At 33.0% G+C, this 288,358-nt stretch overlaps 19 protein-coding genes, 2 long non-coding RNA genes and 2 pseudogenes across 21 annotated transcripts in view; 8 read left to right on the top strand and 15 right to left on the bottom strand.

Moving 5' to 3' along the window:
* The window catches only part of LOC144849824 (sialidase-3-like), a 13,506-nt gene extending 2,955 nt beyond the window's left edge, over positions 1 to 10,551 (top strand). The window contains exons 2-8 of the mRNA XM_078706900.1: positions 1,049 to 1,091; positions 1,169 to 1,357; positions 1,643 to 1,905; positions 2,548 to 2,625; positions 2,786 to 2,910; positions 3,231 to 3,380; positions 8,700 to 10,551. Coding sequence (XP_078563026.1) covers positions 1,049 to 1,091; positions 1,169 to 1,357; positions 1,643 to 1,905; positions 2,548 to 2,625; positions 2,786 to 2,910; positions 3,231 to 3,380; positions 8,700 to 9,011 — 1,160 coding nt within the window. The 3' untranslated portion in view covers positions 9,012 to 10,551. The remainder of the gene's footprint in view (positions 1 to 1,048; positions 1,092 to 1,168; positions 1,358 to 1,642; positions 1,906 to 2,547; positions 2,626 to 2,785; positions 2,911 to 3,230; positions 3,381 to 8,699) is intronic.
* Positions 10,552 to 11,928: 1,377 nt separating this feature from the next.
* Positions 11,929 to 16,555, bottom strand: LOC144849844 (uncharacterized). The gene is made up of 5 exons (XM_078706928.1): positions 16,338 to 16,555; positions 15,960 to 16,046; positions 15,637 to 15,777; positions 13,638 to 13,693; positions 11,929 to 12,291 (listed from the first exon to the last, which is right to left on the bottom strand). Exons 1-5 carry the CDS (start codon positions 16,510 to 16,512, stop codon positions 12,217 to 12,219), a joined length of 534 nt encoding a protein of 177 aa, XP_078563054.1. The 5' UTR covers positions 16,513 to 16,555; the 3' UTR covers positions 11,929 to 12,216.
* LOC144851200 (5S ribosomal RNA) lies at positions 14,476 to 14,596 on the top strand (annotated as a pseudogene).
* Positions 16,556 to 18,678: 2,123 nt separating the features above from the next.
* On the top strand, positions 18,679 to 23,876 carry LOC144850415 (neurotrypsin-like). The gene is made up of 8 exons (XM_078707690.1): positions 18,679 to 18,723; positions 19,084 to 19,243; positions 19,856 to 20,194; positions 20,375 to 20,713; positions 21,073 to 21,411; positions 21,615 to 21,755; positions 22,431 to 22,754; positions 23,335 to 23,876. The coding sequence occupies exons 2-8, from the start codon at positions 19,102 to 19,104 to the stop codon at positions 23,658 to 23,660; spliced, it is 1,950 nt and encodes a 649-aa protein (XP_078563816.1). The 5' UTR covers positions 18,679 to 18,723; positions 19,084 to 19,101; the 3' UTR covers positions 23,661 to 23,876.
* A 910-nt stretch (positions 23,877 to 24,786) lies between these two features.
* On the top strand, positions 24,787 to 31,512 carry LOC144850193 (uncharacterized). Its single transcript, XM_078707426.1, has 2 exons — positions 24,787 to 25,095; positions 28,413 to 31,512. The coding sequence occupies exons 1-2, from the start codon at positions 24,999 to 25,001 to the stop codon at positions 29,027 to 29,029; spliced, it is 714 nt and encodes a 237-aa protein (XP_078563552.1). The 5' UTR covers positions 24,787 to 24,998; the 3' UTR covers positions 29,030 to 31,512.
* Positions 31,513 to 34,864: 3,352 nt separating this feature from the next.
* On the bottom strand, positions 34,865 to 39,165 carry LOC144849854 (uncharacterized). The gene is made up of 2 exons (XR_013614007.1): positions 37,839 to 39,165; positions 34,865 to 37,712 (listed from the first exon to the last, which is right to left on the bottom strand). It is a non-coding gene; the product is annotated as an uncharacterized LOC144849854 (long non-coding RNA).
* A 79-nt stretch (positions 39,166 to 39,244) lies between these two features.
* Positions 39,245 to 56,440, bottom strand: LOC144849821 (tyrosine aminotransferase-like). Its single transcript, XM_078706898.1, has 12 exons — positions 56,306 to 56,440; positions 54,089 to 54,240; positions 51,669 to 51,773; positions 48,392 to 48,459; positions 46,630 to 46,788; positions 45,182 to 45,320; positions 44,633 to 44,768; positions 44,307 to 44,376; positions 43,508 to 43,636; positions 42,672 to 42,755; positions 42,134 to 42,232; positions 39,245 to 39,420 (listed from the first exon to the last, which is right to left on the bottom strand). The coding sequence occupies exons 2-12, from the start codon at positions 54,219 to 54,221 to the stop codon at positions 39,295 to 39,297; spliced, it is 1,248 nt and encodes a 415-aa protein (XP_078563024.1). The 5' UTR covers positions 54,222 to 54,240; positions 56,306 to 56,440; the 3' UTR covers positions 39,245 to 39,294.
* A 14,260-nt stretch (positions 56,441 to 70,700) lies between these two features.
* LOC144849850 (uncharacterized) lies at positions 70,701 to 85,966 on the top strand. Its single transcript, XM_078706941.1, has 10 exons — positions 70,701 to 70,746; positions 73,466 to 73,557; positions 74,488 to 74,529; positions 75,558 to 75,584; positions 76,070 to 76,105; positions 76,321 to 76,347; positions 84,967 to 85,002; positions 85,128 to 85,169; positions 85,620 to 85,661; positions 85,745 to 85,966. The coding sequence occupies exons 1-10, from the start codon at positions 70,718 to 70,720 to the stop codon at positions 85,753 to 85,755; spliced, it is 384 nt and encodes a 127-aa protein (XP_078563067.1). The 5' UTR covers positions 70,701 to 70,717; the 3' UTR covers positions 85,756 to 85,966.
* LOC144850413 (uncharacterized) lies at positions 81,478 to 83,298 on the top strand. The gene is made up of 2 exons (XM_078707689.1): positions 81,478 to 81,492; positions 82,579 to 83,298. Exons 1-2 carry the CDS (start codon positions 81,478 to 81,480, stop codon positions 83,296 to 83,298), a joined length of 735 nt encoding a protein of 244 aa, XP_078563815.1.
* Positions 85,967 to 91,204: 5,238 nt separating the features above from the next.
* LOC144849852 (cytochrome b5-like) lies at positions 91,205 to 97,398 on the top strand. Its single transcript, XM_078706943.1, has 6 exons — positions 91,205 to 91,408; positions 92,938 to 92,974; positions 94,589 to 94,680; positions 95,087 to 95,113; positions 96,461 to 96,501; positions 96,856 to 97,398. The coding sequence occupies exons 1-6, from the start codon at positions 91,295 to 91,297 to the stop codon at positions 96,938 to 96,940; spliced, it is 396 nt and encodes a 131-aa protein (XP_078563069.1). The 5' UTR covers positions 91,205 to 91,294; the 3' UTR covers positions 96,941 to 97,398.
* A 1,059-nt stretch (positions 97,399 to 98,457) lies between these two features.
* LOC144849834 (uncharacterized) lies at positions 98,458 to 103,998 on the bottom strand. Its single transcript, XM_078706914.1, has 5 exons — positions 103,867 to 103,998; positions 103,497 to 103,671; positions 102,469 to 102,948; positions 99,080 to 99,171; positions 98,458 to 98,806 (listed from the first exon to the last, which is right to left on the bottom strand). The coding sequence occupies exons 2-5, from the start codon at positions 103,541 to 103,543 to the stop codon at positions 98,667 to 98,669; spliced, it is 759 nt and encodes a 252-aa protein (XP_078563040.1). The 5' UTR covers positions 103,544 to 103,671; positions 103,867 to 103,998; the 3' UTR covers positions 98,458 to 98,666.
* A 4,103-nt stretch (positions 103,999 to 108,101) lies between these two features.
* Positions 108,102 to 109,645, bottom strand: LOC144850536 (bile acid-sensitive ion channel-like). Its single transcript, XM_078707822.1, has 3 exons — positions 109,527 to 109,645; positions 108,738 to 108,905; positions 108,102 to 108,321 (listed from the first exon to the last, which is right to left on the bottom strand). The coding sequence occupies exons 1-3, from the start codon at positions 109,643 to 109,645 to the stop codon at positions 108,102 to 108,104; spliced, it is 507 nt and encodes a 168-aa protein (XP_078563948.1).
* Positions 109,646 to 113,064: 3,419 nt separating this feature from the next.
* LOC144850534 (uncharacterized) lies at positions 113,065 to 119,208 on the bottom strand. The gene is made up of 4 exons (XM_078707821.1): positions 119,162 to 119,208; positions 117,588 to 118,058; positions 117,158 to 117,249; positions 113,065 to 113,219 (listed from the first exon to the last, which is right to left on the bottom strand). Exons 1-4 carry the CDS (start codon positions 119,206 to 119,208, stop codon positions 113,065 to 113,067), a joined length of 765 nt encoding a protein of 254 aa, XP_078563947.1.
* Positions 119,209 to 119,540: 332 nt separating this feature from the next.
* LOC144850533 (bile acid-sensitive ion channel-like) lies at positions 119,541 to 133,766 on the bottom strand. Its single transcript, XM_078707820.1, has 7 exons — positions 133,654 to 133,766; positions 132,348 to 132,515; positions 131,853 to 132,071; positions 131,633 to 131,748; positions 122,047 to 122,231; positions 119,961 to 120,023; positions 119,541 to 119,648 (listed from the first exon to the last, which is right to left on the bottom strand). The coding sequence occupies exons 1-7, from the start codon at positions 133,764 to 133,766 to the stop codon at positions 119,541 to 119,543; spliced, it is 972 nt and encodes a 323-aa protein (XP_078563946.1).
* A 3,124-nt stretch (positions 133,767 to 136,890) lies between these two features.
* LOC144849833 (uncharacterized) lies at positions 136,891 to 139,075 on the bottom strand. The gene is made up of 4 exons (XM_078706913.1): positions 138,917 to 139,075; positions 137,992 to 138,468; positions 137,614 to 137,705; positions 136,891 to 137,108 (listed from the first exon to the last, which is right to left on the bottom strand). The coding sequence occupies exons 1-4, from the start codon at positions 138,961 to 138,963 to the stop codon at positions 136,954 to 136,956; spliced, it is 771 nt and encodes a 256-aa protein (XP_078563039.1). The 5' UTR covers positions 138,964 to 139,075; the 3' UTR covers positions 136,891 to 136,953.
* On the bottom strand, positions 138,984 to 145,865 carry LOC144850532 (bile acid-sensitive ion channel-like). The gene is made up of 7 exons (XM_078707819.1): positions 145,750 to 145,865; positions 143,693 to 143,782; positions 142,785 to 143,003; positions 141,932 to 142,047; positions 140,498 to 140,682; positions 139,731 to 139,793; positions 138,984 to 139,091 (listed from the first exon to the last, which is right to left on the bottom strand). Exons 1-7 carry the CDS (start codon positions 145,863 to 145,865, stop codon positions 138,984 to 138,986), a joined length of 897 nt encoding a protein of 298 aa, XP_078563945.1.
* Positions 145,866 to 147,038: 1,173 nt separating this feature from the next.
* Positions 147,039 to 147,194, bottom strand: LOC144851204 (5.8S ribosomal RNA; annotated as a pseudogene).
* A 14,521-nt stretch (positions 147,195 to 161,715) lies between these two features.
* LOC144850531 (uncharacterized) lies at positions 161,716 to 200,472 on the top strand. The gene is given in 51 exon segments (XM_078707818.1): positions 161,716 to 161,764; positions 162,083 to 162,205; positions 165,828 to 165,941; positions 166,154 to 166,285; positions 166,573 to 166,716; positions 166,931 to 167,179; positions 168,771 to 168,909; positions 169,243 to 169,450; positions 169,543 to 169,723; positions 173,076 to 173,351; positions 173,820 to 174,168; positions 174,376 to 174,499; positions 175,221 to 175,406; positions 175,804 to 176,004; positions 176,171 to 176,454; positions 177,941 to 178,085; positions 178,414 to 178,632; positions 179,135 to 179,288; positions 179,500 to 179,750; positions 179,993 to 180,353; positions 180,610 to 181,004; positions 181,477 to 181,605; positions 181,608 to 181,644; positions 181,976 to 182,194; positions 182,378 to 182,589; positions 182,997 to 183,102; positions 183,317 to 183,433; positions 183,612 to 183,653; positions 183,656 to 183,740; positions 183,829 to 184,009; positions 184,390 to 184,657; positions 185,041 to 185,227; positions 185,392 to 185,505; positions 190,656 to 190,884; positions 191,053 to 191,172; positions 191,327 to 191,455; positions 191,636 to 191,854; positions 192,019 to 192,156; positions 192,344 to 192,530; positions 192,643 to 192,796; positions 193,091 to 193,218; positions 193,328 to 193,467; positions 193,973 to 194,120; positions 194,492 to 194,692; positions 195,221 to 195,424; positions 195,742 to 196,346; positions 196,504 to 196,669; positions 196,877 to 197,188; positions 197,522 to 197,853; positions 199,672 to 199,879; positions 200,135 to 200,472. Coding segments are annotated over 51 exon segments (9,870 nt in total). The 3' UTR covers positions 200,404 to 200,472.
* An 18,993-nt stretch (positions 200,473 to 219,465) lies between these two features.
* On the bottom strand, positions 219,466 to 249,178 carry LOC144850530 (uncharacterized). Its single transcript, XM_078707817.1, has 50 exons — positions 248,958 to 249,178; positions 248,447 to 248,690; positions 248,018 to 248,135; positions 247,480 to 247,658; positions 247,063 to 247,303; positions 245,256 to 245,480; positions 244,625 to 244,719; positions 243,126 to 243,249; positions 242,621 to 242,811; positions 242,024 to 242,225; positions 241,798 to 241,904; positions 241,285 to 241,459; positions 240,445 to 240,681; positions 240,229 to 240,322; positions 240,024 to 240,141; positions 239,780 to 239,925; positions 239,558 to 239,691; positions 238,886 to 239,155; positions 237,738 to 237,998; positions 236,932 to 237,086; positions 235,885 to 236,035; positions 235,377 to 235,492; positions 234,706 to 234,915; positions 234,087 to 234,261; positions 233,611 to 233,759; positions 232,983 to 233,102; positions 232,369 to 232,512; positions 231,560 to 231,743; positions 231,295 to 231,449; positions 230,813 to 230,991; positions 230,169 to 230,298; positions 229,832 to 230,015; positions 229,417 to 229,613; positions 228,832 to 229,015; positions 227,904 to 228,068; positions 227,384 to 227,588; positions 226,820 to 226,899; positions 226,322 to 226,462; positions 225,757 to 225,907; positions 224,925 to 225,067; positions 224,646 to 224,731; positions 224,246 to 224,432; positions 223,590 to 223,766; positions 223,078 to 223,229; positions 222,202 to 222,405; positions 221,819 to 221,990; positions 221,008 to 221,227; positions 220,587 to 220,676; positions 220,345 to 220,401; positions 219,466 to 220,147 (listed from the first exon to the last, which is right to left on the bottom strand). The coding sequence occupies exons 2-50, from the start codon at positions 248,495 to 248,497 to the stop codon at positions 219,466 to 219,468; spliced, it is 8,313 nt and encodes a 2,770-aa protein (XP_078563943.1). The 5' UTR covers positions 248,498 to 248,690; positions 248,958 to 249,178.
* Positions 249,179 to 249,324: 146 nt separating this feature from the next.
* LOC144849838 (uncharacterized) lies at positions 249,325 to 255,791 on the bottom strand. The gene is made up of 5 exons (XM_078706918.1): positions 255,767 to 255,791; positions 254,930 to 255,110; positions 250,217 to 250,383; positions 249,831 to 249,958; positions 249,325 to 249,590 (listed from the first exon to the last, which is right to left on the bottom strand). Exons 1-5 carry the CDS (start codon positions 255,774 to 255,776, stop codon positions 249,327 to 249,329), a joined length of 750 nt encoding a protein of 249 aa, XP_078563044.1. The 5' UTR covers positions 255,777 to 255,791; the 3' UTR covers positions 249,325 to 249,326.
* Positions 255,792 to 256,227: 436 nt separating this feature from the next.
* Positions 256,228 to 263,237, bottom strand: LOC144850529 (uncharacterized). The gene is made up of 6 exons (XM_078707816.1): positions 263,208 to 263,237; positions 262,531 to 262,767; positions 261,762 to 262,056; positions 261,175 to 261,392; positions 256,841 to 257,136; positions 256,228 to 256,360 (listed from the first exon to the last, which is right to left on the bottom strand). The coding sequence occupies exons 1-6, from the start codon at positions 263,235 to 263,237 to the stop codon at positions 256,228 to 256,230; spliced, it is 1,209 nt and encodes a 402-aa protein (XP_078563942.1).
* Positions 263,238 to 270,001: 6,764 nt separating this feature from the next.
* LOC144850412 (uncharacterized) lies at positions 270,002 to 270,957 on the bottom strand. The gene is made up of 3 exons (XM_078707688.1): positions 270,850 to 270,957; positions 270,398 to 270,575; positions 270,002 to 270,163 (listed from the first exon to the last, which is right to left on the bottom strand). The coding sequence occupies exons 1-3, from the start codon at positions 270,891 to 270,893 to the stop codon at positions 270,002 to 270,004; spliced, it is 384 nt and encodes a 127-aa protein (XP_078563814.1). The 5' UTR covers positions 270,894 to 270,957.
* A 15,151-nt stretch (positions 270,958 to 286,108) lies between these two features.
* LOC144850263 (uncharacterized) lies at positions 286,109 to 287,373 on the bottom strand. The gene is made up of 2 exons (XR_013614062.1): positions 287,315 to 287,373; positions 286,109 to 286,519 (listed from the first exon to the last, which is right to left on the bottom strand). It is a non-coding gene; the product is annotated as an uncharacterized LOC144850263 (long non-coding RNA).
* Between the last annotated feature and the right edge of the window lie 985 nt (positions 287,374 to 288,358).

Below are 288,358 nucleotides of genomic sequence, written 5' to 3'. Positions count from 1 at the left end.
CCAAGTATTTATTTGATACTTTTTAATGTTAATCTCTTTCTTAAAAGTACTTATGAGGTCTAATTCTAAGGTGTGGTATTCAGAATAAAGTTAGTTGAATTAATTTGGATTCAAAATACAATGCAGGTGCGAAGGGAAACACCCCCTGAAACCAACACAATGGAGTAAAGATATATCAACAAACAAACCGTCCAGTGTGTTTGTTGTGAAACATTATTTACTCAATGGGCGAAAATATTGTGAGTTTATTTCTGTTTGTGATTATTATTTATTGTTTTTAAGCCGTCGTATTTCTTAGAATTTGTAATCTTAGATCTTGGGTCTTAGGTTTCGTGATCTTACAGCATGTAAGAATATATTAGCAGTTTTCAGTAGCTTACGTACACTTCAGAGCATCAGAATATTTAGCAGTTTCAGCAGCTTTAGCAACACTTTAAAGCATTTCATAAAACATTAGCAGTTTCAGAAGCTTCAGCTAAACTTTAGAGCATATTAGCAGTTTCAGCAGCTTAAGGAACAGTTAAGAGCATGTCAATAGAATAGCATTAGCAGTGCAAAAAAGAGCTATAGCAATTCTAAAAATAGCAATATCAGTTTTAATTAAAAAGCAAACTTAGCAATAGAAAAACATAGCTTAAGCATTGAATAAAACAGCATTAGCAGTAAAATAAAGAGAAAAAAGGTTATATAAGAGGTATTTATGTGCTTAAATGTGCAAAATTAGCTAAAAATGTGCTAGATCAATACTGCGCTTATTTGGTCAATACAGTGTAGTTATTATGTGCTCTCTTCCTTACGTCAGCAGTCACGTTCGCCGCCACTAGGTAGTTGTAAAACCTGGTGATCCATCTCGCCCATTCTTGTATTGTTGGATCAAAATATTCCACCGATATGTCAAATTTAGACATTACTCATTACTTTATAATGTTCACGGAGTTCACTTATCCACAATTCTCGTTCCCAATGTTATATATTGTGCTCTGTGTAAATTGGCCTTTATGTACTGTAATATTACAGAATACAATGGTGTTGAAATTGTATTTTTCAGAAACTGTGTTTAAGTCTGCCTGTCGGAAGAAACCAACATACCGGTAATTATTAAATAACTATTTCTATTTAATAAGACATTTTAATTTGTTAATCTTGTTAATGTTTTCTTCTAATCTAGCATTCCTGCTCTGGTGTTTCAAAATGGCCATTTCTTGGCGTTTTCCGAAAAGCGACTGGATGGAAAAGACGACTGGGGCCGGATGAATATGGTAGTTAAGAAAGGAGTTTTACAGGGTGACAGTGTGAACTGGTTTCTTCCCGAAACATGCATATATCCTGAGGGACCAGAAGCATCAAGTGAAACCAGGTTTAAATTTTAGTATTACTTTGTATGTCTTACTACCTGAGGTATTGCAGTTTAGGTTTAACAACAGATAAACATAATACTCAAAAGAATAAAAAGACAACATGGTACTATACGGAATCAGTACATCGATTGACCATGGTATATACGTAAAACTATATATAGTGGTGTAAATATGTATATTATATGATTATTACTTTTAATTCAGTTTCAAACTTCTGACCAATTAATACAATATTACTTTACTTTTAATAATACCTGCTTTTTTAAATTCTACATTCAAATTAGAGCCTCAGATGATAACAGTTTGAGGCCAATGAATCCTGTTCCTATTGTTGTCGACGATACTCACATCATTTTACTGTTTAATACCTTTCCGGAAAACATGAAGCAAGGTGACGTAAAAGGTAGTCCGGACCGTAAATGGAATGTATTGATCAAACACAGTTATGACGGTGGAAATACGTGGGAGCATTCCATTGAACTACCAGTTGATGACATCTTTTCTTTCAAAGATTTAAATGCTGGAATACCATCTTATTGTGCCATTGGTATATTATTTTGTTGGATATTACTGTTTATGATATATTACGTAATAATCAAAGATTACAAACATATAATATATAAAAGCCCTTTCATCAGATATTTAAATTAAGAAAAAGGGGAAACTACAACGTAACCCACGTTCCAGCTTCGGGCTACGAGGTATTGTTTTTGATCGCGATCTTACGAACGTAAATGAAACCTTGAAATACGTCACAATGTTGCCTTAAATGCAATAAAAATATTGTACGGCCACATTGTGAATTAATCAACGTATCGCTATGTTTTAAATTTGACGACATATTATCAACAAAATTGAACCTCCGGTGAACCTCAGCGAAGTGGGCCAACTTTTTTTCATCCAATTTGTATCGCCAGACTAGTATCAACATGTTTGATTTGCGTTTTTTTTTTTTCACGTGAGAATGAAATTAACTCGACCACTGATGTTCCACATACATGTATATCTCGCTCTCCGTCGGTTCACTCTGTAATGTACTGTTATTGGATTTTATTCAACGAATATAGCCTATCATTTAGCGGTGTTGGCTGATTCGTTCATAGGGCCATACTTAGAATTACTTTTGATTGTGATTTATGATATATTTAACGAGATGTGACCATTAGTAACGATATATTTTATTATACAGGACCTGGTCATGGCATCAAGTTGGAGTCAGGAAGGTTAGTTGTTTCAGGAACTGTTGCATGGAAAGGCAATAAATCCAGTAAGTTACTGATGTGCTAAAGAGTTTATATTCCTTCCCTCCAATTAGCAAGGTGAACCCCGGAATATGGAGATACAGTTTTTTAACCGATATCAATCCTAGTTAATCCTAGTTGGTAAAACCTGTCGTACAGTAATTCTTTTTTGTTATTATTATACAGAGGGTCGAAATTTTGCTATCATAAGTAACGATAACGGTGCAACATGGAGTATGGGAGGGCTAATTCCCTTTGCGAAACGTAACAAAAACGAAGAAACACCTTCGCTGTCAGGAAGTGAATGTCAGGTATCGTAAATTGAATTTCGAAGATTTTAGTGAAAAGTACTTGGTGGTGGTAGAGATGATTTTGTTTGGCTTGGAATGGTTATTTAGTTTATCAGTTTTAGTATAATATAGTCTCTGGCTAAACGGATTGGATTGCTAAATTCATTGCATCTTATACAGTATATTGTTTGCCCTATTAAATGAATTATATTATAGTAGGCTTATTTATGTATATTTAAACACATATAATTTCTTTACAAAATACTTATTATTATTAAATAATGTTAATTATTATTATATTTTTTAGTATTATTAATTTAACACAATTTGATTTTTTGTAGCCAGTTGACATGGGATCAAACAATGTTATTATAAACTGTAGAACTGGGGGTTCGTATCCACGTATTCAGTGCTATAGCTCCGATGGTTGTGAAACATTCAATGAATCAAAAGTGATAGAGGCATTACGTGAACCAAATGGTGGCTGTGAGGTTAGATTTTTGTTCTCATCCACTTCAGGACTCTACTTCCTATTCTCAGAGAATAATGCATATAGCAAGCTTAAAGACCCCTTCCCTACATTTTGTTAGATCTAATTTAAGGTCACAAACTACATTTAATATAAAATAAATACTATATGGTCCTATTGAGATAACTTTTTTCGTCTTTAAACAGTTAAAAATGTGAAAAATAAGTCGATTCTAGTAATTTAGCGGCCCGCTATAAATCCCAAAATGCATTGCGCGCGGATTGATATTTTCGTTTTTCATTCTGTAATTCACCCACATTTCGATCGATTGTGAGGCCAAAACAAATGGAAGACTCCTAACTTTTCAGCGAAAATACCGAGTTTTCCCCAATTTGTATTAACGGAGTTTGGCAAAAATAGAAAGACAATTAATGCAGGTATATAGCTAGCGTACGATGTCCGTACGTTACCGATGTTTACCAGCTAGGCCTACAAAACTAAACCTAACTAGGCTAGGCCTAAACCGTCTACAAGAGGTCATTCACCGCTAGCTACTTAGGTAGTGCATTGTTTCTCACTTTTTTTTTTTATCATAATTTACCATAAAACGTACATTTAAGACAGGGAATGACCTTGTTTAATGTTTTTAAAGTAATATATATGCATTATTTTTACCAAACGTCACAAATTGTAGGGAAGGGGTCTTTAATACCACGATTCTTCCCCTTGCTGTGGTCATATTTCTTAGATAAAACGAAATTAATCGAGCCCTTTCAATTGTTGACGTTTTAGATAGATCCATCTGGCCTAGCTGACTAAAATGGTCATGAAAGTGACACCGGACTGATTTATCCGTGTTTTTACAAGGTTCTAATCAGTGACGTACACAAGAAAGATTTTTGAGAAGGAGTGGGAAGGGTTCAGTGGTAACGCCAGTAATATCAAAGTGATTGATATAATACTGGAGGCCCGAGTCGACGGATCTATGATTTCTGAAACATTCTAAATCATGCCTGTAATATTCTTAGGAAATCGCTGAATCCTTAATCCATAACATAGTTTTGACGTTGTGTGACGTCACCAGCTTAGGAGGTTCATTGGTGGAACTTGTGCAAATTTGTACAAATTGTAAGCTTTTTTATTTACACAATTTACGTAGAAATGAGAATACATTATATAATAAGTCAATATACATTTTAAATTTAAAAACTCGGCCCCACCATGGTTTGGGACTGAGGTCGGTTTTGCAAATAATATTGACATACAATTCCAAAAGCGTCACATGACCATCACATGAACAAGTTACCGTACTTATGGTTCACTAGGACGATAACGATCGACGATAACTAGATAAAAATACATTTTTCTTATATAACAACAGAAATTAGAAACATTTTCCTTCTAGTAATATAGGATAACCATTTTTACTGTCTTTTATAAAAAATAATATTAATAATAATGCAATGAAGTTTCAAGCTATAGCATCAATCGCAACCCAGCCTGTAATCTAAGTTTACAACATCATCCGATCAGTCAGCAACAAACGTCCACAAACTCCACACGGTATAATCCAAAGCAACAATCAATATTTCAAAATAGGCCTAGATTTAGAAATAACTACTAGCCATCCTTATAAACTAAATTCATCATCTATTTCATAATAGGTCATAAGGTCAATATGTATGCGTTGTAATCGAGGCAGCTAACTCTTCGCGCTTCGGAGGAAACATTACCAATCAATATAAACTTCGGGTTGTTCACACAAAGTATTTTATTACCGATGCTCTTATGAGCTGATTAATTATACCCTGTCACGCAATCACCTTTATGTAAATTAGCCACGTTATAACACAGGTGTAACCAGTCATTCTGGTGGTAAGGTTAAAACACAAGCTGTGTTTGGGGAAAATGGTTTAATCTAAATTCCATTTAATTGTTAATAACTAATTTTATCTAAAGCGAATTTATTTTCATTAAACTTTCATGACTATTGAGTAGACAACAGGTACAGTTTCTACACGTTTTCAGCAATGTTATGAGATAAATTACCATTCAACCAATAAATAATAATATACCTTTTTATGGGTAATATTGTGCCATTTTCTTTCTCAAACCATTTGTATGCAGGGACAAGCCAGATCAGTCGCATGGAGATAATATCATATTATTATGCAGCTAACTATCTGTTTTATAATGGTAAACAAGAAATATTTCTTACAAAAAACGCCGCTCGCTTGTTGACGTAACAGTTTTAAAGATATATTGTCCCCCCTCAAAATTGTTTTTGAATGTGTCATTTTATTGTCACATAATAGTTATTCACGTTAACCAAACAATTATTTACCTGAAAAATGTAATTTAAAGCAAAAAAATACTAAAACTGTCTGTCAGACAATGGTTTTTGGGTTATTATAATTAAACGTTTCTTTTCTCTTTTTAGTCGCGTGGACGCGACTCTATAGTTCACTATGTCGGTCTGTCTGTCGGTCTGTCTGTCTGTCTGTCGGTCTGGTATCACTATGCATTGTAGCACGCGACTTAATGGCTGTTGGCCTTGTTATAGTATACGTAAATAAAATACAACAAGAATTCATGCTTTGATATGTCATAATTGTGCAATTGAAAGTTGAAAAATAAAAAATACTGAATCTATAAAAGATGATCATTTAAATAAAAATGATGTATAAATAATTTTACTTTATTATACTAAACAGACTCATTATCTGTCACTTTAGTTTATTTTATTGCTAAGGTCAAGTCTGGGGGTCACTTCATCAAGCCTAGAACACATTGTAGCTTATTACAAACAAAAACTTTACTATTATATGGACTGTTTTGATACTAATTCAATGATTATCTGACAGCGAATTACAGTATTATAATATCGGTCTAGATTGACAGTCAAATGGGACTCATTGTAAATACCAGCCTAGACAGCCAAAATAATGTTTTCATTATTTGACAGTGAATTATTATAATACTGGCCTAGGTTGACAGAAGAAAGTCATTATTTATTGAACAAGATTTTACAGATTACCGTCTACATGCATCTATTATAAGGCTATGTTCAGACCCATGGAGTTAGACCATTTTAGCGTACAACGTTACTAGCAAGGTCACATTACAAACCGCAGAGAAAAAAAATGAGGTGTTCAGACCCATAGCGTACGATTATCCTTACAACGAAAGTGCGTAATTCAGGTCTAGTTGCATATTCATGCACTCTTACCCACATGTTTTCATCATTATTTCCACTGTATATAGGCCTAGATCTCAGCCCTACAAAATTAGAACAAAATTTGCCGTAAATAAAACATAACTCACAGCATTTATTTTTTAAAATATAGTACAGCCCATTTTCTGTTTTTATTTTTTTTATTTTGTAGTAAAATACATTTCCCGGCTCTTGTGTTGTTTACGAAAATAAAGCAGGCCTCCTGATGATGGAGATGCAGGAATTGTATTGTATTGGATTGTCATTAGTCGGTTGAAAATAACCCTAACTTGCTAGTAAAAAAGACACAGCTCCCCTTGTTTACTGAATTTGTTAGGAGTTAGGGGGTTTTCAGCACTAAAACTTGTCCATTCTAGTCTGCCTTGTATATGAAAGAGTGACTTGATGTCCCACGCTAGTTTTTAGCTTGAATGAATGCGTGAATGGCTCTAGCTAGGCCTAAAAGGAGACGGGATTGTAGAAATTAATGATTTCATCGGTAGATTTTTAACTCTACGCGCGGTAGAAGTAATTTCCGGGTTCACGGTAAGGTGTGTCAATCACCTTGCAACTTCCTGCATGGTTGGTTTCAACTAAGTTGGCCGTTGGGGGCGATAGCCATTTTAGTTTTTTGTTTATTTTCGGACCGCACGTGTGAAGGTATAGTAGCACATAAAGATCAAATTAAATATATTCATAAAACATAGGAGTATATTGTGGGGAATAAGTATATAAAATTACATCGAGAGAACTGATGATAAGAGCTTTTGTTTGAAATAAAATGAAACCCTGATAGCCGAGTTTGTTTAGTAAGCTGCCGGGACTTTATGTATACTGTGTGCTACCTGTGTCCCGTTAGGACCCTGGGATACTTTTGCCCATGTTGCAAGCCGTCTAAAACGTCTTCCTTCTTAGGCCAAAACGGCTCACTCTATCGCAGAATAATGTATTAATTATACCAAATATGATGGTAATTATTAATTTGAATAAACGCCCAGAACACCTCCCCAATAAAATTATTAATTACCAGCGCAACCCCCCACCCCCCCACAACTACCATCTAATAAACGTCCGTCCACATTTATACACACAATATTGTATTATATTTGTAACACAATTATACTATTTTTAGTAGTACAACCGTTTTACACTATAACGCTACAAGCGTCGTACGACGCGTTGTATTGCTAATCCCCAACTGTTCAGACACACATTCTTTTAGCGTCGTACGCTAAAACGGTCTAACGCCATGGGTCTGAACAGGGCCTTATACTGTATTATCAGCAAATGTTTTCATATACTCTCTTCTCCCAGATGTGCTTTGGGGTTTGTAATCTGAGCATGACCCGTCCTAATTATCAAAAACGTCAGCATCTAGAACTCTAACTGCTGCTTGCTTATAGCTTCTGAATGAGTAGTTCTCATGTATGTAGCTGGCTAAAGCAGCAGGGTGAAACAATATTGTAATCCGACTTTTACTTACAGCCGGATACATCGTTCGTCATTAGGTAAAATCATTGGTTAGGATGAAGAACAACTGAAATTATTGTCCAATATAAATACACCTCTTTAAATTAGCTTTATATTCATAGTAAACAAGCCAGATTTCGTTTAGAAAATGGCGGCATACGAAGCTTTGAAAATGCGATTCTACAGGCGAAAAATTGATCAAGTTTTCGACATCTTACACTAACATAGCCTTACAAAATTTATTTTTATTATTTTAGTTAAAACATTAAAAAAAATTACAACACAGTATGATTCTACAATACATAAAGGTTAGATTTAATCGATAACATATTTGTTATTTCTATTTTCTTTAACGTGATTTTGCATATTCGAGAGGCTGTATCTCAGTTCGGGGATTACCGACAAGCGACTGGTTTGGCTTGTATAGTGTTACAGGCTCACTCGTTAGGCTGGCTGGAGTAAATAATAACAATATAGCAAAACACGTTGCTGTCGTCCATCTTTATCTTGCCTCCCTCACTTTACCTATAGAGGGCTCACTACCGTGTGACAAACCCGTCACAAGTAGTATTTTGCTTTACTTGCCACATTTTTTCCAAACAGTAATGTAAACTAAACAATAGGCCTAGTTAAAATCGTTTTCTCATTTATTTACAGGGAAGTACTATTAGTTTTAAAGTACCTGGTAAGGAGGATCGCTGGGTGCTGTTTAGCAATCCAAATTGCACAAAAGTGAGGATGAATCTTTCGGTTCGTTTAAGTAAAAACGAAGACAGAGAGAACATGTGGGATAATCCTACAACCAAGGCTCTGGTAAGATGCGGCTCTGCTTACTCGGATTTGGCAGTCTATGTTCAGGAGGGGAGGCAAAGATTTGGTTGTCTTTATGAACGTACTTATTGCTTTGGCCTATGTCGAAGAAATATTGAGTTCATAACTTTTAATTTGTATGACATCACCATGAATTAAGAGGACCAATAATCAACCTAGAAAGATGAAATAATCGGTTTCAGACTTATTGGTCACCCCAAATAAATCAAGTTGAGTGAGTTATTTGTTTAAAAAATAATTACTCATTTATTAGTCCTATTTATAATTGTTTGATTAAACAAAGTTTTATAATAAAATAAAATAATTATACAAAAAAATGAATCGAAAACCAAAAAATACCGTAAATCTTCTAATAGTAACCCACACTCTAATAGTAACCCCCCTTCTAATAGTAACCGGCCACCTTTTAAGTCAATCTATAATAATAACTCACTACTCTAATAGTAACCCATGGGGGTTACCGTACTATTAGAGTCACACAAACTTTTGATGCAGCCGTATTTTGAAAATAATATATAGATAATGCATGTTGATCTCGGGAGTGGGGGAGGATTGAGTGTTTTTGAGTTTATAAAATAAAGTTGAGTTTAACCAAATGTCTTGTTGTTCGTACTGTTTTTATTTTGCTATGAGTTGCTGACCGGAAAAGTTGGGAGTGGATTACTATTTTCAGATGCTTAACTTAAGATTAGTAATAGTAACCCACTACTCTAATAGTAACCTTTCCCCCACCTTCTAATAGTAACCCACCCTAAAAAACAATCAGAATAATAACCCAGGGTTACAATTAGAAGATTTGCGGTACTGCTCTGCATTTAATCTACTTAAATTTAAGAGGTAGGCCAAGGAAATTACAAAAAAAAGTGTTTACATATTGCGAAGAACAAAATGCAGATATAATATCTTACTCGATAAAATGATAAATTCTATAGATGTGTTGTAAGCGAAACATACCATAGTTTAGGCACAACAAACATCTGTATAGGCGTTTGATTATATTTAAAACAGGGTTTGATTTAAGAGACATAAAATGTAAATATATTGACGAGAAAGATAGAATTCTCATACTATGTATAACTTATAATAACAAAACATTTAACCTGATAAATGCTTATGTACCAATTACAGTACAAGGAAAGAGTAATGTTTTTAAGAAACTTGAAAATAAGATGTGCATTATGTATGTGATGTAACTAATTAATACGTAATAATAGGTGAATTGAATATTAAATAAAAAGGTAGATCACAAAAATTCATGGACAAGTTACAAACATTGCCATAAAGATAAATCCAAGTTCACTTGGAGGAGAAAGAATACGTATAATTATGGAAGGTTAGACTTCGGGTGCATTTCAAACGCCCTCTATGGAAATGCTGACATAATTTCTACAGATGTTTGGACCTTGGATATTCTCTGATCAAACTATATCTTCAAAATATTAAATGATGAAAAAGAGACACTCTTAAATTTTGATTTTACATGTAAAAATGAATCATAATATAATTTAAAAGTGGGTTGCTCCCAAGAAAGAGAAGAAACAAAATTATGACAAAACATGTAGGCCCTATCTGTTATCAATTGCCCAACGTTTTTTTTTCAAGAGACCTCAACAAATATATTTGTTACAACAATACTGTATCGTATCACAATTGACAATACATATCATATAATTTTTTTATCATATTCATAATAAATAATAATATTGGAATAAATAATCATAATTATTGTTGTAAATTGTTCAATATTTAAAAACATGTATGTTTTGTTTTTCCTTTGTGTTGTTGAGCTATTGGATACGAGACCAATACAGTATACTTGTTTTAGATAGTCTTATTGATTTGATTTATGTTTTGATTTAGGGTATTTGTGATCGTTAATCTTTATCAATTGTTAAATATTAAAATAGCTTGTGCGATAATACGTTTTGCTTTGTTAATATAAATCGTTATTCTTCTTTTGAAGATTCCTATCATATAGCCTATGTTTTGTAGATACCTATATCTGCAAAATGTCTATCAATTATTGTCATGTAACGATTGACTGTGATCTGGCTTCATGTATTATATTCCTTATTTTCGTTGTTAGTTTCGCTTTTACTAGCTGTTCAGAATGGCAAAGTTAATTTTGGTTGTTTGCTTTTTTTACAAAGTTATATTTGTTAAGTTAAATGGTGTGATGATTACTAAAAGTGTCTTGTATTAATCTAGGTTTAAGTACTGTACAATTTGATTAATTTCGAATATCGATTTGATTCTCCTTTATAAGCCTTTCTTGTTGTTAATATTGCACTGTTTGTAATAAATAAAATGTGTTTTTTAAAAAGAATGTATGGCCATTTGAAATTAAAGAATGCAGAATAAATTGTCGTATAAAATTAGGTTATTAAACAAAAAAATCTAAACGGCATATCTCCTGAAAGATAACAGTTGTGTTGTAATTTTAACAGTGTGATTTGAAATGTGTTTGTGTTATGAGTATTTGTACAGTACAGTATTTGTGCTAACGTTATCAAGTTCCATTAACTAACTCTAACACTCAACGATTCATGTTAGTAGCCATACAATTTCCGTTAAAAATACAATATTAATTATTTATTTTTTCAGTTTGGAATTTCCCCAAACCTACGAAAAATAACAACAGGCTTTGTCAATTTCTTTCATATTGTAATTCATTGTTACATTTATTATGGTAAAAATAGGAAGGTTGCATACTGCGGCGAACAGACTGACATACTATAATATATTATATACTATTAAGGCCTACATCGTAGACCAGAGAGAATTGGCTTTGAAGTAGAAAACAATTGAGAATGTATAATATTAGGCCTATTTAACTTTTAACAAACAAAAAAATAATAATACTATTAAAGGAATTAACAAATATACACCGTCTTACCATGTGGCACATGCAAGCGAAATCAGACATAAGCATGGGTAGATTTGTATAGACAGCTAAAAACAAAAGAAACATTTTTTTAAACAATAGTTGAAACAGTATTTATTTACATTACCTTGATGTTTTTCTATTTTGAGACAAATAAATGCATAAATGTTAACATTTTGTATCGTCTGGTCTGGTGTAAATTATGTATGGTTTTCATAAAACCTATCATATTTTAAATTGAAAGTGTTCAACAAATGGGTTGATTAAAAAAGAGAATGTATAAACTTTTAACAACAAATATATATTATTCTGGTAATTATTAATTCACAACATAACACATACAGTAACATGTGCCTATAATTTAAAATTATTGAAAATTTCTATCGTTTTTTAATTATCACAAAGCAATCAACTATTATATTTATATACTTGTTATGTTATCATCTGCATTTAAACAACTTATACGACCCGGGCTTGTAAACAAACAACAAGTTCGTCGGCGTAGTTAAATATCTGAGCCTTGGCTGATGTATTCTGTAAAGATAAGTACATTTATATGAACACTTACTTATTTCAATAATAAAAACATTCAAATTAATTAACTAGGCGGATTATTATTTATTTAATATTATTTGTTGATTCAGGCCTATATTTACATTTTTTATTTTTTTTATTTTTTCTCATCGGAGATCACGCTTCGTGAATTAATATACTGAAATACGAAGGTGTATAAATTTGATCTCTGGCCGTGTTTCCGCTGTCCAAAATTAACCGATAAAAATTAACCAATAATTAATCGATAACCTTCCTGTAAAAACCCGATTCCACTCGAGAAAATTTAACCGATAATTATCTCATTCAAATCGGATAATTATCGGATAAATGCGATAATTGTTTAACTTTGACCTGAAGGACAAATCGTTGCGTTGTGATTGGGCGCTTGGTTGTTCGATGTCTGACCATGCGCAATTTATTTTTTTAATTAATTATCTGATTGGTTAAAAAACCGATAATTTTGTTATGGCTGCGGAAACACGGCCTTTGATGCGCGTGCGGACAAGGACTAGTGTTGCTCAATTCCGCCGCAAATCGCTATCCAATCGAGTTTGAACAATACCAGAAATCCCATGTGACCTAATTGTTTAGGACATCAAGCACCATGGTTACGGATTCGAATCTCGGTTGGAGCGACTTTCTCTCATTCTCACAATGTATCAATTTTTGTTCAACTCTTTTCTTAAATACACATAGAATTAAATATAATGATGCAAAATAAATTGTATAAAATTAAGTTATTAGTGAGCTTTCGCTTCGGGACTTTGACGAAGGACTCTGACGAAAGGGTAATGGTTGTGTAAATAGTCTTCCGTCCTGTTATTAAATGCGTTCCATACAAGCGACGACGGTAAGCCTTATCCTAGGCATGAGAGACAACAGGCATGTTATATTATTATTAGTTAGCCGGTCTATGTCTTGGGGTAGCAAAGTCCGAAAGCATATAAAAACACCTAATCAAAGTGTCAAAGAGGGGTTACGAGGATGTTTCTCTTTTTTTAATTTTTAAAAAGAATCAAAATAAATTCACAGTCTATACATACTATAATATACATACAATTATGGTGTTTTAGTTAAATTTACAAAAACTAAAAATTAAAAAAACTTGGCCTCATACCATCTATGTATTTCAAAATGACGTCATAAATTTACTCCGTCTTGTTCTCAGACCGACCGAACGTTAAATCGGCCAAATACAATCGTAATAATGAATGGAACGTGGGCTTATACACATAATGATCTTTTGTATAAATTACTTTTCGTTTAAGGTCCCGATACGAAAGCTCACCATTAAACAAAGCATAAAATTAATAAAAATGTGCTACCATGTAGGTTATTGAATATCCTGTAATACTGCACCTTGTCTTCCAATAAAACCAATCTGAAAAAAAATATTATTAATACTAGTTTGTATATTTTGCTATCGGATTATTAAGATAAATTCCAGCACAATAAAAAACATAGCAAACCGGTTCCCAAACTCGTTTTACAGTGCCGCGCCAAACTCATGTTTATATTACTTTGATTCAGTACAACCCTGCATTTACACGGTAATACTACCGTTAATTGTAACGGCTTTACTTGTCGGAAACTCTATCAACGCATTAATCATTAGATATAATAGAAGTAGGGATCTTTTCTTTGGAAAAGGACCAATTGCTTCTCTAATGCCGCGCCAACAAAAGGCCACGCACATAACCGGTATCCTAGCTGTATTCGATCACTGAGATTAATTCAGCGGCATTTCTTGAACCTGCTATTTGCTGCCTCTGGTAATCAGCTTTTGCAGAACTGGCGTTCGACCTTTTCTCTTGCTCTACGTTTCGCATTAAAAGTTAATGTTTAAGCATTTTCAGTAACCCAATCTAGTTGCTTTACGTGTTGGCCTACCCGTCCAAATGCACTAAGAGCTATATCTGTAAATGCTAACCGAAACCGAGATTAAGCAGCTACTGAACTACTAGGCCTAGTTGTTGAACGTGACCAATAAAAAGGTCTTGAAACTTAAACAAAATTGGTTGTTTATTTGTAGAAGCCACATCAATTGTATGAACATGCTTTGCTGTGGCAGTGTGATATCTCTTTGGTGAAATATTAAGCTTGAATCTCACAAGAGCATGATCTGAGTTGCAGTCATTGGATTTTAAGCTACGGCAATGGATTATGTACGGCCATACTGCGTTGAAACACCGGTTCTCGTCAGATCACCGAAGTTAAGCAACGTTGGGCCCGGTTGCGTTCTGGATGGGAGACCGTCTAGAAATCGTGGCGGGTGCTGTATATACTGGAGAGTGATGGTGTAATGGTAATACCGGACTAGCATGTTGATAGGCATGAATTCGAGGTTATCTGTACCATACTAATTGCATCCTTAGGCAAGATGCTTTACTCTCATTGCCTCATCCTTTGGATGGGATGTAAAGCCGTTAGTCCCGTGTACTTAACAGTGCACGTTAAAGAACTTGGTACACTATTCGAAAAGAGTAGGGGATCGTCTCCCGGTGTGCTGATCTGGTAGGCGCTGCACTGCTGGCTGCCGTGGGTTTGTGGAGGGCCTAATCCGAATTTCCTCAGTTTCCAGTTAAGCTTGAGGACAAATATAAATACCTTTACCTTTTACCTTTTACCTCGCGTAGCTTTGACGATGTCTCACACATGGTCGATCTAGTTGGTGACAGCGGCGAGAAAGAGGATACATCCAGGTTATTGTAAGGCATAAAAGTACCTTTAAAATAAGTGGTGGCAACACAAAGACTGGGGATACAGAAGTATACTGTTTTGACATTGACGCTGAAAAAAAATACCCTGGTCGCTGAACAACCCAGGTATTATAATGTGTTTCACTGTTTGCACTCTGGCCTAAAATTCCACATAGTGTGCGCCCCGAGTGTGATTCTTCTGGATCAACTTCGCACTTTCTACAGAAAGTATGAAATGGTTTGTATTGATTTTGCATACAGTAACTAAAATAGTGCAATTTATTAATTTTAAAATTTACTCCATTTATAATAAGTCAGATTAGAGGAGATTGAGAGAAGAACATTTATGACTGTATTGACGTTATCGCGCTTCGCCATTTCACAAGTCACAACAACACAACACAAGTCACAAATCAGTTTATTTTGATCCATAAATAAAACAAAAATACAAAGCAAAAAATATACAAAAGGACCAGGGAGACTTCCATTACGGCCAAAAGCCGCATGCATAGAAGCCACCCGAAAACTATTTATTTCAAGAAATTATTATTATTTTGATTTCCGTAATTGATTGTAGTTAATAGGCCTACTTAAAGCTCTGTATAGGTACCAAGTAGTAACTTACCATCCTTTTTCACGGGTAGTGGACATGGCTTGTAATTGATTGTGGAACAGCTGACTCCGAAATTAAAGTTAAATGACCACGGTTGATTATCATTGTAAAATTGAACAGTACCGTTACCAGATCCACCATCAATGTATGCAACTTTAAATGAATAAGTGGAGCATTACATAGTTGAAGAGTTATTTCCTGATAAGTTAAATTGGAAGATACATTAAAAAATCATTTTATAAGAACTGTAGCCAGTATAAGGACGAGGTGCCAATTAAGTATTAAGCTGCAAGGGAAAAAATAAGATCATCGATCATGTTACAATCTATACTTACGTGCTTGAAACGCCATCTCTATGTCAATCGAACCAGTATATGATGTCAGTTTTTCAGGTTTATATGTATAATAAAATCCCGAGCCATCTGCAAAAATGCAGAAAGGTAATTTGGATGACAAATCAATTACAGTTTAACTACCTTCAGTAGACTGAAGATTGTTTCTATTAGTTGTGTGTAAAAAAAGCTATCAAACCAAAAACGTCAACTTAAAAAACAAAGATTGAATTTCACTTACATCCAATGTAGGATGGAATATTTATAGAGTGAACCAATAAGTGATTGATTGTTTATGAAAGAATTACACAAAGTAAAACGATAAATGTAACTACTTTATGCATTATATAATTAGACAGTGTTTTTGGCGAATATACTTACGACATGTATTCATGATTAGACTTCCGTTAACTTTCTTGTGTCCCGATTTTTCAAAGATGTTCTTTACATCTTTAGTAGACATAGGTTTCATTGCAAGGGGTTCACACAGTCCTAATTGTTTTGAATATACTACACAAAACGCGAGAAAAAACAACACTGTGTATGCTTTGAACATTATGGCCGAGATACTCAGGCTCTTCCTGGTGGGGTAGTGGTATACCGAGTGGCGTGTAAAACAGTATATAAAGCGATGTACTACTTTGAAACGCTTCACTGATAAAAACAAAATAGCAGTTGACTGTGTAAACGCAACAACAATACATTTTTCAACAATAAAAAAGAGTATATTTAATTTCCCTTTCCGTTTGTAGTTAATTCGTTTTTTTTTCGGGGGATATTTCCCCGGTACTGACAAATGAATAGGAGAGATTACAAATTACCGGATGGAATATCACACAGCTGACTATAACTGAATTTACCGAAGTATAAGCATTAAGAAACGTGAATGATCGTGTTGCATATGTATGTACTATAAATGGTAAATCTCACAATACACATTAGATTCTTCATGTATCACCCAGTGACTAATATATGTCTTGAATTGTTGGCTCGCCCCTTATTTTGTGATACAGAAAAATGCAAGACAATTAATGTACTTTGTACAGTGTCGAAGAGGCCAGATTTCTTACAGAAGTTGTTGAATCTTAAAACATGCATCCACAAGTTATAGGATGTGTTCGAGGAGGATGTTTTAGTTATGCAATCACATCATGAAGATGCTAAGAAAGTTCTAGAACATGGTACTACAATATCAATAAAACTGGACAAAATATATTCGATGGTAATAATATTTTCTAATATGGCGGCCATATTGTATTTCTAAATGACTGCCATTAAAATAGTGCTGTTTGCGTTGCGTCATATCCACTGAAAGACAGTATGAGTTATGAGATTTTGTAAATAAAGTGTTTAAATTGTTTGATTGTCTTAACGAAAACGGTACTTCGTTTTAGTAGGCACGCCTACATACGTCGTTAAAAATACAATATATATGCAGGTTTTAGTGGGAATTTCCCCAAACGAACACACCACTGGCTTTGACAACTTCTATTGTAATTCAGTTGTTGTATTTGTTGCGGTAACAATAGAAAGGGTGCATGATATGGTGCTTTTATTGCTGAAATACGATACCGTAGAAATCATTGGCATAAGGTTGTAGGCCATCAGAGAATCAGGTTTTTGTTAAGATAATAACGCAAGGCATTACTATGAATCGCTGTTGAACGTGCATGGAGTGCACATCAGCCAGAGCCGTTCCGAAATGCGATGGATTAGGCCTAAAGCTACTTTTGTTGTTTAAAATCATGTTCGCAGTAACTTTATAATTTTTTTTTTTATTTTAACAAAAACCTCTAAACAAATTGATTGTTTTGATATTAAATTCGATAGTTAAAGCCATTTGAATGTTATACATCAATAAAACAAAAGACTCACCTCCATACTCTACATAGGAATAGTTGGACACAAACATGGCTTCTAATCCATTCAAAGTCGCAACTCTTTATATATAATTATATATGGCTCTGGGTCTGACCCATGCATACCGCCCTCCCCCTAGCCTCCTCCACTGGTAGAAATTAACTTACTCGTGGTTGCATACGAAACACTGTGTCACTGTGACATTGTTTTACACTAATCTTAAAAATAATATTGATATTATTAATTGTGTATACCCTTTGAACAAGTTATGTAAATAATAGTAGGCCTTTGCCCAAAAGGCCCATTTACATATATAACGATCGACGATAAATAGATAAACTTACATTATTTTTACCTCCTAAAACAAAAGAAATTTGAAAAGTGTTATCCTAGAACTATAAGCCAACAATTTATGTTGCCTTTGATGAAAATATTATATATGTCAAACGTCAAATAAAATGACGTCATGATTAGCAAGAGACAATAATTAACGATTTTATTGTTCGGTTATATTTTATAAATAATATTTTTTTTTATCAAAGACAGCATATGCTTATCCTATAATTCTCTAGAATGAAACTTTTTCTATATTTTGTTGCTGTTTTATGTAAGAAAACTGTATGTTTAAATTTTATATTTATCGTCGATTTTATCGTCCTAACTATTCATGACTTAAGATGGATATGATCAGAGCCATAATTATGACTCTACTGGATATGATTTTTTATATAGCGCCCTCTTTCATCTTCTACAGTGCGCGAAACTATGGCAACATGCGCCGTGCGCGTCGTCACAACAAGCGCGTGAGTACGGTTATAGTCTCCTAGGAATTTAGTGTTGATCGGCGGTAAACAGTACACATTGACATCGTTAGATAAAACAAAGTAGTCCAGAAGTTCTACTGCTGGTATGTATTTCATTTGTAATAGTTAATGAACAGTTTTCTTTGATTGTACCGCATTTGTTTAATCTGACTATAATTCCCCTAATCTCTGCGTTTCTGTCTGTCCGTCTGTTCCGCTTTATTCAGAGACTATTACAATTAGACTAAGGTAATTAATTAGGGTCACACTCTCTTTCAACTTGGTGGGCGGGTGGGTGGGTGCAGCTCGGTATAAGAAAGAACGAATTTGCGTCAAGGTCAAATAAAAATTGTTGGTACACACAATATTAACGTCATTCCACGTAGTGGATGCTTACAGTAGTACTAACAAATGTAAAAACACTTTACTTGATCTCAATTACATTATTTTCATTGTATCTACAGGTTAGTGGTCTGACAACAATGGCATCGTTGCTACACATGTTCTCATTAGTAACACCACTCAATGTGAACCTGATGGGTTTCAAAGCTGAGCGAACATTATTTTATGCTGTAGCATTGCTTTCTTTTATCATCGGAAGCAACTACTCGATCCCGATAACAGGTAGCTACAGTCTCAGTGTGAACGTCATTAGGCCAAATCATTACATTTGAATTCAGCAAAAATCGCATGCAACATAAAATCAAGGCGCAGCCAGTGAAAAAAAACAATAACATCCAATTCTGAAAATGCTGCAGTGATGATAATGATAAATATAGAAGCAGAACGGGGCCAGATATCTATAGATATACAAGTTTTAGCGACCATATATTATGCTATAGGGACCAAATTAGGAGATATTAACATAACGAAACTAAAATTACACCTGACATGACCAAAAAAAGCGGATGCAATACTGTAGCTTGTAGATTGCCAATATCATCTTATTCATTTCTTTAAAAACTATAAGTAACATTTTGAGTTTCTTTTTTTTTGTTATTATTCAGTTGTTCAGTTGCACATGTTTGTTTTTGTTATTTTTAAATTTTGTTTGGCTTTACTTTATTGCATTTTACGTTCTTTGTTAAACTGCAGTTTATTTGTAATGATGATGATATAAATGTTGATTGTGATAATGGTGATGTGAATAATAATTATGATTTAATTCTGATGAATGTATTCAAAGTGACGACATTGGGGCTTGTCTAATGTATCGACATATTGTTTTTATGGTAGGTGACATAAGAGTCATTGGCTCCCTCCATTCCAACCAAGGAGTTCTTCAGATCAAGACGGACAGTGAATGGCAATGGTTTTGTTCGGACCACTGGACTTTAGGTAATGCCGCTGTGGCTTGTCACCAGCTTGGATTTTCTGCACCTCTGGCGCTTCACCCATATGTACACTTAGGACCCAGTGTCCAAAGTCGTTTCTATAACGTTCGAAGCTCGCCTGGACGTATGTGTACAGGTCATGAAGATAGACTAGAGGACTGCCCATCTGACAATGGAGGTTCTTGCTATGACATGGATGATGCTGTGAAATTGTATTGCAGCGCAGACTTGTCAGAGATAAGTGAGTACATCTGAATAAAATAGATAAAATGTATGCACTTTCAGTACTATAATACTTGATTCCCGAGTTGGTTTGGCGACGATGAATAGTGCAATGGCTTAGACTCCTTTAAAGTCATTAAAGTATTAAACTCCTACACTATTTGCAAAGACATATTTTAATAGTTGTTGTGCTGTTTAGTTCTAGATGTGCGTGTACGAAACAACATGGGTGACGATCCAACCGATGGTGGCATCGTCGAATTGCAGTACCAAGGGACGTGGTATCCAGTTTGTGACGACTCTTTCGAGTCAGTTGACGCTCAATTAGTCTGCAATCAGTTAGGGTATGCTGACGTAAGTAACTATGAAACCAATCGTCATACAGGATACAATAATAACGATTTTTTATTGGATGACATTGGATGTCATGGCTTCGAGCGCGGTATCAGCGTCTGCAGTCATTCAGGATTTTTCGTTCATAACTGCGTGTCTTCAGAGGGAGCATGGGTGTCTTGTACAGGCGTATATACTGCCGATGGTAAGAATTTATATTCTTGTAATATGGTGGTATTTTTGTTAATTGATTGAAAGAAGCATCTATGTTTAATAGTTCTATGGTAGGGCCTATAACAAACACCACCTCAGCGAAAAGTGGTAATCAAATACTGCTTGATGTATACATTCGTTTCAACGAAGTGCATTTCAAAATACAGCGATTACACGTTTGCATCAAGTGTAACTTAGACTACTATACATGCTTTCAAAATCTTTAACGCGCCAAACTCAAAGTGTTCACAGATATTACATACACTCATGGCTGTGCTCGATTGATTTGACTTTAAAAAGTTGCTCCTCAATAATTAAATAATACGCTTTTATTATTTACATATCGTTTAGCATTGCACTACATTCCTGCTTTATTTGGTGGACCAGGAGCTGATGAAGGAAATCTTCAAATACATATATCAAATGAAGAACGTCCTGTGTGCAGTGATAACATTGGTTGGACGGAGGCTAATATTGCATGCCGTGAAATGGGGTACATAGGTGTCGAGAGTGTTTTAGAACCTACAGAATGGATCTCTTCTGGTACAGAGATGTTTAGCATCAATTATTGTCATGGTGATGAGTACACGATAATGGAATGTGATAATAACTGGTTCACGACAGAGTGCACGTCGATGAGGGCAGCAAATATAAAGTGTGTAATTGCAACCCTTCCGAGTTGGGCACAAGGTAACTTCTTCTACTATATAAGGACTAACATAACATTTTTCCTCTATCTCCTAAACTTCCCGACCGTTACTTTAAATTGCACTTTAGCCTTTTGACTATGTGACCAGTAATTGAAAAATAAAGCAACTAATATTCTAATTTTCATAAAAATAGCATTTTTTGTGTAAATAAATGATATTTAACATTTTTTCTTCTATCTACAGATGAAGCCGATTGTAATAATTCAGATTGCCAAAATGGTGGAGTTTGCGTTGACCATGATCCCTGGGACGGTTTATATGTCTGCATATGTCCATCAGGTTTAGAAGGTCATGCATGCGATCAGCCAACCTCCTATCATTCAAGTGAGTAGGCTGGTCAAAAAGAGTTTTAAATTATAGGCCTATGTTTTTGTTGAAAGAAGCAATAGGCCTACGGTAACAATCAGTTGGATTAATATAGAGAGCTTCGATTTGTGACGACCTAGATTATGTAAATTATGCATTACGTCATTTTTCAAAATCGTCGGTTCTGTAACATCGATTTTGATTTCTTGAAATGACCATAGTATATGATGCGCACATATGCGTTAAACAGACGAGTTCATTCCAAAACCAACCCAACGCATGGAAATTAAGTAGCGCAATGAAATCATAAAGTGATGTCGTCGCAAAATCGGAAGCTTGCATCAACGAAAAAAATGCACAATTAACGTGACGTAGTTTGGTCGTTGATCGTTTCAAATCGAAATCGGTCATGTGACGGTAAACACGAAATTATGTCAGTTCACTTTTTTCTCTGTTTTTCATTTGAATCCTTCCTTTCTTACATCCCACTATAGTTATCCATCCATCCATGCATTGTCAAGATCTTTTTAACCTTCTGTCCAATTTCTGATCGTGGCAATACAATCACAAATTTAATCATGATTGTTGCTTTGATAATTTAACTTAAGTTAACTTTGTAATTCATAAGTGGACTCATATTATTGGAACTAGATTAAGCGAGAAACTAAACCTTATGTATTTTGTTGTCATCAGCGTATCTTGATATCAGACTTGCAGATGGATATTCTGCTGAGAGCGGTAGAGTAGAAGTTTATTACAACGGTGAATGGGCTACTGTGTGCGATGATGGTTGGAGTATGACTAACTCGGAGATCGTCTGCCGGCAACTGGGCTACTCTGGTGCTCATTATTACTACACAAGCCATGGCAACGAGCACTCTACTATTTTACTGGATGGGGTGGAATGCAATGGTTATGAGAGTAACCTTGCCGAGTGTTACCATTCTGGATTTGGCAACCATGATTGTAGTCACAGCGAGGACATCGCCGTCGAGTGCTACTACAATCATTACTACAGTAATGTATTTTAAGTTATTTTGTGACTATCCTTTTCCCACCACTCCGAGAACCATTTTGGTGTAAATATATCATGCTGGTTGGTTTCCTATCCGCAACAAGATGACATCAGTCAGACCACATCCTGACAACCAAGTTGATGAATGCATAGGTGATAAAATGCGTGCTTGGGCGCTGCACGTGTTGGAAGATAGGTGTTACTACTGTACTACCATGCTACAATAAACTAGCCAAGATACAACTTAACTATTAACCTTTATCTGATCGGTAATGAACAGTATTTTACTGCGTGACTGTAGATGTTTATAATAATAATGGCCGAAGACGTGATGATATGGTCAAAAGTTACAGGCCATGATGGCCATGCATAACGTCACCACCCTGTATATTTCATGTTATGCCCCCGTATTAAACTCTTCGTTTGTGTAAGACAACAATCCCTTTAAAATATTTTGTCTCAGTCGTAAAATAGGTCCTAAAACTACCCTGCCCAGAATGCAAGTTGTTGCTTTTGATTTGAACCACTGAATTATAACGTTTCATAATCGTATCATATAATTTCATAATTTCTTTCAAATAGGTCCTTTCAATGGTGGTATACTTATTGTTATTGTGTGTGTAGTCGTATCCCTTCTTACAAGTATCATCTCTTACTGTAAATACAAGCACATCCGGGCACGTAGAGCCGCCGTCGTCGCACCTCAGCTACAAGTAACCGCACACTTACCACCTCAGGCACACGTAGGCCCGCACATGCCACCTCAAGCAGGCTCACATGTGGCACAACCGCAGCCACCTGCTTATTTTGATACCGGTATTCCAGGACCAGCCGTTTATCAAGTTCCAATGTCAACGGATGGTGCTTCAACGACCAACGCACCAAAAATCTCTTTACCAGTTTCTTAAATTATTATTAAACACACCGTGTGCTGACACTATTTCCAATTAATTACATTGTTTATAATCTATACAGAATATTAAAAGAGTAAATCTATGTTGTCAAAATAGTTTATTATTAGTATTGTAGATTTATTTATGGCACAGTGAGTTTTGACAAAACGACTACATTTTGTTGGTGATTTCAATTATTTGTCCATTAAAAATATTACTGAGTTAGACATAGTAGGCCTAAGTTTAGCTTAAAATTGGACTTGGAGTCTTATGTTGAACAGTATACAGTAAAAGATGTTTGCCAATTAAGCTTATGCTGTGTATTCCGGTCACTTTCATTTATTTTTGACCTAACATAACATAAAACAGCCAAACAGTTGGAAACAAATTCAGGATAACCCATTAAAGTAGGCCTATAAAGTTTGCACACACAATCAACATTACTAAATTGAAATGTGAAAGAGTTCTGCCTTAATTGTTCGAACCTCTTTTACTCGTTATCGGTATTGATGTTTTGTTTGTTAAGTCGCATTCAATATCAACTACATACTATTCACATCATTGCACTATTATTACAAACATATAGAGTTTAGGTTCCCAGATTATATCTTGTTATTTACCGTCGATGGCAATGTGAAGATACACTCTGTTGCGTCTAGGCGTAGGCCTACATTGTAGCGCTATCGAATGATACTGTAGTTATTATACAAACATAAAAGCGTTTATATGAGGGATAGTAAGTTAGAAAATTCAAACAAGAAAATTCAACATGGTACCTTGAACTGTGTAAAAGATGTCCTCATCAGAACAATTATATACTGTTTTCTGATGAGGACATGCGTTAAATCAGGGGAAGAGCTTCCCATGGTTATATGTCGAAAATGTAAGAAGTACTGTGTTGAGTGTTCTATTGTGCTGAAAATTAATTTGTTTGAATTTTCTAACTTGTATACCAGTACGTATGAACTTGTATTCGAACTGAAGAATAGCAATGGTATTCAATCTAACATTGACATTTAGTTGGTTGAAAAAACATCATGGGCAATACAAAGAGAAACCCAGATAAAATGGCGTAATAATACACTTTGATACGTCACAACACAAACGCAGTCAACTGTTAATCCATGGGTTTGGAATACAATCACTCTGACATTACACAATTGATGAGTAATGGGACAACAAAGTGGCAGACCATCAGATAGTTTTTTGAAGATTTGTTGATCACGTTTGATTTTTAACCTGAATTACCAACAATAATGAATGTTATATAACTTCAGATAGAGTCTATGTTAGAAGTGTCTTCATTATGTTCAAATAATGTATGTGTGTATCGCCATTATTTTTTTCAAGTAAATGTATGTGTATCTCAAGAAGATGAACTATAATCGATATTTTGTCTTAGTAATAACATTAAGTTTCTGCAAAGGCCAGCAATTCAATGCAACCTTAGGTAAGTCGTTTTAAACTAAGTAAAAAGTATAACGAATGGATTCTTCTACATCTACACAGTAGGCTAGGCTGTATTAAAACGCTTGTGTTGTTATTTAGCCTACCGTTATGGTTTCAATTCAATCTTTGTTTGTTGTTCATTCAACCATTTAAATGGGGTTTAGCCTGTAAAGTTGCATTGAAAGATTATTCTACAGTAGAACACCTTATAACTTTTAAGTTGTGTGTAGGACCTATACATGTTGGTCACATAATAAAGCAATAAATAATAAGAACCATAAAGGAAATTGTACCGTTTATGCAGGGAGGTATACCTCCATGGTTTATGTTTCGTCGATGAAAATGGTGTATAATTAAAAACATTAACTTCTTTATGTTGCAAACTACCTTTCTTTACTTACTTACTTAGTCCGGGACATTTTTATTTTTTGTTATTACACCTTATTTTTAGAGGGTGACCCTAAAGTCTAAACAGCGTATGCTGACAATCAAGGAGCCCTCTTGATGAGTGACAGTGGCTGTGTGTATACTAGTACACCGGGGTAACCCCCTACAAGGTTCTTTAAAGTGCACATGAGCCAGATGTGTACACTGGCCTACGGTTTATAGTCCTTATCCGAGAAGACTCGTTCTACCACCAGAACCACGGAGCGAGTGAGGCTCGAACCCTTACCGATGTTAACATGGCAAGGTATTACGGTTCCACTGTCTTAACAGCTTGGCCACACCGCTCATACACTTATATGACTACTCTTAAAGTTACATCAAAAAAGTTGTGAAGGAATTCAATTTATATTTTCCGAGGAATTTAAACTTTAAAAAAATGAGATACTGCGAGTAAGGGGTATAACTTGATATATCTCCGAGAGGCAAAGGGAGGTGATGGTGCTGGTAAACCATATGAATAAATGGGTAGGCCTACAAGATCATTTTTGGTGAGTTCTTATTTAGATCTAAATGTGAGCTCTCCCAAAATCCTAGTTACGGCACTGTGTACAGTGTAAATCAATACAGTAGGATTGTGAATTCCTTTTGTTATAAGTGCATACAGTATATCAATACTTGTAAAGTTTACTTAAGGTATACCGTATAATCTACAGTTACTGTCTATTATATCTGACAATGGTAAATCTTGAATACGGTTCATACTACAAATTTCATTTGAACCTATAGCCACATATATGTATATCCCTTAGGGTTTACTTTTATAATGATTATTTTAAAAATTTTCGGATAATATGTAACAAACGAAAGAAAACATACTATAACTATAGTCTTGTGGTATCACAGTACAGATAAGAGTGTATATAGGTATTTTAGTAACTTAAATACTTTAAACACTTCTATTTTTAGATTTTAAAATTGCTGTTTATAAATTAAGATAAGTTCATTCCTGTTTAACTTACTTATCCTTCTTTTTCATCAATTCCATGATCAAGCATTTTTTTACGTTGTAATGTATGTACAGTACTATTTTGTAAAGAATTTGCCAAAGGTGAAAATAGTCAATTCGTAATACTTTCATGCGATCTTTCAGTTTGGGTTCATTATAATGTATTGCCTAATATGGTTAGTTGAGTAGCAAAACAAGTCTGTTGCACAAACATAATCGTTTGATGTAAAGCTTCCATCTACTTGAAAGGTTGCCTATTGTTAGTGTGATGCTTCAATTGATATGAAAATAATAACGGCCTGACAATTAAGAAAATCTGTGATTTAAAAAAAAAGACAATGGCCATTCGAACGTACACATTGTGTATTAGGATTTTCAAAAATTGAAATTAATAATATATTCAGTGGTGGCATAATGGTGGCCCGATTGGATCGAGTGTCCACATGAGTGATGAGTCAATGAAAAAAAATATTGAAAACAACATTTGTTAAGTCTGTTTCATTCGTAAAATCAGCATTAGCGCTAAGCCTCCTCGAGTGTACGATAAAAGCATACCCACATGTAATATATTTACTTAATATTTACTTCTAATATTGATTTTCCCACCGGAAAAACATTGTAAATATAGTTGATGCTTCCCCACCCACGACCCCCACTATATTGATTATTTCTTTTGAAAGTAGTTCAAAGAACCGAAAAACATTCAACTAAACAATCACACGACAGAAACAATTAGGTATGAAATTATATCGTATTGTCATTTTGTAGGCCTGTTAACCAGGTGTAGCGTTTTGGGGTGTCTGGTGGCTAGAGTGTGTAGGCCTATCACGTGGGCATGTGTATAATGCATATTCAATTTTAACGTCACCTTAGCTCGGGAATGTCGAATAAACTGAATACTGTATATTATTTTTAAAAGGACTACTGATCAATCTAGTTCTACAAAATGTGATCACACAACTCTTTCGAAAGGGCTAACCTAACAAGAACTAATTGATTACATTTTATTCGAAGAAATTCAAATCAAGCAGCTAATGTAGGCAGAGTAAATAGACCAAATCAAAATAAACATGCCTCAATAGAAATTCTACACAAAAAATAAAGCTTTTAGGCATATAGTCGATGCTAAGGTTCTATTGTATGATTTTCTTGCCAAGAACATTACCTTATTATTGGATAGAGAGAAATTAAACAATGCATCAACAAATGAGAATTGCTGCCAACTTATTCAAAAGGTTTTACCGATGTAAAGCGTAACCTCTGACATCGCGAGAAAATATTTTGAACAATTTTGGTGATTACTAGAGATGAACGGATCAATGGGTTATCATAAAAGACAATTGACAATGGAAATGCAGATTTCGTTAAAAGTACCGTATTTCATATAATAAATGGAAAAGTGTCAAAGTTACCGTGGATGTGACTAAACCACACAGCTATCGACTAAAACATATCTGCATGAACAGAATGAGTGTACAATATATAGTAGAGGGTAGTTCTTAGGGATCATTAATCTTATAGAATGAAAATAGGCATATTATTCACTTAAGCTGCAGTCACCGTCACATCTGGTGTTACGGTAGTTCACGTCACAAATTATTGTCTAGACATAATAACATTTCATATGATATATTTAGGGCGCCACTATTGCAAAAGCCTTTCTGGTTACTCTGAAGTTGTCATCTTCCTTTACAATCTTACTTTATTATTTATTTGCATGAATTGAAATAAAAAGATAAATCAATATCAATATTAACATGATGACATGATGAGAGATGTAATGTCATTACTGAGTCTGTTTTGTTTCTCTTCTTTTTATAGAAGTAAAACCAGTGCAATTCAAATGCATTGGTGACACATATTTACACATTTAAAATTGGTAATGTATTCAAATTTTATAAATAAAAGTTTATTCTATATTTCAGATACACCAACTACTACACAAGATGATAGAAACAAAATTGTAGCCTGGTTTGAGGACCTTTCAACAGACAGACTAGTACTCTTGGTTGCTGCAGCTGTTATATTCGTACTTCTGATCCTAGTATGCGTACTATTTTTTATATGTTATTCCTGTTGTAAAAAGCGATACGCGTACAGTCCACAGCGTCAGGAGTCGACAATCAAACCAGTAATGGTCGATGCAGAGTCTAAAAAGATTAGATATGGATTCGCAGTCTCCGCTGCTAGAGAATCTATATCTGAACTATCACCTACGTCACAGAAGTGCGCTCCATGGTCTGACATCACCAGCCACCAGTTGAATAAAGTAAACAGCAAGGTTACCAGGAAATTAGAAAAGACCGTTTTTGTCGTTGAAAATTCTGAAGATGATTATAGGCCTACATCTAATGCAAACCAAAATGGTTTCCGGCCTAGAACAGGTAGTGTGACAGCATCAGTACACAGCAGGGAATCTAACATACTAAGAAAAACTAGAAAGAAGTCTTTGCTAAGTGAAAGTAGCCGTTACCCAGGAGGACCATCAACGAATGACAATCCATTATGTAAAGACGGCCATGACATTGATTTGTTTTACTGAAATTGTGTTAGTCTTTTGATATTAAATAATAATTACGACAATCTAAGCAACAACCTGAATAGAATATTGACAGTTTTGAGGATGCTGTATTTGTTTATTGTTTTTTTTGTCACGTAGTATATAATAGGTATAGTTTTAAGATTGTACAATTGACAAATATTAATAAATGTCGATTGATCTAATCATAGGAGATTTCCCATTTAATAATCGTGTTAACTTTATGATATAATACAATAATAATAATCATTTCTATTAAGAAAAAACGATGACGACAAAAATAAATAAATTGATATACCAAATTCCCCGTGTTACCAAATCATTCAAAGAATTCTTACCGAATCCAAATCCAAATTCAATATTTCTTAACCCAGTTGATGAGTCTGAAATAGTCAAAATAATAACTTCTTTTGAAAATAATAAATCTCCAGGTATTGATGACTTTCATACCAAGGCCATTAAATACATTGCTGACCTGATTTCCCTTCCCCTGTGTCATATTTTTAATCTTGCTTTATCCAGCGGTGTGTTCCCAGAGAGGATGAAGCTAGCGCGCGTTACCCCTATTTACAAATCTGGTCCAAAATCTGATCTTTCTAATTATCGACCCATCTCCATTCTATCCATTTTTTCAAAAGCCCTGGAAAGAGTAATTTATGACCGAATATTTTCATTTATTACCAAATTCAACATACTTTTCAACAGACAATACGGTTTCAGAAAGGGACACAACACGTCAATGGCTCTCATCGACCTGACAAATAAAATTATAGACGCTTTCGAAAACCGCCATCTTGCAATCGGCATTTTCATAGACCTTTCCAAGGCTTTTGATACTATTGACCACAGTATTCTTCTACACAAATTATCTCACTATGGAATCCGTGGATCTGCAATTAATCTCTTAAATAGTTACCTCTCCAATCGTGCCCAATGTACCAAATACTCTCACTCCATATCCACTTTTAGTCCTATCACATGCGGCGTCCCTCAAGGATCTCTACTTGGCCCCCTCTTATTTATTCTATACATCAATGATATTCACTTCTCTTCAAAGCTCCTTAATTTTTTCCTTTATGCTGACGACACTACTGTTCTTTATTCTAACAAAAATGTCCAATCCTTATTCAATACAGTCAACTCCAATTTGATAAATTTGTCCCAATATTTTGCAGCTAATAAACTTTCTCTTAATCATAAAAAATGTAGCTTCATCCTCTTTGGGACCCCACAACTATTAAAATCTATTGACTTATCAGCCAACAGAATTACCATTGACAACCATGATATACCTTGTGTTCAATCAGCTAAGTTTTTAGGTGTAGTTATGGACAGCAATCTAACATGGAAAAATCATATTAAAGAAGTAGAGAATAAAACTTCCAAAAGCGTTGGTATCATTTCTAGGTTATCCTCATTTGTACCCCTTAATATTCTTCGAACCCTTTACTGCTCCCTCATTCTTCCCTATTTGAGCTACTGTAACATTGTCTGGGCCAATACTTACGTATCCAACCTCAGTAAACTGCAAATTATACAAAAGAAGGCTATCAGGATTATATCTGGCGCTCCACCGCGGTCCCATTCTTCCCATTTATTTTCCAAACTTAATCTCCTCAAACTCATTGATATAAACATAATGCAACAAGGCAAATTTGTATTCTCCGCCCTGCATTCCACTTCTCCAAATCATTTAAACAATATGTTTATTCCGAATTTTTCTATTCACAATTACCCTACACGTTCTAGAACTAATATACACATACCTATCCACAACACCAATTATTTTCAAAACAGTATTAGATACTCCGGTCCATCAATGATGAACAGTTTACCACCCCCAATTACAAATGCTGTTTCAATTTCTTTATTTTCCAAAAAATTAAAACAACACCTAATGTTAAAGTATTAAAAAGACAACAATCGAATGTCGCAATTTGATTTATGCTGCTGAACATTGATCTACTGTGGTTTTTGAGTTTTATTTTCTGATTCTACAATTTGATTGATCTATTTTTTATCAATTTATTTATTTATTTATTTATTTATTTATTTTATTTATTTTTTTTTAATTAATTAATTTATTTTTTTATTTTTCCTTTTCTGTGCGTTTTTTTGTCTTGTTTGTTTCTCTTTATTTCCACTCTTATTCAATTATCCATTTTATTTGCATAGGCATACCCAGCACAAGATTTCCTCATCTTCTCGGGATTATGCCTTCCTCCATAGCCAATTTTCTTAAATTCACTTTTCTGTTGTTTTATCCAACAAACATCTATTTCATTTTTTATATTCCTTACCATTTTTGTTTATTATTTTGTACTGTATTGCTATGGAGGAAAATAAATGTCTTTTGAAATGAAAATGAAAAATAGTAAAAACATAAAAACTAAAGATCGTTTAAACGATGATATACAATCGTTAGAATGCTTAGGAAGATGAGTGTGAATTATACTTTGTAATAAAACATGATTTTCTGTTTTGTTTTTTGTTCTATTGATCATTTAATTGTTTAAGCCGATCCAAAGTGAGTTAATAAAAGGGTTAAAAAGAATGAATAGCGATAAAAAACAAATCGATTATGGTTACTTAACACCAAATAATCCTATACCTTAACTGTAACGAGACTTGTGGCTAAATTCTTAGACATTTTCTTTATTTGTTTTATATACAAACTACGTATCCACGCATTGGGTAACTCTGACCTGGTCCGGTGGCAGGAGGCGCGGAATCACCACCCGAAATGGGACACATTGCTATCCAACTTTTCTAAACCAGAATTTTCCGTAGATTACGAATATCAATCAGGATCAGGATAGGAAGCGTTTTCGAGATATAAGGGGTCAAAGTTCAAAATTTACCAATTATAACACCTGGTCATGATAAAATCGGAGCACATCTCATCAAACCCTTTTCTACTTATCTTGCAACACCTAATGCCTTCTATACGACTGGTACTTTCCCAGATGAGCTCAATCTAGCAACAACTAACAAATAACAACATACTTAATAACTCGCAATATATATTTCGTCAAAAACACGCTACCACCCATGCATTGTTACACACTAAAATAACATCGGCAATTGAAAATAAAAAAATCATTCTGGGTATTTTTCAAGATCTCTCTACTATTAAAAATGAGTCATTATGGTATCAGAGGAATCGTACACTCGATTGGTTTAAAAGTTGTCTTTCTAACAGAAAACAATGTGATTGTAGAGGGTACGAATTCAGACCAGAAATATTAAGTATGGAGTTTCTCAAGGGTTCATTCTTTGTTTTTTTTAATCTTCATTAACGACATGGCTAATGCCGGTAAACATTTGTATGACTGTAATTATGTATGCAGATAATAAGGTGTCAAAGGGCATTTTATCAAATTCTTTTCTCATGTCTGTGACCAGTGATAAGTAACATTATTAAGATGATTGACAAAACCATGTTGATTAGGGTTTAGTAAACCACAGTCGTATACGTAAAGTTATTATTTACGATGATTTTTTTCTAATATTTTGCGCATCAAACTGGTCTATAATTGGATATCACTGCCTTATCTCCTAATTTGTGAACTGAAATTGTACTTACACATTTCCAGTCAATGGGCGCAGTACCTGTATCAAGGGACGTTCGATAAAACAGCCAAAGAGGATAGGCAATGTGATATAGGTTTGAGTAATTTTGCAGATATTAAATACGGGACAGGACCCGAATTAGACAAAAACGAAGATATTGTTTTAATTATGTCATTTGGACTTATTTGAATGTCAGCCAATACAGGGATATCTATAGAACATGGTAGGGGGTCATTGTAAAATTAAAATTATTAAAACAGAAGTGAAATAACAGTTAAACCCGTTGACAGCATTCTCGATACTAGAATAAACTTACAGTGAATACTACTAAATCAAATTATGTAGTTTTCAGAGGTAAGAACAATGTCAATGATAATCAACAAATTTAACACGACTGAACAGACCTCTTATTTTGTAAAAAGGGCCTTAAAATTATTTGTAAAGTTCACTCTCGGCATCCATCTCTACCTCTATTTGCTTACACCAAAAATTTGCAGATTTCAGATCTCTACACAAAAAGAATGTTGCTATTGTAATGTACCAATCCAAAACAATCAGTTGCCTAATACTTTTGAAACATTTTTCAATATTAATAACTTAATTATAAAACAAGAATTAAAAATGATATATGTATATCATTTAAAAGAACATTAATCGGTCAACAAAGCAGTAGCTATAGAGGTGCAAATAATTATATGGAATCTACCTGATAATGTAAACAACTTTTAGTTTTAAAACAGTTAGTATTAGCTAATTTGAACATAATATATATTTTTGTCAGCATTTACAACTCTAATCAGCGAGAATAATTAACTCTTTTATTTATCATCTATTTGTTTCATTGTTTTGGTAAATTATTATGTGGTTTTTTTTTGCAGTACCTTTCGTATGCTATGATTGGGAAATTATTATTCTTTTTTAAATAACTTTGTATCGTTTATATATATATTGAGAATCAGTATTATTGTTTATACTATTACCATGGGCTGTACACTTAAAGCTATTCGCTTACAGTACTGTCCTTCACATGTTTCTTTTCATACTTCTTATATTTTAGTTTCAATTAGAAATGTTACTTTTCATGTCAAATCCTGGTGGTCACGTATAGAGATATGCAACACTTTTTTGCAGAATAGTGTCTGGAAGTTGTGAAACATGTGCGCTCTACAACAAAAGTCAGAGTTAATCATCTGTTTAAAAAACTACTAAATCTAGAAATACCACATGTTTGTATTTTGTTTACCAGTTAAGTCACACAGACTGGATAGTACATATAGGTATTCTCAGTTATGAGTACCTAGACAAAGAAAAAAAAAAATATATATTGCCAACATAAAGAAGCAGCTCAAATCATCAGCAGGTCTGCAACGATGTGCTGATCAATCTTTGCAATATGAATTTTTCAGGTTTTGCTTTACCTATTTATTTTATTTAAAGTCAGCGTAACATTTTAACAAAAAAATTAGATTTCATTAATTACAGTATTATATTAATATTAATCAAAATTATATATATTGACTGATCAAATAATTTGATCACTTGTAAAACCATCGGTCTCATAGTTTGGACAACTTTTCATTCATTTGGTAACTACCTAATATGCATATTAAAATGTTGACCTTTGACCTTATTTCAACTGATGAAATGATTAATGTGCTCTTTTACATTGCGTTTATGATTGATTAACAGGATGATAAAACATCACATGTTATGTTGCATATTATTTTTTATTTGGTTTTATAGGTAAAGTCTATGATTGGTCAATACTGACATTTGACCATCCATTAATCGTAAAGGATTATTTTCATAAAGTGACTGAATAGATACCTATAATCATAAAAATGTAATAAAAGGCCAAATTGTGCTTAATACTATATTATGACGTGTTGTCAATTTTGAACTTTGACCCCTTATATCTCCAAAACGCTTCCTTCCAGATTCGTAATCTACGGAAAATTCTGGTCTAGAAAAGTTGGATGGCAATTTGTCCCACGTCGGGTGGTGATGTTTTTTATGTGTGTAATTCATTCAAGTATTTTGTATGTGGAGAGCCTCTCGACGGTTATTTCTATCGATAACTTGTGGTGATCCTGCCTCATTGATTTACTTTTGTTTGTTTGTTATGTCTTATTTTGTACTGTATTTGAAATTTAGTGAAATAAATGATATGATATAATATGATATATGAAACTACCGACTTATTTTGGTGACTTTGCATACTATGAATATATGTTAAAAATAAAAACGAATTAAAACACAAATAAATGATTTTCCACGACTTTATTCAAAGCAATGCATTCAACACTACAAAACTAGCGTAAAAGTTAACATAACTTAAATTATGATTTTAAAGGGTTCCAACGAGTCTAATTGCACTTTTACCAGAAATCGTCTAATTAGTAATACTACCGTATATTAGAAGCCTAATCAATCTGTTTGGCAATCTCCAATAACCCCCTCCTATACATTACGTTTATTACGGGCCGTACCACTTAACACATTTTATATAGTACTACATCACGCCATAGGCCTACCGTACTCTTTTAGTTAGTAGCCTCAACTCACTTTACGTAGTATGTATAAGTTGTGTTTATTCATTGAATGCTCACACTAGGCGTACATTTAAATGTTTATAACAACAAAATAATAAAGAAAATTAAAAATGTAAATAATACGAATAATAGTCACTAGTACACTCTTTACCATATTACTATTTCTGAACGCTGTATGGGAATTGTATGTAAGGGAGCCTAATGTCAGTTTCACGTACATTGTGTTAACTCAATAATCTACAATTATTAGGCGCTAAATAAGACAACCACCATTATTATCATCATCATCATCTAGCGACAATTTTTAATAAATAATAATAACACAACATTTCACTCCATTTATTTTTATGAATGAATTAACAAAGATTCAATTATAGACCTAAGAGTGCGATGCAAACAAACTGTTAGTCCAAACATTATTCCACGCATGCGCGTCATATTATTGTGGTGGCACAGAGACGAATAACATGTTAAAACACACATTGATGTTGTTAATAACGAAAAATAAATTAAATGATTATGTATCTCACATATTTCGTATTACACATTTATGAGACATTGACATGACTTAAACTATTATGGCTCAATTTACACAAAAACAAAAACTACACATGTTATAAGAGACAATACGATACACACACAACATTTATATATACATATAAAGACGAAACTAATCACATCTGATGTGATAATATAATTAAAATTTATCTAAAATATAATATAACATTTATATCACATTATTTATATATTAACATTTTATTTTGCCAGGTAGAACTTTAAGGTTTTTGAACGATTTATATGTCTGTGCTAGTATTCGAAATCTACACACTATCTTGATTGTGAGCGAAACCCACTTCGGACAGATCACATGCATACATTCTGCTTTCAAAGGAAAACAAAGCGGGTTGCTTTCACTTTAAACACATGTTGTTACCACTTAAACCTACATTCAGACGACGTAGATCAATTATGTATATGATTTTCCTTATTAACAAAAAGTGTAAATGTAGCTTAAAACAGGCTCACATCAGGAAGATACATTATAACATTAGTAGGCCTATATTATAACAACAAAACTAAATATCGAGAGATGTAAAATTAACTACAAAACTACATTATTAGTTCCCCGACAGGTACAACATATTTACTGGATGAAATAGAAACCGAACCTTAATAAACTTAAACACTAGACTAAACAATTACCTTGACCCTCAAATACGTAACTTTCATATGCGCTTTAAATAGCAACAACTAATTCATTTAAATACATTTTAAAACAAAATTGTAAAACTGTGATGAACTATTGGATCTATACCCTGCTTTGTAATATTGCAAAAGTTTGGAAATTGTTAATATTATATATGTTTGTATTGCAAATCTAGGTATGATAGTCGAAGAATGGAATATTTTTGTCAAAATTTTACAGTAACTTATCTTCGGGGTAAGAATACCCAATAGTTAGAACCTGCAGGTGCTATTTACAAAACTGGAGGTTTCCTTTAAAATCGGATGTACCCTTTAAACGTGGATGTTAATGTAACCACGTAGGTACCCTTTAAAATGCTGGTACTTTTAAATATTCTTTAGAATTAAGATTAAGAGTATTAAGAGTTCAACAATTGTTCTGTTTATTAATAATAAGCATTAGCAAGTACATAATGATGATAATAACCACACTTGTTTTCTGGCAAGACAAACTAGTTTTAATGGATTAACAATCAATGTCTATTCAAAGTTAACGAGAAAAATCAAATTCAATTCAATTGTCAAAATAAAGACATCCTAAACCTAAAACAATGAAGAATAAATAAGTATTATGCTTATAATGTACTCTTTTTAAAATTTTGATTACTGCATTTTACGTTCAAAATACACTCCAAACCACCAAGTACACATTTAATTTATTAAATTACAATAACACATGCACACATATAGTCTCAATATTGCGCTACAACAATAATAGTTTAAAGTGCACTTTTAACTGAGGCTTGTTTCGACTAGAATGGCAAGCTGGTAAAGGTCATATTATATTATATACATACAGAAATATTTATGTGTTACAGTATAGTACACTGTAGTAGGCTATATTAATTTCCAATATACTTTATTCACACAAATTTGGAGCGATTTTCATGTACAAATTTAACAATACATTTACAAGTTAAATATGGAATCAATTAATATTATACCAAATTGATGCAATAACCACATTAAAATTAAATAAATATTAATTTAAACAAAATAAATAATTATTTAAAACATAATCACTTAAGCATGCACTACTAAAATAATAAAGACACTGCTTTTAAAATGGCAAAACCAATATTAAAATCATTATAAATAAAATTGTTTAAATCAAGAACTATTTCAGTGGATTTAAAAGATTCCTTGATCTGTCATTTGCACTTGATAATGACAAATATTAATATAAAAATAATTTAAATTAACTTTTAAAATACTTTCATGAATGAATTGGCATAACTATATAGTTGGTGTATTTCAGTATTTTGTCCTTTAATAAACACCATAAAATGAGTCCAGCATGAGGTCAGATGTTGGTACTGTAATACTTTTTTTAAGTAGAGCATTATGTATGTTTCTTGAAAGTCAATAATTGAAGCAGTGATTATATTTGTCCTCAATGCTTGGAGGGCAACAGGAAATGAAATGTCCAAACTTAGCACAACATACAATACCTTTCTAAGGAGAATGCTAGTGAATGGCTTTCAAAGAGTCTGAACACCAGACCACGAAGACATGCCCTCAGACGAAGATATAGATGCCAATTATACTGACTGGTGCTATGTGATTAGTAATGACAATCACTGGCTGTCAACCACTTGTAGGATTGGACAAGTCATTAAAAATACTTACTTTCTACACAACACTGAATAAACAACGAGGTCGGAAAATACCATCAGTACTTGATAGAGTGCAAACAAGTCAACTTGCTAGATGTAACTACATCAGGGCCAGCTTCACTAGAAGTCTAGGAGTTCCGACCTAGCTATTACTGACTACTAATTTATTGCAATGTCTGTTTAAAAATGTCTTAAAGGTACTGTAGCATTAATCTAAATGCCAACTTGATGTCATTGGCTACAGATGTCTCTATGAAGATGGTTACCTGAACCAGTACCACCAGTACCACCAGTATTGGCAAACATTGGCAATAATCCTAAATATTACCACAATTAATAAGAAAGAAATGTAGTAAAATTAATTTATAGGAGAGACTCAGCTAGTCTCAAAGGCCCAGTCAAAGAGTTAATATATACACAAATATACAATTTGGCAATTTTGCACTAAACACCAGGTTCTCTGGCAAGAATAATAAAATATATCTAAGGTCCTGCCATGTCTAAACTTAACTAAAAAGTTTGCATTTAACATTTTAATTACATAATTAATGCATTAATAGGTTATTATGTTAAAATACCTCAATTGTAAATGGATCACATTTTAATTATTATAACATATTACAGACTTCCCAACTTGCAAAATGAAATATCATGAGAGAACTATAGTTAGAGGGATGTGCTATAATAATTTGAAAATTATAGACAACACCACAAAATCTAAAGGTATTGACATTAATTTATAATAGTAAAAAAAAAATACACAGTATTTCACTTTATTAATTTAAACTAATGCATAGATTGACTATAACAATGGAGGAAGTAACCACGCTATTACCATGTGCGACCAATGATTTAGTATGTTTTCAATCCACATCTAGAGTAGTAGAAATTATAAATATCGAAATACTTATTTTGTTTACCCAAAATATCGGAAGACTCTCACAATTATCGAAAGAGTTGGGAAGTCTAAATATTAGGTCTGCAAAACACATGTTGTATGCAATAAGATGATGTATTATGTAATTCCATAAACCACCACCTCAGCACACACTATCTTCTATTCATGTTCATCTTACCCTGAAATTCACCAACAAGGTGTATCCATCCATCCCCACCCACAAATAAAAATTCAACATTTCATAATATTATTGAAATTACCACTTGTTCATGTCTCTTGAAATTCACAAAATGAATTCTTAATATTATTCCACTTCCCTTCAAACCCCACCCCATTTTGTTCTAAAAATATATTCTTTTAAAATCTTCACCTGTAGCTCATAATCTATGAGGTTCCATTGTTTAATGTGTAATGCCGCTTGCAAAATTCTTCAATACGTTCGATTGCTTCTTCTGTTTTCTCTTTAGGAATTGAGAGAACAACCCGGATGTAATTTGGATACTCAAAACACTGTAACATAAAGAAAATATTTGATTCTTCTGTAATTCACCCACTTTTCGTTTGATCGTGAGGCCAAAACAAATGGGAGACTCCTAACTTTTCAGCGAAAATAATGGGTTTCCCCAATTTGTATCAACAGAGTCTGACAAAAACAGAAAGATAATTAATGCAGCAACTATACAACATCATGCTAGGCCTATATCTAGCATACGATGTTCGTACGTTACCGATGTTTACCTGCTAGGCCTAAAAAAATAAGCCTAGAGGCTGGGCCTAAAGACGGCCAATGAGAAGACATTCACCGCGGACTACTTAGGTAGTGCATTGTTTCTCTCTTTTTATCATAATTTACCATAAAACGTACATTTAAGGAATGACCTAGTTTAATATTTTAAAGTAATATATATGCATTATTTTAACAGAACGTCACAAATTGTAGGGAATGGGTTTTTAAAGTAATTTACGAAATGTAATTTTAATTTCTGAGGTTAATTTTGATAATTAGCAGTTTTCAAAGTCCTTAACTCGCTTTGATGTTACGCTAGGCCTAGGCAGCCAAGCAACACACACCTGCGCTTCGTTTTAAATTTACCGCAGTCATACGCCCTCAATATTCGTTGCCATCTGTTTTCGTTATCGTATTTGTAGCGTTGTGAAACCTATCCAATGTCTGTTAGATCTTATGACCCAATACACAAGTTGGAACCACACACAGGCTATTATAAATTTCATTTTAGGGCCTCTGTTTCAACTAACAAGGCTTCTGGTTCTAGATCCCATCTAGGTTGGCCTAGCCTACTAACTAGGATGCTCCAGTAGTTTCCTTTAGTTTTCGCATCTTGAGCACTTTGTGGATATGTGTGCTTAGTAAATTTTATTATTATTAATAGATTGATTGGGTATATTTATTTTAATTCAGTTATCAGTGGAGTAACATTTTTGCCGATACTTATGGTTATCATTCTTTCACGTTTTTCCATCTTTTATGAAAGTCAACTTCTACGCACACAGTTTGGATTCAGGTCCAACAGAGGGTGCAATGATGCTATATATGTAATCAAGCAGATCCAGGAAATTGCGTATCGCTCAAATCGCAAACTCTATACATGCTTCATTGATTTAACAGCAGCATTCGACCATGTGAATCGTAATCTTCTTTTCCTAAGCGTTCGTAATAGGTTTCACTTAAACCAGTCTACTACTATGATTGACATTATACAATCACTGTACAGCTCAACGAAAGCATACCTTGCTGACGACGATCCGAGTGATGATAAGTTCGAAACATCTTCTGGGGTGCGACAGGGTGGTATTGAGAGTACCAGCATGTTTAACCAATATTTTGATTACGTTATTAGAGTGTTCAAACAACGCTGTAAAGATGCTAGTTTGGATGGCCTAATGATACAATACCTAATTCCTATTGAAGCTACAAATCGTGCTCAAAGACGTAAAGCACCATCAAGGGGCATCTATGACGACTTTGAAAGTGGCTATGCTGATGACTTTGCTGTAAGCTCCTGGTCACAAGAAGAACTGCAAACCATTGTGAACATCTTGAATAAAGTTTGTCTGGAATTTGGTCTAAGAATTAGTGCCCCCAAAACAGAAACCATTATATGGAACTGGAAAGAGGAAGTTGAAGAATACCCAAGATGCATCATACAAATTGGCGGCGTACACATTAACCACGTAACACACTTTAGATACCTTGGTGTATGGGCTACCTACAATGATGTTCATATTGGAGATCAAGAAGTAAAATACAGAATCAATTCAGCCAAAGGAGCATTTGCAGAGAATAGAGCATTGCTTACCAACAGAACGATCCACTTACAAACAAGAATGATGTTTCTTAATGGTCTAGTTAGGAGTAGACTCACTTATGGTTGCCATGCTTGGAGGGCAACAGGAAGTGAAATGTCCAAACTTAGCACAACATACAAAACCTTCCTAAGAAGAATGCTAGTGAATGGCTTTCAAAGAGTCTGCCCACCAAACCATGTAGACATATCCTCAGATGAAGAAACAGATGAAAACTATATAGACTGGCGTTACGTTATTGATAATGACGATCTCTACAAAATTACTGGCTGTCAACCGCTAGAAGAATATGTCTACAAGCAACAATTCAACTGGATCGGACATGTAATTAGAAAAGAAAATGAAGATCCTACAAAAATTCTTACTTTTCACACAACCCAAAGTAAACGAAGAGGTCGGAAGATACCATCAATACTTGATAGAGTTGTACAACAAAGTCAACTTACTAGATGCAACTTCATTAGAGCCTGCTTCAACAGAAATTTATAATTCCCAGCAATGTTTTAACTGTATATATGAACTGTTTATAAGTTGTTTTGAGACTGTGTAATTTGGTAGTAGTCACTCTCATACTGTAGGCCTACATTTAAAAGTAACACATCCAAATGCCAACTTTAAGTCAATGGCTACCAGATGTCTCTGTGAGACGGTTATTTGAACCAGTACCAGTACCAGTAACCATCAAAAGTTTGTAAATAGTGTATTCAATGGCTTTTTGGACATTTATTTTTCTTAAAATGTTCTTAAAGTGGGGGATTGTATTTATAGCTTTAATATTGTTTATACTTTTGCTCTGGATGAGCAGATTGAACCATGGCTTTATTTATGTAAATTCATGTCACATGTGAAGAACACACAAATCAAAATGAAGAAGGTTTTACTAGATTTGGTACTGTACCTTTCCTGGTAAACAAAACACAGATTCTTCCTCCATCAATTTCTGTACAAAATCCATATCATCTTTGATATTTGGCATGTGTTCAACATCAACAGCACACTATCAGTTTCCAAAAAAAAAAAATATATATATTTAATACTAAGTTACTCGCTACACAAAATATTTTGACATGGAGAAACTCAGCATTCACCGGATCCTATGAACTACATCTCTACATATATGACATTGTATGTCCAGTATTATAGTCAAATTCTGTAATACAGTGTCACCTGTATTACGTGAGGGCGTGTGACGCAGTTGCATGTTGAACTACTCTTTGAGATCGTGGTTTCGAATCCAACGCTCGTCGCATTGCTTGTATCTTTTAGGTATGACACGTACATTACTTACATCTGCATCTCTCCACCCAGGTGTACAAAACACTCACTTTTCCAGGCTGGAGCTGTTGGCAAGCACCAACAACTATATGTTTATCCAACTTTTAACCTTTATTAGTCATCCAATGTCCTCTAATGCAAAACATTAATATTAGACTCACCATCATATACATTGCACCTCTGGGCATTATTGGTGTAATGCCTGGAATATTTTCAAAGCCTGAATATAAGATATCTGCATTTTCCTGCAACGGAAAAAAAAACAAAACATATAACAAAAGTTTATATATATAAAGTAGTTTAACCATAAAATGTTATCTGGCTTGTATTCACTTTAAAGAACCCCTTGCTCCCGGGTTACCGGTGTGCTGGTCCATCTCAGTCCCCGTTGCTGTGGACAAACGAATGAGCATCATTTTGTGGCAGCATTTGACATGAAATTAAATTAGCTGTATATGTGTAACATCTTAAGAGTTTATATAGATTGGCTAGAGGTTGGACTCCAAGGTTATTACAGTTCAAAAAGTGATTCTTCATGGAGTGGGAACCAACAAGATGGCGGCTGCAATCGACCATTCAATATGTCAGCCACGCTTCCTATACAGTCACGCACTACACAAACGTTGAGCATTAAACATTCTCATGTACAATATGCAACGCAGTGTGTTGAGCGCAGTAACGCGAGAACGTACCCTATAGATCCTTGTGTTCAAACATTTACCAAGAATATATTTTCTTTTATAAAAACTTCACTGTGCTCTAACAAGAATATTATGTGTATTGATTGATGTGGTCTTAATTTATTATGTTAGATTATTATATTTATATATTAAATAATGTTTATGGCGGCCACATTTATGGTTCTTGTCCTGTTGGAATCACTTTCCAGTCAGGAGTTCGCCCTCTAGCCAATCTTATAAAATCTTTGGTAACATCTTATTCACTGCAATTGGGTTATCTTATGAAGCGCAAAATAAATAAAAAATTCAAATTTCACCTTCAACGTCTTTTTTGTATTTTCAAAGAAACTTTTTGGTGTGTTCTTGAGAATTGCAGGTAAAGCTGCCTCCATGATGGAACATGGGCCAAGAATTTTTGTTGTAAGCTGGAAAAGACCTCTGTATACCTAATGACAAAACATGTTAATTCAATGCTAAATTATGTCAACGGATAAATGTTACTATGTACAAATCATTAATGTTCTTAAAATGTATTAGTATTTTTAGACATTCCACAAAATCATTCACTTATGTTATAGCACTGCGGCTGGTCCATCAGGCAGTGGCCTTTACTTGCTTATGTGCAGTTTAAAAACAACACAATGTCATTTTTTTAACCCCACTGGGTGCACCCTAAAATCCATGCACTGTATACAACATAATTGTTGTAAAACAGATTTTAACATGGCTGTAACAGTACATTATGAAATGCACAACTTTACTAGATGAGAATATGAAGAGGAGCTGTAGCTTGGTGCTCAACATTCTCCTTCCAATCCCAAATTCCAGGGTTCAATCTTGACCTAGTGTCAAGGTTGTAACTCACGACTCTTTCAACTTTACACCCTAAGCTTCAAATGAGACTTAGTTTATAAGCACAATAAATTATAAAATATTATATCCATCCTGTAATTGGCAAGTTTCTTGAGGTTGGATGCATATGAAATGTAAAAAAAAAACAGCTGATAAAAATGCAACCATACTGGACAACAAGTTGGTCATTCAATTGCAGACATTTGACTGTCATCATATTAGTTTATTATTAAAATAAATTCAATTTCACTAAATTGTACAAACCTCTGCTTGGAATGCATTGTGTCGATCATGTACAAGAATCCAACCAATTCTCCATCCTGGAGCAAGAAACCTGCAAAAAATACACAACACAGGTACAGTCTTTAAAAAAAAGTATTTGTAACTTTTATAGTTTTAATGTACTAAAATGTATCTATCGTTATTTAATAGCAATTATATGAATTTTAAAATGTTACTGTTTTCTGTAATTGGCAAATGGATGTATAATTGAAATAAAAAAAAGTAAATTACACACAATACTAGCACAAATTACATCCCCATCTCCACACACTACTACTACCATCATCACCACCATTTTATTACTGTACCTTTTGGCTGTACCACCACAGCTCAATACAGGTACCTCTGTTGTGATGTCTGCAATGTATGGAGGTTCTTCTCCATTGAACACCATACCAGCATAGATTTCATCTGCAATAATTGGCAGTTGATGTCTTGCCGCCACTAAAAAATATAAAACAAGGTGTATGTGAATACACAAAAATACTGTTCATTAAGGCTTAAGGCCGATTACCACAGACAAACGATAATGGTAATTTGAAAACCGTGTAGCTTGTCCCATGTAGGATCTGTGTCTATCCTGAGCTGAATCAATCTGTCCGGTCCACGTTGTGTCTATATGGTCATAAGGAATAACATAGATTTCATATTTGTATTACCATTAACGCTTGTCTGAATAAATTGGCCTTTACAGGTTAGCTAACTTGTCAATACACTTTTTAGTGGAAGACCTGTCTGTTGTGGCACTTTATTGACAAGACACATTTGTTTGCTTATTTACAAAAGAGTTTATAGTTATCATGTTGATGGAGCAGGACCAGCCAAACATCAAATAGAGAATAATTTATACACAGTACCTTTTGTGATCTGCATTAGATGTTTTTTATCATAAACTGACCCGCATGGATTAGAGGGATTAATGACAACAATACACTTTGTCCGATCATCTATCAGCTCCTCCATTTGATTGAGATCTGCTTCCCAATTCCGTTCAGGCTTAGTTAAAAAATAAGAATTTAATTAGTATCATTGTACAATATAACTGAAATATATTTTTCAACTTGAATTTGAACTTATTTATTACCTCCACCAAGAAGGTTACATTTTCACCCCTGTATGTTTGTGTGCGTGTGTATGTGTGTCTGTGAACAGCCTGGAGGCCACAGTTTTTATCTGATTCTCACCAAATTTGGCCACAATGATCTATATGCCTCAAAAGCTCAGACGAGTTCGAATTTGAGGGGAAAAGGTCATAGGTCAAGGTCACAACTAACAAAAAACTATTTCACTGCCTAGAGACCACAGTTTTTAATTCGATTCTCACCAAACTTAGCCACAATGATCAATGACTCATCGTATAATTGTGGTTAAATTTTGAAGGGTCAGGGTCAAAGATCAAGGTCCACAAAAAAAATAAATAAAAAAATAATAATTAAAAAAAAAAAACCTCAGCGGGACTTGAACCAGCGATCTCAACTGTGAGAGGCTGGATACATAACCATTACACCAAACTCTCATCCACAACTTTGTAGTGTGCAGTTAGCCTATTTACACTTAGAACTAATACAAACATTTTTTTTTAAATATATATATATTTTCCGGGGACATTTTATGTAGGGGAATTTTACAGTAGGCGGAGGTTTGTACTCTCGGAGTACCCTCTAGTCTGTATATATTTTCTAATATTTTTTTTTTTTCATATATTTAAGTCCAACAAAAGATGTTTCTTTTCATTCAATTACTGGTTATCATTTTCTTGATATTTTCCCTTTTTTTTGCTATTTGTATTTTGTAGACTATTTTTCTTTTTACCTTTTTTGAATAATAAATGTATTGTATTAGAGAACATCTTGTGACAAGCAGTCTACTGGTCTAAATTGTGCAAAGGTGTGGACGGCAACATTTTCTATACTAGTGTCATACAGCTACCACCAATCGGAGTAATCGCCAACTCTTTTGAAAGATGAAGCTAATAAAAACTTAATAGTGCCAACAAGCTCAAAGTGTAGTGGCCATAAGTCATTATATATAAGATATTATACAGTATATTCTACCATCAGAACTAAGGCAAGCATTATAAACTTTGCAGATTTCATAGGTTACATTGCCCCTGCCATAACCTTAAACTTAACTCTACAAATCCAAAATTCTTTTCTACACTTAATTAAAATCCATTGTGGACCTGGATTGAAAGGTTTACTGCCACCAGATGAACAGAAGTCAAATAGTGTCAAGTGAGTGTATGGTTTAGGGAAATTTAAACTGTATGAATTTCCTATTGAAACTTCTGCAATCAAAAACTTACAATTAGGTTATAACTGCGTGTTTCAATGTCAATGTTGCCAGCTACTGTTCGGTATAGTGAAAAGCCAGGACGTGGAATAAGTATATTATCACCTGGATTGCACAACACAGTAATAGCAATGTTTATGGCTCCTGAGCACCCGCTTGTTAGAATAACGTCCTGCAAAAAAGATAATTATAAAAACTATACTGAAAAACTTGTTAATAATTGTGATTTTCCTTAAATTATTATGATTTGATTCAGGCATGGTAGCCTAGTGTTTAGGACACTTTTCATACAGAAAGACCCTGGTTCAATTTCTGGCAACTCCCAGCTGTAAATGAGTACCTGGTTGAAAATACATCAGACAATAATTATTGTCTTAGGACTAGATTACCCCTTTCTCCATACCTAAAATTAGTCTTTAAAGACCACTAATACAAAGATTTCGATCCAAGTCGGCCCTAAACCGTCTCGGCCAAAGTCAAGTCAGCCCCAAGTCAAGTCGGCCCCAAGTCAAGTCGGCCTCAAGTCAACTCGGCCTCAAGTCAACTCGGCCTCACGTCAACTCGGCCAAAAAATAATCGGTCAACTCGGCCCCGTTAAAGTATGGAACGCAAAAAGTGTAAAAGAAGGGGATTAATAAAATAATATTTCTTCACATTTTATTACCTATGAATAATTCTGACTTTTAATGAATATTAATATTTAGACAATACGTTTAGCAAAAAAAAAATAAGAATGATTTCACCAACTTTCCTTTATTTACGTTTAATAAAATTTCAAATTGCGAAAATTGTTCAAATTGCGCATAACAAACAATTGATTAATAAGCATTCATACTATTATTAATGATTACAATGAACATTTGGATAATAAATAGGAACAAATTGTAGGCCCAATAATGATGATGCACGTACGTGGGCGCGTATGTTCGTTCGTGCGTCAAAATTCAATAAACCTGTCCGATATGCGAGGACATTCATTAGGTGTAATAAGATTGTTTGGTTGAATCATTTGAGGTATAAAATAATGTTGACTCCACGGTTGAATCACGCGTAGATTTCTTCAGTGTATGCATTTGTTTAGGCGACAATATCTGAAACCATTTCGTAGCTGCGGCTCCCTGCGCCTTTGGCAGCTATTTCGATATCTACAACTGCTACGTGTTTCCGCTGACCGGGGAATTCCCCTTTTTTTTAAACGCAAATCATGGACAAAAACGATATGTACGATCATTTTTTCTATGGCCAAATGGTGGAACGTAGACCTACGTCTTCGATTTACTAAAATGTGGTACTTGCACGTGTTTTTGTAACACGCAGGTACTTCTATTCATATCGGCAATGAGATCATTTTTTATATGAGTATTTTTCTTATTTCTTCATTTTTTTTAAAGCGTGGATAGTAATTTAATCATAAGAATATTAGGCACTTTTTGCGTTCCATACTTTATTGTGGCCGAGTTGACCGATTAGTTTTTGGCCGAGTTGACGTGAGGCCGAGTTGACTTGAGGCCGAGTTGACTTGAGGCCGAGTTGACTTGAGGCCGAGTTGACTTGGGGCCGACTTGACGTGGGGCCGACTTGACTTTGGCCGAGACGGTTTGGGGCCGACTTGACCTGCACCCAATACAAACCTGGATCAGTAATGGCAATCATTAATGACAATTGTAGTTATTGTCACTCAAACAATTGTTATCTGATGTTATTCCATTGTTTAGGATTCTCTTCTCCAGTATGATGCTGCAGTACTTACTACTAAATTGAAAACAAATACTAACCTTAGAGGTCAAGGGTGAAACATTTGTACTGTAGTAACTTGCCACTGCAGCCCTGGCTTCTTCATTCCCTGTAAAAAAAAAGTCACCAAAATGTCAAAGATTTGAATGCAAAACACTGAATGGACAGAGGTGCTATAAAAACACCAGCCTTGCAAATTGTAGTTAAAAACTATTAGTATTACTGTAACGTTTTTTTAGGAACACAAAAAAAATCATATATTTTAAATCAATTTTGAAAAAAGCAGTTCAGTTGGCACTATGCAGAAGAAACCATTAGACGCAATGAACGAACGAAAATTGCAATACAAGTCATTTGACCAATCACAAGTGAAGGATCATCCAACTGATGGTCAACTGCCTTGGGTTGCAGTGCGCTTATACTACCATTGCATCCTAGTAGCTTTACATGAAGTTAGATTTAGTGATATTTTATCATTAAATATTTGTTAAAAGCTAGACAATCCCTCCAAAAACGGGGCAGTTGGAATCTATGCAGTATCATATGTAACACAGTTTCCTAATAAATGATTTTGATTTGTTAAATGACTTTGATCTGATACTAATAAATTCAGTTGTGCAAATTACAATATGTATAACTAATACAGTATATACCAGGATTGTCTGGGTTTTAGTTATAGGCCTATTTAGAAACCTATTGAATATTTTATAGGTATAAGTACAGTAATATGGAAAAAGAAGAATCCCACATATTTGATCTACTCTACTATATATTCAAATATAAACATGGTACTTGGAATTTGCTGGTAGCATCCCATTAGTTTCTACTTCCAATGAATATTTTTATCTATTAAAAAATGTTTGATATACAGATGTTTAACTATCATATTAATACTTTGTCATATTTTATAAATTATGCTTCCTATTAAAGATGTATTGTCCCCTGAAAAAATAATTATTAAAACATTTTTTGTTGAATGCTATTTTAATGTCACCTAACAGTTATCCACTTTGACCAAAAATTGGATCGAAAAAGAAAATGTATTTACCTAAAAAACTGTAATTTAAAGCAAAAAATAGTCAAATTGGTTGCCATGGGTTTTTGGTTGTATTTAACCATATATTTTGCCTTTTTATATAAAGTGAAACCATTAATTTTTTTCTGTTTTTTTTTTCTACGGAAGTGATTAACTTTATTAAAACTACAAAATAATCTATTCAAAGTCCGATTTTATTAATCTTTATTTTTCATGTTTTTGGGGGACAATACATCTTTAATGGAAACAATAAAAAAAAAATCATGTTTTTTTTGCTTTAAAAGTGCAAAGTATTTTACAGATGGTATATCATCTGATTTCATTGCTATCACTTTTAGTTCATGTGTGCATGCAAAACCTAGTATGTAGTACTGTATCATGTGTATACTGATACACTTTGTTACATAAGTACTGGACATATTAGCTCTGCCACAAAAGCACCCTGTGTCGGTGCAACATGGGGAATGGACCTCCTCAGAAATTTCTTTAACTTTAAAGATGAATATGCAATTAATTCACCTAAATAATGGGAAAGGCTATAGTTTATGTTCATTCATCAGTCATAGCCAGTTAAATACAAGAGACCTGGGCTTTTGCATATGCCAGACATCTGAAGTTTTTCTGGAAAAAAAATCAATAATTTATGGGCACCGTAGATGGGGATGGCTTAAAATAATATTGTATTTACAGTACTTGTGTTTGAGCTTTTTATATTATTATATTGCAGGTTTAGTGATCTTTGTAATCCGGAAGAAAATGTTGATGTTGTACTGTAGGTTGCGACCAAAATATGGGAGTCTCCCGGCCAAAACAAGAGAGTTGGCATGTACAGTACATGCCGTTGTAACTTGATAATTGAACAACAAAGTGGAGAAAATGGTAAAAACATTTTCCTAGTAATTTGTTAGGAGAGGAGACGTTTCAGAACTTAGATTTTTTGTGGATGCCGTAAAGCTGGATCTTACAAATACACACAATAATTATATGAGTTAGAGAGTTAAAAAAGTGAGTGGAGATGTACTGTATCCTGCAGAAGTCACAACAGAGCCGCAATAAAATCAGATTAAATCATAAAATAAAATATTTTAATAATTTAACAAATTCAAAGTCAACCAAAATACAGTATCATATTCAATGTGAATGATCTAAATGGTTTTATATTGAAATAGGCTGTTGTGAGTGTACATATATTAGGCCTATATATCCTGGTACCATACAGTATGTAGGAGCATACCAGTAGAAATACAAATCAAATTAGTTAAATTATGTTCGGGCAAATTCCAACAAATTGAATAATATCAATACAATTGTACACTGCTAGGTGGGCTTTGCAGGAAAAAAAGTTGTTTGTTCTCTGCCAGAGTTTGTTCCTTTTTACCGTGAAAACATCATGTTTTGTATTTAACTATAAAACGCTTGTTTCATTACAAACATCCTGATAAGATTCACTGGCACACCACTCCCCCACCCTCCAATAGTAAGATAGAAAAAAAGGAAACGTTTGCGGGAAATGGGTAAGGATGCGACATACACTACTTTGAATTTGTTGAGTAATGGCAAAATTGTTGAACACCATTTTTATTTTAAATATAAGAAGTTGAACCTTGATGTAAATTATACTTGTGTCAAGATTCAATAAAAAATGATTACGAAGTTAAATAAACAATCACAGGTTTTCAAAAAATGGCATGTAAGGCACTCCACGCAAATGTAATGTTAAGCAAAAAGTCACTCTCAAGTCTGTACATCACTAACGTTACAAGAAGAACAACGTCGTTTAAGAGAATTAGGCCATCACAAAAAACCTAGACTAAAAAAGAGATACCAGAAAAACAATAGGTGATATACAGTACATTGTATATCACCCAACTGTAGCATTGAGATCACTAACAAGTAACAGGGTCAGATGCCAACAGATAAAATAAATCATTATAGTATGTGAGGTTGTATTGTTTTTATGATTCGGAAATTAGAAATCATAAAGCAATATGTTTCAATTGATAAAAAATAAATGTGGGTTTATAACTTTAAACAATCACTTGGGTGTTTTACGTGTAAAATTAACCGGGTTTTTAAAAAAAAAGCTAAATCCCATGTTTGTACAGTTAGAGGGGTGGGGGTGGTGGTGGGAGAATAACCAACTGATTATCTATCATGACAATTATATACTGTACATCTGGCCTGTATCTTCTGCATATGCTCAAAATACTATTAAACACTGTAGACACCAATATTGTACTTCACTGTGCTGTCCATAGACTTTGCTTGATCAATCGACTTACCTACAGAAGGCCCGTAGCCATTATTCTTGTAGATATCAATAACATCGTGGATGGCATCAGCAATACTAGGATCAAGGGGTAGGTTTCCAAATTTGGTTGGGTCACCTGAAAATAAACAATCAAAAATATGTATGACACTGGCCTACTAACTCACTGTACATACTCCTGTATTGGTACCCCCAAGTATACAAAGAAAACAAAATCGCATCACCCTCTCTGGGTCATACTAATCAAAACCTGCCAGGGGGTATTGCCTGGTAGGGTTTTGTGATTAAAAATGCTATCTATCAAGTAAATTTAATTGTACGTTTTATACATTTTTAATGTAAAAATCTGTCGAAAGACTGATTATGTTTTTTCCAAGAACATCCATCCTCAGTGAAAATTGGTGTTTTGTTGCGAAGAAGCGATTTTAGATTGAAAAGTTTAACAATATTTTAACTTGATTCTGGAAAGACAAATATATATGTTAATTTACCACTAGAGTACTGTATGTTAGGGGCGATACAGGTAGTATATTAGTATTACTGCATTTTCCACCTTCCATTCCCAATAAAAAAAACATACTGTACAACATGCAAACTCATGGCCACAGTCATGTTTGGTTTGAATAAAGGTGGTTTTAATAGGTGATGATTGGTCAAGTTACAAACCTAAATTATGGTTTTAACTGTATTTAATTTATATATATATATATGTATTTAATTATAATTAACCTAATGTACTGTATGGATTGAAATTTGTTTACTTTGCATTGGTTGGAGAATTAATATTTATGTATTATTGTCCATTTTAATTTTTTCTTTATTTTATTTATTTATATGATTATTCAAGATATTACTTCAATTGTCCTGACCTAGTTTATGTCATTGGTCATTGCAAATCGAAAGCTCTACATCATAGACAGTAACAACCAAAGTACTAACTGTACTATCAAGGTTATGCTGTTGAGTCAGCAAAATACAAATTTATATTTATCATATTACATCCTACTGTATTACAAGTCATAAGTTGGTCATTCAAGTGTTGATGGAAATGTAATTTGTATAAAATGAGTAATAACTAATATTATTATTTGCAGATACCATTATTTGCAGATACCTTGGCCAAAGATTTAAACATGTAGGTCTCATATTCACTCTTGACTGAATTTTTTTGGTCAAACTAATGGTGTTTAGGGTCAAACCGCAAACATTATTGAGAATCCTTATAATAAACTAAAGCTGTGTAATGTAGAGACTTACAGTAATCCAGGGAGTATATTAAGCGACCGACTTAAATTAGCTTAGTTTATACTAGGTAGCTTGGTCATGTTTTATCAATGAATTCCACTTTATTTTAAATAAAGTGTAATACTTAAATCATACAGATCAGGTAAAACTAATAGTAAAAGTGAAAAAAAGTTGCAAAAACTAAATATTTTGTACTAGATATTTTCTAGTCAAGTTCACTGGTCATCCAACGTGAACCAGGATTAAAACAGTGATTCGTACTATAGGACCAATCCTTATGGAGTTAGAGTAATATTCATCCATCAAATTTCTATGTAGTTTAAGAACGCTACCCTACTAGTAGTTTAGATCTTACCTTGTGGCCAATATGAGTCATTATTAGTAGCATGTAGATTGTTTATTAACATTTATTTTTGGGGAAAAATTGACTACTGACTCGTACCATTATTTTTTATCTGACTCAATTGTCCTTGACAAATGTCAATGTCATTGATTAAATGCTATTATATTAAATACATACTGCAATGTTTTGTAAATCAAATTTGTATTCTGTATTACTTTTTAGCCAGTTTTAGGTTTATTTTAAAGGGTTTATTTAAAGACACTAGACCTACAGTACTAAGTTTTTTTGACATAATTTAATTTACATTTCTTTAATGTATTATATAAATATAAATAATATATGGATCTATTGCCATAATTTCTTTCATCTTTAAACAATTAATTCAGAAATGAGATGTCAAGATAGGCCTATAGCTAACATACAATGTTTGTACGTTACCGCTCTTCCAGCTAGGCCTACAAAACTAAGACGGTTTATGAGAGCTACTGTATTATGTATGTAGTGCAAGTCTTCTTCGTATAATGTAGCAGAAAATATCATTTCATATGCATATGTTCCAACTCTATTTCTCGATTTCTAGAGAGCCTCCCAAATTTTTATTCAATCTCCCGAATGTTAAAAATCTCCCCCAAATTTTTATTTTTTGGTTAATTTCTGTATTATTAAATACAATACAATTACATTCGATTAGTTGCTCGAATGCGGGAAGGTAAACATTGAAATGCCGATTGCGCGAGGTATTTTATGAGTTCAAAATGCGTCAAATACATTATGATTAAGAACAAATTTGTTCAAACATAACAAATTTGTTGGAACAGCATATGGTACAGTACATTGTGACTTACCAATAGAGAGTGAAATAACTTGTTTTTTAGGGTTAGGTTCAAGTTTCATACCATCAACAATCATTCGGATAGGATTCAATGTATTCTTAGCTGCTTCTGATGAACGAATATTCCATTTTGGTTTGCTTTCCATCACTACTAAATACAGTTATCTAAAAAAATCAATTCAGCAATTTATTAACAATTTTTAAATACATAACAACAACATGTCAATAGTATTAAACTGTATTGCAGTAAGATATCAATCCAAAAACAAATATTAATCAAAATATTGGCATACATAGGCAAATAGGTACAATAAATTGTGTGCTTTAGGCCAAATAAACCAATCAGCCTCAAAACCAAACCCTCATCAGATTTTGGAGACACTATTACTTTTATTTATCTTTTTTTCATTTATAATTTTTTTTTAATAAACTGGTCTGGTGGTACTGGTAGCCATAGCCATCCTAATGATAAAAATTGAATCAATAAATCATATCATTTTCACATCAAACTAGTCTGCAGTGATACTCTGCGAGGGGGAACCCTGGTGAAATCACTGTGTTGGTTAACCATTACCCCCACCCCCCTCCCACTATTTCAAAAATGGATCCAATACTTGGAAGTCCCCAATTTATGCTGTACATTTACTAGTCAATGGCATCATGTCTTGTGAAAAATGTCACGCATATAGCGAGGATTTATATATCATCATTTCGAAAATTGAGCTGCACTGACGAGATCTAATAAGATCGAAACAGTAGTGTCTGCAGATTGGATATGCATCGCTAAGATGGTCGTACATTTGAATCAGTGAATCCTAGCCGTTAGTGTTATAAAACGCAAACCAATTGAATGTTGTATGTGGACGGTTCCCCTTCATCTTTTGGTAAAATGTTGTTCAAATCCATAGGCCTAGTATTTTTCAGTAAAACAGGTAGCGCAAGTGCCTCATGTCATGTCTTTAATCTCACTAGACGCAACACAAGGACATAACGCAACATAAGTGAATTGACCAATCACAAGCGATGGATTTTTCGAACTGTCGCTTGTTAAGCTTGGTTCCTACTAGCGACGCAACGTAACCTATGCAACATAAGCAAATGCCCTTCCAATAATTGTGTTTGCCCCCGCCTGCGTGAAATCAAACCTGCTTATTGTGCGTCAACATTAGCATGACGTAGATCTTGACCTGGTTCACCCCATGTTCTTTTGGGTACGCACTGTACTATGTTTTCCAGTGTTTTTTTGCCTTGCGTTGTTGCGTGAAATCAAACTGATTTGATTTCCTGTGGCAATGTTTGCATTGTCGATTCACACTTTGCGTCGATACGTCGCTGCGTTACGTTGCCTTCTAGTTGGAACCACCTCATTGGTTGACACGCTTGCGTTTATGTCCTTGCATTGCGTTCCAGTGGGAACCAAGAAAGTGGCTACCGCAACGGTAATTAATTCTGCTATATTTGGTAAACTTTACCTTTTGGAATAGGCCTACCTATATAATATATATAAATCCAAAGGCAAATTACTGAAAAAATGACAAGGCGGTACATTTTCATGGATCTCATATAAGAATTATGTGTAAAATCATGGGGTGACATTACTAGTCCATGAGACGTCCTGTCAAAAATGTCACGATTTATCGCACATAGCGAGAATTTATATACATATCATTTCGAAAACTGAGCTGCACTGACGAGATCTAATAAGATCGAAACAGTACTGTCTGCAGATTGGATATGCATCGCTAAGATGGTCGTACTTCTGAATCAGTGAAACCTAGCCATTTAATAAATCGCAAACCAATTGAATGTTGTATGTGGATGGTTCCCCTTCATCTTTTGGTAAAATGCTGTTCAAATCCATAGGCCTAGTATTTTTCATGTTTCTAATTCAACACAAGGACGTAACGCAACTTAAGAGAATTACTCCATGAATTGACCAATCACAAGCCATATATACAAGCGATTTATATATTATAAAAGGTGGGGAAAATAGGGGTCTCATTCATTAATAATTTCTCTTCTAGCGGTTTATCCTCTTTCTCTAATTAACTTTTACTTTATGTCTTGGCTAGGCCTTCTACTTCTAGCCTAGGCATCATATATATAGTTCTCCAGCCTAGACTATCCTAGGCCTAGGCTAGCTAGCCGCCGGCTAACAAAACCACAGTCTCTTTTTTATACGGTTTTATTCACAGAAAAAAACAGGATCTCCAAAAAATAAATTACTCACGTAAAATATCACTTCTTGTACTCTGTAATAAATGTGAACTATTATAGTAATATTATAATATTATTACAATTCGTTTTTCTTAGTTAACAAATTGCGTACGTAATGTCTCGTGTTTTCAATAATGTCGTGTCGTCGATTCATCATCACAATTCTGTAGTATTTTTCATTGTGTTTTTGTGTATGTGCTGTCGTCATTGCAGGTATGTCATTCATTGGTCAATTTTGTGGGCGTGTATAGAGGGGGTGGCCGGTGGTGGTGCATAATATTAACAAAGATAGTGTGTAGTATCTACACTATCTTTGATAATAATTATTTTACTGTGCTATTCTACTATAACGTCAGTTTGTTGTATGTTACAAGAAATATTTCTTACAAAAAACGACGCTCGAGAATTAATACTTTGATATGTCATAATTGTGCAATTAAAATTGAAAAATAAAACATATTGAATCTGTAAAAGATGATGTGCTTATTAAATAATAATTTAAATAAAAATGTCTAAATAATATATTAAAGCCAATTTTAGAACACTAAACAGACTCAATTTCTGTCACTTTATTGCTAAGATCAAGCCTAGATGTCAAGTGATAAATGGGACATTCAAGTGTGAACAAATTGTATCCTATTACAAACAAAAACTTTACTACTGTATTGACTGTTTTGATCATAATTCAATGATCTGACAGTATTATAATATTGGCCTAGATTGACAGTCAAATGGTCTATATAGCCAAAATAAAGTTTTGATTATTTGACAGTGAATTATTATAATACCGGCCTAGGCTGACAGCAAGAACAAAGTCAAGATTTTACAGATTACCGTCTACATGCATCTCAATAATACTGTATTTATCAGCAAATACGGTTTTCAGACTCTCTTCTCCCAGACGTGCTTTGGGGTTTGTAATTTGAGCATGACCCGTCCTTGTTAACAAATTATCAAAAACGTCAACCTCCAGAACAATAGCTACTGCTTCTGAATGAGTGTGTCCTCTTGGGACATAGCTGGCTAAAGGAGCGGTGCGAAAAATTACCAGTTTAGAATAATTTAGTTGTTAGATTTCCTTGGCATAATTGCTGCTGCTGCTAGTATTACTGTCTTTATTTTACATGGGATATGCAATGTAGGGTCATGAAAGTATTGACAAAAAAAAAACTTCAAACAAACTCCAATACCAATGTTTATTATACCAAACTCGCCACCACCAAATATTTTATAACAAACTCATACAATTCTGTATTCATAGTTTAATTAGCTAGAGAAAGCAGTAACAATATTGCTACCAAATCAAATAATAAACATTTTTTTTAATCGAAAACCCAACACCAATACTCATATCTGTAGTGTAATTTAGATAAAACATGAAATTCAATGTTAACAATAGACCTACTATTATTAAAAATAGTTTGCAAAAAGTGATGTATGCAATGCATATGGAGTACTCAGTATGTCAGAATAAAGTAGAGATCAGAGCTATAACATAATTAAGTCAACATTTTGTAAAATCACAAAGATATATAGTGGTACATACAATTAAATGGCTACTAAAAATAACTACTCCAATAATAACAATACTTATATTATTAATATTCACAAGCCTGAAATTACAGTAATAAGTGGAATGCTGCATGGATACTCACTCATAATACACGTAGTTAGATAAGCAATCTATAGACTTTATTAAATAGTCAATTGTTGTATTCGATTGGGACTTTTGGGACCGTTGCGCACAGTTTTTCCGTTGAGTATTTATTTAATGGAGTATTTTGATCGTTGAGATTGTTCTTAACGAAAAAGCTTGCGTTTTCTATTCAAATGACTTTCTGTGAGCACAATTTACCATTCGAATCAAAAAATTACTCAACGATTTTTTATGTTGACAATGAAATTCCCTTTCGAATACGACAATTGATTAGCTAATATTATCTTCGTCTGTTTACTATATCTATTTTGAGTTTACTGCATTCCATTCAATGCCAATTGTCCGAGGACAGGATGTATTAAGTGCTAGCATTACAGTAAAAAAAATGGTAACAGTTTATGTTATCAGGCTATTTTATTGACACAATTAAATATAAAATAGAAAGCAAATAACAAATGGCAAAGAACAAGTTAATTGATGTTCAAAATACAAAATTAATACTTTATGGAAACATGACAATTGTTTAATAGTTAATACACAAAAGTGTCTATCAGTATCATCATTTAAAAATTAATTAGATGCAATTAATTTGCTTGCTACCTACCTACCAAATATGCAAATATTAGTGCTTTTTAGCTGATTTAAGATGTGAATATGTTAAGTTGGTGGAATGTGAAAGAATTAAAATTATTTAATAAATATTTCTGGTCTGGTCTGGTTAGACTTGGTTACCTAGTCTAAACATATGGAATGTGTCAATCAAAGTGTTCATTAGTGGCAGTTAAACATGGTCAGTATAGACACCATAATGGATGTAGGCCAATTAAGATATTATGAACAATTTGTTTAGGTGGTATGTGTATCAAGGAATCTTTTTATTGTGTATTTAATATAAATTAAACAAGGTGACAGTAATTAATGTCCTTATTAGTTGTAATAGTAAATACATTAACTCAAAAACTTTGAAGTTTTTCTTTTTTGCATTATTATCAAACAATCATATGTAAGGTACATATATACTGTACTGCAAAACTTGGGCCTATATAAAATATTAAATTACAAGAATTGACCTACTGTACAGTTTGTAAATATACTTTAAAAATATAAACAGTAAATAGACTAATAATTGTTAGAACTTTTAAATTGATCAAATGTTATTGTGGAATGATTTATATACTGTATATTTGAATTATTTCCAACAATAAGGTCCCATTTAAAAAATAATTTGAAAAAAAAAATCATTAAAAACAATGAACCAGATGCATGCAACATTCATAGTAACTCTCCTGCGGTTAAGTAGTATAATCCTGTCATGAAAAAAGAAATGCTAAGATGTACACATGCATAAACACAAATATTATATATTATTATCACATCAATATATAGGAATTCTGACTACTATCAGAGATGCCCCAACTTTAGATGGACATATTAATGTTTAACATTACTACAGCAACATGCTTCTAAAATGATAGCAGTACTGGTATGAAACTAATTATATGCCGCATCAATATATAGGAATTCTGAGTACTATCAGAGATGCCCCAACTTTTGATGGATATTAATGTTTATATTACAGCTTGTAACATTCAATAACTTAGTTAAGACTGGAGGCTTTATTTAACAAATAATAAACATATACATTGTAATCAACTTTCGAATGTGGGGTGGGTAGGGTGTTATTCTTTATCTTATAATTTTATTGTGTTTTGTGTACTGGGCCCTCTGGGAGAACAGTTTATTTACCGAAGAAGTCACCCAGTATAAAAAACAAATAAATAAATAAAACTCGCTTAAAGCTTGATGTTTTCATTTTTCACATTATGATTTGGCCAGAATTGATTCTTGATCTTTCTGTGGCAGCAACAACAGATGATAGCACACAGTAGTACTAGTATAAAAACAATTATACCTATCCACCAAAGCCTGGTTGCACCTGAAACACAATTTGTAAATATTATTTACAAACGAAAACTAAATCTCCCTATATTTTGTTTGTTATGTTGGAAGTCCTGGCATTGCATGGATCATATACATGTACATACACCATCATATGTACAAACCGGGACGAACAAGACACAATTATGCATTACATGCAGAATTGGAAAGGTTTAGCTAACTAAATTCTCAATTCAATGTCAGGAAGGTTGGATTTGTAATTAATTATACATTTAAGTTTTTACTCTATAGTACGGTGGGCTGTAAAGCCTGTTTTCCTGTCGATGTTATTCGATGCTATCGTTAACAATAATCGGCGATCTTCTACGTAAACATTGAAATGTTAACGATTTACAGGAAAAGGTACTCGAAATCATTTCAACTTGATTTACAATTTACAAAAAAAACCCACAGCAATTTACAAAAAAACACACAGCAATTTACAAAAATACCCACAGCAATTTACAAAAAAACACACAGCAATTTACAAAAATACCCACAGCAATTTACCAAAAAACCCACAGCAATTTACCAAAAAACCCACAGCAATTTACCAAAAAACCCACAGCAATTTACCAAAAAAAACCCCACAGCAATTTACCAAAAACCCACAGCAATTTACCAAAAAACCCACAGCAATTTACCAAATAACCCACAGCAATTTACCAAAAAACCCACAGCAATTTACCAAAAAAAAACACCCACAGCAATTTACAAAAAAGCCATGGCAATTTAAATATACAAAATCATGGCAAATTAAAAATAAAACACCACAGGAAATTAGAAATGAAACACCCTGGAAAAGTACAAAATGCCACGGCAGAAGTGAGTTCCACGGCGGAAGTGAAACCAATTTTTTCTGAGGTAAGTAATTATTTTTGCATTTATGATGTTCTTCTATATAAAATTTACGTAAGGGCAAAATTCGGTAAATCGTGCGTTACTTCTAGAATGTTTACTCGATGGTATAGAAAGTTGGTTCGTACTTTTGGTACTGATTTTAACCACCTGATTTAACCCTGTTTACTAATTAAATTGAGTTAGATAATTAGTTATTGACGATTAAAACGAATTTAGATCCAACGATTTGCCCCAAATAGGGGTGTTTTCCGATCGTGGTATACACTGTCTAATGGATGTCTATCTTGAAAAATACCCGCACACAATAATACAAGGATGCCTCGCATTTTCCTATCTCCTCCTACGATAATTGTTTTTAATAGCTGAAAACCAGCTCGAGTACAGCATCATAATGTTGAAGACAGGCCAATTTTCGTTAACAAATACTAATTTGATAGATTTAATATACGTTTATACAAAAGGATTGCTTGGCGATGAATCGAACATTCCAATCTCTCCCCACATTTGGTATAACACAAGTAGGTAAATGTATGTGCCCTTCGGGGATAAATTAAAAACCTTTGACATTAAATACATAAACCATTTTTGTCCCATTTAAAGCACAATTTTTTTACTGTGAGTGTGGTGGTACTGTTTAAACACATAATTAAACTTTAATATTGCTTCCTAATAGTATTAATTAATAATTACAAAAATTATAAAAGTCGTTGTGGTGTATCGTTACATGTACTTTACTATTTCAATCGACTATGACAGTTTCAATAAAGTATTAAATCGAAAATGTTTAGTAGTTTATTATATAAAACATAAAAACATGTCGTTATGGATAAAGAATATTATTTAAAAATGGTGCTTCTTTCCACCCACCCTAATGTTACATACAAAACACAAATTGGGTTTGTTTACTCAAGTAATTCCCAGGGTACTAATTTCATTTGGCTACATAAATCACCGTGTCTGTTTATTACGTACATTTTAAATCGCCAGTTTTTTACATTGAAATTACTGTGTATTCGAGATCTGTGGGCACAGCCTATTTATTATGTATATTTTAAATCGCCAGTTTTTTACATTGAAATTACTGTGTATTCGAGAACCATCTGTGGGCACGACCTAGATGGTACGCGAGCGAAGCGAGTTCTATTAAATTATTTATGATCCTACATGTGGCCTAGCATACTATGCCTCACTGCAGCAGTTACATGTTTGTTGCACTCTTCTTTCTAGGCCTAAGCCCTATACAAGGTAGGCCCCTAAAATGTTTTAATATTACAGTAATCTTTTTTTTTTTTAAATTTTAACAAGCTTTGAAGTAAAGATCAATATTAAAACACCTGTCTGCAATAACAGAGCTATAGCTACAGTAGGATCATAAATATTTGAAAGAACATGGCTGCTTACCTGCAGTAAAAAATTTAAGATTCTAAAGGGTGTTTCATTTTTAATTTGCTGTGGTATTTTTAAAAAATATTTGTGATGTTTTATTTTAAATTTGCAGTGGTGTTTTTTTTTCCAAATTGCCGTGGCTTTTTTGTAAATTGATTTCAAAATTGCTGTGGCTTTTAAAAAAAATTGCCATGATATTTACAGGACACCGTACTATAGCCTTATCGCAGATATCATGACTAGATGGGACATCTGCACCTACAGTATAAGTATTACCTTCTTAGCCGTTTTTATTATTCTCTGTAATTTTTTTTAATTGTTTTTAGATTAGCTATTCAACCACACAATAGGCCTACACCAAAAAGTTAATATGGATTGGTGAAAAAGTTTTAAATGTTTACCAATCTTAAAAGTTTTTCTCAAAAAGTAAAATCTTTGGTTTGATTTCGAATACATAAATTGTAGAGTTGTTAATTAATCCCCCAAAAAAGCTATAATCTAATTGCTTTTTGGTCTAAATTAGTATGTACTGTATGTCTCTCTGTATTGTTTAAATACTGGCGGCGCTGTTGGGATTCCACGTTCAGAATCTATATATAAATTTACATAAAGGAAAAATTCGGTAAATCGCGCCTTACTTCTTGAATTTTTACTCGATAGTAAAGTTAGTTAATACTTTCGGTACTGAATTTAACCACCCGATTTTCGATGAATGGAACATTCTAAATTATTTGGTTTAACCATGGACGTATACATCAGGTTGTTAAAATCAGTACAGAAAGTTGAGTAAACATTCTAGAAATAATTCGCGATTTACCAAATTTTGCCCTTACGTAAATTTATATACAGAAGCATCCATTACATGTGAGATTTTATAAGAACAAGTCAGGCCGGCTACGGGCTCCATTTGTACCAAATTCCGTGCAAATTTTTAACTCAAAAATTGTTAGATCATAATAGCGCACACACTTATATAAATATATATATATATATATATTTTTTTTAAAGTTATACAGATTTGAAATGGGAATATAACTTTTAACCTAAATATACATATTATTTTTACGTGGGATTGATTTTAATGAATGTTTTTATTTGTAATTTTGTTCCATGTATGATGTAATTGTGAATGTTTTGTTTCTTTTACTATATTTTTTGTCGAGGAAAACAATTTTTCCATGTACACATTTTATATGTAAAGATTTGATTTGATATGATTTTATACTATTTTAAGAAGCCTGTGGCCGTATTCACCAATCTCACTTAGGTTAAGGGAAATACTTACCCTTAAAATTTAAGAATTCCCTTAACAAAGGGAAACACTTAAGAGGTATTCACAAATGAGTTAAGGGATTCACTTACCTAAGGAAAACACTTAATGTAAGGGTAAAACTTAAGGGTAAAAATAATCATAAATATTCATGAGTTGTCCCATTGTCCAATCACAGAGGATTAAATTCCACTATGGTCCAATCACTTTCCTCTCTAAAACTAATTTGCATATTTTAAAAAAGAGTAAGGGATTGGGGGGACGGTGAGGATGAAGAGAACAGTGTATGGACGATGATCAATAAAAAGAAAATGGCAGTCAAAACAAAAACAAGTAAATAAATATTAAACCTAGAATAATTTGTATGAGGATCAAGAAAAATAGGTCTAGCCAGATGCTACTAACAAACCAACATTCTGTGTAGGCCTAAACCTGTCTGTATTGAAGCATATGGCTGGTTACTGGGCAGACCAACAGGGGGCCTAGCATTTCTACCTCCTCTAGCCTAATAGAATGGGGCTAATTTCTATTACAACGAAATGGGAATAAATAATGGCATTCAAAACAAAACAAATAAATGAATATATAGCCATAGACTAATTTGTATGGTGGGGATCAGCAAAAAAAGGTCTAGGCCTAGATGCTACTCAAACCAAACATGAATCCTAGGCAGGTTAGTGGGCCTAGCATCTCTACCTAGCCTAGACTGGGGCCATCTACAAGTAGGCATAGTACTCGCACATACAGAATCGTCAGCACAACCAAGGTACTGAATAGTTAAGGGGACTTATAAGGGACCTCTGAGGTCCCTTAAAAGTTAAGGGGAAAATAGACCAAGTTAAGGGTTTCCCTTAACCTTAAACCCTTTTTGAATACCACTACCACCAAGTGAAACCCTTAATATTTTCTTGATTTAAGATGTATTGTCCCCCAAAAACATGAAAAATGAAGATTAATTAAATCAGACTTTGAATATGTTATTTTGTAGTTTTAATAAAGTTAATCACTTCCATAGAAAAAAAACCCGACAAAAATTATGTTTTCACTTGTAAAATGACAGAATAAATGATTAAATTAAACCAAAAATCCATTGGCTGGCAGGCAATTTGACAATTTTTTTCTTTAAATTACATTATTTTCAGCTAAATACAATTTTTTTTCGATCCAATTTTTGGTCAAAGTGGATAACTATTATGTTACATTAAAATGGAATATTCAACAACAAATTTTTTCTGAATTATTTTTTCAGGGGGACAATACATCTTTAAGGGAAATTCTTAGGATTTAAGGGAAATATCTCACTTAAGTGTGATTGGTGAATACGGCCACTGGAATTTCAATTAGAATATAGTTGATCAAATGAAGTAATAGTTAAATAAGAAAATAAAGTACCTGATTCATCCTCACACCTGTCACCTTCGTAGCCTGAATCACAGGTACACACAGGTGGCAGTTCACTATCATCGCATGTTCCTCTATTGTAACAATAGCCAGGACATGAATCTAAAAAAACACCAAAAATAAATTTTTTAAAGGAAGAATAAACTTGTTTGTAGAACATTATAATAAAGATATTTGTTAATTAATTTTTTTGACTACTACTATTGTTTGTCATTGATAATTGGCTTTTATTATATAACACCTAAATAAATTCCTGTCATTTGATTGGACGATTTCGTGTACAAAAAAAAAATCTTTTCGCATTTGTAAAATATTTTTGTTTATACTATTGCTTCTGAAATACAACAGCACCACCTATTTTGAACTTTTGCAACAAATATTGAATGGTTTAGCCATGGAAGTACATTTTTCAATTGATATACAGTATGTACTAATTTAGATCAAAAAGGCATTAAAATTATTTAGATCGTTTTTTTTTTATTAATTAATGGGAACATCTCTACAAGACGTGGAATCATTGTAAAAACATAATTAGCCTAGTCACAGTATTGGTCTTTTTTAAAACGTACTATTTAACAATTTTTAAATAGTGAGTGCTATTGCACGCCATGTGATCCACAATCGTCCAATCAAATGACAGGAATTTATTTAGGTGTTATGTAAAAGGCGATTTATGTTACAGTATATTGTATATATACTGTAGCCAAATATCAGCAGACATGGCTGGGAAGGCCTATCTGCTGGGTCGCGGCTAGCCTGCCCAGTTAGGAGTAGCCTAGCGTTATCAACTTACTATGCCAAAGAATGACTGTATAAAGGTAAATAATTATTATGATTAATGTTTCCTTAACCATAAAATATTTTAATAACTCTACCATTTACAGTAATGATATTACTAGCCATTCATCTTCTTCAAGCTGAATAGCTGGATGTTTGCCACATGTCTAATGACGGGACATGAACATTTCAGTCTAAGTCAAAATAACAGTCCTTGTGGATCTATAATGTTTACTATTCTCAAAACAGTAGTCATGTGATTCTATTTTGATATTTACATTACAGGCTATATAATATATACATTGCCTTAGTTAGAGGTTTAATATAACATATAACACACAAAGTAGATTTGATTGGGGATTATGGGTCACATGATAATGTTCTATTGCACTCTTAATTACGTCATCAAAAGTGTGATGTTATATGCGAGAGTACAGCACTTCTTTTTGCATGTTCATTATTGTTCCACAGTTTGAGCAATTCCACCAAAAACCTTATTTTTACCTCAAACTTTCCAAATTCCATCCTTTTAAATCCAGAAAGAATAAGGCATTGCACAGATAAAAGGCAAATATTACAAAGCTCTAAACAATGAATGGCGATATAAATGCAAGTAGTGTATATTTCAGATTATTAAATACAGGTGCACTGAAATATACTTTGTAATATTACATAGCCTATGTAAATACGTGAACGTGATTGGTTGAAACTGAATCACATGATTACCGCTGCGAGGATCGTAAATCGAATATATCCTCGAGAATAATGATATTGACTGAGTAATTTTCGCGTAATTATCGTGTCCCTTGTCATTAAACATAAAAAATCCAGCAAATTCTCGAGTACGATGATATTGACTGTGTAATTTTCGTGTGACAACACCTGCGTTTGCCGATAAACAAAAGTCATCCACTGGGTCGATCTTGAACACGCGATGAAATTGTCACTCCATCACAAGACAACGCTTCATGCGCTGCGCCACGGAACTTGCTTGAAGAAATTAATCAACTGAACTATTTAAACTATGCATACATAGCGCCCTCATTTGTTATTAGTCCTCCCTAGATGTGATGAAAGACCGTTTGTGATGGTTAATACTCACAGTAGTAACCGGTACGTGCGCGACGCACTGAACATCCGGTGATTCGGATCGAAGACGAATTATTATTCATTCGGCCTACCTGATGATAATAATATTATTATTAATGTAGGCTTATTGATGGAAATTCTTCTGTTATTATTTAAACGACCTAGGCTAGTGAATATTTTATTGCCAAGGAATCATTAATTAGTAATTATCTGTATATTATTCTTCGCAAGGTAAGGTGTCTAGGCGCTGCTTGTTTACATACAATACAAAAAGGAGGCCTAGGCCAGGCTAGCCTAGCTACACTCGACCCAGCAGATATTCTACTTGTTGTTGGCTAACAGATATCGCCTTTTATATCAGTAAAATAAAAGATTTAACATCCCCTCGGGATGATATTATTAAGAGGGCGAGATGATGAGAGTGGTTTTTATCGTGATATATGGAAGGCAATTTCCGCCAAATAAACAAATAACAAAACAACTTATATAGCTGGTGATTTTAATATGGACCTTCTTAAGTATGCCACCCAAAGCAATCTTCTGAATTTCTTAATAATATGTTTAAATTTAATGTTTATCCTATTACACATCGACCTACCCGGATTACAACAAAAACTGCCTCACATATAGATAATATTTTTACCAACAATATTCATGATAAAATTTCATCTGGCATTTTTTACACTAATATATCTGATCATTTCCTGTTTACTCAATTATGCATTTAAATTTACTGGCCTCATCATATAATAATACCAAGTATTGTGAGTTCACGAAAATTAATAATCTAGGCCTATTTATAAAAATTTTTAATAATTCTATTTCATCACTTACTAATAATCTTCTCTGCACGGATTGGTCCGCGATGTTTGTAACATCAGCAAACCTGATACAACGGATCACTTATTTTCGAGCAGGTTTTTAAAAATATTTGATAGGCCCTACTCATAATTATAAAAAAAAAAGTTAAAAGAAACTTACGGAAGGAAAGCCTTGGATCACCAATGGCATAATTAAATCTATTGATAGAAGAAACCAACTAGAGGGCCTTTCGAATTATTTTAGGGTCTGACTAGATCAATTATGATAATACTTTTTCAATTATTGATATTCCATCAATTGAGGAAAGAAGGGATCTACTTACACTTGCTTTTGGCAATAGTTTGCTGAAATCTGATGAATTCAGAAATGTGCTCCCCCCGTTTAAATAAGCATCATACTGTATTTGATGAACTTTTTAAATAATTAACTAGCATGTACCTGATCTAATTTTACTTTTTTTTGTCTCATGTGTCGATGATATACATAAGCATTTTGTCAAGATCATGAATAATACAAAACACCCTCTAAATCAGTATATTGTGTATCAAATGTCAGGTAGGAGTAGGCCTCTCAAGGGTCATACTAATCGGCACAGAAACTCCTTCCTAGTAAATGCAACCCATGAGTTCAACTGTACTGTAGATTTTTAAGATAATGTTTCAGGTTAGTATTTATTTATGTTGTAGTGTGGTGAGTTCTTGCAGCAAGCAAGAAGAATTTCAACTGTCACATGTTTGGCCTTTGACAATAAAGTTTTCTTGTATCTTGTATCTTGTCTCAATTTATGAATTTTAATCACTTTTTTGCTGTGGTTGATTTTCCCTTGGTTTTTGTATGACTTTTTCGTGTTTTTTTTGTATACATTTGTATTACTATAATGTATTGATATTTTTCTATGTTAATGTTTTGATGTTTTTGTGTACTTTTTATACTGATTTTATGTAAAATTAACTGATTTTTAATTTCAGATTTAATACAAAATGAAATTGAACATTAATTCTTTTACTCCCATCTTCAAGTAATCGTTTATCATTTATATCCATAACAATCATGTTTTACTTCTAAATAATGTCTATATATGTCTATATTATATTTTTGAAAAAAGATGGTTTGTTAGGAGTAGGCTACACTTTTCATTTGTATATTTTCCTTTTTTGCTCACAAAACACTATATTTAATGTTACGCAGAGTTTTGTTTGTAATATTGTTAAAGATTTGTATAACTGTTTCCCCCAATAACATAACAGATAAAGATTAAAAATCAGAATTTACATAAGGTATTAAAATAAAGTTTGAATTTGACTAATTGTTGCTTTAAATGTTTTCAGATGGATCAGGTAAATGATTTTCGCCAATTTTTTTTTATTACGTGACATTAAAATGACATTTAACAACAACAAAAAGTATTTTAAACAATATTTATCATCTTTAAATTTTGTTATAGGTTATATTTTAACGGTTTCTTGGATCTGAGAGATCTTATTTATTATTTTGGTGACCGAATAAATATTTTTATTAATCGTGCAGCGTAGCTTTAATTGTATATTTGTCTCGACTATCACCGCCTAAATTCACACGTTAAGGCTAAATTATTAGTAAAGTCAGTATCACGTAGTAATAATATTATATTAATCATTATAAGAGTTATAATATCCATTTTTGTTTTAATATATAAATGAATATAATAATTTCAATATTTTCTTGTTGTTTTTGTGATAGAACAAACATATTTCCCCTTTGAATCAACCATTTGGCTCACTCTAAAGTTTCACAGTTGTTATCGTTTATCTCAATAGGAGGGTTCAACTGTAGTTATCAAGAAGTATAGTACCTGGCAGTTATTTAACTGTATACAAATTGTCTGCAGTGGGTGTATTAGAGGTGTAATAATCATGTTATATTCTCAAAATTATTATATTTTTTCTCGAGAGATTAAATCTGAATCTTGATATAATTAATAATGTCACTAAAAGTTTATTTTTCGAATTCAGCAAAGCATTCCAGGAAGTGGGAACATTGAACAGAATTCCAACATAATAGGCCTAAGTTGAAACTTAAAACGAAGATACACCATGGTAAAATGGTTCAAAATTTCTTTCATATAATGACATTCCTGGTCGGGCGGAATTTGCAAAATTTAAAAAATGTAAAAAAATAAAAATCAAAAGTTGGGTAGCAAATTCTTTAGTTAATGGTCAAGCCATTTAGTGCGAAAGGTGTCAACAAATAGTACCGCAAACATTACGCAAGATCCAACAAAACATACATCAGTAACCATGGAAAAGGTGATAATCTAATAATCAGGCTTATCATTGCAGACTTCTATAGTATACCGGGCTAACCAAGTTACAACATCAGGTATTTTGTTGATGCCATAGCTGTTTCTGTTTTTGAAGTATAATATGAGATTAACAATAATACTATTGTAATTCTAAATGCTAAAATAATGATATGTAGAGATGATTGAAATATAAAAACATCTGGTTGAGATTTACATAAGAGAGAAGTAAATGGGGAGTTTGGGAGGAGGGGTACGTTCTACAGTGGAATGTCAAATCCTGAAGAAAGAAAAGAATACTAATTGGTTATATTATCAAAACATAATGTAATGAAAACAATTACCATTCTAGTGAAGTATACATTCTGTGCAAACATGTATTTAATATACATTTGGAAACAAACATCCTTGCAACAGGTGTGTATTAATCATAATAATAATAATAATAATAATAATAATAATAATTAATCTCATTTCACACACAATATAAACATAAAAACCACGCGTAAACAACATTAACAATTCGTAAGCATTGTTTTATTTAATTATATTCGAATAATAACAATAACGATAACTGCAACATTGCACATATAAAACTGTTTTTCTAAAGAATTGTTTTTAAACAGTTGTTTGTAGCTCATGTTTTATATGTAAATTAATACATTTCTTTAAACAGGTGTGTGTTTATAATACATTCTTCTCATTGCATACACAAACAATAAGGCCACTTAAATTATAATACATTTAAACCATAAACTAAGCACTTAATGTAATTATTATAAATAATATCAATGAGGAAAATTGCAAAATAGATTTTTTACATATAAACATCATGTTTAAAACATGTGTTAGGCCTATATCTTATGTTTATGTTAATTTAACCTTTGAAATAACATAAAAGTGTCTTTCAAAAAGATACAACAACCAGTCGTACTTAGACTAATTGATGTTCACTATCACCATGGCTGCTAAACTGTAAGTAATTTACTATTATTGCATTATAGTATGCTGCGTTCATACAAAACTCAAGCTAAGTTCTAGCTAAGCTAAGTAAGAATTTTTTTTTTCATATCAGTTTAACAAGTTAATTGTAATGATATATTTACACCAACACGAATAACAAAGTTAATGAATGGTCTGATGTGGCCTGATGGTGCTTTTATTTGAAAGTTGGAAAGATAGATGGCAATAATGAATGGAAATGAGGCCAATCACTGTGTATTTCACGATGTATTTCATATAACTGTAAATCGCTTAATCTTAGAGTTAGTGAAATAAATAAGTTGTGTGAACATTCATTTTTGATATAATGTTTATACAAGAGCATTTGCTCTAACATGAAGAATTAGGTTTACTTAAGTCTATACACGAGGAATATGATGGGATGACTCTTCTAAATTAGGCCTACTTGTTGGTCGACCGTTTGGTGGTGTCGCTATGTGCTATTTAGGAAATGTTTTAGTAATGTGATAAAAAGTTACTTCTATATGATCCAATATAGTGTCAAGTTTGTAAGATGATATCGGTACTTACATTTCCAGAGAACTTGACGTTTCGCCTACTAACAGCAAGGCATAATCATAGTGACTACGTTCTGGTGACGTAGTGGTGACGTTACGGTAACACGGTTGAAAGGAGCCATTGTGAAGTTTACCGCTTGGAGTTATCCAAGCGGGATGTGCGGGGGTCGGTCTCTTTACGTTTTAGAATGTTATCGTAAATGTGCGATAGTTCACAATTATGCTCCTTCATCTCTATTCATATTGTTAGGGTGTAATCTTATATGTATCGCTTCTTTTATTTTTCTTGTGTTCCATTCAGTTTCTTTTGCTAAGACTTTGATGTTGTTCCAATTGGGTGTGTGACCAAGAGTCGCCATATGATCCGTGATAGCCGAGCTGTGAAACTTTTCTGACGCCGACTTTCTGCTTGATCTGGTTGAAACACCTTTGCATTGTTCTAAAACTTCGGTTTTATGTTCTTTAATCCTGGTCTTCAGCGCTCGTCCTGTTTCTCCAACATACATACTATCGCAGTTATGACAGTTCACTTGATATACAACACCACAAGTGTCTTCTTTTTTAATTTTGTGATTTGGGTGTACTAACTGGTTTCTTAACTTGTTTTCAGGAATAAAGTATGTGTTAATGTTATGTTCTTTTAGGCATCTTCGTATTCTTTCCGACATATTTGGGATATATGGAATTCCAATACTTCCTTTTTGTCTTTCTATGTTTTCATTCTTTTCTGCTTTGTCATTCTGTTTTTTGTTTTTTAAAATTTTGTTAACACACCACTTGGGATATTCGCATGTAGATAGAGCAGTTCTTATGATTTTAACTTCATTCTCTTGTTCTTTCTGCGTGGAAACAACATTCTGACATCTGTCCACAAGTGTGCTTACAACACTCAGTTTATGTTGTAATGGGTGACATGAATGAAAGTGTAAATATTGGTTGGTATGAGTAGGTTTTCTGTAAACTGATGTAGTAATTTTGTTGTCAATGAGTGAAATAGAGACGTCTAGGAAAGGTATAGTGTTATTAGTCATATGTTCTGTTGTGAAAGTAATGTTGTGTGTGGGATCGATTGAGTTAAGATGATAATTAAGGTTGTCAGCCGCTCCTTCTGGAACAACTGCTAACACGTCATCTACGTATCTTTTCCATATCAGTGGCTTAATTTCTGTATTAGCTGTTTTGAGTGCTTCCTCTTCTAGCCATTCTAGAAACAGGTTCACCACAATAGGGCTCACTGGGCTTCCCATCGCAACACCTTCTATTTGTTTATAGAAGTATCCGTTGAAGCTGAAATAGGTGGTATTTATCAGAAGGGACAGCAATTCTAAAATGTCTTTGACGGAGAGATTTGTACGTTCTTTTAAGTCATCATCATTTTCTAGTTTTATTCGTATGATTTTTAATGCTAATTCTGTGGGTGTCTTGGTGAATAGGGATACAACATCGTACGAGACAAATGTGTAGTTCTGTGGGATATTTAACCTTGCAAGTTCTTTAACTAAGTCTTTGGAGTTCTTTACATGATGTATAGTGTTTCCAACTAGGGGCTCTAAAATATCGGCAAGGCTTTTGCCATAGTTATAGTATATGGAGTTGATGCAGTCAACAATAGGACGAAGCGGTACATTCATTTTGTGTATTTTGGAAGGCAGTAAATTCGTGGTGTTACTTCTGCTGTAGGGAATAATATTCTTTTTTGCTTTGGTGTTATTTTCTCTTCTTGTTTTAGTCTATTTAGGATGGCAACGAGTTTCCTTTTATACTTTTGTGTGGGATTATTGTGTAGTTTTTCATATACTGTTATATCATTCAGCATTGTGTTCGTTTTATCTTCGTATTCTTTCTTATCTAAAATTGCAGTTGCTCTTCCTTTGTCGACAGGCAATATTATTATGTCTTTATCTCCCTTTAGTGACTTCAAAGCTATTCGTTCATGTCTGTTAATGTTACTAGGTGGTAATTTTGTTAGCAAGTAACTTTTTATCACATTACATTATCAGATCCAAATGAACTTATTTAATAAATGTTTTAGTAATTTTATTATAGCTATAGCAACAACAAAGTAATAATAGAAAAGTTGTGTCTCAATAAATATTTTATTTTCACAATTATCAAATTTGATCCAGGTTGAAACTTTACACATGAAAATACAAACGAATATACTTTTTTTACAGGCGAATGCAAACGTTGGTCGTTGTGTTTCTAGTCGTGTTTTTATTTAAGGCTGAATTTGGACAATGCCAATATAACGGTGGTGGTGGTAAGGGTAAGTTAATATCAAATGTACTTATCCTTTAATTTGCTTTACAATTTATTACTATATACATTATTGATAACATAGGCCTATAGGTATAAAACAGCAATTCAAAGAAAAAATATTCAACTGGGAGCCATTGGGCTTCTATTATATGAATTTACGTAAGGGCAAAATTCGGTAAATCGCGCGTTATTTCTGGAATGTTTACTCGATGGTATATAAAGTTGGTTCGTACTTTCGGTACTGATTAATTTTAACCACCTGATGTAACCCTGTTTACTAATTAAATTGAGTTTGATAATTAGTTATTGACAATTAAAACGAATTTAGGTTCAACGATTTGCCCCAAATAGGGGTGTTTTCTGATCATGGTATACACTGTCTAATGGATGTCCATCTTGAAAAATACCCTCACACAATAATACGAGGATGCTTCGCATTTTCCTATCTCTTCCTACGATAATTGTTTTTAATGGCTGAAAACCGATTGAAAAGCTCGAGTACAGCATCATAATGTTGAAGATTTTCTCTAAAAAATACTATTTTGATAGATTTAATATACATTTATACAAATGTATTGATTTACGATGAATGACACATTCCAAATTAGGTATTACTAGAGGGTGAGCTCGCTTCGCTCGCTCCCCCTCAAGGAAGTGTAGACGATGGTTCTCGGAATGAAAATGACTCGGGTAAAAAGGTTTTAGAAGGACATTCTGGCCTGGACGTTTTCGGTCGGTTATCATTATTGAAATGCTTGATATTCGTAAAACTAAATCTACTCACTAACCTGTTTCACAGTGTCTTAGATGATTAATAGCGTTTTACGATTAAATATCAAACTATAAAAAAAAAACATTCATTGTTCGTTTTAATATTTCTCGATTGCATGAGGTTAGTTAAAACATTTTCGTGCTTGTTTCTTATTATTTCTTACAGGAATGCAATCCGCTGAACCGGGCAGAATTCGTCGGGATGAAGGTGAATAGAGATTAACCATTGCGATAAATACAGTTGAACAGAAAATGTTAACGAAAAAACGCATCTTTAAAATATGTATTTTCACCGAAAAACATAAAAATGAAGATTAATAATTTTTCTAAAAACTTAAATAGACCATTTTGCAGTATTAATAATTTACTCACTTCCGTAAAAAAGTTTTGTTTTATTTTTCTTCTTCTTTGTTTTTAGAAGTAGGTCATTGTTTAAATTGTAAATACATCACGTGTAATATAAGCCAAAGCAGCCAAATCTTTCAACTCATGTAATAATTATCCTCCTTCAAAACACTAAACACTTCACTACCTGTTACAAAGTACATTTCTATTCAAATAATGATTCTATCTTCTTGAATCGTTATCAAACTCTAAGCTAGGAAGGTAGTCCAGTAAAAAGGCAGCACTCTTATTTTGAAATCGAAGTACATAGTGCTATCGATTTTTCGAACGCGAAAGAGTTAACAAGCTGCACGGGCACTATGACTCTAAATTAATGAGGTAAAAATTTAAAAATGTATACATTCATGACTAATCTGAAATCATATGTACATCCCTAATAGGCCTAAATTGTCAAAATATTGTTCTCTTTGAAGTTGTCCTTTGATTGTCAACCGCAAAACAATGAAACCAAAATGTTTGATAAAACATTCAATAACCAAGCACCACCATCATCTAAATCAAGATACATGCAATACAAGATCAAAGGATGTATTAAAATTGGATAAACCCAAAACAGAATTTAAAACCAAAGTTTTTCATATCGTGGTAGATTATGGAATACTATAGAAAACCCAATGCAAAATTAGTAATGTATTAAGTTGATCACGGCCTTGTTGAAGAACACTTTTCCGTGTTAAAATAAAATGATTTATTATTATTTTATTATTATATGGAAAAGAGGTCATATATATTTTCAACGATTCCCCAACTTTGACAATGTAATGGCAAATGCCGCATAAACAATATGCCCCATCTTTCACGTAAAATTATATATCATGTATACTTTTTCAGCTCATGAAAGAAATCGTCGGGATGAATGTGAGTAGCTCCTGTACATATTGTAGTAAATAGGCCTACTTTTGATACATTACGTCTGTGCTGAAATAATATTTCAAATTTATGTTTTTTGTTATTGATTATATAGGCCTATGTTCATTGTATTTGTATCTGTTACTATTTGTATGTTAACCCTCTGTTTTGAATTTTTTTCACTGAAAATGCAATAGACCTACTTACGGACACTTTAAAATAAAGTAAATGCCTTGGGTCGATAGCTATGGCAATGTTTTGGTCAACATAATAAAATCAACTATAATACAAAGAGGACACATGATGTATCGTATCTTTACATATATTGAACATATCGTAAATGTACACCCACACACTACTCCATTAGGTGGAGCACATACGTACAGCATACATAAAACGTGTTACAAGGTTTAAACAAGATTAGGCCTATAACCTAACACATTTGTGCTGTTCAAAATGTTAATTATTTGTTGTTCTACGCTTTGTATCATTAGTACCTCCTAACGTACCTGGAATAAATGTTGAAAGTGGTGAGTCAACTATCCATAACTTACACTTATTTAAACATTAAATTCAGACTGATAGACAAGAAACAATAATTATATTTCACTGCCTCTGATTTAGGAATAAAATATGCAATAGTATTATACGTATTACATTTTGAAACAAGTTTAGCATCGTAACAGTACTATATTACATTATGTAAGTGCCATCATTTATTATTTGTTTGTTTACTGTATTTCAGGTCATGACAGAATCCGCCGGGAAGAACGTGAGTAACTGTAAAAAGTTGATAACACATTTATTTAAACAAAACTTACAATAAATCTAATCTATTTTTATTATCATAACATTGTACTTTCGATCACATCACTAAAATTTACCTTCATTCAAATGTTCGTCTGCTAGCTGCATACTTCTAGATCTTCTTTGTGATTCAAATCGAATTTTATAATAATATCATAACTAACACATATTAACTTTCTTGCTAATTGTTTTGATATAGATAATTAAATGCATAAGACTCAATGAACTGAAACACGTATTGAGAACAACATCTACGTACCGGACTTGTGTAAAAGATGATGTGCTTATTAAATAATTTAAATAAAAATGATGTCTAAATAATATTACTTTATTATACTAAACAGACTCAATTTCTGTCACTTTAGTTTATTTTATTGCTAAGGGTCAAGTCTGGGGGTCACTTCATCAAATTGTATCCTATTATAAACAAAAACTTTACTATTATATGGACTGTTTTGATAATGGGACTCATTGTAAATACCATAAATAATGTTTTGATTATTTGACAGTGAATTATTATAACTAGATGGTTCTCGAATACATAGTAATTTCAGCGTTAAAAAATTGGCGACTTCAAATGTACATGCAGGACAATAATACATGTCGTTTACAGGAACGAATAAATAGACACGGTGATTTATGTACTCAACTAAAATTAGCACCCTGGGAATTACTTCCGAAAGAGAAACTTGTCAATTGTTTTGAAACTAACTGAATTTGTGTTTTGTATGCAACATGAGGGTTGATGGGGAAGAGGATGGGTGCAAAGACGAACAATTTTTAAATATATTCTTTATAGTCAGGGTCTTCGTGTATTTCCGTAGGATTATAATGCCCAAAGTGAGATTTCACTTGATTTCACTTTATTATGGTGCTAGGATACCAAAAATGCTAGGAAACAAATTTTCACGATCCCGTAACCATGGTAACGGCCCCAATTTCAAAATGGCGACCAAATGACCATATCTCCATAACCCTTTGGTCTATTGACAAGATATTGGTATCAAAATACTCGGAATATATATATTTATATTCGTTGTAATAGAACATTTTTACTAAATGCAACCGGAAATGCTATTTTTCTGTACTATTGACCCTTGACTCGTACTGTATCTTAACAAGGCCAACAGCCATTAAGTCGCGTGCTACAATGCATAGTGATACCAGAACAACAGACAGACCGACAGACCGACAGACCGACCGACCGACATAGTGAACTATACTGACCGAAATTACTGAACATGTTTAAAAATGTTGAAATGTTTAAAAACATTTATATTTTTTTAATTTAGCCTGTCACTTTTGACGTGCTCGTATAACGTAATTTCGAGTTGAAAAGTAAGTCAAGAAAACAGAAATCGGGCAAAAAGAGTGCGCAATAACATTTATTTTGTAAACGCTTAAAATTGCCTGAAACGTACTCTTACTTCATCGAAAATAAATTTTGAAAATTTTAAGCGCGCGTACGCAGGCGTTACATGCGCTACGCACGTAATTGTATTGCCATATAGTCCAGTAAAGATAAGTCAAAAATAGGGTGAACCTAGAACAAATTGCAACAGAATTTTTTTTTGTTTTGTCTGGTAAATATGGTGCAAATGAATATCATATCCAAAGTTTACCAAAATCGGACATCGGGAAGTGGGTTAATTAGCATAAATTCAAAATGGCCGCCATTTGCTATTTTGAAGCCTCATATCTCCTTAACGGTTGGATTTAGACCACCTAAGTGCATTACGAGTAGATATAAATGTGATATTAAATATTCTAATTAGCATATTTAAATTCCCATATGACATACCTATGACGTCATATGGTAGTTGTGACGTCATATATTATGTTATAACTGCTTAAATGACATTATACTATGCGAACAATTTAGGAACTGCAAGAAAACATGTTTCTTAACATTCTCCTTGTTGAAATGACATTATTTCCAAAGTCAGGAAGTGGGTTACTTAGCATACATTCAAAATGGCCGCTATTTACTATGCCATTTTGAAGCTCCATATCTCCTTAACAGTTGGTTTTAGACCACCTAAGTGCATTGCGAGTAGATATAAATATGATATTAAACTTTCCAATTAGCGTATTTAAACTACCATATAACGTACCTATGATGTCATAAGACATTTGACGTCTTATTATGTCACAATAATGCTCAATTGGCATTATTCTAAGGGAAAAATATAGAAACCGTAGGAAAAGATGTTTTTAATCTCATGAAAATAGTAGAACATTTAACACATCCATGTTAAGATCATGGGTATCAGAAGTTATTCGGCCACCCTTCCCAACATGCAATAGAACATTCCAGTTAATTTTCTGCAACTGCAACTTTTAATAACTGCATATATATCTCATATATATTTAAAGAAAAGAGATTCTTAATTCTGTAATGAGTCTTGGATTTAATAATTCAACCCAATCCTAAATATGGAGTTGGATCACAGTAAGTTTCCCATCCAAAGTACATACATAGAAAATGTAATGTTGGCGCCGTCAAAATACTTCCACCATACATGTAGGCACAGTAAGTCTACTTCATTGGCTTTTCAGATGTCTTTTTTAATTTTGGAATGAACAGTTCTTGCTTCGAATATAATGCATCCCTGTGTTTCTTTGCAAGTGCAGAGCGTCTTAAGGAGCAAATTTGCAACATCTTTGTGTTTTCTTTAAGTACCAATTATTCCACTATTTTTTGCTTCCTCTGTCTTAAAACTCAATCGCTTTTTTAATAATGGCAAATTAATATATTTAATAGATCCCCATCTGCATTCAAAGTTTCTATTCCATTTTTCTGACATTTTCTGTCAAGGAAGTTGAATACTGTCTTGTTGAAAAATTAAATACTGTAATTAGTAGTGGCAAGTTGGAAAATTACTTTATTACCTTAAAAACCCCTTTTGGATTCCGTTGATGTGTATCTTTAACTGATTAACGGTTCTTCATCCTTGTTGACACATTATTTAATGTCCTTGTTATATGCTCATTGAATCTTTGAAACAACATTCAAAAGATAAACAGTATATGTCATAAAAAGTTGTGAAAATGATCGACACCAAACAGATGCAATTTCTGGCAATGAAATAGCAACTTTGAAAGAGCAGAATGGAGATGCCGACTATACCGAAAACTACAGTATGACATTTATCATTATGTATCATCTCAATTCCCAGTTGGGGAATTGAGATGAGTTTGTGGGAATGATGGGTTTGAATAGCCTGACCCACAGACAATCACCTCATTACAATATTTTTTTATTTTCCTTTACCAATTTAGAGAGATGAAGTTCTAAAAGATGTAGTTTTAGGGAACACAAAACAAGATGTGCGCTTGAGTACAAATCAGTTTCGGAAATACAGTTGATGATCACCTTTCATACGGTTCTGTAGAACAACTAATTTCATAAGATTTTGTAAATGGAAACTTAATGATAAATTTCAACGGTTTTTACATATGTCTACTCGTAATGCACATAGGATGTCTAAACCCAACCGTTAAATAGATACAGGGCTTCAAAATGGTATAGTAAATAGCAACCATTTTAAATTTATGCTAATTGACCCCCTTCTTGAAGTCTGATTTTGGTAAACTTTGGATATCGTTTAGTTCAGTTCATTTCAACAGGAAATTGTTAGAAAATTGTTTTCCTGCAGTTTCTACATTTTTTAGCATAGGATAATGTCATTTAAGCAGTTATAACATAATATATGACGTCACAACTACCTTATGACGTCATATTTACGTCATATGGTAATTTAAATGTGCTAATTGGGAAGTTTAATGTCACATTTATATCTACTCGCAATGCACTTAGGTGGTCTAAAACCAACCGTTAAGGAGATATGGGGCTTCAAAATGATATAGTAAATAGCGGCCATTTTGAATTTATGCTAATTAACACACTTCCTGACGTCCGATTTTGGTAAACTTTGGAATTATGTTCATTTCAACAAGGAGAATGTTAAGAAACTTGTTTTTCTGCAGTTTCTAAATTGTTTCGCATAGTATAATGTCATTTAAGCATTTATAACATAATATATGACGTCACAACTAACATATGACGTCATAGATACGTCATATGGGAATTTAAATATGCTAATTAGAATGTTTAATATCACATTTATATCTACTCGTAATGCACTTAGGTGGTCTAAATCCAACCGTTAAGGAGATATGGGGCTTTAAAATAGCAAATAGCGGCCATTTTGAATTTATGCTAATTAACCCACTTCCCGATGTCCGATTTTGGTAAACTTTGGATATGATGTTTATGTTCACCATATCAACCATATAAAACAAAAAAAAATTCTGTTGCAATTTGTTCTAGGTTCAACCATATTTTTACTGGACTAATATGATGATTCATGCCCTGAAATTTATGAGTACCAAATTTTATTTAATTGTGATTCATGGTTGTGAAGATATGATTACAAACGTGATTTCGTTAAATCGTGCGCAGACCGCGTAGTTTTTTATTGCGCACCGTGAAAACATAACCACATCGATTCCTGGCCATAAGGAATATTCTGTGAAAAATTGACTTATAGCTAGATTAAACTGATATCAAAATAAGGTCAGAAAGCGATGAAACGCATAGTGATACCGGACAGACAGACAGACAGACAGACCAACCGACCGACATAGTAAACTATAGAGTCGCGTCCACGCGACTAAAAACGGCTGGTCATAGAAATTTAAAAATGGTCTCAAATTGCTCAGACCTTATATATTTATATTTATTGTAATGCAATATTTTGTTAAAAAATGTCCGCTAGCAAAGTTATTGACCTTTGACATAGAGAATAGCTTACAAGGATTTTTATTCAGTATTCTCTGGTCATATCTCCATAAGCCTTTAGTCTATTGACAAGATATTGGTATCAAAATACTCGGAATAAATATATTTATATTTGTTGTAATAGAACATTTTTACTAAATATAACCGGAAATGCCATTTTTATGCCCTTGACCCTTGACCTTGACTCGCACTGTATCTAAAAAACGGCTGATTATAGAAATTTAAAAATGGTCTCAAATTGCTCAGACCATACATATTTATATTTATTTTAATGCAACATTTTTTTAGAAAATGACCGGAAGTAAAGTTAGTGACCTTAATTGACCTAATAAACATGAACTTTGCATTTTTCTATTTGAGCACGTATAGGCAATTGTTTGTGGTAGGGATTAAAAAATGAGTTTATACATATTATTATCATTCGAATATTTAATTCGATGGCGATAAGTTCTAGAAATACCGGGATGGTGTCCGGCGCGCGATAGCTTCACCACGTAGTTGAAGTTCTATTTATTTGCTGTTAGTCGGGAAACCGTTCAAATTCATTTCAATGTAAATGTTTTTATGTTTACAAATGACAATAAATTTACTTGACTTGAATAGAGAGGCCACAAACACAAAAGTCCTCTAAAATATGTTTGGGGGCATTTTTTGTTAATAGCAGGCAACCATGTTGAATGTATACTTTGTGGGGTGACAAAAACGATTGGGGTGGATGACATCTTTAGTTTTGGGTTATGTGGATTTTTATTTTATTCACGGAAAATCATCTACATCAACAGATTTTTTGAAGATCAGCTATCATCAAATATTATAGTAATTATGAGATATACATTTTATTTTACACATAAGAACATAGGAAATGAAATACAAAAGTGTCATTTTCTCAAAATGTTGTTTTCACATAATTTCGATAGAACATCTTTTAAGTGTCGTAAAAGACGCACTGGGCGTTTCATAGAAATTGCTGGCGGCTCGCGTAATTTTTTTTTCCAGGACGAACTTGTCGGCGGCCCGCATTATTTGGCGCTAGTTCCGTTTCGCACCTGTCGTTTATTTCGACTCAAAATTGGTTAAATAACTTTATCGTGAGTACCACACCTTAGAATTAGGCCTCAAAAATACTTTTACGAAGGAGATCACACAAAAAGTAAAAAATAAATCCTTTAAATTGATGAATTTACAGACGTGTTTCTCGCACATCGGTTCGTGAATTTCGCATACTCCATGTTCAATGTTGTTGTTTCTATGGAGCGCCAAAAGAGCAATCATAATAGAGGGCTAAAAACTCAGTAAATTGCGTATATTTAATGCATTTATTGGTGAAATTTACGTTCAATTTTATCATATTTTGTCAATGTCAATGGAACAAAAATATTACTGTTGATCAAGAAAGATCCAACTCAATCCATCGAGAGGAAGATCGCAGCTAAACTTCTACAACTACATCGCTCTGAAGCTCTACCCAAGTCTACCTACCACCAACTTCGACCATCAGCAACAACTTGTCCCAGACTATTTGGGCAACCTAAGATCCATAAGCAGGACATACCACTACGTCCTATTGTCTCTTCCAGAGGCTCACCAACGTACAACCTGGCAAAACATCTAGCCAAGATACTGTATCCACTGGTAGGACTAACAGGTCATCATGTGAAGAATTCTCAGCATTTCGTGGAAATCATCAAGGACGTCTACCTGGAACCAACAGAGAAGCTGATCAGCTTTGACATCAAGTCTTTATTCACCAATGTTCCAGTTAGGGAAGCTTGCACTATAGTCAAACATCGACTGCAAGCTGACCCTAAACTCCAACAGAGGACCGCACTTTCTGCAGAAGAAATCCATGAGTTACTTCTACTATGTCTAACATCTACCAACTTCAAGTGGCGAGACCAATTCTTTGAACAAACTGAAGGCACGGCTATGGGATCTCCTTTATCCCCGGTCATTGCCAACATCTTTCTGAAGGAGCTCGAACATCTAGCACTCTACTCCGCCAACAAGCGACCAAAACTTTCGCTTCGATATGTAGACGACACTTTTATCATCTGGCAGCACAACAAGGTGGACTTAGATAGTTTTCTAATACACCTCAACACTGTAACATAGCATTCACCATGGAAGAGGAAAACGACCACAGTTTACCATTTCTTGACGTATTTGTCACAAAGGAACCTGAGGGCACTCTGTCCCACAAAGTATATCGCAAACCCACGCACACGGACAGATATTTACACAAGCGATCTTTCCACCATCTGTCAACGAAGAAATCAGTTTGTAAAACTCTTATCAAAAGAGCGCACACCATCAGCGACAAGAAGTGTCTCCGACAAGAAATACATCATGTCAACAAAGCATTGGAACTCAATGGTTACAACAGGAAGGACTTCAAGTCATCGTCAACCAACAACAACGATCCTGTAGAGTTCAGAAAGTCTGTATGTTTACCATATTTGGGACAGCTTTCTCATCGTATCCAGCGAGTACTACAAAACTCCGACATAAAAGTATTTCATAGTGCAGTCAACAAGTTGTCACAGTGTCTTCAAACACACAAGGACAAACCAGCTAAACACAATCAACCTGGTGTATACTGCATCCCATGTGAATGTGGAAAGGTATACATTGGGGAAACTGGACGCGACCTTCAAACCAGGCTTAAAGAACATCAAGGCCATGCCAGAAGAGGAGAGCAAGACAAATCATCAATAGTTATGCATTCTCACAAACAACAACACCGAGTTAATTGGAAAGAAGCTGAACTAATTGCTACCTTCCTTCTTGGCATTCCAGACGAACCAGGGAAGCTATTGAAATCTACAAACACAACACTGTTCATCAAGATATTGGATTTGTTATTAGTGACATTTGGCTATCTTTATTCAACAAGAATCTTCATCGACAGTAAACAATGCCATAGTTTCTGGCCAGTTTACATTTCACAACCCAGTCTGGACACATGGTCTTGTTTGGCCAGTCCACACCCAACTTTGAAACAATGCTATTGTTTTTAGCTTGCCTCACCCTGCTTTTCACACCTATCAGAAACAATGCTCTTCTATAGCAAGTTTCCATTCACTATTGTTCTTGAGAAACAATGCTCTGCTATAGCTAGTTTCAATCCCTCCCACTGTGTGAACTTGCCATTGTTTCTGGCTTTCACACCAGTCCCACCCTTCCCACTTATATTCCAAGTTTCCTGGACTTTCTGCATTCTCACTCCTGAGGACGATCAAAGTATATTGATCGAAACGTCGAGAAACTCAACAGTTCTTTTCAGAACTAATACACGTGGTGTACCGCAAACTTTATATCAACATTCGATTTCGCCATGCAAACCTTCAAACAATATATTACTGTTGATACTGTAGATGGTTTTGCAGGAACTTTAAAGAATGAAAATCGACAAATTCATCATCATTATAGTCATAGTCATATATACTTTATTGTCCATTTACAAAACAGAAATGTGATTTGAAAACTGGCAAAATACAAAAATATAAAATACAATTTACAAAAACACACACAAAAAGTTAAGAGGCTAAAAATTGTTAAAATTAGATAAAGATTATTATTATTGAATTATATTATATCTTTAGCAGAACGTGGCACACAAGAGTGCTGGTGGTTTATGATGACTATGACAACAAAAAAATACATAACATAAATTGTTGATTGTTGTTAACATTTAACATCACCAAAAAGTATGTGCCAATAAAATACTGACACTAAGTGTTTCAATTACAGTAAAAACGTCTTCCTTTTTTATCTTTACAGAGATCACATTTCCGGGAGGTTTCGGAGGAGGAGGAAGTAAGTGAAAAAAAGATTAAATATCAAACTATAAAAAAAAAACATTCATTGTTCGTTTTAATATTTCTCGATTGCATGAGGTTAGTTAAAACATTTTCGTGCTTGTTTCTTATTATTTCTTACAGGAATGCAATCCGCTGAACCGGGCAGAATTCGTCGGGATGAAGGTGAATAGAGATTAACCATTGCGATAAATACAGTTGTACAGAAAATGTTAATTAGGATTGTAAACCTTATGAAAGCATACTCCTACCACATGAATATAAATATAATTATCGACATACAAGGAAAGAAACACTTTTTTAACTGACGCATGCCGACATATATCGATAACATTAATTCGATTCTTGCGGGCGAAATAAACAATGTCAATTTGGTTGCGGTTGTACAACAAAGTAGCGTGAGATTTGGATTAAGATTTCTCTTTCTCCAGCCGGCCGTCTGTTAAAGAACGTGGCACACAAGATTGCTGGTGGTTTTATGACGACTATGACAACAACAAAATACATAACATAAATTGTTGATTGTTGTTAACATTTAACATCACCAACGAAAGTGTGTGCCAAAAAAATACTGTTTCAATTAAGTAAAAACGTCTTCCTTTTTAATCTTTACAGAGATCACATTTCCAGGAGAAAGAGGAGGAGGAAGAGGAAGCAGTAAGTGAAAGAAAGATTAATTATCATTATTGTATAAACATTTTAATTGTAATTAACTATTAATATTTCAATTGTATTTTTAGATGGTTACTAAGGAATTACATTGATCAGCCATAGATAAATCTCTTTACCCTTATGGAAACAATTGGCGAATATAGCACTTGTGTGTTTTTGTGTACATGTACAGGGACATATTGTTAAGAGATAAATATAAAGCAAGGAAAATGTGAAAAATAATTACGATAAATTAGTGGTTAACGCCACAAAAGAGAAATAAAAATTGATAAGCGCATTGTTTACATTAACTTTTGTTTGTTTGATTTACGGTACTTTATTGCTTTCCTGTCACATTATAATATACACATGATACAGTGTCATACAAGAAACTGAATATTGAATCTCAAGATACTGTAGTTAATAGGCGTAACAAACTTCATACATGATGTCCACCATTTGGCTGTTTAAACCACTTTTCTTTCACCACTTCTTCTTCTTCTTCGTATTTGGAGCCAACTTCATATGTGAAGACTCTGCTCCTCCAACTCTGTTTTGCAAGCTCTACTGTATTTGGTTGTGTATTATTATTCTATTTAGTTATTGTTTTACAGAGAGAAACTGACTCCCTTATTTATATATAATTATTAATATTATTATTATTATTATTATCATTATTATTATTTTTTTTCCCTTACTTCTCCTTTCACTTTTCTTTCTCTCTTTTCTTCTCTGTATTTGCGCTGTGAGTTATGCGCATCCCTGGCTGTAACCCCATTAATGTTGGTCTCCTCTGGTTGTAGCAGAGTACAATAGTAGTTCTTTAAATTCCTTATTCAACTTTGGTCATTTAAAATTCTAAAGAAAACAATGGTTTAGGCCTATGTACTTTGTTTTCGACATTTAGCGGTTTTACAGTGGTATAACTTTTTGAGCGTTCATTCTTGTGGATTCAACCAATGTATTTTAATATTTAGTTGTTGCCAAAAGCCACTAGAAATAATAACACATATTTATCATGCTTGCTGTTGTTTTTATTAATAGGGTTATTTTATTTTTGGAAATTTAAATGCTTATGTAGCTACAGTGTGCCTGTCTTTACTTTCATATACTCGCAATTACATCATTTTCTTTTACTGACCATTATTGCATACAAGAAACCTTGATAGGCCTAACATGGTTAGAAAGCTACATTCACACTTGTTCCAGTTCACGGAATGGAGACGTTCAATTGTTGTTATGATTTTCCATTGCTTACCAAAACAGCCTCGTGTTCCGTTCCCTAACATGGTGTGAATATAGCAATTTGTTGCCTTTTTATAAGTCTTCGTTATAAAAGGTCCTGTGGCATAAATTATGACCTATTCAATGCACGGTTGTTCATTTCAACGGTCAGTGATAGGACGTTACGACTCCGAAAATTAATAGGGACTTTACGAAACACGACGGGAAGCCACTGGACGGTGCTCATGAATAATTTTTTGCATGAGCTTTAGCGTGTAATTCCGTCGTCTTAACTTTTTGAGGACGATAAAGTTGCCATTTTCCCGTTTACGGAGAACGACTAGAAATAATGTACATATTACCTTAAATATACAGTTCAAATTAAACTTAAACATGGACATTTCAAAACTCTAAATAATATCCCATTACAATTTGTTTTATGTACCCAAAAATCCGGGCGATTTCCGCTAAACGGCACGAAATCACCGAAAAACAGATATTTTTTAAAGGTTTTTTCAATGTAACTTTGTTATTAATTGACCGATTTTTATGGCTGTTTCGACATTGTAATGCCTAATTAAGTACCTACGATGTCATGTTATTTTTAATTTTAAAAAACTTAAAACGTCGTCGGCATTTATTTTTAAAGTTAGACGATTTGAAAATTGCCCTGTGTTAAAGAATAGGCTTGTTTTGCCAATTTGTTGAGATCTTTACAAAAACGTTCATAACGTTTGACCTAGTTATCCAATGATATTGGCTGTTCCACCATGCAAAAGCTAATCAATCAAGCTTTCTAATGACCTAAAGTAAAATGTGATTGGTTCAGATACTTCGTCGGCACAGCCCCTTTTTTAGTCGCGTGAAAGCGACTCTATAGTTCACTATGTCGGTCGGTCGGTCTGTCTGTCTGTCTGTCTGTCTGTCTGTCTGTCTGTCTGTCTGTCTGTCTGTCTGTCTGTCTGTCTGTCTGTCGGTCTGTCTGTCTGTCGGTCCGGTATCAATATGCGTTTTATCGCTTTCTGACCTTATCTTGATATCAGTTTAATCTAGCTAAGTCAATTTTTCACAGAATATTCCTTGTGGCCAGGAATCGATGTGGTTATGTTTTCACGGTGCGCATTAAAAAATTACGCGGTCTACGCACGATTTAACGAAATCACGTTTGTAATCATATCTTCACAACCATGAATCACAATTAAATAAAATTTGGTACTCATAAATTTCAGGGCATAAATCATCATATGGCAATACAATTACGTGCGTAGCGCATGTAACGCATGCGTACGCGCGCTTAAAATTTTCAAAATTTATTTTCGATGAAATAAGAGTACGTTTCAGGCAATTTTAAGCGTTTACAAAATTGCCATGAGTGCGCAGATTTGTGCGCGCGCACTGTGCGTTAAATGTTATTGCGCACTCTTTTTGCCCGATTTCTGTTTTCTTGACTTACTTTTCAACTCGAAATTACGTTATACTAGCACGTCAAAAGTGACAGGCTACGCACGTGTAAATTAAAAAAATATAAATGTTTTTAAACATTTCAACATTTTTAAACATGTTCAGTAATTTCGGTCAGTATAGTTTACTATGTCGGTCGGTCGGTCTGTCTGTCGGTCTGTCTGTCGGTCCGGTATCACTATGCATTGTAGCACGCGACTTAATGGCTGTTGGCCTTGTTGAAGCAGTGTTTTGGTTTGTCAGTGACCGGCTAGTGTTAAAGGATAGGCGACAATTTTCGAAGTCGTCCAACCTTTCCTGAGCAGTCAGAACGTAACGTTAAAACTAAAATTACAGTTGTTGAAAAACTACTTATGTAAAACGCTTTATTTTTTCACGAAAGTTAAGAGTTATTATCCCTTATTTGTAATATGTAAATGTATTTAAGATAAAAGAACAGGATTTTTTATATATGTAGTTTTAAAACACTTGGTTTATTTGAAAACCACCAGCGTGGTTTTGCCGTATTTTGCGGACTCGTCCATTTTACTAATAGGAAAAGGATTGTAGCACAAAACGTTGAATTTGACCTATATGGTTTCCATTTCTGTTTTCTAATGTCAAATTAATATTATATTATTAGTATCTCTATGTAATATATAATATATTCATATTGTACTAGTTAGCATCTACATACCGTTATACTGCACTTTAAATTTGTTTTGGTGATTTTTCAATGAATTGTATACACAGGGAGTTGGTATACCATTGGTTCTACTAAAATTATTATTACTTTTATTTGTTTGTGCAATATTTGAAGATTGCTACAAAAATAGAAATAATTTAAATATAATATATTTAACAGATTAAGTGTACGCACTATGCCTATGGAACAGATTACCTATCGGGCGTAGTTCAGTATGATATTCTATTATTACCTTCTGTATCAGCCTCCGCCCTTTTGGGCTTTTTTTTCTACACAATACTTATTGTTAATGTACCATAGTTATTTTAAGGGGAGTAGTCTCCTAATAAATAGTTCTTAGCACTCTAACATTGTTCTTTTGTACCTATTGTATTGTTTTGTTTTCTTTTATTAAAATCTTTTGTTAACTGTCTGAAAGTTACCTCCTAGTAAAGTGGAACGACCCAACATGGTTCATTAAACACCACTGTGTTAGGGAGCAGATTGAGATCAACTGATAAGAGCCCGACGCACTAAAATTAAATAGGCCCAAAAAAAAAAACAAATTGTAATGTGAACTTCTAATTTAATTGTTTAACGAAATAACAATTTTATTGGGTTAAAATGGCTAAATAAAAGCAATACATTCTGCGCAGCGTTTGAATGCGAGGCTCCTAGCTATGAAAGCTAAAGCTAATTTCATGGTAAAAATGGCTCAACATTATGTAACAGGTAAGAAATAATTTTATTTGGTGAGGAGTCTCATCTGTACTTCTAGGCTTGGCCCACTTTAGTATTAGACGGAGTGTGCCAAAGCCAACAAGCATATCAATCTTCTTAACTCATTTACAGTTACTACCAGGTACATCTGTACAATTCTATCTATCAAGCAGTGGGTCAGACTAGCCATTATTCAGTACGATTACCACCATAGTTGACGAATTAATAAGATAATCATTATAAGAACACACTTGATAGATTTTACTTAATTCATTTTGATATTTAATCTTAATTAATCAAGTGGACCATTTAAAGTTTATAGTTAGTTGAAGATAAAAATGTAATTTAATGTTGTGAATAATAATGACGTGATTATTATATTTCTATTTCCGACATCAGTCTATCATTACATGGCATCAAATGAAAACCTTTCTTGTAAACTGGAAAACTTATCATCTCATCGTCAAGTAACCTGTAACTTAAAAGCATGCGGATTCAAACGTACAAAATATTGATGTACATACTGGACTGTGATAACAAATCACTTGTCAGTTATTTCATGTATAGTTACCGTAAATCTTCTAATTGTAACCCTAGGTTATTATTTTTGTATTGTTTTAGGGTGGATTGCTATTAGAAGGAGTAGGCTACTATTAGAGTATTGGGTTAACTTAGCCTACTGATCTTAAATTAGGCACCTGAAAATAGTAACCCACCCCCAACTTTTCCGGTCAGCAACTCATAGCAAAAATAATAAAACACAGTACGAATAAACAAATTTGGCTGAACTCTAACTTTATGTTATAAATTTTAAAAAACACTCAATCCTCCCACACCCTCCAGATCAACATGCATTATCTCCTTATTTTCAAAATACGGCTGCATCATAAGTTAATAGTAACCCCCCCCCCCCCATGGGTTACTATTAGAGTAATGGGTTTATTATATTAGATTGACTTATAAGGTGGTTTACTATTAGAAAGGGGGTTAATTAGAGTGTAGGTTACTATTAGAAGATTTCTAATTCAACCCTCGTATATATTTCCTGCATTGGTTAGTTGCCGGAGCATTGTTAACCCGAAGGGAGAACAATAATAAACAGAATATCGACGGCATTAATTTTAACTTTCTGTAAAAGATAAATACTTACATTACGGTGAAAAAATTACCGCAAAATATGCCAAAAAACTCAGGTCGTCGACACTCGTAGAAAATGTCGACAAAGCTGACAAGAGTAATTTGAAACTAAAAATACAATTCAAAACAAAAAATTTACAGTATAGAGTTATCGTCGAACGATAATTCTATGATTTGAATGAGATAATTATCGGGAAACGGAATCGGTTAAAACCCCAATATCCACAGGACCTTTATCGATTTAATTTTTATCGGTTATCATTTTAATTTTTGGCTGCGGAACACGTGTGATGAGAAGTTAACGTTGGTGGGGCACTCCAACTGGTTCTGATGACCTCTGAACTGCAGAGAGAGAAAAAGAGAGATCAAAGTGGACCAAATCGTGGGCTGGGGAAGAATACTGTGTCAATTTTTTTTTACAAAATTACCTACAATGAGTGAAACTAAAAAATATACCTTAGAAGAAGTCAAAGAACATAACAATGGTAATTCGCTGTGGCTTGTAATTCATGATAAAGTTTATGACGTAACCAAGTTTATTGATGAGGTAAGATAATAAGAAGAAGGGTAGGCCTACATCATTCATCCTTCCTAGCTAGCTAGGCCTAGGCCTAGGCCCTAGCTAGGTAGGTAGGCCTAGCCTATGCATATCTAGGGTCCTGGGCCCCTAGCTTGAACTACTGTATATAGGCTAGACCTGAATTTAGCTGGGCTAGGCCCTAACTAGTTAAAGTTAGCTGCGCACCTAACTAAGCCTTTAGCCGAATCCGAGACGATTCGGCCCTGCTGAGACGATTTGGCCCGGGACGATTCGGCCCAATTTTGGTGGGACGATTCGGCCCACTTTTGGGGCGAAACATCCCACTTTGTGTGCCGAAACGTCTTCCTTTAGACCAAATTCATATTCATTTTTTTGGTATTTATTAAGTTTTTAAAGGTGTTTAACAATCCGTATTTTATTGATATTGACAATGTTGATATAATATCCTAAATAAACCACTAAAAAAACGTAATTTTAATTTATCACTTCGAAAACTTGCTCGCCAAGTGGCCAACAGAGGGCGTAACTTGTTTACATCGTTCACATGACTAAAAATTGATCATTTTCGACAATGTTTTCAAAATGTTTGCTTTTTATTGCATCTTTATCCCTATAGTACTAGTACTACCTCATAGTCTCTCTGAAAATAAAGTTTGGGGAAAATAGCTTATTTTATGCTTATAAAATGCATATCAAAGCCGATAAATTTAAGTGTGTCTTAGTTTAGGGCCGAATCGTCTCAGGGCCGAATTGTCCCCCTACCCCTTAGCCTACCTAGACTAATTATTAGCCTCCTAACTAGGCCTAGTCGGGTAGACTATTTATAGCCTTATTATTATTATAGGGCCTAGATGCCTAAACACCTAGACCTATCATAGACCTCCACCTGCTTGGAATCTTCTTAAAATGATGATTATTTTAAAGGATTGATTATACGCCGTGGTTACGATTCCGGCACCGGAACTCAACTGTCCATTGTAACAGATTCCGACAGAAACTTTTCACTGAGAACTAAAACCTAAAACTAAAAAAAAACATCCCTCTAGGCAATGGTGGTTAAGAGACGATGATGGATATAAAGACAATGGTTAATAAAATACAATTTTTTGAATTAAAAAAAAACGTAAAAAATTGATCGAGAATTGAACCTACAATGACCAGCAAAACCTCTAGACCCTTAGCCGCAGTACCACACCACTAAGCCAGCCAACCAGTCGGAAAAATTGGTGTTGAACTGTGTACATGAAGTTATAAAAATGTGCATGCATGAGGGATTTTCAATTGACCAATAAATTGCATTCATTCTGCCAGAATCCTAACCACTTTCTTGATTATATGCCGTGACTATGCTTACGACAAGGCGTAAGTGTAAAGATAATTTAAAATACACAAAATAATTGTTAATGAATAATAATTAAAACTGAAATTTAATTAATTGTACCTGAAGTAAAGTATGCCCAAAAGTTAGCTAGCTGTTTTATTTTTTAAAATTTCATTGTAGAAACTAATTTTTGAATTTTTCAATTATTATATAGCATCCTGGAGGAGAAGAAGTTTTACTCGAGCAAGCAGGTACGGTTGAACCAGTATTTACACTGAATTTTAGCGGAGTTATATACTGTACTGTAATTAAGTTTTTAAAAAGTGAGAGCTCACTTAGCTCACCTCCCCTCTACTTACTTTTATAAAACAACAATATAAAAAATTATAAACATTAGGTTTAAAAGTTCACCAAATTATTTTACATTTTTTTAAGCCATGGGCTCCCAATTTTAAAATGTTGGACCCTCCACTTATAAGTATGTCTATCAAAAACAATTTGATCAAATATATTATACAGTAGGCCTACATGCCAAAATCTGAAGTTGAAATTTGGAGGTGGTCTATTTGAGGTCTCGAAGCAGATATAAAAAGATATCTGTGTGAATGCGTATCCGGATATTCACCCCCTGGAGATTTACCCCCCGGAAAACTACCCCCGGAAAACTACCCCCCGGAAAACTACCCCCCGGAAAACTACCCCCCGGACAACCACCACCTGGACAACTACCCCCTTAGGACAACTACCCCCCGGACAACTACCCCCTTAGGACAACTACCCCCTTAGGACAACTACCCCCTGGACAACTACCCCCCGGACAATTACCCCCTAGGAACAATTACCCCCTGACAATTACCCCGCGGACAACTACCTCTGACACAATACTCCCCGTAGGACAACTACCTCCTGGACCTGGACAATACTCCGAGGGCAAATAATCTTTTAGGACAAATACCTCCGTAGGACAACTAACCCCTGGACAACTACCACCCAGACAACTATCCCTTTAGAACAACTACCCCCCGGACGGACAACTACCACCCAGACCATTCAACAACCTGACTCTGCAACAGTGTATAATAGGAATTAATAACTATATTTTAATTCGATACTTTGACGAATTACTATTCATTATTGTAAACAAAAGTAAAAGATTGAACATAAATATAGTCCTAAGGGAGGGGATAGTTGTCCCGGGGGGTAATTGACCGGGGGTAGTTACCCGGGGGTAGTTGTCCTAAGGGGGTAGTTGTCCTAAGGGGGTAGTTGTCCGGGGGGTAGTTGTCCGGGGGGTTGTTATCCTAAGGGGGTAGTTGTCCTAAGGGGGTAGTTGTCCTAAGGGGGTAGTTGTCCGGGGAGTAGTTGTCCGGGGGTAGTTGTCCTAAGGGGGTAGTTGTCCGGGTGGTAAACATCCGGGGGTAACTGTCTAGGGGGTAGGTGTCCTAGAACCGTGTGAATGATGGCCTCTGAGCTATTATCATTGAGACCAGGTGAGCCTGGAAAAAGCACAGCACCTGAAAAGCGGTGGTTGCTATGTGAGGGTTTTGCCCTTCAGTTTGGAAAAAAATTTTGACCGCAGATGACGCTACAATGACTTAAATATATAGTAAATATTGTGTGAGCTTTTTTGTTTATTGGAGAACTCAGATACTTATAGAAAAAACTAAAACTATTCGCGCTCAAAATGGGAGTGTTGTAATGTACTGTATTTAAAATGTTTTAATAGATTTTGAAATCATAATTTGTTTTTGTTATAACAGATGATTGTTTGTTTGATAATTTTAAGTTTTTAAACTGTATTTTTTTTTAGTTTGACTTTAAATTAGCATTATTTGGTAATTAATTATTTGTTAATTTCATCAAAGGCAAAGATGGCTCAGAATCGTTTGAAGATGTAGGGCACTCATCAGATGCGAGAGAATTGATGGAAGATTACTTGATAGGAGAACTAGTTGATGTAAGTTAATTTTACTGGGTTGAATTGCACACTAGTGTTGACAAAATCTGACACAAAATGTCCACAACAATAGGGCTGAAAAAGATGAACTGGGTTTTTCAAAGTTTACACAATTCAGATGTGTATGCTGTACCTCCAGTTTTAAGTCCTTATCCAAGAAGACGTGTTCTACCACCAATGGTCAAGGAGTAACTTGAACCTGTGCCGATTGTATACTGTAGCTATGGTTTGCAGTGCCGCTGTCGTAACCACTCAGCCACCTGACTTGACTGTTGTTTCTTTTTTTTCCCAATAAAGTTCACATTCATGTGTGTCATATCAAATCAAAATGTTGTATTATATTTAGTATGCATAAAATATCTTAAGTCATTCAGTATCTGATGTATTTTTTTTATTTTATATCTAGGCTGATAAAGGCAAAAGTTCATTCAAGGTATGTATATTAAATCTTTATATTACATAGCCTATGTAAATACGTGAATGTAATTGGTTGAAACTGCATCACATGACTACTGCTGCGAGTAAATCATATATTTCCTCAAGTACGATGATATTGACTGAGTAATTTTCGCATGATTATTGTGTCCCTGTTATTAAACATATAAAATCCAGTAAATTCTCGAATACGATGAAATTGACTGTGTAATTTTCGCATGATTATTGTGTCCCTGTTATTAAACAAATAAAATCCAGTAAATTCTCGAATACGATGATATTGACTGTGTAATTTTCTTGAACTAGCGAAGATTAGTCCACATCATCACGATACAACGTTTTACCCGCTGTGCCACGTAACTTGATTGAATAAATTAATCATTAACTATTTAAACTATGCATACATAGCGTCCTCATTTGTTATTCGCCCTCCATAGTTGTGACGAAAGACCGTTTGTGATTCGTTAATACTCACGGTAGTAACCTGGTACACGCGGCGCGCTAAACATCGAGTCATTCGGCTCGAAGAAGACGAATTATTAATTTTTTCGCCCTACCTGATAATAATATTATTAATGTAATGTAATGTCATTATTTTATTGCCAAGGAATCATTAATTAGTAATTATCTGTATATTATTCTTCGCAAGTAAGGTGAATGCAACGCCTAACTGTAGGCAGGCTTATTACATAAAGGTGGCCTAGCTACCCGACCCAGTAGATATTCTACTTGTTTTTGGCTATATAATATAACAGATATCACCTTTTATATCGGTAAAATATAACATTTAACATCCACTCGGGAATGATATTATGCTCTCGAGAATTATATTTTTCTCAGCTAGCGCTTTGGGAAATATATATTCTCTCAAGCAAAATATCATTCCCTCGGGGATGTAAAATCTTATATTGTACCTCTAAGCAGGCAATATCTGTATAATACTGTAACTTGATTAATACAAACATGCACAACATTTGTCAATTAACCCTGAAATGCATATACAGTACTTTCGTCTGGCATTGTAAAGAGATACTAGGCTTGAAATTTGCCTGTTGTAACAATAAACAACTATTCCACATTCACAAAGTCTCATACCGTAGCTTTGATTTAAAAAGCTAATTCTTATATTTATAATTAATTAATTTGTTGCTAATACGTCTACTATCAAGTATTTTCCGAGGGTCATGGAGATTGTGAAAACTGTATAACATTTAACGCACATTCTTGCAATACAGCCTAATATGTTCAATACAAAGAGTGCTGTATTTGCTATCATTTATCAAGTAACCTTCATATATTGGATGTGTGCATAATTCATTTTCACCATATTTTGTTTAATTAACAGCCAGTGTTTTCAAGCAGTTCTGAAAGTTCTGACGATAAACCGTATGTTGTCATATTTATTTTCTTTGTACATCAAATTTTAATGTTTTTAAAAATGTTTGTAGGATTAATGTATAAATCCTTTAATATTATTATTTATTATTATTATTATTATCATTTTAAGAGACAACATTTTTTTATCGTAATTTTAGCCCACACTCTTGTAATAATGTATATACTTCTTAGTTCTTAAATGTTTGATCACACTCTTTTGTAAATAATACCAGCCAATTCTGAGATTTTAAATGTTCTTGAGGTGTGGGAGATGATTTCAAATTTATGCCCACAAATAATGTTAAGTCACTAGCACACATAGCTCAGCATTGCACTAAACACAAATCTTCATTTTACCTACAGTACAAGTATATGGTCTTGGTTGGTCCCAGTTGGTGTAGCCTTGCTGGTGGCACTTGCTTATCGTTACTATCTTACATCATCCTAACTGTATTGATAGCTGAATGAAGATAGACTACCACAGCTTTCAAGATAACCTGCTATGCTCGACCCAAAACATGTCATGTAATGTCTAACAATGTTCGTCCGATATATATTTCAACAGTAGATTTTGTTTTAGTTAAAATACAATATTGTCAAACTATGCACTATGAAAATCGATTATTGATATCAATTATTACTTTTAATCCTATGCTTCGTAATACAAATCATGATATTTTTAGTTATAGATTCGCACTGATGAAATGATTATGTAATTCAAATTCCACCAGCTCAAATTTAAGATATTGGATGCGTAGCTATTATAATGAGATGCGAAATTGCTTTTTTTTTTCTATCATCGATAATTTATTAAATAACCATTGAATAATTATATATTCTATTTTTATCCTTATTACAATAATTTCTTGTGATGTTAATAAAATTTACAATATTTCACAGACAAAATGTGTGTATGCTGTATTAAAACAATACACCATTGGGTATGGTTTATTTACATTGACTTACTAACTATATTTTAACTATTTTTGTATTCCCATAAATCTATGATAAATAAATGAAATATCTCGGTAGCTGATTCGGTATAAATTACTGAGTCAACAAAAGATGATCTGATTATTGCCATCATACATACTACATCTATTATTATGTTTGAAATAGACCATCTTCAATAACTGATTTGATGGCATCAAAATATGCCCACATTAGAACAGAAATACCAAAATGACAGCTTAGCTGATAACAAGCCGTCCACCTAGGTTCCAATACAATAGACAGTTATTTATAATATACCTCAGAATTTTACAAAAATAACCAAGAAATAGTGTAGGCCATTTTTTATTGCATTATTTTGGGGATATACACTATAAAATATGATTTTTTTTGGTGTGTTTTTTAAAGAAACAATCTGTCGGAGTCGAGAGTGGCCAAATTAATTGTACACCCCACCCTCAAGATAAACCAGTGTCCAATCCAGGATTTGTGAAACGGGACAGAGAACTTATTATCAATAGTCTTATAATTTACTTTTAAAAGGGCCATTATTTATTAAATAAAAACCATGTTCACAGAAAAACCCTGTCACAACACTCTGGATCCGATCCAGGACTTTTCGCATTCACTAAGACTATTGCTAAGACTACTATGACATACCGTATTTCCTTTAAACAAACGTCCCATATATATAAACAATATTGTATTACAACACACTTTGATTAGTAGTAGAATTCATTGACTTCTATGCTCTAAAATTGACCAAGCATTTTGTTACAATTGTTTTTTTTCAATTTCTTCATATTAATTGTGTTGTATTTTTCCATTATACACGTTACTATATTACATCCAAAAAAATAATCGTCTCCCCCGAATAAACGCCTCCCTTGAAAAAACGTCCCCCTAAAAACCCTTCTGAACAAAACGTTTATTCGAATAAATACGGTATCTGGTTTTTTAATACTGTACAGTATTAAAATGCACTTTGCTCCCAACCTCTAATCTTCTCTAATCTTTACAATCCAGATAAGCCCACTACTGTACCTAACGATTCTTACAGGTAGCATAGGCGTCGGCTTAGTCATGCTGGAATATATATTGTTTATGTTGATATAAGTTATATATGTATATATCATGAGGACGATCAAAGTTATATTACGTCGAGAAACTCATAACCGCCATGCAAACATTCAAGCAATATATATTTTGTATGTTATTGTTTTTTACTGTTTTGTTGCAATATCACTAACGCGTGATGGTGATCTTTTTGACTCTTGCCATTTTCTGAACCAAAAGTCGAGGGCTTCCAAAAATGTTAACAAACTTGCACCAAAGAACAGTCCTAAGGCGCCACCAACATCACCTGTAAAAACAATATCACCTATTGAAAACAAAGACATTGTGAAATTGAATTGCTTGTTTTCGAGCTTCGGAGCCTCAATAGGTTTAACTTCGTTTGAGAATTTCCACTTCAACATTACATGAAATTACAGTTATTTCTTTCTCATGGTATATTTAATAAACAAGTCATCTTTACAGTAAAATTGAATTGCGATAAATGTGTACATAAATAAATTAATTAAATTTAGAAATAATATAGTGTTAGAAATTCATTTACTAAAAAAAAAAGACTTACAAATCAACGAAAACACATCATAATCTTCTTGTTCTGTGATTGTTTCTAATTCCAACGTTTTGTAGTACACCTCCATGTTAACCAGATTTGACCTAGAAAATCAAATCAAAACTGTTTGTATCAACGGGAATTATAGTGCGCCAAAAAATGATAGGAGCAAATAAAACGGCGCTCCATTTGAATTATAGATTTTGTATACGTCATAAATTATGAAAATCTAAAAACGTGTTTAAAATAAGTTATATAAATATGACCTATATTAATATTTCACTATAGTTGTTGGTCCAACGTTTTGTAGTACACCTCCATGTTAACCAGATTTGATCTAGAAAATCAAATCAAAACTGTTTGTATCAACGGGAATTATAGTGCGCCAAAATATGATAGGAGCAAACAAAACGGCGCTCCATTTGAATTATAGATTTTGTATACGTCATAAATGATAAAAATCTAAAAACGTGCTTAAAATAAGTTATATAAATATGACCTATATTAATATTTCACTATAGTTGTTGGTCTATAGTTGTTCTTATTAGTAATATCACCTGATTTACTCTGAACAATCGGCACTAGAATAACTTTAACTTAACAAGATCTTTAGTTACATGACCATGACACAGCATAGCATTAAAGCATATACTCAATAAGATATCATTCGTTTACTAGTAAGATGTTCACCACCCAAACCATCAAGTCCAGATGATTTCCATACAGAGAGTTTATCAATGCAATTATATAGAAGATTAGGAGTGACATTTATACCGATCTCAGGCGGGCAGTATTCTACAAAATTGTAGTTGTGTTATCCACACAGTTAAACAAATTCTCAGAGTCTTTGGCCTATAATGATTCATAGTTGTTTTCACCACTAACAATATCAACACCTTCAGTATTTGCTCTAGTATCATTCATATGCTTAACACCTTCCCAAAAACATTGGTAGTCCCTATCACTGAAAGACTGAGCCAATTTATCAGCTCTCAGTTGTTGATCGATCTGTTTACACGTGCGTAACGCCAACTTAAAACGAGAACGAGACATTTTAGAATGAAACAAAGGCCCATTTCTGACACTCATTGCTACAATTAACATCATTACATGTCAGTGCATCAGTACAAACTTTAACATTACTAAGTAAATATTCAGTAAATGAGGCATAATAATCAATACCAGTGGCCTTAACTTTAGCCCAGTTAACGTAGTCATGTTTAGATTCACTTTCATTGTTGGAACCTTTACACTGTTGTAAAGAGATAGCATATTCAAATAATAAGGAAAAATGATCAGATCCCAAAAAAATACAAAATACTGTATCTACTTTAGTTACACAAGCATTAGCTCCATGAGTGCACACAATATGATCCAACCAACTTGTGATTCATTGAGATTCACTTAAACATTAATGTAAAGTTATCTGAATCAAAACCTAAGTAAGATAAATCTGACAGTATCAAGTCGTTTTCAGAGAAAAGTTTATAAGCTCTTTGGTGCTGTGAAAGTTATTAATAATCGTTTGAATTTTACCTAGATAATCAACAAACGAAATGAAATTATCAGCATTATTGTCATAGGGAAAATACACATTATTAAGAAGGGATACATGTTCTCCTTTTCCTATTGTGATCCCAATCAATATTTTATCAATAAAATCAATGCAAGAGATAACATTCGACAACTTCTTTCTGGCAAAAATGGCTACCCAACCATAAGGACGACCCAATAGTAATCCATCAGAGCTGCAGACCTGTGAGACACTAACACAATCAAAATTAACATGAAAAGACTTAAGTATGAACAATTCATCATCAGTAAGCCAATGCTCTTGTATGCATCTCTTTTTTTGCGAGATTTAAAGGACTTGCAGTTATAGGAAACACACCTCAGATTTAATATCATCAGTGATGGTATCAGGAGACATGTTACCAAAGTTAAACTTGCATGGAGGAGGCGGTCTACCATTGAGTGCAATGTTTACACCAGTTCCACGTTTGTTTTTACTTCGGCGCTGGGAATGACGTTGGAATCTAAATCCATCTTCATCCTGAGAATCAGCACGATTTCCATTACTATCATCTTGCACTATCGATGCATGATTCTATCTGGCAGTACAGAAGCATTATTACACTCATTACGTGTAATGTCATCCGCCGAGAGGAGGCTATTACATTTTTTGGTTGAAGGAGGATTCCCCCTTTCGTCTGCTCATGACCGCCTTACTACCAATATGTTGCTTAGCAACTGCTTAGGCAAACGATTTTGGACAATCACTCACATTAGTTAAGTCCAATTTGGAATTATTCAATTGTATTACCTGTTGTACTTGCTTAGAAATATCATTATCTTTGACTAGCAGCATAGGCAATGTCAGATCGAACCACTTGTATGTCAGTTTTGACCTTTATTTTAGTTATAGTTGATATTCTATTGTAGTGTGTTATGAAATAATAATCATAGTTGACCATCACACATGTACAGGGAACATTGCTATTGAAGACACAATGATTCAATAGAATCAATATTTACGTCGTTATGTTTTTTTGTGTGGATCAATGTTTAATTGCAATTTCGCAGTCACGATCTCATTTTGCAAGAAAAATAATATGCAAAGTGTACACCATTATGTAAATTTACTGATTGTGAAGATTGGAATATACCCGTTGAGATAATGATTATGATTGTCATGAATAAGACAATTTAATTAAGTAGATATTGTATATATTTTATAACTACGGTATTTTCTTGTTAATACAAAAATCAATCTTAAACTCGTGTTCATTTAAGTATATGATTCCAGTTTCGATCACAATTAAACATTTTTTTTAGTTTATACGCAATTAAACAGTCACGATTTAAATTTGACTTAGATATCTCAATGCCAAACGAACTGCACTCTAACATGTTGCTATGGAACACTCATACTGTACATACTACAAACTTTGTTTATGGAAATACTACAAAAAACATCTTATGGTTTCAATGCAGTGATCTTTAAACGGTCATTTATTTGGGAGCAAAATTTGAAATGAAAGTGATATTTATAAAAATTACCAGGTACGCCTAATGTGTATACAACTTGTACACATATCTTCACCAACGGGTTTCATATTGGCTATGCACCACAATACTACTTTAAAATACTTTGATTAATTTAATTTATTGTTATAGCATAATACATTAAAACATCTCAATGCATTGATAAAAGGTTGAAATGTAAAAGAAAAACAAGTTTAACTCGATGAACCTATATAGAATTAAGCACTGATGAGATAATAAAGTCTTTCGATTGTGATCAGTAAACATCTCTATTCAAACATTTTTTATCGACTGAGGCTCTAATTTAGTGATTTGCAGTAATAATTGAATACAATTTACTTTTGTAGGTACCTTACCTCATGTAATCAACTGCCAGTTCAGTTCCTTGTCGAAAAGTCAATACTTTCTCCGCAATAAGCAATGTAACGTTGCGAGTGTCGTTGTAAAACAGGCTAACACATGTCGACGACGTAAAATCAAGAAATTCAGTAAGATTCTTTCTGTCAAACTGGACGAGCTCATCAAGACTGTTCCAAAACCTAAAGTTCACATCGCTATTGCCTGTCGCTGCCATAACATAGACAATGTCATTCTTCACCATTATGCTAATTGCTGATCCCCATTCCGTTGTTATGTTATCAATGTGATTCAATTCGTAGTATACCTCATTGCATATCGAGCGTACTATGCCTGCTACTATATCTTCCGCCAATTGTGTTAGATACTTTTTGAAACTATTCCCATCCGTATTTAAGTAATTCAAAATCGTCTGAACTGCCATGTCAAGTAAAGTGATACCATCAAAACCAGTGTCAATTGATCTCAAAAATTCTTTCCTGAATAATACCAAGTACAAAATATATCTAATTTGTCATTAATATCATAATTAATTAATTATATATAATTATATTATAAATTCAAAGGCAAAGTACTGAAAAAATCACAATGATGTGGGTATCAGTGGCTGGATCTCAATGGAGATAAAAAAAAAGCGAAAAGATAAATTAAAACGATAAAGTAAAACAGCCAGACTAAGTCTTGAGTAGAGAGCTTGTTCATCTGTGTTGCTTAGTAGAACAACGCGAGACTTCGCGAAACGGAATTGCACAACAAATAAAAAGATAGATTTGGTTAAATTCACCAATATCCCAGTTAACACATCGAAGAGACAGAACCCGGACATTGGATCTGCTTTGGTGGTTTCTACTAACTGGAGAATGATGTTGCTGCTCTAGGCCTACCCTCATGCAATCATGAATTTAGAAAGACACTGAACTGTCACTGATCTTTCAGCATACTGAACCCAGATTTCTGATTTGTAAGCAAGCGTAGATACGTTACGCTAATATTGTTTTCTTGTCTTGAGAGTCCACTATTAACTTACCATATCTCATCACCTAATCCACGGGCAGAATATTCATATTTGTTCATGATTTCGAGGGTCAACGGAACTACTGCTGATGGAAAAACTGAATACGACGATGCGTAACTATATCGTTCTGATGTACATGGGTAAGTACAGGAATTGCATACTTGAAATCTTGACTCAATAAATTTTTCTGAAATACAAATAAAACCATTGAATATTAGAATGTAATCAATCATTGAACAAATAACTGATTCGTGGTTAGATTTACTTTAGAGGATGTCGTTTATGTTGGCTATTAGTGAATTGGTAGATAGGCTATCAGGTTGTTTGGTTAGTTGATTGATTGATTGATTGATTAATAGATAATCATAGATATAATATTTACCATATTCCACTTGGTAACAATTTGTTAGTGCAAACGGACTACAAAGAGAATAATTTTCTGAAAGAGAAAGCAGGTACAATTATAAATGCAAACGAAGTTAAAAATAATACTTCATTTTTTCTAACTATAAAAGATTGAAATTTCAAGCCATCGTTACTTCTCAAGTTAAATGAACACAGTGAATGAATACAACAAACAGTCCTACTCGAGGTGTAGTATGTCTTGCAATGGCAACGTCGATACATTTCGTTAGCTTCGCAGTCTAGAAAGCATTTAGATTGAGAATAGGTCATATCTGGATTACAGCCATTCGATCGCTCTAGTATTGTTTTCTGAAATATAAATTTAAAAAAATGATAATGATGTGATAAAGCTCATGAATTAAGAAAACATTATGATTTACAAGATCTCCAAACATAATGTCGATTGGCCCCGCGGTTGAGACAAGAGGAACAGTCAAACAATTGACACGTTTTCAATGCTCCCCTCAACCATGATTGTGATGGAAAACAAAGTAGATGTTCAGTGTACACATGTGGTTCATGGTATAGGTGGTTACATCGGTGTCCAATTCATCCAAAAAAATAAATTTTTACAGGACAATTGGTGCCATCAAGGATTCACCAGAGGAACCATTTGAAGTTTAAGATGGTATTTAACACATGGGTTTACTAATCAGAGGTATGCATTGTCAGTAACTGAAGTCGATCACATAAAGTAGAACAGAAATGCAGATTTAAGGCCATATTTACTTCAAAACTTAACAAATATGAGGAATGAGAAACAAAAGTAGGGTTGGTGATAATTATAATCACAATCTCGATAAAACGGAAATGTCAATAAAAAATAAGGGATAAAGAATGACTACTACTAATTAATTATTTAAACAAAATGAAGCATGAGTATACCTTGTGTTTGGTTATGGCTATGGCCGTATGCATTCCGGGAGCAAATTGGATCCTTGTTGCTGTCTGACAGTCCGGTAACACGTTCGCTGGATGAAGCATAACGGCAAATCCGATGCTTTCTCGTGGGGCAGAAACATATTGGGCTGCTTGAGCATTTAGTATTAACTTTAAACCATGCTTAGCACCTGATCAAATAATTACAAATACGTCAGAATAACAAACCTAGTATTTTCCTCTCAAACATTGTGAAATAATGAAGCTCTTAAAGACATGCTAATTTATTTCGTCCTTCTTCGAGAACGGATTCTAATGTGAACAACACAAGATTATACATGGTCGATTGAATCAACACTTAACATTAGAACACATTATGTCTGTATATACAGTAATGTAATAGTACATTTCAATTTCTGACAATCAAGCTTTATTGTTGGGTAAATGATGTGAAGTCCTTATATTACACAACTTGTAATTTTAATTGAAATTCGAAATTTAATAAAGTGCAATGCCAAGATGCAGTAGCCTGTCACAATTACACATGATTCAAAGAATCAATAGCTAATTATAGTACTGTATTAAATTCTGATAACAATTTACGTTCGAAAACATGGGTACCCTTTTTAGGCCTAAATCTAAAACGAAATTTCAGTATGAATGAGTAAACCGATGTATAATACCTAGTGCATGCAGGCAAATGAGAATCATAGAGAACTATCATTGAGAAATTCTTAGATCTACATTCAGTTACAACATTTTTTCCTTTGTAAGACTCACTCACCTTTACATTTTAAATTAAAAATAGGCTTTATTTCATCCTTTAATGGTCAGGATTAATTTTAATACATTTTTACATGTATTCATACATTTTCTTTTGTATTGTAAAATGTTACGGTTTCAGCCTTCTGGCTATTGGTTGCATTTTCTTTTTTGACAATAAATATACCTAATATATAAATATAATAATAATATATTGGTTTTGTTTTGTTTTATGTACAGTGTTTTCATGTTTTTAGTTCATCTTATTATTTTTAGTTAAGTTAAATTAGTAAGAGGGCAGTAATAATATTATTTATCAATTTCGCCAAAAGAGAATAAAAGTAAAATAATAGCATACCGACAAAGCAAATATAATACAAAGTAAAAACACGTTGTTAGTGTTTAGACAAACTGATTAAAATATAAAAATACAGATTCAGTGTACAATAAACGAAATAAAATTGAAACATGACAATTCAATATAACAACTCACCTCTATCTTTGATCCATCGTTGATCAGACTCGCCCACAGTAAATTGAAAACAGAACCCGTAACTTGTTATAACGGGCTTAAAATTGCTTAAATTGCACTCTTTGTTGTTAAACCGACACCTAGAATTCGTATATTTTGTGTTATTCTTAAGGCCAAATCAGAGAACATCATACGATGACGCCCGACAAAACGTCTTGACTCGTCGGCGCTGTCTGAGATGAATCCTGTCGTCATGAGAACTTTAAACATGTTTAATTTTCTCACGATTACGACTCGTCTTAAGTTAACGGTTTGTCCGGCCTCGTCGTACGACGCTGTCAGAGTTGGCCTTGGTATATTAAGACAAATAGGGTAGGTAATCTAGCATTTTAAGAGAAACAAATTGCAAAGATTTTTCTTTTTTAAATGATCACATAGTGATTCATTCACAAATGGTCACATAGTGATGAGGAGATAACAAATTAAGCATCACACCTCTGTCACTCGTCTTAGCTCAAATTAGATTAGATATGCAAATTAGGGTGAAATTACAGGGTTACCGTATCTCAAAATATTTTCACTGATTTATTCTGAAGGTATACATTTATATTTTCTCGAAAAAATGACCGGAAGTACGACATATGACTCTCGACTTCATTTCTCAATGTTTACATACATAATGTGACTAAAATGTCTGTACAGATTCTGTTTTGCTTTCAAATGACTCAGATACAGGTTTCCAATAGCCAGCGTAGGACCGCTTTGTAATTCCCAAAATAACACCTTTGTCACACACCTCTAAGTAGTATGCAAATCAGTAGTACAAATTAAATGAAATATGCAAATAAGGGGATAAAATTACAGTCGTCCCATCTAAAAAAAAAAAATTATGCTAGAGTGTTGATTTTTCACAGACGTATTCAGAATGTACTGTACATATTTCTATTTATTTACTACATTTTACAAAAAAGAATTCTCAAAATTGCAAATATAATGAAATTAAGATGTCTATAGAGACTTTGTTCTGGCTCAAATGAGTCGAATACAGATTTCTAAAAGCCAACATACTGTAGGACTGTATTAGGGTTAAATTATGTAATTTATGAGATGGAAAAACCGCTAATGCTAGAGAGTTGATTTTTTTCACAGATTTGTTTAGAATGCACATATTTGTATTTGCATTCTGAATAAATTAACTCTCTCTGAGATATAGTAACGCTGTAATTTCACCCTAATTTGCATATTTAAGCTAATTTGCATATCATCGGGATGATTGACAGAGGTATGGTGTGATGCTCAACTTTTTAATCTCCTCATCATATGTGCCCATTTAAAAAAGAAAAATCACTGTTTGCAATTTGATTCACTTTGGGCTTTTTTTTAATAGATAGATTGCCTAGCCTAAAAGATAAATAGTAAATTATAATTTTATTTTATATCATAAACCCCTTAAAATGCCTATGCTTTTCTATGGCAGTTTACACAATAATTGATTAAAAATTAAATTGCTTTTCTACAACCAATAAATTAAAGAAGTATGTAAGGTCCAATTTGGTAATTTTATATGTCCCTAGCAAGTCTAGGGAACAATTTGGATAGCATTTTGGGTTACAAGTAATATATATTCCGCGTGGCTAACTTTGGAGCTGGACCTTAGCCAGTTGTAGTTGAAAAGCCATGCTAGGTGGATTTATAGTATTACAATGAAGTAATAGCTATGTTCAGCTATAGTATACGGGCAATATAGGTCTTTATGTTCTAGTAAAAAGTAGTTAGCACAATCTTTGGTGAGTTTTAAGTTTATTGATGGATTTATAATGTATTTATGTTTATGGTGGTTGAGCCATTTGGGCCACACCTTAATTTGCTATTGGCTATATGTATACTTACCTGTTTATATTTAAAGTGTCTTTGGTTATGATCTAGCCTGAACTACTTGTGTTTAATTATATGAGACATTAACATTGTTTAATTTGTATAACATTACTTAATTATTATTTGCTATTGTCTTATTATTGAACTCATATAATAATAATAATCTGATTATTAATCAACATGATATATTACGGGAATAAATAAATAATTCGATTCATGTCTACTTACAGTACTATCATATCTTTAATTTCATGTGCGTTATTTGTAATAAATTCTGTGAGGTTGTCACTTGTCAAGTAGTTAGAACGATTGCCTGTAAACACAGTGTAATCCTGTGTGTCGGTTTCTGTAAGCCCAGACTCGGGAATCAATAAACGAAGTGAGTAAACTCCTTCATTAACGAAGTATAATATGCCACCATACTCTTTGGAAATTTTGTCAAAACTGAAAACAAATTAATATATCGTACATTAGTCAAACCCCGGTGGCTAAATGTGACATCAATTATTCACAACACAAAAAAATAAATAAGCAAAGTGCATGCATTAAACAAATAAACTTCAATCACTATTACTAAGTTTTCAAACCCGTATTCTCCTATTCCAAAATGTTGTATCTGCATTTTCGCCACCAGATTTGAATTTGTAAGGTTAGACCAGCAAATATCTTTATAGGAGCCTTAATACTCTCTTCCAACTTTTAATTTAGTTTTGGAAGAATTTAATGGTTTTTTTAAATGTTTGTTTTGCGATTGGTTATTCCTTAAAGTTCAACTTACTGTAGAACTGACAGATTTCTAACATAGTCCCAAATTGTTATCCACTAGCCTTGTTTTGGGATACTGTTGTATTTTTACTTACGCAAACATGTTTTTGTTGCAAATGGTGATTCCTGGAAATTCAAGCTGCTTTTCAATCCGATATTCAACTTTTGTATTAGTTGGTCGACTTATAAACTTGGTAACACATTTATAAAGCTGAAAATGTAGTCCAACAAAGGCACATCCAATAAGGAAAATCCAAACCAACCTAATCAAAATGATTGAAAAATATATATTCTTTTTTTATGTCAATACATTCCTATACATACCAGTAGACATTTTAAGCAGTAAAATTTATTTTCAATTTATTCAAGGATGCCTTTATAAATAGAAAGAAGGAAAAATTAAAATTAGAATAAAAAGAACAATACAAGATTACAATCAATGTCCTAGCAGCATGAAGAGTGAATTTCACTCTTGCCTAGTCCCAGTGAAAGGCAATTTCTATAGAAAATACTGAATTAACAGATATTCACCAATGAGAATTTAACGTGAGATGAACTCACACAAGACAAAAAAAAGTATTAACAGATAATTTTAAATTACTTAATTTAATGAATTTTACTTAGCTTATTGCTAAATCAAAGTTTTTTCCATACGAAATTTGCTATAATTATTTTATTTTTCTAAGGTTACATATTCGCTTAAAAGTATGATGCTTTATGTGGCACGCGTTTTTATAATTTGCCTCTTGTAATAAATTATTATGTTTAGTTTCTTAAACTGAATGATGTACAAATAGATTAAAATTATTGGAAACTTAAAAATCTATGCGGTTTTTTTATTTCTTATATAAAAGTTAAGTACCTTTAGTTATTGCATGCCTTACCTTCTAACATTAGATGTTCCTTTGATTAGGTGTTTTACCCCATGGAAATTTGTATTGTCACCAAACTCATTGACATTATTTTTCCAAAGATTACCCGCAGAATTCACCTGCGTATCCATTGCCAGTCTAAATTCAAGTTAAGTAGTAGAATCAGCAACCTAAATGACGTTTATTAAATCAATATCGGCAGAGGTTTAATGTAAATATAATTATAACTTGACAGGAGCCTGTAAAAGTGTGATATTTGTTTCCATAGTCGTTTCCCATTCAGCGCTGTCTTGGGTTTGTTGTGAAAACCAACAATCTATTTGATTTCGCAAACGTTTCCATATTGATTATATTAATTGATTCTGAATACAATGGCTCTTGTTGACATTGTAAAATGATTATCTCATCGTCTCAACTAAATTGATGTATTCAACGGTTGATTATTACAATATTCCTACTGTATTATGTCAAGACACATAATATAAGAAATGAACACAGTACATCTGAAGCGATTGCTTCTTATAGTTAGGGAATTTGGACAATTATTACAATATTTTTTTTTATTGAAATAAATTTAGCAAATTCATTGGGTTTAACTGGGGTTAATTAATTAGTAACTTTTAGATTTTCACGTCGAATATGTCAACTGCTAGGTAACTGGCACGTCGACTGGAAAATGTGAGCACCTTTTCAGTAGAATGTTGGCCTTCGCTTTCTGACATGAGAGTACGAGTGGACGTATGAACAAAAATGTGTTTGACTGTGTTTGACATCAATTATTAGGCATATTCACGGTGTAAACTGTCCCGCGTATATTTACCCGGTTGGTTGCTATCCTCGCTCATTATTGTATTTAATTTATATAAAAAAGAAAAGATACTGAGTTTGTTTATTTATTGGTTCTATAAAATAAAGCCTGATTAGGCCTATTTGTTATTTATTTTTTAAGAATAAGGTGTCTCTTCATGCGTGAGAGGGCGATATTTCGATTAATCTACAACATTTACACGGGTTGGTGTTTTGCAGTGTAAATGCGTGCAACCCATTTCATTCCCTGGTTAATGAATCAGGTGTGAAATTGAAATTTATCCGGACACGACACGGGTATAAAATGGATATTACCCGAGTAGTTCAGCGATCGGGGTAACTTTTTACGTCGTTAACACCGGTCCCGTGTACGACTCGGGTTATACAATTACGGATCAACTCCGAATTTTTGCTGGCGGTGTAAAGACAGTATGACTTAAACAATAAAATCTTAACATCAATGTATCATTTACATAGATGCATAGAGAATAACAAACATAGAGACTTACCTCTGATGCATAATGATCGATAAAATAAAAAGCAATATCAATCATGCATCATAGGTAATTCTCTATGCATGTAATTATCTATGCATCTATGTAAATAATCTATCTCTATAAGTATCATTACTAATTACAAAATTACCATCAAGTTTTCTACTCTTGAGACAGTCAAATAGATTTCTTAGAATTGTATAACACATCAAATCCATTAGCAACGTATTTAAACTATCAAAAAATATTAGTTTTATCAAAGACAGCATAAATTGTTATCCTATAGTTCTAAAATTCCCAAATCAGGGAAGAATGACATCTTTAAACAACTCCATAGTTTAAAACACCAATATTGAACAGCTGAATGTTCTCTAACTCTAAAACATCAATTTTAATTTTTAAATACTTTACATATTTATAAGAAATATATAGCAGGTCTAAAAATAGTATGAATAAAATATGATATAACTTCACAGACTTTTGAACATAATTATTAAAAAACCTGCCATAAAAATACTATTAATTAAAATGACTAGAGGGTGAGCTCGTTTCGCTCGCTCCCACACTAGGAAGTGTAGACGATGACGTTCTCGGAATGATACTGACTCGGGTAAAAAGGTTCTGACTTGGACGTTTTCTGTCTGTTACCATTATTGAAAGGCTTGATATTCGTAAAACTAAACCTATTCTCTTTCACAGTGTCTTAGATGATTAAAAACATTTTAAAGTATAGTGTTTATTGTTTGGTAGGGCCCTTGTAGGGCGGAGGTGGGGAGGCGGAGTTCATTTGAGGAAGGTGCTTAATCGATGGATACGTTTAATTTTTTAGTTTTAATGTTTTTATGTTTAATAATATGGTAACTTTTATAATCAAATAAAATCCTCTAATAGATATGAAAAGTGGTAAAAAAGAATAACAAATGCTTGGTCAATTGTAGATAACAGTCCGATGAATTCTACTACAAATAATAATAATAATAATATCCTGGATTTATATAGCGCCTAATGTTGTGAACCTCGTAGCACTGAACATTATTACCCCGGTCATTTTTACATCAAACACGTATGGAAACAGCTAGTAATCAGCGCAAAGTTATGTCTTGATCTAACCGGGTACCCATTTATACACCTGGGTGGAGAGAGGCAAACGTAAGTAAAGTATCTTGCCTAAGGATACAAGCAATGCGGCAGAGTTGGATTCGAACCGTGATCTCACGATCAGTAGTCCAACGTCCAACACACTGCGCCACACACTCTTAAATAGTATAATAATGTGTGTTATAAATATAATACAAAATGCGATTATTATTCTAAGTGATGTTTTATTGGGAAGGTGTTCGGCGTTTTTTCAAATAAATACCATCATAATTGGTATAATTAATACATTATTTAGTTTAAACATCTTTTGGAACTAATTTCTGTGACAGAGTGGGCCATTTCGGTCTAAGAATGACGTTTTAGACGGCTTGCAACATGGGCAGAAGTATCTCAGGGTCCTAACGGGACACAGATAGCCCACAGTTATTCCTGCCAGCTTACTCGGCTATCGGGGTTTCACTCGATTTCAAGCAAAAGGTCTTATCATCAGTTCTCCCTATGTAATTTTATATACTATTCCCCACAATATACTTTAGATCTTTATTAATTTGCAGTATAATTTTTATTTTGCTACTGCATCACACGGGCGGTTCGAAAATAAACAAAAAAACAAAAATGGCTTTCACCACCAACGGCCAACTTAGTTGAAACCAGGAAGTTGCAAGGTGAACCCCCGTGAACCCGGAAATTACTTCTACCGCGCACAGTTGAAAATCTACCGATGAAATCAGAAATTTTATTTAAAACCCTTTATAATATCTTCCTAAGATAGATATGGAACAATATCGTAATAGTGGAAACTAATGTTATCAAATCTACGTTTCGCGGTACATCTGAGATAGATAAGGTAGGTATCCAAGGCGGAGATTTGTCCCAAAGTTTTTACACATTGTGCTCGCCTATGTCACAATTAACCATAATTTATATATAGATGGAAACAAACAGAATGGAGGGCAAATGTTCTGTACGGTAAGCCTATAGGAGATGTATCCTTGTTTAAGCTTATTGTTGGAATCTATTATTTTACTTTCTACATAAAATACCCTTATCAAAAGCAAATTCATACAAATATAGTTTCTAATGAGCTTTGTTGTATTTTCTCATAAGAAAAAGTGTTACAACTTAACCCGTAACTAAATTTAGCTGTTAGTTTATATCGTTTCATCTTGTTTTGCTGGTTCAACCACAGCAGCATTTTGTGATGATCTTTTTGACTCCTGCCATTTTTTACACCAAAAGTCGAGGGCTTCTAAAAATGTTAACAAACTTGCACCAAAGAACAGTCCTAGGGCGCCACCTATATCACCTGTTGAAAAGAAAAAACAAACTTTATATTAAATATAATATATATTTATTTATCATTTCAATTTAAACAAAATCAGAACAAACTTGTAATTAACAGAAATCTACTTAAATGAAGGAAAAATCAAGTCAAGCCATCAATGAGTGTACACCTATATTTTCGCTGCTTGTCTTTCTAATAAATATTTCATGAACCTGTCTTTTGTACTGATTATATTGCATATCTAATTGGAGCTTATTCTTTCTGGATTATATGACATCAAGGCTTGTTATCATTTCAAGACAACTTTGGCTGCTTTTTGCACTTTTCTGTAAGTTCTTCCTAGCCTGAAGTGTTTCTTCGCTCGGTCAATAAAGCTACCAGACTGCTGGCTTTCAAGCCTGTTTCTTCCTGAACAATAGTTATTTATCAAGATTAAACTTGGAACATCCTGCCTAGATTACTAGGCCTATTGTCCAGTACTTTCTTTGTTTTACTGAACAATGATGACAAAGCCAACCAGGAAGTTTGCCACCCAAGCCTACATGGCTTTTGCTGTAGGACTAATTGTTCTAGCTAATGTTTCTTCATGTCAATTTGACTTTCAACTGATTTTAAACGACTCTGTGAACAAACATTCACTGCCTAAATTCAAGCTAAAGTTTGGAAAATCGCCTACTGCATACTACTCTAATCATACCGCTTGTCTTAACATTCTACTTCTTGCTGCTGGAGATGTTGAATACAATCCTGGACCAGATGAAACTGAACATTCTACTATTACGATTTAGGATACCAAAGCTCATTTAGGTTTGAAAATATCTCATGTTAATGTTAACAGTCTTACTAGTAAGCATCATGAGCTTTTAAATCTATTGCAGAACAATCTTCTACATGTATTATGTCTCTCTGAGACCAAGCTATGTTCAGCCATTCATTCAACAGAAATCAGTATACCTGGCTATACAATGATCAGGCGAGACCGAACAAGACACGGTGGTGGTGTGGCAATGTATCTTCTAGATTCAATTGTTTTTGAAGAGATCAGTCAACCTGAAAATGCTAGCATCGAGTCAGTTGCTATATTAATCAAACCTCCATCCGGCAGTTCCATTCTCTTAACCACTATCTACAGACCTCCTTGTGCTCCAGTTGAGTTTTTTACGGACCTAGAGTCCTGTCTTCATCTCTGGTCAGACAAATCAAGTAATTTAATTGCAATTGGTGACTTTAACATTATCACTCAAACTCGATCAACTAACCATAACCATCTTAATGATATTATGGATATTTTTGGTCTTAAACAGTTAATTTTAACTCCTACAAGGATCACTGAAACTTCTGAATCAACAATTGATCTTATTTTAACAAACTGTGAGTATTTACATCTTCACACTTCTGTCTTTCCTTGTGGCTTTAGTGATCACGAATATGTATACACCTGCTTATCATCAAAAACACCAAAGATGAATCACTACACCAAAACGTTTAGATCTTTCAAGAACTTCAACGAAATCAATTTTTTAAATGAGCTTCAACACCAGAATTGGCAAGATCTCTACAACTTAACGAATGTCGATGCTGCACTCACGTTTTGGACCTCCAAATTCTCACATATTTGCGACAAGTTTGCCCCTTATGTCACTAGACGTTTTAAAAGGACATTGCCGAAATGGCTCAATAATAGACATGACATTTTTTATATGTTTCACCAAAGAGATGCTTTAAAAGTCAAAGCTTATAAAACCAAAAACGATATTGACTTTAAAAACTACCGTAAAATTAGAAATTCTGTAACTAAACTATGTCGAGATGCTAAAGCAATTTACTATAAGTCTTTCTTAAATAACAACAAAGGTAATACTAAAAAAATCTGGAATGGCCTGAAAGATCTTCTTCCTTCTAAATCTAATACCTTCCCTCCGTCTTTTTCAATTAATGGTTCAGACATCTCTGATCATTTAATTATTGCCGACTCTTTCAACTCTTTCTTCACTAACAATGCTGTTAAGCTTTCTTCTCTTATTGACGCCTCTAATTGTCCTGACCCGTCTTCTTATCTGTCTTTTTGCAACTCTTTCTTTTCTCTGAGCTGCATCGATGAAGACTTTGTCCAAACTGAATTAACATCCATCAATCCCAATACTTCTACCGGACCTGATTTAATTGATGGTAAATTTCTTAAAGCTGCTTCTGCTATTATTGCTCCTCATCTTACCTTTATCTTTAATCTTTCTATCAATTCTAATTGCTTTCCCTCTGCCTGGAAAACATCTAAAGTTATTCCTATCTTTAAATCAGGCAAAAGAAATGACCTTAACAACTACCGGCCTATCTCTATCCTTCCCCTTTGCTCCAAAATTATTGAAAAATCTTTTTCCCAACAAATCTATTCTTACCTTGACTCTAATAACTTAATATCTACTTCTCAATCTGGATTTCGTCCCCAACATTCTACCCTTACTGCTCTTACCAACACATATGATAACTGGCTTCACAATATCAATAATAAGAAACTTACTGGCACTATCTTTATCGATCTCAAAAAAGCTTTCGACACTATTGACCATAATATTCTTCTTGCTAAATTACCCTACTATGGATTTTCTCCTTCAACTATCTCTTGGCTCCGATCTTATCTTTCTAATCGCTCTCAACAAGTTCTTTTTGAAAAAACTCTTTCTTCCTCTGGTTTTCTTTCTACTGGAGTTCCTCAAGGCTCCACTCTTGGTCCTCTTCTCTTTTCCATCTACATTAACGACCTTTCATCTTCTCTAATCTCTCATAACTCTAATCTACATGTTGACATGTATGCTGACGATACCATCATCTACTATTCTAACTCCTCTTCTAAACTTATTGAACAGAATCTTAATAATGCTCTAATTCATCTCTCTACCTGGCTAAAATCTAACAGACTAACACTCAATATCTCAAAAACTAAATCTATGCTCATTGGCTCCTCTCAAAAACTTAAATCTAACTCTATCACCCTTACTCTTAATGATTCTCCAATTCAATCTGTTACTTCTCATAAACACCTTGGAATCATAATTGACAATACTCTAACCTGGAAATCTCACATATCTTCCCTCTGTAAAAAACTCAATTCTATTATCTACTTACTCAAACGTACCTCTAAATTTACAAACAAATCTTCTCTTCATCTTCTGTACAATTCACTTTTCCTTTCTAGACTTGACTACTGCTGCTCTGTCTGGGGTTCTAAACCTTCTTCTACCACTAAACTTAAAAAAATCCAGAATAAAGCTATCCGTCTACTACTCGATCTATCTCCCACTACACATCTCTCTCCTCATCACTTTTCCAGTGCTAAGACTCTCTCCTTCCATGAACGATACCTCTTTCAGCTTGCATGTCTATCTTTCAAAGCTCTACATCACTCTGCTCCTCTTACTATCTGTCAGCTTTTAACTAAAGTAACTTCCAACGGCCGTATGAACACTAGGCAAATTACTAAAGGAGATCTTCTTATCCCTCGTCCTTACCTTGAAATCTTTAAACTTTCTTTTAGTTTCAATGCTCCTTCTTTCTTTAATTCTCTACCTTACAATTTCTCCTCCTTTAAATCTCTTTTAAAAAAACACCTGTTTCTCTCTCTCTGATTTTATTTCTTTTTTTCTTTCTTTCATTGTTGGCTTTCTGTATATTTATATATATATATATATATTTATTTTTTATATCTTTGTTAATTTTGTGTTTTTATAGTTTATTTTGTATTTACTGTTTGTTTGAGGGTCCCTAATGATCAGCTGATGCTGGATGGACCACCCTCATAAAATATTGTTGAAATAAAAAAAAATAAAACTATGAATATTGAGATCAACTTCGCAGCTATTTTACAAATTTAATAAAAAAAAAATTATCAACAACTTTGATTAAAGAAAGAACATAATACATGTATCTAGTTTTAGAGCCCCAACCCATTTTAAATAACTCACAAATCAACGAGAATACATCGTAATCTTCTTGTTCCGTTATTGTTTCTAATTCCAACGTTTTGTAGAACACCTCAACCTTAACGAGATTTGATCTGCAAAATAAATATCACTGCTTTAATAACTCTTGCTATATATACTTGCCATTGGATTGGTTAATTTCGAATCACGTGCTGTTTAATAGTTCAACGGCAGGTTAGAATTTTATTAAATATATATTACGTTTCAGCTTTTGGAAACGGTTTTATTCACTAAATCCTCATGAAATAACAGCTATTATTTCAATTTATAATTCATTATGTTATGTAATATTTTGCTCTGCGTACTATTATAAGTTAAACATCTTCAACTCAATACCTTATTGAATACCTTAACAAAACAAAATGCGGAAATTTGCAATAATTGAATCTACAAACATATTTATCATCTTTACCTCATGTAATCAACTGCTAAATCCGTTCCACGTCGAAAATTCAGCACATTCTCTGCAGTAGTCAATGTGACATTGCGAGTATCGTTATAAAACAGGTTTACAAATGTCGAAGTTGTAAATATGATGGTATCAGTAATAGTTTGTTGGTCAAATTGGATAGATTCATCAAGACTGTTCCAAAATTGAACATCCCAACCACTTAACAGAGATATGTTCATATATTCAGCCGCCACATCGCTGCTAACTGCTGATCCCCATTCCGTTGTTATGTCATTAATGCGATATAATTCGTAGTATACCTTGTTGGATAGCAGACGGACAATAGTACTTACTGTATCTTTTGCAAATGCTTTAAAAATGTGTTTGAAAATGCGTAGGTCGGTATTTAGATAATCCAATATCTTCTGAACAGCCACATCAATAACGGTCAAACGAGCAAAAATAGTATCAAGTGATTTAAGAAACTCTTTCCTATATAGAACCAATCAAATATCGCATTATTTAGGCTTATTTATAATGTAAAATGTTTCTTTCATTTCATTTACCTTCATTTACTGTACTGGTGTCCGCAAGCCAATTCGGGAATATGTGGTATCGTCCAATTATGAGATGCAGACAATACACAGTTAATGTAGAACATTTTTAAAACATGATCATTTTTACTTCTAAATACAAAAAAAAAGTATATTCACCGGGATATTAAAATTAATAATTGTGGTACTTTCTCTTTCTAGATGCATGAATTGGCATTTTTGTTCTACCGTTTGGCATCCAATTAATGAATATTTCAGTTTCAATTTCAATATTTTTACCATTTCAAATACTGTGCATAAAGATAAACAACAAATGCTGTTATGGGTAACCGTAAGAGCGAAGCTCGTATACCGGTCACCCATTAGTGCAGTACATTACAAACAACATGAAGACAGGACACAGGTGTAATACATAACAAGGCATGTGAAACCTTAAACTATGTCAACACTTGTGTTAGCAACCAATTGGACTAAATTATATTATAATTTACATAAATGGGCAAATTAGCTTATACAGTACTTCTTTTTAAATATAAAATAATAATTACAATTAATTTTAACATAAATAAATATAATAAATAATATAAATTTATTTTTACTGGGACATAGTAACAAAATGTAAGTATCTTCTTTTAGGTAAAACAAAATTTAATAATTTTAACAGAGTGTATAGATAAAACAAATAAGTGGTGTAGATGAAACAATACGTATGCGAGTACTGTATTTCTTACATTTAATAGTATAGTGTTTGATTGAAAAAAATATATATTTTAAACCTAAATAATGTTACTACACTATTTCAATACTTTAACATAATATTACTGGTACGTAGATAATAAACTATCAATGTATTTCTTTTTTAATAAACTTAAGGTACATTGATTCTTAATGAAAGTGCTTATATCATTCTACAATAACATGTCCTTGCCGTTTATAGAATAAATTATTTGATTTGTTGAAAGACTCGTTTTCTATTCAACTCAAATTCGCCTTGTCGAAAGAAACAATAACATTATAAAAATATAAATATTTTTCACTTACCATATCTCATCACCTAATCCACGAGCAGAGTATTCATATTTTTCCATCATCTCAAGGGCGTGTGGCGCTGTGTGTTGGACGTTCGACTACTGATCGTTAGACCGAGGTTCGAATCCAACTCTCGCCGCATTGCTTGTATCCTTAGGCAAGATACTTTACTTACGTTTGCCTCTCTCCACCCAGGTGTATAAATGGGTACCCGGTTAGATCAAGACACAACTTTGCGCTGATTACTAGCTGCATATATGGGAGTATGTTTCCATAGGTGTTTGATCAGGAAATGACTGGGGTAATAATGTTCAGCGCATTGAGAGCTTGCTTATATGCGCTATATAAGAATGAACTATTATTATTATTATTATCTCCAGCGTTAATGGAACTATTGCTGATGGAAAAACTGAACTCGACGATGAATAACTGAATTCTTCCGTTGTGCATGGTTGTACACATGATGGACATAATTTAAATCTAGACTCAGTAAAATGTACTGGAATATGAAATACAAATTACACAGTTTGAAAATAGTGAAATAAACACTTAGAATACTAATAACACCATATGTTTGAAACTGGTCTCAGAAAGTATCTTATAATATCAAAGTATTATATTATGTATGTTAGAAAACAAGAAGTGAGGGTCAAAGGGAACTGTATATATTTTCGACTTGTGCCACACTAGAGACATATGTTTTAGAAGGTGTATGGTCAATAAACTATCCTAGCACTGTAAAATGTTTGCTACAGACTTGAAAATGGTACTATATGCAATCCTAACTATTCAACTGGTAGAATGTACTAACCGAATTGCTCATTGTAACATCTTGTAAGTGAGTATGGACTACAAAGAGGATAATTTTCTTTACCTGGCAAGAAACAAAAACAAATAATATGCTAAACTAATACATATCTAAACCAGCGTTTCAATACCATCAATTACAGATCGTATTGACACTGAATAGGTACACACACTTTGTGGTTATGTATATCTCGTTATATTTCACTAAAAAGCATACAGAAACAATAAAACAAAAGCAGCACAATATCATTATATAGGGCCTATAAAAATACATATATTATCATCAACAAGCTTTTATAAAATGTACAACAAAAATGTGTAATACTATTATTCTATAATTCAGGTAGCCTGAGTTTTATGACAATAGTGATAATAATTATTATGAAAATAACCATAACTCTTTGTTTTTACTACTGCCTGGAAATTGGTGCCCGTTTCTGTAACCAATTAATTTAACTTGTTTTGGGAGTTATTAAGCAGAAAACTGCCCCGGAAACAACTTTACCAGAAACATAGAATGTCTTGCAACCACATCGTTTATACATTTCGTCAGCTTCGCAATCTAGAAAGCACTGTGCCTGAGAATAGTTGATATCAGGATTGCAGTCATTTGATCGCTCGAGTATATCTTTCTGTCAGCAATCGGAAAAAAAGTTACTTTAGTGAGTAATACTCAATGATGACACAAGAAAAACGTCAAAAGGAGCGTTTCCAAGGTGTTCACGACTAACGATAGCATGCAAAATTGCATACTGAACTCCAAAAGGATAGGTTAAATGATTTGTGTTCACCTTCAGACACTGATGAGAAAAAAATATGAATGGAAAAGTATTATAATAAAAAAGAAGAAAAAAAAGGATCTTCCATGAGTGGTTTTCGTGTCAGTAAAATAATACATTACAATACGTGAACGTGATTGGTTGAAACTGCGTCACATGACTACCGCTGCGAGGATCGTAAATCGTATATATCCTCGAGAACGATGATATTGACCGATTAATTTTCGCGTAATTATCGTGTCCCCTGTCATTAAACATATACATTCTCGAGTTCGATGATATTGACTGTGTAATTTTCGTGTGGCAACACTCGCGTTTGCCGATAAATAAACAAAAGTCATCTACTGGATTTGAACTCGGGTGGAATTGTCACTCCATCGCAAGACAACGCTTCCACCACTGCGCCACGCAGCTTGCTTGAAGAAATTATTCATCTAAACTATTTAAACTATGCATACATAGCGCCCTCATTTGTTATTAGTCCTCCCTAAATGTGATGAAACACCGTTTGTGATTGGTCAATACTCACGGTAGTAACCTAGTAACTAGTACGCGCTGAACATCCGGTGATTCGGCTCCTCGAAGAGAAGACGATGAATTGTTTATTCAGCCTACCTGATTATAATATTATTATTAATAGGCTTATTGATGGAAATTCTTGTTAATTTAAACGACCTAGGCCTAAGTGAATATTTTATTGCCAAGGAATCATTAATTAGTAATTATCTGTATATTATTCTTCGCAAGGTAAGGTGTCTAGGCAGGAGGCTTGTTTACATACAATACAAATACTATAGAATAGGAGGCCTAGCCTAGCTTCACCCAACCCAGCAGACTTGTTCTTGGCTATATAATATAACAGATATCGCCTTTTATATCGGTAAAATATAAGATTTAACATCCCCTCGGGATGATATTATGTTCTCGGGGAATTATATATCCCTCAGCTGCCGCTTCGGGATATATATATTCCCTCGAACATAATATCATTCCCTCGGGGATGTCAAATCTTATATTTCACCTCTAAGCAGGCAATATCTGTATAATATAAACTTTGCATTTGCGACTAGAGAACAGAAGCCAATCAATGTCCAACAAGCCGGATAGCTTACAGATTCAAATTCCCCAGACGAAGAGGATCGGATCAATCAGAACGTAGTTTTCTAATTGGAAGTTAGGCTCGGGCCACTAGTTATAGCTGGTTGTTCTTTAAAAAAAGAAGCGCTTTATAGAGAGGTAGTACTTCTATAAGTGGTAATCAAAATAAAAAATGTACTGTTCAAGTAAATTGTGCCAATAACTAACCATTACCTTGTGTTTTTTTACGGCTATGGCCGTACGGAAGCCAGGTGATAACTGAATTTGTGTTGCTGTGTGACTGTCAGGTAGAGCATTTGGTGCATGTAATATTAGGTTAAACCCGATGCTCTCTCGTGGTGCCGAAATGTATTCAGATTCTTCAGCATTTAATATCAAATTCAGTCCATGATCGTTGCCTATACAAAACAAACTCAATATTGTATGAAATTTACAATAACAAAAATAACTACCATTAAAATTTAAATATTAAGATAATCCATTAATAATGAATTTACGAAAATCGTCTGCCAAATTTCTTGAAAACATTTTTCTATTAAGCTCTAAGTTGTATTGTCCCCCAAAACATACCATGCGGCATATGACCGTTTCGGCCACAGACAGTTTTGGCCACAACAGATTTCTATGGTGCGCCATTCAAGCATATATTAGACCGTGCTATTGATTTTGCTATTAGTTATCGCATTACATGCTTTGTTGCACAGTATTTTTATGACTATTACTATTATATTACAATGTTATCATTCTTAACTTTATTCTACTAAAATTTGCATTTATTAGATTTGTTGTTTCCAGTTGTATTTTATTACATAATTATTCATTAATATTAATGATATATATATATATATATATTCATATATCATAATAAATTCATCGATATAGGACCTAAACTCTAAGAAATTTAGTCTATCATTTTATATTGGTTTTATTAACGTTGGTTGATAGTTTATTACTCAGGAACCAATCCATAACGTGTTTTAATTCAGAATTAACTAGCTCCATGTGCGTATCTAAGTTTTCGTGAGATGTAGATTTTAGTGTCGTCAGCAAATAAAATATAATACAAGTTAGAGCAATTAAATATATCGTTATATACATGTCATTCAGGCCTCACTGAAATTCAACATAATGCACTTGAACGTATTCAAACGTATTCATGATTGGTTTAACGTAAAACAATATAAATTATACAGATTAAAAAAGGAGCTTGTAGAATAATGTTAGGTGTTAAATATACCTCATTTTGTTATGCTTTGGATGAATGTAATTTATAACTCTCAAAACTCGTCGAGAAAAATTTGCTTCCAATTCGCCAATAAACTCATAAATGAGGCTATATTCCAGAAGACTCTTAATTCTCAACATTTGACGTAATGTTTTTTTCTAGATTTTATGTGTGTTTTTTTTATGTTTGATTACTATATAATGTAGTCTATATTAATTGTTTATATCTACAAAAATATAATTGTACTGTAGTCATTTCAAACTTTGACTGCCTGTAAGCCTATGATTTCTTTGAATGAATAAATATAAATATACATTGAATAATTTCTAAGCCATTTAAAAATTCCATTGTGTTCCAATTTTATTTATTTTTTGGTCAATTGTGTCAAAAGACTTTTCCAAATCAATAAATATTTCTGTTCATGCACATCGGTTATTTGTTCTTATACGAGATCTAATAACAACCATAAAAATGGAACTGTTTTTTCTGAAACCATATTGCGCATTACTAGTTACGTCAAATGTTGTGATATAATTATTAACTCTAACCTGAAATTTATGGTAGGCAGTATGGAGATTGGTATATAATTATGGACGTCTTTTTTATCTCCTGATTTTAAAAATGGAATAACTCCGGCCACCTTCATGTTATCAGGAATAATCCCTATTTTGAGGGATGGGAGAGAGAGAGAGAGAGAGCTTGAGCAAGTTCTTGTGCACTTTTAATTGTTGTAGTTTAGATAGACTGTGCAAGTAATTATTAACCTGAGTGCGGTCGAGTGAAGACGTGTTTGTTCGGTGCTCCCAGCTAGCCCGGTCTATTCATACTATCTCAACACGACACCCCGATGTTTTCCGCTGTACACTAGTATCAATATACTAGGCCTACGACAACCGTTTTTTTATACAGCCTTCTCATCGAAAACTACATTTAACGTTATATACAGCTACTGTAAACTACCTATGTAAGCCGCAATTAAGCGGCGGGATTTCTAAACACCGATTGGAACTGATTTTTTACTTGTTGGATTAACATAACTCAGATGGCGACATTCTAGAGCAGCTGTTAAGCGGCAGGCCCACGACATAGGCCTGTCAAAGCAAGATAAGTTACTTTTTTTTTGGTTTATTGTAATAACTCAATAGTAAATACCACAAGTTCTATCAATTTAACTTTATAAATTTACGTTACATTAACTTAATCTATAACTTCAGTATAAAATCGCCCTTCAACGGAATTTTCAAGTCACATGACCGGACTTGATCGAAAAACGCCACGTCACATTATCGAAACCAGTTGCTTCCGGTTCTACAGTACCTCAACATATCACACACTGGCTTACATAACTACACGTCTAATCACACTTAAACTCATATGATTGACATTGATAATTACCGGTTAAGAATAGGACTATATTTGAGAGGAAAACGAAATAAACAAAAGCGCATAAAATGTCATGGTTCTTTAGGTGCAGTCATTAGAACTACACTACGACTATCTGCGTTATGCTTGTTACTTTTTTTGGCCGGCGATATCGAAAGCAATCCCGGTCCAGTTTACACTAGACAAGCTACATTGGATGAACTTACTGGTAAACCCACAACGGAAGACGCAACAACACAAGTTGCGCTGAATGCGGGAGAAAATGAACCTTCAATACAAAATATATTAATACAACTACAAACAATGAACACGAAATTAAATAAGAAAATGGATGACATTTCAGGAGATGTTAAAAGCGTAAAAGACAAAATTGATACACTAAATAGAAACATGGACTCACTAAACGAAAGAATGACAATAATAGAAGAAGAAAATCAACAACTTAAAACAATGAACTTACAATTAATCAAACATATAGACAAAATTGAAGGTCAAAGCAGACGTAACAACTTAAAGCCCCCTTCCCTACGTTTTTTAGATCTAATTTAAGATCACAAACTATATTTAATGTAAAAATAATACTATATGGTCCTATTGCGATAACTTTTTTCGTCTTTAAACGGTTAAAAATGTGAAAAATAAGTCGATTCTAATAATTATAGCGGCCTGCTATAAATCCCAAAATGCATTGCGCGCGGATTGATATTTTTGTTTTTCACCTGTAATTCGCCCACTTTTCGATCGATCGTGAGGCCAAAACAAATGGAAGACTCCTAACTTTTCAGCGAAAATACCGGGTTTTCCCCAATTTGTATCAACGGAGTCTGGCAAAAATAGAAAGACAATTAATGCAGCAACTATACAACGTCAGGCTAGGTATATAGCTAGCGTACGATGTTCGTACGTTACCGATGTTTACCAGATAGGCCTACAAAACTAAGCCTAGTCCACGAGAGGTCGATCGCCGCGAGCTACTTAGGTAGTGCATTGTTTCTCACTTTTTATCATAATTTACCATAAAACGTACATTTAAGACAAGGAATGACATGGTTTAATGTTTTTAAAGTGATATATATGTATTATTTTCCAAAAAACGTCCAAAATTGCAGGGAAGGGGTCTTTAATAGTATACGGAATGGAAGATAGCGAACATGAGAATTGGGATCAGAGTGAGAAGAAAGTAAAAGAACACTTTACAAATGATCTCGGTATTGGTGGGGAGAATATTGAGATTGAGAGGGCACATAGGCTCAACGCAAGATTTAAACCGAGACCGATCATTGTAAAATTCAAAGATTACAAAACTAAAGAAAATGTTTTAAAAGCAAGTAGAACACAACGTCGAAACATGAACAAAAATGAAGAAGGAAACAAATTACTATCAGCGAAGATTACACAGCAAGAGTTCGTAAGATCAGAAAAAATTTACAACCAAAAATAGATGAAGCTATTAAAAACGGAAAACAGTTCAAACTAAGATACGATAAACTCATTATTGATGACGAAACTTTTACATATGATATAGATAATGATAAAGTAGTTAAATATAGTAGATATAAACCTAGATAGGGGTCCGGCCATGGCCCAAACACATATCAAATAAATAACAAATGTAATAATAATATTGATACAATCGTTGATAATGACATAAATGACAATAATAATAATAAAGGTGAGAATAATAACGAAAATCATGAAAAAGAAAATTTTGACAATACAACTAATAATGGTCAAACAAATGGTATTGATAACGATAACATAAACGCCGACGTTAATAATAGGAATAACAACGTCAATAATAACAATATAGATACCAATGTTACAAATGAAAATATAAGTAAAAGTATTTACACCTCTTTAAAGACTATTGTATGGAATATAAATGGTTTAAAAAGTAATTTAATTTAATCACTTTTAGTGATGACTACTATATTAAGGGATATAATTGTATAAGTAAAATGCAAGAAAAGTTACAACACCGTGGTAGAAACACAGGTGGAATTATGATATATTATAAAACTAATATAAAGGTTAAAGAATTACCTAGCTTATCTAAGTATAGGCCTATTACGAATCAAAACGGAGAACGATTCTATAATAATGGCTATAGTTTACAGACCACCACAGAACTCCCCATATGCTATTAATAACAATTTATATGAAATACTTACAAACGAATACGCTGAATATTTATATAAATATAATAATAAAAATCAAATATTCATTGTTGGAGACTTCAATGGTAGAACGGGAGATTTATTGGATTATGTCTACAACGATGTTTGCCCAATGAATTGGGATAACGAATTATATATTGAAGATAATGTAACAATTAGAATTAATGAAGATGACGTCACGAATAATTATGGCATAGATCTTCTCAATTTTTGTAAAGAAACGAATGTAAGAATTGCTAATGGCAGAATTAACCCAATGTATAGTAAAAGCTACACTTTTATAGGACAACAAGGCAAAAGCGTAGTCGATTATATCTTGGGCGTGTGGCGCAGTGTGTTGGACGTTGGACTACCGATCGTCAGACCTAGGTTCGAATCCAACTCTCGCCGCATTGCTTGTATCCGTAGGCAAGATACTTTACTTACGTTGCCTCTCTCCACCCAGGTGTATAAATGGGTACCCAGTTAGATCTACACACAACTTTGCGCTGGTTACCGGCTGCATTATGGGAGTATGTTTCCATACGTGTTTGATCCCAAAAAAAATACTGGGGTAATAATGCTTGTAAAGCGCCTTTGAGCATGATTACTCATGAAAAGGGCACATTTATTATTATTATTATTATTATTATTATTATTATTATTATTATTATATTATTATTATTATTATTATTATTATTATTATTGACAAAAGCTGATAACTTCAGGTACATAGCAAATTTGAAAGTAAAAAATAGAATAGAATCTGATCATATGCCAATTACGTTTCAATTAAGGCCTACTAACTAAAGATAATATAAAAATAAAAAAATTAAATATGGAAAATTTTCCTAAACAGACTAAATTCAATTGGTCAGAAACATATATTGAAACATTTAAATTAAGATTACAGCATAATAAAATCGATGAGCTTAAAAATGAAATAACTAACTTGATTAATGATAACCTAATTGATGAAGCTGTTTCAACTGTAGGTAGATTGTATGAATATGCATGTAAAGGAATTATCCATAGGAAATCCAACAATAAAACATCTAAAGCTAAAGACACATGGTATGACAATCAATGTCTTACACTTAAAAACAAAGTTCGAAGAAGTTTAAATAGATTCCGACACAATCGTACACAAACATTGCTTAATGCATACCTGGAAATAAAAAAGAATATAAAACATTAATAAAAAATAAGAAATACAGCTATATTAAAAGATCACGTACAGAATTGATTAGATCATTAGGAGAAAAAAACTCAAAATCATTCTGGATTAAACTAAAACAAACAAACAAAATTTTTCCAAATAACATACATATTAATACATGGCGCACTCACTTCGAATCCTTATTTCATAATAATGAAAATAGAGATAATCAAAATATAGAAAGTATCATTAATAATGAACCTGCTGTAAATGAAAACGAACTTGACCTAAATAATGACATTACAGTAGATGAGGTAATTCATGCCATTAAATCCCAAAAAACAGGTAAATCACCTGGAATCGATGGATTATTACCAGAACTTTTTATACACTCATCTCAAAATGTAATCAATCTAATAACAAAATTATATAATATAATTTATAATACAGGACAGTTTCCACAGCAATGGGCAACCAGCCTTATTGTCCCAATATTTAAAAAGGGTGACAAAGAACAACCAGAGAATTATAGAGGAATATCACTTATTCCTGTTTTGCTAAAATTTTCTTACATATTATTAATAAAAGATTACAATTTTGGGCAGAAGATAATAACATTCTACATCAGGAACAAGCCGGTTTTAGAAAGGGATTCAGAACATCGGATAATGTATTTATTCTTAACACAATAATTAACAAATACCTAGGAAAAAAACGTGGGAAAGTATATGTTGCTTTCATTGATTTTAAACGAGCCTTTGACTTCGTAGGACATCAATATCTTCACATAAAACTAAAAAATTTAGGAGTAAAAGGAAAAATGTTAAACGTTATTAATTCAATGTACAATAAGTTATCAGCACATGTTAAGGTCGACGGCAATATTAGTAATTCTTTCAAATGTTTAATAGGTATACAACAGGGTTCGCCACTCTCGTCCTTTTTATTTAATATTTTTATTAATGATTTGAGTGAAACATTAAATGAGGAAGGCGACGAGCATAGAATCCAAATAGGAAATCTAAAAATTAATCACTTACTCTATGCAGATGACCTAATATTATTTGGTGATACCGTTTATGGTCTACAATATTATTAAACAAGTTATCTACCTATTGTACAAGATGGGATGTAACTGTAAATGTTAACAAGAGTAATATTGTAGTGTTTAAGAATGGTGGTAATCTTAACAAATTTGAAAAATGGAATTACAATGGAAATATAGTTGACATTGTCAAATCCTTTAAATATTTAGGAGTTGTATTCAACTCAAATGGTAATTGGAATAAAGCCAAAGAATACAATTGTCAACAAGCTAATAAGGCTTTGTTCACATTAAAGGGATTGACCCATAGGCGTTTTGGTAACCTCCAAGTTAATATATGGAACCATATATTTGATGTTAAGATTATGCCAATCTTACTTTATGGTAGCGAAATATGGGGTTTAAATGATATATCAGTATTAGAGAAAGTTTATCTAAGATTCTGTAAATACATTCTAGGAATAGGTAATTCTGCACCAAGTGTTGCAGTGAGAGAAGAATGTGGAAGATTTACTATCCAAATTCAAATTATCATTAATATAATTCGTTACTGGCTAAGAGTAATCCAAATGGATAATGACAAATTTATTAAACAATGTTATGATTTTCAATATAGAAAAGCTCAAAGAAATGAGCAATGTTGGGCCAATGACGTAAAACAAATACTATGCATAAATGGATTTGGTAACATATGGTACTCACAACAGGTTAATAATATATATACTTTTATTTCAAATTTAAAACAAAGGCTTACAGACATTGAACGACAGAAATTCTATGACGATACTAGGCTACACACTAAGCTCCAATATTACAAACACATTAAATATAATTTTGGAATTGAAGAATATCTAACTAAAGTAACAAATTACAAACATAGACAAATTATGACTAAGATAAGACTAGGAATTTTAGAATTAGAAATTGAAAAAGGAAGATGGAATTGTATAAATAGAAATGAAAGATTATGCAAATTATGTGCTTTACAATCAATTGAAGATGAATATCATTTCACTTTAGTTTGTCCATTTTATTCAGATATTAGAACTAAATATATGTTTTCCTTTTATACAAACAACCCAACTAAATTAAAATATATTTATCTTATGTCTACCACAAATACTGATCTTATTGTTAAACTTGGAAAATATTTATTTTTTTCATTTAAACGTAGAACAGAATTTTTAAACGCACTCAAATGATATTTATTTAATATTGTATTACATTGTATATTATTTGGGCCAAAGGCCATATATAATAAATGTTTCTTGGATCTCCAAGAAAGAAGAAGAAGAAGATTGAGCAAGTTCATGTGTACTTTTATACTTTGTAAGTTTCTTTTGCATATAATTTTAACCAGAAGTGGTTTACTGTGCACCAAGTATGAATCTGTTATACAATCTGTACTCTGTTTTTGCTGCATTGTTTGGGGTAACAGTATTACCAAAGCCAATTACAATAGACTGAATAGGGTAGCTAGCAAAATCTTAAACGTAAACTTAAACCCCTTAGAAAACATGTGCAATGATCTTGTAAATAAGAAAGTTAAATCTATTTTCGCTGATGATACGCATCCCTTGCATGGAGAGATTATAGTTAATAAGTCTGGTAGATTAAGAATGATGCGTATTAAAACAACTCGATTTAGGAATTCCTTTCTACCTTCAGCAGTCAGTATATTTAATAAAAACAAACCTAGATAAGATAATTATCTATATATATTTATCATTGTTGATAACATTTTTGGTATTTTGCAAGTGTTGTAAATTTTTTCTACTAATTGAGTGTATTCTTTTTCGCAACAAGAATACAACTTTTATACTGTACTTTTTTGGTTTGTATGACAATAAAAGATCTGTATCTGTAAGAGCAGATAATGTTTTACCTGGATTTTATATTTGTCACTGTCCATGTTTGCTTTGAATCGTGTCGAACCTCATCAAGTTTAGTTGAATAATACTATTCTTTCCTAATTAAATGAAATGAGTATAGTTTTTATTCTTTTTATATTATTCTTTTAATAAAAGTTTGGGAATGATAAGATATTGTTTATAACGTTTTTTTTCTTCTTTTCAGAATTCCTTTTGTAATCCAAGGTTTTTTCTTCTGATTAGCGTTAGGCTAGGTTTTTGTGGGTACATTTTTAGCAATAAGATGTGATAGTTTGTCAATAAATAGTTCATAATTATGTTGTATTAGTGTCTGCAAATAGATAATTATAAAGATCTATTTTTAATAGTAAATTGTAAGTTTAAAAAGTGTATAAAACCCGATATTGATACCATCATGTTTGGTCATTTTAATTTCTAACGTATGCCGAATAAATGTCATATTAAGAAAAGTTAATCGATTGTATAAACTCTATATTCAACTGCTGACAGTTTCCGTATATAAATTAAATAATCAAATATAATCAAATCTCGGCTGGTGACAAAGTATTACGACAGTTGATTGAAAATCAATGTTTAATTTGGTGCAATGATTCGGTGCAATTATCATTAATTATGTATTAATAAGGTCTATGTATATAGCTTTAAAAAAGGAAGTGGGTTACCATACGAGTGAGAATACGAGCAAAATATAATTATTGTATTTTTGTAATTGTTTATTTTTTGTTTAATGTGTAAAAACATCACATGTCCTCTTATATCAAAAAATAGATTACTACTATTATAAAATACGAAAGGCAACCTGTGTGAAAACTTTGCGATATACATTGATATATTTAAAACGCACGCATAGCTTAGGGAATCAATCAATCAATCAATCAATCGTTCGATTATTAGAACAATAATCTAAAGGGCCAAAGAACTACAAATTAATTGACCAACCGCTTTCTTTGATCCATCGGTCTGAATCTTCAACAGCAAATTGAAAGCAGAATCCATAACTTGTTAAAATTGGTTTGAAATTAGTTAAATTGCAATCTCTTTTCTTGAATCGACACCTGAAAATTCATAAATAAATCGAATAATACATTAAAAAAGGAAAACATTGTTTAATAATTATATAAATGATTATAGTTCATTGTGTTGTATTGCATTTACTTACATTACTATCGTATCGCTAATGTCAGGTGCGTTGTTCTCAATGAACTCGATAAGATTATCACTTAATAAGTAGTTTGAACTATTCCCGTCAAATATTAAGTATCCTGCCTCTTTGCCAGTCTCGGTAAGTCCAGCGTCGGGAAACAACACACGAAGTGAGTTTATGCCATGGTCAATGAAGTGTAATATACCTCCGAATTGTTCGGAAATCTTTTCAAAACTAAGAAAATAGATAAACTATTCATTTCCAAATATTAATTTGTAAATTCATATTTTGAAATATGTCTTAATATCACTACTTTTTAAATGCCCATAATCCTATACATACATTCTAAAGTGAGAGGTTTCAGATATGAAACCCAAAACGAGCATGACATAATCTCGGAATTCGACTCTGTTGTTATAGTTTAGGCATATTTGATAAAAACAAATTGGAGACTGTTTGAAGATATGTTCAAGCCCATTTATACTATACAATATACATTGTTTTACTTACGCAAACATGTTCATGTTGCAAATAGTAATTCCTGGAAATTCAAGTTCATCTTCATTCTGGTACGAAAATTTAGTATTAGTTGGTCGACTTTTGTATTTTGTAATACATTTAAAAAGCTGATATTGCAGCCCGCAAAAAGCACAACCAATTAGCAGAATCCATAACAACCTAATTATTAGAAGTAAATACAATTATCGTGTATATATATTTAAATATGTAATGTGAGGTCAACTGTCATATTTGAAATGGACCAATATTTTATTAATACGACAGGACTCATGACAAACACACAGACCAGCGCCAATGTATTTATGTATTTTCAAATTTGACATTTGTTGACGTTAAATTCAAGATAAAATTATTTGAATTAATTCTGTTTATTTATTACCACTACTGAGAGAGACTAATTTTTAGTTGTAGTCTGGCAAATATAGTTGAGTTATCAGTTTGACATTTCATTGATTTAATTTTCAATATATACATACTCAGTCAGTGTAGGCCTATTAATGGTCAGCTCAAGGTAAGAATGGGTTTTTAAGGAACTGTTCATTGGAGATTAAATGGATTATTAAGATGAATCCATTGCACAGTCTTTTCCTTTTGCATTTGCATATTTTCATGAACAGGGTCTATAGTGTGTTCAACACTTTGAATCAGAGATCTTTTTTGCGTATGTGTAGGACTGCTAAAAATAATAAGAAAGAGGATAGTTCATGAATTGAACTGAACTATTGAACATATTATATCTAGTTTATATTATTTTATTGTTTACTCTAGAAAGTAGTACCGGCAGCTTGTTAAAATAATGAATGTTCGTCAGTTTAATTGAATGAGTGAGGCTAATGGATTGTACTTGATCCGAGTCAGGCTTTGAAAACTTACTTTTGTACTTAATATATCCTTATATAAAAATTATTTGTATGGTCACATTTTCATATAAAAGTAACACATTGTTTTAATTACTTATGTTTTTTTACATCCCCGCATTTTGAGAGCAATTTATTCAATTAATAAATATAATGTGCTTACAATACTCAAATTGGAGTTTTAGTTCTACAATACTAATGCTAGCTAAAAAAATACCAAATAAAGACAAATAGCCCTACACCGCAATTACAAGTATACATTACCAGACAAGCATTATAATACATACACGGTCATATCAAAAGAAAAATGATCTTCGCGTTGTGATCATGCCCAAAATACATTTTAATTTTATTGTACCAAGCGTAAAAGCGACAGTATGCACATATGCTAATGTTTCGTATGTATAACTACAAGAACTATCAGACTATATGTATCTTACCTTCTAATTTTAGATGTTCCTTCTATTAGATGTTTTACACCATGAAAATTGGTATTTTCACCGATCTCACTCACATTTTTCCATATTTTGCCAGTGGTCTCCTGTGAAACCATGTTTCTTCGTCTTAAATGCAATACTAAATGTAAAGTATAATCTCTTTACACCAGAAATTTTAATTATAAAATCAATATCGGTAAAATGTTTAATTTAGGTGAATTACGCCTACAAGAATGCCAATAATCTGTCAAAGTGATTGCTGGACGTAATAAATTCGTCACTCTGACACTTTTATTATTATTTAATGGCTCTATAGCTCTTGGCATATTCATAATCTTTGTAGACATAATTTATTTTCAAGTTATACCTTATAATTATTTTCAAGACTAAACATTACTATTACTACTTGCCTTGTCCAGCCCGCATCATTTAATGTCGTTAAGTTATGGAATGAACTTTCACCTGAAATTAAAAACATAGCACATAGTTGTTTGTTAGAATTAAAGATATGTTATTTGATAGATACCGTTTAATTTAAATAAATTATATTAAATCATATAAACTATTTAGTTTTATTTGGTTTGATTATGCTTTGACCACCATTTGTCAATTATTTTTTTGTTAGTTGACAATTGATTATTATATATGCTCGGCTTCTTAATACACAGATGAGAATCACATTACCGTTATAGTATCGACACTTTTAAATATTCTAACCAACCACATAAATAAATAACTATAAAACGTTTCGACATTTTATTCATTATAATTTCACATTAGGCATTTTGTTAGAATCTGTAATTATGAAAGACCAGACCAATAGTGCAATAAAGGAAATTTTGTAGACGAGCATTTTTTATTAGCATAAATTAAAAAAATAACCGTACCACGCCGAGAATGAATAAAATACTGAAAGATGAGGGCGTATCAATTTGATATCTGGTGCGCGTGGGTACAATTGAGGGACTAGTGCTGTTCCGCCGTACAACGCCGAGAATGTTAAAGAGTCGCTATCCAATCGAGTTTGAACAATACCATGAAAGCCCCAGTGGTCTAATGGTTAGGAAATCTGCATATCAAGCAGAAGGTTCCGGGTTCGAGTATCGGTTGGGGCGACTTTTTCTCATTCTCACAAATGTCCTCATCTTATCGTTTCAGATTAATTAATTAAATTTCAGTATATCGCCGGGCGGTTTAGAATTTATAATGTGCCTGTGATATATACATATAATATATATTATATGTATTTTACATATGTAATATATATTATATGTATTTACATATGTAATATGTGAACGTGATTGGTTGAAAATGCATCACATGACTACCGATGCGAGGATCGTAAATCGAATCCTCGAGTACGATGATATTGACTGGGTAATTTTAACATAATTATCGTGTCCCTGTCATTAAACATATAAAATCCAGTAAATTCTCGAGTACGATGATATTGACTGTAATTGCGTGTGGGAACACTCGCGTTTGGCGATAAAGAAACAAAAGTCATCTACTGCCACGTTTGAGGAAATTAATCAACTAAACTACTTAAACTATGCATACATAGCCCCCTCATTGTTATTCCCTCTCTAGACGCGATGAAAGACCGTTTGTGATTAGTCAATACTAACGGTAGGAACCTGGTACGCGCGGCGCGCTGAAAATCCGGTGAATATATTTCCCTCAGTCTTCGGGAAATATATTCCCTCGAACAAAATATCATTCCCTCGGGGATGTCAAATCTTATATTTAAACTCTAAGCAGGCAATATCTGCATAATAACAAATATCGGCGGTTTAGAATTTATTCTCTGCCTGTGATGTTTATATATAAAAAAAGTTTCTCTTTAGAGATCCCGCCTCGTGAATAAAAATACTGAAAATGAGGGCGTATCAATTTGATCTCTGGTGCGCGTGCGTACAACCTGTGGGATTTACCGACCAACCGACCGATATAGTGAGCATAATTTTCCTTAAGATAACATAAAAAAAACCTTTTTTGTGCTTAACTGTGCTTCTTCACATCGTCTTGCATTACTCTGTTATCATGTTTGCCATTAATTTTGTTTTACGATTAATGGTGGTAGATACAAAAGGCAGTATAAAAAAGCAAACAAAACGTAAAGCCATCGAAGACTGACAAAAAAAGGAGAAAGCAAGTGACATTGTGTGACAAAATGCAAATTGTTTAATAAAACTGTTTACATAAACTGTTTACATAACTACGATAATGCACAAAAGGATACACGCAAAACTCTTTAAATAAGTACTAAATAGACCATCACCTGGAACTGAGACTAATATACATCAAGCTGAAAATGGCATTTCTAGCCTTGTTCAAATGGTTCTGTATATCTTGCTTGGTATCGACACGATGATGATACATCAGCAAGTCGTACGTTCTTCTAAATTGCCTGAATTCTTTGGAATTATGATGGTGACTCTTGAGTCATCAGGTATCTTCTTCTGTTTAAAAGTAGTTGTGAATAGTTGCTTCAGGCTAAGGAATCTTCAATTTATAAGGAACTTAATAGCTGATATAATGTTCTATCACCAAGGTTTCAGAAACATTATTCTCATTGTCACTATTTACTCTATTCTCTTGTTCCAGTAAGGTTTTGTATTTGCTGAATGATGGCATTTTCCGGGCACGATAAATTTTAAATGTTCAATTTTTCCTCTTATATAGTACTAAATGAATATTTATTAAATAAATCTATAATACTCTTTTTGGCTCACATTTGAAGATAATCAGGACCATTGTGCCTTTTATATATTAATATAATACATTTTTTCTAAATGACTCTTCAATCAAGTCATTTTGTTTACTATTGATGGAAAACACCTCCTCTATTGAGAACTTAAACATTTTGCTGGAAGTTCTACAATAGGATTTCTCGAATGCTGGACCACTCAATTGACCGAATTCACTATTTGGCGTATACTTCCAAAGAAGATAGAGGCTGCAAATTACCAATATTATGGTCACTGGTGGAAACTGGTGTAGATCACAGTAACAATTGTCCGTTAATACTCGCTGGACATATCTTTTTGTTTGTAAAGGTATAAACAAACAACTTTACATTTGGTCTGTTTACAATATCTGAATTATCAAATTGCATTAGATTATATTTACATTTTACACCATGTTACCCTATAGCTATTGTTATGTTATGTGTAGTCTAGTTTTCCAATTAACATTTTGTTCTACCATGATTTTCAAATTTTTCTTATAATAGGGTAACAATTGAACTAAAATAATAACAATATTTAACTGCTGGATGTTATAATAATAATAACAATAATATTATATCGTTTCATCTTGCTTTGTTGGAGCAACTACGACATTAGTTATTAATGATCTTTTTGACTCTTGCCATTTTCTGAACCAAAAGTCGAGGGCTTCCAAAAATGTTAACAAACTTGCACCAAAGAACAGTCCTAAGGCGCCACCAATATCACCTGTTAAAAACAAAGTACGTATATAAAAATAGGATCCCCAATTTGTAAATATGATTTATTATAAATCATAATATAACTGATCATAAAATTGAAATAATATTTAAGAAGAGACACTTGTAATTATTAAGTATTAATTCAAGGATTTATTTATGTGTTTTTTTGTAGTATCGTGTTTGTATTATTCAGTGAAACAGTTCAATTAAAAAAATAACAATAATTTGTTTATTTTATAATTGTTAGGCCTATTTAGAAATGCGGTTTTGTTTCTTGTTTATTATTTATTATATACATTTTTTTCTATCATTCGTTCAAAACATTTCTATTTAAACAGGAAAAACCCATTTATTATTACATTAATACTAGGCCTATATTTAAAGGGAAGTAAGTATAATAATATATTATAAGTATTTTATTTTTTCTTGCTCCTTTCTATGTTAATGTAATTTACCATTATTGTTATTATTTTATGTTGCAAAAGTAGAAAGCCTAAAAGATCATGTCTTACAAATCAATGAAAACACATCGTAATCTTCCTGTTCCGTGATTGTTTCTAATTCCAACGTTTTGTAAAACACCTCAACCTTAACGAGATTTGATCTACGAAAATAAAATAATTAATAATTTGTGAGACAAACTCTAATATTAAAGTCATCTGCTTATATCTTCGTACTATTTTAAGTTCAACACCTTCAACTCCATACCTTTCTGGAACGAGTATTTTTATTACACCAAAAATAAAATCTGGAGAAATAGCTAAACATGAATATACATACCATAAGGCGATGACGTAGAAAGAGACTTAACTACAAAAGCAACACTTTCTTCGATACCTCCCAACAATCAAATATTGACAGTAACAGTATTATCTACAAACTTGTCATACCTCATGTAATCAACTGCTAAATCCGTTCCTTGTCGAAAAGTCAACACACGCTCCGCAGTAGTCAAGGTGAAGTTACGAGTATCATTGTAAAACAGGCTAACAAATGTCGATGTTGTGAAATTAAGAAAGTCAGTAATATTCTTTTGGTCGAAATAGACAGACTCGTCTAAAACGTTCCAATACCGGGGATCCGCACTACTTAATATAGTAGCTTTAATAATATCCGTCTCCACGTTGCTGCTAATTGATGATCCCCATTCCGTTGTCATGTTATCAATTTGATACAATTCGTAGTATACTTCGTTACACAGAAACCGGACAATAGATGTTATTGTATCCTTTGCAAATTCTGTCATATAATGTTTGTAAAGTAGCAGGTCGTCGGTATTTAGATAATACAATGCCTTCTGAACAGCCATATTAATAACAGTTCCATGATTATCCAAAAAAGTGTCAATTGATCTGAAAAACTCTTTCCTAAAATAGTACCCAAATATCAAATATCGTATTATTTTAGGTTTTATTCACAATACTCACTCTTTCATTCAATAACACTCTTTTCCCCCATTATCTAAACTGTGAAAAATGTGGGCAACACCATCACTCAATAACCTCTGACTCGGGAAAAATGTTTGAGAGGTTTTGTCTTGATGGATGAAAAATAGAAAGTAAGGGGGAAAGATACTAGGCCTAGGCCTACAGTTGCAAGTAATAATACTGAAAAGCAAATAATTGTTGACTTAAATCGTTTAAGTAAATTTGAAACTATGGTTGAATCTTCTCTTCTAATTAACTGTCAGTTTTTGTCTGAATTGTCTATGACACGAGAGGCTCATTAATAATGTACGACCAAAAACAAACGCTTAGGCATATAAGTCGAATATATAGTCAATTTTCCACTCACGAGAAATGCTGTTTTACTTACCATATCTCATCACCTAATCCACGAGCAGAGTATTCATAGTTTTCCATCGTCTCCAGCGTTAACGGAACTATTGCGGATGGAAAAACTGAATATGACGATGAGTAACTGAATTCTTCTGTTGTGCACGGTTGTACACATGATGGACATAATCTAAATCTAGACTCAGTAAAGTGCACTGAAATATAAAATAAATTATGCATCATAATATCATTGCGAGACAAGGTTTTGTTTTTGTAAAATGTATTCTAAACAACGTGTTTTTTAGGACGATTTTGGCTATCGGAAAGTATCTTAATTTACACTCACACTTTCTCAGCTTATTTTGTGTTTAAGTATGTTTAATTGAAAGTGATTACATTAAAAAAAAACAGGGAAAAATATGGCAATATTTTCCAAAAACTAATTTCTAAAAATCGGTCAGAAAATAGTGTTTTTAATACATAGCTACTAAAATAGTTTGTACAAAAATGATCAATAGTGTTGTTATTGGCTTTTGAAGTCTATAGTATAATACAGATGTTTAACTCTGAAACACTTTGGCCTATAAATAATAATGGACAAAATGTCTCTTTAATCAATATAAAATTGTATATTTAAAAATAAATTACGATAATAATTCTTTGCGTTCAGTCGTTTCCAAGATTGATGTCTGATTGGATTAGAAATAGTGACATTTAGAGAGAAGACTGTATCTAAAAATGTTCATCACAACGTTACATTTAACTGTAGTTATAGTTTATACAGTAGTATTACTCTCCAACATTTTCGGAATATTTGTAAAATTTACAATTTTACCCTAACCAAATGTACTGACCAAATTGCTTATTGTAACATCTTGTAAGTGAGTATGGGCTACAAAGAGGATAGTTTTCTTTACCTGGCAAAACAAAAAACAGAACAACACATTAACTGGCTAAACTAATACAAATGTAAACCACATTTCAGAAAACACTCTGGAAGAAGGCCAACGTGGTATACTACAATATTTGCAAACTATCATAGGAATATTTAGTAATACAGCATCTCATTTGTATAACATGTGGTGCCTGTATCAGGTTAATAATTAGGTTATGGCATATGATACTAAGGGATACATGTGAAAAACATGTGATGTTGTATTACCAAATATTCATATGATACTGGAGAAACCTAGATAAAGCACCAAGAATCCGGTGAAAGAGGCACAACTTTTGTGGAAATAATTTGGTGATATGTAAGTGTGGTGGTATAATAACTAGGTCAATGGTTTTATAAAATAGCCTTTTTCTTAGCCGAAACGCACTCTTTGTTTAAAAAAAATAAAACTTGTCTTTACCCGAAAAACGCCATGGAAACTGTACTAAAATAAACTTACCATAAACGTAGAATGTCTTGCAACCACATCGTTTATACATTTCGTCAGCTTCGCAATCTAGAAAGCACTGTGTCCGAGAATAGTTCATGTCTGGATTACAATCATTCGATCGCTCGAGTATTTCTTTCTGTAAATGAATCGGGAAAAGAAAGTCAAACCCTACCTTACTTAAAATGAAAGAGATATGTGTCCAAGTCAATTTTAATCCTTCAATAAATAATAGTTACCTTGTGTTTTTTCACGGCTACGGTCGTGTGGATTCCAGGTGATAATTGGATTCCGGTTGCAGTGTGACTGTCAGGTAGAGCATTCTGTGCATGAAACGCCATGTTAAACCCGATGCTCTCTCGTGGAGCTGCAACGTATTCAGATCCTTGTGCATTTAATATTAAATTCAAACCATGATTGGCGCCTATACAGAAACAAACACAATCATTGTGCTACTGCTTTTTAAAGAAGAATTGACCACGGTCAGGGACCGAATTATGTTAGAAATTATACTTTGTTTATGAAATATTACCCAAGACGATGCAAATAATAGGCATAGGCCTACCACATAATGCATTTTTTTTACAGTCACGCTTCATTATATTAATATCACTTTTACCCCAACGCTACAAAATCGTATTCTGTAAAATGGTCAAAACGTCCTACTAAAAATACGTCCACCGGAAGTTTTCCATGAGTTTGGTGTTCGATTCATTTGACGTTTAGGTAAAGCTGTGTCTGGCCTAACAAATTCGTGCACTGTGCGCATTAAGGATGTTCATTAATTCATTCTTATTGTTGTGGTTTGTTGAGATATTGGGAAGGTTGTGTTAATTTCTGAAGACACGAATTTACCGTAACCGAAACCAATTTGTGAAACTTATGCACGGGAAAAATCACTCCCTTGAATTTGGTCATGATATCACAAAGAGAACATTTTTGAAACACACATGCAGTAAACGCTGGTTTTAACGTTAACGTCATCACTTTACCTTGTGTCAAAACCTGTCAGGTGTACCAGTAACTTAAGTCATCGTACCCTATGTTTTTTGCTCATATTTATTGTAATTTATACTTTAAAAATTAATTATCTCCAACAATAACTATTTTCTCAAATTTAGTATTATGCTTTAAGCCGATGTGTATAGTCAAACTGTATTTTTCAGTATACTTTTAGAATGTTTGATTATGTGTTGTGTAGTGAAAATTGACGGGTAAAGGAGGGGGTAATTTTGTAATTGTTACTACTTACTGATTAATTGGAACACTTCTTTTTCTTTTACTCTCTAATCTTATTTAATCTAATCGAATTTTTCAATTTTAATGTTTCAATACCCAAATATCTCATATTAAATTGCTGTCACTTATAATAATCAAGTCTTTTGTTGGTTGGTGAAAGTTACAGTCAGCGATTTTCTCCTAACTGACACAGTTGATTTTAAATCAATGTTTAATATACAGTGCACTCGTCGAGAGTATTTATAATACCTCAGTGTTTAGTCAACAGTACTGATACAATATCCATGGTTTGTGATAAGCAACTGCTGTAATTTTCTAAATAAACCTCGTTTAATATTTATAATACACACGTACTGTATACTCAAATCAGGGAATGTAATTAAAATAAAATTAAAGTAATAGGCCAAAAGTTATATTGAACACAAATAACCAACCTCTATCTTTGATCCAACGGTCCGAATCTTCAACAACAAATTGAAAACAGAATCCATAACTTGTTAAAATTGGTCTGAAGTTGGTTGCATTGCACTCTCTATTCTTGAAACGACACCTACAAAAATCATTTTGAGTCACAATTCATTCATCGTTTTATTAGGAATACCACAAACATAATATATCTATAGGTAAATAGATAAATAAAAAAAAATATTAGTTAATGTAAGAAAGCATTCCATTGTATATGCATTCTTAACACATTAAGTGACACATCAAATGATTGAACGTCATTTAAAAAAACAACATGCTTTCACTACGATTTCTAGGCTGCTTCAACGGTAAGACATTTTTTATAGCGTGCTTTCAACGATCTCAAAGTGCACTTATTATATTTACACCATAAGATTGAACAGTACATGCTGACACAGTATTTAATTTCGTCGTAGTTGAACATTTTTCCAAACTTTCTATTCAGAGAGTTGGCTCTAAAACTGTAAAAAATAATAAATAATCAACAATATCTTTATTTTAATGTTTTTGTAGCAGAGGGGACAAACTGTCTGTACAGTTTTTACAATTATTTTTTACATATTCATAAACCATACCCAATAAAAACTAATTATAATGATACCTTTTCGATACCCATCTCTTCGCCAGGCAACTTCAATTGTTTATTAATTTGGCTGCTTTGAAAACTAACCTTTTTAAATCATTCTTCTTTTTGGAGGGTGGGTGTGGGTTTCATGTTATCTACTATTAAGCCCAATTATTATTATTATTATTTCACTGTCCGTAACTTAATCGATCAAAACATCAATAAGGAAAAAATGGTATCATTATGTATCTACTTACATCACTATTGTATCACTAATGTCTGGAGCGTTGGTCGTAATAAACTCTGTAAGATTGTCACTTGTCAGGTAGTTTGAACTATTCCCGTCAAAGAAAACGTATCCTGCCTCTTTAGCAGTCTCTGTAAGCCCAGCCTCAGGAAACAACACGCGAAGTGAGCTGATACCAAATTCAATGAAGAATAATATACCGCCAAATTGTTGGGAAAGTTTTTCAAAACTAAAAGAAAGATAAAGTATCCATTTTCATCAATTTGTAAATTCAGAAAATTTTGGGGGAAAAATATTAACAACTTTATTTGAAAACGGATACAACACTTGATTCACCAGATTGGTGTTTTTACAAAAACCATTTAACTTATAAAACTATCTACAAAAGTTATAATTTAATCTGATTCAAAACAATTTACAATATTAACTATTTCATTTTCTCTGTTTTGTCTCGACTGTACTTGCAGCACTTACCCAGGTTGTACAATTCTAAATGCGCATAACGACATGCGATAGTAAAAAAATACAAAGAAAAATAACGTAAATAACATTAATATATAAACCAGACCAGTAGCTGGCCTAGTGGAAGTACCTGAGTTATCCAAAAGTGCACTTGTTTATGCACATACAATACCAATTATACATTTAAAAAAAGGGGGAAATTGTAAAACTTGGGAGCCCGCCTACGAATATGGATAATTAATATAAATCAACCAAGATAATGCCGATTTCATGTTTAGTTGAGGAAAAACTCATGTAATGTTCGTAAGCATGATTTTTCCAGATAGAAAATTAAAACTGTATCAGTGAGATGTGTGTTTTTATACAATTTCTTTGATAAATAAAATGGGAAACATTTTCATCTTCATATTAAGCCCACTTCTGGCATTTTTTGGATAATATTGCATTGTTACTTACGAAAACATGTTCATGTTGCAAATAGTGATTCCTGGAAATTCAAGTTCATCTTCATTCTGGTACGAAAATTTAGTATTAGTTGGTCCACTTCTGTATTTTGTAATACATTTAAATAACTGATACTGCAGCCCGCAAAATGCACAACCGATTAGCAGAATCCATAACAACCTAATCATCAGAAGTTAAAACAACCGATTAGAAGAATCCATAACAATCTAATCATCAGAAGTTAAAACAATTCATGTATTTACATCAAGGTGTATGTTAATTGATGTATCTTTATATTATTTTTTTTTACTGTAAAGTTGTTTTTCTCTTTCATGGGGATATCCTACATTTACTTATTCTTTCAAGTATTTCAGTTAAAAATCACACAAATGTGTAATTAAAAATTAATGAAAAACGTTCATAAAACGGTTATAAACAGTGGGATTATTGTTAGACTTATTGTTAGATTTTATAAGAATAATCATATTAGTTTTTTCTACGGAAGTAATAACTTGTCAAAGTTTGATCTTATCAATCTTCTTTTTTTCTTTTTGGGGGAAGAAAATCTTTAATTTTGCTACAATAGTAAAAAAAAAATACAATTTATAACATATCTAAATAGCGTACATATCGTCCAAAAATAAATTCAGTTTAACCTAAGAAAACTATATGGAATATAACTATATCAAACCAAATTTAGAATGCAGTAGCTTATTTCTTTCCTACTGTAGTATGAGAAAGGTTCTTCAATCAGAGACAAATTACACATAATTATATTTTTTCTATTTTATTTTGAGTTGTAGTCAATGTTAATGTTTTCAATCATACATTAAAGTTAGGTATAACACCTACAATGTAATACCTCAAAGTAAAGTGTGTTATTTTAACAAAAACGCAGTAGTAAGACGCAGAGTTGAGGATGTCAAGAAGTCATTATTCAATCAAACTGTAATACAAAACATGAAAGCCATATCAAGCAGAAGGTTCTATGTTTGAATTTCGCCTTTTCTCATTATCACAGATTGTGCGAGATTTTTAGTTTCTGGCAAATACTCTTATATTGAATGTTTTCTCTAACAATCTAAATGAGATTGTGATCTACATGTATAACCAATTAATCCCAAGGCATCAAGAACAGTTTTTAAAAAATAATTCGCGCTCGCAATCCTAACGTTATTACAAAACGATACAATGCCCTTGTTCATCTAATTATTGAGTATGGTGTAGCGGTATCGGGACTGCCGTACCAGAAGGGTTACATGTTTTCTCTTAACAAATTCAAAAGCGTATGACTTTATTTTGTTTCTCCAGCTTGAACTAATTCCTGAAGTAAATCTTTTTAATTGAAATCTATTTTGTACGCAACTAAGTGTATTTAGAGAAATTATCTTTGTGACAATTACATTTCAATAACCCTCGACACCCCGACCATCTTAAATTCATTCATCCTTTTGCTCAATACTAGTTTTTTTCTGTTTCATAGAATTTTCGAGAAAATTTAATTCATTGCCCGTTGATGTGTTTAAACATTTCGTCAAGAGTCTTTTTGCTTTGTATTCCTGAATATGTTTTATATATTTACTAGTAATTATACCCGCCCCAGGGCGGGTTGCAATATTTCTTTTCGTACATAAGTTGGGGAGCCCTCGTGAAACGTCACAAAATAAACATGAATATTCATTAGTCATATCCATAAGGTGTGACGTAAGAATTGTTCAAATGTAGTTTAGAACTTTCCCGGTACAATTCCGGTCATTTTAATACCCAAAATGCAAGGTTACCAACATTGGTATAACGAACAAACAAACAAACTCACACAACAAACGTACAAACTCTCTCACTTATAATATAGATAATAGCTTAAGCCCACACCTTTCCCATTAAATTCAAATTTGCATTGTGCTTCATTATTATGAAATAATTATTTTAGCACTGTAACTTTTGCTATCAATTTAAAATGTTTTCGTATTATTTTATAATCATGCACAAATTAATTCAAGTATTCGTTTATTAACAAAATGAATTTCCTTGTAAATAAAGGAGCTGCACTACTTCTACATGTATCTTACCTTCTAATGTTAGATGTTCCTTCTATTAGATGTTTTACACCATGAAAATTTGTATTTTCACCGAACTCACTCACATTTTTCCTCCATATTTTGTCAGTGGTCGCCTGTGAAACCATGTTTCTTCAACTTACATTTAATATTAAATACAAGTTTAGGTACGCTACACCAGAATTATAAAGCAAATTATGAAATCAATACACACAAAACGTTTAATATAAAATGATTTAAACCATCGAGATTGTCAATAATCTGTGAAAGTGAGTGCAAAATGTAATAAAGGACAATTTGTCACGGTGTCATTTCGATCATAGCTTCATTATTAGCTCTTGATTTATAATTTAATTTCGGCACAACTGTAAATTACCATTCCTTAATCTATACAGTAACATAGTAAATACATGTACATTCTAGAACATAAGAGTATTTATAGAATTAAGAAACAATGTAATTGATTTAAGAACACTTAACTGCTAGTCATTTTTTTTATAGGAGTGAATATTAATTTCACCACTTGACGACCCCAGCCAGTTGATTTTAAAATTTAATACCGGCATGCAGCATCGCGCACGGAACGAACGCGCTGACTCGTTCGTGCCACATTGCGGGCCCACCCGTTTGCTTCTTGGCGGCTTCACGTACTTTTTAACTCTCTCTTCAAAGTTCTTTTCAACTTTCCCTCACGGTACTTGTTTGCTATCGGACTCGTGCCAGTATTTTGCCTTGGATGGAGTTTACCACCCGTCTTGGGCTGCATTCCATAACAACCCGACTCATAAAAACCGTGGTCCGCACGCGGCGGGCCCAGGCCGTGGGGGCCTGACACCCTCTATTGGAAGGCCTCGACCAGAAGGACGTGTGCCTGAGCACATGCTTGGAGTAGGGCTTTCTTACACCACAATTTCCGCGTACCGTTCAGGCACGGGGATTCGGCGCTGGTCTGATCCCGCTTCACTCGCCGCTACTGTGGGAATGCTTGTTAGTTTCTTTTCTTCCGCTTAGTTATATGCTTACATTCAGCGGGTATTCTCCCCCGATGATCTGATATCGAGTTGGTAAGTCGGTGTGCCGTGTTAAAAGGCCAGGCCGATACTTCTGCGCAGCTTCGAGAGATGGTGCTTGATCCGCGGGCGGAAGGTTTCCCTGCTAGTCCAACCGCCTCTTCCTCTCGGAGAGAACCGGCCTGAAAAACACGCTGCATCTGAATTCACCCAGCTCGACAGTCGGGCGCTGGTCCGCGTCCGTTACATCTTGTGTATTGTAAACGGAACGGGCGCGATGCGTCGCATTGTCGACCCTCAGTCGGACGTGTTCCGGATCGCGAGGACCCGGGCTGAAATGTGCGTTCGAAGTATCGATGATCAATGTATCCTGCAATTTACATTAGTTAACGCAGCTGGTTGCGTTTATCATCGACGCACGAGCCGAGTGATCCATCGCTAAGAATTATTCGCAACTTGCGCTTTCAACGCTTACAGAGTATGATAACAAATTTAAAATTTTCGTTTGGGAAATGCACAACGGGAGCGGGCGCGTCCTTCAAGCAGAGCCACCGAACCATCCTGAAACCTCGAATGGTCGGGCGGTTTTCGCAAAGTTCACTCCCAAGTTCGATTGGTTTTCGCCTGCCGGTCGCTTACCGTCCGGCCCTCCTTCTAGACACGACCCAGCAGACTCGCGTGCGAGTCGGCCGTGTCGGGTGACAAAACGTTTTTACGATTGCGGTAATGATCCTTCCGCAGGTTCACCTACGGAAACCTTGTTACGACTTTTATTTCCTCTAAATATATTTCGGCACGTGGACGGTAAAACCGACACGGCCGATCCGATGATCTCACTAAACCATTCAATCGTTAACGTAAAATGAAAAAAAAAATTGGAAATACGCGATCAGCACAACAGCGCCATCAAGAATCGAAAAAGGTTACTGGTGCATCTCAGCCCCCTGTCGTTGTGGACAGACGAATGAGCGCCGTTGTCAGTACTCGACACGCAGGGATCCTTAGGGGAGAAGAAATGTGTTTTATGTGTCGTCCACAATCGTCGTATATTATTCTTCAACATTTACATATATTTAAACTTGATTTACATAATATTTGGCAAACACATAACTCAGAGATTAACATTATAGGACAATTATTTACCCAATAATACAACCAACATACTAGTAATTACCATTCGTTCATAAATTTGTTTTGGTAAAGAAATTGTTCATCTATTAACATTAACAAGGCCAAATACATGGTTGCAGTCGCGTGCTCAAGTTAGTGTTTATCGACCGACCAACAAACCGACATTGTGAGCTGTAGTAAAATATGAAATTTAAAAAGTACATTGTTTTGCTAAAGAATTGTTTTTAATCTATATTAATAATATGTAATATCACTTCACCATGGTCAAACTAATATTTATCCTTTGATAACGAACTTGTCAATTAGAACTAAATTGTTTATTATCTTGCTTACTAAAAAGATACATGCAATGTTTCTAAGTTAATTATAAGATTAGGTGTAGATTTAGATTAGATGTAGATTTAGATTTGAAAAACAACCTTTTTGCGGAATGTTTTTTATTTACTTAACCTGATAACGCACTAAAAAGAATCATAAAGTTTATGTTATGTTATTTATGATTATTGCTCCTACAATCGATTATTTATCGGTGACCCATGAATTGCTTTGATTTTGTTTTGTCCCAGAAGTATAAAAAAATAAACAGGAGAACATTGCAACTATACTCAACATACGTTGCTTAAAACTGTAGGATGTTCGATCGCATATCTGTACTTATTAAAATATGTGGTACTTGTATATAGGTGGCAAAATTGCCATGTGATGCCAACAGGGTTGAAACAATAATATAAATTCTGGGTTTTTGTTGTTTTTTTGCGCCAAGCCTTTAGGCAGTTTTATTCAAGAGAAAGCTTATTACTTACTAGTTACTACGGCTAAAAAAAATGGGTATTTGAAACTCGGACTGGATATGCCCAAACCTTAAAGCACGTCTGGGAGAAGAGAGTCTATGAGATGTATGCAGACTGTAGTCTGACTGTCAACGTATGTATTTATCATTGAATAAATGGTCAAATCTTTCCTTTATGGTAAATAGTTTCTGGCGAATGGTGTGTATCTGGGAAACTTCACTGGTGTGTATGATGAAGAATTGTTTGATTGGAATATCATTTTATTGCCTTCGCCATGGTTAAACTAATATTGATCCTACTTTGACGATAAACTTGTCAATCAGAACTGCATTGTTTATTCTATTACTTATTGATATGATACATGACATAATGTTTCTACTTATCATGTTAATATCATGACAAACAAAATCTGAACTTTGATCTAGAATTTATTTCCCCTACACTTAGATTGGAAACGACTTTTTGAGAAGTATTTTCTTTATTTACTTTACATGATAACACATTAAAACAAATCATAAAGGACGCATTAGTCCCGCGTTTAATCAATACAAAGCACTTATGCTTGAATGTGGATAATTCTCAGCATATTTTAAAATCCAAACATTATTGTTTTATCTGTAATACATTTCTTTGTAAAATGTTACACTATTTTAATTGATTTAAAAAAAATGTGTCCTTAGAAATGCTTTGCGATGCCTCCCCACACCATAAACAAACAACGAAAAAGACGGTTCTGATTGTAATTATAACGAATAAAAATCAAATTTAAAATAAATAATTATGTTATTACATTGAAACACAATGAATAACATATAAAGCATTATAGAAACATATTGTATATCATAGTATACTTGTAATTGTATTTGCATTGATTTAAAAATTGTATACGTTTGTCGAGATAGGCACTGCATTTGCGTTTTATTTCACACAAAAATCAATTATTATGTTGAACAGTAGCTATTACATATTTTCTACCATGATATTTGATATCAGCGGAAGGGATAAGTTGTACGTGCAGTCTAGTTCTAATGGAGTTGTTAAAGTAACACGTCTATTGCTGAATACGCTATAATACTCGCTTCATCATCCCTATACACGTACAACGTATACTATGTATCTATATATAAATTTTCGTAAGGGCAAAATTCGATTCGATAATTGTTGTTAATAGCTGAAAACCGGTTGAACAGCTCGAGTACAGCATCGTAATGTTGAAGACAGACCGATTTTCTTAAAAAATACTATTTTGCTAGATTTAATATAAGTTTATACAAATGTATTGATTTGTGATGAATGGAACATTCCAAATTATTTGGTTTAACCATAGAGGTATATGCTTACCTCCATGGTTTAACACAAGTAGGTAAATTTATGGGCCCTTGGAGAATAAGCATATAGTATTGCAATGCTGTAAAATACTGTAAATAGGTATTAACCACTTTTGATCGCCATTTGAATCGCAAATTTCTTACTGTGAGTGTTGGTACTGTAAGATATAATATAAACAAATATACAAATAAACTTTATTACTGTGAGTGTGGGTAGACCCTACTGTTAGATTATAAACGCATAATGTACAAATAAGTAAACTTTACTACTGACAGTTGCTTCTCAACGTTTGTATTAATTAATAATTAAAAAATATATGAACGTCGTAGTGGTGTATCGTTACATATACTTTACTATTTCAATCGACTATGACAGTGAGCATTTTAACAAATTATTAAATCGCAAATGTTTTACTGTATGTAGTGGTATATTATTTATAGGCCTATAAAACATAAACAAAATATTTCGTTACTGAGTGGATAAGAATATATTTTAAAATGGTTCCTCTTTGTACCTATCCTCTTCCCCATCCCTCAGCCCTAATGTTACATACAAAACACAAATTGGGTTTGTTTACACATAACTCATAGATTAACATTATAGGAAAATAATTTACCCAATAATACAACCAACATACTATTAGTTACCATTCGTTCATAAATTTGTTTCGGTAAACAAATTGTTTATCTATATTAACAAGGGCATATACATAGTTGCAGTCGCGTGCTCAAGTTAGTGTTTACCAACCGACCGACATTATAGTGAGCTGTACGGTAAAATATGAAATATCATATACATGACATAAAAAGTACTTTTGTTTTGCTAAAGAATTGTTTTAAATCTATATTAACAATAATTATGTAATATCACTTCACCATGGTCAAACTAATATTTATCCTTTGATAACGAACTTAAAACTAACTAAATTGTTTATTCTCTTGCTTACTGAAAAGATACATAACAATGTTTATGAGTTAATTATCAGATTAGGCTTACACTTTCGTTATCTTCATACAAAGATATAATGATAAAGAACGTATTATTGTTTCGCCGAAAAGTAATTTCTATTTACAATCTGAAAGATCATACAATTTCCATCGCATTAAAGTGGAGCTACACTCAGACTTTCTCAGCTTATATTATGTTTAAGTATGTTTAATTGAAAGTGATTACATACAAAAAACAGGGAAGATATGGCAATATTTTCCAAAAACTAATTTCTAAAAAATCGGTCAGAAAATAGTGTTTTTTACTACATTACACTTTTTCAGTAACTTAGGGGTTATTAGTTTACAATACGTCGCAAAACGCGTTACACTTAGCGACTGACGCGTTTTAGTCGCCGGTGAACGCGTTGGTGAAATGTCTCCCCTTTGGTAAATTATGTGTTGGAAAATGGCGAATCAAATTTTTATACCAGGGAGTTGTAAAATAATGTTTACAACTCCCTGTTTATACACACAATTAATACGATTTGTTTAGGCCCAAGTAATATTTCCGATAAAAATGTCAGCATAATTTACATGTAACATCATGATTTGCACTGTACAACAACAGCATAATAATCTTAATCAAATTGCTTATTAATTTTAAGCTAGGCCTAGCTAAATCGTCTGATCAGCCTAGCTAGCTAGGCTTGAATTCATGTCTAGGTAGGACGGACTGTAGTCATGGGTTCGAAAATGCTTGGTCGTTTCGTCCCATTTATCGTTCCTGGGTTTTCTCGCACATTAAGAATTGTGAAACACAAAATTCTCTACAAAACAAGACTGGTATTGCTCAGAATAGTAACAGATGTGGAAGCTTATGTCTGACTGAAAAGCAACTATTCAGGCACCCTATCATGGCCCATGGGTAGGCCGAGATTGGATGCCAGCAGAACAAACTTCACTGCTGTAAGGCTATCAGGCAGCCAGCTAGAGGCCAAGCAGCATCGTTACATACCTAGACTCTTGTAGGCCTAGGCCTAGCTTTATTGAATATATAGCCACGTCTTTCTCAAATCTCGTTAAATTTGACATTTTAGTAATAATCTCATAATCACTTATTACACTGTGAAACATGATAGGGTCACATCCAGAATGTTTTAATATACTTTTCGCCCGTCAAAAATAACATCGCGACAATAACAGATCGCCAGCTGCAGTGTGAAAAATGTTGTGAGAAATGTCACGTGATCATACTCCCTAGCAAAGTAAAAAACCCAATTGGACCCAACGGGGGAAAGTGTCTATTTACGCGAAATTGCGCAATGTATACGCAATAACAATATCAAAAATAAAAAGATCTGGAAAAATTACATATAAAAACATTTTACATTTTTTTTTTAGTGAAGAAATTCATTTTTTAGGAATATTCAAATATACCCCCCTTTTGCATGTAAAAGAATAGTAAATTACAAGGTATCCCCCCAAAACGCAAAAAGGCGTGATTTTCAAGAAAATCATACTCATTGAAAAAATTTTCAAAAAAATATGAAGTATGTGGGATGATATTTTTAAAGAATAGTTGAAATGTATGAAAAATAGCAATTTTCTGGGTGGAGCTCCACTTTAAGCTTATAATAACAAAAATAATTTTAAATATTTTGTTTATGATAACGCACTACAATATAAAGTTCAGTGTTGTGTACCCCAATTAGTTGCACTGGGTTAAGGAGGTTATCATTCACTCATAGGATAACAATATTTTATAAAATTGATAGAGCAATAAAAACACTAAAACCTAAAACTGGACCGTTCGTAACGTCTTATTTAATCTTTTTTGAAGTCTATCATTAAGAGATGAATGCTCCTACTTTCCTTTACTAGGTTTATTTACGATATGATATCAATCCAATTCGCTTGAATCACTGTGATACTTCTTTCTATCGCACAACGTTTAAATCACCAATATTTCTTTATCTTTTACCTATATTTATCAATAAGCTATTCATACAGTAGTTAGTCGTTGATGCAAAACTCCTTTTTTTTAAATTTTTTTTTTTTGGTTAACCACCACCTTTATTCATCATTCAATCTTTTATAAATGTATTACAATTGTATATTATTATCATTTCATATAATATATATTACATTTCCGTTTTCTCAGTAGTTTTACATTTTTTTTTCTATTAATACATTTTATTTTCAATAAATCCATCTTAACATCTAATATTCTATTAACAATGTTTGTTTTTCATCTGATTAGAACAATCATTTGTATTCATTTCGTAACATTATTATCACATTTTTATTTGTTTGTATCTATTCTTATATAATTTCTACTAGTAAGTACTGATTTCCTCTTTTTATACATTATAATCTCTCTACACATTCCCATTCTTTACTATTAAAGTTGCGTTTGTTTCGATCAAACATATATTCAATTAACAATGCATATTCTCTCTTTTAACTACTAATTACTTCTTACTAGCTATTTAAACTAACAAAATATTTTCATTTAACATTGCTTTTTATTTTAAATAAATCCACTTTTCAAAACTCTTTCACCCACACAAACAAAAACGATTTCATATACTTGTGAGTAGAAATTTTGCATTTGTCCTACTTTGCATGGAACGGTGCTGTTCAAATTTAGTTTTTATTCAAATATATTATACTCATTTTCATTAAACTAATAGTTCACGATTTTGTATATTCTGTATCCTTATTTTATTTGTTTGTAGCCTGTTAAAAAGACATGTTTCCAAGAATAGATAATAATTACATTATTAATTTTAAAGTCCATCTTCACTGATTAAACACAACGTGTCAACAAGATTGACGGTTATGAGGAACTATGGACTTATAACAGAGCCTTTCAAGATTACGAGTAGAACCAGCTCATTACTTTTAATGATGTTATTAACTATGGCAAGGAAATTACTGCTGCTCGGTTGTATTGTAATTACACTTAGATGCCTGCTTGTTGGTAAGTCAATTAATTATAATAATAAGTAACACGTAACAAAACTGTAATTAATGATCGCTAATTTATTCTGAGAGCCTACCATTTGAGTGAAAATGTCGTTAATACAGTTATTTAAAAGACAATAGTTTTTGTATAGACAAGCATCATTTCCTTATGAATAAGCTGGAAAACTGTTATGTTTTGCTCTTATTTGACATCATTTTCATGTTTATCATGGTATTCTACAAGTTCAAAGAAATGAATTCTTTGAACTTGTAATATATATTATAATCTATATATTAATGCTACTACATTTTATGCGTATTTTACGTATCTCCTCCAAAACCACTGAACGGTACGTCCTCACATTTGGCACACTGATGTTTATTGAGGGGTCGCACACGATAGGCTATGAATTTTAAGGACTAGATGGTACACTCGCTTCGCTCGCGCACCATCTAGGTCGTGTCCACAGATGATTCTCGAATACACAGTAATTTCAGCGTCAAAAAACTGGCGATTTCAAATGTACGTACCGCAGGACTATAAATACATTGTCGTTTTCAGAAACGAATAAATAGACACGATGAGTAATGTAGTCAACTAAAATTAGCACACTAGGAATTAGGCCTACTTCCGAAGGAGAAACTTGTCTTAAAATGAGTCCAAAAAACTAAAACTGTGCCTGTTATAGTCGATTAAAATAGTAAAGTACATGTAACGATACACCACTACGACGTTTATATTTTTTATAATTACTAATTAATACAATAAACAGTAACCACATTCACAGAAAATTTCGATTCAAATGGCGACCAAAAATGGTTATTACGTACAGTATTTACAATATTGTCAAAGTATTGCAATGCTATATCTCAGTTTTAAGTTTATTCTCAAATGGCCCATAAATTTACCTACTTGTGTTAAACCATGGAGGGCTCATACAGTCGAGACGCAGAGTGCTCAAATGACCGTTAAATCGCTAATTTTCCCCTGCGCATGCGCCATTTTTATACCAGGAAGTAGAAATTGTTTACACCTAGCGACGAACCGCGATGAATTTTTGCATGGAAGAGCCTTCAGAAATCCAGTAAAATTTCACCAATCAGGAACCTTATTAACTTGCCAAATATGGTAAAGGCTTACCAAATATAGAAAGAATCTTCCCGCCGACATTTTTTCGTATAAAAGGACGGACATTTAAATCGGCGTCCATTTTTCGAAATCGTAGCTGTCGAGGGCTCACGTGAGGTAAGTTTTGATTCTGGTTTGTTTTGGTTTGAAACAAACCAGCCGATTTTTTCTTCACAAGCCAAAATTAATAACATTCTAGTATGTGCTCAATACACATATAATACATATTCTGAGAAAGATTTGGCTCTGTTCATTCATGAGAACTATTAAAATTTAGTGCAAATTGAGCAGTCACTTTTTTCGGGCCGCCGCCATCTTTGTATGTATTCCTTAACTATATCGTAGATAGCGTCTGTGTTTTAGCAGATCAATCTTTACCAATCATGGGGCTTTGGTTTGACATATTAGGTTTTGATCGACTATTTATTGATTATCACGCAATTATAATGTTATTTGAAGTTATATTTTGTGGAAATTTGTAATTATGAAAGGAATAAAATACATTGAGATTTCGGTCTGTATAGAACTAGGCCTACTGTAACTAGGGCTAGCTAGGCCGATCTGTTTTGAAGTCTCCTATATAGTTATTTCGTACGGATTGAACTATTAGTAATTACCCTATGCTATTGGAACTAAATTTGTAATTTTTTTATTAGATGCATCTAGGCCTAGCCCAATGCCCCTCTCTAGCTGTAGAGCATACTATTAGCCTAGGCCTAGCTAGTCAGAGAAGAGCCAGTCAGCCAGCTCCCGCCCAGGCTATTATGCTGATGCTAGGCCAGGCTAGGAGACGTGTTCAACACCCGGCCAGAAGATGATGGTACCAAGCTCACCAAATGTACTGAAATAAACCTATAAAGGAAGTATACAATGATACTGTAATATTTTTGTTTTTATTTTGCAGGTGTTTGGATGCCAGCGTTTGATCATCTCAGGATTTTAACCAAGTTACCTCAATTAGCCAGCATACCGTACCAAGCCAAAATGTCTGCATACTGTATTAACCAACTTTCATGTGCATTTACTACACCAATTTATATAAGTTTAATAAGTGTGCTATTTAAATAAGTTATAGACTTACGATATATTTGAAAACCTTGAAAGTTATTAATAATTATTATAATAATTAGATTTGTTTGCCTTAGAATAGTTTACTTGGAAATTACTTAATCCAAACTAATTTAAACTAGACATGAAACTCGTCACTTTGACGAGTTAGTTATCCGCACCACGACAAACGCCACGTGCACGTCATACGTTGGAATATTGCACACAGATAAAGTTTATGGCATTATGACAAGAACTGAAGAATATGATATGCTGTTAGTGCTGAATTCTGTCAATTTTGTGTCATATAGTATATACATGCAAACAGTATAAGCTGTATACATATTACATACAGTGTAGAATAGGTGAAATTACGGGACCCGCCATTTATTCCAATTTTTAACATGGCGACGGTATCAAAATGAAACACTTAGATAGCAATTTCAGAAGGAAATTATCTCAGGAACAACATATTAACGTGTAGAAGAAATTTGAATACGTAAAATATAGATGCGCACCCTTTTAAATATGATGAACTATTACGCAAAATATGAAAATACAACTTTTTTTATTCAACTGGCCATATGATGACGTCACAACATCCGATTGGCAAAATGTTTACATGAATTCGTATCTACAATCCAATAGCTTCCAGAAAACGTTTTAATCGTGATTATCACATTTTATTCTTACGAGCTATTACAGATTAAAATTTACTGTAAAGATGAAATTAATGACCCACGTAATTAAAATTTTTAGGCATGATGACGTCATAAAAATTAAAATATTTTTATCTCATGCTAAAGAAAGTTGATTGACCTACACAATATATAAATGTAGGAGAAAAAGGAATACAGATAAGCGTGATGCGCTCCATTGAATGTGATGAGCAATAACGAAAGAGACAAAAATCCTATATTTTACATTCGTGTGGCCATACGATGACGTCACAATGTTTTTTTAGCCTTATTGATGCATGATCCGATATCTACAACTCATCAACTTCTAGATTTTGTAATAAAAATAAACGGTTAACGGTTTACTTTAGAAACTATGACTGTTTAAAAAAAGACATAATTTTGACGATTTTTTAAGCTTTTTCATAAAAAACGCGCACAAATTGTCTAATTCAACGTGTTCGTATGGCGTTATTTAAACTGAAAAAGGTCTAAATTGTTTTCAAAATTACTAGGAAAGGCTTGAAAAATATAATTCAGGAGAAAAAAATATGTTTTTAACGCTACGTACGCACCGCGCGCGTAAAAAATTGCGCGCCTGTGGGAATTTTTGACATGCTCAAAATGACAAGAAACGCGTAAAAAGCTGATTAGAAATTAATTTTGCGCATTTTGAAATTTTAAATGCGCGTGCGCGCGTAACTTCTTGTGAAACATGCCATTTTTAATCCGTAGAAAGTTTGCCCCTGATATGACTTAAATTTTGTCAAAGTGTCAATACTAAATGACTTTTGGTTTTTAATCTATGATCAATCATTGAAATTCATAAAATTGCGCGTAAGTCACGTTGCGCAACTATGACGTCATTCAAAAATAGGAGGTGCACAACTTCACGTAAATGCCCATATGTTGTCAAAGTTATGAAATGTTATGTTTACACATTTTAGAGAAACACGACTCACAAAAAGGAAGGAAGGAAAGAAGAATAATACAGAAAAAAAATATTGATCTCATACAATAACAAGGAGTTATCCGCTTGGTATACCAAGCGGATAACTAATAAGTTTATAAACCAGTATTTGTTCAGTTATATTGCCGTATAGTTTTCATCATGGTAGTGTAAATATTGTATAGTGCATATTATATATATATTTATTTATTTTATCAGCATCTATCTAGTCTTTTTAAATGTTATCGTATTTATGTTTAAATTCGTGCTGCATAATTGTATTCGGTTACATGTTTCTCAGTTCTTCAAAAATACCAAAGATATTAGTTAAAATTACACTTACACTTTTAATGTTTTATAACTCTACCAAAATAATTTTTGTATATTTTAGGATAGTTTGTTATTGATAATTTGTATTTTAACAACAGTTATGAGTTGAAATAAAATAAAGTTTCAATTTTAAAAATTCTTTGTGATTTATTATGTAGTTTTTGAAAAATTTGTGGTGTGATGATTGCAGTGATAGATTGTGCATTGTAAATTAATATTGATTAATTAATAACAATAATAAATGGAATTTGAAATTAAACCACATAAATACTGTAATGCAGTCGGACCTTGAAAGTTTTATTAAAAGCAGTCTGGTTCCCCTACGACTATTGCCATGACGTCATTTTAAGCCGTCTGGTGCTGTAAGGCTATTGCCATGACGTCATTTTGAGCCGTCTGGTGCTGTAAGGCTATTGCCATTACGTCATTTCTCTCGTCGGAAAATGGCTGCTATTTTAGAATTCATTCGCTTTTCTCAAACGAATCCAGCCATTTTTTTCTTCAAGAGAGTTTAACAATTTCCTTTGGTAGAAATATTTGGAATATATATTTACGTCATATACCTAAAATCTGTGACTGTTCATACGATTTTCAGTGAGTTATTTAATTTTTTTCGACTAAAGTTACTCAGCACTACGCCAGTCGCCGCTAGCCTACGCTAAGGTCGCCACAAACTTTCACTTGGCTAGGCAAAATATGATCGAATTTTTGAATTCTAAACAGGTAAAATCCCTTAAATATTATTTATAAATACAAAATACCCTGTAAATCGTAATTAAAATCTCATAATTTTACACGGAAATTCAGAACTTTTTTCTCTCGACCGCCGATAGCAATGGCGGCGATTCAAATTTCGAGATTGTGATAATTTCGAGGTCACGCAACTCTGCGTCTCGACTGCATAAATTTACCTACAAACTGAGAGTCTGAGAGATTGGAATGTTCCATTCATCGCAAATCAATACATTTGTATAAACGTATATTAAATCTATCAAAATAGTATTTTTTTAAGAAAATCGGCCTGTCTTCAACATTGTGATCTTCAACCGGTTTCCAGCTATTAAAAACAATTATCGTAGAAGGATATAGGAAAATGCGAAGCATCCTCGTATTATTGTGTGCAGGTATTTTTTAAGAGGACATCCATTAGACAGTGTATACTACGGTCGGAAAACACCCTATTTGGGGCAAATAGTTCAACCTAAATTCGTTTTAATCGTCAATAACTAATTGTCTAACTCAATTTTATTAGTAAACATGGTTACATCTGGTGGTTTAAATCAGTACCGAGATTCTAACCAACTGTATATACCATCGCGTAAACATTCTAGAAATAACGCGCGATTTACCGAATTTTGCCCTTACGTAAATTTATATATAGATAAACACAAAAAAAGGCAAAAAATAGCAGTAATTTGACGATGTTTTGCGAGTTGTTACGTCAAGTATCAACTACACAACCTTCTACGTTGTGTACCGCAATGGCCTGATCTACAAACACCATGCCGAGCCGCCAAATTAAAACGGTGTTTAGTCTCGACAGCAGCCCAACCGTATCGACTGATCGCGATATAAGATATAAAAGTTTGTGTCCGAGCGCATCATCTATTTTCGAGTAGTAAGTGCACTTTTTGTGTTGATTTGAAAGTTCATTTTATTATTCCAATACTCACATCTTAATTAACTTAATTCATATTTATATTAAAATGTTTTAATCCAACGACTGATTAACAGACGTCACTTTCTGATGCGCACCCTAGATTAATATTCACACAGCACAAAGTCCAATAACCAGTACAGTATTGCGCTTTTATAATACTTAATCATCCCATGCAAATTATGTTTAAGGCAGACAAGACCGTGCCGAGCACAGGTTATTGCTAGACCACACTTTAATTACAAAAGTAGCAAATAGGTAACAATCTTCCATACAAAAAACATTGCAAAATATTAAAACCATTGAAATAAAAAAAATGTAAATGAAAAAAAAAACAAACAGAAACAAAACGATTCCAAATGGTTTTATACATTGTTGAACATCTTACTTCGTTTTTCCGCAGCAATGTGTTTTTTATTCGATTTATGTCCACTTTTTTATTTTATCTATATGTATCAAATAATGAATAAACCACGAAAAACACCCACAATAATATAGTTTGGTATTTCATACTTTCGTTAGTGTTTGCGCGTATCATCTAACTATTTCACATCACAATTTTTGTTTAGCGTCTTTTACTTTCGTAAAGTCTGAACAGTCAAAAAGTAAAGTCTAAAATTCCATATCCAGTATTGCTTTCATTTTTTAGCTTACAAATATTTTAAAGTGAAGAGATAGTGTATAACAAAATCAATGGCCATAAAATAGTTCCGAATTTTGTTCTTGATACAATTTTTTTTTAAATAATTTACTTTTATCGGAGTGCGCTTTTATTATACATGAAAAGTATATAACCACTTATTAAGGCAGAAAAGACTGCGCGGAGCACGGGTTACTACTAGTATTGTTAATATGGTCTTGTGTATACTTAATGAAGGGCCAAATATAATGTAGGACAATACACATAAACAACTATTAAAATTGAAGATAGAGTTATTAAAATTAAATTGAATACTGTTCATACGATTGTACCTAACTTTACCTGCTACACAGTACTTAGGTCTAAATGTTAACTTTAAGAAAGTTTGTGATTAACAAAATTGTAACACTAGACAAAGTTGTGTACATTTCATTCCCCCTAAAAGATCAACACGATAACTTCTACGCAACTACCATAAGAGAACGGTAGAAACACTGAAAAGATTCATATTATATGTTTTAAATGGTGTTTACTTCCTTATTATTATTAAGGAAATTGGTAAACACTATATATCATCTACACATCGAATTATTTCATAAAAAAATAATTTATTCTAAAAAGCAATTGTTTTGCACCTCAATGGAAATAGAACTCTTTTAATTGTTTTTTGGTTTAAAATATTAAAGTTGACCCGATTCTGCTACTGCCAAAAGGTATTTATCTATAAAACTATAGCAAGTTATATACGTTGCTGTCTGCAGAAATACTGTACTTTTAACACCGTACACTGATAGATACCTCTTGACAGAATCGGCTGTAAAGTTAAAACCTTGTATTTAATCTTCATTTCATGTTTTTTTGCTTTTAATTTAAGGTTTATACCTTTTTAACTCCTATTTCTAATATATTACTGTAATCTTGTTCTGTTAATGTTATTTAATTGTTTGAGACCAAATAAATGAATGAATGAAACGTATATGTTCTTTGAAAATTACACTTATAAATAGTGAAGATGTTTTAAACATTAGATTGCAAATCTGTTTGCCCGTCTGGATGGAGTGGTTATGGTTCATATTGCTACAGACACATTTCGTCACGTGTGTATTGGGGATCAGCTAGAAGCGGCTGTCAAGAACAGGGATCGAATGTTAACATTGTATCTATACATTCATCGAATGAAAACGTAAGTAATGGACACCGACAACATTGCTACAACAATACTTAATATCCGGTAACAATCTGTACTGAAAAATCAGCTTTGCTTCTATAAATAATGGCTTTAGGATTATTTGGATTCCATATTCGGTTCGGTTTCTTATTCGTGGTGTTATGTTTTTCAGAGTTTTATTGGGGGGCTAATATATTCTGATGCATGGATTGGATTATACGAAGATGATGACGGTGATTATCATTGGGCAGATGGATCATCCTATTCTAAGAGGTAAGTGTCTGATTTTCATTTGTGTGGTTTCGCTACATAAAAACGTCTAAGGTGAGGGTGGTAATTGTCTGGGTGGTAATTGTCCGGGTGGTAATTTTCCAGATGTACTTTATTTCATAAGGAAGAGCGCAGTTGACACACTTCATTGACATTTTACAAAATATAGAACTTGATCGACCTGGTTTAAGACATAACGGTGGCCTATTGTTTTGTTTTCTTTTTATAGGATACTTAAATAGTGTTTAAACTTTTCATAATGAACAGCAGTTATGCATATATCATATCATATTCATTTTTTGTGTAGTTATTGGTCTACAGGTGAACCTAATCAGAACGGTGTTTTTCACGATCCTGATTGTGTTAAGATGCAAATATCTGACTACCGATGGAATGATATTGAATGTGACGACACTCAAATTGGCTATGTATGTAAGACACCATGTAAGTAGCCACGTCGTCAGTGATAACTTGCGATTTTAATTTTTTTAACAATTTATTTTGTTTTGCCATAGGCCTAAGCAATTTTTCAGGTTATGCCAAAGAATTATTATATCACCAGAATGGGTATTCCGCGATTTTTGCATGAGAAATTTGTAACAGAGAGTGATGCCCGCCCTCATAAGGGCGGATGTATACAGACTAAATAAGACTTGATTTAATAGATATTATACATGTCACATTACATAGAATTATGATAATATATTTTGCAATTGTAAAACATTTTATAATACATTAATAATAAACTAGTGTACATTCACTTCTACAGAAAATGATTTACTACCATGCTAAATTAGTTCACAAAAAAGGCCGAACAGCAACACCAAAAATCAACGAAGTGTTACTCAGCACGGCCCATTCTTTACCATTGCCGCATACTAATCTACGCCCGGTAAATTAAGTATTGTTTTTATGATATAAATTAGTATAAAATACATGTTATTAATAGGATACAATGTTAAATTTCATTAACATTTATTTGTTTTACCAGAAACAAGTTAAATATAGAAATATTATAAAACTATCCTTCGTGAAAACGCGTAAACACCAACACGCCCGGTAGCGCCCGGTTGATGAAGCGAACTGTTTATTCGGCAGTTTTTACTACATAAATTGCATGAAACGAACAATTAAAATATCCAAACAGCATTTAACATGATGTTGCATTTTTTATCATGAAAATACTACCGGTGGTCCAGCCTTAGATTAGTGTAACCGTCACAACAAGTTGTATACATCCTCACTTATGGCGGCGCCCTACCACATGGACAATATTACTGTTACAGGAAAAATCGCGGATTACTCATTCTTGTGATATATATTCTTTGGTTATGCATATGCGCTTCCTGTATGTTTTAGTTAAAGACACTATCCCTACATTTGTTCGATCTAATTTAGAGTCACAAACTGCATTATATTTAAAGATAAATACTATTTTGTCCTGTTGTGATAATTTGTTTTGTCTTTTAACAGTCAAAAAGTAAGTAGGTCCCGCTATAAATACCAGCATATCGCGCGTGGATTTATATGTTTTTTTTGCTTCTGTGTTACACTCACTTTCGGTCGATCATGAAGAAAAGTTTTCAGCAAAAATACCGGGTCTTCCCCGATTTTTATTAACAAAATGTTTAAAAGAAAACCAAAGTTCCATCAAAGCCTAAACTTGTTTGCAAACAATGATGACACCGTGCCACGTCATTGAAATTTAGAGTATTATTAGACAGACAGATAAGCATGGAAATGAACGTTTTCATCACAATAAGGCTGCAATACTAAAAATAGTGTGCTACGTCTTATGTTTACAACGGGCACTCGGACAGACAGATAGAAGATTTAAAATAGGAAAAAAGGCTGACATTTGAAGTATATAAACAGACAAACATGACTGAACTCGAGTCTTAGATTTCCAACTTGCGACAAACAAAAATACCATATAATATAACAGCTTGTAAAGTCTGAGATTTCTTAACATTTTCTACTGTTGTTACGTTAGTGGTTACATTTTGTTACGTTAGTGGTTAATGAAGTTATTTACGTTAGTGGTTAAACTGTTACGTTGGTGGTTAATGGATTGTTACATTAGTGGTTAAACTGTTGTTACTGTCGTGGTTCGGGAATCCTTAATATTGATTTGCTAGGTTTAGACCATTAAGGTTTGGTTTGTGAAGCCATGTATCCCATGCAACAAAACAATACACAAGATGAGGCTGTATTTACTCTGTATCGTTTATTTTTCTAAACAGGAACAAACCCTGTATAAAACAACGTCATAATTATTATGTATCAGCAGTGTAATATAATTCAACAATAAAAACAATCACAAGCAAGCTTACTATAATATGGGCACTTCACTAATTATCAATTAGTATTACTGTATATAACATTTAACGAACTTATACCTGGATCCAATACACCAATTTCATACTACTAATCACGTCAACCTGGTAAGTTATCCAATTAACTTCAACATGGTATCTAGTAAGACAAAGGTGTATATCAATGAGAAATTATAAACAGTGAATTCATTGTCGTTACAAATAATGAACGATAACAACTTAACTCGGTTATGCACATGGAGTAATACTGTAAAACATTATGGTTGTATAGAAAATATCTACTCACAGTATTGGCGAGAATCCACACTTTAAAGAAATACAGTATATAACATGTCTTACTCAGACAACAACTAAAACAACTTCTGCAGAACCAACGCTCACGCAGCCTATTCAATATAATCATTCACCTGATATGCAAATACGCCCGCGAATACCAGTAGTGAACAATAGCAATGCAATGCAATATATTGCGCCACCAATAATGTAGGTATAAGAAACTTCGGAAGCTTTCCGATCCATTACATTACGTTGGTGGTTAATGGATTGTTACATTAGTGGATGATTTTTGTTATGTTAGTGATTAGTGGTTGATTGTTGTTTGGTTAGTGGTAAAATGTTCCATTCCATGGTATGAACATACGACGCGAACTGGTAGTAGGCCTACATTTGTTTTCTAATGTTATGATAATGAATCATAGAACTTACGTGTACGACAAGGAATGACCATGTTTAATGTTTTAAAAGTAATACATATGCATTCTTTTTACGTCAACAATTGCATAGATAGTGTGATTATTTTGTTTAATAATAAAATCCATCAAGTTAATTAAATGTTAAACAAAAATACGTAAACGCATCACACACACACACACACCGATTCACTTATTTTGTTATTTGTGTTTTCTATTTTATACCAAGATAGTTTATTGTTTTTCACGCTGTTGATAGCCCGCTACGTCACAAGAGATGACTCATTTTTAAGCTGAAAGCAAGCAGCAGTTATAGTACTAGAGGTTGACGTTTTTGCTAAAATGCAAACTCGACTATAATTTATAGGTCCCAGCTGCTGGACCCAAAAAAGAGAGTCTATTAGGACACGTCATGCTAAAATTACAAATCCCAAAGCATTTCTGGTATTTATGAGTCCCATTTGACTGATATATATATATAATACTGTAATTCGCTGTCAGATAATCATTGAATTATTATCAAAACAGTCCATTAAAGTTTTTGTTTGTAATAGGATACTTCCACACTTGAAGTATCTAGGCGTGATGAAGTGACTCCCAGACTTGACCTTAGCAATAAAATAAAGTGACAGAAATTGGGTCTGTGTTTCATATCAAAGTTATTCACTTCTGTAACAAAAAAATAATATTTATTCACGTATAAAAAGAGAAAAAAAAAACCTTTAAAAATAACCCAAACCCATTGTCTGACAGACAATTTAAGTATTTTTTGCTTTAAATTACATTTTTTTCAGGTAAAATAACTATTATGTGACAATAAAATGACACATTCAAAACAAATTTGAAATAAAAAAAAATTTTCAGAAGGACAATATATCTTTAAAACTGTTACGTCAATAAGCGAGCAGCGTTTTTTGTAAGAAATATTTCTTGTTTAGTATATTGTTTCATTTATATTCTAATACATTGTGATTCAACTGAGAGTGCTTTGTTACTATTGCAAATTGTTATGATTATTATTGTTAATATTTTTGTTAACAGATTGTTCCATTGATAACTGTAAACATCTATCCTTTAACTTAAAACCCCGTAGTTGCAGTTGCTCGTCATGTGACAGCGAATATTATTTGTCATCATACGCAACATCATGTCAAGGTAGGTAATTAAGTACCCAATTTCAGCTCAGAAAAATCTGTTATCGTGCGTTAATGCAAATCGAAAATCAGACAACGCAAACTGTACGTCAAAATTTGGCTTATTAGCAATAGCTATTTTAAAACAGAACAGGATGTTTCTAGTTAAGCTGGTTTGCCATCCATTCCATGTTTAATCATTATGATATTCGATTTGTGTTTGTATGTTTACAGAATGTACCGTTATATCTAATTGTGATCTAAGAAGTTGTACAACATATTATGATCAAGTATGTATGAAATGTAATGGTGACTACGGAATGTCAATGGGACAAGCATACCTAAATAAGAATACAGTTTGTGAAGGTACTGTTTTATTTTGTTATTAATATATGCCTACATCGTCTAAATAGGCTATATCCTAATTATGAGTGTGACATCATCGAAATTCGATAACTTTAATAATATTACGACTATGTTTCATGTGTTTTCTCTATTGGTAAACACATTCTAGATGACAACCCTAAATTAATTCAACCTCTATTATTACCTTAATTTTGAACCAATAATAATCCAATATAACAAGTCACAACCACAACCGCTAGAACCACTAGACTTTAATTTTATGTTATATTAATCTATAATGTTGATAGAAAATTGTTCATGGAGAAGCAGCAGCACACTTTGCTATCCAGGCACATGTCCAGATGGAGAAAAGAGTTGTACATGTGTAACTGGCTTTTCCGGATCTGACTGTAGAACAAGTAAGACTATTCAAGAAATGTATTTGCAAAAACGTCCTACGTTGATTTACCATCAGTTTATCTGGCAAAAACAATTTGTTGTAATCACTAAGTCATGCATTTAATATAATTTCACATTAGGCCCCGAGACTCAATTTTAAAGGTTGTCATGTGACACAAGACCAATCTGGGAAGATTGAACATCTTGTTTAATTTTTAAACATAAATTGAACCATAACCTTCACTTTAATGCATATTTTTTCAACAGTGACATCGTTTGCAGATCCCACCATGGACTACTGTCTTTTAAAGATTCATGATACATCTGGTGGAACTATAGAACTTCAATGTGTAGATAGTGGACATGTATCTTTCGTTGGACAGTCAACCTTAACGAATATAGAGAATGACTGGAGAAGTTCTTACATTCAACCAAACGTATTACGTCCACCGTATATATCCGGTTTTGCGCTTGGAATGATTAGAGGTGTCACTGTAGCGACAATATATAATAAAGGTAGGTAAAATAATAATAACCTCCATATTGTTAATATACATTTAAACAAAACACGATTTATATTATCCTACTTATGTGGATTTCACAATCTAAGTCATGAAAAAAAAAACTAAAGCGACAATGTAGATGTAGGATATGTTATCTATATATAAATTTACGTAAGGGGAAAATTCGGTAAATCGCGCCTTACTTCTAGAATTTTTACTCGATGGCATATAAAGTTCATACTTTTGGTACTGATGTAACCCTGTTTACTAATTAAATTGAGGTAGATAATTAGTATTGACAATTAAAACGAATTTAGGTTCAACGATTTGCCCCAAATACAGGTGTTTTACGATCGTGGTATACACTGTCTAATAGATGTCCATCTTGAAAAATACCCGCACACAATAATACGGGGATGCTTCGCATTTTCACATCTCCTCCTACGATAATTGTTATAAATAGTTGAAAACCGGTTGATCAGCTCGAATACAGCATCATAATGTTAAAGACAGGCCGATTGTCTTAAACAAATACTATTTTGATAGATTTAATTAATATACGTTTATACAAATGTATTGATTTGCGATTAATGGAACATTCCAAATTATTTGGTTTAACCATAGAGGTATAGGCCTACCTCCATGGTTTAACACAAGTAGGTAAATTTATGGGCCCTTGGAGAATAAACATAAATAGTATTTCAATGCTGTACAATACTGTAAATAGGTATTAACCACTTTTGATCGCCATTTGAATCGCAAATTTCTTACTGTGAGTGTTGGTACTGTTAGATATAATATAAACAAAATATACAAATTAATGTTATTACTGTGAGTGTGGGTAGGCCCTACTGTTAGATTATAAACATATAATATACAAATAAACTTTATTACTGATATTTGCTCCTCAACGTTTGTATTAATTAATAATTAAAAGTTGGTACAAGTGGAAATTCTTTCACAATCTGTTGATTCGCGTCAACCAATTAAAGGGCAATAATCCAAAATCGTTCAACCGTGAGCCCTCATAGACTCTTTTCCCAGACGTTTTTTTGGTCCAGCAGCTGGGACCTATAAATTATATTCGAGTATGCATTTTAGCAAAAACGTCAGTCTCTAGTACTATAACTGCTGCTTGCTTTCAACTTATAAATGAGTCATCTCTTGTGACGTAGCGGGCTAGAGCAGCAGCGTAAAAATTGTTCCTCGTTGTACCTATCCTCTTCCTCATCCCTCAACCCTAATGTTACATACAAAACACAAATTGGGTTTGTTTATATCAGTCCAAATACAAAATGTGTGACTCATTTTGTGACAAGTTTCTCTTTCGGAAGTAATTCGCATGGTTCTAAGTTTGGTTGACTACATAAATCATTGTGTCTATTTATTCGCTTCTGTAAACGACAATGTATTATAGTCCTGCGGTACGTACATTTGAAATCTCCATTTTTTTCTCGCTGGAATTACTGTGTATTCGAGAACCAACTGTGGGCACGACCATCTAGTATACTGTAATTCATGGTCACTATTTGTGGTACATTTGGAATTTTAACTGAAACAGTGTTGCTTTTATTTTTTAATTCATGTTTATAAAAACACCTTAGGTAATACCAATTCTAAAGAGGTTGCCAGAATTCCATGTAGTGATCCAGCCGATAAAACTGCCCCACAACAGAGCGTCTACCATTGTGGCGGTGTGGATACGTTGGATTTAACAGGATGGACACTAACTACAGGTGATAGGTAAATATTGCAGCAGACGACACAATTTATCTTGTTAACGAATATCGGCAAAAAATCTCCTTTTTTTTCAAATTTTAAACATTCAAACACACTTCTGAACAATGTGCTTCTGGTTGCTACTGTTTTCTTTGAAACTACGGTTTTATCAGATAAATATTTTTTTTTCCGATCCAATTTTTGGTCAAACTGAATAAGTGTTATGTGACCTTAAAATGACTCATTCAACAAACAACCTTCCTTTACCAAATATCATATTTATTTTAACGTAAGCTATGTATTTTCTTGCTTGTGTGTGAGACGGATTTGGTAATTTATATTTATGTTTTTTTGTAGAATCACAATTGATATAGATGTAGAAAATGGTGGTTATGTAACTGTTGAGAACCGTGACACAAACGGACGGTCCAATCGTTATTACAATGGACGCATTCTCAGACGAACCGGGAATTATGTTTTTGACTTCATTGACCCAGCTCATTGCGCAGTCATGTCATCTTGTTCTTCGCAAACATTTAACTGTGGAGAAGATATCACAAAACAGGTATTCTTTTACTGTCACCTTGACACACACCAGTTAGTGTAGTGAATCAACCATTCTTTTTATTTAGTAAGTATTTCAATTTCAATTTTCAGGGGAACATTTCTGTAAGTTGGTCAGGGTGGACTGATCTTGATTCTGATGTCAAGCGATATCAGTATGAAATTAGACAAATGTCAGTGCAGTCTAACGATAAACTAGAAGAAGTTCTGACAGGAAATCCGGTTGCAACTTGTTACAACAATGGGGGCACTCATATCATGTTACCTCATCCTGGTATGTATCAGCTATTATATTAGAGTATTATTATTACTACTCAATGTTATACCTAAACATACATTTGGATTAAACGGGTCATGAGTTACACTTCAACAAACCGTCGCCTAGTATTATACCTGAAAGGTTTATCTACGTTACTGCTCAACTACAATCACGCAATCTTCCCTTCACAATAACTTACCAGTGTTGTGATACCAGTCTGTAATCGGGGACTTACCCTGTCATGAGGTAATTTTCCGAATGATCGTCAAATCAGAACGGTACTGGATTTGATCTATTAGCGTTCCTACTCCAAACTAGTCATCCATTCATTGAAGCTCTAATGAAGAATAGCTATCCGGTGGTGGTGACTATAGAATGGTCCCTGGGACAATGACTATACTTCGGCTTTAGTTGATAGAAGATTTAACTGTTTTGCTAGAAAAATACAGTATACGATGTTTAACTATATTAGTGTAAATAGGTAGATGTAATGACATCCAAGTGATATTCTTAAAAAAGCGTTGGCATCAACAATAATTATGAAAAATTAATTAGTAAACGATTCACTAATTGATGCCAAAACTCAGGATTGAAACATATACTTTAAGTATTTAAGTCTAACGCTAACCAAACTGAGCTGTAACGTAACTTTAAACAATTATGTACTGAAAACAAGGCCAACATCCATTAAGTCGCGTTCTACAATGCATAGTGATACCGGACCGACATACAGACAGACAGACCGACAGACAGACCGACAGACAGACCGACCGACCAACGGACCGACATAGTGAACTATAGAGTCGCGTCCACGCGACTAAAAATAATTGCCAGTAGGTCTTGGTAATTGTGATTGGAGCCGCTGTAACATAGTGGCAACGAACCATATGAGTCAGGTTTATTCACCCTCAATTTCCCTGACTAGATGGTACGCTCGCTTCGCTCGCGTCGTCGTGCCCTCAGAGTTCTCGAATACATAGTAATTTCAACGTTAAAAAACTGGCGATTTCAAATGTACATACCGCAGGACAATAATACATGGAACGAATAAATAGACACGGTGATTTATGTACTCAACTAAAATTAGCTCCCTGGGAATTACTTCCGAAAGGGAAACTTGAGACCAATTGTTTGAATTAAATTTAAACAAACTTAATTTGTGTTTTGTATGTAACATTATTAATTGTTTTCATGTTTTACAAATAATATACCACTAAACACAGTAAAACATTGCGATGTAATACTTAATTGAAACTGACACCGTCAGAGTCGATTGAAATAGTACAGTACATGTAACGATACATCACTACAACCTTTATATTTTTTGTAATTACAGTATTAATTAATACAAACGTTAAGAAGCAACTGTCAGTAATAAAGTTTATTTGTATATGTTTATATAATGTAAAACAATTTGTGAAAACCACCTCTATTCGGAGAAAACGTACATTCGCTCTAATCGTTAATAAATAATTATCTAACTCAACTTAATTAGTAGGCCTAATGGTTTTCGCCGCTCGACATTTTAAAATTAATCATTGTTCTTTCTTCAGATATATTTATGATTAATTATTAAAAAGATGTCCTTTAATCGCAAAAATACATACAAATCAAAGATAGTTCTTTAATTATGAATCACATGCCCATTTTTTCACTAGTTAATTGTATACTATAAATATACAATTTTTAATAATTTATAGAAAATATGTTTTTGTTACCACGGAAACATGTAACAAAATAAAAATGTAAAAGCATAATAATAATAATAATATATACGAATTTGTAAAGCGCCAATTCCAGCAACAAGTGATAAAAGGCGCTGTGGACTAAGATGTTACACCTCTTTAACAACATTCTTCTCCCCTAAGGGTCCCGTCGTGTCATCGGCAGCCAACTACGGCGCCATTACAATTGAGAAAATTCTTCCAGTCTGTTGATTCGCGTCAACCAATCAAAGGGCGAGAATTCAAAATCGTTCAACCGTGAGCCCTCATAGATTCTCTTTTCCCAGACGTTTTTTGGGTCCAGCAGCTGGGACCTGAAAATTATAGTCGAATTTGCAAAACTGTCGGCCTTAGATACTATGGCTACCGCGATGAAAAAGTTTCCTAATGAATATGTCCTCTTGGGACATATTCATTAACGTCTGCACAATCAAATAAACTTGATTCGACCTGGTGTACGTTTTTACGACGAATGATCCGTAATGGTTATCGGCGAAAAAACACTTTAGATGATGAATGTTATAAACTGTATTATACAAACATACATCGACATTCACAATATATGTAAGACATGTGATTTATCTACATTCATCAAAACCTAGCAACGAAATTATGCTGCACACGATGACAAATGCTCGAAGCGTGGTAGAAATACGAACACGTTATTCAAACAAGTTCTAGATAATGTTGGAATGGTCAGACAAGCCTTCATTAACAACTCGAAGGCCCACTTTATTATTATTATACAGTATATCAATAATAATAATAGAAAATAATATTTACTTCAAATCAAATGCATAGCAAATGATGTGTTTTCGTACACAATTATTACATTTCCATAAAAGACTGCTAAACCTTCCCCACCCCACCCCTCCAACACCCCTCACCCAACACTTCTAAGTAAATAAATTAATATTCTCAATTGCTCTATCACTTCTTACAATACATTTTTTTGTGTTATTATATGTTTTGTAATGTACATTAAAAGTTTGTTAAATCATTTGTCGTTATTAGTTGGGATGATTAATCTACAAGAAGGAATTATCTCAATTTTGACCCCTAAAAAATAAATTAATAAAATAAAATTTATGTTGCATTATTTCCATGTATGCACTTATACATATTATAGCTAAAAAACAAATACTTTGTCTTTAAGTTTTTTAGAATAAACTCAAGCGCGTTTGCTCATTTACTACATTTTTTTTAGATAATGCCCTGTAAATCAGGGCAGTATAGTCCTGCGGTACCCAAAAGCGCCAGATTTTTTACGCTGAAATTACAGTGTATTCGAGAACCATCTAGTTGTTTAAATTCATATTACTCTTAAGTAGATATATATTGCATATTTAGTCATTTTTGTCATCGTTATTGTCTTGGCCCTTGGTACGCATATCATTACACAACTGATACTGAAAACTGCATTAAAAACGTTGTAATTTACTACTGCCGAAAGTGGGATTGAAACAAGGGACCTTTAAATCTTCATTCTAACTCAATCTCCGTCACTAAAACGATAACTTAAATGCACCAAAAATGGGTGTTTGATCTTAAATGGTCTACATTTGAAATTGTACATAGCTTTCTATTGAGAAACAGTAGCTTGTGCATAGCCTAATAGTAAAATAAACCTTTATCTTTTTAAGGTCTGTTTTCAGTAGTGCTAGAAGTGTTTGATTTGGCAGATAATGTACAACTTGCTCGGCGGTTTATTCTGTTTGATGACATCAACAACGTAACATTTAAAACGGACACAGCGTTACAGGTGACGTCAGCTTCTGTGGATACAGGATTTGAATGGTTGACTGATTTACATTCAAATGTACTTGTAGATTGGACTAACCATTACATAAATGAATTTCATCAAGTAAATAAATTGCTGAATGAAATCGGAGACTACTTTAGCTCTGAATTACTACCAGGTAAGTATTAAGTTTCGTTTCTCAATTTTGTTTTTCTTTTCAAAATTAATATTATTGATCAACATTATTATTAACTACTGATTTATTCAATGCCTACAGATTATAACGAGCTTTTTTTTATTGTTACTCTTCTCTGAATGTTAGTAACTTTTTTATTTTATGTCTTTAGGCACATGTTGCCAATGATTACCAATAGTAATGTAATCACTGTCCTATCAGATCAGGCACAGGAGATTTTTTTGTGCACCAGTTAATCGGGGTGTAACCCTCTACTCGTCTCGAATAATGAACTGGGTTATTTTTTAAAGTGCACAAGCCCATACTGTGTACACTGGACCTGGTTTATTGTCTTTATTCGACCTTAAGACTTGACCCATCACCAGAACCACGAACTCATGACGATATTGTTGGCTCTTTAGGTACCCCGGGCATTTGCAACTATGAATACAGGAACATTGTTTTTTTCAGAATATGACCAATGGACAGGCACAAGAGGGAGAAATGCCATACCAAACAAATTAGGCGTTGTAAAATTTGAGGATACGTTCTCATCGGATCACAGTGGATGTGCAAGTTGCAATCAAAGTGCATGGAATGATGTTGGCATATCTACCTCAGAGTCTTACAATATTTCAAGAATCGATGGTGATTCAATAACATTTTGGGTTAGAGGAACTGACATAATGGGGAATACATTGGTTGACTCTGTAAAAGTTCACGTTGACTCCAGTGAAGCAATCATTCAAGATCTTTGGTTACTAAAAGACGGTGAAAGGAGCATTGCAGTGCACAATTCAGCAGATTTGCTTGAAATGAAGTTAGTGGCAAATACAATACATAATTGATTATAATCAACAATATAAAGTTATAAATAAAAAAATGATTATTTATTAATTTCTCTCTATTGCTGTTTAGCTGACACAACTCAGTCATTGGTAAATTATTTGATAAAACAAAAATGGCATATCTATCTTGTTAAATTTCTTTAACTGATTATATGATTTCATTTTTCAACTTTGTTTAGCTTTGAATTCCAATCATTTGATGCACATAGCGGTCTTAAAACAATCCATTGGGAACTTTACGATCTACATGAAGGTACTAGAATATATCTTGGTTCAGATCATCTCAGTGCCAACCATATCAGTGTAAGGAATTGTAACAAATATTTAATTATTCACAAAATGATTACACATTTGGTTAGAACATTATACACAAATATGGATAAGATAAGAATATAATCTATACTGAAGTTAATAATTAAAGCGTAAAATATTTTACTACTTAGTTACTTTTTACACTAAATTATTCCATATGCAGCATATTCCATTTTGCCTTTAGGCAGTTATAGCCAAGAGAACGGAATCATAGGAACTGTATCATCGCGAAAGTTATATTACTACGGTTGACAATTTTGGAATTTTGTAAACTCTGAAAATAATGTATTGAAATTGTTTTGAATGATGGTAAATTAACACTCTTTATCATTTAATAAACATGTAATATCATATTTTATTGAATTTTACAACGTTGATATACAAAATATATTACTAAAAATTGTAATTGTTTAGTTTTATCGAAAAATGGCATACAACTGCCGACAGAGGGTGCAATTTGTTTACTTCATTCGTGGCTAAAAACGATTATTTTTTGAATTGTTTTATACCCTACATTTCGAAAATTACAAGTAAAAAATAATGTAGAGTAGGCCAGACTATTTACACAAAATTTCTGATTGTTAAACAAAAATAAGTGATATAAAAAAAGAACAATAATTAAAGCTGTTTTTAAATCGAGTGACGTTTTTTGTAAGAAATATTTCTTGTTATTCTTGGTTTTCTGCTTTATTCCTTCCCTCTAAATATTTAGGATTCACTTACATGTCATCCACCGGATTGCATATGTATTCCGAAAGGAGATTGTTACGGAATCAACTACAGCTTCAAGCCAGACTTGAGTAGAATGAACTTCAGTGACGTGAAACATGATCAGGAAGTTTATGTGACGATTACGGTGACAAATCACGCAATGCTTGTGACAAATCTAACTAGGAAGGTATTTTATTAATCGGAATATTATTGGCAGTTTTGAAATCTATTATTTATAGAGTTAAACTTCCATTTTACTCGATTATTCAGGAACGTTTGTTTTAAAATAAGGCAAGACGTATATAAACAGTAGACGTTCACCAAACAAATAAATAAATAGCACAAATTATCTCGTGGTGGTTTATAACATTACATACTATAAATAAAAATAGTAGCATGATAGCAGAGTATATCAGAAACCTAAAGTGATATAATTGTATGCCAAAGTCTATAGATTAGGAAGACGAGTTTTTCTAAACGTACACACATACAAACATTTTCCGTTTTTGCTATGTGGTTTCAGAGCGCTTCTCTGTTAAAATAATGTACTTTTAAGATTATATTGAAAATGTTTTACACACTAGATAACTATAGATACATCTCCACCGCATGAGGGTACAGTGAGTGAAGGTATATCTGGAGAAAACGAGATTGACTTTCAGCAAGAATTGCAAATTAATGCACATTGGTCAGGATTTTTTGACAAGGAAAGTGGAATCAAGTATTACAAATATGGTATTAGTGACAAGTGCTTGACAATTGATGATTTTTATAATATTAACATGGTAAGTGACATCATCAGTATTTGTAATAGATTAAACAAGAATAAATCACTTTTTACATTACTGAATATACTGGTTTTTTTTTATATACATAGTAAATTCTACCTACCACTACTTCTTACCACTATTATTTTAAATGTGTTCTGCTTGATAAAATTGTTGTTTTAAGACAATTTTTTCAACAACTTCAACTTTTGGAATGTGGACAGCGCCATCGCCAGGAAAGTACTACTGTACTGTTGTTGCTTTCAACAATGCTGTTGACCCATCAAATCCAGTATGTTCAGATGGTGTAACGATTGACAGTTCGCCGCCATCTCTAGAAGACTTTATCGTAGAAAACATGTACGTTAGACCAGGACTTGTGACTATTAACGATGATAACTCAACAGTTTGGTTTATTGGTCAGGACCTGAAAAGATCACTTTTCGATAGCCCATCAGAAAAATGCATGTAAGGTTTACTAACTTTTTAATGTTTCGTAACTTTGTTACACCCATGTATAATAAAGCCCTTCCCTGATAACACATCATCGTTATGACGCATGGAGTAGAATTTGCTAATCTAGAATATCTACAGTATATAATATTAATGCTACTAAAGTGGTCGAGTAATTGTATGTATCTTCTCTGAAACCGCTGAATGGTACGTGCTCACATTTGGCACACTAATGTTTTTTGATGGGCCACACACGATAGTCTGTATCATTTTCCTGAATGTTAACGATAAACACTAAAAAAGGCAAATAATAACAGTACTTTTACGTCTGAGCGGCCATGTTTCGCGAGTTGTTACGTCACGTATCAACTACGCAACCTCTTCTGTTGACGTACCGCAATGGCCGGATCTACAAATACTATGCCGGATCTTGATTGATCGCATCGTTGGAGTTTTAATTAATTGCAGGTATCTCTGGAATATAAAGTATTTCGTAAATCACGGTTAGATCAGTGAGTTAAATGCCGTGACCTTTGATATCAATGCTCAGTACAGTCGAGTTCGAATTCGCGAAATGTTTAAATAATAAGTACCTCCACTTAAAGCAACAAATCAACATGGACCACAATCTAATTACAACATTACAAATAAATAACAAAGCTCCCACAAACAAAATTTCAAAATATCGAAACCATTGAATGAAAATAAACACAAACAAAACGAATCGAAATGGTTTGATATATTGTTCAATATGAAAACAACTTGCCACAACAATTACGGAAAGCAATTAATGTTTAGGTCGTGTTTTCGCAACAATGTATTTTTCCCTTGATTTATGTCCACTTTTTTATTGTATCTATAGGTAAATGTTTGCATACACAGCACTCTTTCTGAGCATAATCAAACAAAATAAAACGAAATAATACCACGAAAAACACCCTAAATATATAGTTTGGTATTGCATACTTTCGTTCATATCCGCGCGCGTCATCTAATTTCGACTACCACCACCACCATGTTCACTTTTTTTTGTGTTGATTTCAATTCCGTAACCAGCTGTATTTTTATTATTCCAATATTTCACATCTTAATTCTAAAAATTAACAATTCATATTTTATCATTTAAATGATTGATAGAGTTGCGTGCATGTCTCTCTAATCTACATCTTGTCCTCTTATTCGACATGTACCTGTACGTTGTCACTTTCCGATGCGCACTTTAGATTAATATTCACAAGCACAATTTTTCTTTAGCATCTTTTATTTTTTTAGCTTACAGATGTTTTAAAGTGAAGGAATACTTCGTGTTTAACAAAATAAATGGCCGTAAATTTAAAAAAATAAAAAATTTGGGGTTTTTTATATAATTAATTTGTCAGAGTACTTATATCAGGGAAGAGTGCGCTTTTAACCACATATTAAGGCGGAGCACGGCTAACTGCTAGTGGTAACTCTAATTTTCAGTAATATCCTGTTAACTAAAGACGTTTTTTTCCAATAGTTCTTCTTCACGCAAAATCAATGAAGCAACATTATATATGATTCCAGTTCTATTTTCAAATGGTACAATCAGTATTATCAGTAATTTAGAGTGTTTGGAGAACAAGCCATTATCTACATACTTGTACTTGAGGGAGGATAGATATGTAAGTAATATTCTTTTGTGTAAAAAAAACAAATAAATACTTTATTTCATATTATTCACAATACACATATATTGCACATAGCCAATTTCAGGACATTGTTGTTTGTTTTATTTTGCCGCCCGTTGTATTAGTAGTTTTACACTTTTAATAGTGGTTCTATTGCAGTTGAATGGTCCCTGTAAAATAGTATTTAGATGTAATTTAAGGATCTAATATTATTTTATTAAAAAATATCATAAATATTTCTTTGATACAAAAATATTACTTTATCTTCATAAATAATAAGTCAAGCGTACTTTCTACCTACGTTTTCTTAACTATTCTTCAGTTATCTGTTACGTGGATTGGAGAAGACAATGAAAGTGAGATATTCGACTATTCGGTCGGTTTTTCAAGCACTCCTTCAAAGGTCGGCCCAGACTTGATGCCGTTCAAGTCGACTGGTTCTTATCCAATGTTCAAAACGTATCATCCTCATCTTGGTCAAGGCGTGGAATTTTACATTGTCATAAAAGCAATAAACAGAGCAAAGATGTCCACTAACAGGGTAAACTTGTCATTTATTCACCTAAGAACTGATAGTTATGTATTAACAATTTACTGTGAATGTTTTTAAATTGGGTAAGCTCGAGATTGTGGTGCGAAAGTGCAGTAGCCCCACAACATCTTATAGCTAATTTAAATAGTTTTTTGGCTTAAATTAGTACGTATCTTTCCAAAAATTTGTTATTGAGTTAAAAATAGGCCGTGCTGTTAAATTTTATGTTCAGAATCACAGCAATTGTCTTAAAATTTAGGTTTTCGTACGCGGAAAAAATCAAGATAAAAAGTACGTCATAGTACGTCATGTGACCCACTTTCGTCCAATTAAATGAAATTTATTTAGATACAATTAATTAATTTGTATTCATTTACTTAATTATTTAATTATCTTACCTATTCTAAATATTTTTGTAATAACATCAATTATGGTTATTGATATTTATGATTTTATTACATTGTGAATCATTTTAAAAATCATAGATGCTGTATTTTGTATACTATTTCAGTTGATTGGTCCAATCATTGTTGATGTCACCTCACCCACCTTTACGGATACAATATACGTCAGTCTTGTTGGAGAATATCTTTTAGCTGAATGGAACTCGAATAGTTTTATTGATGATGAAGATGACGAACCTCTTACATACTATGTCGCTGTTGGTAAGCATTTTACTAAGGCATATCATATCTCGATATAACCGTTTTAAGTCAGAGATTCACATACGAAAATAGATAATGAACAGAAGAATAAACACGTTAAGCACATCTAAACAAGAATGATTCAAAATGGTGATTGCATTTGAAAAGCTATTCTTAGTTAGGTTGCGTCATAAGCCTTTGACAGAACTGTATTTTTACTTTATAATAACAGGACATTCACAAGGAACATCTGAGCTTCTTCCATTTGAACCAATCAATACAAATAGTCCATGTACTTTTGATGCTACAAGGTTTTGTACTGCTATACCACTCTCAGACTTACATTGGGAACTTCATGTTAACCATGTTTACTTTGTGTCGATCAAAGCAACCAACGTCGCCGGCCTTTCCACTATCGGTGTCTCTGATCCATACTATCACAATAACGCTCTTCCAACACTTGGAGTTGTGTTTGATATCCAAGTTAGAAAGCCCGCATCAACTTTGTTTGGGACTATTTTGAAATATTGAATTTAAAACTTTTGAATTTTAAGGTAAGTTTCGTTTTTTATAGTAAATGTAACAATAAAAAAACTCACTTAAACCAAGTATGAAAAAATAATATAAATGGAAATGAATCCGGAGGAAGAATTACATGTTAAATGTATGATGAATGTCAAATATTTGATTTTTATCTTGATACCATAATTCTTTGCTATCATTAGATGTATTACACGACTGTAATCGCAACGTCTTCTGCTGGAAGTGTCAACGTAAGTTCAGATGGTGTGAGTATTCTTCCTAAGGATGCATATATTTACGGAACAAAGGTTGCTGACGGACCACCATGTTCAGCTCCTGGTAAATAGTTACTTTTTTTAAATACAACTACAATTTCAAATTGTTGTCATTAACATATACATTAATAGCTTTTTCATACGTGTTGAAATTACTTTAAAGGTTCTTGTGTTGAAGATGTAGATTTCCAAAGTAGTAAATCAAGTTACAGTTCACATTGGAAAATATCAAGCAACATGACGTCATTTATTACACACATAATTTGGACTATGGAAAAAGAGGTTGATGGTAAGACATATATAACATAGCATAATTAAAATGTTACTATTAGACATTACGTTCCTAAAAGTAAACTATTTGTCTATAATATTAGGTAATAATCTTATAAGGCACAAAATAGTTTTAAAACGATTTTAATAATAAAAAAAAAAGAATTTGTAGCATAATTGAAATCTAGAGAAAGTAATGCATACTTGACGAGAAGTAAAGATTTATAATAATTGATTGGGTATAGATGAAAATAAAATAATCATTTTATTTATAGTCAATAACCAAACATGGACAACTATCGATGGTCCAAAAAATCTCGGATTCGTTAGTCACATATTGACATCCGGTCTCAACCTTGAATACAGTGGACATTATAGATCAAAATTAGAATTTTGCAACTCCGATATGTGTTTTAATCCACTCTATACTGACGGATCGTCGGTACTGTCTGTACCACCGACTGCAAGCAGTGTTTACGTGGAGCTCGTCTACAAGAGTAACACACACATTGAAGTCGCATTTGAGCCATTTTATCAGGAGGCCTTCCAGCAATCTATAAACATTGATACTATGGATCATTATGAATGGTCATTAACGAATGGTGAAGAAGGAAATGGAATGATATTACCTTGGCAAAATGTAGTTGATGATTATGGAGACGACAGCATGGTAATATATTTGTCTTTATAATTCTTTTTCTTATAAGCAGTTTACATTAGTTTATGTATAATAGTGGTAAATCACTTAATCCTGTTAAATGGTTGTACACCGTCTGCCTTAACATTGCTGTAATCATTTAAAAGATATCCGTACATGGTAAATTTACGTGACTTTATTCATTTCTATGGTAGTCAATCGAGAAGTAATGTCTGAATTGTCGTTTATTTTATTGTTCTCCATGTAGTAACATATTAAATATTATTGAACTAATATTTACATTTTTACAAAATATTTAAAATCCTTCTGATATATAAAAAAAAAGTTACTTATTTTTAATTCTCAAAAATTAAATTGTCTTTTCCCTGGAAAAACATGGTTAACCAGATCCCGGACAAATATAGTTTTTAACCAGATCCCTTGGCCACTTGGTTAAAGTCAGTTTAACGGTTATAATTAAAATTATGATCATTACTCTTTTTAGATTACATTCCAAGCAGAATTGACGTTTAACACATCAGAATTTACGTGTATACGACTGCTTGTCAGAGGCTTTAATAAAGCAGGACTTTCTTCAACAACTTCAACTGAACTATGGGATTGTGACAAAGCACACCAGAAACAGATCCTAATATAGTCATCGATGCTATCGGTACCTATTCAGTTGTCATTAATAAAGACATATTGAGTTGTATTTGGAATATTTAAAAATAAAATACAACTGTAATGAAATATATAATAATATTACACTTGCACTGATGAAGGGCTAGTGTTGCCCGAAAGCTCTGCTAATTTTTCTGTCTGTCTTACATTATCGTTTTGATTTAGCTTTTCGCTTTTTTTGTGTATCTCTATTGAGATCCAGCCACTGATACCCACAGCATTGTAATTTTTCAGTTATTTGCCTTTGGATTTATATAATAATATATATACATATAATATAATTCCAAGTTGATATCATATTTTGCTTACATATCGTTTAGCTCACGTTGAACTTGAAGAGAATGGGTTATGGGAGAAAGAAGATGTTGACTATAGTTTGCAGAAAACATCTTTACATGCTGTTTGGCCAAACATTCGTTATTTTACTTATGAATGGGCTGTAATTGGTATATCACCGTTAGAATTTACGGCAGACTTTGATCTCAAAGATATTGCTAAACCATGTGCTCACCCCAACACACTTAAATGTGGCAAAACAGGTAATGACGTGGATTAAGAATAGAAATTGCTATTTTCATAAAGTACACAACAATCAATAACAAAATATTATTTTAGAATACAAATTGTATATTATGAAATCAAAAAGGAACATGTTTTGTCCAGCTAGTTAATACTCATTTTATTTTTAAATATATTTAATTTTTGATGTGTCTTGTTTGTAGATGATGAGTATATTAATGTTGAGAAACTTAACCTTAAGCATGGTTCGAAATATTTCATCTGTATACATGCCGAGAAAACAACAAAATACCATGAAAAATGGACAGAAGTTTTACCAGAGTTGTCATCATGTAGTGATGGCGTTGTGATTGATCATACACCTCCCACGCAAGGAGATGTTTGGTTAGGTTGGCAACAGGGTGATAGATATCAGGTGCAGAACGTTGTATTAGTTGTCGATAGATGGTTGAGAGATCATGAGACAGAAAATACTAACTGCCTTGACCAGAATGGACAAGAGATCATAGCTAAAATATTTGTTAGATGTAGATGAACACATCACATCAGATCATTTAAATGACGTTATCCAAATTCCTTCACGTGCACTGATGAAGGGCTAGTGTTGCCCGAACGCTCTGTTAACTTTTCTGGCTGTTTTACTTTATCGTTTTGATTTAGCTTTTCGCTTTTTTTGTGGCTGGATCTCAATGGAGATACAAATAAAAAAGCGAAAAGCTAAATCAAAACGATAAAGTAAACAGCCAGAAAAGTTAGCAGAGCTTTCGGGCAACATATACATATATATATACTTATTATGTAAACCTTTATTCCTAATATTAGCATTCAATGTCTGACTTAAGTATTAGTTGGAACTCTTTTGTTGACGTGGAAGAGCATGGAACATCTCCTCACCATTCTGGAATAAAGTATTACGAATACTCTGTTGGTAAGCTATTATTATAATATTAAGAATAAATATCTGTAAATTATTAAAAATTATGTAGTTTTATCGGAGTATGGTCGAAGCGGCCGCCAACCAAAGCGGCCGCCAGTTTTATATCGTCGTATTGACTCGTTATTGTTATTGAACTAAACAAGTCAGTGTATGTAATACTAGAGAAAGTATGTTTCTGAATACAGTCTTTGTGAACATTTTTTAGGGACATATTCTGGAGGAATTGACGTCATTGATTTTGTAAACGTTGGAATCACCGAACATATCATTGTTCATAATATGAATCTTATTAACGGAAAGTCATATTACGCAACAATTAAAGGTATTTCAAATATGTTTAATATAGTATGTTATACAGTTGTTGAAAGTTATATCTCTTCAGTATTGTTGTAATTTTCTAATTCTCATGACGTTGACTGACAGAAGAATTTAAGCAGTCAGAGTGAGAAATTTAAATTGAATTTAGTAGCAACACATTACTTCTTAACTTTTATTTATAGCAATGAACTTTGTTGGGTTAACATCATCAGCAACATCTCAAGGAATGATAGTACACCACCTGTGTTGGGACGTAGTAGTATTGTTGTCGACGGTGATGTATTCTATTCTACGTCTCGCGTAGAAGCAAGGTAAACTAAATAAAGAGATGTACTTAATAAGTTCAATATAATTAATAGTATTATGTATTGCTATTCGTTGTTTTTATCTCCGTTCTAGTTGGGATAGTGTTTTTATTGACCATGAAAGTGGAATATCTTCTTACGAATGGAGTATTGGTTCACAGCCATTTTGGTCCGACATGTACCCAAATACTATGACGTCATCTGAAAGTGCTATTACAAATGAAAATTACCATCTAAATTTACAAGAAGGGCATCACTATTACATCACTGTAAAGGTAACACAAATATGTACATCTGTGAGATGTCTATAAGACACCAGCCTTCGTTATTATTCGTTAAATTAAGGATCTAGGCTAGGCCTAAGCTACACACTTATCCTGGACTAAGCTCGTGTAGGCCTACTTCCACGGACGAGCGCTACTATAGATTACAAGATCATATGATCACAAGGTCATTACGTCGTACGATCATTGGCACGTCAACGTAAATCTAAACTTTAATATATCTGTCGACGAGTAACAGTCGACTAGACCCATGTCGACGTGGACGTCCATCACGTTCACTTAAATATAAAAGTACCTATTAACCATAATTGACGTTACGTTGATTCTTTGGGTTCATCAATACAGTTATGTCTGTAATAACTTTGTTACAGGCTTACAATGATGCTGGGTTATCTACAATGACGTGTAGTGGCGCAATAACTGTTGATACATCACCACCATCCGCTGGTTTTGTGTATGATGGACCATTAACAGATCCACCAGAAGATAAAGATACACAACAAGACACATCAACTATTTTTGCTAATTGGGGTGGATTTGTAGATCGCGGAACACAAGTAATTGGTTATAGTTGGAAAGTTGGTCTGTGTCCTGGATGCGATGATGTCATGGAAGAACAAAATGTTGGTTTAGCAACAGGTAAGTTGGTGAACTTTCAATGTCACTGACTTGAAAAGATTTATCGGTTTAGTGTTGTTTTAAAAAACTTGAATATAAATGCACACACATCTGAAAATTCAGAGAAACATCATTATGCATTTTACTAAACAAAATGTAATACGATATACCAGAATGCATTTGCATTTATAAAACGATGAACATATATATTTCTTCTCTCTCTCTCTCCACAAGTTTAACTTTTCTAACAATTACGTTTTCTGTATGTACAAAAAAATAACACTGTTAATAGTTATGTATTGAACACACGACAATATAATATTATTAACAATATTGTTACATTTGTTGTATGATTCTTATGACTTAAATCTGTAATTTTTTATATTTGTTGTTTTCTATGTTAGATGGAAGATTCGATTATTTAAATCTTGTTGCTGGTCATGTATATTATACAACCGTCACTGCATGTGATGCGGCAGACCTATGCACTGAAGTTATCTCAGACGGAATAGTTATCGACAACTCCCCACCAGTTGCAGGATTTGTTTTTGATGGCAGCTCTGGTTCTGACATCAACTTCCAGAATTCTAGGTAAGTGCATTATCAAAGTTACTTCATTGTGTTATTCGAATAACTAAGTCTAATGATTATTTAACATTTTAGCTCATGCATTTAACGTGTTAAATTATTTACTATAAATGAATCATTGTATAATGTAGCTCTTCAATCAATGCTTATTTTATCATTTGTTATAGACGTGTCTTAGAGGCACATTGGTGGGGATTTAATGACCCACACTCTGGATTGTCTCATTTTGAATGGCGGGCTGGGACAACACCAGGCGGAAGTTTGCAACAATTTAGAGAAACGTAACGTAATGTGTTGATTGAACTCTTCACTCAAGTCTCATAAATTGCACCTTAGAATCAACACTGGTATCTAAATAGCAATATAGTTATTATTCAAATACAATAATGTCCACGAGATCATCAAAACTTAAACGTTGTACAGACAAATCAGCCGAAAAGACGGGGCTTAAACCTGTAGGCCCAGGCCCGGAAGATAAAACTAACCCGGAACTGCTGACGCCGACTAAATCAGCTACTTCGGAGGAGTCCCAGCCTACAATGTCATCGTCGCCGGAAGGGCTAGGCCAACTCCAAAACCTATTAGCCGACGACCCTCAGCTTATTTCGATAGTGGCTTCATCCATAAGCAACCATATTTTATCATCACCAATACTTTTCAACAAGATTGTAAATGCAGTATGTGAAAATAAAACACTAATTTCGGCTATTAGCAAATCTATCTGTGAAAAAGTAAGTGAATCTGTTTACAATAGCGTTGCCCTTGACTACGAGTCAACAGCTGGCGACATTGCAGTCTTAAAAGAACATAATAACACACTAACTGCTGTAAACAACTCACTTAGTAATAAAATAGACGATCTTGAGCAATACAGTAGAAGGAATTGCCTCTTGTTACACGGTGTCCAAGAATCATCAATCGAAGAAACTGACAACCTGGCGCTTGACATAATAAAGTCAAAAATAACGGATAACATCGAATTATGCGATATTGATCGATCACATAGACTTGGGAGGAAAAGGATACAACACGGCCAATCTGCAGCCAAATCCAAACCCAGGCCAATAATCATCAAATTTACATCCTATCGCACGCGCTCGGAGGTCTTCCGAAAAAAAAGATCATTAAAGCACTCTGGATACCTAGTAACCGAAAACCTTACATCCAAGCGCCTAGATCTTCTCCGTAAGGCTAACCTCCATGACAACATTGAATCTGCTTGGTCCATAGACGGTAACATTTACTGTCTATTGAAGAAAAACAAACAGAAAGTCATCATCAAATCTGAATCTGATCTCCTCCGCCTTCTGTGAAATGTATCAACTAAGAGATAAGTACTGTACTTTCCTCTGTTCTTAATCAATTTTTTCCATCAAATTAACTACTGCTTCCAGTCTCAATTGTTGCTGAACATTGAGACGATTTGTCAGCATTTATTTGAGCATTATTTTCAATAACAATTCTTAACTATTTAACTTGTCATCGTTTTTGCTGGAACACTTTTTAATTATTCGCTGTTGCCATTTCTTACAACTAACTATACCGCAATTGCCATATTGCTGCATAATTACTTTATGACATTTTCATATTTCATGCAACTTAATAATTATGTAATGGCTTTCAATGATCATTAACTGATTGCTTAACCAAATACATTGTTTGATTTTACTCTGTATTTATTTCTGTTATCACATTTCATTTACTATTGAACTTTTCTACCTTCAATTTAATGAAGATTAACTTAATTTATCATTGCCTATCATTTATTCCGAATTCATTTTCTCTTTATCATCTATTTTTGAATACCTAACTTTTTACTCATTTTTTTCTGCAATTATTGATTCTTGATTGAATTGTTTCAATCATAAATGTGTTGTATATTATCTAAATACTGTAATTGCTTTTTATATTGATTTTTATTTGTTTATATTATATTTGATAACTACCCCACATTTTCAAATTTCCATATTTCCTTTCTTTTTGCTTTTCATCGATTATCCGTTTTTTTTGTCTACGTGTTTTTTATGACTTTTGTTTGTCCTGACAACGTCTCATGTCCTGACCGACTGACCAAGGCTCTATTCTCTCCGTTTCAGAACGTTTATGATGATCACACATCTAACATTGATCCTGATCAGAATTTTTTTCATAGCAACACTAATATATCAAATTATTATCATCCTAGTGATTTTACCCGCAAAATTAATACAAATTCAGACAATAGTTTTTCATCCATCCACTTTAATGCAAGAAGTCTACTAAAAAATATTGATCAAATCGTGAGTCTTTTGTCTTCTCTTCATTTTTCTTTTGATGTGATTGCTGTTAGTGAAACATGGTTAAAATTTGATAATCCCTTGGTTAAAATCCCTGGTTTTTCTTTTGTATCGAATCACAGGTCTTTTAAAGGCGGCGGCGGTGTCGCCTTGTATATTTGCGATGGCCTTCAATTTTCAATAAGAGATGATCTATCTTTTGACCCCCTAGTTTGCGAATCAATATTTGTTGAAATCATCCGCCCTAATACAAAAAATATTATTACAGGAAGTATCTATAGAGCCCCATCAAATGATCCGCTTCTGTTTATTGATAAACTTGATTCAATCTTAGCCAAATTATCCAATGAAAACAAAATTAATTATATTCTTGGTGACTTCAATATTGATATATTAAAAAATGAATCTAATAATGAAGCTTGGCAATTTGTCAACTCTCTGTTTAGTAATTATTTTCTCCCCCTTATTCATAGACCATCCAGAATCACCAAGTCCTCTTTCTCACTGATTGACAATATTATAACTAATAAATTTGATTTCCCTAGTATTAGTGGACTATTATTTAGTGATATTTCGGACCATCTTCCCGTTTTTAATATTTCGTATTTTTCCTGTGATGTACGTAGCTCAGATAGGGATGAATCATTTAGATTTAGATGCATTAACCAAATCACTATTGATAAATTCCGTCAAGAATTGTCTAGTGAACAATGGATTGACATTCTAAATACCCAAAACCCAGATGATGCATACAACAAATTTGAACATACCTTTTCGTTACTTTACAATAAAACATTTCCATACAAAACTATCAAAAAAACTAAACCTAAACTCAAGACCTGGATGACCGACTCTCTTCTTAAGTCCATTAAATATAGGCAAAAATTATACTCAAACTTTCTTCATCGTCCCTCTGCGAAAAATGAAACAAAATATAAACAATGTCGCAACCGAATCAATTGTCTTATCAAAACTGCGAAATCAAATTATTTTAAAAATACTTTTATTAAACATAAAAATGACATCAGGGCCACTTGGAAAACTATTAATTCCCTTATAAAACAATCCTCTAACAAACAAAGTAATACTTTTTTTAACTGCAATGGTGAAATGTCAAATGATCCCACCAAGATTGCAAACTCTTTTAATTCATTTTTTACTGAAATTGGTCCCACCTTAGCTAACCAAATACCCAAGACAAACACATCGTATAAAGAATTTCTTCCTAACCCAAATATTCATTCTATTTTTTTATCCCCGGTCGATGAGGACGAAGTTATTAAAATTTTGCGTTCATTCAAGAGTAATAAGTCCCCCGGTATTGACGACCTACATGCGAATGTCATCAAGCAAGTTACTGAACTTATCTCCCTCCCTTTATGCCATATTTTTAACATTTCTTTAACTAAGGGAATTTTCCCAAGCAGATTGAAGATAGCTCGTGTAACACCCCTCTTTAAATCTGGCAGTAAATCTGACTTAACGAACTATCGCCCTATTTCTATTTTACCTGTTTTCTCAAAAGCCCTAGAAAGAATTATTTACGACAGAACTTTTAATTTTATTACCAAATACGATATTTTATACTCTCAACAATTCGGCTTTCGTAAAAAATATAATACATCCATGGCTCTTATTGACCTTACTAACAAAATTGTGGACGCTTTTGAACGCAATGATTTCGCTATTGGACTCTTTATTGATCTTTCCAAAGCTTTTGACACTATCGATCATGATATTCTTTTATTTAAGTTATCCCATTATGGTATTCGAGGGCCTGCATTAAATTTGTTTAAAAGTTACTTAGCAAATCGTTCTCAATGTACTAGATACTCAAACCACCTATCTCATTTTTCATCAGTCACATGCGGTGTCCCCCAAGGTTCTCTTTTAGGTCCACTTTTATTTATTTTATACATTAATGATTTATACCGATGCTCTAATCTTCTCTCGTTTTTTCTCTATGCTGACGACACAACCGTGTTCTATTCTTCCCCTAATATCCAATCTCTTTTTGATGACCTTAACACCAACTTAAAACACATGTCCATCTATTTTTCTAGTAATAAGTTATCTATCAATTATAAAAAGTGCAGCTTTATTCTTTTCCGGAGTCCCCAAAAAGACAGATTTATCAATACTACGCCATATAAGATTCTGATTGACAATTATGATATTCCACGTGTTGAAAGCGCAAAGTTTCTAGGTGTTTATCTCGATAGTGGTCTAACTTGGAAAACTCACATTAAAGAAATTGAGAACAAAACTTCCAAGAGCCTCGGTGTCATGTTTAGACTTTCTTCGTTCATTCCCCCAAATATCCTCCGTATTATTTACTGTTCTTTAATTCTTCCCTATCTGAGCTATTGTAACATTGTATGGGCAAATACTTACCCATCCAATCTCACCAAACTTCACATTATACAAAAAAAGGCTACTCGCATTATATCTGGCGTTCCACCCCGGTCTCATTCGTCTCATTTGTTTTCTAACTTGAATCTCCTTAATATTTTTGACATTAATATTTTTCAACAATTTATATTCGTGTACTCATCAATACATTTCCTTCTTCCTAAGCATCTGTGTAATTTTTTCATCCCAAATTCTGTTCGTCACTCGTACTGTACAAGAAACCAATTTAAGATCCATATACCGAAACATCGCACTAATTATTTTCAACATAACATAAGATTTTCCGGCTCCAATTTATGGAATAATTTACCTCCTGACATCGGCAACTCTATTTCAATAAAAACGTTTTCTTCCAAACTTAAGAAATACCTTATTGCAAAGTATTGATCTCTCTTTTTTATTCCGGCAATTTTTTCGAGTTTCATTTGTCAGTTCTTGGTCAGGATATGATTTGCTGTCATTCTGATCGTTGTTTTTTTTCCTCCTTTTGCTGTCTTGTTATGTCCCTGTCCTTACGTCCTGTATTTTTGAATTTTCGACCGTCTTACCTGTGTCTGTAAATAGGCTGGCCCGCCACAAGATTTGTATCTTCTTGGGCACTGCCTACTTCCTTTTATTGATACCTGTATACTTTTTTTTTTTATCATCAACTGACATGTTTTATATTTTACTTGAATTTGTTATGATTACCTAATTTTATTGAAGGAAGAAATAAATGTTTAGTTGAATTGAATTGAATGAAGTGACATCATGGACGTACAGGCGCATCATTTATCGGAGACTGTATTTACTACTCTCAATTTTGATCTGCCATTAAACACGAAGATTTTTGTGACAGTTAAAGCGTATAATAAGGTTGGTCTTTCGGCGGAAAGAACGTCTGATGGTTTCATAGTCGATGTCACAGTGCCAACAATAATCAAGTCAATTGAAATATCAACAAGAGCAGGAGTTGTTGTCTCATCTACTCAGGTGAGTCAGTAGGTCATGAAAGCCAAAATATTTTAGATAATTTTCTTTTTGCACAAAGTTGTCGACAGATGTATAATACGAACTGTATTTATTTAGCTTCGACTAATAAGAACTTTAGGTCTAAAATAAACAGTTTATTTTATTAAGTAGAAAATTGTATTTTATCAGGTTTTCAATTCGCTGTTACGAGTAAACTGGGAGTTTGGTGACAGTGAAAGTGGTATTAGGCGACAATACTTGTCAGTATTTACACATAATGATGGTGACGTCGATGTTCCACTAACTCAGGTAATGATAGATAAAACCAAGTTTAGTGTTGAAACAACCAACAGTGGAGAAACAATAATATACGATATTTATATATTGTCACAGTTAAGCTAAAGACTTAAGAAACTGGCCATTAACAGATAAAAATAATTTCATTCATTTCAATACTTTTCAGATCGCAGGCTCTGAAGTTGATTATACTTTTACAGATCTAGCTCTTCATGACGGAAGTAGATACCAAGTCAAAGTGGTAACCTGTAATTGTGCTAAACTTTGCACTGAAATGTCGTCTACGGAAATTTTGGTAAATAATATTAAAATAAGAAACCAAAGTTTAATTTAGTCTACACTGAATTTTATTTCATTTTGAAAATATTATTTGAAATAATTCAATCATTTGTAAAAATAAATACATATGATCCTTACACAGAACGAATGGACACTATGTAACTTTTCAACATATTTATTACTTTTTTCTTCAAAGGTTGATGCAACACCTCCTACGGTTGGTACCTTTGCTGTTGATACCGATCATGCAGCTGACCTAGACAGACACCAGTCAGGTTGGATGACTTGGCAGCAAATCTCACCGGGTAATGGTGTATTGAATCTTGCTTGGCTTGGCTTTGTGGATGCTCATTCTGGAGTGAATCAGTACAGATTTACGATTGGCAGCAGTTACTCAGCTTCAGACTTAGCTCCTGTGAGTGTAAATACACAAATAAAATGTTTTAATGAACGTTTTTTCTTTTTTTTTCATTACCAAATCAAGTAATCTCCCAAACCATGTAAATAATATCTTCTACTCAACACATTACAACAATACATTTAACTAAATAAATTATTCTTACATTTGAAATACTGTAGAATGGACCTATTGACGTCATGCCTGATAATAGTTCTATGGTAGTAGATGGTGATGAAGTGTTTGTAGCATCAGTGCCGGTAAAAGGTGATATTCAATCACATATAGTTCTTTACATTTCGCTTTGGGCTGTAAATGGGGTAAGTATAACTTGTTGGTCATATTTCACTTTAGTAAATTTACATTTTGTCTTAAATGGATGCATATTTCCGGCTTAAATAAAGTAAAAGAAAATAAAATTGCTTTTAAATTGTAATACTATTTTTGAAATTATTTATTAATGTTAGTTGAATATTTATGATAAAATGAATGTTCAATCGGTACCAGGTTGGTTTGTCATCCTTAAAAGCACACTCTGCCTTTGAAGTCGCCTCATCTGGTGTTGTAAATGAAGGAACATTAGTGTTAATACGAAGATGTTCAGCTTACTCATGTGAAGGTCATTGTATCTGTGCACCCCAAAACCAAGTGTGCCTTCCTCCAGCAAATGCGAATTGTCAAGATATAACTGAAGGTACATCGAATTACACATTAGTTTAACTGTTGCAACCTCATTTCAAGAGACCAAACATTTACTTAGTATAAATAAGTTATAATAAAGTTGCATTAAAATCATTTATATACAGAACCTAGTACGCCGATCATCGAAGTGAATGATATCACTGACTTAAAACTCCTGAAAGCAGACAATCAGAACATAGATGCAAACTTTACTTTAAGTCGATGCATGTTGGCAGCAACTTGGTCAATTGATGGATCTTCTACACGTACAGTGGAAAGGTAAACAGTTTGTAATGCATTTGTTGTTGTGTGTTGTCGGGTGGGGGAGGGTGAATAAAGGGAGAGACCAACGATAGAAGTTGGAGTATAAAAGAAAAGTTACTTATAACCAATTAGCATCACGCAATATTTTTATAATGTTTCAAAATTATTACCAGGATATGAAGCTGGCTTCTTGCTGACTTAGTCTTAAGTTTCCTATATTAGAATGTAAGAACAATTAATTAAAAGTAAAAGATTGTTGAAATTGTTTCAACAATAATATTTAAATACAACTATATTTCCAAAATCAAGGTATGAGTGGAGTGCGGGTGATTTTTCATCAACACCAAAACAACCAAAAGGAATCTTCAACGCTGCCATAGACCAAGTATGGTTTGATGTTGGTCAAGAAGGGTCTGCTGTTCTTATGCTTGACAAAGGTAGTAGTGAAATGTTTTGGTGATCTTATAATTATTATATTCTAAAAGAATAATTAAAACTGTCCATTGGTATATGTGACCATGAAACTATTTAAACGAATAATTTCAGATAAACTACTGAGACCAACGTTTTTATATTATTTCTACGTTCGAGCGTGGTATTCTTATGACTCTTATGCCATCTATCGGTCGAACGGAATTACTGTAGACGTTCGTCCTCCAGATGTGACAACAATAAAAGGAATTAGTGTGAGTAAAAGCAAAATATATCTTTTTTATTTTTATTATTATTTCTATTTTACGACTATTACTATTACTCTCATAATAATTATATATATTTTCTCAATTATTTTTCCCTAATACTACCCATACCAGTAAGCATCTATATGACTACAGACTTCATCCGACGAATAAATCATTTACCTATAGGCCTACTAAACTTGGAAAACAAATAAAATGTACAAGAAGTCTAGATATTTACTCCAGACAAATAGTAGTCAGACTGGTTTTATAGTGTTGGATCTACAGTGTAGTATTATTATACAATAGAAGATCACTGAAGCACAACATCCGAAATATCGGAATATTCTCAAGCTTACTTTACTTCCTTTTTAGAAAAACATGGTGTACAGCAAACGTAACTTTAAGGCTACTATTATAATTATGATAATCTACCTTCAGAACATAACTAAAGAGAGAATGGTTCCATCACAATCTTTCTTGTAATGTATAAACTTAACTTTTTAACTTGTAGGTTAAAGAACACATAAATGAAACCTTCACAGTCGACACTGACTTTTTAACTGAAACTGACCACGTGAGTGTTTCTTGGCGTAATGTATTTCGTGATGAATCTGGAGGCATCAGTCACTTTGAAGTGTCACTCAGTACATTTCCTGGTGGTAAGTTATATACATGCTTACAGTAGTAATGCCCCAAAATTATATTATTTATTCTTGAAATCTATTTAGCAATATTCATTTGTTGATTTAATATTACATTTTGTAACGGACGAAATAAAGAAGTTACTTAATTTGTACTTAAGTCTCTTCCTTTGTATCATCATCATCAGCCGTTGTCAGTCCACTGCTGGACGAAAGCCTCAGCATGTTTCTGCCACAGTGCACGATCTCTAGCTGCTCCCTGCCACTGCACTGTACCCCAATACTTGTCTATTTCATCTCGCCATCTCACTCTTTGTCTTCCAAATTCCTTTGTATACAATGATGTATTTTTCTATAATTATTATTCTTATGCGTTGTTATTATTCTAGGTGAAGATGTAAGATTATTTCTAGAAATACCGGGAAACATTGAGCAATATACCTTCAAAGGATTAACATTAAAGAACGAACAGCGTTACTATACGAACGTTAGAGGTTATAACCATGCTGGTCTCCATACTCTAGTTATATCTGACGGGTTTATTGTTGATTTACAAATTCCGGTTGCTGGAACGGTTACTGATGGTCAAGGTTTGTTTGGAATTTTTGCTGAATTATTTATAATTATTAATTAATTATTAATCCGCGTTAATTATAGATTATAACCAACATTAAAACTAAACTATTATTTATACTTAGATATTATTATGCCAATGCCAATGCAACATATATTCCGAATATTGCTTCCCCAATAAAATGCTTTTCAAACGCTTTTCAAACAGTACAATCTTTGTTTTATCGAGTTACAAACACAGAGAAAATTATTTACGTGAAAAATATGTTATAAAGTATTTGCAATTGAAAAGTTTTTGAGCTTATCTGAATGTTGATTGCCTTCACAAAATAGAAAAAAATTATTTTCTAAATCTATTACAACTTATGACGCGTAAACATACGTGTAAACGTGCTAGGTCGATGTTTGTCCGACTCAGAGCAGTTACTCTAACCCTAACCTTAAGCCAGTAAGTACCAAATGGTCGTTAACGCTATATTGACGTTGCGCGGATTGCATTGTGACAAAGTAGAGCAATGGCTAAATAGTTAATCTGTTTATACTAGAACTGCATGATGTTGAGTACCAGTCATCACCTATTGCTATCAAGACGTCTTGGCATGGATTTATTGATTTTGAATCTTTCATAAGTCATTTTGAATCTTGTATTGGTGAAACGACAAACCCAACTGAGTGTAACGTTAAAACGTGGAAGAAGGTGAAGATCGGTAACTTTGTCACAACATATCTCTCCAGAAATCTTACAACAGGTAAGACCAATTTTTCAGAGTAACATAAGCCTCGTCAACTAATTTAAAAAGTAGCAATATACTATAAATATGATATTTCATTAACTTAATCATAATAAAACAGAGTGTTCTTTAAATTAATTTCGAAGTTGGTAATATCAATTGTTTCTTATTACAGAAAGAAACATTAAATGAATGCTTGTCGTAGGCAAACTAAGTCACGTATACTTATATTATTACGTATATATATCATTATTATTATGCAATTATTATATTCTTAATCATCAAAAAAAAGTTATTGATATTCACTATTCATTATTACTTTTTCCAACAAAAAGGTCTTAGGTATTTTGCAAAAGTTAGAAGTTACGATGCGGCCGGTCATGTTTCGCCAATCGCCATATCTGATGGATTTGTTATCGATACAACACCTCCAATTCCCATAGAACTTGTTTATTACGGAGATAATATCTTGACGAATCCTTCATTTGAAGACAGTCCGCATGCCACACCTTGGATTGGACACGTAAAAGATACACCAAACTGGATATCTGAAGAACTGTTGCCAACGGGATGGCGTCTTTCAATAAACTCTAGTATAGTCGTGTATTCATCTGAACAACAAGCTCAAGATGGTACACTATTTGTGTTAGTGCATGGTGGATTGACTCAATCTGTCAACACTGAACCAGGTCATCATTACATGCTGACGTTTTTCACACATTTTGTTACGTCATCATCAGTACCATTGGTTATGCAAGAGGCTGCAGTCAAAGCTCCCGGGATGCATCATGTTTTTAAGTTATACAACGCTGACAACGATAACAATAATGGAAACATTTGGCAGAAACATGTGTATTTCTTTACAGCTGATGATATAGACAGCGATATTTATTTATCTACTGTCAGTTCACATGGTTTGATGCTGTTAGACAATGTAACGGTTAGTGATGTCATATTTCTTCGTGTTACAAATCAACACAAATATACTTGAATATCGATGTATACTTTTAAAGATATACTATGATTTATATTATAATTGGTTTATTTATTTGTATTCATTTAGTAACATTACTTTATACTTTTTTTCCAATCAATAGGTTGCAACATATTCGTATAGTTCCAACAACAAAAACTTCCCAAACGTGATTGTAAGTGGTGCCATTCAATTTAAAACTCAAATAATTCGTGATTGGTCATCGGTACATGCGATTTGGCACTTTATTGATCCAGAGAGTCCGATTGTGGATTACACTTGGGCAATAGGTAAACAAAACATTGCATGTATAATGTAATTTTAAATCAGTAATGTTTGTTTGTCTGGCATTTATTGCTAAAAAATTATAACATAGTGTTGAGAATTTGGTATTGATTTTTCAAGATATGCTATGAGGACGATATTTTTTAAATATTTGTGAACTTTTTTCTATAATCTACACTTTTATACATACTGTATACATACTGGATTTTCAGGTACTATTCCAGGAGGAACACAGGTGCAAGGATTTAAATCAACTGGGTCCAAAAAAGAAGGAATCAATAGTGACATTACGCTACAAAATGGTGTCAAAATATACATCACTGTAATCGCTACTAATGCAGCTGACCTCTCAACTCGAGTTATAAGTGCGCCCCTAACCATTGATATGACTGAACCTGTTGTTGACTTTGTCTTTGATGGTTTAGAGTCTAATGATATTGACTATCAAACTAATCACGATATCATAGTCACGTGGTCCGCTTTCGATGCGCAGAGTGGAATTTACTTGTGTGAATGGGGAATAGGTTGGTAAAAATTGTTATGAGGATATGTACTTTTCCTAATTCTAATTTCCTAATAATACAACCAACTCTTAATCATTTTAAGAAAAAGTACAGATTTCCGTAACAAAAATCATCATCGTCATATTACAATAATATAACTAAATGTAAGGTATTTAATATTTCCCTTATGGTAACAAAGTAATCACAACAACTTTCCTTCTAATATAACGATGCCTTTTACTGGGAAACATATTGTTTTTACTCAATTTACTTGTATGTAGGCCTATAGGGTATAAAGGAATGCTAAAGAGCTAATGAAATCTTTCTCTTATTTATAATTTTTTTTTCAAATAGGTTATAATCCATTTTCGGATAATATCCAGAAATACACAGAAGTGAATTGTAATGACGGCTTCGGGTTAACTGTATTAAACGATACGCAATACGAAAATATTCGATTGTTTTCTACCATGATATTTCACAATAACGCCGGGACGAGTTCCATGCGTAGTTCTGATGGAGTTGTTATAGTAACACGTCCACCAATTGCCGAATACGCTAATGTTCGTGTACTGATATCATCACCATCTCCATACACGCAGCGTGGTTATTATCAGTCAGATACCTCTCAAGTAGAACTCGAGTGGGATGGTTTCTATGATCCTGTCAATATTGTTCTTTATGAAGTGAGTTTTTAAGTAATCAAGCAACAATTTCTATGTTAATTTTAATCATGCAAATATCAACTTAATAATAATGTTTGCCAAAAATTTGCAGAATCAAACAAAAGACAGCCAGTTGCCCTCAAATTGTATACGAATTTATTGATTTTTTTTCCCATATTTTTATTGTAATTACAACCATTATTAACTGTGTGATATTGCTTTTGTACATATACCGTAATAAAAAAAAAAATAACGTAAAATGCAGGGCCCCAATGGAAACCAGTTTTTAACTGTTTGGGCTACCCTGGGTAAATAAATGTAAATAAAATAAAATAAAATAAAAATAAACACTGGAGATAAAGTGTACACATGGCTCGTGTGCCCTTTAAAGAACCCAGTACATCTTTCGGAAGAGTATTTATCCCAGTGTACTGGTGCATCTCAATCCCTGTCGTTGTGGACAGGCGAATGATAAATGTGTTTTATGTGTCGTCCACAATTAATTCAGCAGCCCAGGTCGCATGTTATTCTTCAACATTTACATTTATTTAAACTTGATTTACATAATATTTGGTAACACATAACTCAATTTATTTGCTTTACACATAACAATACAACCAACATACGTTTAGTTACCGTTGGTTTATTGTCAACAAAAATCGTCTTCAAATAAAGAACATTTGTTTTGCTAAAGAATTGTTTTTAACATGGTGAATCTACTATCCTTTGATAACGAACTTGTCAATTAGAACTACATTTTTTTATTCATTTGCTTACTGAAAAGATACATAACAATGTTTCTAAGTTAATTATCAGATTAGGTGTAGATTTAGATTTTCAAACCGACTTTTTGCGAAATGTTTTTTTATTTACTTAACCTGATAACGGGCTAAAAAGAATCATAAAGATTATGTTTATTTGCCTCCATTTTAATCGTTGTAATTATAAGTGCCATCGATATAAAAAAAATCATATAAAACGGCGTTCGCATTCGCATTATAATTTATAAAGTAAATACACATATATTCATAGATTTGTATTGAAGCGCATTCTAAGCGAAAGGGAAGACAAATCTCGAATTCAGAATCTTAATTATTATTAAGTTATTTATTTATTTTGAATGTTGCAAAATAATAAAGAATTCCATATTCATTCCCTCTTGCTACAGGGGCACGTCTGAGATTTTGATATAAGAGCAGGGCAACAATTGTAAAATGAAGTGGTAAACTTAACTTGTGTTCTATCTTTGCCATGTCATTTGCTGAATATACCGGATGTGGATCGTTATCATAGCGTTTCAGTATTAATATACATTTTTTAGATTAATATATTGAAAATCTAAAAAACCGACAGTGCCATTGTTGTACTACTGTATCTCACGGAAACGAAATTATAAATTATTTTAATGAGTTATTACTGCACTTCACTGTTTTTTGTTTCCACCTTTAAATGAGTATTGCTCCTACATCGATACAATCGATTATTTATCAGTGATCTATCCATTGCATTGATTATTTTTAGTATAAAAATATAAAACAAACATCAACAGCAAACAAAACAAATTTCTATCACTATTTAAAAATACTCAATGAAGAGCTTAGGTATAAACAATACTTCTCAAACATATTTTTATAGATATTTGATAGAATTATAAATACAGGACCTAAGAACATTGCAACTATATTACATACGTTGCTTAAAACTGTAGGATGTTCGATCGCATATTCTGTACTTATTAAAGTATGTGGTAATTGAATGTGGGTGACAAAATGGCCATGTGATGCCAACACTTCAGATGACAACAGGGTTGACACAATAATACATTCTGTTTTTTTAAAGTGTTGCATAGAATCCAACACCTCAATATGCACTGGCCAATGGATCTTCTGTGGAAATTCAGACGATACACATACAATAATTGACGGCCTTTCTTTGATGCCCCACTTCAAATATTCAGTGTTTGTTCGTGCTATGAATCAAGTTAATATGACTAGCGAAGCTGTTTTGGCAGAATTTGTTATAGAGTCGTATCCGCCAATGGCTGTCAGTAAGTTTGAAATACTAAACGAAAAGTTTGTGTTTTTAGTGCTACTTTGACTGCTACCAGTTAATATACAGAACTAAAACTAATCAAGAACATTTACCCAAATAAGACCAATAGTTTAATTGTTCTTCTTCGCTTTTTGTAGCCTAATCAAAGGCCAACATAACGTTATTGAGAAATTAAGTTTGACTTCTCATTGATTAAGTTGATAACGTTATTATATTACATAATCGTGTATATTTATTTTATTTTTCTTAGATGATGTCACAATTTCTTGGCTTACCGAGGGTACTGTCAAGTTAGACTGGGACGAAACATTTCAGTCTAAGTCACCGTTAGTCTATGAGTTGTCTGTGGGAACACAGGATGGTGCTTCTGATGTTGTCCAATGGCTAGAAACATCAGAAATAGCGATGTTAATGAACTTTAAACTAAATGTGGACTACTTTCTTACACTAACGGCCGTTAACTGTGCAGGCTTGGAATCTACCGTAAATGCTACATTCTACCAGAGCGCCATACCATAGAGAAACCTGGAAATATGTGTTTTAAATATGATTAAGTTTTAACTATTTTTAATATATATAGGAATATTGCATGACAACATACTGTTACTAACAAACGTAGACAATTATTCTTATTTTATAGAATTTCAAGTTTACATAGTCTACTGCATAAACATTATGGGAAAGCAATTCATCTGATTTACACATAATACATAATAAAACAACCAACTTACTTTCAGCTACCTAAATTTGGATTGTTGTTAACAAAAATCATTTGTTTTGGTAAAAAAAAATTGATTATCTATATTAACAATATAAAATATTATATACATGACGTGATACATTGTACATTTAAAAAATAAAATTCATAAGAAGTACGTTTGTTTTGCTAAAGAATGTTGTATATACACTAACAATATGAAATATCAATTTATTGCCTTCGCCATGGTTAAACTAATAGGCCTATTGATCCTACTTTGACGATGAACTTGTCAATTAGAACTGCATTGTTTATTCTATTACTTATTGATATGATACATGACATAATGTTTCTGCTTATCATGTTAATATCATTACAAACAAAATCTAAACTTTGATCTAGAATTTATTTAGATTTGAAAAACTACTTTTTTCTTTATTTACTTTACCTGATAAAACATTAAAACGAATCATAAAGCCTTATGTTTAGTTGCCTCCCTTTTCGTTTTTCTTTTTGTTGTTGTAATTAGGTAGTCTAAGTGGCATCGATATCAAAACATCATCTAACACGGTTTTCGCATTCATAAAGTTTTAATTGTTACGTAAATACATAATATTATATTAATTGAGTCGTATTAAAGTGCATTCTAAGCGAAAAGGAAGACAAAATTCGAATTCAAAATCTTAATTATTATTAAGTCTTTATATTATAAAGAAAGTGGTTTATTCCATACCCACTATCCCTTTCTAAAATATTATTAATACATTACAAATCAATATTTTAAAATCTATCATTTTAAAACTATCTGTAATACATTTCTTTACAGCATGTTACACAATTTTAATTGATTAAAAAAAATGTCCTTAGAAATGCATTGCGACAATGGTATTTTATTTTATTTTTTAACCCTCACCTTCCTCCCAACAAACAACGAAACAGACGGTTCTGATTGTACTCAACACGAATAAAAATCGAAATTCAAAAATTAATAAACAATTATAAAAATATAATTTAAGTTTGAACAAGGCCAACAGTAAGTCGCGTGCTACAATGCATAGTGATACCGGACCGACCGACAGGCCGACAGACCGACCGACCGACATAGTGAACTATACTGACCGAAATTACTGAACATATTTAAAAATGTTGAAATGTTTAAAAACATTTATATTTTTTTAATTTACACGTGCGTAGCCTGTCACTTTTGACGTGCTCGTATAACGTAATTTCGAGTTGAAAAGTAAGTCAAGAAAACAGAAATCGGGCAAAAAGAGTGCGCAATAACATTTAACGCGCAGAGCGCGCGCAAAAATATGCGCACTCATGGCAATTTTGTAAACGCTTAAAATTGCCTGAAACGTACTCTTATTTCATCGAAAATAAATTTCGAAAATTTTAAGCGCGCGTACGCATGCGTTACATGCGCTACGCACGTAATTGTATTGCCATATGATGATTTATGCCCTGAAATTTATGAGTACCAAATTTTATTTAGTTGTGATTCATGTTTGTGAAGATATGATTACAAACGTGATTTCGTTAAATCGTGAGTAGACCGCGTAATTTTTTATTGCGCACCGTGAAAACATAACCACATCGATTCCTGGCCATAAGGAATATTCTGTGAAAAATTGACTTAGCTAGATTAAACTGATATCAAGATAAGGTCAGAAAGCGATAAAACGCATAGTGATACCAGACAGACAGACAGACAGACAGACAGACAGACAGACAGACAGACAGACAGACAGACAGACCAACCGACCGACATAGTAAACTATAGAGTCGCGTCCACGCGACTAAAAACGTTAACAAAGAACATGAGTATCTATATATAATTCGTGGTAAATTTAACGCAGATCATGAAAGCGAAAGTGCTCGATACAAAATGTAGAGGCAAATATAAATAAATGATAAAGACGCTAGTAAATTACCAACTGAACATTTTATTGCACTACAGGCTGTTTCATGAGTATAAACTCAATCTTCAGGTGCTTGGCTCTGAATGATTGTCACAAGTGAATACAAAAAAGCTATAATAAAGTTGTAAGGCAAACTGTTTATGTGAACAATAGTATGCTAATTAGCAAGTACAACACATCTCTATTTCCTGGACAGTCTATTCCTATTATCTAAATTATTGATACCTTAATAGACACTTCACTGACTAATTCGTTCCTATGGTTAAGTGAGCTGGTTTCAGGCTTGCATATGATATAATACTTCTCTTGTAAGCATAGATTACACCGTTTGTTAACATTGGAATATGGTTTACACTACTTCTTTATTATTCGCCATTTAATGTTATACTTTATGTTATCATCTTTTAGCTTCCAGATGTACTGGCTAAGCGTTGTGCTGCTTTTGTATTTAACATTACGGAATGAACTATTGTGTGCGTTATATCTGCATTTAAATGTGTTTTCGGTTAGTCCGACATATGTTTCAACTTTATCATCATCATTTGTTGTTACTGTAGCCTATTAAACAACACCACTGGTTAGGCATTTCCCATCTAATGGGCATTCATTTCGACAGTTACATTGCTTGATGTTATCACAGGGCATATCATTACGTAATACATTTTTGTTGTGGGCCGATATTACAGACCCTATATTAGGCATACAACTATAGCTGATTTTAATGGTGTTTCTATTAAATATTTTTCTTAGCTCATGGTTATGTGGAAAACATTCATCTACAGTCTTTAAGAACTCGTGCCCTATTTTGGTTTTTTGGCACTGTAAGGCGGATGATATTTCTTTTCCTTGTCTTCTTCATGTTATTTTGCGCGCTGGTATTGGTCGGGTTGTACTTCAGATTGTGGTTGTATCCCACTTTCATACAAGGCTTCTTGGTACGGTTTCTTTGATTCATTGAAAACAGTTTCATTCGAAGGAATGTTTGATAATCTTTTGTTTATGCTTTCAGGGATGTTCTTAATTATTGATGCTGGATGATTACTTTTGCAATGAACGTAGCGTGGTTTGTTGTTTGTCTTCAAGTAAGGCTTATAGCTTCCATCGTTGAGATTAAGCGTTACATCTAGGTAGTTTATAATTTTCTTATTCGCTTCGATCGTTATCTATAACATGAGGTGCTTCATTAAATGCCGCGAGTCCGTCATCCCTGTACAATCCTATGTTATTACCGTTCTTGGGTTCTAGTTTGGCTAACAGAAACAGACCAATTACCTCGCATGTTTCAGCACCGTCGTAGCTACCCATAGTATCGAATGTGGTGTTCCTTTTGCACCAGGCTGTCTCGTCGTTGAATAGTAGTGTATTCTTGGCTTTGATTACTATTTTCCTTTCTTCCTCTGTAATATCGGTGAATTTTTGAGCAAAGTTGAGGGCTTCAATGAGAAGGTCCAAAGTTATCGAAGGATAAAATTCTGTTACATCAAAGCATATGAACAGATGATTTTCCTTATCCTGGATGCCTTTAAACCATTCTATCATGTCGTTAGTATTCCTCCACTGGTTAAGCTTGGTCTTTCGTGCGATATGTTTGTTAACTCTTTCTAGGATGTGTTTACTTATCTTTCCTATCTCTGATTTTGAGGGGTTAATTAGTCTGCAAGTCGGCTTGTTTACAACATTTTCCTTATGGTCGTTCAGGGTTATAAAGGCATTACGTCTCCCAGTTGTTTCTATCCTATCATCTAGCTGTAGTTCTTTGGCTATCTTAATCTCGTCTTTGGTTATACTACTTACAGAATCCGCCGGTGCTTTTTTGTATGTTTTCGTTATATTTTTTTGCAATAAGTCGTTATAATCATTCGCGTCCATGCGGTAGAAGTTGTTTGATTTGTCTGCCGGTATCATTCGGGCATTTATTATCTTCAAACTTGATGTTCTGTACTAAATTAAGCATTTTATCTTCAAATTCTCTAAGTTCTTGTACTGGAGGCGGGTTTCTTGAGGTTTTGAATTTAAGCGTTTCTTTGGCTGGTGTCGATACTGCTGGATTTAGGTAATAGTATTATATATTACATAGCCTATGTAAATACGTGAACGTGATTGGTTGAAACTGCGTCACATGACTACCGCTGCGAGGATCGTAAATCGTATATATCCTCGAGAACGATGATATTGACCGATTAATTTTCGCGTAATTATCGTGTCCCCTGTCATTAAACATATACATTCTCGAGTTCGATGATATTGACTGTGTAATTTTCGTGTGGCAACACTCGCGTTTGCCGATAAATAAACAAAAGTCATCTACTGGATTTGAACTCGGGTGGAATTGTCACTCCATCGCAAGACAACATTTCCACCGTTGCGCCATGCAGCTTGCTTGAAGAAATTATTCATCTAAACTATTTAAACTATGCATACATAGCGCCCTCATTTGTTATTAGTCCTCCCTAAATGTGATGAAACACCGTTTGTGATTGGTCAATACTCACGGTAGTAACCTAGTAACTAGTACGCGCTGAACATCCGGTGATTCGGCTAGCTCCTCGAAGAGAAGACGATGAATTGTTTATTCGGCCTACCTGATTATAATATTATTATTAATAGGCTTATTGATGGAAATTCTTCGTTAATTTAAACGACCTAGGCCTAAGTGAATATTTTCTTGCCAAGGAATCATTAATTAGTAATTATCTGTATATTATTCTTCGCAAGGTAAGGTGTCTAGGCAGGAGGCTTGTTTACATACAATACAAATACTAGGCCTAGGCCTATAGAATAGGAGGCCTAGCCTAGCTTCACCCAACCCAGCAGACTTGTTCTTGGCTATATAATATAACAGATATCGCCTTTTATATCGGTAAAATATAAGATTTAACATCCCCTCGAGATGATATTATGTTCTCGGGGAATTATATATCCCTCAGCTGCCGCTTCGGGATATATATATTCCCTCGAACATAATATCATTCCCTCGGGGATGTCAAATCTTATATTTCACCTCTAGGCCTAAGCAGGCAATATCTGTATAATATTTAATATTAAAATATGAAATAAAATATACATTGATTTATCGGCAGGCAAACTTAATTATTATAGAAATATAAAGATTCGATAGTACATGATTTGGCTTATATTTATTGGTTTGATCATACATACAGCTGTAACTCAACTCGCCATAGGCCATGACGTTGACAACGACAATTAAAGTTTAAAGCGCACATGGCGTTCCATACAAATGACGATATTAAACTGGCGGCCGCTTTGGTTGGCGGACGCTTCGACCATACTGCAAAAGGATAAATCTTAAAATTACAATAATTAAAACTTTAATACGATAAAAATGATTACATACTTTTAATAAACGACTAGGATCCCAATCTTTAAAGTCATAGTTAATTGAACTACTAAAATGCTGGCTTGGTTCTTTTGTACCCAAGTTAAAGTACCAGCGCGCACATTTGTCAGAGGCGTTAAGCATAGTTAATTCACCATTATTACAAAGGTCAATTAACCCTTTAATCATGTTACCTACTTTACCATTAAAATCCCCAAGGATAATGATTTTGGCATCTTCATTATTATCTTTAATTATAAAAAGTTCCGAAAGCAGACCCTTCACATGGGAAGTAACAAACTGCAACATGGTATATAAAGTCTGTGTTACCTCCAAATTGTACCTTTGTCCAACACCTTTCTAAGTCATCTGATTGTGAATTTAAACGATCATTTTCCAAAATTTTAATATTTTTATTTATAAGCAATCCAATTCCCCCATGTGATTTTTTGGCACCTTTTTGTCTGTTTTTTCCAATCCAATTGTAATTTGTAATATGACTTCATCATTATTTAGAAAAGTTTCAACCATTCCAAGGATATCAAATTTTTGTTGTTGGATTATATAACTTATTTCCTTTTTCTTACTTTTATATCCTCTAATATAATGAAAGGCAATTTTGATGTTTGAATTCAATTTTGAAGATTTTTTTTCCCCTCTTCTAACTCTTTTTCGTTTTATGGGTGAACTATTGCGTTCATTATTTACATAACTATCATCATAATATTGTTTCTCATTATTTACAGAGGTAACATAATTATGGGGTTGCACCATATTTGCATTATCAGTACAAGAGAAACAATCAGTACATTCATCAAACAATAAATCAAAATTAAAAGAATGGTTAATAACATAAGAATTAGTTAGTTTATATTTGTACATATTATCATTATTTACACTTAAGTTAGTATTAGTATCTTTACCGCTCAGATGGCTTCCCATGGTGGGTACGGCATCATCTTCTTTGCCAAACTCCTAATGTTGTCTACATACGTTATGATTCTCCTTGTGGCCTTGTTGCTTGCAGGATCTGCATCTGATTGGCTGTCCATGCTTACAGTTCTTCATTACGTGATTCGTTTCTCCGCAAAAGTAACATCTTGTTGTTTTCTTTGTTTGTGATTGGTGTAAACGGGGATGAAATTCCTTCTTACCTTGATGAGTTTTCCTGATTTTAATTATTTGGTGAACGTCATTGATGTTATTGAGTACTTAGATGTAGTTTACTTATGTTTAAAATAGATGTTTCGCATTTATTGTTTGACAGTTTAAAAGATAAGTCAATGTCAGACACCACACAATCCATTTCCTTTGCCATTTCTTTTATGTTAACATTCAATCGATCAACTCTCTTCTGGAATATTTCTTCATCAGCACGTGGATTTGTTTCAGGAGCTTTGTTTCAGGAGCCTTCACTTTGACGTCTTCTATTAACTTATGGAACTCGTCTATAGCCTGTAGTAGATGAGCATCATCAGATGAACAATCATTAGTTCCGCCATGTACAACGATTGCCTCAAATTTAGGATACGGTACCGTATCTTTAGCCACTGCGAATAACAATACAGTATCTATATATTAATGCTACTAAATTGTTCGCGTTTTTGACACTGTGATAATAACTCATACTATAGAGGTTATTATCCAGTAACCTTTAGTTACTCCTCTTACAGTTACACATATCATATGGTACCATGTGGCCTAGAAAAAAAGCCCCAGACAAAGTTAACGGTAATTTTGTCTCAATTTTTGAAAAAGGCTAACTTATCAAACTACTTGGAATATTGTTGGCCAATCAGAATCAGGGTGGGTTTTTTAAATAGTTAAGATAATATGTTTTAAGTTTAGTTTTAGTTTTGGTATGAAGGTGAACAGACACAGGTCAGCAAGAGAGCAAAATATACTTTAACTTTACTGCATTTTTTATGTTCATCTTTGTCTGATAACTTTATATATTAAACCGCTCGGACGTTTCTCCTATCTCCGCTCGGACTCATGCGAGGCCCGTAACAGGCACACTGATGTTTATTGGTGGGCCACTCAAGATAGGCTATGTCACTTTCCTGAATTTTAAGGATAAACACACAAAAAAGGCAAAAACTAGCAGTCACTTGACGTCTCAGCGACCATGTTACACTGTATATACTTCGCAACCTCCTTTGTCGTGTACCGCCAGCGATTTTTTTCTCCGTACAAGAGTTCCTCCATCGGCTTGTTTCGGACTCATTCGGCTCTCGGTATAAGCCCTCGGTCTGAGCAACGATGGCCCCATTAAAATTTGTAAACAAACTCAATGATGCGTGACGGCATTTAATTGACTGCTCCATGCTCCAACACGCGCCAAATACGAACTTCAATGTATAACTGTATTACAACATATTAAGATTTAGTAGTCAATACCTGAATTGAAGGTTTTTTTTTATAAATACGGTAAGAATATCAATGTACAGTAATATGACTAGCGTAGCAGATATTGTAGGCCTAGGCTAGTAGTATTAATATAGGCCCAACTGAATATCAATTATTATGAAGTTTGTAATTGTAGTTTTTGCGTCAGGGAGTTGAGTAATTAGATGTTTTGCCCTACTCTGACGTAATTTGTACTTTATACTAAGTACATTTGAGAATACTTGGGTGGGACTCGAACCCACGACCTCCAGATCACTAGCCTGGCGTTCATACCTTTACCACCGAGCTTGCGCTGATGGCTAGTGGTTAGATTCGAGCTCAAGTAAGCAGCGGGTACTGCACCAACAGGATTGTAATTGTAGTTTTTGCGTCAGGGAGTTGAGTAATTAGATGTTTTGCCCTACTCTGACGTAATTTGTACTTTATACTAAGTACATTTGAGAATACTTAATAATATAAAAATAAACAATAATACTAATAAAATTGCCTCATGGTGTGACATAGCTAAATAGCACATGTAATTTTTGCAAATTTCATTAGATTGTAAACTTCAGGTCGTGGGTTCGAGTAGTCCCACCCGAGAACTACTATCTAATGAAATTTGCAAAAATGACATGTGCTATTTAGCTATGTCACACCATGAGGCAATTTTATTAGTATTATTATTTATTTTAACACCTATACTTATTCTATCTATAATAATATAAAAAATATGGAAACAGGTCATCATCTTCCTGATAACGTCAAGGTACACTCTTTACTTACAGCACATAATATTCAACTTCAACAATGCTAAAGTTAATAATAATTATTATTAATTACAATTGTTCTCACCAAATGAAGCCAAGTTTCTTATTGTCCAACACTGCAGTACTTTTTTTAGATTTGTTGTGATTTCTACTGTCATATTCATGATATCATATTAATAGTGTAATTATAGTTGTGGTATCAACTTTAATTTTTATGAAGTATTAAATAATACCAAAATTAATTATGCATAGGCCCTACTGTAAAAAGTATTAAATATAGACATAATTTTTTTGATCGCTTTTGACAGAAACTCTTTCCAAATACAGACATACACGTCTGTAGTTATGAAAGCCATGAAAACAATTTTAATGAGCTTTTTTTACAACAACTGTGAGACTTTGTGAATTTGTAAAATGTAAATCACGGTAAAACACAGTGGCCATTAATATCAATGCTTAGTACGTTCGAGTTCGAATCCGCGACATGTGTAATTGTTGTGTATCACCGCTTAAAGCTAAAAATCAAAATTAGACCACAGTGTAATTACAAAACTAGCAAAAAAGATATACGAAACCTCACACAAAAAAAATTGCAAAATATAAAAAAAAACATGAAATAAAAAAATGTAAATTAACAACAAAAAAACCCACACACACACAAATAAAACGAATCCAAATGGATGCCTTATGTGAAAGATAGCCGAACTACTTCCTTAATTAATTTTTAATTCCTTAATTATTATTAAGGCAGAAACACCGTGTGGGTTACTGGTAGACCACAATTTAATTACAAAGTAGCAAGTAGGTAAAAAATCTTTCATACAAAAACAATTGCAAAATATCAAAATCAGTGAAATAAAAATAAAATGTAAATGAATGTGTTTTTTATTCGATTTTTGTCCACTTTTTATTTCATCTCTATGTATCAAATAATTAATACACCACGAAAAACACCCAAAATAATATATTTTGGCATTTTATACTTTCGTTATGTGTTTGCACGCATCATCTAATTCACACCGCACAATTTTTCCTTATCGTCTTTCATTTTCGTAAAGTCTGAACAGTCAAAAGTAAAGTCTAAAGTTCCACATCCACTGTACTATTGCTTTATTTTTTAGCCTACATATATTTTAAAGTGAAAGGATAGTGTATAAAAAATCAATGGCCGTAAATACAGTAGTTCCGAATGTTATTCGTGATACAATTTGTTTTTATTTTAATAATTTGTCAAAGTACTTGTATCAGAGTGCGCTGTTATTATACTTGCCCATGCATAGTATATAACCGCATATTTAAGGTAGAAAAAGACCATGCGGAGCACGGGTTTCTGCTGGTATATACTTTATTTGTCTTAATGCCTTGTGTGATTAGGCTAATTCACTACAACCATGTGTACGCCGCGAGTTTGGTGCAATGGTTATGTAGCCAGCCTTTCAACTAACAATAGTGTCAGTTTTTAAAATCTACTCGCGTATCAAAAAACCTGTAGGCCTACATTAAATCAAATTATGTTTCAATATTACAAATCACAAATTATAACTCTTGCATTCGGGCATTTATTATCTTCAAACTTGATGTTCTGTACTAAATTAAGCATTTTATCTTCAAATTCTCTAAGTTCTTGTACTGGAGGCGGGTTTCTTGAGGTTTTGAATTTAAGCGTTTCTTTGGCTGGTGTCGATACTGCTGGATTTAGGTAATAGTATTATATATTACATAGCCTATGTAAATACGTGAACGTGATTGGTTGAAACTGCGTCACATGACTACCGCTGCGAGGATCGTAAATCGTATATATCCTCGAGAACGATGATATTGACCGATTAATTTTCGCGTAATTATCGTGTCCCCTGTCATTAAACATATACATTCTCGAGTTCGATGATATTGACTGTGTAATTTTCGTGTGGCAACACTCGCGTTTGCCGATAAATAAACAAAAGTCATCTACTGGATTTGAACTCGGGTGGAATTGTCACTCCATCGCAAGACAACATTTCCACCGTTGCGCCATGCAGCTTGCTTGAAGAAATTATTCATCTAAACTATTTAAACTATGCATACATAGCGCCCTCATTTGTTATTAGTCCTCCCTAAATGTGATGAAACACCGTTTGTGATTGGTCAATACTCACGGTAGTAACCTAGTAACTAGTACGCGCTGAACATCCGGTGATTCGGCTAGCTCCTCGAAGAGAAGACGATGAATTGTTTATTCGGCCTACCTGATTATAATATTATTATTAATAGGCTTATTGATGGAAATTCTTCGTTAATTTAAACGACCTAGGCCTAAGTGAATATTTTCTTGCCAAGGAATCATTAATTAGTAATTATCTGTATATTATTCTTCGCAAGGTAAGGTGTCTAGGCAGGAGGCTTGTTTACATACAATACAAATACTAGGCCTAGGCCTATAGAATAGGAGGCCTAGCCTAGCTTCACCCAACCCAGCAGACTTGTTCTTGGCTATATAATATAACAGATATCGCCTTTTATATCGGTAAAATATAAGATTTAACATCCCCTCGAGATGATATTATGTTCTCGGGGAATTATATATCCCTCAGCTGCCGCTTCGGGATATATATATTCCCTCGAACATAATATCATTCCCTCGGGGATGTCAAATCTTATATTTCACCTCTAGGCCTAAGCAGGCAATATCTGTATAATATTTAATATTAAAATATGAAATAAAATATACATTGATTTATCGGCAGGCAAACTTAATTATTATAGAAATATAAAGATTCGATAGTACATGATTTGGCTTATATTTATTGGTTTGATCATACATACAGCTGTAACTCAACTCGCCATAGGCCATGACGTTGACAACGACAATTAAAGTTTAAAGCGCACATGGCGTTCCATACAAATGACGATATTAAACTGGCGGCCGCTTTGGTTGGCGGACGCTTCGACCATACTGCAAAAGGATAAATCTTAAAATTACAATAATTAAAACTTTAATACGATAAAAATGATTACATACTTTTAATAAACGACTAGGATCCCAATCTTTAAAGTCATAGTTAATTGAACTACTAAAATGCTGGCTTGGTTCTTTTGTACCCAAGTTAAAGTACCAGCGCGCACATTTGTCAGAGGCGTTAAGCATAGTTAATTCACCATTATTACAAAGGTCAATTAACCCTTTAATCATGTTACCTACTTTACCATTAAAATCCCCAAGGATAATGATTTTGGCATCTTCATTATTATCTTTAATTATAAAAAGTTCCGAAAGCAGACCCTTCACATGGGAAGTAACAAACTGCAACATGGTATATAAAGTCTGTGTTACCTCCAAATTGTACCTTTGTCCAACACCTTTCTAAGTCATCTGATTGTGAATTTAAACGATCATTTTCCAAAATTTTAATATTTTTATTTATAAGCAATCCAATTCCCCCATGTGATTTTTTGGCACCTTTTTGTCTGTTTTTTCCAATCCAATTGTAATTTGTAATATGACTTCATCATTATTTAGAAAAGTTTCAACCATTCCAAGGATATCAAATTTTTGTTGTTGGATTATATAACTTATTTCCTTTTTCTTACTTTTATATCCTCTAATATAATGAAAGGCAATTTTGATGTTTGAATTCAATTTTGAAGATTTTTTTTCCCCTCTTCTAACTCTTTTTCGTTTTATGGGTGAACTATTGCGTTCATTATTTACATAACTATCATCATAATATTGTTTCTCATTATTTACAGAGGTAACATAATTATGGGGTTGCACCATATTTGCATTATCAGTACAAGAGAAACAATCAGTACATTCATCAAACAATAAATCAAAATTAAAAGAATGGTTAATAACATAAGAATTAGTTAGTTTATATTTGTACATATTATCATTATTTACACTTAAGTTAGTATTAGTATCTTTACCGCTCAGATGGCTTCCCATGGTGGGTACGGCATCATCTTCTTTGCCAAACTCCTAATGTTGTCTACATACGTTATGATTCTCCTTGTGGCCTTGTTGCTTGCAGGATCTGCATCTGATTGGCTGTCCATGCTTACAGTTCTTCATTACGTGATTCGTTTCTCCGCAAAAGTAACATCTTGTTGTTTTCTTTGTTTGTGATTGGTGTAAACGGGGATGAAATTCCTTCTTACCTTGATGAGTTTTCCTGATTTTAATTATTTGGTGAACGTCATTGATGTTATTGAGTACTTAGATGTAGTTTACTTATGTTTAAAATAGATGTTTCGCATTTATTGTTTGACAGTTTAAAAGATAAGTCAATGTCAGACACCACACAATCCATTTCCTTTGCCATTTCTTTTATGTTAACATTCAATCGATCAACTCTCTTCTGGAATATTTCTTCATCAGCACGTGGATTTGTTTCAGGAGCTTTGTTTCAGGAGCCTTCACTTTGACGTCTTCTATTAACTTATGGAACTCGTCTATAGCCTGTAGTAGATGAGCATCATCAGATGAACAATCATTAGTTCCGCCATGTACAACGATTGCCTCAAATTTAGGATACGGTACCGTATCTTTAGCCACTGCGAATAACAATACAGTATCTATATATTAATGCTACTAAATTGTTCGCGTTTTTGACACTGTGATAATAACTCATACTATAGAGGTTATTATCCAGTAACCTTTAGTTACTCCTCTTACAGTTACACATATCATATGGTACCATGTGGCCTAGAAAAAAAGCCCCAGACAAAGTTAACGGTAATTTTGTCTCAATTTTTGAAAAAGGCTAACTTATCAAACTACTTGGAATATTGTTGGCCAATCAGAATCAGGGTGGGTTTTTTAAATAGTTAAGATAATATGTTTTAAGTTTAGTTTTAGTTTTGGTATGAAGGTGAACAGACACAGGTCAGCAAGAGAGCAAAATATACTTTAACTTTACTGCATTTTTTATGTTCATCTTTGTCTGATAACTTTATATATTAAACCGCTCGGACGTTTCTCCTATCTCCGCTCGGACTCATGCGAGGCCCGTAACAGGCACACTGATGTTTATTGGTGGGCCACTCAAGATAGGCTATGTCACTTTCCTGAATTTTAAGGATAAACACACAAAAAAGGCAAAAACTAGCAGTCACTTGACGTCTCAGCGACCATGTTACACTGTATATACTTCGCAACCTCCTTTGTCGTGTACCGCCAGCGATTTTTTTCTCCGTACAAGAGTTCCTCCATCGGCTTGTTTCGGACTCATTCGGCTCTCGGTATAAGCCCTCGGTCTGAGCAACGATGGCCCCATTAAAATTTGTAAACAAACTCAATGATGCGTGACGGCATTTAATTGACTGCTCCATGCTCCAACACGCGCCAAATACGAACTTCAATGTATAACTGTATTACAACATATTAAGATTTAGTAGTCAATACCTGAATTGAAGGTTTTTTTTTATAAATACGGTAAGAATATCAATGTACAGTAATATGACTAGCGTAGCAGATATTGTAGGCCTAGGCTAGTAGTATTAATATAGGCCCAACTGAATATCAATTATTATGAAGTTTGTAATTGTAGTTTTTGCGTCAGGGAGTTGAGTAATTAGATGTTTTGCCCTACTCTGACGTAATTTGTACTTTATACTAAGTACATTTGAGAATACTTGGGTGGGACTCGAACCCACGACCTCCAGATCACTAGCCTGGCGTTCATACCTTTACCACCGAGCTTGCGCTGATGGCTAGTGGTTAGATTCGAGCTCAAGTAAGCAGCGGGTACTGCACCAACAGGATTGTAATTGTAGTTTTTGCGTCAGGGAGTTGAGTAATTAGATGTTTTGCCCTACTCTGACGTAATTTGTACTTTATACTAAGTACATTTGAGAATACTTAATAATATAAAAATAAACAATAATACTAATAAAATTGCCTCATGGTGTGACATAGCTAAATAGCACATGTAATTTTTGCAAATTTCATTAGATTGTAAACTTCAGGTCGTGGGTTCGAGTAGTCCCACCCGAGAACTACTATCTAATGAAATTTGCAAAAATGACATGTGCTATTTAGCTATGTCACACCATGAGGCAATTTTATTAGTATTATTATTTATTTTAACACCTATACTTATTCTATCTATAATAATATAAAAAATATGGAAACAGGTCATCATCTTCCTGATAACGTCAAGGTACACTCTTTACTTACAGCACATAATATTCAACTTCAACAATGCTAAAGTTAATAATAATTATTATTAATTACAATTGTTCTCACCAAATGAAGCCAAGTTTCTTATTGTCCAACACTGCAGTACTTTTTTTAGATTTGTTGTGATTTCTACTGTCATATTCATGATATCATATTAATAGTGTAATTATAGTTGTGGTATCAACTTTAATTTTTATGAAGTATTAAATAATACCAAAATTAATTATGCATAGGCCCTACTGTAAAAAGTATTAAATATAGACATAATTTTTTTGATCGCTTTTGACAGAAACTCTTTCCAAATACAGACATACACGTCTGTAGTTATGAAAGCCATGAAAACAATTTTAATGAGCTTTTTTTACAACAACTGTGAGACTTTGTGAATTTGTAAAATGTAAATCACGGTAAAACACAGTGGCCATTAATATCAATGCTTAGTACGTTCGAGTTCGAATCCGCGACATGTGTAATTGTTGTGTATCACCGCTTAAAGCTAAAAATCAAAATTAGACCACAGTGTAATTACAAAACTAGCAAAAAAGATATACGAAACCTCACACAAAAAAAATTGCAAAATATAAAAAAAAACATGAAATAAAAAAATGTAAATTAACAACAAAAAAACCCACACACACACAAATAAAACGAATCCAAATGGATGCCTTATGTGAAAGATAGCCGAACTACTTCCTTAATTAATTTTTAATTCCTTAATTATTATTAAGGCAGAAACACCGTGTGGGTTACTGGTAGACCACAATTTAATTACAAAGTAGCAAGTAGGTAAAAAATCTTTCATACAAAAACAATTGCAAAATATCAAAATCAGTGAAATAAAAATAAAATGTAAATGAATGTGTTTTTTATTCGATTTTTGTCCACTTTTTATTTCATCTCTATGTATCAAATAATTAATACACCACGAAAAACACCCAAAATAATATATTTTGGCATTTTATACTTTCGTTATGTGTTTGCACGCATCATCTAATTCACACCGCACAATTTTTCCTTATCGTCTTTCATTTTCGTAAAGTCTGAACAGTCAAAAGTAAAGTCTAAAGTTCCACATCCACTGTACTATTGCTTTATTTTTTAGCCTACATATATTTTAAAGTGAAAGGATAGTGTATAAAAAATCAATGGCCGTAAATACAGTAGTTCCGAATGTTATTCGTGATACAATTTGTTTTTATTTTAATAATTTGTCAAAGTACTTGTATCAGAGTGCGCTGTTATTATACTTGCCCATGCATAGTATATAACCGCATATTTAAGGTAGAAAAAGACCATGCGGAGCACGGGTTTCTGCTGGTATATACTTTATTTGTCTTAATGCCTTGTGTGATTAGGCTAATTCACTACAACCATGTGTACGCCGCGAGTTTGGTGCAATGGTTATGTAGCCAGCCTTTCAACTAACAATAGTGTCAGTTTTTAAAATCTACTCGCGTATCAAAAAACCTGTAGGCCTACATTAAATCAAATTATGTTTCAATATTACAAATCACAAATTATAACTCTTGCAATGAAAACGAAGTGCAATTTCAGTTTACTTGTTACTTTAAGACTGCTCGCCGGCTTTTGAAAATTGTTATCATTTAAAATTAACAGGGTCTGCAAATAATTTTAAAAAGTGGTCCAGAATTAGGATCCTGGTCCGGATTGCCTCCAAAATTAAATCGAGTGGTCCTTTCAATTTTGTAAAGATCTTGCCATAACGTTTTGAGGAGTAATCCTGTTAACAAACAAACAAACAGAAAGACACAAGCTATCGACTACATAACCTCCTTGGTGGAGGTAATGAAACAATGATACACTTACTAACTAAGCACGAGAAGAGAGTCTATGAAAACATTTGCTGATAATACAGTAGGCCTATTGAGATGCTAGAGACGGTAATCTGTAAAGTCTTGTTCAATAAATAATTACTTCGTTCTTGTTGTTAACCAGGCCGGTATCTATATATAAATTTACGTAAGGGCAAACTTCGGTAAATCGCGCGTTATTTCTAGAATGTTTACTCGATGGTATATAAAGTTGGTTAGAATCTCGGTACTGATTGTAACCACCTGATGTAACCCTTTTTACTAATTAAATTTAGTTAGATAATTATTTATTGACAATTAAAACGCATTTGCCCCAAATAGGGGTGTTTTTCTGTCTAATGGATGTCCTCATGAAAAATACCTGCACACAATAATACGAGGATACTTCGCATTTTCCTATCTCCTCCTACGATAATTGTTTTAATAGCCGAAAACCGGTTGAACAGCTCGAGTACAGTATCATAATGTTGAAGACAGGCCGATTTGAATGGAACATTTCAATCTCTCAGACTCCCAGTTTGTAGGTAAATTTATGAGCCCTTGGTTTAACACAAGTAGGTAAATTTATGGGCCCTTGGAGAATAAAACTTATATAAAGTATTGCAATACTTTGACAATATTGTAAATACTGTACGTATTAACCATTTTTGGTCGCCATTTGAATCAAAATGGTCTTACTGTGAATGTGGTTACTGTTAGATATATATAAACAAAATATACAAAAAACATTTATTACTGTGACTGTGGGTAGATTACTGACAGTTGCTTCTCAACGTTTTTGTATTAATTAATAATTATAAAAAATATAAACGTTGTAGTGGTGTATCGTTACATGTACTTTACTATTTCAATCGACTATAACAGGACAGTTTTAAAAAAGTATTATAAATCGTAAATTTACTGTGTTTAGTGGTATATTATTGATATAATAGGCCTATAAAACATTTAAAACAATATTTCGTTACTGAGTGGATAGAGAATATATTTAAAAATTGTTCTTCCCATCCTCTTCCCCATCCCTCAACTCTAATGTTATATACAATAATTCACTGTCAAATAATCAAACATTAATTTTGGCTGTCAACCTATAGGCCGGTATTTACTATGAATTCAATTTGACTGTCAATCTAGGCCGATATTATAATAATCTATATAATATTGTTATAGGCCGTCAGATTTAAATCATTGAATTATGATCATTACAGTCCATAGTAAAGTTGTTGTTTATAATAGGATACAATTTGTTCCAATCTGTTGATTCGCGTCAACCAATCAAAGGGCGATAATCCAAAATTATTCAACCGTGAGCCTTCATAGACTCTCTTTTCCCATACGTTTTTTGAGTCCAGCAGCTGGGATCTATAAATTATAGTCGAGTTTACAAAGTCGCAAAACTGTCGGCCTTAGATACTATAACTGCTGCTTGCTTTAGCTTATGAATGAGTAGTCCTCATGGGACGTAGCTGGCTAGAGCAGCAGCGTGATAATATACAATACAGTAGTCTTAGACATCATTTTTATTTAAATTATTTTATAAGCACATCATCTTTTCCAGATTCATTATTTTTTATTTTTCAATTTCAATTCCACAATTATGACATATCAAAGTATGAACTCTTGTTGTATTTTACTTCAAATACGTGGATACATTTTTTCTAAATTTCAATCAAATATCATTTCAGTTATAGTTTATATATTTTTTAATACACTAATAATGCATAAAAATATCTTACTTAGTGGAACCGTATTGGATATAACCCACCTTGCTGGTATTATTATTTTTTTTTTTTTTTTTTTATTATTATTTGCTTTCAGTGATTTGAATTAAATAAATTTAAATTATGATACTTTTTTATATTTTTGTAATATATATTTTTAACTACTATCTACTCACAGTACACTACTATAATAGTTTATGATTATATTTTTGTTCTTTACAGTAGGCTTAGATTTTACATTATCGAAAAAGAGTATTATCTAATATCACACCATATCACTATTTACAAGAGATTGATTCTCCATCTATGTTAATGTTGACTTGTAAGTCAGATAGCTTACTTAACTTCTGCCATCATTTAAGACATAATCAGAATTTATACATACACTAATACAATTGCCGCACAGCGGATATTAATTGCACATAATGCAGTACTGTTAAACATAAAAATTCCAATATAAAACTTCAATGTCACCACATACATCATAATTTGTTTTAATTTACCACAAACTATTTGTTCCGATATTCAAATCTCTACACTAAGTGGGAAAAACTCCTATTTTAGTTTGATTTTCCGGTTTTGTATTATTTGTTGTATATATAGTATATATGGAATATTTATTCTGAAATAAAGTGATCAAATCAAATCAAATCAAATCAAATAAACTATTATAAATGAGACTAGACATGATAACATCTCCACTATTACTGTAGCTGGGTTTCTAGTAAGCTGGCATCTCTCGTTGGCGTATATGTTTCTAAACAGCATCCTCAGTCATCAAATCATCGTCAATGAACCCAGGTAAAGACGGAATGGTTCCCTGAAGTTCTTCAGATGCTATTTGATCGTTTTCAGGTTCTGTTGCAGCAATGATTATGGAATCAACTGGAGTGGTTCTCTGAAGTTCTTCAGATGCCATGTGAGGTTTTTCAGCTTCCCCAGACGATTCTACCTCTCCATCATCCACAAATTCTTCAACATCATTGTAAACCTTTCCAATACCAACAACTCTGACTTGTTTCTTTGGTAATCTTTCAGTAGGAGAAAATGCTACCTTTAGCTCATTCTGAGACACACATCCATCCATTGAGTGACTTAAATTATCACCATCTATCACATAAGACACTAAACTTATGGCATCATCATCAACATCGGTATTAGCTAGGAATTGATTTCTTGGAGAACTCATTGGTCTTTTAAATTTGTCAGTTGGAGACTTTTTTTCTCCGTCTTCGTTCTCTGTTTTAGGTGGTTGTGGCGAAACTTGATTTCTCTTTAGTTTAGTGACATTTTTCTTTTGTGTATTATCGACTGTATTCTTCATATGACCAGTTCCTTCTATTGGAACACATACAATATTGGACTGAAAAGCGGTTTCAGCATTTTGAGTCTCTTCAATAGTGCTGCCATCAAATGTTTCCAGCTGAACTTGGCTTTCGCTTTAACAAGACAAAAATAGTATTAATTATTATAGACGGACATAGTTTAATACAGAAATGTAATTATCCTATATATATCAATTCAAAATAACTAGTAGACTATGACTTATAACTTGTATTATCACATCAACTACTACTACAGTCTTTATATATGTATAACCATACTAAAAGGTTTTTCCATTAAGTTTAATACTTACTTATCCATAGGTAGTACATTAATATGATCTTCATCACTTTCAGCAAAGTCTATTTTACTAGATAAATTGTATGAACATCGTGTTAACAAAAGTAAAACTTAATTAACTATAAACCTAAAGTCTACTCTAACATTTCTGCTTATTATATTTGTATTTTAATCGCATACATAAAATCACATGGATAATATATATTTTGATAACGCTATAATATTGTTAAGAACACTACATATAAAGCAACTTACCTGTTCTTTCTCTTATACCAATAAGCAATACCTGCAAGGCTACCGAATATAATTGCACCAACAGTCAGGCTTATTAAACTTATCACCCACCTGTATGTAAATGTTGATACATTTTAATAATACATTCCGCTTACAGAATAATTAAGGATGTTGGCATTTTTAACGCAGTATGGACACTGAAGCCGTAAACGTAGAAGAAAAGCAACATACACAAATCTAATATGCTTACGCTGATTTCAAGTAGTATTACTTACGCTTATTAATTAAGGATGTTGGCAATCTTGAATACGTCGCATCAGTAGGAATATTGCGCACAATATAGGAACTTGTGTTTTTCACGCAGTACGGACACTGCAGCCATAAACGTAGACGAAAAGCAATATACACGAATATGCTTACGCTGATTTTAAGTAGTACTTACGCTTCCATATCACAATTTGGTTTTCCAGGTGGACAGGCACAGCGGAAACCACCTGGTTCATTTGTGCATATATACGGGCTAGCACACGGTTCATCAAGTTGGCACTCATCTCGATCACTTTCACAGTATTCTCCTTGCCAGCCGAATTCACATGAGCAATTGTATCCATCAAATCCATTTTTACGTTTAGGATCTTCACACTTTGTGTCATTAAACACCCCTGTTAACAATACATTACTTCTAATAAACGATACTAACAAACGTTAAAAGCTTTTAAAAATAAATTTCTCTCACATGATAGGACAACTGGTTAAGATCAATGTCGTCAAACAGTCGTAATCATTCTATAGAGTTCCCCCTGTTATATTGTTCTTCTCCGCGGTAAAAATCCTAAAGCATCGCATAATTGACATTCAAAATGGTATACAATAGATCAGAATTATAAAATACATTTTGGAGACTCAGTACCAGAATCAAACAATACAAAATTTAAGTTGGTTTTAAATCGTTTGTCAGAAAGAAGGCAGACACCAGCCAGTCTATGTGTAAGCCCATGTCAATGACATGACACACAATAGGTTCTCTTTCTCCTTTCAAATCATAGACTGCTTGGTTCCTACTACAGACGCAATGCAAGAACGTAGATGCAGCGCAAGCGAGTTGACTAATGACAAGCGACAGTTTGAATATTTCATCACAAATCCTTTACGTTGCATTACGTCCTTGTGTTGCATCTCTAGTGGAAACCAAGCTTTAGAGCTCACTTGTACAATGTTCCGGGATTTTCCACAAAAACATTTCTATGATTTACCTTGACATATTCCATGTACAGAACAGGGGTTTCGCATAACAGCAATATCTATCTCAAGTACTTTTGAATACAAGCCGTCCTTGTCAAGTGCAAACACTGACAGCGAATCAGATCCGTAGAAATCTGGATTTGGCTTATACGTAACCTCTGTCCACACCCAGGTCATCAAACTCTAATAAAATAAGAAAAATGCATTGAATAAATAATAATAAATATATATGGCAACAAAGGATGTAGTATTCAACATGTTTTATCACTAGAACTGGAAAATATGCCCAAATACAGAATGTAAAGTGGCAGGGAGATGTAAACTATGTGTCTTTAAAAAAAAATAAATAAACCATTAATACAGAATCCATTCAAATATATAACATATTTTTTACCTCTGCATGAGGGTACTGTATTTGACACAAGTCTTCATTCGCTGGTGGTACACCTCTTCCTGGTGGCTTTATATGGAATTGTCCTTGTGGTGGCGTTTGGAACATGAGGTTCAACAGGTCATCTGAATCAACATCATACGCGCCAACATAGCCAATCAAATCACTGTAAGCAATGTTAGTGTCCGTGTTTTCTTCCATCGTTACCTGTATATAAGCAGACAATGACAGATCTGAATACATTGAGTAGAATTGAGCAGTCTGAACAGGATGTTAGTGGTACTGTCTCTAATACCCTTTTCACATCTGCAAAATGTAACAACTTGTAACCAGGTTTGCATAGTGTGAAGACAATTTCTGGAAAAAAACACACCAGCAAGAGGTCTGTGTTTTTGTTCCAAGATGTTCCGAGTTCTCACTCCGCGCGTGTGTATTGCCCTGGTATTAACTGACCAATCATATTAATCAAATAGCACGCTACTCTTCTTTACTCCCGAGATTTCACGTATGTGTATGCGTGTGTGAAAACGTGTAATAAGTCAGGAGATCAAACCTGGTTACAACAGGTTGTTACAATTTATGCAGATGTGAAAAGGGTATTAGATACTTTATTATGCATAGTTCATACAACAAAAAGGTGTACACGCAACCAATGGCATAAACTAAATGGCATAAATTCAACGCATGTGAGTTGACCAATCACAAGAAATATTTTTTTATGATTCATAGCTCGATGATTGGTCAAATTAGTTGTGCTTACGTCTTTGCGTTGCTTCCTAGTGGGAACTAAGCTTTAGAAGGCACAACTCCTTTTGAAGAGACATACAACCAACCATTGATTGTGATTGGTCAGATTACTTGTTTTCTAACAATTCTTACCTGATAGAATCTTTGATTGACAGCAGGTGTGTTGGCTGTTTTCTTTGTACAGAAGTACACAATTGGTGGATCATGCTCAGATGATATGTCAATCTCAAAACTCTTGGTCGAAGATAGTGGTTCTATAAATGGACTCTCTGGAGTTTCAACAGCTGAACATTGTCAAAATAAAAAGAAAACCATATTTAAGTGAAAAAACCTACAAAGTAAAAACTTATGTAGGACAACAGACACAACAAAACAAAAATAACTCATTGAAGGACATTTTATGAACAGCATTGGAGTGGATTTAATAATTATATATTTTTAATTTGGATGAAAATTTCTTGATGCTGATCTGTTATGTATACTAGGCAATTTATTCTAGTATTTGTTGCATTGAAAGGATTACATTACTAATACAGTAGTTTATGTAAAACTATAGACAGTAAAAATGAGAAAAGTGAAAAAGCTACCACACATGACATATATAACAAAAAATTACTAATATAATTACAAAGTATAATACACACCTTTGATAAATATAACTGCTTGTCCATAACAATCCAAACAAGGTTTAAATTTGAAGAAACCGTCTGAACTTAACTCCACAATTTCACCAAGTTCTGTTACTGGATACTTAGAATCTAGTTCCAAAACAACTGGATCATCATCAGAATCTGAGACGTGTATTTGGTACTCTAGAATTCCTGAAATTAAACATAACTCATTCGTAAATTTACTTTACCCCCAGTTGAGATTGAGAAAAAGGAACGCAAACACAGTTTTGAACTTAAGAAAACAAATGCTTGCTACAATTAAATCACTGGGGACTTTTGTGGAATGGTTACAAATTGATTGGGAGATTCCTTGTGTTTTTGTGTAAAACCCATGTATGCTTGAAACGCTAGATGGCAAGTCAAACACAATGCAGCAAAATACAAATAATAACAACAACTTTATTTTCCGAATTTCCTCAGTTTCCAGTTAAGCTTGAGGACAAATATATATAAAATAAATAAATAAATAAATAAATAAATAGATACAACACTTAATTCACCAGATTAGTGTTTTCCACAAGGTTGTTTTAGCTTACTTAAAAAAACTATTCACAAATGTTAATGAAATGGAAGAAAAAGAAGCTGAATATTTCTTGACAAATAAACGCAAGTATTAACAAGTTTCTTACCCGCATCTTCGTGTATTTTTAAGACGTCTTGCATTATAATTACTGGTGGATCGTTCACAGCGTTCTTGTCGACAACAGCGACAGTGAAAAGTGTTTCTTTACTAAAATAACTTTGTGGGTTGTATGAATTGGTATCACGTCTTCTTCTGGTACCTGTTTCGGTTTTTGTAAGACTTGTTTTACAAACCTTTAGTATTCATAAATAGATAATTCAAATAAATTTTAGAAACTGTGAAAGATTCTGAAAATTACAATATTTTTTATTGATGGTTTGGAAATAAGAGGTAATCTTAATCATCTACGAAACGATAATAACTGAAATTAACTTCATATAAAATACAAGTGAAATGGAGGTTTAAAGCTCTGTCTACACTATCAAACTATATGATATGATACTTACCATAACTGAAATTTCTCCCTTTTCTTCATCAAACTGCGACAATTCATCTGGACATGTTAGACCAGCGTCCTTCCATTGACCATCATCTAAGAAAAATAATAAATACAACTCTAGATCAGACATGGAACAAACTCATCCTAACAAAATAATTAGAGTTGGTTGATGGAGCTGGCATCAAACAAATTGAAACTGCCATTAATTGAATTTAAAGAACCATCAAATGTTTAAAAATGGAAACATGATTCAGAAAGGTGGTGAATTGTCGAGTTCAAATGTTACCTTTGTTCCAATAGATGAGGCTTGGATATTGATCTGTCCAATCTGAAGTTTTGTTGAATTGGACAATAATTTGTAATGGTCCGTTCATTTCTGTCTGGCCAAGTGGCGACATGTAAAAACTTGGTTCATATACAGCTTTCACTCTGTAAAGAAATCAACATTATTAAATTGTTTATTGCGTCCTGCCAGTTTTTTATTACTTATTTAGGACCAACGTATTGGAATAATCTAGATTCAACTACCAGAAATCATTTATATACTGTAAATTCATTTAGAAAGCATATAAAAACCTTTTATTTATCTTGTATGTATAATTTATTTAATTGTATGCGTTGTATGTGTTTATTATATACGGTACTGTCCTTATTTTGTTTGAATTATTATTATTATTTTAGGGGTCATTGTGAGACAAGTTTTACTTCTAATTTTGATCCCTAAGATGGTCTTATATTAATTGTTGATTATTGTTTATTGAAATATTGTTTGTTATATATTGTGACCATCTTAAATAAATGTTTATTGAAACTTGAAACTTGAAACATGATCAGAATGTTAGTGTACTGTAAGTTTCATTAAGCGTGGTTCCAACTAGGATGCAATGCAAGGACGTAGCTGCAACGAAAGCGAAAGTTTGAATGTTCCATCACTTGTAATTGGTCAAATCACTTATGTTGCGTCACCTCCTTGTTTAACGTCTCTAGTGGGAACCAAGAATTAATTGGGCTAAGTTAAGAGTCTATCCTCTAGTCCTAGCTACTTCCACCTACCCTAGCCTTTGAGGAGAGTAGGCCTACAGTAGAGGTAGGCATGATATATTTTGTGCATGTTTTACCTGCTTCTGAGATGGCGTTCAACTCTGTCCATCGTGTAAAATGGGTTTACGATATACGGCACATATTCTGCAGTTGCCTCGGATGTATACTCTTTGTTAATGTCATCATTTGATAAAATTCCAAAGGACATAGAGTAACCAGGGTTAACACCTTTAAAACAATAAAAGAAAACATATTTTCTAACCTATTATAAAATTGATTTGAAAACAAAGGCCAAAGGGAGATAAAACAATAAATTCGTATTTAATTATTACTAAACAACTGTATGTGTCTTCCCGAGTGTTTACTGTACCGTTTTAGACCCTCCAACACATTGTAACAATAAACATTGATATTTAATAATACTAGAAAATTGCATAGTATTGTTATATTTGAAATGTTGGGTGATACAAGTGATATTAGCAACCAGAAGGAGGAATACTTTATTAAAACTGTCCCATATCTATTGTACTGTAGGTGAGACATTTGTCTAATTATTATTAGATCCTCAGATTTGCCAACCAAATAAATGACATTACCACTAGCTTTGCATTGTTTTGTAGTTGAAAAAAGAAGAGACTTTACCTCCAATTGATGATATATCTATGCTGAATGAATCCACTGGTGGGTCAGAGTTCAGGTCAGAGTTCATTGTAGAGACGTCTTTCCCCCAAGAAAATGATATTCCGTTTCCATCATCAGAGGATATGATTATATCATCGGGCTCTAAAATAAAATTTGTTTAATTTACAAGTATTGTACAAAATGTAACTAGAAATGACAAAATCGAATGCTACTTTTTTTCACCCAGTCAGTTACTGTAGCCGTTGTTTTTGAGCCATTTTTTTCTTCTTTCTTTCTTTAATTATTTATTCAATTTTCTGCCATATACAATACAAAGAAATCAAAACAAATATAAAAGGCAAGTCAAAAAAAAAAAAAAAGTGCTAAACACCTGTGCTAGTTGGTCAACCCAGAACATAGCACAGAAATAAACTAAAAACAAATTACGTTCTACAATTAAAGCATCAAAAACACAAATCTGGTCTAGTTGTTACTGTAATAAAGTATTGCACAAATTACCTAATATATTTGTTGTATTTACTGTCTTGTTTACACACGTATGAGCTTCATTGCAAATTGAAAGAGTTGTAAACACGCATCTGGAAGTGAATTAAAAGTTTTGCACTTACGTCTTAAGAATCATAAGTATGGCGAATTAACCAATGAAATGTAATTATGTAAATGTTTCCAAAATTGATACAAGCTTGTTTATTTCAAATCTATAATTAAACATTCCAAGAAAAACAATTTTGTCAAAGCAAAATAGATTCATAACGGCCCAATTAATTAGTTCTCATTGGGCTAATTTGTGTCATGTGTTCGCAAATTGACCATCTCATCCACACTTGATTTTGTTCTTAATAATGACCATCAGTGACCTCAAGGTCCAAATTGTAACACTTTTGCAATAAACAAACATACAGTCAACTCTCTTAATATCGAACGCTCTGAAAACCAGAAACTCTCACAATCCAGACTTTTATTATATTACTATCAAAACACATTCTGAATAGCAGACTTTCCAGAAAACCAGACATATTAGGCCAGTTGACTTGGGAGAGTTGACTGTACTACTTTACTAACTTTCCCGGTTCCAGCAATAACTTGTTATTTCCAGGCATTGTTCCATTCTCGTCTGGTGTTCTAAAATCACTGACATTACTATATTCCACATCATTGATATACACTTTGCCATCGTAAATCTCTACTGTACCGCCACCATCGTTAGATACGGTAATGCAAGGGATTATGTCATCAGCCTTGTCAGGGGAGCTGCCAACGCAGTAGCCTTTAGGAGACAGAGAAGAAACCAAATTTCATGTTGGCCTATGTTTGTGGTCATTACAATAAAGAATAATTTTTTCGTGAGAACTATATATTTCCACAGTTTAATTTTTCAGGTCGTTTCTTTGGAAAATTGTAGGGGTGCACTCCGCAACACATTTAGGGGTGCACCCAGTGCTGTAGACAGAGCTTTTGATGAGTAATCGCATTTCCACACCTCAAAGGACAAGGTCTGATCTTTTTATTTTATAGACAATGATCTATTGAAGATAGAAATATACTATCACTTGGTGCTACAATAAACGTAGGGTGTACATACGGTATTCAGCTACCGACGGATCTTGTGCGGTTGTCCAACTTAAACCTAGTCTTGACTGTTCAAAGCTGACGTATTTATCGTCATTTAAATCATCTACAGTTTGAACATAAAATACAGTTTCTTCAACATCTTCAACAGTTGGATAGTCAAATACAACCAGAACACCTATTGGACACAAGACACAAATTGTAGTTAACATTTTACAAAACATTTAATATAACGGTTAGTTCTTTGAAAATGTTTTCATCCCGTTTTTATGTTAACTACATCTATATATAATTCTATACTTTAAACCATGAATATGTACATGTTCGGAGTTCTAGAAACCAGCAAAGCTACAGTACTCCTAGCAACCACTAACATCTATGTCATTGCCAGATGAAGACTTGTTGGAAAAACAAGTTGAAACGTTGCACACGTACGTATTCATGGTTTAACGTAAAGAATTACATACGGATAAGGATTAGTTGTTGAAGCAGTATTTATATTAAAAAGGGGACACTTGGGATCAAACAAATCTCCTCTTAATAGGTTAAGCATAAGGCAATATAACAACACGACACCGAGCTCCTCTTGCCAAGATAGGAACTTGTAACAGTCCTTTGATTTTATGTCTGGCTGTGACAAATATCAAAAGTACTGTACTATGTACATATTCGCCATGGGTGGAGTGGAGAGTGGAACTGATCATGTCGCAGCCACAGACAAACCCTTTGATATCCAGAGCACAGCATGCTTTTGTTAGATTGCCTTGGTTGGCCAAAGTGGTCAGAAATGTTGTCCCTCATTTGTAAAGTTTCCCCTTAATATGAATTTCCCTTATAGTGGGTGTCCCTTATGAGTGTCCCTTAATAGGGGTGTCCCAACGGCTTGTTCTAGCAAACTAACTATTGTGCACAGTGTAACATTGTCATTTTACTTGTTTTACCTTCAAATTCTTCCAGTTTCATAAGGCCACCACCATTGACAGCCTTTACAGTCACATAGTAGTACACACGATTCTCTAAAACGCCCTCTAGGTTGTCATTCCTTCCTTCTTTTACATTACCAAGGTAAACAAAAGGTTGCACATCTGTGTCACCTGGACTAGTACCAATAGCCCAATAGTACCCCTTTAAAATGAGACATAAATGAAAACATAAAAGAGTATTGGAAGAGATACAAACTGTACAATAAACGTAAACTGGTACTGGTGTAGAGACATCTGGTAGCCACTGACATCAAGTTGGCATTTGAGTTTGTAAAATAAAAGCAAATAATCAAACATCTCATTTTTGTAAAACATTTAATGAAATACTTCTTCTTCTTTATTGTATCAAACAAAACAATTTCAATACAAAAGGTAGGCAAGGTATAGCCGAAGCTAATCAAGCTTGGTACCTTTTATCTTAACTAACTTAAGCTACGAAATTAACAAATAAGTAACAGAACTTAAAAGAAAATAAAATAAATAAACCCAGTTCAGAGTATCTTTTGTTTCATTTATCACAGCAAAAAATAAATGACATCATACCACTACTAGACTCTCTTGATCAAGAAATTCCCATGATGCTTTGATCGTGGAGTTTGAAGACTGAGCAGCGATTGGTTGATTCTCATCAAGACTGATGTCATAGTAACTCATGTAATCAAACTCTGGTGGCGATGTGTCAACGGAGATTCCATCAGATGAAGAATTTGTTGTTACTCCATTTGCTAATATTTCCTCAACTAGGAAATAAAATATTGTGTTATATTGATACAAAATACTAGAAAATAATATAACAATGCTGTCGGTATCTCGATGGAGATACAAATAAAATAAGCAACAAGCTAAAACAAAATAAAGTAAAACAGCCAGAAAGATGTACAACACACTTGTTCTTTTTGAACGTCATGTAACAACCATCTGTGTTTTGTTTCGATTAGTTTGAAACCATTTTACATACCTCTTAGGTAATAAGTTGCCGGGAGGTACTCATCTGTCCCGTTTGTATCACTATACCATCTCATCTCATCAAGTTTCAAATTGTCAATAGAGAATTGTACAAGTTGTGTGTCACTGGCTTTGCACAAGGGATCACAGAAGTATCTGTCACATTCACTGTAGCAGGGGTAGCACGGGAGGAAGACCTACAAAAACGTTGACACATTTAACTCTAAAATCAACCAATTTTCTTGTTTTTTTTGTTGGCGGGCCTGCAAGCCATATCCTGGATCCACCCCTAATCATTAATATACAAGGGCCCTGTTATTTGAAATACCAATGTAACAACTATTTTTAACCTCGATATCCTTTTGAACATCAGTGGTGTCCTTCTCTGTTCCGATTCCAGCAAGGAATTTGACTGCTGGGGCAAGTCCACCGATAAAAGAGCTTCCATATCGACAGAGATCTTCACTAGGAGGAGGTAGTCTTAAAGAGAAAAAAATGTTAAGCCCACAAATTCTGTCTTCAATAGATCACTGGCTATAAAAATGAAAAATCAGCGCATTATGACGGCATTGTTTATGAAATGCGCTATATAAATAAATTAACATATATAGCCACAAAGATCTTCACTAGGAGGAAGTAGTCTTCAATTAAAGAAAAACAAATGTTTAAGCCGAGGCAAGATCAGGCAGCTAATGTCATAGACAGAAGAAACAGTCCTGTAGTTGGCAACACTGACATGACAGGACCCTTAGGTAAGAAGAATTTTGTTGAAAAGTCCACAGCACATTGAGACGACATTGTTTGTGAAATGCGCTCTATAAATACATTAACATATATAGCTACAAAGATCTTCACTAGGAGGAGGTAGTCTTAAATGAAAACAAATAGCAATTGCAGTCTTGTGAAAAAAATGATTTGAAAAAAGTTTATCATCGATTGAACTTTGACACTTGTACTGTCACTACCTACCAGGAATACTCTTACAAATGCTTACCTAATATTGGCAAAATAAGCTGAGGTTTTAGGAATGCTGAATGGGTCTGTGAATTTCGGCACGTTGTTGTCATCGTTCCACAGTTGTAAAGTAAGTTTTGTATTGTTGGACAGACGAGGTGCGCCAGAAAGATCTCCTAAAAGATTGCCATCCACACTCAGTTGTATTGTGTATCCGATCTATTGAAATAGAATCATTATTATTTGTATACTTAAGTCCTCCCTAAATTAAAACAAAATATCACTCTTTTATACTGTTGATGAAATAAGCAAAAGCATAAAGGATTTAATTGAGCCTTGAAGTCTAGTGAACCAAACACTGTTTGTATATTATATGAGATCTATGCGACATCCAGTGTCAACTGGTACCATGATTCTCTGTCTACAAAGTGCCATTTATAGTTTAACTGTTCCATTTTTACTCAAGAGGTGTTTATTAAAGGAATATTCGCATGATGTGACTACAGAAATCGTTTCTCCCACCTTTGCTGGATCAGGATCGTATTCTTCTTTAAAAGTAAACTCATAATGATGCCAATCACTCGATGGGTCAAAGGTTAAATCAAATATGCTGTATAAGTAGTCAACCTCATCCTGGTGGAATCGGCACCATAACGTTGCGGATGGTATTTCTTTATCTGAATAATGAACAATAATCAACTTTTACAGAAAATACTGAATTAAATATTAGTTATGCTGTTTTAAACGTTATAAATTCAACATAAATTCAAGAAATACAGAAAGTTACCTGCGTACAACTGTAAGCCACAGGCTTGCTGGACAGCTGTCTGTTTCTTAGACTCCTCACCAAATTCAACGTCTTCTCCATCTTCAATTATCTCCCATGGAACCGTGGTGGTTGGTGGCAGTGTTGTAGTTATTCGCTGAGTTGTAGTAGCTCCGACCGCGGAGCAATCACAATCGCATCCGGTCTTAAATATAACAAATAATTTGAACAATATATAAAAGAAACTGTTCAATATAGAATTATATAGAATATATATTAGAATTAACAATAACTTCACTTTACAACACTAATAGTATTAGTACTAGTGTGACTTATATCAAGCCACTATCACATTGAAGCTGTACAATTAAATACGAAGATTACATTGGTAGAAACACCAACAATTTCCCAAAGAATCAGCTCCTTCAAAAATTGAACTAATATTAGCTAATGATTTGTCATGCAGTTGCTTTTTTGTTGTTTTTGTTTAGGGGTTGGTATTTGACAAGTTCTTTTACTTCTTTTTCTGATCCCTGAAACAGTGCTTATTTAATGTTACCATTTTTAAATAACTTAAAAGTTATTGTAATTAATGTATGCTGTTTTTATTTCATGAACTGTTTCTAAATAAATGTTGTTGATATTCATTAGTAAAAATGAACTAAATAGAATAGTAAGATGGTCAAGAGAAAGACCACAATCCACATGGATCACAAAGTTAAAAAATATATATAACAGATAAGACAAAACTTCCTTGCCTATGACAGAGGGAAATGGGAAAAAATACAAGACAAGATGAGATGTAACTGATGAGTGTTGGATGTACTTACACCATTGTTTTCCTCATAACAACATAAACAAGGTTCTAGTTCTTCAGTAGGAACCATTAAGTCACCAACAAAACCATCAGGTCCATCCCAGAACACCACACTCGTTATTACTGGTATGTCTTGGGTAGCAGCTTTCAAGTCCATCTAATAATGATAATAACATTTATTCATCAAGTTAAAAGGCTTACTCGCCTCATGGTTCTTGTGGTAGAACGAGTCTTCTTGGATAAGGACTATAAACCGTAGGTCCAGTGTACACATCTAGCTCATGTGCACTTTAAAGAACCTAGTAGTACATCTTTTGAGATGAGTAGGGCGGTGTACTAGTACATCACAGCCACCGATCATAACTGGGCCCTCTGTGAGACTAGGCTTTGACTAAAGAGGCCGTCCAGTACAAATAAAATATTTTAATATTTAAAAAAAAACTACATAGTATTATGGATGAGCCGAAACAGAATAACTGCTCTTGCTTTATCATTTACACCAATAAAATACAAAAAAAAAAGTATAACAATTATTTTAAAAACAGGTTTTTAACCACACTAAAATAATAATAATACAAAATGGAATAAACTTGCTGTACAATGAAAATGTATTGGTATTGTCCTAACCTTAAATGTTCCACCTTCACCAATTTCAACACGTCTTGATACTGCACCTGCTAACACATACGGTTCTTGAATGTCGGGCTCCATGGTGAGAACAATGTTGTTTGGGTCAGTCACCGTTATCTACATTAAAATATTTCAAATAAATTTCATTATAAAAAAATACAAAATACAATAGAGCATGCAAGTTATGAGATAATAGAGAGAGAGTCTTCGATTTGCGAAGACCGAGAACCGATTGATGAGTTGTTGGTCGCCGTCTGGACCTAGAACCATCAAACCTGCGCCAAGGTAGAGTGCGAGGACACACATCCTAATATTATCGCATGCGCACAATGTATTAACATGACATAGTTTGGTCATCATTCTATGTAAATTGAAAGCTTTTTTCTCCATGGTAATTTGCAGAGCACGGACCTTTTTTTGTTATAAAGGTCTAACAATAACAATAGGAAAGAAAATATATAATAGGAAAGAAAATATACAAAAAATAGAAAAAAACAACATGATATACACTATATTAAATGTAGGCCAGGGTGTAAATGGTGAAACGTAGGTGTACTACGGCAAATTTATAAAGGAATAATGTTATCATTTTTGTAATAAATTAATAATCCTAAGCTTATGAAACCTGTTCATGGTCGTAATGTATTTTCCAATCTTTTCCATCCATATTCCAAATACCCTTGCTATTCACACTTTGCCAAGATTCATCATCAAACGTTGCATGTTGGTCAGGACATGGTTCGATGTTTGGATTCGGTAGGAAAATAAACGAGCCTAGAGATTGAAATAAAAATTTGGATTGAAGTAAAATGAAAAACTGAAAGGCTGGAGAATAAAAAAAATAAATATTTTTAAAAAGTGAAAATATAATTCTTCTTTATATAAGGCCAATTTACACAGACAAGCAGTAACAGTAAGCGAAAAACCGCGTAGCTTGTCTCATGCAGGATCTGTATCTATCCTGAGTGGAAACTGCCAGTCCGCTACTCGTTGTGTGTAAATGGTCTTAAGGAATAACATAGATTCTATATTTTTTCTGTGTAAATTAGCCTTTACAGTTATAAAGCTTTTAGAAAAGATTAAAGATTGTTCAAAACTTACCCGACATGTGATCAACGTAACTAATGTGTGGCATATCCTTCCTGAAATCTAGTCCATCAACCACTAAACCTGCCGTCGGCGTTGAGTCGTCAAAGAATATTGGAGACGATGTCGCGGTGATATATGAGCTTGCTTTGTTTGTTGCAGTTAGTTTGACAAAATATGGCGTTAATGACTAAAAAAAAAACCACTTGTGTAATAGACAAAATGAGTTAAATGTTAACATTAGAATGATACCATTTCTACTGCATAACTAACTAGAAAGAAAACAAAAAAAAAGTATTAAAACAAAGCAGAAAAAGAATAACAATTAAAGAAAATAAAAACGATAAAAGCATAAGGAAACAGAGAAAGAGGAAGCAAAAGAAAAAAGACAAAAAAAAAGTAAAAGACAAAAACAGAGATTGAAAAAGTAAAGTAAAAATTAGAAGTTTACACCTGGGTATATACGAAATGTGGCACATCAAAACAAAATTAAAATTAATATTTAAAATATAAAGATATAAATAAAAAGAACATAAGCAATAAGCAAATTCTATTTATCCTTGGTATTTTTAGTTAAAACTGTGGGAGTAGTTATATAAAAAGGATCTACTGTTTTTCATTTCTGTTATCATACCTTAAGACTTAGTCCATAGAAGCTATAAGTTGAAATGTGCGCTTCTAGTTTGACCTTTTCTACGACTGTTGTTAGTACTTCATCGTCACCAGCTTTACACGATGGCGCCACCAGTAGTTCAATCTCGTAATAACCAATCTGGCTTTCCGGATCATTGAACTCGCTCCAGTGAATAGTTAACGATGTCGAGTCAGCAGTAAACCAAGCAGGCTAGACAAACCAAAGTATCACATAATAAAGCCAGTGGTGTAATGCTATGAGCACTCACTGGGTGTCCCAAAGCTTAAGGGGCACCAGAGCATGAACATCCCAAATTAACTTCTTAGCTGAACTAGAGGAACTTTTCCCCTCCATTACGACACTGCATAAACCAGTAGTATTGTATCTACCTTTTCTATAGACTGTCCAACAGAATACACAACAGTGGTGTTGGGTCAAATATCTACATGTATAGACTCTACATTTACTTCCAAATATGGAAAATGGAATAGTCCAGATGCCATAGTGGTTCATATACGTCTCTCATACATGACAATGTCATCATATTCCAAGACGCACATGATCACAGAAAGAGAGAAGAGGGACTGAATGCTATACAGGTACATTCTATAAAGGTAGAAATCTCACGAAATAGACTTAAGAATCTAAGAATGATTATATGAGATACTTACAAAATCTACAGGAACATGAGGGTTGTTTTCAAGCCAAATTCGTCCTTCAATTGGTTTTGTCATATCAACTTTAAACGATCGGCTTGTTTTGTTGCATTGTCCCGCTTCGTCGTTTCCTTAGAAGAAAAGAAATTTAAAGCATACACTGATTACAGATTATGATAATAATAATAATATCGAACATTTATAAAGCACTCTTTACCAGAGTCTGAGAGCACAACATGAAAAGAATAACTATTGAAATAGGTGAGTTTTCAGGAGAGATTTGAATTGAAAAGGGGATGGAGTGTAACGGATAGAACAAGGAAGTTGCTTCAAGATCTCTTTTGATTTCATTGCAAAAGAGTAATCCTTTCTATATCATTATATCATTTCTGTATACTATTTTCATAGTTTAGTTGAGGTTCACTTAATTGTTAAATAAATAAATAATAAAAAGATTTGTTAAACACACATATATCCAGTGGAAATGAAATACGAAATTGGAACCAAGCTCAAAGAAACTTACCAAATACAACAATATAATAGTTGTGATTGTGCTGCAGACTCAGGTATGTTTCCTCTGCATATGTATCCTTGCCTGTATTAGTGACAGTGGCAACATCAAACAATGACTCTACCTCTTTACATGGCTCAGATACACATTCACTTTTTGCCATCTGTGATGAAAAAATAACAGATAAACTGTGGTAATAACAGTAGTTTCGAAATCAATATATTTGGTAACTTTCATTGCAAGTTCATTGCAAAATGTTGTTGTGTATCACATGGTTTTATAGTAATATTTGCAATCTATTCAGGGCTGTAACAGACAGCATCTATCTCTTTTTTCGCTTTCTTTCGTAAGGATCAAGTCAGTTGAGGAAATAACTGGAATTTAAACCACTTGATTTGTACAAACCTTGTTAACTTGACACTTCATAAACAATTTAACTTGACACTTCGTAAACAATTTAACTTCACACTTCGTAAACAATTTAACTTGACACTTCGTAAACAATTTAACTTGACACTTCGTAAACAATTTAACTTGACACTTCGTAAACAATTTAACTTCACACTTCGTAAACAATTTAACTTGACACTTCGTAAACAATTTAACTTGACACTTCGTAAACAATTTAACTTCACACTTCATAAACAATTTAACTTCATCAATTTCTTGACTTAACACTTCATAAAAAATTTAACTTCACACCTCATAAACAATTTAACTTCAAAAATCATAAACAATTTAACTTCAAAAATCATAAACAATTGAACTTCAACTTACACAAATCAACTTCACACTTCGTAAAAAATTTAACTTCAACTTACACAAATCAACATTACACTTCGTAAACAATTTAACTTCACACTTCGTAAACAATTTAACTTCACACTTCGTAAACAATTTAACTTCACACTTCGTAAACAATTTAACTTCACACTTCGTAAACAATTTAACTTCACACTTCGTAAACAATTTAACTTCATAAACAATTGGGACAGAACGCTTAAAATAATAAATATACTTAGTTAAGTTAATTTCTAGTGTTATAATGTGTTTACAAACCTGTTGTAAGATGTCACATTCAATATTACTAGCCTCTGAGTTACTTGAGATGCCGTAAATGTAGAAGAACATTGGTTGGTCTGATATGAAGTTAGACCAAGAAAATGATGTCCCTGTGTCTTGGTTGATGAACAGCTTTGTTTCGATTTCTCCACCTTTACAGAAATGAAAGCGTTACATACAATATATAGGGTGTGAGAAGAAACATGTATAATAATGTATAGTATAGTATAGCGTTTTCGCAATGCTCTACGAGTCTATACGTAGCCATGAGAAAACGAAGCATTTATGATCAATTGGATTTGCTGGCACCGGACCGGAACCATGTCGGAACAGGTGTGAAAGACCCTTCAGCCTTGAAGTAGCAGTTTGTTGTAAGCCCTGGGTACTGCCTGTGCAGACACTCTTTGTATTAAATTACTTCAATTTTAAAACAGAAATTAACTCATGAGAAGCCTCAAGAGTAAATGTGCTACTTCTGCGTATACTAGGAATGTAAGGATAACATGGCAGCAAAATAAAAAGACTAAAAAATATGTCATACAAGAGAGCCAAAGAGCTGACACCATAATTGAACTAACAACAGGATGCCGAGCTCCGGAGATCAAAAGGTCTATCTGTGGCTGCAACACGATCAGTTCAATGACAATTAACAGACAACAGTACTGTTGATATATTTGTCACAGATTAAAAGACTGTTACGAATTCTTGTATTGGCAAGGCATGCTCAGTGTTCTGATGATTGCTTCGGTCTCACAAAGCATACTGAAAATTCTATCTACAAAAGAATGTCTAGGTCTACTTACCTTCAACTCCTAAGCCTTTGCCAACTTGTATACCATTCGATGTTACTTCAGCATAAGCTAACTGCCCTCCGTAAGCTCGGACTGTTGCGTAATAAGTAGCCTTTTCATCTAAGAGTAAGTCGGCAAATTTCCACACAGTGTTCAACTCTACGTTTGTAAATGGCACGATGTTGTCACGTGTCTTAGGATACCGACGATCATTTCCAATAGCAACGCTGTAGTATTCAATCAACAACTTGTCATTGGCTGCATATGTATACCCTATGTTAATAAAACAAAAATTATTTAAAAAAAATATAAGATTTATAGTCTGTATATATATATTTTCATATTCTGTATTTATTTTGTGTTTAAGATAAAAATTACCAAGTTGCTTACAGTGCTTACTAAGAAACTAACCTGATTAGACATACAAATAAATCTCCACAAATTAAATGTGAAAACAGTCAGGTCAACCATACACACTTTTATTAATGTACTCTCTGTTCTTTTATATTTTGTTTGCAAAAAGGAATAGATTTAATTATATTTATCTGATTATTACCTCCGCCAAGGAGGTTATATTTTCACCCCTGTATGTTTGTGTGTTTGTGTGTGTGTCTGTGAACAGCCTGGAGGCCACAGTTTTTATCCGATTCTTACCAAATTTGGCCACAATGATCTATGCCCCAAAAGCTCAGACGAGTTTCGAATTTGAGGGGGAAAGGTCATAGGTCAAGGTCACAACTCCAAAATACTATTTTACTGCCTAGAGACCACAGGTTTGATCCGATTCTCACCAAACTTAGCCACAATGATCAATGACTAATCATATAATTTTGGTTAAATTTTGAAGGGTCAAGGTTAAAGATCAAGGTCCACAAAAAAAAAAAAAATAAAAAAAAAAAAAAAAAAAAAAACTCTCAGCGGGACTTGAACCAGGGACCTTAACTGTGAGAAGCTGGATACATAACCATTACAACAAACTCTCATCCACAACTTTGTAGTGTGCAGTTAGCCTATTTACACTTTAGAACTAATAAAAAAAATGTAAAAAAAAAACATTTTCGGGGGGAATTTTATGTAGGGGAATTTTACAGTAGGCGGAGGTTTGTACTCTCGGAGTACCCTCTAGTTATTATTATTATTGTTGATTTTACTCAACTCACCATCTTGAATAACAACTTTCTGTTCCTGGTCGTCAACACCAAACCCGTCCCAATTGGCTGAGAGTGTCGTAATCGACGCTTGTTCATTCAGGTCGAATCCTATAATGCTTCCATCATACACGTGTCCAGGCAGTATGGGTTGTAATCTCAGTGTCAAGCCGTCTGTTCTGAGGACCTGAGTATGACCCAACAGGTTTGTTGCACGGACAATGCTGTAAAACGTCTGTCCGTCCGCCATTACAACAGCTTCATTTACTGCCATAGTTTTTGCTGAAAATATAAATATGGGTTGTGATTAAAATATTATCACGTGTCTGGTCTAATGTGTACACACAGGTCACCACACGTAACGAGTTGCACAAGGGCATTCATGTCGGCTTTCAAACAACTGAGCGGCGCTGAAAAGATAAAGCGCGCAAATGCTTTTGTTGAAACTAGTCATGGTTATCATACCGCATGTGTGACGTGATTCAAGTTACTTATAATTGAAACTGAGATTTTGATATTTTGCGCAACTGTGTATTACTTTGAATTGTGTTCATGTCAGTCAGTTAAGTTGTTGACCTTTGACATTCTTAATTACAATCAGCTGCTATCTTCAATGTTGTTTTTAAAGTATAGTAAAACAATACAATATACAAAGAAGTGATAGAAATAACAAGGATGACTCACTTTTAACATCGATAAAATCCTGTATCACCATCCCATCAATTCGTTTAATAGCCCATTCATAGTTTACAATTGGACAAGGGTCTCCGCTAAAGTCCCATGATGCTCGGATTTCATTGGCATCGGTTTGGTAATCACTATAGTAAAGAAAAATAATTACAAATATTATCAAATATATTTTGTACATCATGAAATTATGACTTAATATTCAATTTAACTTCTTACACGTCAAATGCGGTTGAGTTTCCATCATTTACTATCGGGCTTCGGAGTGGTTGACGACCGCTAGAAATTCTGCTTATGAAGACGCCGTTTGAAAAGCCGACGGTTGACAAACCAGCTGCATTGTTTCCATTGACCATAACAAAAACCTTGGTAACAAGAAAGAAAAAAATACAACATTAGTATGCACAGCAAGAATATAAAAAGATGAGATGGATTGGAAGACCTTCAATGTAATAAGAATTACCTGACGAATTTCACTTAAGTCTAATCCAATAGCTTTGTAGTACGTCTCATCTGTAGAAATCGACTTAAATTCCATGATATCTGACTTTCCAACCTCAGATCCAATGGCAATGTCGTAACTGGGAAATAAAAATTAGAATGTATATGTTTTATACTGTATATTTAATGTTCCATATATACAAGCATCAATACTAGTTTAAATTTACCTTGTTATATAGGATTCCAATTCAGTAAACGGTTGCCATGCAACTACAACAGTTGTCAGTGAGGTCTGGCAAATAGCATCTTGAGCCTGGCAGTCTTTAAAATATATTTGCATACAGTATGATTACATTGCAAATTATTATACAGTCAAAGAATGTTTACATGAATTTGAAGTACATGATTAGCTAACACAAATAAGATTTTAAGACAACTTGTACCTGCACCATTTTCTTCATCAGCACAAATGTTCTCTGGAGAACCAGCTAGCAAATCCTGATGTTCGTTAGATCCTATGCGTGCCACGTCAGAGACTTCTATAACATGGCCTGGGATTGGTGGAGACTTATCAACCAAGATCTCATCAGAGAAGGCTGTAGTAGATAAGCCAACTTTATTGAAGGCTTGTATCGTTACAAAGAATGTCTGCTCTGGTTTAAGAGGTCCAATTCCAAATTCTGCAAAATAAAAGACATTATACATAATAGTCTAAAGATGCACTACTGTACAAACATGAGCAAACACAACATATTTATTTTATTTAACCTTATTTATAGAGTGTGACACTAAACAGCGTATGCTGACAATCAAGGGGTCCTCATGATGATAAGTGTCTGTGTGTGACAGTGGCTGTGTGTATACTCGTACACCGGGGTAACCCCTACTCGACTGGATGTACTAGGTTCTTTAAAGCGCACATGAGCCAGATGTTGGACCTATTTAATGTTGTGAACTTTGATGTTTGAAAGCTTGTGCCAATTTTATATGTAAATCTCTCGCAATTCAGTTTATTTTATATATACTGCAAAGAGAAATATTGAATACAAGCAGGATGAATGAATGAACTATGCTTTAAAGCCCTCTAGGTGCACATGAGCCAGATATATATACTGGACCTACGGTTTATAGTACTTATCAATAGTTCTGGCTCTAATTCAAATGTGGGTACTGTAAATAATAATAATAATAATGGTAGTCTTATATAGCGCCTAATACCATGTTTCTAAGCGCTTTACACACACAAATGATCCACAAAATATCCCAAGATAAATGCATTATACCTTCTACAATAAGAGCATCTCCATATGCAGGAACATCGTCTTTGAAGAACACATCGTTTCCACCAAGCTGCGTACCGATTGCAAAAGTGTATCTTTCAATTCCAGATTCAATGTCAACAAAACCTGCCCATGAGCATTCCAATTTCTTCTCACTAATATACTCCGGGCAAAATACCTAAAAATAAATAAAGAGAACTTTTAAAGTAACCTGAAAGAAAACTATTTTGACAAATATGTTTATGTAGGATAAATTGATATATGGTATTTAAAAATTATTTTACTTTAAAAGTTTAAAAGCTTATAATGCACTGTTGATTCATTATCTAAACCTATAAGTTTGGCGGTCTACAGGTATGAGCACCATTATAGTGATCTCGAGGTCATAGGTTTGAGTCTTTAGAATTACTTTAACATTTTTCAGGACAAAAAATCTGACTTACTGTTGATTATAAAATCAAATTATTTAAAGAGATATCAAAATATACATTTTTAATATAGCATAAAATGACTCACCTGGCCATCTCCTGGGGGAGTTATATCTACGACAACGCTACTTGAATACTGTTCAGTTCGTAATGTTGCAGTGTTTGTGACGAAGATATTCAGAATGTTTGAAGATCCTACAAATAATAATAAATAGAAATGTACATTGTATTCAATCAAATATTCTTCTAAACTGTACGGCAGTAACTTGCTAAGTGTGGTAACTTGTTAACTTATAAAATAATTGTAATATTACCTTTTCCAGTAGGCATTTGGAAAACGCTAGCAGTCGAAGTAACGTTAGCAATCTCAGTGCGTTGACAAATATCATCTCCTAGCGGGAAAGTTCCGAAGGAATACTCGACACTTAATAATTCACTTTCAGATTCCTCCATATGCCAAGTAGCTAAAAGTTCATCATTCGTTTTGGAATAGATGGTAAATTCAGGATCCAAAGTCTAAAAGGTAGAGAAGCTTTGCAAAATTGTGCACATAAAACTTCAGTTAAATACTTAGATTACACAAGCAAATAGTGGTGTTAGTAGTCAATGAGTGGTGCTTAACTGGATAAACCAAACCATAGCCTGTGCTCTCCAGAGGGAGGGCTTAGATACGAAAAATAAAAAGTTCCTAGAACACCCCTGGAACATAAACAGATCTATGTTCTTAACCACATTGGTACTTTATACTATAGTCATTCATAAGATAAAGCTATCAAGCATGAAAGTTTACCAAACTTTGAGGAAAATATATAATTTCTACATGGTACTATATACTTTCATATAGTTACATGAAGCCTGGTAAAACAGAAATAAATTTTGACAAGAAACAATAAATGTTTGAGCAGTAATACCTCAGTATCGTTTTCACCAGGAAGTCCAAAGGTAAGAGAATGGATTTTCGCAGGAGTTTGATCAACTATAACACCATCGGAAGATGTCTCTAGGACGTTGCCAGCACCAGTAATGGCTCGAACCGTTGCGTAATAAGTAACACCATAGTCTAGTGTGAGGGTAGTGTAACCATGTCCTGAACCTAGGAGACCTAGGCCAAAAACAAACACATCATGATCACTTCTTTCCTACTAATGAGTAGTAGGACTAAAACAGTGTCAGAAATAGTTTTAACTAGAGGGTACTCCGAGAGTACAAACCTCCGCCTACTGTAAAATTCCCCTACATAAAATTCCCCCCGAAAATGTTTTTTTTTACATTTTTTTTATTAGTTCTAAAGTGTAAATAGGCTAACTGCACAATACAAAGTTGTGGATGAGAGTTTGGTGTAATGGTTATGTATCCAGCCTACAGGGGTGAAAACATAACCTCCTTGGCAGAGGTAATAATCTATGTGCAAATTACCTGTTCCTGCCTTGTTTGGGTCTTCATAGAGGACAAGTCCAAAATCAGAAAATGGTTGAACATTATCCAAACGAGGTTCTGTACCAACTGCCCATTCAAATGACGTAAGGCCATCAAGTTGACTCTGAAGAAAAGAAAGTAAAAAGGAGATACAATTGCTGTCTGAACAGTTCAAACAATATTTCCATGTCTACATGGTTCATACAATATTTCTATGTCTACACGGTTCAAATAATATTTCAATGTCTACATGGTTCATACAATATTTCAATGTCTACATGGTTCATACAATATTTCTATGTCTACACGGTTCATACAATATTTCAATGTCTACATGGTTCATACAATATTTCCATGTCTACATGGTTCATACAATATTTCAATGTCTACATGGTTCATACAATATTTCAATGTCTACATGGTTCATACAATATTTCAATGTCTACATGGTTCAAACAATATTTCAATGTCTACACGGTTCAAATAATATTTCAATGTCTACATGGTTCATACAATATTTCTATGTCTACATGGTTCAAACAATATTTCAATGTCTACACGGTTCAAATAATATTTCAATGTCTACATGGTTCATACAATATTTCAATGTCTACATGGTTCATACAATATTTCAATGTCTACATGGTTCAAACAATATTTCAATGTCTACACGGTTCATACAATATTTCCATGTCTACATGGTTCAAACAATATTTCAATGTCTACATGGTTCATACAATATTTCAATGTCTACATGGTTCATACAATATTTCAATGTCTACATGGTTCAAACAATATTTCAATGTCTACACGGTTCAAACAATATTTCCATGTCTACATGGTTCATACAATATTTCTATGTCTACACGGTTCATACAATATTTCCATGTCTACATGGTTCATACAATATTTCTATGTCTACATGGTTCATACAATATTTCTATGTCTACACGGTTCATACAATATTTCCATGTCTACATGGTTCATACAATATTTCTATGTCTACACGGTTCATACAATATTTCTATGTCTACATGGTTCAAACAATATTTCAATGTCTACATGGTTCAAACAATATTTCCATGTCTACATGGTTCAAACAATATTTCTATGTCTACATGGTTCATACAATATTTCTATGACTACACGGTTCAAACAATATTTCAATGTCTACATGGTTCAAACAATATTTCTATGTCTACATGGTTCATACAATATTTCTATGTCTACACGGTTCAAACAATATTTCTATGTCTACACGGTTCAAACAATATTTCTATGTCTACACGGTTCAAACAATATTTCTATGTCTACACGGTTCAAACAATATTTCTATGTCTACACGGTTCAAACAATATTTCAATGTCTACACGGTTCAAACAATATTTCTATGTCTACACGGTTCAAACAATATTTCTATGTCTATACGGTTTATACACTGGTTATATATACAATCATGAATAATTTGTTAGGCCTACTTCAAATCCATGGAACATTACGAACAGTTCTGTCTTCTGCATCTGTGAGTCAATGTCATGAGCTTTGATTAATACACCATCAACAATTTTAGTTTCTGTTCCATCCCAAACCATTCCTGTAATATTGATTATAACATCATTACTGGTAATATATAAAATGCAATATATAGCATGCATTTATTCATTCATTCATCAGTCCAAAATTACTTCCATTTATTGTAATTTGCATATAAAACATACTTAGGAATTATGTTTGCTCCGAGTCTTAGATATTACAAAAACAGTTACAACGTGTCACTCTCGCACGGTATACTGACAAGCATTCAAGCATGTGATAGATAAAGTACGCCTACAGTATTCAGTACATTATTAAAACAAATTAAACTAATTTTTGTATCATCTGAGAGTTACTTGATAATTCTTCGCAAGTGTTCTCAATGTACTGAGTAACTTCAATTAAGTAAGAGTAGGGAAAAACACCTGACCAATTAACATTGCTCTCTGAGGCAATACTACTTTGACGTTCAACTAACCACAATAAAAGTTTTGGGAATAAATTCAACCTAATATTTGGTCATAAATACATTTTGTAAATATACAGAACCTTGTCAATTTTCTAAAATAAAATGAATTGATAAAGTATAATGCTTACCAATTTTGTCAGCTTTAACAACTCGTATAGGTGACGAAATAGCTGGCTCGCTGAAAGATCTCGCCCCGTTCTCTGCCTTGACGGTAAGGTAATAAACTGGCTGGCAGGAATCCAGGAATTCAAAATCTGAACATGTGCTTGAATCGGTGAGTGTAAGATTTAGCCCACTGATGTAAGCAGATTCATCTGGTCCCATACTTGTAAAATCCTGTACATCATTTGAACCTACAAAATAGTACATGACATTTTTCTAACAATTTGCAGTTATTAGAGAATTTGGTTTGACTACTTAAGAGATAAGTTCGTCCAGTTAAGCCTTTTAGACCGTTACAAACATTTGTAATTATTAGAGAATTTGGTTTAACTACAAAAGAGGGAATTAATTTGTCCAGTTAAGCCTTTTAGACCATTATTTGCAGTTATTAGAGAATTTGGTTTAACTACAAAAGAGGCAATTAGTTTGTCCAGTTAAGCCTTTTAGACCATTATTTGCAGTTATTAGAGAATTTGGTTTAACTACAAAAGAGGGAATTAGTTTGTCCAGTTAAGCCTTTTAGACCATTATTTGCAGTTATTAGAGAATTTGGTTTAACTACAAAAGAGGAAATTAGTTTGTCCAGTTAAGCCTTTTAGACCATTATTTGCAGTTATTAGAGAATTTGGTTTAACTACAAAAGAGGGAATTAGTTTGTCCAGTTAAGCTTTTTAGACCATTATTTGCAGTTATTAGAGAATTTGGTTTAACTACAAAAGAGGCAATTAGTTTGTCCAGTTAAGCCTTTTAGACCATTACATTAATTTGCAGTTATTAGAGAATTTGGTTTAACTACGAAAGAGAGAATTAGTTTGTCCAGTTAAGCCTTTTAGACCATTACAATAATTTGCAGTTATTAGAGAAATTGGCTTAACTACAAAGCAGTGAATTATTTTTTCCAGTTAAGCCTTTTAGACCATTACAATAATTTGCAGTTATTAGAGAAATTGGCTTAACTACAAAGCAGTGAATTATTTTTTCCAGTTAAGCCTTTTAGACCATTACAATAATTTGCAGTTATTAGTGAATTTGGGTTAACTACGAAAGAGAGAATTAGATTGTCCAGTTAAGCATTTAGACCATTACAATAATTTGCAGTTATTAGTGAATTTGGGTTAACTAGAGAGGTTTCGCAACGCTACGAATACGATAACGAAAACGAATACGTCACGCACATGTATTCGTTTTCGTAAGCCTGCAAAAATCGAGGGCGCCGTCGATCCAAAAAAAAAAAAATGTGACTGCGGTAAATTCGAAGCGCAGCAGGTACGTGTTGCTTGGCTGCCTAGGCCTAGCGTAACATCAAAGCGAGTGAGCACTTTAAAAACTGCTATTTATCAAAATCGACTTGTTATTTTAGAAAATTACTTTTAGTAAATTACTTTCAATAAATCTATAATTATATTATAATCATGAATCATTTCTGATTCAAATGCAAAATGTGGAAAATAATCAAAAACTATACTCGTTTTGTAGTTACGAATATGACTGGTGATATTCGTCAACACAAATACGCTTTACGAATATGAAATGGGGATCAGCTCAAAAGTTTCATAAATGTATGACGTATCCGTTTTCGTTATCGTATTCGTAGCGTTGCGAAACCTCCCTACTACGAAAGAGAGAATTAGTTTGTCCAGTTAAGCCTTTTAGACTGTTACAATAATTTGCAGTTATTAGAGAATTTGCTTTGACTACTGAAGTACGTCTAGTTAAGTTTTTAGACTGATGTTGTAAAGGTACTAAAGAGAGAACTACTGTACATTGTTAGACTGTTCATATGAGTTCTGGTAATCCCCAAAACAAAAGCCCCTATTTCAAAAATCAGAATAGTTAATCTATTCTGGTTACCTGGTTGAGTTCCTATCGCAGCCCAATACGATATAATACCACTCTCAGCGTCTACTGCTTCCCAGGTAGCTCTGATTCCTTCTGGATCACTTTGCCAAACATATCCAAATAAAAACTCTTCAGATTGTCCAGGATCCATGACACCAACCTTGATGCTGGACAGCTGAAATGTAATTGGATGAAAAACTTACACAACTAACAACTAACAAACTGACAACTAACAGACATTTTAGTCACCTAAAGTATTGAACCTTATTGTCAACATTGTTACATAACCCTGTATATGAATATTCATAGATATTCTTAAGGAATTTTAACTAAATGTAACAAAAAGCTTACCAAAGGTAGAGACGGATCTATGATGACACCATTGGTCTCATGTGGTGATGTCAAACCTGCGTTATTTACTCCTGAAATGCGGGTGTTGTACAGACCGCCCTCTTTCAATGACAGATCGTATTCTGTATGAGCGTCTTGGGTTTCAGGCACTTCTATAAATGCTGGGTGAGCATGAGGACCTGAAATAAAGTAAAATGTTACTTAAACGTCTAAAATAAGCACATATACATATTTTATAAAAACAATATGATCACGACGATTAAATTCATTTGAGGGGGTTACTCCAGTGTACCTTTACATCTTCTATCATTGTCGCACATGGAGACAGATGAATAAACTCTGTTTGGCTACAGCTGCAAGACACAAAGTGAACCTTTTGGAGGGAAGGAAATATGTCGTCCACACCTGTGGGCAATTCAGGCAAGTTAAGCTGCACGAAACAGGTTATTCCCGCCATATTTCAATTATATCACCATCCATAGCACTATTTGTTCAAAGTTAATTGGACATCTTGAAATCATTTCAACATCTCACTTACTTGGAAATATTTGGTGTGTGGTTCCTCCGTAGGTTTCAGAAACTGAGAATTTGTAGTGATTCATGTCAGACTCTGGGTCGTGGAATTTCCAGTTTGCTGATATCAATGTGTCATTCGACTGAGCAAAATAAACATATTATTACAATAAACAAAATCGTGCAAATAGTAAGAGTATTAAGCTTTATCTCTGGGAGTTTCAAAGTACTGCACCATGTTACAACTACTTCTTATTTCTCAACATGACTTGCATTAGTCTGCAGGGTACAGTAGTACTGGCAGAGAAACCTTGTCAACATTTAAAGTTTTATGGTGACAATTATCGGCCTATACTAAATGTTTATTAAACATGCAGACATTCGCATGCGAGTTTGTTCAAACATAATAATTTGATTCACAGCATCTACATAAAAACTATAAATCATAACTAACCTGAAATTCTATGTCTTCTCCTGGTGTACTTCCATCCCCAATAAATGTCATGATCGGTGGTGTAAGGTCAACTCTGAAACCATCTGACCTTTGCGTTACCGAGAGGCCAGCTTGGTTGACGACGTCTAGTTCGATGAACACGTCATCGCCATCTTTCAGGTGGAAGTGATGCCATTCAAAAAACGTAGCGTTCGGTCCAACAGATTCAGATTCATGGATGATTTCAAATTCTGCGAACTCCTCACTAAATTAAAAGTAATTAAAATGGTTACGGAGAAAAAATAATAACAAATAAAATAAAATGCTAATATATTCAAAGCATAGTCAACTTTTCCAATATCGGACAACCTTGGGCTAGTCTGGGTATCTAGTCTGGTATTCTGAAAACAGAGTTTGGGACCTTTTGGACCACACGAAAAGTCTGATTTTGTGACAATTTTGGTTTTCAGAGAGTCTGGTATTGGGAGAGTTGACTGTTCTGTATATACAAATGATTATTGTATAAGTGTACCTCAGAGTATGTCTGCCATATATAGTAACGATGACATCATCAATACCAGATTCAGGATCTGTGAAGTTATACCATTGGCCAGAGACTGTAGCAGGAGCAGACAAATACTGAAGGTCTTGATTGTCAGGTAAGAGACCATCAAGAAGGTGTCCCTCCACAGGTGGGGTCACATCAATCAAAACTGGTGACAGAAGAAATTATATTTAATTAGTATATATGGTCATGCCTTCCAGAAAATACCAACAATTTACAGACCACAAGATTAGCTTAACATTTTCTTTTTCTTAAATTCACTTAAAGATTGAAAATTATTGACAATGCAACTGTTTTATTCTATGTTCTCTGTTCACAATACTGTAAAAAATGTGATTAACTTATATAATACACAACAGTACCTCCATCAGATGAAACAGTTGTGTTGAGGTGCTTGTGTCCACCATTAAACGCTGCTAGAACCCCATAATACTTCACACCATATTGAAGATTCAGGCCAGAGAAACAGTACTTGTAGTCATGGCTTTTGAGAGAGATAAAGTCGACAACATCTGTTGATCCAGGAGATGATCCTAATCCCAACGAATAACCAGCAATCCCAGATTCTTCATCAGCAAAATCTAACCAGTTGGCACAGTACTGAACAAATAAATGCAATTTTCTTTAAATAAAACTCAGCCCTAACATCTAAATTGTGTTTTCTGTTCGCCCCAACCGAGATTCGAACCCGGACTTTCTGTTTGATATGCAGATGTTCTAACCATTAGACCATGAATCTATATCAAATTTATATATCACCGACAACAATCAGTAGATTGTCCCAAATCGCTTAAAATAAAAATTGAGACAGAAGAGAAACAATAAAAATCGCATGCATACCTTTGTCACATCATACTCATAATCACTGTCCACACCCAGGTCAAAGCCATCCATGAACTGACCTTGAACAGGAGAACTGAAGTCAACAATCAATGGTGAGTTAGCGTGGTCCACTAAACGAAGATCAACTGAAATCAGAAAGAAAAACAAATGAATAAAAATAAGAAATAATTGCACAGTTTTATACTCTTCAAACGAGGGAGATGTAAAATATTTATTCCACTTCTCCCTGCTTCAAACACAACCTTGAAATGATACTTAGTATTGGGAAACAATTTGTATATAAAGAACCTAAAAGCAGTCTTATAATAGTAATGGTTAATGAATATTACTTAGTTTGTATACAATTAAATTAGTAATTAAAAACAAATATATAAACAAATTACCGTTGTTTATGGCTCTTATCTGCATCCAGGCTGGCACACCGTCAATAAGTTTGCATGGAACTACAGAAGTGTTGTGGTCAAAGTATCTCTCCCATTCTTTGAGGTAAACATCATATTTACCCTCTCCTATCCCAATATCAACAGCATATATCTCTGAATTAGGGTCACTAAAAACAAAATAAATGTAAATATAATAATTATGGTCACTAATAACAAAATATAATAAAATCTCAGAATTAAGGTCACTAAAACATCTCAGAATTAAGGTCACTAAAAACAAAACAAATATCTTAGAATTTGGGTCACTTAAAATAAAACAAATATCTCAGAATTATGGTCACTAAAACAAAACAAATATCTCAAAATTAAGGTAATTTAAAACAAAACAAATATCTCTGAATTAGGGTCACTAAAAACAAAACAAATATCTCTGAATTAAGGTCACTAAAAACAAAACAAATATCTCTGAATTAGGGTCACTAAAAACAAAAAACAAATATATCTGAATTAGGGTCACTAAAAACAAAACAAATATATCTGAATTAGGGTCACTAAAAACAAAACAAATATCTCTGAATTAGGGTCACTAAAAACAAAACAAATATCTCTGAATTAAGGTCACTAAAAACAAAACAAATATCTCTGAATTAGGGTCACTAAAAACAAAACAAATATCTCTGAATTAGGGTCACTAAAAACAAAACAAATATCTCTGAATTAGGGTCACTAAAAACAAAACAAATATCTCTGAATTAAGGTCACTAAAAACAAAACAAATATCTCTGAATTAGGGTCACTAAAAACAAAACAAATATATCTGAATTATGGTCACTACAAACAAAACAAATATCTCTAAATTAAGGTCACTAAAAACAAAACAAATATCTCTGAATTAAGGTCACTAAAAACAAAACAAATATCTTAGAATTAGGATCATTAAAAACAAAAATAAATTGACATTTTTAATTGGGGTCAATAAAAACTAAATAAATTTAAATTTTAGAACTATGGTAAAACAAAATAAATTAAAAATTTTACCAATAGCGTCAGTAAAAAAAATATATGTAAATATCAGAAATAAAGGTAACTAAAAACAAAATAAATAAAAATTTCAGATTTTGGGTCACTAAAAATAAAATCATTTTAAATTTGAAAGTTAAGGTAAAACGCAAAATAAATTTTAATTGTAGAAATGAAGTCACAAAAATAAAACTAGATTTGAAACTCGTCACTTTGACAAGTTAGTTATCCGCACGACAAACGCCACGCGCACGTCATACGTTAGAATTTTGAACTGAAGAATATCATATACTGTTAGTGCTGAATTCTGTCAATTTTGTGTCATAGTATATACAGTGCAAACGGTATAATCTGTATACATGTTACATACAGTGTAGAATAGGTGAAATTACGGGACCCCCGTTTATTCTTATTTTTAACATGGCGACGGTATCAAAATGAAACACTAAGATAGCAATTTCGGAAATACATTATCTCAGCAACAACATGTTAACGTGTAGAAGAAATTTGAATACGTAAAATGTAGATGCGCGCTCTTTTAAATGTGATGAACTATGACGCAAAAGATGAAAATACAACTTTTTTTATTCAACTGGCCATATAATGACGTCACAACGTCGGATTGGAAAAATGTTTACATGAATTCGTATCTACAATCCAATAGCTTCCAGAAAACGGTTTAATCATGATTATAGCTTTTTATTCTGACGAGCTATAACCGATTGAAAGTTACTTCAAAGAAGAAAATAAGTGACCCAAGTTATTTAAATTTTTTCAACATGATGACGTCATAAAATTAAAATATTTTAACTCATACAAAAGATAGTTCATTTACCTACAAAATATCAAAATCGGGGTGAAAATGGAAAACGGATAAGTGAAGATGCGCTCATTTAAATGTGATACGCTATGACGAAAGATACAAAAATCCTATATTTTATATTCGCGTGGCCACACGATGACGTCACAATGTCCGGTTAGCCATATTAATGCATGATCCAATATCTACAACTCATCAACTTCTAGAATACGTAATAAAAATAACTTTTACCTTTTAGTTTAGAAACTACGACTGTTTAAAAAAAGGTATAATTTTGACAAATTTTTGAACTTTTTTATCAAAAACGCACGTAAGTTATCCAATTCAACGTGCCCGTATGACGTAATTTTAAGTAAAAAATGTTGAAAAGTTGGTAAAATTACTAGAAAAGGCTGAAAAAACATAAATCACGAGAAAAAAAATTGTTTTTAACGCTACGTGCGCACCGCGCGCGTAAAAATATGCGCGCGCGTGGGAATTTTTTACATGCTTAAAATGACATGAAACGCGTAGAAAATTGATTAGAAATTGATTTTTCGCATTTTAAAATTTTAAACGTGCGTGCGCGCGTAACTTTGTGTGAAACATGCCATTTTTTTTTTACAGTCAGTTAGCGCAAGATATAAATTAAACTCTTATTAAGTTTCAATTTAAAATGTTATATGGTTTTCGATTTATGTTAAATACGCGAAATTCGTTAAAACGTGCGTAAGTCATGTTGCGCAACTCTGACGTCATTCGCAATAGGAGGTGCACAATTTCACGTAAATGCCTACATGTTGACAAAGTTATCAAATGTTATGTTAACACGTTTTTGAGATACGCGAGACACAAAATTGAAACAAAGAAAGAATAACTAGACATGAAACTCGTCACTTTGATGAGTTAGTTATCCGCTTGACAAACGCCACGTGCACGTCATATGTTGGAATGTTGCACATAGAAAAAGATTATGGCATTATGACCTGAACTGAAGAATAGGATATGTTGTTAGTGCTTAATTCTGTCTATTTTGTGTCATAGTATATACATTTTAAAGTACACAGTACAATCTGTATACACGTAATTTAAATTTTTAGGCATGATGATGTCATAAAAATTAAATATTTTTAACTCATGCATAAGATAGTTGATTGACCTAGACAATATTAAAATCTCGGAGAAAAAGGAATACAGATAAGCGTGATGCGCTCCATTTAATGTGATGAGCAATATCAAAAGAGACAAAAATCATATATTTTACATTCGTGTGGCCATACGATGAGGTCACAATGTCCGGTTAGCCATATTGAATAATGATCCGATATCTACAACTCATCACCTTCCAGAATATGTAAGTAAAAAAAAGTTTACCTCGTAGTTTAGAATCTATGATTGTTTAAAAAAAGGCATAATTTTGACGAATTTTTGAATTTTTTCATTAAAAACACGCACAAATTGTACAATTCGACGTGCTCGTATGACGTAATTTTAAGTCTAAATTGTTTTAAAATTTGATAGAATTACTATAAAAGACTGGAAAAACATAATTCACGCAAAAAAAGATATTTTTAGCGCTCCATGCGTACCACGCGCGTAAAATTGTTCGCGCGCGTGGGAATTTTTGACATGCTCAAAATGTCATGATCAGCGTAGAAAATTGATTAGAAATTAATTTTGCGCATTTTAAATTTTAAATGCACGTGCGCGCGTAACTTCATGTAAAACATGCCATTTTTAGTGCACAAAAAGTTAGCGCAAGATATAAATTAAACTTTTGCTAAGTTTAAACTTAAATTGTTATATGGTTTTCAATCTATGTTAAATACGGGAAATTCATAAAATCACGCGCAAGTCACGTTACGCATTTCTGATGTCATTCACAATAGTAGGTGCACAACTTCATGTGAATGCCCATATGTTGACAAAGTTATGAAATGTTATGTTTACACATTTTTGATATAAGCGAGACACAAAAATAGAGGAGAAATACGCGTGCGCGCGTAACGTCTTGTAAAACATGGCATTTTTAATCCACAAAAAGTTTGCCCTTGATATGACTTAAATTTTCAAAGTGTCAAAACAAAATTACGCTTGGTTTTTAATCTATGATCAATCATAAAAAATCATAAAATCGCGCGTAAGTCACGTTGCGCAACTCTGACGTCATTCAAAAATAGGAGGTGCACAACTTCACGTAAATGCCCATATGTTGACAAAGTTATGAAATGTTATGTTTACAAGTTTTTGAGATACGTGAGACACAAAAATGGGGGAGAAAGAAATAAGAAAAAAAAAAAGTAACAGGACGATTACAAGGAGTTATCCGCTACTAAGCGGATAACTAATAAAGAAAAAAAAAAGATGATTTCATACAGTTACAAGGAGTTATCCGCTGAATGCGGATAACTAATAAATGTAAATATTATAATAGGGTCACAAAAAACAAATAAATTTAAATATAAGAATTAGAATCACAAAAAAAATGTACAGAATAAGGGGTCAATAAAAACAAAATAAGCAAAGGTTTTGTTAATATTAAAAAAAGAAATTTTAAAGATATATTGCCCCTCAAAAACATAAAAAATGAAGATAAATAAAAAATACTTTGAATTAAATAAAAAATGTTTTCACTAAAGACAAAATAAACAGTTAATTTCAACCAAAAACCTACTGACTTATTTTTTGCGTAACTTACAGTTTTTTTCAAATATAACACTACGTTAATAACTATTGTATGATATAAAAATGGCATATTTAACAAAAAACATTTAAAAAAAAATTTTTCAGGGGGAAATATATTTCTTAATAATTAATTTAAATATAAATTCTCTTAAAACAATGTTAATGATTTTATTTTTAAAACCTTTTTCATGCAGTTACATAATACACACCTTACATTATAAGACACCGATACTTCTTCCAACACCTCATTGTATTCAATGTCAAATATATCATTAACAAACGGAAACGTGTTGTCAATAACAAGAGGAATTGAATGGCAAACGGTCAAAGAGAGTGGACCGCCAAATTCAACTTTATTTAGTCCTCTTACTGTGATGTAATAATCATAATCTGAAATACAAATAATTAAGAAATACTAAAAAATTAATACAGTATTATTTATAGTTATTTCTTATCTATAAAAATATGAAATATTTCTCTAATAATAAATCTAATATTTTTCTACAAATTAGTATACTTTAGATATGAGAAAAAAGTTTTAATTGTTAATTTCCTCCTGTGCTTTTAATTATGTAAGATATAATTACAGGCAGTAAAAATAAATACAATATCTCTTAAATATCTATTAAACTTTATTTGGAAAATGTATGTAATAATTATTAGTAAATTCAATTTAACTTTATTGTCAAATTACAGCTATTATTTATTATATTTATTGTTAAATTTGCTTTCCTTCAGGCAACAATAACATTTACTGTATATCAAAAATAAATTTAAGATAATGATAATAATGATGACGATGACGATGACGATGACGATGACGATGACGATAACAATAACAATAACAATAATAATATTAATAATAATATAATAATAACAACAATAATAATATGGATTTATATAGCACACATACCACTCAAGAGTGCTCAGGGCGTGTTACCAAAAATGAAATTCCATTTTCAATATCATACAAATGTATGTAAAAAGTTATATAAATATATATACAGTATACAAGCTTCAATTCCTATAAAAATACAGATATGTACCAGGTAGCATGAGGCCATTGACCAGTCCAATATGCGTCCATTCTGATTCATCAAACAGGTGAGCATGAGGGTCATGATGATGATGTATGATGTCATCACAGGGGTAATGACCAATTGACCACGTGTACCCAAATATTCCTGTTTCATCGTCATGGATTCCATCCCAATTTGCTGAAATGGCAGTTAGACTTATTTAATAAATATTTCATAGATACCAAAGTTTTTAGGGATACTGAAATTACAGTACTATTTGAAAATATCATTTCATGACAACATATAAGGCAGCCGGGTATGAATTTTGCTCATTTCCAAAGATTTCTAATACTGACTTGTTTTATTAAGGCATACAAAGCACAAAAACAATACAAAATTCCTAACTATAACAATTAAGCCTTTGGGAGTACAGTTGCTTTTTAGTTTCCACATTAGTAGTAAAAACATCAGGTTCTTTTAACAATAATTTATGATTTTAGTAAAACATTGAATTTGGGGGACTTACATGCAATATACCTATTAGCTCTAGTCCATCTTTCATCTACAAGTGGTATATGGCCATTGAACACGGTCATTGAGCCTTTACCATCAATGATCGTCCTATAAGAGGCAAAAACACACATGTATTAATATCTTATCTGTAATGGTTTGTCACTGTGATTATACAGTAGGAATGCACTGTACAGCATAGTTAACAAGAGATCAAAGGGTTTATCTGTGGCTGTGACACAATCAGTCCAACACCCCTTAACAAACACCGCGCACCACAGAGAGTATGTAAATATGTAGTACAGTACTGTTGGTATTTGTCGCAGCCAGATGTAACATCAAAGGACTGTTACGAGTTCCTATCTTGGCAAGGCGAGCTCAACGTCCTGTTGTTAAACTGCTTACATGCTAAACAGCATTGTGATAGCTACCACTAACTACTCAAATTTATGCAAGAACAGTGTATACTTTTGTGACCCTTTTTTCGAGTTGATTTCATTTGGCACTTACATATAAACAATGTTAGAAATAAATAAGCATATAAAAGAGTTTACAAATTTTGTAGTGTTTAGTGCCACTTAAAAACATTACCGATTGTTTGATAGGAAGGTTTCCTCCACACATCTGCCTTCCCATTCTTCTGGCGTCAGCAGAATACAAGTTCCATGTGACATCACATCAAGCTGTTTATTTTGAATGAGACCTGGTTCTGGTGTGGTAAAGTCAGTCAGAATTGGAAGAGAAGTCAAGATGTTCTTGTAGCCTAATGAGTTGACTGCCTCTATGTTGAAGTAATGCAGGTTGTTGTGCTTCATGTCTAGCCCATTATGGGTATAGTCGGTGGCTAGGCCTAGCCCTAGGCGCTCATAGTGATAGAAATCGCCATACTATAATAATAAAAAAGAACATAAATAAGTCAGTATGCATATTATTCTTAGTATCGTTTCATTAAGCATAATTACACTATAATACACTCACAATTTTGAAATGTCAATCAAATGTTTTTAAATAATACAGGAGGTTTAAATTAAACACATACAATATGTTCCTACATGTATACTCTTTCAGGGAAGGCTTCTCACAATTATTTAAAAAAATACTACTGCCACCTTTGATTAAAAACAATGGAAATTGATAGAAGGCACAAAAAGAGAAAGTCAAATGGGCGAGCGGTTAAGGCAGGGGTGTTGTGTATTATACCTAAAGAGCCAACAATATCGGCATGGGTTTAAGGGGTGTCACGAAACCTACAGTAAGACCACGAAAGCTAAGACCCCCTAAGACCTAAGATCACGAAAGCTAAGACCCAAGACCAAAGATTACAAATATTTATCTTTCGCACCTGCCTTGTATTTTAACTCCCAACATTTATTCTGAATACCACACCTTAGAATTGGCACTTTCATGAAAAAGAATCACATAAAAAGTAACAAATACATTTTTAATAAATGAAACCTACTGTGTTTAAAATTATGTATGGATAAACAAGTATTGTTTTTAAGCTGTAGTATATCTTAGAATTTGTAATCTTAGGTCTTGGGTCTTAGCTTCCGTGATCTTAGGTCTTAGGGGGTCTTAGCTTTCGTGGTCTTATGTTTCGTGACACCCTGGGTTTAAGGTTGCCTCGCTCCTAGTTCTGGTGGTGGAAAAAGTATTTTTGGATAAGGATTATAAACTGTAGAGTCCAGTGTACACAGTTACAATCCGTGTGCACTTTAAAGAACCCATTTCATCATTCGAGACAAGTAGGGAGTTACCCTGGTGAACTGCTTTATAAAATAGTACATATATATAATATAAATCAGGCCTTGTCTTTTGAAAATCATAGGTGCTACAAATCGCACTCCTCAATACATTCAGGGGTGCTGTAGGTGTGCTGTTTGTATTTTCGTGTGTAGAAGTTTACCAAATTAAGGCGTGTTGTAAATCTCAAGGGCAGTTTAGGAGTGTGTTAGGTGAGTGAACACTCTCACTCGCCTTAAAGGCCAGGTGCGGGCAAAAAATTTCTATTGATCATACATTCCAATAATAATCTATCTATAGTTTCCTCTATGTTTCATAATTTTTGGGATTTTATTTGTGTTACACGAGCTTGTTGAAAATAAGCACTTTCATATCAGTGGGGGGATAGTTCAAATTACACAGTAAAATCTCTATTAGATGGTTCTCGAATACATAATAATTTCAGCGTTAAAAAACTGGCGATTTCATATGGAACGCCGTTTACGCAACATTTTGATGATATGAATTTTATGACGCGATGTGAATGAAATGCATCGATATGAATTGAATGGCGCGATATATGAATGAAATGTTTTGAATTGAATGCTTTCATTTCATTCAAAACATTTCATTCAAAACATATTTTATTCAAAAAATTCAATTCAAAGCATTTAATTCAAAACATTTCATTCATATATCGCGCCATTCAATTCATATTGATGCATTTCATTCACATATCGCGTCATAAAATTCATATCATCGAAATGTTGCGTAAACGGCGTTCCATAATTTCAAATGTACGTACCGCAGGACAATAATACATGTCGTTTACAGGAACGAATAAATAGACACTGTGATTTATGTACTCAACTAAAATTAGCACCCTGGGAATTACTTCCGAAACAGAAACTTGTCACAAAATGAGACCAATTGTTTAAGTCAAATTTAAACAAACTTAATTTTGTGTTTTGTATGTAACATTAGGGTTGAGGGATGGGGAAGAGGATGGGTGCAAAGAGAAAAAATTTTTAAATATATTCTTTATCCATTTAGTAACGAAATATTTTACAAATAATATACCACTAAACACAGTAAAACATTGCGATGTAATACTTTGTTGAAACTATCACCGTCCTAGTCGATTGTACATGTAACGATACATCACTATGACGTGTATATGTTTATATAATGTAAAACAATTTGTGAAAACCACCTCTATTCGGGGCAAACCATAAATTCGATTTAATCGTCAATAAATATTAAATTATCTAACTCAACTTAATTAGTAAGCCTAACGGTTTTCAATTGTTTCTTAGAGCCAATTCATACTAAAGTTGGTTCCTACCCTACCCACCAAAGTTGTTCTGCGTTTAGGGCATGTGATGCACCGTAGGAGGCCTATCCTCTACTGTCTTTACAACGCTACTCATGCCAGTGAGGGAAGGGTGATGATGTGGGTGGTTTAACTGCAATAATAAAGATTTGTACATAATATACGGCAACTGAAAACGCTAGCTCATTATCCGTTAAAAAAAATCTATATCCAACCTCTGCAGCACAGATTGAAAAAAAATGGATCAAATTTCTGTTATGAGTATACAGTACTTGCCTTTACGACGCCTGAGGGAATAGACACTTGTGGAACAGATATTGGAATGTTCCATTCATCGCAAATCAATACATTTGTATAATCGTATATTAAATCTATCAAAATAGTATTTTTTTAAGAAAATCGGCCTGTCTTCAACATTATAATGCTGTACTCTAGCTGTTCAACCAGTTTTCAGCTATTAAAAACAATTATCATAGGAGGAGATAGGAAAATGCGAAGCCTCCTCGCATTTTTGTGGCGGGTATTTTTCAAGATGGACATCCATTAGACAGTGTCAACAATCGGAAAACACCCCTATTTGGGGCAAATCGTTGAACCTAAATTCGTTTTAATCGTCAATAACTAATTATCTAACTTAATTTAATTAGTAAACAGGGTTACATCAGGTGGTTAAAATCAGTACCGAAAGTACGAACCAACTTATATACCATCGAGTAAAAATTCTAAAAGTAAGGCGCGATTTACCGAATTTTGCCCTTACGTAAATTTATATATAGATAGAGAGGCATTTTAAAAAGCTATGAAAAATAAATGGTGTGGTAAAAAATGTTATCAGATGACTAAATATAGGTAATATAACTTGAATATTACATTTCTGATATTTTTATTCAACTTCAGATTTTTATTTTCATGCTGTAGCAAAAATTATCCACCGTATATCCACCATCTTTTTTCACCGTCTAGCGAGTCACCAGACATGTTATTACATTAGGTTAACTACCTAACTACTAAAAAAAAGTCTTCCTGGTTTTTGTATTGTTGTATTTTTGTTTTGTATTTGACCATATTAAAGCTCAGGTACAGGCATGAATTTTAAATATAAAATTTGGTTAATTGTACATAAATCAAATATTTAACAGAAATCAAGACGAAAAAAACATGAATTTCCCTTAATATGGCCAAATACAAAATTTGGCAAAATTCTTCCATAAAAACCAGGAAGACTTTTTTTTAGTAGTTAGGTAGTTAACCTAATGTAATAACATGTCTGGTGACTCCCTAGAAGGTGAAAAAAGATGGTGGATATACGGTGGATAATTTTTGCTATAGCATGAAAATAAAAAGCTGAAGTTGAATAAAAATACCAGAAATGTAATATTCAAGTTATATTACCTATATTTAGTTATCTGATAAAATTTTTTACCACACCGTTTATTTTTCATAGCTTTTTAAAATGCCTCTCTATTTACAAAATTTGTGTACAAAAGAATAGAGATTTTACTGTGTAATTTGAACTATCCCCCCACTGATAAGAAAGTGCTTATTTTCAACAAGCTTGTGTAACACAAATAAAATCCCAAAAATTATGAAAACATAGGGGAAACTATAGATCGATAATTATTGGAATGTATGATCAATAGAAATTTTTTGCCCGCACCTGGCCTTTAAGGGAAATTCATGTTTTTTCGTCTCGATTTCTGTTACAAATATTTGATTTATGTATAATTAACCAAATATCATATTTAAAATGCATGCCTGTACCTGAGCTTTAAAAGACAAGGCCTGATAAACATATAATAGTGTCAGGAGGATTACTACCTATTACCTATCTGATACGATTGTGATTGATTTACTAGAAATATTAACTTACCTGATGCAGCACCACTCCATCACCTTCCAATTCTTCCAATAGTTCACATTTTCCATCTCTCATATCGTAATTAAAACTTCTGCATTTTGTGGTTGGCATTTTGAGACACTCTGCCGCACATGCATCTGGGTACTGCTTTGTGACGGAATCAACTGGAGGTGAAACCAGGCGACCAAGTTGGGGGATCGAGAAATACTCCAAATTTGGAAACTGGTTGGCTAAATTAAAATAATTAATTGAAAAAATAATCATTAATGTTATATACAATATTGTCTAACATAATCAACCTTTGGGTAACATAGGCTAAAATACATATTGTTTACCCATATTTTTATATATATATATAATATATTTTCATAATTCTTTTTGTTAAACTTCAATTTTAAATGTTTTATTTGAAAACTTTTCTCATATTGTATCGTATCATAGGTGTGTCTTATTTATTTTATTTTTGTAATTATTAGGTTCAAGCGCACTGTAAAATTTCAAAACCTATATCAAGACCATTAGAATCAAGATTAGTATAAAGTAAAACAAAACATGTTATTAATAATGATTAATAATAATAGTAATAGTTATGTATTTACCAGCATCAGCTTCAATCCATGTAACGTCAGGTTCATTCCAACCCACCAGTTGCTCTCCCCATTCTCCAGGACCAAATCCAACGGCCTCTTTCAAACTTGTAGTTTCCGAATCGTCAAACACCAACGTAGAACATCGAAGAATATCTGGACGACTTGTAGATAAAAACCCAGGGGTCAGTCGACCGGCAGGGAGAGTGACGTCATACGTATGAATGCTACAAGATGTTGTTGATACTAAACCTTCGTTATTTGTGACTTTAACGGTAAAATATAATGGTACTCCATCCGTCATGTCCTGTAATTAAATAATATAATACAAATGCATATACAGTACTCTTTGAATGTGAAATAATAAAAAACAGCAAGCGTCTATTGATGCATATGTTGATGGAAAAATTGGTAACTGCAAAATGTATCAAGTTGTAACCAGGTTTGCATAGTGTGAATACAATTTTATACACTGATGAGAAGCCTGTTTTTATTCCAAGTTCTTACTGCGCGCGTTCATGTATTGCCCTGGTATTAAACTGATCAATCAATAGCGTGCAACTATGCTTTCCTTCCGAGATTTCTCAAGGTTTGCATATGCATGTATGAAAAAACAAGTAATAAATCGGGAGATCAAACCTGGTTACAAGTTTTAACGATTTATGCAGATGTGAAAAGGTAGTAGTGTTGTTCTTATAGTCATCCAGTCAATAGTCACTCTTCTCTGATCATTTTAACTGAAAATCATCAAACTAAAAATTATCTTAAAAAATAATCTTACTATATTTGCAGTTGTTACAGTGCTTCCAAGCTCCATATCTGACACGACATCATTTCCTCCCGGTACCGTTCCAATATCCAACGTGTAAACCAGTTCACTCCGACTGTCGTGTGCAAGGAACACCAGTTCAAATGCAGGATCAGTGTGGTCACGACCAATAACTTGCTTCACAACACAGCCTGTAGATTCTGCAGCTTCAGTTGCTATTGCTGCACTTTCAGGTTTTTTGACAAAAAACTTTTAAAGCAATAAGAAAATTGATTTTATAAAGCAGTATTAAAACCATCAAAAGAATAATAATTAAGCAACGTTACTCATTATTTAACAGATACATTTAGATAATTAAGCCAAAAAAAAAAATAATAATTAATTAATTTTGAAAAATTTCTTTATTTAGGGTGGGTTCATACACTTTTTCAATAGTTTATTTTTCAATAAGGCCATAAAAATAATTACACTAAGGTATCAAAATTCTAATGCAAAACAAAAATTATACAAATTAATATTTAAAGCAACTTAATTATTAAGATTACAGTTGGAAGTATTTTATTTTTGTGTTTTAATTGATAAGTAAAAGTAGGTATTAGTAGTAGTAGGTATTAGTAGTACTGTAATAGTAGGTATTAGTAGTAGTAGGTACTAGTAGTAGGTAGCAGTAGTAAGCAGCAGCAGCAAGCAGCAGCAGCAGTAGTAGGTATTCTGTACATTTCTAAGACTTGTACCTTATCAAAACTTGGCTCAATTCCAGTAGTATCAAAAAAATTGTTATAATAAAGATTTTGATTTTTGTATGGAGTGTAAAACTCCCAGCCATTATTCCTCCAAATTGTTACTCGCAACTTCCATATCCCTACTTGAATTATAGTATGTAGCTCCTGCACTGCAGGTGCAAGCTCAACATCGACAGTAACACTGGAGTGATAAAAAACATGTATTAGTACTTAAATTGTTAAAAATGTGTTCTCTCAGTACAGTTTTTTTTGCTATTTGTGCAATTGCTACAATTTTGTAATTATGTATTGAAGTATTGTACAATGTTTTGTTTCTTTAGTATTTACGAATTGTATTTCTTGTCTGTGTTACCTGATTTACAAAATTAACTTGTATAGCAAAACTAGTTGAAAAATGCAGAGTGTTTAATATAGTACATGACAAATTACAAATCAATTGTATTTAAATATATCTTATGTTATTGTTTACTACCTTAGAGTTGGTATCTTGAATAATCTCATATTAACTCTGGTTTGCAAATAAACTGACACTATTTCTCCATTTGCTTCTAGTCCAGCATACATTAATATTCCAACTGTTAACCTGCCAACAACTCTTGACTCACCCCTAACGTAAAGTTCAGCCTATGATATACAGCAAAAACAACAAAAAAAACAAAAATTGAATTAGATTAATTAACACAGGACCAATTAATCTAAAATGTAATGCAACATTCAAAACATGATGACCTAAAAGTCTCCAAACCGCAACTATTATTAAAATGACACACGCATAAATTATTTTTTTTTTTTTTTTTTTTTTTTTTTTACATTCAAAATATTACAATATATATAAAATCAATAATAATTAACCATTTTAAATTGCTGACACATATCTCAAGCATGTCATTATAAAGTCATAAACATGTCTATTTGTTTTTATTATCAATAATACAACATTGAAATAGTATGACATAACCAAACGTCCTCCAGCTTTCAGTATAATATCCAGCAGCGCTGACTGTGGAAATTTCATACAATTATGACACTGTACAATTTTTTTAGATATTTTATAACAGTTTTAAAAAAAGGTTACACACTCTTCCCTGTTTAAACATACTTACATTGGCAGTCAGGTTTCTGGCAAATGCATTAAAACATCCACCTGGTTCAACATGTCCATATAATGCAAACCCTTAAAAACAACGCAGCAATTGAATAAGAGGACATTTTTGATTTGTGACTACTGACCACCTAACTAAGTTAGGTCAATAAATATGTTGGTCGTCACCTGGTCCTTCTGTAGAAACCAAAGGTGTGTCGAGGTGGGGAGCTTAGAAACAATACCCTTGTATGCACACAATGTATTAACATGATGTAGTTTGGCCATCGGTCATGGCAAATTTGAAAAGTCTCTAATAGGTAGGTTACTAAATTTTTTTTTTTGTATTTTATTTTATTCTGAATTATTACGCATGTAATTAAGTTAACGAATGTTATTACAAAATTGTTTATCATTATTTAAAATGTGGCACAATAACAAATGGTTTAAAGTGAGAAAATAGTTATAAATAACAATAGATGTTAACTTACTAAATTGCACTGGAATAATAAAGCCTAAAATAAAAGGCCAAAGGAACAGGTCAAAATCAACTGGTCTTATTTCTACTGTCTTACAAGTGTGAAAACGATAATCCTTAGCAAGTAAAATCTTCTCCACTTTTTCACTTATTCTACCATCAATTTTATCGATCAGCTTTAAAAAAGAAAATAAAGCTTTGTCAGGATAGTTACATAATAATAATAATCATAATAATAAAAATAATAATAATTTATTTGAACATACACTTTTGTAACAGTGGCACATTTTGATATGAAGGTGCGTTCTACAATCAAAATTTACCAAAACCACATTACAATGCTAAATTTAGAATTTACATCAATAATAATAAAAATGTAATAATAATGAAAACCAAACAGTACCCTGATATTTACAAATCCACCCCTTCCCCACCCTATTCTTGTGCGGAATAGAATAAGGCTTAATATTAATTATTATTGTATTGGAAAATCGTATTGTACCATCTTTCATTCAGCAAACAACAAAAATGTGAATGTATACGTTAAATTCTAAATTATTTGCTTAAGCGAATAATGTAATTGCATTTTAAGCCTTCTCTATGGTTGTTAAGCTTCGTAGGCACTGCATTAGTGCCACATTGAGCAATGAAAAAACAATGTTATGTAATGCTAACCTCATCCTTGTATTTGTTGGCAAACTCCTTTAAAATATATTGTAACTTAGTTGAATCAATATTATGTAAGTCAACTGTTGCCTCAAAATCTTGGATGGTCATAGCCATAATTTTTACAAGGAAAGCTGTTACACCATTTTCTATGAAAAAATTATTACTTGGGTTATAAATACACCTTAAACCTCAGAGAGATTAATGAAATATGTTTTTCTATCAAGGCTTTTCCACTTTGGATGGATGTCGACCTTGACTGATTTGTCTCATGCCCAATGCTGGTATACTAGGCTAAAATCCTTAGTTACATAAAGCTATAGTTAAATGACTAAATTGAGTGTGTTGTGAATTTTTTTTTACAAATATGTGTACCTGTTAAACCTTGTCCAACAGCTCTAAGACTACCATTAATGCTGAGGGGAAGAGCACTGAGGTCTGGAACAATTTCAAGAAGAAGTTCTAAAAACAAAATGCATAGTCTATTACATCGAGAAGTTACTGCTCATATTGGAAGACTGCATACAGGTCTCTTTTTACAATTAAATACCGGTACTAGAAGTGGTCTATACTCTATTTAATTAATTCTTTTAACTTTACCTTTCACCGCTGGGCAATCATTAATAGAATTTGCAATTTTCTTCAGCTTAAAAGCTGCCTTGGTTCTTCTGCTAGTTCTTTCATCTGGACATAAATAGGAAAATAACAGACTTTTATAATTATTAATTTTCATGCTCTCTTAATATTTGGTTTATATAAATGGGTGGCATTCTCATTTAAATTCCAAAATATTTGCAGTAATTAGTAAAAATAATGAGAATCTTTAAAAAACCCACATTGTTTTCCTACTTCTTCATCAACCATTGCAACAGACGTTGTAGACAAATCCAGTGTCCATTGAACATTCAGAAGACCATTAATAAACTCCACTCCGTTATCAAGTTGACCCTGCCAGAACTCTACCACTTTATCTTTTATATATACGATGGCGCCATCTTTGGGAAGTTCTGTTGTACTAAATAAACGCTGCATGACAGACCGTGCAAAATATTTGTTAATATTAACTGCAATGTAAAAAAACATAAAATCAGAATTTTATTATCATACATTTTCTAACAAAAGACAAAAAATGAAGCTACTTCACAAGACAGCACCTTTTCAGTAAATAAATTATTGCAAAGACCACCAAACTATAGTTATAATAATAATAGGGAGGTTTCGATTTGAATCCATGTCAGGTCAATAAATGTCGTCGGTCATTGTCTGGACGTAAAAACTATCAACCCTGTGTTGAGGTAAGTAGTGGGAACACACGTTCAAATATTCCTGCATGCACACAATATTGAAATTGCTAGGTATTGAATTAAATTTACTCACTGTCTTTCCATCCAAAAGCCCCATTAGGATAACGGAATGGTATCGGAATAAGCATGTCTGTTAATATGTCTTTGACTGGTTCACAATCATCACGATCAGAGACTGAACACAGCTGACACTTCATATCTATGTATAGTTCACCATCTTTTAAACCCGCTGAATATCTGTTGAAATTGATTACAGGTGAGTAGATGATGCAAATGATAAATGTGTAATTATTTACTATTAGGGAGTTTTCGCAATCTTACGAATACAATAACGAAAACGGATACGTCACACACACGTATTCGTTTTTCATAAGCCAGTAGAAATCTGTTTCGCATGGCAACGAAATATGGAGGGTGCCGTCCAAAAAATTACTGCGGTAAATTTGAGCGAAGCGCAGGTACGTGTTGCTTGGCTGCCTAGACCTAGCGTAACATCAAAGCGAGTGAGGACTTTAAAAACTGCTATTTATCAAAATTGACCTGGCATTTTAGTAAATTACTTTAGTAAATTACTTTCAATAATATTATAATTATATTATAATCATAGATCATTCCCGATTCAAATGCAAAATGTGCAAAATAGATCAAAAACTATACTCGTTTTGTAGTTACGAATATGACTGGTGATATTCGTCAACAGGAATACGCCTTACGAATATGAAATGGGGATCAGCTCAAAAGTTTCACAAATGTGTGACGTATTCGTTTTCGTTATTGTATTCGTAAGGTTGCGAAACCTCCCTATTATATAAATTTAAAGGCACAGGACAAATTCTAAACCGCCAAGTAATATACTGAATATTAATTAATTTAGAAATGATAAGATGAGGAAATCTGTGAGAATGAGAAGTTAAAACATGGAATCTTATGCTTGATATTTTATGTATATGTATATATATATATATACATATATAAAAAAGTGTCTTACCCAATAATAAGTTCCATTCCAAACTGTTTCCATCCACCTTCTACAATAACTATTTCTTTTGAAATTTCTGTTAAACATTAAAGAGTGTTATTGTGCTTACTAACTGACTTATATGGAATTAAGTATTTTATTCTGATAAAACTTGAAGGAAAGAGAGGCATAAATAGATTATATAAATAAATAGTAATAGTAAACAATTATTATACTGTAAGTTTATTTAAAGTTTGCTTACCAAAAGGATCGTGCATAACATTAGCTATGATGTAATCTCCCAGGCCAACGCTCAGTTCCTCTGTATCAGGATTGTAGCGTACAAACACTGTTAGAGGGTAAACATTTGCCTTGTATTCTATTGGAATACGACATTCGATGCCTAAGCAAAGCTCTTCAAATCTACAGTAGTCTGTTCGTCGCATAGCCACCATCAGCAATGGGCACACTGTTGATTTTAAAAATATTGCATTTTTTATTGTTTTAACTGTCATATTATCTAAAAACCAAAGGGATAACAATATTTGAAAATATCACAAAAAAACTTACTGGGATCTGGTTGACCAAATTTGGCTAATAGCTCTTTTCGACTACCCCCGGTAGGGAAGCCTCTTTCTTGTAGAAGTGTTCTCAGATAATCATTAGTTAAGTGATTTGGTAGAAAGTTCTTAAGTCCATCAATTTCAGACTTGGTTTATAAAAAAATAAAAGCACATACATATTTACAGTTGTAAGTTAACAATCGAAACATTTGATATTGTTTAGATACGCATTTCCACTTTATATATAAAACATTTATTTATTTTTTCTTGTTTACCTTAAAGTCAATCAACGTATCAATAACTTTCTGTTTAAGTTTGTTATCTTTTAACAGCTCAATTGCTTCCATAACTGAACACATTGGAATATCAGCAAAGCTGTAAGAATTGAATGCTGGACCAGCAGAGGTTGGTTCAGGTAAACCAATGACAGATGAAAAGGTTGCTGGACCTTTGATCAGAAAAAAATATATTATCAACTCAACAGTTTAAATAACTAATTAATAAATTATAAATAATTGTTAAAAATAAATAGCCTTAAATTGTCAATTTTTGAGTGAATACTTTGTATGGTAGCTGTAGCTGTTAAAACTTCCTTTTGCTCAATTGGTATCGTGTCTGTAGGTGGTGGAGATGCCCTGGCCGGAGTAGAATCAACAATGTAAGGTTGAAATGGAATAAGGTTTTCATGCACAACAATGGCGTCCTGTAAATATGGAATAAATTATTAATACAACATAAACACATGAATATAAAATAGTATAACCACTACAGCAATCATGCATTTCAAGGTTAATATATAAAATATAAAGAAATATTCAATTTCATATCTGCAAAACTTTCTTATTTCTGTAAAATTAGGGACTTATGCATCATGAATTGCTGGACAACAATTCACACTAAGCTCTGCCAACTTTTAGACTGTGCATACCCATCTTCAGTCCATAATTTTTATAGGAATGATAAATAAAATATTTGCTGTTGAAAAGTTTGTCATAAATTTGTGATTGCAAAAATGAACATTTTTACTACCATACAACATATTTTTTAGTACGATGGTTATCCACCGCTAGGAGGCATGAAGGATAAAATGTCATGACGTTCACCTCCTTCTTCCATCCTGATGGATGTTATAGCGAGGGCAGTTTATTTATTTTACATACATACATAAAAAAAGAAATAAACCCAAAAAATATAAAAACTAAACAATTAAGTTTCTGGTAAAATACAATTATACACTTTTCTCACCTTATACTTAATTATATTTGAGTTTCTTCCAAATTTAAACTTTGGACATTTCATCTTAACTTTCTCTAAAAATGGCGAAGGATCTATGTAACCAGTTTGGCCATCATGGTGTTTCTTCATAGCAACATGAATATAATTGAATGGTTGGCAATTTGACTTCGAAGCAAGTCCGATTATATCACCCTTGTAGACCTACAATAAAATAATCTAAAATGATCTTTCATATAAAACAGAAGTCCAAGTACATTCTTCTATTTATATAAACCATAAAGAGATAATTAATGAAGAAGTCAGCAGGCAGCAATCACGTCATCATAATGTTGCATTACATAAATGTTGAAATGTTAAATACTAACCTTGATTAGATTTCAGAACAAAATAGCAAAGAATGTACTGTAAAAAATGTTCAGTAAATTGTATTTTCTTTCTATTACATGTTAATATTTTATTTTACCACACATACCATAATTGGGTTGTCTGATACCCATTGCTGTGGAATTATGTTGTCAATTGTTAAAATAGTGTCAGATAATGATCCATCAGAGACTTCAATTTCAATTTTTTCTTCACTCAACAGCGTAATGAAACCAGAAAATGGAGCTACAACCTATAAAAATAATTAATAATAAGGTTAAGAAACTAGAATCATTACTAGAGTAATTGCGGTCTAGGAATGTTAAACTTTTGATCTTTTGTGGTGGTATGGTAAATACTAAATACTACAACATTTTGTATATCGTAATAAAAAGCATAGTTTTATTAATGCATAACCTCAAAAAGTATTATTAAATAATATTAATCAACAGCATGTTAAAATAAAACAAAACATTTTTAATTTTACTTGTTCATTCTTTCCAATTAGTAGGTCGATTCCATAGTCGCTGAATCTATCAGAATTTGTAGTGGGATAAAAACCATCATCTGGACAAATATCAGATCCTTCACGGAAGACTCGTGGAAACTTTGCATCAAAACGAACGCCAAATATTTCTTCGATTTCAAATCTTCCTTTGTCAATGCTGTTTAATGAAAATTAAAGAATGACAGACAAGAACAATTATGTTGGGGTGGAGATGTTAGATGTTGAGCAAAGAGGTTATATTATTCTTACATTCTTTTTCTCTTAGAGGGATGCCGTCACTTTGGCCATGTAGTGATAAATACCCAAGTTGTGCCAACAGTCACAAAAAATAAAAATTTCATGCATCGCTACAAATAATATTTTGCATTGTACAGTTTCATTATGTGTACAGCATATCATATCATTGATATTTAATATGTTACAAGCCTTACACTCTTTTTAATACGTTTACGACTGTTTCGTTTAGGTGTTCCATCCGAGATATAACATGACCCAGAGCTTCCTTGAAAGGACTTGAAATGTCTGTCACTTTTGTAAGTGTTTCATTGATCTGGTGTAATGCATCTCTTACAAGATTCAAGATCTTTTGTTGCTGAACATTCTAAATATTGGTAATAAATGTGTTATAAACACAAATAATGGGTTAACACTTTACATATCTTTTGTTTATGTGGAGTTTGGATTATTATTTTAATTAAAATAATTTTTAGAACAAAATCTGTTCTTTTAGCATAGTAAGCTAATTTTAAATGTCTATTATTATTATTTAGAAATGAAACATACCTCACTTGCCCAATCTTCTAATTCTGTTTTAAGCTTTTCATCAATGCTTCTAATTAATGCTTTCTTTTCTTCTACAACTTTACCAATATTGTTGTACCATTCTGGCTGAAGACCTGTGAACACAAATAAATAGTAGATTTAAACAAATGAGTTAAGGTGATCCGCACAAATGCTGCATAGGCCTGGTTTCCATAACTAATCGCTATGCTATTAAATATATGATGCCTGATTTATATAATAACCACAACATCGGCAACAGTATTTTGTAACAAAACGTTTTTAATTAAAAAGAGGAATATATCTGTAATTTTTACTTAATTTGTATTGTAATTAATCTATTTTTGATGTTCTGAGAAATAAAGTTACCGAAATATAGAACTTCCTACCTTTCAAACTAGTGATTTTTTTTCCAATTCTTGATTTCGACTGTGTAAATTTATGCAATGCTTGTTTGGTTCTAAAATGATATGAATTTCTATAATTAATATAAAAAATATTTTATATTTCGTAATCTGATACAAAGAAAAAACAGTGGAAGATTAGTTAGAGATAATAATGACCTCTTTTGATCAAAACATAGACATTTCATCATGAATGTTGTAGTACTGTAGTAGTAGTAGTAGTAGTTACATGAACCACAATACAGTATCACATGTAGATATGTTTTTAATACATACTTGTCTGACATCTCTAATAAATCAGCTATAGCTTCTTTAGGATTGTCGTGGAACTTGTGTACAGCATCTTTCATAGCTTTCACTGTTTGGTAAATTTGCTGTACATCCCATGGAATTTCAACAAGCACATCTCCTATATAGTCCTACACATTTAAATTGTAAATAAAAATAGGACTACTGGAATAGTTTCTCTATGTAAAGAATTGTAGTATAGTCCGGGCCTGCCTATTTATTATTATTATTCAAATTGGTATTTTACCTCAAGAAATTGTATAAGGTCCACCTTAGTATCAGCAATAAGTTGATCTCCATTTTGTATTATGTAGACAGCATCTGAAATCTTATTAGGAACAACATCAAGATCTATAACTCCAAGTTCATCAATAATGTTAGCAACTGGCATTTTCTGAAACAATCAAATTAGTAAGTAATTACTTAGTTTTTGGTTTGTTATTATTTGAATTAAAATCATGGTTTGCTGCGAATAATATTTAAACAAATTAGTTCGGTAATACTAATATATTAGTGAAACAATGTACAAATAGCCATAAACCAGTCACTGGGTGTACACAGATTATTTGGTTTACTATATAAAGCAAAACCTGAAATTTAAAATACATTTAATAGTCTGACATTTCTTACCGTTATATCATCTAACAGGGTCTTGTAACAATTTATAAGCTCTAAAGCGGATTCATCAACTCCCATATTTAATGAGCTTATAACTTTATTTAGGGCATTTATTAGTTCTGGTAAAAACCATGATAGTAACTGATCCAGTCGTTTTATGGCGTTTGGTAAAACATTGACTCCGTAATCCTTAAACAGAAATATGACAAAAGTTAAAAAGATTAGAAGTTTTTAAGTTTTAAAAACGTAATGAAAATATCTTAACCAGTGCAATAGAAAAAAGTACTCATAGCTTGGCTATAGCTCAAGGCTAAAACAATGTGTTGTCCCAACCATTGTTATTTTGTTTATTACTGCAGGGAGTCTAGGCTTAAAGTTTATTTGTTTGTAACAAAAAACTTATCTAGGCTTCCTTCTACACATGCTTTTTACTATGTTTACATCTTGTGTAGAAAATTGTTGAATAAACGAAACGAAACGAAACCATCATCAATCTGTACTCAAGAAAGGCGATTGACTTGCCTCCAGTATATTTAAATTATACAAAGATTCCAAATGAAGATGAGATTCTTGATATGACGCTGCAAAATTCTTATTTGGATCAAACATCGTGATTAAAAACTTATAATATCCGGTCAAAGATATATCGTATACCCATTTGGTTGCTTGTGGATCTGGGGAGTAAATAATAACACGCAAATAATTTCAATTTACAGTTTAAGGTGAATTTAGATTTAGTATATCTCATGTTTTCAAGTGATAATAGTAATCACAGTCTATGCTAAAGAAAATGAAATATTAGCTTTTCGTAAAAAGAACATATTCTTTCCCAAAACTCAACAAATAATTTTAATCAGTATATGAAATTTAATACCTGAAACCACATTCATTGCACTGCTTACTGTCCCACCATAATTGCCACCAATATTTTCGTCACCTTCTGTATGATCTGTTAAATGATTCACTTCTGGTATTGACAAATCAAATGCATTTCTAGCAGATCGTTTACCTCTGCTATGAACATACCCTGTCCGGTTAAGTGATTTACCTGGTTGTATTTTGACAAGACTGTCGCTAAAATCGGTCCCTGTCCTACAAAATTTGATTTTACAACTGAATATTCAATATAAACAATGCAAAATAATTTTGAAAAAAATCATTTCCTTGGCAGAAATGATGCTATAAATAATTTCATAATCAATCGTTTGTATATCACCATTTCTAACGATCTCAGCATGGCACTGATACACAATAAAATAAAATTGTACAACTAAAAAATAAAAAGAAACCGGTCTAACTGATCATTTACTTACGATAATATTAGGTTATATGCCACAGGGTTCTTTTCACAAAGTTTCTTGTAGGTTCGTTTAAAGTTTGGGTTTTCTTCAATTTTCCATGCCTTAACAAGTGCATCAGCAGCCTAAACAAACAAGGGTATTGCAATCTGAAGATATTACGATGCATTTTGAAAAATTGGCACCAACTAAATTCATTATAGAGTTCTACGGTGAAACTGTCACTACATCATATGTATACTGTAACTGTTCAAATTTAGAAACAAATACACAAAACTCACATATGGTAGTCTCTGATTGAATTAAAGTTTTGAACCAATAGAAATATGGGGAGAATGCATTGAGCTCAAATCTGAGTATCATATCAATGCTGTACTGTGATGTCAGACCGTACAAGTATGGTAACATTTTAGTACTTCTTACTATTTAAAATTAAATTAAGAACTGTGGTATACAACAATGCACCAATAAAAGGTAACAGAAAGGTTATGTACTTTTTTTTTCCTTTTTTTTTTTATTTCATACGCATCCAACAGCGAGTAACTCGCCAGTTACATGATGGATAAACTATTTTATAATTTATCATGCTTATAAACTAACTAAGTCTCATTTGAGGCTTACGAGTGGAGTTGAACGAGGTCTGGATTGCGATTGGAAAGCAAGCATGTTAACCACCAAGCTACAGCTCCATTTCTTGACTTAAATTACAGTAAGTACCATAATATTTTAAAAGTTTGCGAAAGTACAGTTTGGAGCTTGATTATTAAATTGTAATACTGTCTATTGTTTTGCCATTAACAACTGAATCTCACCTCTGGTGTATGGATATTCTCAAGTGCATACAACCCCGACTCTTGGAAGTGTTTAGGTGTTTCTGTTGAATTTGTAAAACTCAAGATGTAATCGGCTGATTTTGGATGAGCTGCGTTTCCTAAAGCTCCGAGTAAGACTACAACATCTCTTTCGTAACGCTGTAACTTGACATGTGAGATTGTTGATCTTCTTCGTCGATGATGCCATGGGTCTTTAGGTAAATAATTTAATTATATAAAATAATTTATTCATATAATGCCATTGTATAATATAATGTGGTATTCATTTATTCATTCTTTACTTCAGTAAATGATAATTCATCATATATTTTGAAGGGTATGAGAATAAAATTAAATAAATAAATGATTTGTATGATGATGGGTTTGACTCTTTTTTTAATACTATTGATTGGTCCAATTCTTGTTTGTATTTGTTTTATAAGCTATGCATTAAAGTTTCTACAATATTTATGAAAAGAAGGCACACAATATTAAAAAACATGATTCAAAGGAAAGTTTATCACATTAAACCTCATTCTCTTTCAGAATTAAATATAGATTGCTTAACAATCCCCTATTTTCACTTTAAATGTGATTTTAGATCATTATCAAGAGACTAGGAGGAAAAAAAGATTAAAAATAAAATTATTGTCAAATGAAATAAAAAGAATTATTGTTGACATTATGAATGTGATTTTACAACAATGAAGCTTGCGATCACAACATACAGAGCTACATAATGTGAGTGTATATTACTAAATTTAAATTTAGAAATTTACCAAATATTCCAACTTTCTGATGTATTTTCTCAACTATTTCTTCGGCCTCATCATCTCGACCCTCTCCTTTAAGAATTTTAGCAATTGCACCAATAATGAAGGTAGCCAATTCCCGTAATCGTATTTCCTCCGGAGAGTCTAAGATTGAAATTAATTGGTTTAATCAAATTTATCCTCTGCTAAAATTCATAAAAGTCTAGCACAAATAATATTTACAATATAACATTTGAAATATAACATTTACAATATTTTGCACCGTATAAGTTTATTTTAAAAAAAAAGATTGCACAATATTTTGCACTCCTCTTTAATGTTTTTTTAACCCGATTAGATATGTTGTACTTAATGCTAAGATACAATACAATGCAAGTTGAAAGTTTATCTAAAAAAGATACACAATATAAATACTCCTATGTCACGTAGTATCATTAATAAATGTATTTGTCACGCAATTAGATTACGTTGTACTATGGGTTAAGATAAGAAAATTGTCAGATAACAAACTTAACACAAATAACTTGGTTTTAATGCAGTCATTATATAAAATATTAGCATGAAAAACAATGACGTACCTCTGTATTTTGAATTTGTAATTGCTAACTCTTCAACTGCTCGAATCATATTCTAAAAAAAAATAACAAATTATAATTAAGGAGAAAGTTGAAGGCGAATTGAGTTGTTTATTTTCTTCTACTTTATAATACCTGTGATTTTATGGTTTGAAAGAATGGTACATGTTCAAGTAAACGAATCATCAACTCTGGATTCCGATTGGGGGAGGTGAGAACGAGGTCAGTTAAAAGGTCGTGGTTGTAGTTGGCATAAATCCCAGCAATGCCATCCAATAGGAAATTTCTATTCATTTCATCCTGAGTATTACTAAAAACAAATAAACATAAGGCTCATATTATACGTGGTGACAGTATACTGTAATTATAGTTAAGTCACATTTTTAGTACATTTATCTTCTTTTTTGCAATCAATAGAATCAATTTTTTAGAAAAATTAATTAACAGGAAAAAATATTGTAATGTATTTAATCAACATGATTAAAATGAATAATGTCAAGCGTTTCCATGAGTTATACATTTGTATTGGACACACTTGAAAAATGTACTCATTGGATGTTAGATAATCATTAATAAAGTAGTGCACAGATTCACAAGTGAGTACAGAATCCAGAGGCTTCTATTAATGCCAGTTAAATATTCTTCCAAAATTCCTTATGTAGGTAGCAAAAAAATATTAATCAATATGTTTTTTATCAGATTGCAAATACCTTAGCGGTGTGTCAAAATACGGATGAGCAAGTTGTTTTATTTGTTTGTATGATAACCTCTCTAATGCCATGCAAAGTCCACCATAACACATGCTAATCTTACTTGAAACTGAGAAAAAATAACAAGATTGACAGGCTACATGAAACAAGTAATTATATCTTAATTCAAAGTTGGATAAAATCTTTGAAACTCTTCTTAAAACTACAGTAATAATGATGTGTAATAATTACGTTTTGCATTGTTGTTTTCTCTAAGACAGGTCAGATTTCCTCTGATATGTGTCATGGTTTCTTCTTCAGGTACATACTCATCATCAAAATCAAAACCCTGAAAACATAAAATACATTGTACTATAACAATTAATGTTTTTGTCATCTCAAACATCTCTTACACTAACTTCATCATTTTATATACATTCACTTTCCTCTGATCATCATTTGTGTCAAATTCTGTTATTATACTTCAAATATGAAAAAAAAGGTTCTTACTTCTTTGACTTCTATTGTATCATCTATTAAATTGTCTGGTCTTGACATATGTATCATAGAAGGAATTGCATTTAAAAACGTTACTTTACTGTTTGCATAAACACTCATATCCGGTACTAAAGAAGGTAAAAACATTTATATTTCCATAGCAATTACAATAAAAAAATGTGTATACAAATAGCAATATTGATTTATTTATTGATTTATTTATTGATTAATTGAATTTCTTAATTTGACAAGATTAAATTTTTATGAAGACATAATTTTAAATTGCATATAAACTTCTTCACAGAAATTAAATAGTATTAAAAGAATGTAAATGACACATGTTGCAAAGATGAAAGAGCGTTTGAAAATATTTGTAGGCTACCCCAAGCTGTGAAAGGAATAAGTTTACTTACATGACTTCTGTTGCTTTGTCTTTTCTAAAGGCTCAAAGACTTTGGTTCCAGCACCTTCACTATAATAAAATATGATATTATTTGGTATTATTGCAAAATAGGAGAAAACACTGTACCCGCTGCCCATGCATAACTTAACAAACAGAGGAGCCTGTATTTTTGTTTTTTTTTAGAGGATTGATCTAATCTAGAGCTAGTTTTTTATATTAAATTAATGGAGCTAAGATAAAAACTGGTCAAACAATTTGGTATAATTCACTATGAATAATACTAACGACAATTTAAAAGAAAGTTGTACCTATGGTCTCGTCCACCAAATGGTATCTCTTCACTTATTTCTATTAAATGAGGAACAGTCATGCCAGATTTAATATAGACTTCCTAACAAAAAAAGAATGATTCAGTTTAGTTAAATTGTTCATATGAAAGGAATAGAAAATTAAGAATGTGAATGCATTTGAATATTAATGAACTAGGTCTAGAAAACAAATTATATGTCTGTGTGATTTAATTATATTTTAAAATTCATTAAATATGTATGCAAAAGTTAACTATACAATAAGGCTGTACTAAAGTTGTTAACAATATCTATAAACAAAATTGACAACCCCTTGTGTAATTACCCTAATGTTATCACTGTTATATTATAGGTTATTTATTAAAACCGATATCAACATGTAACTAGTTTCCTAATCACAGGGCAAACATCTTATCAGGGCAGACAACAGGGCAAACATCTTATCAGGGCAGACAATTAACTGGATGATGATAATGTTATCTACATATTTACATACCTTATTGTGATAGAAATTGATTTTCTTTGGCCGTACGTGAGCTGTTCTTTTCTTTCTTATATGCAAATCACCTGCACTATTTTGATACACTGTATAATTTGCATGATGATCACCTGTATGGTCACGCTCTGTCGAGTTAAATGACCAGGTGGATGAACCATCTGGAACATTCTGTTTTGAAAATATAATGAACTAGATTTGAACTCGTCACTTTGACGAGTTCGGGTTATCCGCGCAAATGCAACATAAGCATATTTAAAAATATAAAAAAAAAATAAAATAAAATATAAAATGTAAACGCCAAAAATGATTATGCCATCCTATGACATGAAGTGAATGTTTACAGTGACGAAGTGTCTATTTTGTGTCATACAGTACACATTATTTTTACCAAATACACTGTATATATTATATACCGGTGCAGTGTAGACGAAGAAATTGTGAGACACATCTTTTATTTTAATTTTTAACATGATGATATCATCAAAATGAAACATGAAGGTAATAATTTTAGAGCATAATCTACCCTAAATATTTGACCGTTTATAATTGTTTTTGTTCTAAAATTAGTAAAATTGTATAACTTTGTAATAGGTCTTAAGATATATATTTTATATATATATATATATATATATATATATATATATATATAGATCAAATAAGTTAAAACTGCCTCAATATAGATTTATTTTTACGACATGTTTCGGGCATAGCCCATCATCAGGTGAAGAGAATTGTAACAAAGGATAACATATATTTAAAATATATTGTATTTCGTGTACTAAATGTAATATGCTTTATATTAGTGAAACTAAACGCAGGTTAGGTGATAGGTTTGTAGAACATTTAAGGTCTATTAAACTTAAGACTCCCGGATTACCTGTAGCCACCCTTAAAAAGTTAAAGAATTTTTGGCACGTAAAATCAAGATTAATTTTATTTTTGACCTCCATGGTACAGCTGTGTACCAACCTAGCCATGCCTGGCGAAAATCAAATTTCTACCTACTAGCCTAGTTGGTCTACTCCTACTGGGCCCTAGCTAGGCCTATACCAAACTCAGCTTAATTGTTTAGGCTAGGCCTAGAGCTACTACTAGGCTATAGCCCTTAGCCGACCCGGCCCGGTACTAAGGCCTAGCTATGCCTAGCCTAGGCCTAGGCGCCAAGTAATGGACAGCAGTTTGTCCTATTAGTATTGTTGTCTAGCCTAGCCAAGGTCAGAGCCATATATAGAGAGAGTTACGGCATTGCGTTCACGGATTTTAGAAAGTCACGTGGTGTGCACGCCGGCCATGTTTGTGTCCAACTATGCCTATGTAGCGTATGGAGTCGAGTCATTTGCTTAAAAAATGTATAACATTCACAAGGCTTTAAATATCGAATTAATATCAAAACAATCAATTTGTTTAAAGGTTTTTGTTAAGATAATAACGCAATCATAAAGTTACTGCGAACATGATTTTAAACAACAAAATGTAAAAACAATGCATTACTATAGAGAATCGCTGTACAAACTAAACGCGCACGCGTAGAGCGTGCATGGAGCGCACAACCAGAGCCGTTCCGAAATTGCTATTTTTGTTGTTTAAAATCATGTTCGCAGTAACTTTATAATTTTTTTATTATTTTAACAAAAACCTTTAAACAAATTGATTGTTTTGATATTAAATTCGATAATTAAAGCCTTTTGAACGTTATACATTTTCAAAACAAAAGACTCAACTCCATACGCTACATAGGAATAGTTGGACACAAACATGGCTTCTAATCCATTCGAAGTCGTAACTCTCTCTATATATGGCTCTGGCCAAGGTCTAGCCTAAGGCTTCATGAGTACGTCTCTAATAATTTTCATGTGCTTTTTTTCTGTAATTTCGTACAATTTTATACTGTAACTTCAACTTCTAAAATATATGAAGGCCTCGTCTCGCGTGTCGTCGGTGATAAATTTACACTTTTAAAACAATTATTAACAAAGTTGTTGACGTCACATCAATCACCTCGTTGATTGGACAGAATCCAAACTTTTTTAGATTCTGTTAAAATATTTTGTTTTTTGTTTGTCAATTGCCTTGTTTACGATGCCCACATTTCATTATTTGTTTTCTCAAGTGAGGTCAAATTATTTAGAAAATTAATAACAATATTCTACTTAAATACTGTCTCTACTCTGCACTAAATGTGTTACTTGTAGTAGCATACTGTACTTACAAAATGTTCATGGTGAAGTCTGGTAGCAATAACTCCAGCCAAACCTTTCTTAATGTTAACTGATTTCATATCATCGTCCTCTTCATGAATTACCCTCAAAACATCACCATTGTGATCCATGATAAAGGAAAACCTAGTCAATGTAATAACAATGATAAATAATAGTGTCTGTATAGTGTTCTCTAATTGTTCTTTAAAAGTCTAGGCCTGTGCGCCGCACATTAAACATTTTACGTAGTAGGCAAAGCACATTGTATTAGCAAATCATTTCAAACGGTAGCATTTTAGTAAAACTAAAAATATGAAAGAAAAAATGTAGGTTCTTTTGACTCACCATTTTTCAAAATCAATTTCCATCTCATCGTCAGAAACTTTAAAAGGTAACAAGAAAAAAAAACATAATAAAAAGTAATACTAATAATATAACTAGACACACCAGAGAAGAGTGTAATTTCACTCTTCCCTGGTGTGGACACACTTTTAATTGGTTTCCACTAAAGAATACAGAAGATGCATATCAAGTGCGTGATACGAAATGCGAGCACGTACATGAAACGTAAGAGCACACACACACACACAAGACGCAGCTTGTCAAACTTGGCTCTATATTCGTTGCCAACATTCTTCGTGATGAAAAAAATAAAAACTGTACTGTAGGATGAGGCCTACCTGTGTTGCTCTTGTATGACACGGAGTAGGATTTGACTTGGAGGTGTATTTCATGGCATCCATCGTCTGTTTCTCCAATCCACTGAAAACCAATCTGAGAAACAACAACAAAATTCAATTTGCTAACAAGCAAAAATATATGATATACAGTAACCATAATAATTATAATCAGATCCGATCATGATGACTCAAACTTGAACTACACTTATAACAATCCGATTTTAACAAAACAAGATTCTATTATGATTTAACATTAAAATTGTATTTGTACCTCGTAACATACGAAGATCTAAAGATGATTCGAACCTACGCCTACAAAATTTTACAAATTATACAATATACTACCTTTGCCTTTGCATCCATTCGTCCCACATTAGTTAAATGCGTAGCTGTATCCACGTCATATTGGTAGTCAAGTCCAGGTTGAAAATTAAAAACTCGGGTTGCATCCGTCAAAGTAATAATTAAGACAAAATACAAAAAACGTTGGCACCACAAGGGCCCCATTTTGATAGGCTTTGTTGTATTGTGCCTTGCTTGAAGTGTCGATTTATTTATTACAATACTTCTAGCTCCGCTGACAATCAGTTGATATGGTATGTACGATAGTCACTAAACTAATAATTCAGATTATCATCATAGCCCCTCTTTTATCTATAGCATTTATCAGAAAAGTGTATCTATGGAACGCCAACATGATGTTTAATTTCCTTTGCTTTTTCAATTGTTGTTGATTATAAGATGTTATAGCCCCATAATTTTGATTCTTTAAATCAGAAAGACTATGAAAATGGGTATCAAGTTCACATACTCCTCTCTTGTTATTATTTTGATCATAAATATGGGGTGATAATGTATACAAATATAATGTATTTAAAATCAATATTTACGATCAACATCTATTCAGCCTTTCATATCTGTATTATAATCCTTCACAGTAACCGGAAAGTTAAAAAAAAATTAATATTGGTTATTGCCTTCCAACGTTATACATCAGACAATGTCACTTTTCACCAAACCTATTGCAATTGTGTGGCGCTTTCTGTCTAATTTTAACAATCAGCTATTTGGTTATCCGCACTTGGCGGATAACCCTTTGTTATTGTCAGGATCTTTTTTTTTTTTTTTTTTTCTATGTTATTCTTCTTTCTTTCCCTGATTTTTGTTCCAAGCATATTCTATTGAATTTAATGAAATAGAATAATTCAAGTTAATAATCATAACCTCATCTATGGTTGTCGGTACTACAGTATAATTATATTCCCTACACAATGTATTTAGCACAAGTGCATTAATAAAGTAGGGTCTACCAGGTTCAATTCAGTTTTGTTGCAAACGGGTCTCTTCTGATTGAACACCAGAAGACTTACCATTTCCGACGTTTCTATAGGAAAAGAACAAGTAGAGAACTGAGGCTTGAATATCAACCCTGAGATGTTACGGTTCCAGTGTACAGCAACCATTTTAGAACTAGTCTTTTGTTATTAAACTCAACAGATTTTTTAATAAGAATATCATCATTTTCATCATAAGAAACAGCAACAGGTAGGCCTGATCCTTATAAACTGGAGTAGCATACGAAATAGTTAATTCCTGAATGTCCTGTGTCATCATGAACGAAGATCATTAATAATTATTTCCCATAGCTTACAATTGAAAAATGAGGGTAACCTAATACTGTTGTAATAACAATGGTTAATCTTTAATAATGTTTTTTATACATATTTCAAACAAATAAGGTCGTTTTGTAAAGGTGGTGTCTACCTGTGTTTTAAACTTTATAATGAAAAAAAAATAATCTAATAGAATCCTATGTTTTTTTCTTTAGAGTGTTGTTGATGTTTCTGTCATAAGATAATATAAGTTATTACTTACACTCATAAATCCAAGAATACAACAATATAAATGGCAGATTCTACAATGGAAGAAAGGTTTAATACCTTGAAAGCAAAACTAAGTACATGCTTTAACGGGAACAATTACCCTCAGTTAAGATGTATCTTGTTTGATCACCTAAATGTGTGTGACACTACAAATCCAGATGTTAAAGCCCACGATTTATTCAATAAACTCAAAGAAAAGAGTTACATCACACCTACTAGTATTAACTTACTATTAGAGATTACGGAACTCTGTGGAGTGAAGAAGGCTAAAGATCTCGTTAGAAGGTACATGAATGACAATGAGGTTCAGAATACACTGGATGGACCAAAGTTGTCATCTTATCGTAAGCAACTGTATAAAGCCATGAGACAAGTTGATCGAGGTGAATTGCGACTTATTATTGCTTCCTACGGAATAGGCCACTTTAACTACACACATATTTGGGATGTAGTGCTTCATATGGAGATTGAAAAACAGCTCGCAGATGAACCAGACAAAATACGAAAGTTTGCAGACTGCCTCGGACAAAATGAAAAAGACATTCTACTTGATAGGCCTAATGGTATGTATTTTATTCTTCTATCTATACAAATTATATAACAAAATATTTTGATTTCTCCTCGGTCTGAAAAATCCATAACAAATTTAATCGAAAAAAACTTCCCTCAAACATCTAACATTATCAACAGAAATGTACTGTAGTATTTTCTAAAATAATAATAATGATAATAAAAATTATGATGACGACGAACGACGAATATACAAACTGAAGTCTAGGAAACCTCCTACATTAAATAGTTCGCGTTCTTTATTTAAGTTTCTATTACATTATATTAAATAGATTATAATAACTATTATTAGTACACATTTAAAACAAGTCCCTTTTTGATAATATCTGTAGTATAGTATTAATATTCCATTTCTCATCATGCAATGCGTTTAATTTCATTTTCTTAGCCATAACCAGCGGTGCCTTAACATACAGTCAATTCCAGCTGTTGAAAACTACTGTGGCTGTTTGGTTTGACCAACAATGCTTAATCAAGGTGATTAAAGTTTTGTACGAAGATTTGATACCAGATAAATCAAAGCCAGAGAACGCCTCGATAATGATGGAATTGTTAGATTTGTTGTATATTTATAAAGGACTAAATGACACGAATCCCACTCTTATATATGATACCATAACTATAACAAGACAAGATGACGTTTGGGAGCGAATAAAAAGAGTACCCGAATTAGCAATGTTACGACAAACAACAGACGGAAGAGTTTTGGCATTTAGTAAATACAGACAGAAGGTAATGAGGCTTGGCAATAATATGTCACCTAGTGATACAGCAACGATAAGTAAGGTCTATGAAGAAACCATGTATACACCATATGACGAAACTGGTAGCTGGAGTTTGATTATGGATCTTGAACGTAACAAGTATCTCTCGGAAGAAAACATGATTAATTTCATTAAGATGTTAAAATTAAATAAACTCAACAATTTAATAAATGCTATAAAATGTATTGATAACAGTAAGTACTATATTATTACCTTCATTTTCAATTTCAACAGAATCTTAGTGTTTATAAGGCACCGGTGTACTTAACCATATCAATCTTTATACATTTAGTTTATTGCCAGACAAATCGATATGTCGTATTTAGAGCAACCTACATTTTATTTCTTTTTTTGTATGTCGTTTTGTTTCGTATTACGTTTTTATCGCATTGACGAATTGCTATCTTGTTTTCAGATGAGATTATTCCAAAATACCCCAGTGGGCAAAAATTGGTTGAATTAACGTTAATTCAACGTTATCTGCAAACGTTGAAATAACGTTGAAAAAGTGGTTGAAAATGAAAGTTTGCCTCAACGTAAATGTCAACGTTGAATCTACATAGAAATTATCAACGTTGAAACAACGTTAAAATAGGTAACATTGAAATAACGTTGAAAAACTGGTTGAAAATGAAAGTTTGCCTCAACGTAAATGTCAACGTTGAATCAACATAGAAATTATCAACGTTGAAACAACGTTAAAATAAGTAACGTTGAAATAACGTTGAAAAAATGGTTGAAAATGAAAGTTTGCCTCAACTTAAATGTCAACGTTGAATCAACATAGAAATTATCAACGTTGAAACAACGTTAAAATAGGTAGCGTTGAAATAACGTTGAAAAAATGGTTGAAAATGAAAGTTTGCCTCAACGTAAATGTTAACGTTGAATTAACATAGAAATTATCAACGTTGAAACAACGTTAAAATAGGTAACGTTGAAATAACGTTGAAAAAATGGTTGAAAATGAAAGTTTGCCTCAACGTAAATGTCAACGTTGAATCAACATAGAAATTATCAACGTTGAAACAACGTTAAAATAAGTAACGTTGAAATAACGTTTAAAAAATGGTTGAAAATGAAGTTTGCCTCAACAAAAATGTCAACGTTGATTCAACATAGATTATCAACGTTGAAACAACGTCAAAATGTCTACGTTGAAATTATCAATGTTGATTCAATGTTGAAATTATTACGTTGAAACAACGTAATAATTAAGTTGAAATGAAAATTTGCATCAACGTAAATTTCAACATAGATTTAACGTTGAAATTATCAACGTTGATTCAATGTTGAAATATTAAAGTTAATTCAACATTATCCGCAAACGTTGAAATAACGCTGAAAAACTGTAGAAAAAATAACGTTTAATCAACGTATACAGATCAACATTGATTTAGTGTAAACACATTTTTACCGTTGATTCAACATAGAAATTATCAACAATAATTTAACATAGCAATGGTTTAGTTAATAGAAGAACAGCTTATAGTAACACAACCAAAATAAATCAAGCTGAAATCTGGCATATTTTCAATGGTAATTGATTTGTTGAATTACTATATCCAATTTGAATCAACGGTTTTAAAGTAGTTGGTAGTAAAGTACACTGTTACGTCGCAGAATCCATCAATAGAGACATTTTATAAATACTGTATATCTTACTAATCTTTAATTTCTATAAAAACATAAAATAACATTTAATCAGGTGTTATCAAATCATCAGGCAAAATCCAAGCAACAATCAAATAATGTACATCCTCACTGACAGTTCTCAGGTACCAAAGTTAAGTATAAAAAATATACTAATAACCAGTTTGTAATATGTTTGCCAACTAACATGATTGAATAACTATAAATATTGGCTGATTACAGTAAAACACAATAAATACAACACACGTCACAGGTGCCTTGTGCTAATGTTGCAGAAGTCCAAATGAAATGGCAATAACACAATACTGTAATTGCATTGTTCCGATTAGTCAATAAACAGTTGCCTCGATTCCTGTGTTGACATTGTTCTATGCTTTCCAAAAGTGTGGCAATATCATTTTTCCAAACCTGAAACAAATTCAATCAAGTTACTGTAGTTTTAAACAAAAATAATACAGTAAAAAATTAAAGATGTATTGTCCCTTTGACTAATTCCAAAAAAATAAAAAATAAAAGATTTCGAAAAAAGGTGGGTCATTTTGAAGTATCATAATAGTTATTAACTATCACCAAAAATTTGTCGAAAAAAAAAACCATTTAACTGAAATTCAGACGTTTTCTGTTAAAAAAATAACTTTGACTTCCAGTCAAAGTTTTTTATATGGCCAATTTAAATTTAGAATATTTTGACCTTCATTTTTTTGTGTTTCAAGGGACAATACATCTTTAATTGAAAGATTTATTGTCCCCAAAAAACATGAACAATGAAGATTAATACAATCATACTTTGAATACCTTGCCATTTTGCAATTTTAACAAAGATATTCACTTGCCGTAGAAAATAAACAAAAACAATAAAGATTTCACTTAACAAAAATACAAAATAAACAGTATATTTAACCAAAAACCAATTGTTTGTTTAAATTTTTCAGGTACAAATGCATTTTTTAAAATCTAATTTTTGGTCAAAGTGAACAACTCTATAGTGACGGCATATTCAACAAAATTTAAAAAAAAAATTGTTCAGTTCAATTATATCTTTAACACATTGTTCAAAAATCATACTGTACATAAACAAAAATTCAATTCAGAACATCATTTCACACTTACACATAAAATATGCAATCAATTCAATTTATGTAAATAATATTGCAACACTGTATTAATTATTCAATATTAAAGTTAAGAACTATAAATACCAACCTTTTGTATATAAAAATATTGATCATCCATTAGATTTTTCTCGTTTGATTCACATAGATGTATGTACTTCATTATTTTGTACTCTAGCTAGGCATAGGCCTAAGGGCCTTAGCTAGGCCTACAATCTGAAATAAAGAAAGCGAGTGAGTTTAAACAAATAGCCGTCCTAGGCTAGCATGTGTTTGTATACTATTAATACTAATAATAGCATTAGCAGCTACTGTAGACAGCCTAGCAATAAGCTAACTAGGCCAACTAATAATATAATGTTATATGTATGTATACTTTTGGATAAATAAAGAAAGAATTCTGAATTGAGAACTAAGGCCTAATACATACCATTTTATAACCATAATAAGTACAGAACTGTAGTTATCCTTGGCAAGGCAAATGTTTGCCCTTGACAGGCATGATACTAAATGCTTCCACTAGGCCTAGTGAGTGAATTCAGTTCATCAGCAGTTTGGCAGCCTGCCTAGCCTACTAGCCTACCTCTAGGCCTAGGCCTAGGCCTAGTCCTATAGCCTAGCCCTAGCTATGCATGTGTGGCCTACTAGACTAGAGGCTAGCTGTTGATAAGGGTAAAATAGTCAAGCTCTAAGCTTATAAATTAGTAGATTACAAATAAAAAAGATTGTTTTCCTACCTGAAAACATACTTATTTGACAATTTCAATGATGAGCCTTTTTTTCTACACACCAGGCCTAGCCTACGTCGAAGTAACTGAAATTACTGACACCAGTTTCAAAATTTGATCAAAACGAAACTAACCAATGACAAGCTCGTATCTTATGAAATTTGATCTTGCATGAAAGGATCATTCGATTTTCAACACAACTTCTAGCTAGAACATTTTTGTATTATACAGAGACAATAATATTTGCCAATCTAAAATTCCTAAATAACCAATAATCAAGCTACATCATACATTTATTGTTTTACAATAAAGGATGATAAAAAAAACGCCAACTGAAATCTAATGTTAATTTAACGTTGAAACATCAATGGCAACGTATACTTAAACACATATTATTTAATATTAAC

This window comes from Antedon bifida, chromosome 8 (genome assembly GCF_963402885.1).
Source record: "Antedon bifida chromosome 8, ecAntBifi1.1, whole genome shotgun sequence".
NCBI lineage: Eukaryota > Metazoa > Echinodermata > Crinoidea > Comatulida > Antedonidae > Antedon > Antedon bifida.
This window is presented reverse-complemented; position numbering and strand designations above follow the sequence as displayed.

Bases quoted from the DNA above. Each gene is read 5' to 3' on its own strand.
- LOC144849844 (XM_078706928.1), bottom strand. From the start codon at position 16,512: ATGTTCAAAGCATACACAGTGTTGTTTTTTCTCGCGTTTTGTGTAGTA. The intron at 16,047-16,337 runs GTAAGTATATTC...GCATTTTTGCAG, and splicing joins TCTAATCATGAATACATGTC to ATGGCTCGGGATTTTATTAT. The intron at 13,694-15,636 runs GTAAGTTACTAC...ATTTTTTTTCAG, and splicing joins ACTACCCGTGAAAAAGGATG to ATTGGTTTTATTGGAAGACA.
- LOC144850415 (XM_078707690.1), top strand. From the start codon at position 19,102: ATGGCATCGTTGCTACACATGTTCTCATTAGTAACACCACTCAATGTG. The intron at 21,756-22,430 runs GTGAGTAGGCTG...TGTTGTCATCAG, and splicing joins GCCAACCTCCTATCATTCAA to CGTATCTTGATATCAGACTT. The intron at 22,755-23,334 runs GTAATGTATTTT...TCTTTCAAATAG, and splicing joins CTACTACAATCATTACTACA to GTCCTTTCAATGGTGGTATA.
- LOC144850193 (XM_078707426.1), top strand. From the start codon at position 24,999: ATGTATGTGTATCTCAAGAAGATGAACTATAATCGATATTTTGTCTTA. The intron at 25,096-28,412 runs GTAAGTCGTTTT...TCTATATTTCAG, and splicing joins GCAATTCAATGCAACCTTAG to ATACACCAACTACTACACAA.
- LOC144849821 (XM_078706898.1), bottom strand. From the start codon at position 54,221: ATGGAAAGCAAACCAAAATGGAATATTCGTTCATCAGAAGCAGCTAAG. The intron at 46,789-48,391 runs GTTAGTATTTGT...TCTTTTTTGCAG, and splicing joins TTTCACCCTTGACCTCTAAG to GACGTTATTCTAACAAGCGG. The intron at 45,321-46,629 runs GTAAGTTTTTGA...TTTTTAACTAAG, and splicing joins CACGCAGTTATAACCTAATT to CCTGAACGGAATTGGGAAGC.
- LOC144849850 (XM_078706941.1), top strand. From the start codon at position 70,718: ATGTTCACTATCACCATGGCTGCTAAACT. The intron at 70,747-73,465 runs GTAAGTAATTTA...CTTTTTTTACAG, and splicing joins ATCACCATGGCTGCTAAACT to GCGAATGCAAACGTTGGTCG. The intron at 76,106-76,320 runs GTGAGTCAACTA...ACTGTATTTCAG, and splicing joins TGGAATAAATGTTGAAAGTG to GTCATGACAGAATCCGCCGG.
- LOC144849852 (XM_078706943.1), top strand. From the start codon at position 91,295: ATGAGTGAAACTAAAAAATATACCTTAGAAGAAGTCAAAGAACATAAC. The intron at 92,975-94,588 runs GTACGGTTGAAC...ATTTCATCAAAG, and splicing joins AGTTTTACTCGAGCAAGCAG to GCAAAGATGGCTCAGAATCG. The intron at 95,114-96,460 runs GTATGTATATTA...TTTAATTAACAG, and splicing joins AAGGCAAAAGTTCATTCAAG to CCAGTGTTTTCAAGCAGTTC.
- LOC144849834 (XM_078706914.1), bottom strand. From the start codon at position 103,543: ATGAACAAATATGAATATTCTGCCCGTGGATTAGGTGATGAGATATG. The intron at 102,949-103,496 runs GTAAGTTAATAG...GGTATTATTCAG, and splicing joins GGATTAGGTGATGAGATATG to GAAAGAATTTTTGAGATCAA. The intron at 99,172-102,468 runs GTAAGGTACCTA...TTGATTTTCTAG, and splicing joins CTGGCAGTTGATTACATGAG to GTCAAATCTGGTTAACATGG.
- LOC144850536 (XM_078707822.1), bottom strand. From the start codon at position 109,645: ATGGATACGCAGGTGAATTCTGCGGGTAATCTTTGGAAAAATAATGTC. The intron at 108,906-109,526 runs GTAAGGCATGCA...CATTTTGATTAG, and splicing joins GGAACATCTAATGTTAGAAG to GTTGGTTTGGATTTTCCTTA. The intron at 108,322-108,737 runs GTAAGTAAAAAT...ATTTGTTTTCAG, and splicing joins TGCAACAAAAACATGTTTGC to TTTTGACAAAATTTCCAAAG.
- LOC144850534 (XM_078707821.1), bottom strand. From the start codon at position 119,208: ATGGAAAAATATGAATACTCTGCTCGTGGATTAGGTGATGAGATATG. The intron at 118,059-119,161 runs GTAAGTGAAAAA...GGTTCTATATAG, and splicing joins GGATTAGGTGATGAGATATG to GAAAGAGTTTCTTAAATCAC. The intron at 117,250-117,587 runs GTAAAGATGATA...TTTATTTTGCAG, and splicing joins TTAGCAGTTGATTACATGAG to ATCAAATCTCGTTAAGGTTG.
- LOC144850533 (XM_078707820.1), bottom strand. From the start codon at position 133,766: ATGGTTTCACAGGAGACCACTGGCAAAATATGGAAAAATGTGAGTGAG. The intron at 132,072-132,347 runs GTAAGTAAAACA...CTATTTTCTTAG, and splicing joins TGCAACATGAACATGTTTGC to TTTTGAAAAGATTTCCGAAC. The intron at 120,024-122,046 runs GTAATGGTTAGT...GTTTCTTGCCAG, and splicing joins TAGCCGTAAAAAAACACAAG to GTAAAGAAAATTATCCTCTT.
- LOC144849833 (XM_078706913.1), bottom strand. From the start codon at position 138,963: ATGGAAAACTATGAATACTCTGCTCGTGGATTAGGTGATGAGATATG. The intron at 138,469-138,916 runs GTAAGTAAAACA...GTACTATTTTAG, and splicing joins GGATTAGGTGATGAGATATG to GAAAGAGTTTTTCAGATCAA. The intron at 137,706-137,991 runs GTATGACAAGTT...TTATTTTCGTAG, and splicing joins TTAGCAGTTGATTACATGAG to ATCAAATCTCGTTAAGGTTG.
- LOC144850532 (XM_078707819.1), bottom strand. From the start codon at position 145,865: ATGGTTTCACAGGCGACCACTGACAAAATATGGAGGAAAAATGTGAGT. The intron at 143,004-143,692 runs GTAAGTAACAAT...TCTTTCTTTTAG, and splicing joins TGCAACATGAACATGTTTTC to TTTTGAAAAACTTTCCCAAC. The intron at 140,683-141,931 runs GTTGGTTATTTG...GTTTCTGTATAG, and splicing joins CCGTTGGATCAAAGATAGAG to GCGCCAATCATGGTTTGAAT.
- LOC144850530 (XM_078707817.1), bottom strand. From the start codon at position 248,497: ATGACATTTATTGGGGATGGAAGTACACCAGGAGAAGACATAGAATTT. The intron at 241,905-242,023 runs GTAATATTACAA...TATTATTTGTAG, and splicing joins CCAAATGCCTACTGGAAAAG to GATCTTCAAACATTCTGAAT. The intron at 220,402-220,586 runs GTAAGTTGCTTT...CAATTTATCTAG, and splicing joins TGGTATAAGAGAAAGAACAG to TAAAATAGACTTTGCTGAAA.
- LOC144849838 (XM_078706918.1), bottom strand. The intron at 250,384-254,929 runs GTGTGTATTATG...TTTTGTTTTTAG, and splicing joins TCGGTGTCTTATAATGTAAG to TGACCCTAATTCAGAGATAT. The intron at 249,959-250,216 runs GTAATTTGTTTA...TTCTGATTTCAG, and splicing joins GATAAGAGCCATAAACAACG to TTGATCTTCGTTTAGTGGAC.
- LOC144850529 (XM_078707816.1), bottom strand. From the start codon at position 263,237: ATGTACAGAATACCTACTACTGCTGCTGCT. The intron at 261,393-261,761 runs GTAAATACATAA...ATTTTAATTTAG, and splicing joins ATGGATTGAAGCTGATGCTG to CCAACCAGTTTCCAAATTTG. The intron at 256,361-256,840 runs GTAATGTTTTTA...TGCCTCTTATAG, and splicing joins ACCTTCCTATCAAACAATCG to GACGATCATTGATGGTAAAG.
- LOC144850412 (XM_078707688.1), bottom strand. From the start codon at position 270,893: ATGGAACACCTAAACGAAACAGTCGTAAACGTATTAAAAAGAGT. The intron at 270,576-270,849 runs GTAAGGCTTGTA...TTCATTAAACAG, and splicing joins GTAAACGTATTAAAAAGAGT to CATTGACAAAGGAAGATTTG. The intron at 270,164-270,397 runs GTAAAATTAAAA...TTATTTTTATAG, and splicing joins TAATTGGAAAGAATGAACAA to GTTGTAGCTCCATTTTCTGG.